A 280,670-nucleotide genomic window follows, 5' to 3' on the forward strand; every position below is an offset into this window, starting at 1 on the left:
TCTCCTTTAAATTCATGTCTCACATCCAGGTTATGCTGATGCAAAAGGCTCCATGGCCTTAGGCAGCTCTGCCCCTGTGGCTTTGCAGGGTATAGCCTACCTCCTGGCTGCTTTCACAGGCTGGCATTGTGTGTCTGCAGCTTTTCCAGGCGCACGGTGCAAGCTGTCAGTGGATCTACCATTCTGGGATCTAGAGGATGGTGGCTCTCTTCTCACAGCTCCAATACACAGTGCCCCAGTAGGGGCTCTGTGTGGGGACTCCAATCCCATATTTCCCTTCTGCACTGCCTGAGTAGAGATTCTTCATGAGGGCCCTGCCCCTGCATCAAACTTCTGCCTTGGCATCCAGGCATTTCCATATGTCCTCTAAAATCTAGGTTGAGATCCCAAACCTCAGTTCTTGACTTTTGTGCACTCATAGGCCTAACACTACGTGGAAGCCACCAAGGTTTGGGGCTTCCATCCTCTGAAGCAATAGCTCAAGCTGTACCTTGGCCTCTTTTAGTTACAGCTGGAGTAGCTAGGACAGCACACCAAGTCCCTAGACTGCACACAGCAGAGAGAGCCTGGGCCTGGCCCATGAAACCATTTTTTCCTTCTGAACCTCTGACCTGTGATGGGAGGGGCTGCCACAAAGGTCTCTGACATGCCCTGGAGACATTTTCCTCCTTGTCTTGGTGAGTAACATTTGGCTCCTCATTACTTGTGCAAATTTCTGCAGCCAGCTTGAAATTCTCTCAAAAAAAAATGGGATTTTCTTTTCTATTGCATTGTCAGGTTCCAAATTTTCCAAACTTTTATGCTCTTTTCCCTTTTAAAACAGAATGCCTTTAACAGCACCCAAGCCACATCTTGGATACTTTGCTGCTTAGAAATTTCTTCCACCAGATACCTAAATCATCACTCTCAAGTTCAAAGTCCCATAGATCTCCAGGGCAGGGGCAAAATGCCACCACTTTTTGCTAAAAAAATAACAAGAGTCACCTTTGCTCCAGTTCCCAAAAAGTTCCTCATCTCCATCTGAGACCACCTCAGCCTGGACTTTATTGTCCACATCACTACCACCATTTTGGGCAAAGCCATTCAACAAGTCTCTAGGAAGTTCCAAACTATCCCACATTTTCCTGTCTTCTTCTGAGCCCTCCAAACTGTTTCAACTCCTGCCTGTTACCCAGTTCCAAAGTCACTTCCACATTTTCGGGTATCTTTTCAGCACCCCTCTCTACTGTTACAAGTTGACTGTATCAGTCTGTTTTCATGCTGTTGATAAAGACAAACCTGAGACTGGGCAATTTACAAAGGAAACAGGCTTAATGGAGAGCTCACAATTCCACGTGTCTGGGGGAGCCTCACAATCATGGTGGAAGGCAAGAAGGAGCAAGCCACATCTTATATGGATGGTGGCAGGCAAAGAGAGAGCTCATGCAGGTAAACTCCCGTTTCTAAAGCCCTCAGATGTTATGAGACTCACTCCCTATCAGGAGAACAGCACAGGAAAGACCTATCCTCATGATTCAATTATCTCCCACTGGGTCCCTCCCACAACACATGGGAATTATGGGAGCTACAAGATGAGATTTGGGTGGGGACACAGAGCCAAACCATATCAGGGTATGTAGTGGTGTCTCATTTATATTTAAAGTTTGTATTTTCCTAATAACTAAGGGTGCTTATTTCTCTCATAGGCCATTGGGATAAACTCTTTTGAAGCACCTATTCATCTTTTGCCCATAGTATTTTATGTACTTAGAGGCTATATAAAGTGCATTAACATTTAGAACTGTATCATATTAAATGAACCTTTTAAAAACAATCTATTATTTTGAAGTGCCCCTCTTTATCTCTAATAAAGCTTTTTGCCTTAAAGTGTACTTTGTCTTATAAGCTTTATCAGTTAAAAAAAAAGTGTATTTTGTCAAAAACTTATATAGCTATAAAAGCTTTCTTTTAGTGTTTGCATGTTTATCTTTTCCTATCCTTTTACTTTCAACTGTCTATCCTTATAATGAAATCTCTCAGCTATTGTTTGTCTGAAAAAAAAAAAGTCTTTATTTCTCCACCATTTTAAAAGATTAATGCTGGGTATAAAATTCTAGGTTAGTAGAGCCCTTCCAGCACTTTAAAATGTCCATTTCGTTGTCTTCAGTTGTTTTCGTTGAGAAGTTAATTGTTGTTCATTTGAAAGTGGTCTTTGGCCAGACACCATGGCTCAGACTCGTAATCTCAGCCCTTTGGGAGGCAGAGGCAAGATCACTTGAGCCCAGGAGTTCGAGACAAGCCTGGACAACATGGTGAGAGCCTGTTCCTACAAAATACTTAAAAATTAGCTGGGCATGGTGGCACATGCCTATAGTGCCAGCTACTAGGGGGCTGAGGCAGGAAGATTGCTTGAGGGTAGGAGGTCAAGGCTGCAGAGAGACAAGATCATGTCACTGTACTCCAGCCTGAGTAATAGAGCAAGATCCTGTCTCAAAGATAAAATAAAAGTGGTCTTTTTTTCTCTCTGACTACTTTGAAGACTTTGTCTTTGGTTTTTAGTGCCTTCACTATGATGTAGTTCAGTGTGGGTTCTTTTAATTTGTTTAGAGTTCTTAAATCTTTTTCAATCTGTTGCTTAATGTCTCAAGTTTAGAAAGGTAGCTGTTTTAGGCCGGGTGTGGTGGCTCAAGCCTGTAATCCCAGCACTTTGGGAGGTCGAGGAGGGTAGATCAAAAGGTAGAGACCATCCTGGCCAACATGGTGAAACCCCGTCTCTACTAAAAATATGAAAATTCGCTGGGTGTGCTGGCATGTACCTGCAGTCCCAGCTACTCAGGAGGCTGAGGCAGGAGAATGGCTTGAACCCGGGAGGCAGAGGTTGCAGTGAGCTGAGATTGTGCCACTGCACTCCAGCCGGGTGCCTGGCGACAGCGTGAGACTGTCTCAAAAAAAAAAAGCAGTTTTAAATCTTCAAAACTGCTTCTGTTCCATTAGATCTCCCTCTCCTTCTTCTAAGATTCTATTCCAATTACACTTATACATTTTCTCACTGTATCTTTTTTTTTTCTTTTTAGACGGTCTTGCTCTGTTGCCCAGGCTGGAGTACAATGGCAGGATCTTGGCTCACTGCAACCTCCACCTCCCAGGTTCAAGCGATTCTCCTGCCTCAGCCTCCTGAGTAGCTGGGATAACAGGCGCCCGCCACCACGCCCAGCTAATTTTTGCATTTTGAGTAGAGATGGGGTTTCGCCATACTGGTCAGGCTGGTCTTGAACTCCTGACCTCAGGTGATCCGCCCACCTCAGCCTCCCAAAGTGCTGGGATTACAGGCTTGAGCCACTACACCCAGCCTGTATCATGTTTTAACCTGTCTTCTGTATTTTAATATTTTTGACTTTCAATGCTTTACTCTGGATAGTTTCTTCTGACCGATCTTCAAAGTCCTTTTCTTCAGCTATTTCTAATCTGCCATTAAATCTACCCATTGACTCCTTATTTTTAGTTATACTATGTTTCTGTTCTAGAATTTCTCCAGGGTTCATATTCAAATTTTATATAAATGTTTTACAAGTACCTAACCACAAATTACATACTATGTGTATATATGTAGTTTCCAGTTCTCTCATGAATTAGAAGTTTTAGTCTTATTGAATATAGCAGTAACCACTATTTTAAAATCTCTGAGAACTCTCTTATGCAGAGTACCTATGGATCTATCTATTGTCTGTTTCTTTTGTTGGTTCTCATTCATGTTGTGCTGTCTCTTCCTGAGCCTATTTTTAATGGTGTGTAGACACTGTATTTGAAAACTTGTTTGCAGATATAACTGAGGCCTAGGGTGTTGTGTTCCTCAGGAAGGATTTATTATAGCTTCTGCCAGGGCCCGGAAATACTGGCAACAGAGATCATCTCAATACAATTTAAAGAGGATTCTCTCAACTAGTTTATGGCATCTACTTCCTCTTCATCCTTCCTCCAAAGGTGCAGCACTTGGGGTTCCCAACCCAAGGCAAGGGGATTTGCCAGCTCCTCTTTGCAGGCCTTGAATCCCAAATTTTGTCCCCTATCCTGGAAGGCTCTGGGAACTGCCCCTACTCTCCATCTCATCCTATCTACAAAGGTAGGCTGGTAGAAGTTATGTTGGCACGGCATGGCCTTGTCTCTCATGCCTAATTAGACCCTTGGATACTTGACCCATTTGGGCTAATTTCTTTTAATCAGGAATTTGATTGGCATTCAGAACCAGCTGGTTGGTCTCTATTACATTGTAAACTCTGGGGCCAGAGGGCAGCTGGAGGGAGTGGCAGAAAGCAAGAAGGGAGAATAAAACATATATGCAGGACACCCTGGGAACTCTTCAGGTTCTTCCTGGGGTCTGGAATCTACATTTGTGCTCACCAAAACTTTCCTGTGCCCTCAGAATCAATTCTCCTTTCTATGCTTAACCTAATTTGAGGTAGAGGTTGTGTCCTTGCAACCACATCATAATACAGATAGGAAGAAACTAGCGTTTAATATTTTTTTCAAGATTACACACCACTTCACTAATGGCCTGAGAGGTAAAAGGATAAACCAACCAACAGTCAACATATCTTCAAACGACCATCAAGGTAAAAGTCTGATTCAGAGGTCACCTTCCTTGTTTCTCTGCCAGGCATTCCATGGGGCTTCCAGTACCACTTTACTACCAGGGTCACTTATAAGGCACACTCAAAATCTGGTAAAAGACGTGTGAGGAGGGAGAACATGAGCACTGAGGGTGGTCCAACTGCACAGCTGTGCAAAATAACATGGGTGACAACGTGGGCTAGCACCAGGACACCTAAGGACTTATGTTTAATGATGGTTAAGCTCATTCTAAAGAATGGGAAGGTTGCCAAAAAGATGTTCAGGTAAAAGGAACAAGCAGCAGCACATAATGATGTGAAAAGGCAACTCCCGTCATGTTACCTGCTGCAATTTCAAGGTAAGTATCTGAACACCTGAATATTGCTCAGCATTCCTGCATTACCTAGAGGTTTACTATACTCTTCAAACTTTTCAATAACTGAATCAGATGGAAGAACTCTATAGCGAATGATAGTTCATATTGCTTCAGACATTCATGTGAGAGAACATACTAGCAATCCACTAGAACAGTGGTTCTCAAAGTATGGTCTCCCAACTAACAGCATAGCAGCATCAGCACCACCTGGTGGTGTGCACTATGATCCTAACTATTTGGGAGGCTGAAGTGGGAGGACAGCTTGAGCCTGGGAGGTCAAGGCTTTAGTGGGCCGGGATCACACCACTACACTCCACCCTGGGCATCAGAGAACAAGACCCGGTGGAAGGATGGAAGGAAGGAGAAGAAACTCTGGAGGTGGGCCAGTAAATCTGTTTTAATAAGTTCCCCAAGAGATTCTGGTACATGCTAAAGTCTGATCTAGAATAAACACTTCTCACAATGTGATTCTGCTCAGACTTTCATTAAAAACTACATCTCTAGGGAACCAGCTCAGACCTTTTGAAACAAAATCTGCACTGACTTGGAGCCCAGATTCTACACAGCTACCAAGCACTCCTGGTGATTCTGATACATGGCAAGTTTCAAATACCACCCCATTAGATTATAAACTCCTTGAGAGGAGGGACTGTCTTGTTCAGTTTATTTCTAATTGTTGTGCCATAAGGAGTCACCAGTGAATGTTCCTGAATGATCAGCTCGTTCCACATCAACTTGCCCGTCACAACAGCAACTGCCAAAGCTGCTTAGGAGCATGGTAGAACTAGAGGTATGTGCTTATCCATCCCCTTTCTTGCCCCTCAAAACAATCAAGATTATGCTTATTTAAAAATGGTCAGCAGCTTGCTAAGAATGGCTGGATTGTTAACTGATGAATGAAAGCCATCTTTGTTTTAAGCTATTTGGTAGTAAAGAAAGATAGCTATGGGTTGGGAGAGCTAGAGGGAGTCTGAAGGCCTTAGTACCTTAACTACCTAGAGGTGAAGTTCAGACTAATTTAAGTCAAGTTGACAGACATAACTGTTAGCCTGGGGGAATACGATCTGTTTGGAAGCACTATTTTGACAAGAAAAAAAACTTCTGTTAAGAGATGGCTTTCAGCACCTGCAAACTTTGTTTAGTTTTGTCAGACAAGACAACAAAGAATGAGACTTTCAGAATTCAGGCTCCGCAGAGTTACCACAAAACCCACCAAATCAGTCTAGGTTAAAAGCAAACGCTGAGTTCTCAAGAAGTTAAACTCTTTCAGGTTTTATAAGCAACAACTCTTGAGACTAAACTGAAATGTTAAAGAAAACACCACCACTCCTGCCCAGAAATTAAATAACTGACCTTACAGACACACCTATTTCAATTAATTGTTCCATTTTTTAAAATTGCCAATTTATTTTTCTACCCAATCCAGTATCCACAATAAACAAGAGGATATAAACAGACTACCATGAACATTTACAGGATGATACATCAAAGAATTACCAAGGACAAAATCCTGCAAAGTAACAAATTGTTGCTTATCCATGTCCACTCAACTGTACAAGGTTTATTTCTAGGACAATTTCCCATTCTCCGTGAAAGAAGTTCTGTGAATTTATACCTTTCATAAGGGTCAAGCAAATATGCTAAGAGTTGATACCATCATATTTTTATATTAACAGCCAAGAACAGCTTTTAAAGAACACTCTTTCAGTCCAATGTTACAGCATCAGTGGGCTCACAGGCAGGATGTGACTTCATCAAAGGAAATGCTTCTCTCTTCTTGGCCTCCCCGAGACCCTTCTCGTAGTACACAGGAGAAGGAGCTCCCCTTGATAACACCCTAGTTCCAACAGATGGTGTGGAGATTATCAACACACAATGGGGAAAAGAAACTGACCCCCTTACCTACTAAATGCAATACAGACCTAGGGGGGCAGTTTCCAGATCTCCAACAGGCAGACATTACGTGGCCTGTATTTAGTACACAGCACATTCTCTTGAGAGAAAACAGGAATGAACATTCTCAGAAACATTCACATTGTAGCTTTACACAAAGTATATAGGAAATGGCAAAAACCTGAACCTAGCTGGACATTTTATACAAGTAAGTCAAAATTCAAAGGAATCATCCTATCTTTATTCTCAGGAATCCCGTGGGTTGAATACCACAGTTCTTCTTTAATGGAAGCAGAAGATTCAGAGTGCTTGTCTCCCAAAATGCCTCAGCGAAGGGCAGCACAGAGAATGGAATATAAAAAGCTTAATAGCGTTAATACATGGAAGACAACAATTCTCAGTCAACCTAGCCACAATTTTCTGTCTTGTCCATCTGTAAGAAATGACCACATTTGATATTCAACTTTCATATTCAAAAAAAGAAATCAATTCAGCTTCAGACACAAAGGAAAAACAAACAACAACAGCAACAACAACAACAACAAATGGCAATAGCCTACATATCTAAACGCTTGACAATCAGGGAACTGTCCCACCACAAAGATACGCCCAAGGCCAGTAGTACCTGTTTATAATTTGGCATGTACTGGTTGAAGGGGCAACAGGGCCTGGAGCTAAAATGTTCACTTTTAAAAATATAATACATCAATGAATCAGACAAAGGTAGACATATATGATACCACATTAAAGATTCATACACAATACTGTGCTGACTGAAAATATCTGGGGACACTAGAAGGAAATGATAAGAGGAAAATAATTACAAAGGAGCATTTCAGTCCAAAGCCAGTCCAGTGAGTATGTACAACTAGGATTTCTGATCTTTAATCTCCAAAGAAGCTGATTAATAAATTATAACATCACTTCATTCACATTTGGGACATACAACATACTTCCAAGAACAGTAATCCTTCTGACGTTTTGGTTTCACTGCTATTTGATGACTAAGTCATTTCTGGCTATAAAGATCTTCCTAATATATTTTAATTAGCCATTTAACACTACAGAGGCTGCTCCCTTTGAGAGACCAGACAAGCTTCACAGAATCTGATCTAATGAAGGTGAATGGTGAGGAAAAAAGGGAACATTCGCTGGTTCTTTTTTTTTTTTTTGCAAATCTTTCTCTCTTGCTTGAAAACCTCTGCAATCACTTAATGTTTTGCTCCAGAAAAAGAAAGCAAAACTAGCTGGGAAAATATCCATACATTAATACTTTGTGTTTACTAGCATGATACAAAATAAATTCATAGATGTCAGTCGATTGTTTCTTTAAGATCAAATGTGAATTTTTAATCTTGTAACTTAAGAACTGAGTTTTTCCACATTCTTTTATAGAGTTAGCATCTGTAAACTGAGACCCTTTTTTGGACAATCATACAAATTTAATTTGTCCCTGGAAACAAAACACAACCTAACAGATTAACAAAATATGTCCTTTAGACAATATTTTTTCTGTGAATTTTGCTGCACTGTTACCATTTTTATCCTTCAGCAAACAAAACTACACTTAAAAAGTTTATGTATTTCGAGTTCACAAACAGCTAAACTCTTAATTAAGAAGACTATGAAGTCAACGTACTCTCATTTCAGAACTGCCTCCCCTCTTTTCAAAAGTAAATTCTAAAAGTTTTTTGGTTATCATTATTAAGTTATATGAGCTAGACATTTCCACTGCCATCAATGCTTCTGTAAAATTGAATAAAGATTTTATTATACCACACACACAAAAAGCAATCGGTACAGAAAAAGCAGTTTTCAGTTATTCTGTTGAGAATTTCTTTCCATGATTTCTCCCATTAAAGTATAGTTTTCAAAGCAACCACCACGACAAAGGAAGCATCTAATTAATCCATTTTCTTCTGATCCAAGAATGCTGAACATTTACTGTCCCATCTGTAGTTGTATCAGCAGTGTAATGAACACAGTTTATATTACTTAACTATTCTTTGAACTCCAAGAACTGTTGAAGTCTTTTCTGATGTTCTGCAGATGCTTGCACAGCACTAAATGAAACATAAATTCAAAGCATAAGCTTTATTTTACATTAAGCATATTAAGTGAACCACAGAGCACAGAGTCAATATTTTTCAAAACAATTAAAAACGAATAGAAATCTTCACTTATTTAGTATTTCTGAAAAAGCTGGATGAAACTCTTTTTAATCTAATGAAGAGGAGGGCTTGCATTCAGTAATGGCATGTTTCTACCTTCTAAAAGACCAAAGCAAATTAAGACTGACAAGTGAAGGCATTAACTTTAACCTGCTCTGCTATGGAACCTGCTGTGCAGAGTTCCAGGCCTTGCAGTAGATATTCTGGATTTTATTATTTTATTTAAACCAGATTCCAACATTATCTTTGAGTTGTGGAGTATCTGAATTGCCTTTAATATAAAATCCTTTAAACTAAAATGTTTGGTTAAAACACAATAGACTCCATTAATCATTTTCAAAGGTAACAGCTTGGTGGTTTAGATTTATTTCTCCCTTTGAACATACGTTATGTTTTGGATGGGAACACTGAGCTCTCCCTCCACCCTCACCATCACGAAAACGTATTACCTTGACAAAATTAGGGTAAATATATACTGAAACTAGTATAATACTTCCTCTTAAACTTTTGGGCAAAAATTGAATATAATGAAAGATTCCAATTTTCTATTTCTTGAATAGGTCACCACTTTTTACAGTGCCAAAACAGTATTACTGTAATAATTTTATTATGAATCTTCTTAAAATGTCTTATGGACATCTTTGCTTTCTTAAACCGTGTACCTATAATTGAACCATTTCAAAGTATACTACTGTGCAAAGATGCCTCTAGGTGCTAGTGAGGCTGTCTTCTCTACTTTACTTAACAGCTCTGGAACTCTCTCCAACACCAAATCTGTGGCTTTCCCATAACACTTCTCTCTGCCAACAGGTAGTGAAGTGTCCCTTACAGTTTACGGTTAGTACTCCTGACTCCAGTAACAATCTCTACTCCTCAAATAAATTTTGATATGGGCCAGGCGTGGTGGCTCACACCTGTAATCCCAACATTTTGGGAGGCTGAGGCAGGTAATTTGCTCACAATCACAGATAGTCAATGATGTAAGCAGACAGAAATCCAGATATTTTAACTCCAGATCTAACATTCTTTCCTCTATACCATTCTGTCCTACTTATACAAAATAGCCTCTACTGACTTTATAAACTATGGTGCATATATAAAATACGGCACTTCTCAGAGAAAACACACTAAGGAGGAATTTCATTTTCACAATTTAATTAATTTTGAGGCAGGTTCTTGCTCTGTTGCCCAGGCTGGAATGCAGTGCCATAATCTTGGCTCACTGCAACTTCCACTTCCCAGATTCAAGTGAGTCTCCTGCGTCGGCCTCTGGAGTAGCTGGGATTATAGTTGCCACACCACACCTGGCTAGTTTTTGTATTTTTAGTAGAGATGGGGCTTCACCATGTTGGTCAGGCTGGTCTTGAACTCCTGACCTGATCCACCTGCCTTTGCCTCACAAAGTGCTGGGATTATAGGCATGAGCCACCGTGCCTGGCCCATTTTCATAGTTTTTAACCAGTCATCTGTATCTCTCTCTCTCTCTCTTTTTTTTTTGAGACAGTCTTGCTCTATCACCCAGGCTGGAGTGCCACGGCACAATCTCGGCTCACTGCAACCTCTGCCTCCTGGGTGCAAGGGATCCTCATGCCTCAGCCTCTCAAGCAGCTGGGATTACAGGTACACACTACCAGCTATTTTTTGTACTTTTAGTAGAGGCAGGGTTTTGTCATGGTGGCCAGGCTGGTTTCAAACTCCTGACCTCAGGTGATCCACTGCCTCGGCCTCTCAAAGTGCTGGGATGACAGGCATGAGCCACTGTGCCCAGCCTCTATCTCTTTCTTATCTAATAAATTCCTATGCTCCCCTTTTCTTCTTGCCTTTTTCTCCCAGGGAATGTTAGACTCCTGCAATTTATCCAGCCACTGATTACTGACTGGCTAAAGCTGGCAGAAATTTCAAATTATTCTTGCACACAATGTCCCCCCTGCCTGGCCATGACCACCACAGTCAGGCAAGGTCTACAGGTACGTCCTTCTCCTTGCTTTTGTTCTATCATTAATATACTTCATATATATTTCATTCTCTAAATTCAACAGTATTTTCTGATTGTGTCCTACATATTAATTTTATCTTGGAGGCCGTCTAGTGTTGCAGAAAGAAAGACAAAAGATTTTTAAGAGCAAGAAAGACCTAATTTCAGATTTATGTTTAACAGGCACTAGACTGTGCTATTAGGGAAGTTTTAACATCTCTGTGCCTCTGTTTTCATACCTGTACAACTATGACAATTTCTACGTTTCACAGGGTCTTTGAAAAGAGTACATGAAAAATACACCAAGTTCTAAGTGTATTGTCTAGAATAGCACTGTCTGATAAAACTTTCTAGAATGAAAGAAAGGTTCTATACTTAAGTTGTCCAATACAGTAGCTACTAAACACATGTAGTTATTGAGTACTTCAAACGTGGCTAGGGTGACTGGCAAATTGAATTTTCAACTTTATTTAACTTTAATTTAAATTAGAAGTCTTAAACTATTCATTGATTGCACACAAAAACAGCAGAGCAATCTCGTCTTCTAAAGTTCATTTATAATCATGATAAATATAAATATAGTTTAGTTACTAAGCTAGTATCCCCATCCTGCCTAGCTAGATCATTTCACAAGAGGAAAGCAGTAAACATCAATAAAACTATATATAACAGGCTTGGCATTTGTGGTTTTCTCTCTGGTTCTGTTTCTGAAGGTGTTGTGATCTGTCAGTGTTTTTCCAGCATGAATCACAAAGCACCAGGGATTCATTTCTGGAATACTTCTCTCACCCCAAGTCTTAAGTTTGCTGACCAAGATATAACAATAGAACTAGTTTTAATATGCTTTTCTGGAAAGGGACTCGGGTTTTTTGACCTTTTTTCTCCCTTAAGCATCTTTTGGTGATTTAAAAATATACATAAAATTAAATTTGCTGCATTTATAACTTTCTGTCCTCTTTTGTCCATTTGAAAGAAATCCCCAAAGCTTTATGATGGGCCAAATTTTAAAATACAAATATTAGGTCCACCTCCAAACTGTAAGTTCACAGCAGGAATCATCAGGGTCTCAAAAGAACACTTTCAACCCATGAGCCTTATCATTCCCATACCTGTTTCTAAGGAAAGCTCCCCAGAATGGGTATTATCATGAATCCAAACAGGTAAACTTACTTCAGATGTTCACCAAATGTAGTAGTTATTCTATAGATAGCAGTTTTTAGTGATGCTCTGAATGCAAATCTTAATGTTTTATATGAAGTGTCCACAAGGCTTCCTGAAATCCGGGGTGGTTTACTGGAAGCATGAGGAAGCTTAAAGTACTTGTCGACTGCCTACACCAAGAAAGAAAACACATCAGTTTAGGTTATAAAGAAAGCCAACCTAGGCCAGGTGCTGTGGCTCACATGTGTAATAACACTTTGGGAGGATGAGGTGGGAGGACTGCTTAAGCCCAGGTGTTCCACTGTACTCCAGTCTGGGCAACAGAGACCCTGTCTCAAAAAATAAAAATAAAAAATAAGAAAGCTAATTTAGTCCAAAGAACTAAGATTTGAGGTAGATATATATCGATATATACAGAGAGATAGACACATATCCATAGACATGCTGTAACATATTTCTTATTGTAGATCACAATCAAAATAGTTTCAAAAACAATGCAATAGAGAGGCTCAGCTACTTTGGCAGTTACCAGGCTCCCCCACCCCCAAAATCCAGACTTGCCCTCGAAAACAAAGCTATCATTCAATAGCCTTGAAAATGCAAAGCCTGAAGTGAAACACCAATGTCCTACTCTGCTTATGATGTGTGACAGGCAGGAGGACCTTTATTAAAAGACCTCAGCAAAAAAAAAACAAAACAAACTTTATACTTTACACAAATAGTTATTCACTAAATAGTTTATCTTCTTTTTCAAATCAGATAAGGCATTTATGAGCAATGACAGATGATACTGTTACATCATGAGGTCCCCACGGAAAAATAAAGTGAAAAGATATAATGGTAGAAGCATATTATTTATAGTTATGAACATAACCAAAAGAACTGAAAACAAGTTATTAAAATTATTTTTGCCATCATGTTCTTAGTTTCAAGAGCTCTTTTACTTCATCTGTTCTTTTAAATTTTAGCGTCCTATTTTTGTTTCTAAGATGCAATATCCTTTCTTATTTCTGAGGATTCTGATGATAGCTTTTTTGCTTTTTAGTTTCTTCCAAGCTGACTTTCTCCCTTTGCTTCTTTTATAAGAGACTTTCCTCAGAAATCTAAGAATCCTCGCTCACAAATGCAAGTGGGACCTGCTAAAGAGCTGAGCACCAATTCTGAGTGCATGACTGAGGATTACACACAAGGGGTTTCACAGTGGATCATCTGCAGGGACTTTTAGGGGCGAACCTTCAACTCAGTCACTTTAGGTCTTTCTTTCTGGACTGGCCAGAGTGACCAAAGAAGTCTCCTAGTACCTTGACTATAGGGCCTGGCCCCAGTGTTCCGAAGTCAACTGGAGAACAGAGCTTTTGAACTAACTCAACCCTCTCCTTTGGTACAGCACCCACAACTCTCGCAGTCTGGGTGTTGTACGGTCTCTTAAAGGATAAATAAACCTCAGACTACAGTGGAGTAGGAGCAATTACCCCACAGCACAGGATCTAGGGATCTAACTAATTTTCAAGCAGCTCTCACCCAAACCTCTTTATTTTGGGTACCTGTCTCTTCACCGTTGGTTCTAGAGTTACTTGGTGCTTCTCCCACCACCAATTTGAAATCTGCCTCTGGAATCTGCTAAGTTAGCTGTCTCAACCATCTGCTTTCCAGCTTTCAAAGTTTTGTTGCTATTATGTCCGCTCCTGTTTATAGATTTATATATGTATAAAATATCTCTTCTATAGTTTAGTAGTTTGGGGGAAGGAATAAAATTTGATGCATGTGTTCAGTCTGCCACGATAACTTCAGTGTTATTTTTCACTGAATTTAGTGTTTTTTAACTATTTCACTGAATTTCAACTACTTAAAATAATTTCAAGTATGTCTCAGTCTTGGGAAACACTTTTAAAAGTGATAGTTGAAAAAAATATATGATTGAACTCAAAGTTATTGTGGCAGATTGAACAAAAGCATCAAATCTTGTTCCACAATAATGGAAAATTACATTCTTTTCAATTTTCTTGCAAATGTCTTGATTAACCCTCAGTATACCAGAAAAAATAATCATCCTCATTATCATCTATGAATACTTTATATTTTTTGTAGTCTGAAAACATTTTACTAACAATTTACAGATAACAAGATAATGCAAAATAACTTTATAAAACTTTAGCACAGGCAAGGACTTCATGACTTAAAACACCAAAAGCACTGGCAACAAAAGCCAAAATACACAAATGGGACCTAATTAAACTCCAGAGCTTCTGCACAGCAAAAGAATCAGTCATTAAAGTGAATCAGTAACCAATAGAATGGGAGAAAAAATTTCTGCAATCTACCCATCTGACAAAGGGCTAATACCCAGAATCTACAAAGAACTAAAACAGATTTACAAGAAAAAAACAAACCCATTCAAAAGTGGGTGAAGGATATAAACAGACACTTTACAAAAGAAGACATATATGAGGCCAACAAACATATGAAAAAATGCTCATCATCACTGGTTATTAGAGAAATGCAAATCAAAACTACATTGAGATACCATCTCACGCCAGTTAGAATGGCGATCATTAAAAAATCTGGAGACAACAGATGGTAGAAAGGATGTGGAGAAATAGGAACACTTTTACACTGCTGGTGGGAGTGTAAATTAGTTGAACCATTGTGGAAGACAGTGTGGCGATTCCTCAAGGATCTAGAAATAGAAATTCCATTTGACCCAGCAATCCCATTACTGGATACATATCAAAAGGATTATATATCATTCGATTATAAGGACACATGCACATGAATGCTCATTGTAACACTGTTTACAATGGCAAAGACTTGGAACCAACCCAAATGCCCATCGATGATAGACTGGACAGGGAAAATGTGGCACACATACACCATGGAATACTACACAGCCATAAAAAACGATGAGTCCTTTGTAGGGACATGGATGAACCTGGAAACTATCATTCTCAGCAAAATGACACAAGAACAGAAAATCAAACATCGCATGTTCTCACTCATAGGCAGGTGTTGAACAATGAGAACACGTGGACACAGGGAGAGGAACATCACACACTGGGGTCTGTGGGGGAGATCTAGGGGAGGATAGCAGGGGGTGGGGAGTTGGGAGGGATAACATGGGGAGAAATGTCAGATACAGGTGATGGGGAGGAAGGTAGCAAACCACACTGCCATGTATGTACCTATGCAACAATCTTGCATGTTCTTCACATGTACCCTAAAACACAATTATATACAGATATATTAAAAAAAAACCTTTAGGCTGGGCGCAGTGGCTCAAGCCTGTAATCCCAGCACTTTGGGAGGCTGAGGTGGGGGGATCACGAGGTCAATGATCGAGACCATCCAGGTCAAAATGGTGAAACCCCTTCTCTACTAAAGATACAAAAAATGAGCTGGGCATGGTGGCGCGTGCCTGTAATCCCAGCTGCTCAGGAGGCTGAGGCAGGAGAACTGCCTGAACCCAGGAGGCAGAGGTTGCAGTGATCCGAGATTTCACCATTGCACTCCAGCCTGGGTGACAAGAGCGAAACTCCATCTCAAAAAAAAAACTTTAAATAAGAAGGCCAGGCACAATGGCTCACACCTGTAATTCCAGCACTTTGGGAGGCTGGGACAGGAGGATTGCTTGAAGCCAGGAGTTCTAGACTAGCTTGAGCAACATAGAAAGACTCTGTCACTACAAAAAATTTAAAAATTGGCCCGGCATGGTGGCTCACGCCTGTAATCCAAGCACTTTGGAGGCCAAGGTGGGCAGACCACCTGAGGTCGGGAGTTCAAGACCAGCCTGATCAACATGGTGTAACCCCATCTTTTAAAAAAAATAATAACAATTTTTTTTTTTTAATTTTAAAAATTAGCTGGATGTGGTGCAACACCTGCAGTACCAACTACTTGGGAGACTGAGGTGAGTGGGAGGATCACTTGATCCCCAAAATTTAAGGTTACAGTGAACCATGATCATGCCACTGTACTCCAGCCCGGGCAACAGAGCAACACCTTGTCCCTAAAATATATTAAATTAAATGAAAATAAGAACATAAACACAGCAAATCCAAATTTTTACTCCATATTTTCTAGGTTTTGAAAGTATTCACACCTGAAATGTGCAATGTAATTTGAATGCAACTAGTTGTTCATCAGCTATCATGTATAAACCTGGAATACATCCATCTTGTAAATACTAATTCCAAATATGAGCTATATCTCTAATAGGTTCTAGCTCATCAGTACTCTGGTTCTTTTTCTTGCATTTGCACCATCAAAATACAGTAGCTTAAAAAAACTTCTGACAACTCATAATTTTGCTAAAGAAAGTACAGCCATTTTCTTTGCACCTTAATTACAAACATTTTCTTTTTCCTCTCTTTCTTTTTGAGACACGGTATCACTCTATCGCCTAGGCTGGTGTGCAATAGTGCAATCTTGGCTCACTGCAACCTCCGTCTCCGAGGATCAAGCGATTCTCTGGCCTCAACCTCTAACGTAGCTGGGATTACAGGCATCTGCTACCACACCTGGCTAATTTTTTTTGTATTTTTAGTAGAGACAGGGTTTCACCACATTGGCCAGGCTGGTTTTAAAATCCTGACCTCAAGTGATCCACCTGCCTCAGCCTCCCAAAGCACTAGGATTATAGGCATGAGCCACCATGCCCAGCTGAAAAACATTTCCATTCTTAGGTTTATACAAATTCAGATGATCAATTCCAACGGCTTTTTTCTTTGACACCACCTATTGCCTTCTTATCTTTATAACCCCCTTACAAATTGTATAAATACTGGTACACAAATACAACAGAAAATGAAGGAACACTGGTCATATGGACTCTTAGCAAAATGAGATGATTTAAGTTCTTATAAAATATTGTGGGATAAAGTCTTTCCCGTTGAATGACTTACTAGATGAGCATACCACATATATTTCTTTTCTCCCCTTAAAAATATATTGTTCTATAATCTTTGAGTTTGAGAAAACTATGTCTAGAATATCAACTGAAGGTTCACAGCCTAAAATTCCTCTGTTTTTTGAGATGGAGTCTCACTCTGTCACCCTGGCTGGAGTGGCAATGGTGCCGTCTCAGCTCACTACCAACCTCCACTTCCCTGGTTCAAGTGATCCTCCCACCTCAGCCTCCCAAGTAGCTAGGATTATAGGCATATACCACCATGCCCAGATAATTTTTTTGTATTTTCAGTAGAGACGGGGTTTTACCATATTGGCCAGGCTGGTCTCAAACTCCTGACCTCAGGTGATCTGCCTCCCCAGCTTCCCAAAGTGCTGGGATTACAGGCATGAGCTACTATACCCGGTCCTGAAATTCCTCTTATATAATCAATTTCTTCATCATCATCATCATTAAAGTCTAGAGCTATGCTGTCCAATATGGCAACCACTAGCCACATGCAGCTATTGAGCACCTGAAATGTGACGAGTCCGAATTGAGATACGCTGTAAAGTGAAAAATAAACACCAGATTTCTAAGAATTGGTATGTAAAAATTGACATAAAAGATCATTAGTAATTTTATCTTGATTACATGGTAAAAGGATTCTACTTTAAATGTTGGGTTAAATAAACTGTACTATTAAAATGAATTTTACCTCTATTTTGTTAATGTATCTACCAGAAAACATAAGATTACATAGATGACTGCATTTTACTTTTATTGGACAGAAATGGTCTAGAGTGCTGCTATCTGTCTCTCTGCATTTGTCTCTCAGTGTGTCTAAGTAATTGTTTTAACATATTGGCAATTTTCTTCCCTTTACCATTGTGGGCAGGATATTTTTAAATTATGAATTATCAGTTGTATTCAATGAAAACTTAAAAAGAGGCCGGGCGTGGTGGCTCACATCTATAATCTCAGCACTTTGAGGCTGAGGCGGGCAGATCGCTTGAGGTCAGGAGTTCAAGATCAGCCTGTCCAACATGGTGAAACCCTGTCTCTACTAAAAATACAAAAATTAGCTGGGTGTGGTGGCACATGCCTATAATCCCAGCAACTCAGGAAGCTGAAGCAGGAGAATCGCTTGAACGTGGGAGGCAGAGGCTGCAGTGAACCAAGATCGCACCACTGTACTCCAGCCTGGGCAAAAAAGCAAGACTCCTTCTCAAAAAAAAAAAAAGAAAAAGAAAAGACTTCAAAGATACATGTCTAAATTTTTATATAGCTTTTCACAAAAAAGCATGCAATACTACATGATTTTATTATTCTTCTGTTTTCATATTAGTTTTTTTTACAATGCAAGAATAACTAATGAGTAATGATAAAATACTTCCTAGGATAATCGATAGCAAGTTGTTTTAAGATAATGAAAATGTACAATCACTAAATCTATAATATATATTAGATTTTAAAAGGGCCCAACAGACCTACATAGATAATTGCAAGAGAATAAATTCTGTTGATTTCTCTTTTTTTTTAAGAGACAGGGTCTCCTCTGTCGCCCAGGCTGGAGTGCAGTAGTACAATTATAGCTTACTTTAATCTCAAATTCAAGCAATGTCCTGCCTCAACCTCCTCACTATCAAAGGCTATAGGTACACAACACAGCAGCTAATTTTTTTTTTTTTTCTTTTAACTTTTTTGTAGAGACAGGATCTCGCTTTGTTGCCCAAGCTGTCTTGAATTCCTGGCTTCAGGCAATCCTCCCACCTCAGCCTCTCTAAGTGCTGGGATTACAGGTACGAGCCATCATGCCTAACCTTGTTGAATTTTTAAAATAAGTAATTGCTCTCTTAGTTCTCTAAAAGACCTCTAAGAAAGAATAAAAGTCATAAAATAGCAATCTTTATTAATAGTTAGAAATGCTCAAAAAAGAAATGCAAAAAATCAATTAGATCCAACATACCCTAATGGTATAAGTGTTAAATTAAGAAGGAAAATCTCAGTTTGGAGTAAATCTGTCCTTAACACCTCTCTATTTCTCACTAATCTCACACTAGCCACATTTGTAACAAAAGATGAGACATCAGCAAGTAAGAGTATCAAGCTAGAATTCAAAATCATTGACTTTTCTCACTCCAATTGCCTTATCCTCAATTCTGATATCAAAAAAGCACTGAAAACAAAAAACTTCTGTAACCTTTTTTTTTTTCCTTTTTGAGACAGGGTCTCACTCTGTTGCCAGGCTGCAGTGTAGTGATATGATCACAGCTCACTGAGCTTTGACCTCCCAGGCTCAAGTGATCCCCCCATCCTCAGCCCCCAGGTAGCCAGGACTATAGGTGTGTGCACCTCTCCACCTATATTTTGTTGTTGCTGTTGTTAGAGACAAGACTTCAACATGTTGCTCAGGGGGTCAAGCAATCCATCAGCCATGGCCTTCCAAAGCGCTGGGATTGCATGCGTGTGCCACCATGCCCAGACAATCTTTCTTTTTAAAGTGATGTGATGTTGTAACAAAAGATGTAATGCTTTTGGTGGCAAAAGCTAACCTGACCCAAACTCATCTGGCAGTAAAACATGACTGTGTTGACCCGGGCTATTTACAGTCTTCATCCTACTTTACCCACACTTAACCTGAATATTCAAATAGTTCACTGGAGAAAACATTAATAAATCTGATCAAGGGGATTCTACCTCAGATACCAATAGGAATGTAATGTAGCATATGATATATATATATGTATATACTATGTCACATTTTAAAAATTAAAACACATCTGAATTCTGAAATATATGGTAGGCTTTGAGATAAAGGACTATAGATCCATATTCTATTTGTAGCAAGTCAAACTAGTTTACCATTACAATAATGATAAAATTTTCTTTTAAATAAATTTATGTTTAAAATGAATGACTTGGCCAGGCATAGTGGTTCACACCTGTAATCCCAACACTTTGGGAGGCCGAGGCAGGAGAATCACTTGAGCCTGGGAGTTGGAGACCAGCTTGGGCAACAAAGTGAGGCTCTGTCTCTTTATGAAAAAATAATAATAAAATCAATGACTTAAAATACTAAGTAAATAAAAGTTCAGGGAAATAAGATATGACTAAATGACAATAGTATGTGATAATATAGTTATGACAAAAATTATGAATATATGAGTTTAAATTTAAACTGGGTATCTGTCTGACACTATGTCTGCTGACAGTATTGACAACAATACTTTCTTTTAACCTTTCTTTTAATCTGAAAGATCTTTTCTCTTGTATAAGAATTATCATGGCCAGGTGCAGTGGCTCACACGTAATCCCAGCACTTTGGGAGGCCAAGGTAGGCAGATGACCTGAGGTCAGGAGTTTAAGACCAGCCTGGCAGACATGGTAAAACCCCATCTACTAAAAATACAAAAATTAAGGGGTGTGATGGCAGGCACCTGTAATCCCAGCTACTTGGGAGGCTGAGGCAGGAAAATTGCTTGAGCCTGGGAGGCCTTCGCAATGAGCAGAGATTGTGCCATTGCACTCCAGCCTGGGCAAGACTCCATCTCAGAAAAAAAAAAAAAAAAAAAGAATTACCATGTGGCTGGATGCAGTGGCTCACACGTACAATCCCAACACTTTGGGAGGCCGAGGCAGGCAGATCGCTTGAGCTCAGGAGTTCAAGAGTAGCCTGGGCAATATGGCAAGACCCTGTCTCTACTAAAAATACAAAAAATTAGCCAGGTGGGCACCTGTAATCCCAGCTATTTGGGAGTCTGAGGCAGGACTGTCGCTTGAACCCAGGAGGCGGAGGTTGCAGTGAGCCAAGATCACACCATTACACTCCAGGCTGAGCAACAAAAGCAGAACTTTGTCTTAAAAAAAAAAAAAGGAAAAAAAGAAATGCAGGATGATCAGAGAACATATGACAGGTGAATCTGAGCTAGTCTTGCAAGTAGGGGATAGAGAGATGTAAGGTAATGAATAGCTCCTGGAGAATGTAGGAGTTGGAAGGAGGAATGGGGAAAAGAAAGGAATATTCTGTGTGAGTAAACTTATTCATGATTGTACATGGTACACTGTACATGAATACAACGTGTCATTGTAATCATGATCAAACTCCTGACCTCAGGTAATCCACCCACCTTGGCTTCCCAAAGTGCTGGGATTACACGTGTAAGCCACCGTGCCCAGCCTCATCCTGCATTTATGCACAGTGGCACTGTGGCACTGATGTAGTTCTTTGTATGAATATCTGTTTTACATCCTGTAAGCTCCTGGAGGACAGGAACTCAGTCTTTTTCCATTCTGTATCATATCACATACCAAATGCTTGATAATTAAATATTTACTGGATGGATAGATCTGTGAATGGCATAAAGGTAAACATCAATATTCCAAGTGGATCAAAATTTGATCTTCAAATGATGATGTAAAAAATATGATAGGGTTGATCAATTTCATCAGGATGACATCGGTTTTTTCACAGAAACCAAGACTATCTAAAGAATATATTTTAAACATATTTTAAAGATCAAAAAGTTCTGGAGATGGATGGTATGATGACTGCATAATAATGTGAATATATTCAATATCATAGAACCATACGTTAAAAAACAGATTAAATGGTAATTTTTATGTTATGTATATTTTACCACAATTTAAATTCTTTTTTTAAGAGACAGGGTCTCATTCTCTTGCCCAGCCTGGAATACAGTCACATAGCTCACCGCAGCCTCAAATTCTTGAGCTTAAGTGATCCTTCAGCCCCAGCATCCCAAGTAGCTGGGACTATAGGCTAGCATCACCACACCTGGCTCATTTAAACAATTGTTTTTGACAGACGCTGTCTCACTATGTTGCCCAGGCTGGTCTTGAACTCCTGACCTCAAGCTATCCTCCTGCCTCAGCCTCCCAAAATGCTGGGATTCCAAGTGTGAGTCACCGCACTCAGCCAAAAAATTTTAATAAAATATATCATTTTGGTTCCTAACATTTTGTATGTAAGCACCCTTTTTTTAAAAAAACAAAACAACAAAATCCTGGGGACTTCATCCACTGACAGAGGAAATAACTACTATGAACTCAACAGTGCTTTCCAATTAATTTATATTTTAATTAACCAAAACAGTATGTAAAAGCCTCTGAGAAAACAGCTGCAAACATGTTGGAGAAAAGTTAATCATTCAAATGAAATTATGTATGTCCCTTATAATAACTGTGATCTCCAGGATGATCTGACCACTGGCAGAAACCACTGAGCCAGCTAGCATATCTATCACCCTACTCCTTGCCCTCTGAATAGTGTGAGGAGTGAAAGGCTCCCCTTCCCTTTCACATTTTGCCTTTAATGATTCAGTGAAATGGCTGATGTTATTGATACTGAAAAGTAAAACAAAAGGATAGAACAATTCCATACAATTGTTCCTTAGTAACACCCAGAAGCCAGTAATGTACAACTTGCCTTAAATTACAGAGATACTTAGAACTTAGTCTCTTCACTTTGATCTCTTCTAGATCAAAGAACAGAAAACCAAAAATATATAACAGGGATCATATGAGTCACATGATATCCCTGCCTCTCAAAATGAAAAGATGGTTTGGGATCATTTTAATCAACCCACTGCATCAGAATTGCCACTAAATTTAGGCCTCAAAACAGAAGTCTTCGTCCACTGAATCAGCAATGACACAATCCAGTAGCCATCCCACAAGCATTTAACAAGTGCCTGTCATTTGCCAGGTACTGTATCAGATGGTGGGTACAGAGGTGAGACAAAGTCCCCACCTCTACTCTGGCTAATATGAATAGGAGACAATAAAAGTCAATAAAGAAAATAAAGTGTTGAGAGGGGGGTTATAGAGTAGAGCCAGTCCAAAGAAGAAAAATTTGTTCTAGACAAAAAAAGAAAAGAAAAGGCAGCATGTGCAGAATTAGAGTCAAGAAAATAAGATATATTTGGCAGGGGGTGGGCAAAGACTGATTAGTCTATGGTGGTTATAAGAGCAGAGGGCTCATGGAAATGGTAGACTGGCTGGAATCAGAACACGAAGTGTCTCAGTTGAGAGTCAGTAGGGGCAAGAGGATGTAATCATTTAGGACAAGAATGCTAAGATCCTGAAGCAAAGCAGGAGGGATAGGCAAGCAAATGGATGGGTAGTGGAACTGCCACATGGGTGCAGCTAGAAGACATGGGGACAAGGGAATTGAAAAGCTTGGTAATAAAGTGTTGAAATAATAGACTACAAGGTCTAAACTGGATAAAGGCATATATGTAGTTAAGAGGGAGCTGAAATACAAAGAAAATGGGGAAAAGGAACTGGAAATAACGGTAGGATCAAAAAAACTGTACAGAAGCAGCAAGGGCATCAAAGGGTGTGCCTGGAGCAAGGGATCTTATACTGGGTCCACAGACCTAAGGGAAAAGTTCAGGGGATACAAACTTTGTGATAAGAATTACATGTTTATCTTTACTAAGCTCTAATTAAAACCTAGCATTTCCTTCAATTATAAATGTAAGCAACCAATTGTAGCCTTAGCAGTTCCTGTGACTTTGTCACCAACCGAAATCACCAATATCTCCATATCACAATACGACTATCAGTTATCTTGAAATACCATTCATCTTATCCCTACTTCCAAATAAGTTATTAGACTCACTGACAAATCTTTTTATGTAATGTGATCATTAAAAACCACATATTACTATATCATAAACTTAACATCTTAATAACTATATTTCAATATAACTGATTTTATTTCTAATCCTAAACACTTTATTTTATGCATTTAAGAACATGATTCTGAGGAGAAGTTCATGGGCTTCAACAGACTGCCAAAGGAATCTGGCACAAAAACATTTAAGGACTTTAGCTTACAGGGTAGAATCCTGGAGTTTCAAGCTCTGGTGGTGGAGTTTTCAGGGGATAATTGGGCCTACATGATAGTTTTGGGTTGAGAGGGTATACAAATGGGCACTGAAGAGGAAGGAACGAAAGAATTGTGCAGCCAAGGTGTGGGGCAGATTACTCACACCAATTCTGAATTACTCATTACAATTAACCTCGGGATGTGGAGTGGAAAAAAAAGACTGTAAGGCAGTTTGCAAAATCTGATGATAGCAGAGATGACCAAAACACTGACCATGATGTGGCGTAAGGGAAAACATACATTATAAGCCTCACATAAGGAGGAGTTTTATACTGAGAATCTAAGTATCAGGTTACTGGTCCTGTTCTCTTTGTTCCTTCCATCATTTCCCAACGTCCAAAAATATGCTTCTTTGCTCGTTTTACTCTGCCCCTCAAAAGTATTCTCTATTCCAACTTTCCTGTTTTCAAAGTAATTAGGGCCTGCAATGACTTAAATTTCCCCCCAAAACCACGTGCTGGAAACTTAATCCCCAATGCAACAGTGTTGAGAGGTGGGGCCTAATGGGAGGTGTTTAGGTCCGGACTCCACTCACAAGAATGAATTAATACCGATTTTAAAGGGGTTTAATACGGTGAGTTCAATTTCTTGCTCTCTCCTGTTCAGGTGATCCCTTCTGCATGTTATGGTTCAGCAAGAAGGCCCTCACCAGATGCAGTCCCTCAATCTTGGACTTCCCAGCCTCTAGGACCATGAGCCAAATTAAGTTTCTGTTTGTTATAAACTACCTAGTCTCTGGTATTCTGTTATAGCAGCATGAAACAGAAAGACAGGGCTTGACCTTTTGACAAATCTGTAATTCTTATTTTCCTATTTAAATGTATGAATAAGTGTAATCAAACAAACAGATTACTTCTTTCTAATCAACTATGAAGAACTAGAAATTTTGATCGTGGGGGAGGTAAAAGCAGAGAAATTTTGGTACAGAATACCTCTAGGGCAGTGTGATCTTTATGAAATAATTCAGTGAGTTTTAACCAGCATTTTAAATAATGAAATAGAACGAAAAATATTAAAATGCACTGCACACAGAAAAAGGTGAGTACTGTTCCAAGAATCCTTTATTTCTGACACACACACACACACACACACACACCCCTATATTCTAAGTCTAATGTAAATGTACTGCAGATCATGGTCCAAAAAGTTTGAAAGCCACAGTTCTAAGGGTAGAAGCATTCTCTCTGAAGAAAGAGTAAGGGGTATAGATCAGGCTGGGCACAGTAACTCATGCCTGTAATCCTCCCAACATTTTAGAAGGCTGAGGCAGGTGGATCACCTGAGGTCAGGAGCTCGAGACCAGCCTGGCCAACAAGGTGAAACCCCATCTCTACTAAAAATACATAAATTAGCTGGGCATAGTGGCACATGCCTGTAGTCCCAGCTACTTGGGAGGCTTTGTCAGAAGAAACACTTGAACCTGGGAGGTGGAGGTTGCAGTGAATGGAGATCACGCCATTGCACTTCAGCCTGGGCAACAAAGCAGACTCCATCTTAAAAAAAAAAAAAAAAGCCGGGGAGGGATGTGGATCTGTAGTTTTTTCTGGGGTCTACTGCACTGCTAATGCCCTGTAGTCAGATTCAGTTCTAGTGCCAGCTCCTTCACCTAGGAGATCGTGTGTGAGATCTGAGGTAAGTCACTGCACTACTAAGTTTTCTTCACCTATTAAAAAAGGGGTGAAAATACTTCCACCTTGCTTACCTCACAAAATAGCTATAAAGATCAAATAAAATAATGATAAATTACTCTGTAGACTATAAGCACTGTACCACTGTTGTTACTTTAACTACACTGCCAATGATAAAAATGTTAGGGCATCAAAGATATGCTCAAATCATGGTCATCCTATTGTGCAGTTAGATAAACCAAATATTAGAAGCTCCAGGCAAATACTAGTAAACTATTTATTTACAGAATGGCACCTGGGAAAGAGTACAAATAATCAAACTATCATGCAGACACACACGTCTCAAGTAACGTACAGGGGAAAGTACTCACAAAAAGTGCTCAAGGCAAAAAAATCACTGGTTTTGATGGGTAAGATTTTCTAACAGGTAAAATGAATTGAGTTTTGAGGAAAGAAATGGAGACATATGTTTTCTCTTCGTTATCTTTTATTTTTTTGAGACAGGGTCTCACTCTGTCACCCAGGCTGGTGTACAGTGGCGCAGTCTTGGCTCACTGCAACCTCTACCTCCCAGGTTCAGCAATTCTCCTGCCTCAGCCTCGTAAGTAGTTGGGACTACAGGTGTGCACCACCACACCTGCTAATTTTTTTTTTTTGAGACAAAGTCTTGCTCTGTCACCCAGGCTGGAATGCAGTGGCACAATCTCGGTTCACTGCAACCTCTGCCTCCCAGGTTCAAGTGATTCTTCTGCCTCAGACTCCCAAGTGGCTGGGACTATAGGTGCACGCCACCACATCCAGCTACTTTTTGTATTTTTAGGAGAGATGGGGTTTCACCATATTGGCCAGGCTGGTCTCGAACTCCTGACCTCATGATCTGCCCACCTCAGCCTTGCAAAGTGCTGAGATTACAGGCATGAGCCACCGCACCCAGCCACACCCACTAATTTTTTAAAAATTGTTTGTAGAGACAGAGTTTCATCACATTGCCCAGGCTTCTCTTCATATCTTAAATGGTTTCCCAAGACCAAAAGATGCACCAGTTATCATTCAAGCCTAGTTCAACAGAAAGCCTACTATACCCACTAGATGCTGTCTTTTTTTTTTTTGGAGACAAGGTCTGGCTCTGTGGCCTAGGGTGGAGTGCAGTGGCGCAATCTCCACTTACTGCAATCTCTGCCTCCTGGGTTGAAGCGATTCTCCTGCCTCAGCCTCCCTAGTAGCTGGGACTAAAGGCTCACACCCCTGCACCCAGCTAATTTTTGCATTTTTTTATAGAGATAGGTTGTCACTGTGTTGTCCAGACTGGTCTTGAACTCCTGAGCTCAGGTGATCCACCCACCTCGGCCTCCCAAGGTGTTGGAATTATAGGTATAAGCCACTGTGCCCAGCCTCCAGATGCTATCTCTAAATGCTTCCAGCACTTATTTTTTATCACTGTTGTGTGACACATAACTAATATAAGATGACATAAAAGGTACCAAGCAACCTGAAGTTAGAAAAAGAAGCCTACTGCAAAGCAGGAAGCATGTGTTTTATTTTTTGCCTTTCTTTAAGTCTAGAACGAAGAAAACCTATTAACTAAAACTAGCCACCAAACCTGGTGATAGGCATCTACTGGCCTCAGCTCTTGAGCCTCAAGCCAATAGTGCACTTATCAGCATGGGTCGTATAACTACAGGTCACTTTCAGGAGCTACAAATCGTGTAAGAATTCACTCGTATCAGTGAACAGAATGCTAATATCTTAAACAATGTGTTTAATACCAGAGGCATATCCTACAAGTTTAGTATACTTTCTTTATCTGTTTCTATAAAATTTTATAAACAGATTAAGTTTTCTCTTCCTATGCTATCTTTTAGTTTTGTTTTTTCAAATAGAGACAGGGTCTCGCTCTGCTACCCAGGCTGCAGTGCAGTGGTGGAAATCATAGCTCACTGCAGCCTCAAACTCCTGGCTCCTGAATAACTGGGGCTACAGGCATACACCCCCACAGCCAGCTAATTATTTATTTTTTGTAAAAACTGAGTCTTGCCATGTTGCTTACACTGATCTCAAACTCCCAACCTTGGACTCCCGACCTGAAGCCTTGGCCTCCCAAAGTGCTAGCATTATAAGCAAGAGCCACACCCGGCCTCTTTTCTGTCTTTTAGATTATAATTTCCTGAGTGTAAAAAAGTATCATTATTTTAACTTCCAACATGTTTTGTCACTTAATAAATGTGATATATAGAAAACAAACGAAACACTGGGTGGGAGGGAAGGATGACCTCTCTCCCCTCCCAACGCACAGATTGCTTACCTCTTGCAGCATCAACAAAGTATTAAGGATAGCTGGTAGTGTAGTCTGGACAACTCCAAATCTATCCTCTGTATATGATGCTGCTACTAAGTGCGACAGACCTCAAGGGAAAAAGAAAGAAAAAGTTAAAAGTGAATCAAAATTAGGCAAATCTGCTTGAAATACATCTATTTTAAGAAGAATTAATATTCTGAAAATAAAAATACAGGCTGGGCGCAGTGGCTCACAACTGTAATCCTAGCACTCTGGGACGCTAAGGCGGGCAGATCGCTTGAGCCCAAGAGTTCGAGACAAGCCTGGGCAACATGGCGAAACCCCTTCTCTACAAAAAATACAAAATTAGCCAGGTGTGGCTCCATAAGCCTACAGTCCCAGCTACCCAGGAGGCTGAGGTAGGAGGATTACTTGAGCCCAGGAAGCAGAGATCACAGTGAGCCAAGATCACACCACTGCACTCCAGCGTGGTTAACAGAGTAGGACTGTCTCAAAAATTCAAAAAAAAGAGGAGCAGTACAATAGAAAAATGGAGAAAAATTGGAATAGACACTGAGAAAGTACTCAACTGCATTAGTTATCAATAAAATAACAAAGTTTCTGGCTTTACATTCTATTAGGAAGAAAATTCTAATATAGTATTGGGTAATGATATGTGCCAGGAAAGAAAAATATGATAAGGGCATATAATTGAGAGGAGGATACTTTTCAGAGAATGGTGAGGAAAGGCCTCTGGGAATAATTTAACACTGAGAAGGCTGTATCTATAAGTTAAAAACAATCTATCTGCTGCATTTTTTTTGAAGTAGAGAAAGATATAAAAGAATCCAGGCTTAATAGCCTGGGCAACATAGCAAGACCCTGTCTCTACACAAAAATATAAAACTGAGCTGGGCATGGTAGCATGCACCTGTTATCCAAACTACTCAGGAAGCTGAGGCAGGAGGACTGTGTGAGCCCAGGAGTTCAAGATTGCAGTAAGCTATGATCAAGCCATTGAACTCCAGCCTGGGAGACACAGCAAGACTCCATCTCTTAAAACAAATAAAAAAGACAAAGTGTGGTGGCTCACACATGTAATCTCAGCACTCTGGGAGGTCAAGGCAGGAAGATCACTTGGGCCCAGGAGTTTAAGACCAGCCTGGAAAACCTTGTCTCTACAAAAATTTGTTTCAAAAAGAAAATTAGCAGGGTATGGTGATGTGCACCTGTGGTCCCAGCTATTCAGCAGGGTGAGGTAGATTACTTGAGCCCAAGAGATCAAGGATGCGGTGAGACATGCTCATACCACTGCACTCCAGCCTGGATGACAGAGCAAAACCCTGTCTCAAAAAAAGAAAAACCAGGCTTAGCATTTTATGTACAAGAAAAAATTGTGCCCAAATCAAAGTACACCTAAATATATTTTTCAAAATGATCTATATAAAACAAAGATATAAAAATGTATCTGTAAATTCAAAGACTGAGATCAAGGACCAGAACTGACCTTTCATGGATTATACTTCAATATTTAACTGACAATTAAAATCATAATTACAGTTCACAGTCATTGCTTACCTTCTAATGCCCAAATGTGCATTTGGGCATCTGAAAAAACAGCCTGAATGGAGGCCTCTGGATGCTACAAATAAAACAAAAACATTTAAGTACGTCCCCCTGAGCAAAAATCCATTATTTCCTTTAATTAAATATGTAGACTGTAACAAAAAATTCACAGCTGCCTCTCAAGAACTAAAATCTAAAATAAATTTTTATATTTAACCTGATAATTACTCATTTAACTACAATAAAGCATGCTACCATCAACTTATTGTGTGACCCTGGCCAAGTCTCTAAATATCTGTGCCTCAGTTTCTAATTTAAAGCTACATACACTCAACCCACCTCGCAAATTAGTACAGAGACCACTTAAGAGAATGGTTACAGAAAATCTTTTAAAAACTTGCTGGGTGTGGTGGCTTGTGCCTGTAATTCCAGCACTTTGGGAGGCTGAGGCAGGTGGATCACTCAAGGTCAGGAGTTTGAAACCAGCCTGACCAACATACTGAAACCCCATCTCTACTACAAATACAAAAATTAGTTGGGTATGGTGGTGTGTGCCTGCAGTCTCAGGTATATGGGAGGCTGAGGCAGGAGAACTGCTTGAATCCAGGAGGTTGAGGTTGCAGCAAGCCAAGATCACACCAGTGCATTCCAGCCTGGGCTGGCTGGGCGTGGTGGCTTATGCCTGTAATCCCAGCACTTTAGGAGGTCAAGGTGGGTGGATCACCTGAGATCAAGAGTTCGAGGCCAGCCTGGCCAACATGCTGAAACCCTGTCTCTACTAAAAATATAAAAATTAGCTGGGATCGGTGGCGTATGCCTGAAGTTCTAGCTACTTGGGAGGCTGAGACAAGAGAATTGCTTGAACCCAGGAGGCGGAGGTTGTAGTGAGCCGAGATCACAGCACTGCACTCCAGCCTGGGCAACAAGAGCGAAACTCCATCTCAAAACAAACAAAAATAGTAAATTAATTAAAAAAAAAAAAAAAAAAAAAAAAAAACGGCTGGGCCAGCACTTAAGGTGGGCCAATCGCCGGAGGTCAGGAGTCCGAGACCAACCTGGCCAATCTAGTGAAACCCCATCTCTACTAAAGATACAAAAAATTAGCCTGAGTGGTGGTGCATACCTGTAGTCCCAGCTATGTGGGAGGCTGAGGCAGGAGAACTGCTTGAACCCAGGAGGCAGAGATTGCAGTGAGCCAAGAGTGGGCCACTGTATTCCAGCCTGGGCAAAGAGCAAGACTTTGTCTCAAAAAAACAAAAACAACAAAACCTACCTACTTATTATCGCTCTTAAAATGTCTACCTTCAACCCAATCAAAGCAAAACCATGTAACCTTCATTTTAAACATGTTTTTATTTGTACAAATTGATGGGGTACATGTGAAATTTTGTTACATGTATATAACGCATGATGATCAAATCATGGCATTTAGGGTATCTATCACCTGAGTGTAGTACGTTTTTGTTAACTGTAATCATCCTACTCTGGTATCAAACATTGGATTTCTTCCTTCTATCTAACTGTATATTTTGACCTACTGTAACCAGGTTTTTTCTTAGGTGCTGGTGAGGCACAGCTCCCCCAAGAGAATGCTGTGGGTTCTTGGTCTCCAATCTCTTAAAGAATAAGCGATGGGACCACTGCAGGTGCGCCATATGCTTGTAAAAGTAAATATCGGACCCAAGAAGTGTTGCAGAAAGGTGATTTTATTTAAGTAGAGAAAAGAGGAGAAAGACTTCCACGAAGAGTGTAGAAGGGGATTCCAGGGGAAAATCCAGCCAGGTGTGTGGATACAGACTTTTATCCTGGGAGGAACCTCCACCTTCTCCAAGACCCTGGGCCAATGAAAGGAGTTCCTTAGAACTTGCGCTGGAGTGATTGACTTTTAGTTTCTCCCCACACCCGTGAAATTCAAACATAAACTGTTAAATCTCCTGGATGGAGAGAGATGGGAGGCGGGTATGGTGCTGGGAAATTCTTGTCCTTAAAACTATGCCCCCTCATGGACCCGGAAAGAGAACACATTCCCTCACTACTTCTCTCCATCCTCCTCCTACCCCCTACCCTTCCCAGTCTGTTGTTATCTTTCCACTCTACTCCCATGTGATCAAATTTTTTAGCTTCCATATGTAAGAACATGTGATATGTGTCTTTTTGTGCCTGATTTATGTAACTTAAGATTATAATGTCCAATTCTATCCATGTTGCTGCAAATGACATGATCATGCTGCCTAACCTTTAACATACCACTATGAAATAGTGCGAAATAACTGGTCCACTTAAATAAATGTTGTCTTTGGTCATGTACCCATGAAACCTATTAAGTACCATATAACAAGCCTATTAAGTTATATTTGTTAACATCAAATAGCAGCATCTATAATTTATCATGAAATAGATCCACTTGCAAAACTGGGATCAAAATTAGCCTTTCACTTGCAAGGAAATGGGAGATCCTGGTCACCATGTGTTCTGCCAGTTACCGTCTCTGTGCCCTGACTCCTATGAGCCTCAAGTTTCCTTCTCTGTAAAATGAGGATAAAAAAACATATCTCACAGGAATGCTGTTAATGAGGGAACTGAAGTAAAAGCAGAGTATGGCACACAAAAGACACTCATGGTGAGTTATCTTCCCCTCCTTTTGAAACCAAGCACTGAAGTAAAACTTCAGACAACTCCTCTTCCTTCTGGTGGAAGACAAGACACCTACTTCTAATGGGCAGCCCAGGGTATATTATTTTTTAGTAAAGGTAACTGCTAGTTGGGTGGATCGTCCCTTCCACCATAGTGGAAAAGCAGTTTCAAGACCCTGAAATGACTGTGTTATGTGTTATCTATATTCTATCAGATTTGCTCAGATCTCTTTTTCCACCAGAGTATGACTCTCAAATAATAAATATAACAGATGCCAATATAAACTTTCACTTGAAGGTATTAATGGAGTGAGTGTGATCTTTGATAATACTGCAATATCTGCAGAAAGAGGGGCTAGATTTTAAAAGCTAAAAACAAAAATTCTTTCCCCTGCCTAGGGACAAAGGTTTGGCACATCAAAGGATTAAATAAAGACACAACAGCCGTAGCCAGCAAAAACAGGAATGAACCTTTAGCTTCTCAACTGAGATTTACTCTCCTGTGGCAGCTGGAACAGCTAATACACAAGGTGGAAAGTCATTTCATGTGTGGTCTGAATTATAACCTTTTATTCATCATAAATTTAACATCTTTGATATCATCATCTCTCTTTTGAACACCAAACACAAAGATGCTAGCAGGACATGAGCCAAGAAGCACCAGCCACACAGATTTGTTCACTTTGTGAAGATCCAGGCAGCAGGACGGGGTCCATGTTGCATACTAGCACAAAGCTGCCAGAATCCAAGAGACTCAAGAGACAACTAGACAGTCAAGCCTTAGATGCCACTGAGTGAGATGTATGTCTAGGGCAGCTGTTGTTAAAACAGAGGTTCAGTGAAGCACTATGCAAAGTGGTCTGGCTCGCTAGGATTAAGCTATAAAATATTTACAAGTCAGATCCTATCTGCTACTTCATTTCATATTTTATTTCCTCCCTCTCTATTCCCAATGCTATAACCACATATGCTTACCTTACTAAAAAAATACATTATCAGCACTCGTTTTGACAAGAAATTCTTAATCTGAGTTGGAAAAAAGGAAGAATTAACACATTTACCTTTTAAATTCCATTCAAATATAACACATTTCCCAGTTCTTCCTGACACTAACTTAAATGAAAAAATGAAACACTTCACATCTTGTAGGCAAAGAACAATAATACTTAAACAATAAACCGTGTCACTAAATACCTTTGTACTATAAATTGAATAACCAAGATGGGCCAGCTAACCTCAACTGTATTCCCATGTATACAGGTTTAACCCCCAAATTAGAGCCCTGCCATAAAAAAAAAATAAAAAAATAAAATTCTAAGTGGTTCTGGTGAAATTCTTTCTTTTTTTTAAAAATTTTATTTCATAAACAGGGTCTCTCGCTTTGTCACCCAGGCTGGAGTGCAGTGGTATGATCATAGTTCACTGCCACCTCTAATTCCTGGGCTCAATGGATCCTCCCACCTTAGCCTCCTGAGTAGCTGGGAATACAGACATACCACCATGCCCGGTTAATTTTTAAATTTTTTTGTACAGATGGGGTCTCACCATCTTGCCCAGGCTGATCTCAAACTCGTGGGCTCAAGCAATCCTCCTCGCCTCAGCCTCCCAAAGTGCTAGGATTACAGACTGGAGATATTTTTTAAGACCATATTCTTTCTCAATTCTCTGTAACTGTCCTACCCTTTAGCCTCTTAATACCAAAAAAAAAAAAAAAAAAAAAAAAAAAGTATATTTCTCTCACAGGAAAAAAAAAAAAAGCTTTTTTTTTTTTTAGGTTCTCACTCTATCACCGAGGCTGGAGTGCAGCTCACTGCAACCTCTCTGCCTTCTGGGCTCAGGTGACTCTCCTACCTCAGCCTCCCAAGTAGCTAGGACTATAGGAGTGCACCAGCACACCCAGCTAATTTCTGTATTTTCAGTAGAGACGGGGTTTTGCCATGTTGCCCGTGCTGGTCTCAAATTCTCAGGCTCAAGCAATGCTCCTTCCTTGGCATCCCAAAAGTGCTGAGATTACAGGAAAAAAAAATATCTTAAGACACAAAGTAGTTTTCTAATAGTTGACATTCCCAGGGGGAAAAAATATTCTTAGTATCAACTAACAGCTAACCCAACTAACTTGAAAGTGAATCCGCTCCTACCATACTCTCACCCAAAGCTGCATGACTAGTCATTGAGGGCTGACAGCAAGCAGCACGTGTCTGTTTGAGCAGAAAGTTGTGCGGCACTGTATCTACTCATGGCACAGAAAGCCCTACGGGATCCTGAAGTTTATAAAATGCCTCTAACTATTCATTCCCTTTCATCAGTCATTCCATCTGCAAACATGTTACAATTTCTCTCATATTAAAAAATAACATGACCAGCGTGCCAGCGTGGTGGCTCACGCCTGTAATTCCAACTATTTATGAGGCTCAGGCAGGATGACTGCTTGAAGCCAAGAGTTTGAGATCAGCCTGGGCAACATAGGAAGACTGTGTCTCTACAAAAAATTAAAATTAAAAAAATTAGCTAGGCATGGTGGCGCACACCTGCAGTCTAAGCTACACAGGAGGCTGAAGTGGGAGGATCACTTGATCCTGGGACTTCAAGGCTGCAGTGTAGCCATGATCATAATACCATTGTACTCCAGGCTGAGCAACAGAGAGACCAAGAACCCATCTTAAAGTAAAAAAAAAAGGTTCCACGACCCCTCAATTCCTCCCAGCTATTGCCCTATTTTTCTGTTCCACTTACAACAAACTCCTTGAAAAATGTGGCTTTTCTTGTGGTCTCCAATTCGTGTCCCAGTCTCTCCTGAACCCATGCATTCTGGCTTTTGTCTGCAACTACTCCAGCCGACAGCTCTTGTCAAGGACTCAGCTGACCTTCACATTACTAACTCAACAGTTCATTCTTAGCTCCCGTCCCATGCTATCCATCCACAGCATCTGACACTCCCACCTTCTCCTTGAAACTCTTTTTTGGTTTTCTACCCACCCCAGAGGCTGCTCCTCAGTCTCCGTTGCTATTCATCTCCCAGGCCTTTGGCCACTGGAGGGCCCCTTTCTTGGATCTCTTCTCTATCTACATTAGAGTTTGCATCGAGTCTCATGGCTTAGAATACTGTCTATACTCTGAAAACTTCCAAAGTTACATTTCTAGCCCAGAACTTTCCCCTACACTGCAGATACATGTCTACTTTCATTGTATTTCCACCTGGTTGTCTCATAGGTATCTCAAAATTGGCATGTCCAAAACAAACTCCTGATTTCCCTCCCCTCACCTCTATCAAATCTCTTTCTCCAGAATCATCAGTAAATTCCAACTCAATAAACTGCAACTATATTATTCCATATCTTCAGGCAAAAAACCTTATGAGACAACACTGGCTCTTTCTAGTATATACTACAATCAAACCATAAGCTGATCCTGTTCCATCTACCTTAAAATACATACCTAGACCTTGATCACATCTTACACCCCCACCACAACCACTCTGGTCACAGTTACCACCACCTCCCACTAGATTACTGCAACAGCCTTAACACCATCTCTGGGCTTCCACACCTACTTTGTAAGAGTTGAGTCCCAACACAGCCCCTAGAGCAGCACTTTCAAAATGTAAGTTACATCATATCATTCATTTTTGCAGGCAAGACCATACAGCGGCTTTCCATCCAACTCAGAGGCGAAGCCAGTCTTTATTACAGCCAATGACCCAGTGAGCACTGGGTGCCTGCTACCTCTCTGGCCTTATCAACCACTTACCACTCTCCCCTCACTCACTCTGCTCCAGCCACACTGGTATCCACACTGTTCTTCACACAAGCCAAGTCCATTCCCATCTCAGGTGCATTGGGCTGCTCTCTGCCCTCCCTTCAAGTCTGTGATCAGTCATCGCCTTATCAATGAGACTTCCTCTTATCACTCCACATAAAATGATACTCTCCCCTGGGAACTCTCTGTCTTCCTTGCTCTATTTTTCTAGATAAGACTTAAGACATATCAAATTTCTTCCCTCCTATGCATGTTTTCCGTATCTTGAATACGACCTATTGAAATGCATCTTACAGTCAATAGCATGTCATGGTTTAAGGCATCATTTTTTTCTCAAGAGTACATAAAATAAGACTTACAATTAATGATATTTTATATTTCAGAGAAACAGAGTATAAAACATTTTCTTACTTATTGATTTCCCCTCACTCGAATGTAAATATAATATGGGTGAGGACTCTGTTTTGCTTTCCCAGTGCCTAAAAGCATACCTTGCATATATACAAAGAACTTAAATATTTCTTACATGAAAGAATTCACAGGTTATCAGTCAAGTCATATGAAATTACAGTGTGTACTGCTCAAACCAGTCAAATATTGGCTGTTTCATTTGAGTCAACTTAACACATGAAGCATTAAAAAAAAAAAACCCTTCTTATTCCTGATGACTTACTCATGTGAGATCCTTAATGTTCTCAATGTTACATGCAAATATAAATTCTATAACCATATCATCCTACCTGTTCACGTTTATTCTGAATCCATGAATAAATCACATTGGGTTGTCTCACTGTCTTACCCTCAGCACTAATAGAGGTAGATGGAGAAGGATTAGAAAATTCAGTCATTTGCTGATCTATTTTTAAAAAAGAAAAGAAGGCAAGATAAGAACTTAGGCTGTCTGATACTCTGCAACTATGACATTTAAAATCTTAGAAAATATATAGTTCTCACCAGAAGCAGATGTCCATAATCTTGGCCCTCTTCTTATTAGCTGAGGACTTTGCGGTGACCCATAGCAGGTATTTACATCAAAAATTCCAGCCATCCGATGCATTACACTAGAGCCAAATGGGATCCCAGGGGGACTCGCAACATCAGGTGTAGATAATTTTGAAGAAAACAGTGATGTTTTAACTAATGGTGGCACTGAAGGCCGAGGCATCTGGCTAGACTTTGGTGTTTGAAAAGTAGTTTCTTCTATAAAAGAACAGATTCAGTGCTGAAGAGGCAACCCGATCCAAGCAGGCTAGCAGCAACACTCTCAGATTTTATACCTACCAAACTTTTGTTTAATGCATTTACCCAAAGCTCAGTAGATTGTTTCCATTTAGGATTACATTGTCAAGATCCAGATTTTATTACTGTAATTCAAGCTCCACTCAAAGAGCTTTATGCATCATCTTCTGTCAGTGATACAGTCTCTCTTGTTTTTTTCTCCCATCCATGAACATCTTCATCTTCAAAGTCAGTTTCTCTAACTCTAAGCAATTTTGAATGAACTCATCAATTCACATTTTATTTCTGAATGGCAACTTTTATTACTGCATTAGAATCTATCCAGTTTTACTACATTACTATTTTAAGTATTAGTTAGCTGAACATACCAAATCTATATTGTGAACATGTAATGGAAAAAAAATGTTAACCTTACCCCATTTTTCCCAAAGTTTTTTTCTTTCCTTTTTTTTTTTTTGTTTTTTTGAGGCAGGATCTTACTAGCCCAGACTGGAGTACAGTGGTGTAATCTCGGCTCACTGAGGCCTTAAGTTCTGGGGCTCCAGTGATCCTCCCGCCTCAGCTTTCTAAGGAGCTATGAATACAGGCATGGGCTACTATGCCTGGTTAATTTTTTTGTGTACAGATGGTTTTGCCATGTTTCCCAAGCTGGTCTTCAACTCCTGGGCTCAAGGAATCCTCCTGCACTGGCCTCCCAAAGTGCTGGACTAAGACATGAGCCATCACACCTGGCCACAAAGTTCTTTCAAGTTAACAAGAGTCATACTAACAGCTCTTTTGCCCAGAATATCTATAAATCTGACCTGTAAATAGCTTTTTCAAAAATCATCTGATAACTCTTCAATTTAGCAAGAGTCTGTGTGCAAAAACAAAGGAACTTTTCCTGCCATTCCAGCACAAGCCACAAAAACAAACTGCATTAGGATTCCATCTTCTTAATAAAACCCCCATAAGAAATTAAATATCACAAGTACAAATTTTTTATTATATGACTTTTTTTTTTTGGAAGGAATCTCACTCTGTCGCCCAGGCTGGAGCGCAATGGCATGATCTCGGCTCACTGCAACCTCCATCTCCCAAGTTTAAGCGATTCTCCTGCCTCAGCCTCCAGAGTAGCGGGGACTATAGGTATGCAACACCACAGCCAGTTAACTTTTGTATTTTTAGTAGAGATGGGGTTTCACCATATTGGCCAGGATGGTCTTGAACTCCTGACCTCAAGTGATCCGCCTTCTTTGGCCTCCCAAAGTGCTGGAATTACAGGCATAAGCCACCATGCCTGGCCCATTATATCACTTTTTAAAAATCAGTGGAAATTAGAAATCTTTGAAAAATCAATTTAAAAATTAAGACTGGAGTTTTTAAGAGTTTTACAATTATTCCTCAAAATAAGAGACATTTTTGCTTAGTGATGGTATACGACAAAAATTTATAATAATGAATGTTCCATATTTGGTCAGACTTGTGATCTACCCAATCCAGGATTACAATGATCTTTCTAACATGCTAATTTGATGGAACTAGCCTATTCAAAATTCTCCAATGGCTCCGTATCACTATAGGATAAAAATCTTTTATCACTGTAAAAATCATTTACACTGGCTGTGGTGTTGCATACCTATAGTCCCCGCTACTCAGGAGGCTGAGGCAGGAGAATCGCTTAAACTTGGGAGATGGAGGTTGTAGTGAGCCGAGATCATGCCATTGCGCTCCAGCCTGGGCGACAGAGTGAGATTCCTTCCAAAAAAAAAAAAGTCATATAATAAAAATTTTGTACTTGTGATATTTAATTTCTTATGGGGGTTTTATATATATAGGATAAAAATCTTTTATCCTATATATATAAACTTTCTTTTGTAGCAAACAAGGCTTCCTTTCATCATCAAACATCATCTTACCCAATCAGACTCCTTTTGGACAGATTTCCTTTTGGCAGTTATATTCCATCATTATTTGTGTGCCTTCCACTAAAAGGTCGGTTCCAAGAGTGCTTTTCATCTGTGATTCCCTGGCTTCTCACACACTGCTTGGTATGCAGTAGGAATTCAATAAGTATTTGTTGAATAGAGGAATGCTGATCTGAAAGTTGATAACATCTGAAATACTCTCAAACCTTTCAAAACCTGACATCTGTGAATTTATTTAAATCATTTTTCATATGTAATCTATTTGAGACTATGGCTCCACCAGAGTAATGACTTTGAAACCAGATCAGTTTGCTTTGGTCCATATAGTAATTTTTAAATATCAAGATTAGTTGCCAATGTTTAAAAACTGAAAGGTATCACCTCAAACTTTTTTTAGATTTCAGGCTTCTCTTTTTAAAAAAGACTGGAAGTTCACATACCAGATCCAAAGTCCCATATGAGAACAATGGAGCAGGGCTAACCAAGAGCTTCTCCCTTCAGATGAAGTCTGTACTCACAGGTTTACCACCGTCCTCAGCCAGTTTTATTCATTTTCACTAAATGTCTGGCTCCAAAACACATGGAACATTAAGTCCTTTTATCAGTCATCTTCTACTTAAGGGATGTGGTAAACAGAACAAGTTCCTCCACCTATACTTCTTCCTCTCAGCTTCTGTCTTTCAAATGGAAAGGGTACTAACATTATGTCCCACTCCCAAATCACTCAATCATCTCAGCTGCTCTTCTCTGGGACAGCAACTTTTTGTCTCTGGGCTACTGTAACCAGAACAGTAACAAATATTGTCTGTGAAAATTCACCTGGCTTTATACTAGAGTAAGCTGAAGTCTCCTATTTAATAGCCATCATTTTGTTAGTGTTTTTAATGCTACCACCACACCGAACTTAATTTGTTTCAAATTAACCATTGAAAAACTGCACATACTTATAGTGTACAATGTGATGTTTTGGACTTAATTTTTCCAATCTACAATGATACCCAGGTATTTTTCTTGGTTCAATATAATATGTCATATGTTAGATCAATTTTCCCTAAAAATATACACCTCACACTCATATAAGTATTCTTAGATTACCTATGGTCACTTGAACCTCCCAGGTTCAAGTGATTCTCCTGCCTCAGCCTCCCAAGCGGCTAGGACTACAGGCACACGCCACCATGCCGGGCTAATTTTTGTAGTTTTAGTAGAGACAGGGTTTCACCATGTTGGCCAGGATGGTCTCGATCTCTTGACCTCGTGATCTGCCCACCTCGGCCTCCCAAAGTGCTGGGATTACAGGCGTGAGCTACAACGCTCAGCCTACTATGGTCATCTTTCTTAGGAAAAAAAATGTAAGTGTTTTCCCCTCTTAGTAGTCCTAAGTGTTACCTGGAGAACTAAATTTCTTAGGTTCCACTGGGTAAGATGAAGACACTCTCCCATTCGTAGCAGCAGCTTCTTGATAGAGAACCAGCTTCTGAGTCATACCGTTTAAAAGATTCAAACACCCCATTGAAATGGCTGTCCAATTGTGGGGATGTCCACCTAGGAGGTCCAAGCACCAGCTTTTAAAATGTAAATAATCTTATATTCTCCCCACAAAGTGAGGGAAAAAGTAAGAAATTCCACATTGTGTTGTGCATCATAACCCACTTTCCTTAGTTAAGCTACTGTTTACACTCATGACATCTAGTACACAGCAGGAGTTCAATAAATACTTGGATGAATTAAGTTTCCCAAAAATCTACAAGCAAAAACTTGCTATTTTGCCATTGAAAAACAAAACAAAAAACTCTCAAATTGGTCGCTAAAATAAAGCCAAACACTAGATCATACCTTGAGTGAGAAAGACCAGGGTTACTTCACCAGCAGTAATAAACAGACTGCTATGACTGTGAACAATGAACTAGGACAATGAACACTAGAATGTCCAACGAGATGCACTCCATGGTCCCCAGTGACCTCTAAACTGTTGTGTCTGACCCCCTGGGATTCCTTACAGTTTCATGTTGTAACAGCCCCTATTTGCTGTTATACCTGTGGGAACGACTCATTAATAATGATCACATTTTACACTCAGAGAGCTTACAGATCTACTATCTTATTTAACTTAAACTACTGTGTTGCCATTCCTTTAAAAATTCCCTTATTTCTCATTATCATTTGATAAGACCTTTGTCTCCTAGAGTTACTATATAAAAATCAAGTATGCTTCATTACGAATTAATAGCAGAGAAGTCTACTGAAAACTTGTATCCTGTGTGCCAAATGATCATGCCCTCTTCACTTAGATCTCTCCTTAAACATTCCTCACGTTGTCCAACTCAGAAGGAATAGCACTTAACCTACAAACACACACACACACAATACTCCATCTGTAGGCCTCAGGATATTTTGTTCTACTGTAATTCAGGTACACTAGGAACTGCATAACCAATTAATTTTTTGTTTTTGTGATGGAGTCTTACTCTGTCACCCAGGGTGGAGTACAGTGGTGGGATCTCAGGTCACTGCAACCTCTGCCTCCAGGGTTCAAGCAATTCTCCACCTCAGCCTCCTGAGTAGCTGGGATTATAGGTGTGTGCCACCACGCCCAGCTAATTTTTGAATTTTTAGTAGAGACAGAGTTTCATCATGTTGAAATTCCTGACCTCGGATGATCCTCCTGCCTCAGTATCCCAAAGGGCTGGCATTACAGGCGTGAGCTGCACCCAGCCAGTTAAATTTTAGAATGTAGTAGAATGCACACTCTCTGGCAGAGCAAACGCCACCCCTTTACAGTTTATTTGAATCTCTGGTTAAAAAAAATATTTAGTGTATAGAATTTCTATGTTAACTCAAACCTGACAGAAAAGCATTGTTGTAGTTAATTTTCCACAGTATCAACTCTGAGTTTTCCATGCTACTAAAAGGAGAGTGGTTCTAGTCAATTATATTTTTATATAACTGGGTTGTATTTCCATATAATATTTAACTATAGAAGGTTTATTGTCTGGCATTTTATCTGGTAATTGGAAAGTCTGGCAAAATAATGAAGAGATTATTAAAAAGAAGATGAAAAGCTGGTTGGGTGTACTGAGTCAGACCTGTAATCCTAACACTTTGGAAGGCCAAGGCAGGAGAACTGCCTGACTCTAGGCGTTCAAGACCAGCCCAGGAAATACAGCAAGACCCCATTTCAACAAAAATTTTAAAATTTAGTCAGGTGTGGTGGCACACACCGGGTGTGCACCTATAATACCATCTACTCGAATGGCTGGGGTGGGAGGATCCTATGTGTCCAGGAGTTTGAAGTTACAGTGAGCTGTGATAATGACACTGTACTCCAGCCTGGTGACAGAGTGAGACTCTTGTCTCTTTAGAGAGACATTTAAAAAAACAAACAAACAAAACCAGAAGAAAAGCTACCCAGGTTCTCTGTTTCCCACTGATGCCTGGGACTGGACTGTTTTCCCTCTAGGAACAAGCAAAGAACTGGCAAAGTCGCAGCCTTGAATAGCATGGCAAGAACAGTAGGTAAGTTTCCGAGCTGCCGAGAGCAACCTTGGGTCACCATTAAATCTAGTTACTTCCTAATTTTTATTAAAGGGAGGCAGAATAGCATAGCAAAAGGAGGAGTCCTGTACATGGAGCCAACTGACAGGACTCTTATTCTAATTCTGACATTAACTTTATTTAAGCCAATCTCTGAGACTTATCTCTCCCATCTAGAAATTAGACCACCTCATTTTTAAGATGCTTTGTAAACTTTTGAAGCAGTAAAACTTTTAGAATTCTTTTTCTGGGTGGGGAGGAGGACAAGGTCTCGCTTTGTCACCCAGGCGGGAGTGCAATGGTACAATCTTGGCTCACTGCAGCCTCAACCTCCGGGGCTCAAGCAATCCTCCCACCTCAGCTCCCCAAGTAGCTGGGACAACAGGCACATCCAACCACGCTGGGGTAATTTTTTATAGAGAAAGGGTCTCACCATGTTGCCCAGGCTGGTCTCTAACTCCTAAGCTCAAGTGATCCACCCACCTTGGCCTCCCAAAGTGCTGTGATTACAGGGGTGAGCCACTACGCCCAGCCAAACTTTTAGAATTTTTTTTTTTTTGAGATGGAGTTTCACTCTTGTTACCCAGGCTGGAGTGCAATGGTGCGATCTTGGCTCACCACAACCTCTGCCTCCTGGGTTCAGGCAATTCTCCTGCCTCAGCCTCCTGAGTAGCTGGGATTACAGGCACGCACCACCATGCCCAGCTAATTTTTTGTATTTTTAATAGAGACGGGGTTTCACCATGTTGACCAGGATGGTCTCAACTCTTGACCTCGTGATCCACCGGCCTCGGCCTCCCAAAGTGCTGGGATTACAGACGTGAGCCACCGCGCCCAGCCCTGATGTATATTTTATTAAATATACCTTTCTCACCGAAAACTTTAAGTGAATCACTTTCTACACACACACACATGCCTAATCAGGTCTACTACTTTTAGCAATACCTGGTTGGCTAAGGCTAAAAACTTCTTGTCTTCGTGAAGGCGAATACTGAGAAAGCAACATCAGGTCCTGCAAGGCTAAATACTAAAAGGGGGAAAAAACACATATTAATTTTTTTAACCTCTACATAAAATCTCACTAATTGGGTTCATCATTATATATCCAAGAGGAAATTAATTAAACTTTTTCAGACACACACAAAAAGTCTCAGAACCATAACCTTCCTTTCTAGGTTTCCATAACTTTCCTACCTCTACGTCCCCTATCTACTACAGGTTCCAGCTACAAGGAACTACAGAACTCTCAATGCTCTTTCCCAGCTCTGCGATAGGAAATTGAAATATCACTTCCTCCTGGAACTTTCCCTGGCTTCCCTCACACAAACATACACTCTCATAGCTTTCAACCATGGCACTAAGAGCATGTATTATAACTGAATGTTTACTTGTCTCATCTGATTCTACCCATTAAACTATGAGGCCCACAAGAAAACAATGTCTTACTTGCTACCATATCCAAAAGCAGTGCCTAGCACATGATACCTATTAATTTTTTCTTTGAGACAAAGTCTCTGTTGCCTAGGGTGGGGTGCAGTGGCTCCATCTTGGCTCACTGCAACCTCCGCCTCCTGGGTTCAAGCAATTCTCCTGCCTCAGCCTCCTGAGTAGCTGGAACAACAGGTGCACACCACCACACCTAGCTGATTTTTGTATTTTCAGTAGAGATGGGGTTGGTCGAACTCCTGACCCCAAGTGATCCGCCCGCCTCAGCCTCCCAAAATGCTGGGATTATAGGCCTGAGGCACCACACCTGGCCACCCTATTATTTTTCACTTTACTGAAAATCTTCATCTTTTCCCAGGCAAACCTCTTTACTCATCCTTCAAGATGCCATCCTTCTCTGAAGTTTTCTTGTATTGGTCCCAAGCAGAATAAGAGGTCCCATTGTATTTGCCACAATACATTTTAATTATTTTGGGTGTCTGTATTCATGTATTCATGGCCCACTAGGCTGTGTTATGTCTTATTCATCATTCTACCAGAAACAACTAGTGAAGACTGACGTGCCAGTAAAGATCCGATGAGTAACCAAATGAGTAACTAATACTTTTATTTAACAAATTAGTTATAATTAAAATTAAAAGTAATTCATTTTCTTATTTGTTTATAAATTATTTAGACTGTATTTTCTTTTAACATTTTTGTTTGTTTGTTTAGAGATGGGGTCTCACTCTGTCACCCAGGCTGGAATACAGTGGCAGGATCACAGCTCACTGCAGCCTCCAACTCTTAGGCTCAAGCACCTGCCTCCGCCTCTCAAGTAGCTGAGACCATAGGCTTGTGCCACCATGCCACTCAACTAATTTTTAATTTTTGTTGAGATAAGGTCTCCCTATGTTTCCCAAGCTGGTGATGAACTCCTAGGCTCAAGTGATCCTCTCACCTCAGCTTCCCAAAATGCTGGAACACTACACTCAGCCTCTTTTAATCCTTGCTAATGGACCTTTTAACAGGATCACACATATTGTAGATCTAGTTTAAACTTTCGAATTGCAATTTGAACCTAAACAATTTATGCTTACTTAGCTTGATTTGTAAAATCACTGCAACATCTTTAAACTCTTTTGATTGTTTAGTTTTATGATTATTACCAGTAATTCATATTTAAGGAGAGTTCGCTAAATGTCTATGTATTACTAAGCACTGTCTTTGATCACAAAAGCCAACCAATACTACAAGAGTAAAAATGTTTTGAGGCAGTGAATAAAAAATCAATAATGCTTTGTTTTGCTATCATGAATAGTTTGTGAGAAGTTAATGTATATGATTGCATATCATTGTATTTCATGCTTGGAAATACGCTTGTATCTGTTTTTGAATATAGAGTTAACTAGCTTATACACATACATTGTACTGTACACTTACATTTTAGTCACTTGGAATGAAAATTGAAAAAAAAACCAGCATTAACAAGTAAATGATTATTATCATCCCAATAAGAGAATATTTTAGGCCCTCAAAAAATACATCTACTTATGTATGCTAAATATTAAGTTCATTGAATAAAGTTAGAGAAAACTGTGTGCAGATACGAAATCCAGTTTTGATACCTTTATGATGGGCGGAGGATTGCTGTTTAACACTTTCGGAAGGCACTCATCTGACCCTTCTGCAAATGGTGGTTGAACAGGAAACACATGAGCCTATCAAATATAATAAAAATAAAAACCAAAAATGATTATTTTCATGATCATCCTACACTCGGTAAGCATACACAAATTAAAACTCATTATAAAAAGAGACAGCACAACCAAATTGACATCTTTCATGCTCCTTGCAAAGACAGGTTAAAGTTACATCAACCCAAACACACCATTTTTTTTTAATGTTACCTTCCCAACTTTAATAGCCTCTGGCTCTAAAGAATAAAAACCAATTTCACAAACAAGGATTCCCCGAAGCCACAAACCTACAGAGATGGTAAAATAAAACAAAATCACTAATTTTCTAAGACAAGCACTAGGATGATAGGAAAAGATTTCTGTGGGAATTATCCAGAAGCTCACCTCAATTTCCAAAATAATTTCTTTAATTTTAAAACTTTCCTAATTCAAGGAGACGTGAAGAAAAAAAACAAAGTTAAATGTCTGTGCATCTCTAAGAATGTTATGGAAAATTAAAAAAAAAAAAAAAAGTTCCTTCACAAAACAAATATATTGACCAGGTGCGGTGGCTCATGACTGTTACCTCAGCACACTGAGAGACTGAGGGCAGATCACTTTGAGGTCAGGAGTTTGAGACCAGCCTGGCCAACATGGTGAAACCCAGTTTCTACTAAAGATACAAAAAAAGTTAGCTGGGCATGGTGGCATACACCTGTAGTCTCAGCTATTCAGGAAGCTGAGGTGAGAGGATCACTTGAACCTGGGAGGCGGAGGTTGCAGTGAGCCAAGATCAGGCTACTGCACTCCAGCCTTGGTGACAGAGCAAGACCCTATGTCAAAAGAAAAAAAAAAAAAAAATCTTATTGCCTCATATTTAAATATTTTAATAGTAGCTATGCCAATGGCATGGAAAATTAAAGTAAAATGCAAGTCCATTTAGTATGTACTCAGTAGAGAAATGGAAGGCCCCAGAAGACAACTAGCCTGTCAATAAAGCATAGTGGCAGTCCATTCAGTTTAATTTCCAAAAATTAAGTGAATATCCACACTGTTCCTCTGAAAAAAAATACAAAAATACCACATAAATGGTGGTTACAAATGATATGGCTCCAATAGTCTCAGAAGAGAGACCAAAAACTAACTTATGGAAATGGTTTTGGATGTGCTGATCAGTGTGCTCTGCCAAAAATCAACCATGCACTCCAAAACACTAAAGTACTAACAACAAGAATTTCAAAAAACATACCTCTGTGGCATAGATTTTGAAGAGTATCCATGAGATATACCAAGTCGTCAGGAGAAAGACACCACACAGCCAGACATGGTAGAGTAATGAGAGGTTTAAGAGGCCACTCACTGTGTCAAGTGGCCTATGAACCTGCCTGTGAACACAGAAGTAACGATTAATCCTCTAGGAAAAATGCAATCTAAACATTAACACACTGAAGTCTCCACACTGAGAAACACATATTATTTCCAAATAACAATGTTGACATCCTCCTTTCCTTTGGTACCCTTACAGAGTTCTTTCCCTAATACTTCCTTATGAGGTACATCAGGGAGCTTTAAGGGAAGCAAAGACCTATATCGGGACTACAGTTTCTTGTGTTCCAAATCTTCACTGACATTTACTACAAAGGAAGAATGAGCTAAGCCTATAAGCCTCACTACAAGCAGCTGGATGAAAGTTTATTATTGTTGCTTTGTAGTCTAATACCTCAAAACCATTAAACATGAGTACTACCTCTTCTGGACCAGATTTCAGCTTTCTCCTTATGCCCTATAAACCACAAATTCACAGTCGTTAAAAGCACATGCAACTAAATAATGTTAAAGCAATTTAAGACACTCTGTTAGAATGCTACGTAAAGCTAATGCCGCCATCTTTCCAAAATCTTGAATAGATCAATTAGCAAAGTTATTATAATCCTACAAGCAGCAATTGGGAAGACCAGGATTCAAACGTGACTGCCATTTCTAAGTGTTGTGATTAGGTAAATCACTCAATCTATCCACCCTTGGTTTCCTCATCCATATAACAGTGGCATAATCTCTTCATTCTTCCTCTTAGGGCTATTACAATTTTTAAAACAGCTTACATTAGGAGTGCCCCGCACAGTACTTGACACTCACTGGGGGAGTCAACCAATAATGAAGTTATTTTTAACTTATAAGTTAATATTTACTGAGGCCCTGACATAAAGGACAGAATATCAGGCACTCAGCCATACACACAAAACATTTTTTGAGTGCAAGGAAAATAAAGCATTGCTAAATTTCTATCAAATACTACTATTATTTTTCTCTTTCCATTTCACCTAGTTTCAAATCTAGACCAACATAACATAGACCCATGCGTTTGGTTTCATACCTAGCAATTAAGTAGAAGACAAAACTAAATTTTGCCTAGAAACTTTGAAAAGTGAGAAACCATAGTATCTCTTAAATGCCAAATATGCCAATATTCCCACTCCCTAAAACTGATGTTAGTGAATTCCATATATGATATAAAAACCCTCACAGGGGAATACACAATAAGAACAAACACTGAGAGAAACTGACTTTTATTCTGCAAATAGAGATTAAACCTTTATGTGCAAAGTGCATAGAGGATAACGAGAACAATATGTGCCAGTGCTGTCACTCGACTGCCACTTGTGACCTTCAACTGACCACCTGACCTTGCTCAATTTTGGTTTCCTCACAGGCTAAATTAGAATAATGCCACTGCATTGGTATGTATCATGAGATAGCAGAGAGCGAATGATTGTTGGGGAGAAAAACCAAACAAAGGCTTGGTTCATGCAACTCGAGAAATCTACTTTTATATAGTATAAAAGCTGCATCTAACAACAACAATTATCACTACTTACTTCTGGGGAGAACTGGGTGAACGGAGACAGAGGAAAAGGAGACTTTTTCATTTTATACCCAATTATTATTATTTTTCTTTTTTTTTTTTTTGAGATGGAGTTTCACTCTTGTTGCCCAGGCTAGAGTGCAATGGCGTGATCTCAGCTCACAGCAACCTCCGCTTCCCTGGGTTCAAGCGATTTTCCTGCCTCAGCCTCCCGAGTAGCTGGTATTACAGGCATGCACTACCATGCTCAGCTAATTTTTTGTATTTTTAGTAGAGACAGAGTTTCTTCACGTTGGTAAGGCTGGTCTCAAACTCCCGACCTCAGGTTATCCTCCCACCTTGTCCTCCCAAAGTGCTGGGATTACAAGTGTGAGCCACCACACCCGGCCACTATTATTATTTTTCTTTGAGACAGGGTCTTGCTCTATTGCACAGGCTGTAGTGCAGTGGCACAATTATAGCTCACTGCATCCCTGAACTCCTGGGCTCATGCGATCCTCCTGCTTCAACCACCCAAGTAGCTGGGATTACAGGCATGTACCACCACGTCCTGCTAATTATACCCTTTTATACACCTTTGGAATCTTTTTTTTTTTTTTCTGAGAGGAAGTTTTGCTCTTGTTGCCCTGGTTGAAGTTCAATGGCACGATCTTGGCTCACTGCAACCTCCACCTCCCAGGTTCAAGTGATTATCCTGCCTCAGCTTCCTGAGTAGCTGGAATTACAGGAGCGCACCACCATGCCTGGCTAATTTTGTATTTTTAGTAGAGATGGGGTTTCTCCATGTTGGTCAGGCTGGTCTCAAACTCCTGACCTCAGGTAATTCGCCCACATCAGCATCCCAAATTACTGGGATTACAGGTGAGCCACCACATCTGGCCACCTTTGGAATTTTAAACCATATAAACTGTATGTATTCAAAAATGAATGTGATTTTTTTTTTTAAATGTTAAAGGCAAAATCTAAACACAATATCTGGAAAATAGCAAACATCTAAAAGGATGGAAAGAGAGTTAAAATTAGACATTTTATATATCACTTACTCATCTATGTGAAGGTTCATAGCAGTGCTAATCCAAGCTTTGGGAATATGGCCTGAGGGGAAAAAATACCAAGCTATGAATATAAAAAGTTATAAAACAAGTTTTAGTCAAGCTTTAGAATATAAGGTCAATGACAGGGCCACACAGACCCCAAGACCTCAGTCAAAATGTTAGACTGATTAGGAATGAGTAGGAAAAGAGAGTAACTTATAAGTACAGGCAGTCTTTGCTTTGCACAGTTCTGATAAATACACATTTCAGTTGCCACGGTTTAGTTAAAAAACACCAGTCCCCCAACAACACAGTTCAAACTCTACTTACTGCGGTATGTTAACTATAAGCAACTGCATATAGCACTTCTAACTTTTCAGTACACAAATCAATATGTAGATAACAGAGGCGCACTATAATCTGTGACTGATCCCATCAATTCTCTCAAAGTCTGTTGCTGATTGGTCACTTGAATCTGTTACTCAGTTCAGACACAGAAAGCTAAGCATGTGTTGTGCTGCCTCCTTATCTCTTATAATAAATCCAAACCATACTTTTAAAAAATGAATAGCTAAAATAGGAAACTAGTACTCGCTTCGGCAGCACATATACAAAAACTGGAATGATACAGAAAAGATTAGCATCCTGAGCAAGGATGACATGTAAATTCATGAAGCATTCCATTAAAAAAAAAATGGTTTTAATTTAAAAAAATAAAAGAGGAAACTGGCAAAAAAAAAAAAAAAATCAAAGTGAAACAAAGAGGCCACCAATCATCATGGCAGATGAGAGGCAGGACTAGATTGCAGCTCCCGAAAGAGCAGCTTGCAGAAGCTCATGTTGTGAATTTTTAGCTACAGATCAACGGCAAGAACAAACGAGCAATCTTGAGAGGACCCACAGACCCTCTGAAGGAAGCAGACTGCTCCTGGGGACCCAGGAGATACCCCAAATACTGAGTGCCCCAACTGCAGAAGTGGGAAAGGGAGACCCTCCTCTCCAGAGCACACATCCCACTGGAGAAGCTGAAGGTCTGTTTGCAGGAAAAGTTTCTGACCTTATCTGGAGCGGAACCAACCAATATAGAGAATCAAGCAACATAGAGGGATAGAGGAAGCAGTAGAAAGATACTGGGAGCTTGGTTCCCTAGCAGGCCATTCCTGTCTGGCACCACAGGGATCCATCAGGAGGGTGACCAGAGGAGCAGGGGGTAGAACTCCACAGGGAGAAGGAAATCTCTTGCTGAACTTTGTAACAATTTGAACCGAGTAAGAAGCCTCCCAGCCAGAACTCAGGGGAGGGTGCAAATCTAATGTGCAGACACCACAGGCAGGGGAAAAACCAAACCCTTTACTTTCCCAGCTGGGAGGCGGGTAACCCAGGGTAAGTTTTCAAGCCCGTCTTGCCCTCCACCTGGAAACAGACTCAGGGCTGTTGCAGGGCACACAGTGGAAGTGAGACTGGCCCTTTGGTTTGTATGGGAGCTGAGTGAGGCCTGTGACTGCTGGCTTTCCCCCACTTCCCTGACAACCTGCATGACTCAGTAGAGGCAGCCATAATCCTCCTAGGTACACAACTCCGGTAACCTGGGAATCTAACCCCTATCCCTCACAGCACCTGCAGCAAAACCTGCCCAAGCAGAGGCTGAGCTCAGACTCACCTAGCCCTGCCCTCGCCTGATGGTCCTTCCCTACCCATCCTGGTAGTGGAAGACAAAGGACATATAATCTTGGGAGTTCTAGGGCCCTACCCACTGCTGGTCCCTCTCCACACTACTACAGCTGATGTTTTCTGGAAAGTGCAACCTCCTGACAAAAGGCCAACCAGCACAAAAGTAAAGCATTAAACCACCAAAGCTAAGAATCCTCACGGAATCCACTGCACCTCACCACCACCACCTCCACCGGAACAGGCACTGGTATCCATGGCTGAGAGACCTAGAGATGGTTCACATCTCAGGACTCTGTGCAGATAACCCCCAGCACCAGCCCAGAGCCAGGTAGACTCACTGGGTAGCTAGATCCAGAAAAGAGACAACAATCACTGCAGTTCAGCTTACAGGAAGCCACATCCAAAGGAAAAGGGGAGAGTACTGCATCTAAGGAACACCTCGTGGGACAAAAGAATATGAACAACAGCCTTTAGCCCTAGACCTTCCCTCTGACAGAGGCTACCCAAATGAGAAGGAACCAGAATGCCAACCCTGGTAATATGACTAAACAAGGTTCTTCAACACTCCCCCCCAAAAAAATCACACTAGTTCACCAGCAATGAATCCAAACCAAGAAGAAATCCTTGACTTAACCTGAAAAAGAATTCAGAAGGAAGTTAAGCTAATCAGGTAGGGACCAGAGAAAGGCCAAGCCCAATGCAAGGAAATCCAAACAATGATACAAGAAGTGAAGGGAGAACTATTCACAGAAATGATAGCTTGAAGAAAAAACAATCAATAATTCGGAAAACTTTGTACACACTTTTAGAAATGCAAAATGCTCTGGAAAGTCTCAGCAATAGAATTGAACAAGTAGAAAGAAATTCAGAGCTCGAAGACAAGGTCTTCAAATTAACCTAATCCAACAAAGACAAAGAAAAAAGAGTAAGAAAATATGAACAAGGTCTCCAAGAACTCTGGGAATATGTTAAATAACCAAACAAGAATAACCGGTATTCCTGAGGAAGAAAAGAATTCTAAAAGCTTGGAAAACATAATTGGGGGAATAATCGAGGAAATCTTCCCTGGCCTTGCTAGACCTAGACATCCCAATACAAGAAGCACAAAGAACACCTGCAAAATTGATCACAAAAGATCTTCACCTAGGCACACTGTCATCAGGTTATTCAAAGTTAAGATGAAGGAAATAATCTTAAGACCTGTGACACAGAAGCGCCAGGTAACCTATAAAGGAAAACCTATCAGATTAAGAGCAGATTTCTCAGCAGAAACCTTCCAAACTAGAAAGGACTGGGGCCCTATCTTCAGCCTCCTCAAACAAAACAATTATCAACCAAGAATTTTGTATCCAGCGAAACTAAGCATCATATATGAAGGAAAGATACAGTCTTTTTCAGACAAATAAATGCTGACAGAATCTGCCATTACCATGCCACCATTACAAGAACTGCTAAAAGGAGCTCAAAATCTTGAAACAAATCCTGGAAACACATCGAAACAGAACCTTTTTAAAGTGTAAATCAAACAGGACCTATAAAACAAAAATACATGTCAAAAAGCAAAAAAGAAACACAAAGTACACAGGCAATAAGGCCATAATGAATGCAACGGTACCTAGTATTTCAATACTAACATTGAACGTTAATGGCCTAAATGCTCCACTTAAAAGATACAGAACCATGGAATGTATGAGAACTCACCAACCATCTGCTGCCTTCAGGAGACTTATGTAACACATAAGGACCCATACAAACTTCAAGTAAACGGGTGGAAAAAGTCATTTCATGCAAATAGACACTAAAAGCGAGCAGGGATAGCTATCCTCATATCTGACAATACAAATTCTAAAGCAACAGCAGTTAAAAGAGAAAAAGAGGGACATTATATAATGTTAAAAGGTCTTGTCCAACAGGAAAATATCACAATCCTCAGCATACATGCACCTAACACTGGAACTCCCAAATTTATAAAACAATTACTAACAGACCTAAGAAATGAGATAGACAGCAACACAATAATAGTGGAGGACTTCAATACTCCACTGACAGCACTAGACAGGTTAACAAGACAGAAAGTCAACAAAGAAACAATGGATTTAAACTATACCTTGGAACAAATGGACTTAACAGATACATAGAGAACATTTCATCCAACAATCGCAGAATACACATTCTATTCAACAGCACATGGAACTTTCTCCAAGACAGACCACATGATGGGCCATAAAATGAGCCTCAATAAATTAAGAAAACTGAAATTATACCTAGCACTCTCTCAGACTACAGTGAAATAAAACTGGAAATCAACTCCAAAAGGAACCTTCAGAGCCATGTAAATACATAGAAATTAAAGAACTTGCTCCTGAATAAGCACTGGGTAAAAATGAAGTCAAGATGGAAATTTTAAAAATTCTTCAAAATGAATGACAATAGTGACACAACCTATCAAAACCTCTGGGACACAGGAAAGGTGGTGCTAAGAGGAAAGTTCATAGCCCTAAGCACCTACATCAAAAAGACTGAAAGAGCACAACTGACATTCAAAGGTCACATCTCAAGAAACTAGAGAAATAAGAACAAACCCAACCTAAACCCAGCAGGAGAAAGGAAATAACTGAGATCAGAGCAGAACTAAGTAAGTTTGAAACAGACAAACAAAAAACACAAAAGATAAATGAAACAAAAAGCTGGTTCTTTGAAAAGATAAATAAAATTGATAGACCATTAGCAAGATTAATCAAGGAAAGAAGAAAGAAAATCCAAATAACCTAAGAAACGAAACATGAGTTAGTACAACTGACACCACTGAAATATAAAAGATCATTCACAGCTACTATGAACACCTTTCCGCACTAGAAAACTAGAAAACCTAGAAGAGATGGATAAATTCCTAAAAAAATACAGCCTTCCTAGCTTAAATCAGGAAGAGGCAGATACCCTGAAGAGACCAGTAACAGGCAGCGAGACAGAAATGGTAATTTAAAAATTACCAACAAAAAAAAGTCCAGAACCAGATGGATTCACAGCAGAATTCTACCAGACACTCAAAGAAGAATTGGTACCAATCCTTTTGACCCTGTTCCACAAGACAGAGAAAGAAGGAGGGAGCCCTCCCTAATTCATTTTATGAAGCCAGCGTCACCCTAATACCAAAACCAGTAAAGGACATAACCAAAAAAGAAAACTACAGACTGAGGCTGGGTGCAGTGGCTCACGTCTGTAATACCAGCACTTTGGAAGGATGAGGCGGGCAGATCACAAGGTCAAGAGATAAAGACCATCCTGGCCAACATGGTGAAAACCCATCTCTACTAAAAATACAAAAAATTAGCTGGGTGTGGTGACTCGCGCCTATAGTCCCAGTTACTGGGGAGGCTGAGGCAGGAGAATCGCCTGAACCCAGAAGGTGGAGGCCACAGTGAATCAAGATCATGCCACCACACTCCAGCCTGATGACAGAGCAAGACTACATCTCAAATAAACACACACACACACACACACACACACACACACACACACACACACACACAGACTGATATCCTTGATGAACAATGATGCCAAAATCCTTAACAAACTAATAGCTAACTAAATCCAACAACATATCGAAAAGATAATCCACCATGATCAAATGGGTTTCATACCAGAGATGCAGGGATGGTTTAACATACATAAGTCAATAAATGTGATGCACCATATAAACAGAATTAAAAGCAAAAATCACATGATCATCTCAACAGCTGCAGAAAAAACACTGGACAAAATCCAGGATTCCTTCATGATTAAAATTCTCAGCAACATTGGCATACAAGGGCCATACCTTAATGTAATAAAAGCTATCTATGACAAACCCACAGCCAACACAATACTGAATAGGAAAGAGCTGAAAGCATTCCCTCTGAGAACTGGAACAAACAAGGATGCCCACTCTCACAACTCCTCTTTAATAGTATTGAAAGTCCTAGCCAGAGCAATCAGACAAGAGAAAGAATTTAAGGGCATCCAAATTGGTAAAGAGGAAGTCAAACTGTCACTGTTTGCTGATGATATGATGGTTTACCTTAAAAACCCTAAGGACTCCTCCACAAAGTTCTTAGAACTGATAAAATTCAGCAAAGTTTCCAGATACTAGATTAATGTACACAAATCAGTAGCTCTCCTATAAGCCAACAGCAACCAGGCAGAGAATCAAATAAAAAACTCAACCCCTTTTACAATAGCAGCAAAAAAGAAAAAAAGAAAAAACCTTAGGAATATACCTAACCAAGGAGTCAAAAGACCTCTAAAAGGAAAACTACAAAACACTGCTGAAAGAAATCAGAGAGGACACAAACAAATGGAAACACATCCCATGTTCATGGATGGGTTAGAATCACTACTGTGAAAATGACCATAGAGCCAAAAGCAATCTACAAATTCCACACAATCCCCATCAGAATACCACAATTATTCTTCACAGAATTAGAAAAAACAATTCTAAAATTCATATGGAACCAAAACTGAACCCACATAGCCAAAGCAAGACTAAGCAAAAAGAACGAATCTGCAGGCATCTCATTACCTGATTTCAAACTATACTATAAGGCCATACTTACTAAAACAAAGTGGTACTGGTATGAAAATAGGCACATAGACCAATGGAACAGAATAGAGAACCCAAAAAATAAACCCAAATACTTAAAACCAACTGATCTTCAACAAAGCAAACAAAAACATAAAATGGGGAAAGAATACCCTTTTCAACAAATGGTACTGGGATAATTGGCTAGCCACATGTAAAAGAATGAAACTGGATCCTCATCTCTCAACTTGTACAAAAATCAACTCAAGATGGATTAAGGAGTTAAACCTAAGACCTGAAACTATAAAAATTCTAGAAGGTAACACTGGAAAAACCCTTCTAGACATTGGCTTAGGCAAAGATTTCATGACCAAGAGCCCAAAAGCAAATGCAATAAAAACAAAGATAAATAGCTGAGACCTAATTAAACTAAAGAGCTTTTGCATGGCAAAGGAACAGTCAGCAGCATAAGCAGACAACCCACAGAGTGGGAGAAAATCTTCACTATCTATACATGTGACAAAGGACTAATATCCAGAATCTACAACATACTCAAACAAATCAGTAAGAAAAAAACAAACAATCCCATCAAAAAGTAGTCTAAGGACATGAATAGACAATTCTCAAAAGAAGATATACAAATGGCCAGCAAACATATGAAACAATGCTCAACATCACTAAGGATCAGGGACATGCAAATCAAAACCACAATGTGATACCACCTTACTCCTGCAAGAATGGCCATAATCAAAAAAATCAAAAAGCAGATGTTGGCGTGGATGCAGTGAACAAGGAACACTTCTATACTGCTGGTAGGAATATAAACTAGTTCAGCCACTATGGAAAACTGTGAAGATTCCTTAAAGAACTAAACGACCATTTGATCCAGCAATCCCACTACTGGGTATCTACTCAGAGGAAAAGAAGTCATTATTCAAAAAACATACTTGCCCACATATGTTTATAGCAGCACAATTCACAATAGCAAAATCGTGGAACCAACTCAAATGCCTATCAGTCAACAAGTGGATAAAGAAACTGTGATATATATACTATATATAATATATACATATGATAGAATATCATATACATACAGAATATATATATATATATATATGTGATAGACTACCACACAACCATAAAAAGAAATGAATTAGTAACATTTGCAGTGACCTGGATGAGGCTGAAGACTATTATTCTAAGTGAAGTAACTCAGGAATGGAAAACCAAACATTGTATGTTCTCACTGTTATGTGGGAGCTAAACTATAAGGATGCAAAGGCATAAGAATGATACAATAGACTTTAAGGACTTGGGGGGAAAAGTGGGAGGGGGTGAGGGATAAAAGACTACAAATAAGGTGCAGTGTATACTGCTCAGGTGATGGGTGCACCAAAAGCTCACAAATTACCACTAAAGAATTTACTCATGTAACCAAATACCACCTGTACCCAAATAACTTATGGAAAGAAAGACAAGGGGGGGGGAATTACAACAAAGTATTAACATTAGAATGACAATTGTTAAGAGCTATGCAGAAAGGGACTATATAAAACTACAAGTGAAAAAAAAATAAACAGGATGGCCTATACACAGTAAGAAGAATTTTATAATATATATCCATAGAAAATACAACATCAGAAAAAGTTATAATGTGAAATAGTATTTTAGAAGGGAATATTTTATTTAAATTATTACGCATTCCTAACAAGATTACTGTTTTCAGTTTGCACTATTCATACTAAATAAACAACTGCATTTTTGTGCTTAATATTCATGTTAATAAATTCCACAAGTTGCCCCTATCAACAAAATACTTGTAGTACTAGTATCAAGTTACAATTAGAAAAATGAGTATGGCATTTCTAGAAAGAGTAATAACCAAATGATTAACAATATTTTTTCTTTTTTAAAAAAGAACACATTTTTATTAAATTGTGGTGTAAAAAAAAAAAACCCCATAACATAAAATTTACCATCTTAGGCCAGGCACAATGGCTCATGCCTGTAATCCTAGCATTTTGGGAGGACTAGGCAGGTGAATCACCTGAGGTCAGGAGTTCAAGACCAGCCTGGCCAACATGGTGAAACCTTGTCTCTACTAAAAATACAAAAATTAGCAGGGTGTGGTGGCATACAGCTGGTAGTAGTCCCGGCTACTTGGGAGGCTGAGGCAGGATAATCGCTTGAACCCAGGAGGCAGAGGCTGCAGTGAGCTGATATCATGCCATTACACTCCACCCTGGATGACAGAGCGAGACTCAATCTCAAAAAAAAAAAAAAGTTACCACCTTAGTCATCTTCAAGTGTTCGGTACAGCAGAGTTAATTATATGACATTTTTGTGCAACAGATCTCTAGAACTTTTTCATTTTGCAAAACTGAAACGGTATACCCATTGAACAACTCCACCCCTGCCCAACTCTCTAGCCCGACAACCACCATTCTGCTTTCTAAGAATTTGATTATTTTAGATACCTCATATAAGAGGAATCATACAGTATTTGTCTTTTTGTGACTGGCTTATTTCCCTTAGCATAATGTCCTCAAGGTTTATTCATGTTGTAGTACGTAACAAGATTCCCTTCTTTCTAAATAATATTTCATTATAAGTGTATATCACATTTTCTTTAACAGTATTTTCCCTTAACTAAATACATTCTCTTTAACAATTTAAACAATGAATCAGCTGTGCTAATCACATACATGCAACTGTAGAAAATAAACAAACACAAGAAGGAGTTTGTAACTGGCATTTTCTGGGCTATGAGATAATACTTCACTGTATCAAAAAACCAGATATTCTTACCAATGAAGTAATATAAAATGCAGAAATTTCTAACCAGGAACAGTGATTCCACACAACTGTGTTTAACTAGTAAGAGCAGAGATCTCCTAAAACGCAAAAACTTGTATTGCTGTGGGGGGAAAAAAAAACAGAATCAAATGACACATCCAAATCAAATGACACACTCCACATCACCTTAAAGCAAGCACTTAACTGTAATAATCTACATAGAAAACATAGTTATTGTACAAAAAGACAAAGGGTATTGCGGAAGCAAAAACATCAACTATTTCTGATGTTAAAAAAATTTTTATATGATACAACATCTCACTGATATAAAGCCAGAAATAAGAAAATTAACCGTATCAATCCATACTTGGTACTAAGCACTATGGAAGTGAAGAGTACAAGAAACACATAACAGCAGCTAACATTTTTTCGTTGCTTACCATGTACCAGGTACTGTTCTAAGCACCTTGCAAGTTTTAATTGATTTAAACCTCATAAGAACCCTATGAGGGAGTTTCTACTACTACCCTCATCTTAGAGATGAAGAAAACAAGGCACAGAGAGATTAATTAACTTAACCAATGTTATCAGCCAGCAAAAGAAAAATCTGAGCTATCAATCCAGGCAGGCTGGCTTCAGAGCCTCCAATCTTAAAGATAATACATAGTGCCTTTGCACTAAATTTTTTAAATGCTGTTTGCAGAAAAATGGGAGGCAGTGAAGAAGATACCGGCCTAGGAATCAAGAAATGTGAGTTCTAGTGCTCCCTCTTTCTCTACAACCCTCAGTAAGTCATGTCTCCTCTCTAATTAGGTGGAAGATAAGAAAGCTGAAACAGCTAATAGTTCCTTAGTGGGAACCTGCAAATTCTAATGATCTAAGACACGGGTGTCTAATCTTTCGGCTTCCTTGGGCCACACATAAAATACACTAACGACAGCTGATGAGAGAAAAGAAAAGAAAGGAAGGAAGGTTGGTTGCAGTGAGCTGAGATTATGCCACTGCACTCCAGCCTGGGCAACAAGAGCAAAACTACATCTCAAAAAAAAAAAAGGCTTAATTTTTCATAGATTACATTTTAAAAAGTATGTATTACTGAATAATACATATAAGATAAAAACCACTTATATAGACCCCACTCCACAAAATATGTAATGTTATAAGTACAGTATATGTAAATGTACTGTAAAGGGTCTGGAAGAATATACATTAAACCGGTAACAGTTTAAATGGTAAAACTATTACCAGTGAAATGAAAATTGGGACTGGCCATGGGGTGGTTAAGGAAATGTTTAACTTATCAATATAGTACTTAAATATTTTATAATAAAAATGTTATCACTCTTGGAAAGCTTACCTGACAGGTAGCATCAACATTAAATAAATAATGGTGATGATGATATGGTTGTTACTGCTTATTAAAAAAAAAATGCTTTAAGCTTTAAAGTTCTCTGGTCATTATGGCTATTAATCGCCACATTGCGCTCTATAGAGAGTCAGAAGGGGAATGGGCCTGACTCTTCCCACAACAAACGTGCAGTTTCCTGACAATCCAAGTGACATGGCAAGGTCATATACTGTGTGCCGCACTCCTGGAGCTAATGAAAGAAGGATAAGCTACAGTGTCCTCTGTCCCTCTCAGTCTTCTCGGGAGGCAAAACTACCCTGTCAGGCAAGACACTTATAAACCTAATGGACGGGAAACTGTGGTCCTGGGCATCAAGAGCCATCATTTCCACTAGGTCTTGTCAAATCTTCAGCTTCCTCATTCCACTGCCCTTCCACTGCACCACTCAACAAAACACCTGCTCCCACCAGCTCCAGGCTGGAGACCACCCAACTGGGCAGACCAATACCACTATACATTCATGGCTATAAGACATGCCCCAGATATATTTTTTGGCCAAATACTGAATTGTCAATTGTTAAAAATCGATATTCTGCCAAAGCTGAATATTAACATCATAAACTTTTGGGATTCAGAATAAATGTAACGTTTTACCAAAAGAAATTACAAAAAAATTAGTACTAAAATTTTACAAATTTTGACATTACATGGTAGAAACAATAATTTATCAGTATTGTCAACTTTGGGATTTCTACGTTCACTCTACTGGACATCTGTAGTGTTAAATAGACGGTCACTTACAACTGGGGACCATGGAGGGCCAGTAAGGTATTTTGGGGTAACTCATTTTTCTCTAACACTTTCTTTTATTATTAATATTCTTAATTATGTCAAAATCAAAGATGATTTATTATGGAATATTTCTATATAAGATTTTGGAGGTTTTCTCCTTGTGAAATTCTGAGATAGTCAAGTTGACATCCTGCTTTTAATTCATCTTCACAAGACATGAAGAATTTCTAAACAGTACTTTTTTTCTCATACACTCACAGATTGCAGGGAGGTAAGGGCCAGATCCTTTTCAGTGAACACCATCTCCCTGCTGATGCAACAGGTATGTGAAAACTTTTTTTTTTTTTTTAAAGAGATAAGGTCTCAGCCAGGCACAGTGGCTCATGCCTGTAATCCCAACACTTTGGGAGGCCAAGGCAGGTATATTGTTTGAGCCCAAGAGTTCCAGACCACATTGTGCAACATAGTGAGACCCCATCTCTACAAAAATTACAAAAAGTAGCCAGGCGTGATGGTGCATGCCTGTAACCCCAGCTCAGGAGGGCTGAGATAGGAGGACTGCTTGAGCCAGGAGGTCAAAGCTGCAGTGAGCCCTGATTGTGCCACTGCACTCCAGCATGAGTGACAGAGCAAGACCCTTGCTAAAAAAAAAAAAAAAAAGAAAAGAAAAATTTAAAAAGAGAGGGAAAGACAGGGTCTGGCTATGTTGCCCAGACTGGTCTCAAAGTCCTGGGCTTAAGAGACCTCCCACCTCAGCCTCCCAAAGTGCTTAGATTATGGGCACAAGCCACCGTGTCCAGCCAAAAGTTTTAGTTAATCCATCACATTCTCATATTATACTCTCATAATAATATACCATTTGTTTACATATCCCTCTCTTCCCACCAGACTGAGTCCTAGTTAGAGGCAGCTAGTTCTAACATTTTTGCTCCAGTGCCCAGTCCTTAGCCTGCCAGAGCATGAATGAAGCAAGTAATAGAATTATGCGAATGAGGAGCAGCAGAAACAGGCTGGGAAGAGCCCTGATGCATCTGTGACACATCTCAACCATCTTTCTCTCTCCTGCCAGAGGAGTGGTTCTAAGTTTCAGGAATGACTGTCTTAAAAAACTAACAGCAGCAACCGGGTGTGGTGGCTCATGCCAATAATCCCAGCACTTTGGGAGCCTGAAGTGGGTGGATTACTTGAGGTCAGGAGTTCAAAGACCAGCCTGGCCAACATGGTGAAACCCAATCTCTACTAAAAATACAAAAATTAACCAGACATGGTGGCATGTGCCTGTAATCCCAGCTACTTGGGAGGCTGAGGCAGAATCGCTTGAACCCGGGAGGTGGAGATTGCAGTGAGCTGAGATTGCACTATAGCACTCTAGCCTGGGCGAAGAGGCGAGACTCGGTCTCAAAAAAAAAAAGAAGCTACACAGAGCACTTTGCGCGTATGTCATCACCAACCTCCCCAAACCCTGCTGGGTCACAGCAAGTGCCACTACCTAGCAGGGAGGGAAACAGTGTAGCAAAGAGGTATTCTGAGAGCAGCAACAGGAAAGGGTAGCTACAACTCTCAAAAATACGCGGAAGTCTCATGAAGACAAATCTCTTCTCCCTAAATGGCATTTTGGGGATTTCAATTCTAAGTTTTAGTTACCAAATCTTGAATGAATCAGATAAATCCAGTTACATACATATACACCAAAGCAATTTTACCTCAGCTAAACTGTGACATAAAGTAATGCTCAAATGATCTTACCTGTATGATGGGAAATGGAAGATAGTTCATGTTGTTAACAAAATACAGGAGGCTATAGCTATAGCCCATAAATGCTCCAGCCAGTAGAAAAAAAAGATGATATTCATTTAAGCAGGTTTGCACAACAGGGCTACCAAAGCTGAGGGAAAAAGTTAAGTTATTAATTCAACAGTCAGGGACATATATCACTGTTTTAGGCTCAAGATTTACTGAAGGCAAAGCTTAATTACTTTAATGACTTAAGAACTGTCCCAAATTTTAACAAGATGGCTCATTTTCAGTAAGCGTGAACAAGATTAACAAAACCTTTTTTCCTGAATCATGAGACTCTGATTTTTAATTAACTCTACCTCCGTTCTCCTGGAAATCTGACATAACTAAGAATATCTACTATAATAATAAGCAGTGTTGCTTACAAGTCAGTAAACTGTATCCAGACTGAAAGGAACTACAAATAAGTTATATATACACCTGACAGAGATGCCGTAACATTGGGTGTGTGTTATCTCTAAAACTGAGTATTTCCTCATGGGGATCCTGGATGTGTGCCCATAAAATTGCTACAAGAGATACTCCTGGATTTTGTGGGGCACAAGGCCTTTAAAGCACAGAGTCCCATATATGTCTGATGCTGATTTTTTTTTTCCTTGTACCTGAGTTGTATTCACAGAAAAAACTAAAGCTCCCAGGTTGCTCTAGTCCCCATTACCTGTTTGAACTGCTTGAAGGACTCCTGCTAAAGAGGAACTCCTGATGCTTCCCTGCTAAAAAGCTATGGTTGTAAATTCTGAATATTTAGTTAAATCTAAGAGGAGCCCCCTGCTGGACACAGCTATAAGCTACTACCCTATCATAATTTTACAATAGCTTTACTTACAAGCATAAGCTCTATCTGATAAACATCAAGCTCTCAAATTCCTTTGAGAGTTTCTTGAGAATCTCTATGATCTATTAGATATATGGTGGTATACAAAGCCAACATCATAATTCAGTAGAACTCAATTTTTCATAAATATACACAGGTTGTAGGCCTGTACCACCATCTAACTCTGTGAGAGGTAAGACTCTAGGTTAACTGTTTTCTGAAACTGGAATTACAAAATGATAAAATAAATAAATAAATAAATAAATAAAGATTCATTTTTGTTAAAGATTCTGACTAAGAAATCATCAGGAAATGTATTTGTAATAGGCACTGTAATGCCTTCAACAACTTGTAGCTTACTGCTACCTTCTGCTCCCTGGAACTTCACTGCCACCTCCGTTAGGGAGAAAAGTGCAAAAAGAATTCAAGATCATCCATGGTGAGCAGTTGGGATTTCCGTATTCACAGTAGTCCCATACTCATAGTCTTTTATCATTTAATGTTTCTCAACAGAACAGTTTTTACCAAAGAAAGTCTATGATGTTAAGGGGGAAAAAAACAACCTGCCTTATATAACAATAGCTGGAGGCAAAAAGAAAATCAAGTATTCAGTAGCAATAATGTAACACTGTTTTAAAGTCAGTGGAAAATAAAGAACTTAAGATCACTCCAATCATCTTTGTTTAAAAAAAACAACAACAACGAGGTCTCACCACACTGCCCAGGCTGGGTTGCAGGAGCTATCCACAGGCATGATGACAGGGCACTGCAGCCTCCGATTCCTGAGCTCAAGAGAGTCTCCTGCCTCAGCCTGCCAAGTAACTGGGACTACAGGCACATGTCACCACTCCTGGCTTCCAGTAATCTTTTTTAATTTTTAAAGTCAGAGTATCATCTTGCAATTAGTATCAATGCCATGTGTTAAGAACTATACAAGTTTCAAAATTATAAAAGCACTCTATAAAAGGTAGTTAGAATTTTTAAAAAATCTTTTCTTTATTCTCTCCATACTACCCTTTTTTCAAACTCTGATCAATGCTACCTCATCCAAAAACACGTGTGGATCCTTCCTGTTGTCTGAACTTCCACAGGTTTTGTCTGCACATCTCACTTTCTTCGTCCTATAACATCCCTCTGTGTCCATGTCTTAACTTCTCTATTGCTCTCAACTCTCAAGGAGCTTATAGGCTATGTCTGAATCACTCTCATAAATCACATGGCACCTTGCACATAACAAATTTTTTTTAATTGCTGAATTCAATAAACATAAAATATTAAAAACACTTGATGTATGCAAAAAAAAAAAAGCACGTTTTGCAAAAGTCCGGAAAGGAAAGAATACTCATAGGATTAACCTATATAGGTCACCTTTGGCTTAGTAATTAAATTAGGTTCCTTAGGAAAAATATATTTAATATTACCTGTTGGTACCAGTGCAGGGAATCACAAGAAAACTGTACTGGCCCTGGGTTATCACTGCAGCACACCAGGCCATCACCATTCCCATTGCAGCATGAATAAATGAGTGCATGAGTTGCTGAGGATGAATGATCTTCCCTATCAGAGCTAGTCTGGAGCAGGGAATGGAAGGCACAACTGCAAAGGAAACACATTACTGCAGCTTCATAATCTGAAGCATATGCAGTTAGAAGATCTAAACTACCCCCCTCATCCTTGCACAAATGCTCCAAAGGCAGAAAGAAACCCAGTCACCTTAAATACAACACAGAAAAATTTAAAGTTAAAAACTCTTAAAAAATTTGAGAAAAGAATGAATAAAAACAAACAGACACACAAAAAAATCCAAACAATCTAGAGAAATGAAACCTAAAGATAGCATAGTTAGCATTTTTCATTAAAATTTCCTAATAGTTCAAATAGTGCCTATCCTAGTACTCTCCTAAGCACCATAAAATCATGATTTTTCTTTTTTTTCATATATGGACTACTCCAAGGGTCTTGCAGTGTGGGAGAGAGACTGGGCCCAGCTCCTGAATACTGATTTTTTTTTTTTTTTTTTTTTTTTTTGAGACGGAGCTTCGCTCTTGTTACCCAGGCTGGAGTGCAATGGCGCAATCTCGGCTCACCGCATCCCCCGCCTCCTGGGTTCAGGCAATTCTCCTCCCTCAGGCTTCTGAGTAGCTGGGATTACAGGCACGCGCCACCATGCCCAGATAATTTTTTGTATTTTTAGTAGAGATGGGGTTTCACCATGTTGACCAGGATGGTCTCGATCTCTTGATCTCGTGATCCACCCGCCTCGGCCTCCCAAAGTGCTGGGATTACAGGCTTGAGCCACTGCGCCCGGCCTCTGACTTTTATTTATTTTTTGAGACGGAGTCTTGCTCTGTCACCCAGGTTGGAGTGCAGCGGTGTGATCTTGGCTCACTGCAACCTCCGCCTCTCAGGTTTAAGCAATTCTCCTGCCTCAGCCTCCCGAGTAGCTGGAACTACAGGCGTGTCCCACCACACCCATTTAATTTTTTCTATTTTTAGTAGAGACGGGGTTTCACCATGTTAACCAGGATGGTCTCTATCTGCTGATGTCGTATTCCACCAGCCTCAGCTTCCCAAAGTGCTGGGATTACAGGTGTGAGCCACCATGCCAGCCAACTTTTTAAAAAGAGCTCCTGCCATCAGCATTTGAAAGTGTCAATATATAGCCCACTTATGAAAAATAAACATAAAGTAGGTAAATACTGACAACGTAAAAATACTGACAACAAAAAAAAGAGCTCCTGCCATCAGCATCTGAAAGTGTCAATATATAGCCCACTTATGAAAAATAAACATAAAGTAGGTAAATACTGACAACATAAAAATACTGACATCATAAAAATTTTTTTTTTGAGATGGAGTTTCACTCTCGTTACCCAGGCTGGAGTGCAATGGCGCAATCTCGGCTCATCGCTACCTCCGCCTCTTGGGTTCAGGCAATTCTCCTGCCTCAGCCTCCCGAGTAGCTGGGATTACAGGCGAGCACCACCACGCCCAGCTAATTTTTTTGTATTTTTAGTAGAGACGGGGTTTCACCATGTTGACCAGGATGGTCTCGATCTCTTGACCTCGTGATCCACCCGCCTCGGCCTCCCAAAGTGCTGGGATTACAGGCTTGAGCCACCGCGCCTGGCCAAGAATTTTTAATACCCTTTTGACAATCCAAAACATTTTCTGGAAATGAGCTAGGGAGACTAGTATGGGTAGGACATGAGTGATGTTAACCTTTGAAACAGCTAGCGTAGGGTTCCCTGTTCTATCTATGCAGGTATTTTCCTCTAACTATGCACAAAGAGATGGCAGGAGGTAGAAAATTAAGTGTGAAGTGACAAGGTTCAGATACTTTACACTTTGAGGAAGAGACTGTCATCACCTCTCCCTCCCAACAAAAAATGCCCACAAGGTCCTACTGACTGTGCAACTGACTTACAACACTTTAAACATACCAAAGCCTCTCATGTCACTAAGCCTTTTTATATGCTATACCTTCTCTCTAGAACATCATTTTCCTTTACCTACTTAATTCAACTCATCCTGCAAGGCTTGATTTAAGCATCATCTCCCCAAGATCCCCTATGCTGGGCCCAGTGGTGCTCCTATACATCCAATTGTACTGTAATCAAATATACTTCATGTTTACTGTCTGTCTCTCCATTAATCACAATCCCCTGGAGAAAGATGGGACGGTATCATTTTTCTCTTTTCCCCACACATTGCATGGCACATAGTAAATGCATAAGGGATGGTTACTGAAGGAATGAGCCAAAGCAACGTTGGGGAACCCTCAACTGACATGTTACATACAGAAGATGAACCAGGCACATGGGAGTATGAAAGACTACTCTGTAAGTGTGGCTGTAAGTCAAGGAGTTTCAAATAGGGTTTGTATGAAAAAAGGCCTACTAGCCAATAGTGAGGAATTAAGAAAGCAAGGGAAGCTGGGTGCAGTGGTTCACGCCTGTAATCCCAGCACTTTGGGAGGCCGAGGTGAGCGAATCAGTTGAGGTTAGGAGTTTGAGACCAGCCTGACCAACATGGTGAAACCCTGTCTCTACTAAAAATACAAAAATTAGCCAGGCATGGTGGCAGGCACCTGTAATCCCAGCTACTTGGGAGGCCAAGGCAGGAGAATTGCTTAAACCTTGGAGGTTGAGGTTGCAATGAGCCAAGATCATACAACTGTACTCCAGGCTGGGCAACAAAGCTAGACTCCATCTCAGGGGCCAAAAAAACAAAGAAAGCAAAGAAAAAGGAAACATATTGTAACATCCAGAGTTAGAATTTGAAATTTTACACCATATTTTACAAGGAAGTACTGAAGAGCTAAAAAGGAAAATGATGTTATAGTAAAAAAAAAGTAGTGTCAGGAAAAGCTTCTTATTGTATCTTTTTATTCCTTATGTGAAATCTGCCACAATTTGTATCTTAAGGGCAGACTCATGGAATCTGAAAAGGCAGAAAGAGTAAGAAGAGAAACAAAAAATTAAAAGCTCTGGAATCCAGCAGGTGATTCTCCAAGGCAAAACACAATAGTCTTTTTTTAATCACAGAATTACAGATTATTATATTTGAAAAATAACTTAGAAATCACCTGGTCTTCACTATAAAGAAACTAGTTTTATAATATATCTGCTAAATCACAGCTTTAATGCTAGCTATGAACTATTAAAAGGTCTAAGGGTTATTTTGTGGTAAAATAATAGAATTCACCACTCAAACCATTTTTAAGTACACAGCTCTACAGCACAAGTACATTCACATTGCTGTACAACCATTACCACCATCCAGCTCCCAAACTTTTCCATCTTCCACAACTCTACCCATTAAACCGCAATATTCCATTCCCCTCCCCCAGCCCTGGGAGCCACCATTCTACTTTCTTTCTCTATGAATTTGAGTACTCCAGATACCTCATATAAGTACAATCATGTAATATTTGTCCTAAAGTCTAAATATGTTTTAAAAACAGAAACTAGCACCCAAATAAATTTTAAGGTACAACATTCAAAACATATGACTGGATACATTTTTAAAATTTTGACACAAAACACATTACATATAAACTGTACGGAGTCTTCCCTTAGTTAAATAAATTCGGATATTTCTAAGAAGGTTAACATTTGAAAACTCACCTGTATAGAACTCCACATTGAAAATACTTATTATTATTATTACCACTGACAGCAGCAGGAGGTAAAAGATTACATAGGAACTATACAGGTCACTGAAAGAATCTAAAACACAAGAGAGATGAATTAGTAAAGGTTATTCAGTCATGTGGTCATGTTCAGTATACTACAATATAAAAAGAGCTTGAACCACAATTATCATTAATTTTAAAGGTTGTCTTTTCTTAAAGAATTTAATTGTACAATGCTGACAGGTTCAATGAGATATCAACTCAAGAACTACAGTGCTGGCTGGGTGTGGGAGGATCACTGAGCCCAGGAGCTCAAGACCACCCTGGGCACATGGCAAAACCCTATCTCTACAAAAATACAAAAATTAGCCAGGTGTAGTGGTGCACACCTGTAGTCTCAGTTACTCGGGAGGCTGAGGTGGGAACATCACTTGAGCCTGGGAGTTTGAGGCTGGAACGAGCAGTAATCACGCCACTGCAGTCCAGCCTAGGCAACAGAGAAAAATCCTGTTTCAAAAACAAAGGGGAAAAAAGGGAGTTACAGTGTGAGTTGTTTGTACTTGGCCCCAGGTACTTTAAAATTATACTACAATTGGCGGGGCAAGCACTTGTAATCCCGGCACTTTGGGAGGCTTAGGCAGATAGATTGCTTGAAGTCAGGAGCTCGAGACCAGCCTGGGCAACATGGCAAAACCCTGTATCTACTAAAAATACAAAAATCAGCCAGGCGTGGTGGCATATGCCTATAATCCCAGCCACTCAAGAGGCTGAGGCACGAGAATTGCTTGAAGATGGGAAGCAGAGGCTGCAGTGAGGCAAGATTGAGCCACTGCACTCAGCCTGGGCAACAGAGCAAGACTGTTTCAAAGAAAAAAAAAAAGAAACAAAGTGCTCTTAATTTTAGACATATTTTTAAAAGACATATATATCATATTTTCTACCCACAATTTCAAATCAATGACAGGAACAGTTCTCTTTTTTAAAAAGACAAACAATGTCAATAAAGCTGTCCAAAAGGAAAAACAAATTAAACTAAGTTTTCATTTATGGGGTCTTCTAATGATTTTTTTGTTCCTATGATCATACATAGTCTTTGACAAGCTTATTAATCTTATTACATAATAAAAAGGTAATTTATGTTATGAAGGGGCCATCTTAAAATTATCTCAAAGTGGACCAGGCACAGTGGCTCATGCCTGTAATCCCAGCACTTTGGGAGGCTAAGGCAGGTGGATCACAAGGTCAGTGGTTCGAGACCAGCCTGGCCAACATGGCAAAACCCCAACTCTACTAAAAATACAAAAAAATTAGCTGAGTGTGGTGGCATATGCCTGTAGTACCAGCTACTTGGGAGGCTGAGCCAGGAGAATCACTTGAAACCAGGAGGCGGAGGTTACAGCGAGCCCAGATCACACCACTGCACTCCAGCCTGAGTGACAGAGCAAGAATCTGCCTCAAAAAAAAAATCTCAAAGTGAATGTTTTGAAGTGTCAACATAACATAGGCAATAATTTAAAATAAACTGCTTGAAACATAATGCAATTTTTTTTTGGAGATGGAATCTCACTCTGTAGCCCAAGCTGAAGTGCAGTGGCGCAATCTTGATCAGAGGTTGCTCAGTGCAACCTCTGCCTCCCAGACACCGGTTCAAGCAATTCTCCTACCTGAGCCTCCCAAATAGCTGGGATTACAGGCATGAGCCACCAAGCCCAGATAATGTTTGTATTTTTTAGTAGAGGCAGGGTTTCACCATGTTGGCCAGTCTGGTCTTGAACTCCTGACCTTGTGATCCACCTGCCTTGGCCTCCCAAAGTGCTGGGATTACAGGCGTGAGCCACTGCGCCCGGCCCATAATGCAATTTTTATGTTGAGAAGTAGATCCTGTAACTTTCTCCCCAAACTGAGCTATCACTTACCAGACAGCCACTGTATAGGATGAAACAAATCAATGCTGCTAAAAAGTATAAATAATGTAGTGCAGATGGGTAGAAGGAGCACTGACCAAACAATACTTGCAACTATCCTCCAGCCCAGAACCTATAAACAAAAAGAAAAACCCTCAGGCATGAAGTCAACTTATGTCAGTTATGCAAATCCTATCTTTTCACACTGGATGTTAATCACTAAGTCAGATCATAGTCCGCGTAACTCAAACATTTACTATTAATAACATGACATATCGCTACAGAATTTATAGTATCAGTGAGCTGATGTTTGCATAACAACAAAGTCAGGTGCAACATCAAATATCATACTTTGAGGTGTGGTGGCATTAATTTACAGCTATGTGTTAGAGTAACTAGTCTCTCTAGGCTTTATTGGTAGCTATATTAATATATAGAGGCTGTATATATTTTATGGGACCCATCTGTATACTGAACTTAGAATCATCACACATGCACCCTTACTGGGCAACTACTGCACTGTAGCATTCTATTCATGTTTGAATTGCCAGTATCTACCATATAGGAGGCAAATATTTACTGCTGAATAATACAAGATATAGAGGGGTTTTAAGCATGAAAGTAACAATCAAATTTATGTTGCTCAAGGTAAAACATGTTTGTTTACTGTAAGCTGGCTTTAAGGGAGATGGATCAGAAGGGACAAGAACCAAACAGGAGACAAAGCAACTAAGAGGCAGTCCGCCAAAATAGCCAAGCCAAAGACTCCAGTGAACGCCTCAACAAGGGGAAAGGAAAAAAGAAACTGCAGCCACATTTCTGAGGTAGAATCTATATAGAATTTTTGTGATTGATGATACAGGTGGTAAAGAATTGATAAGACTTGGCTGGGCTCGGTGGCTCATGCCTGTAATCCTAGCACTTTGGGAGGCCAAGGTGGATAGATCACCTGAGGTCAGGAGTTCAAGACCAGCCTGGGAGCATAATGAGACTATCTCAAAAAAATAATAATAAATAAAAATATATATATGTATATATAAAAAGAATAGTCTCTTCAACAAATGGCATTGGAACAGCTGGATATTGACATGCAAAAGAATAAAGTTGAGGCAGAGTGCAGTGGCTTACGCATGTATCCCAACACTGTGGGAGGCCAGGCAGGCAGATCCCTTGAGACCAGGAGTTTGAGACCAGCCTGGTCATCATGGTAAAACCCCATCTCTACCAAAAAATTAAAAAAACAAATTAGCCAGGCATCATTCCAGCCTGGAGCTGGAGCAAGGCTCCATCTAAAAAAAAAAAAAAAGAATAAAGTTGAACTCCTACCCCACATTCTTTTTGTTGTTGTTGTTTTGAGACAGAGTCTCGCTCTGTCGCCCAGGCTAGATGCAATGGTGTGATCTCAGCTCACTGCAACCTCCACCTCCCAGATTCAAGCAATTCTCCCGCCTCAGCCACCTGAGTGGCTGGGATTACAGGCATCTGCTACCACACCCACTAATTTTTTTTTTTTTTTTTAGTAGAGATGGGGTTTCACTATGTTGGCCAAGCTGGTCTCAAACTCCTGATCTCAAGTAATCCTCCTGCCTCAGCCTCCCAAAGTACTAGGATTACAGGGGTGAGCCACTGCACCCAGTCTCCTATTCCACATTCTATACAAAAGTTAACTTAAACTGGATTAATTAAAGACCTACATGTAAGAGCTAAAACTATAAAACTCTTGGAAGAAAACACAGGAGTAAATCTTCTTGACCTTGGATTTGGCAATGGTTTCTTAGATGTGACACCAAAAGCATGAGCAACAAAAAAAAAATAGATAAACTGGACATCAGCAATATTTAAAACTTTCTGCCTCAAAAGACACCGTCAGCCAGGCACGGTGGCTCATGAGAGCCAAAGGTAGAAACAACCCAAACACCCACATACTGATGAATGGATGAACAAAATATGGTATGTCCATACAGTGGATTACTCACTACAAAAAGGAATGAAATACTCATAAATGCTAAACATGCACCGTGCACGATGGCATGCACCTGATATCCCAGAGGGTTGGGAGGCTGAGGCAGGAGGACTGGTTGAGCCCAGGAGTTCAAGACCAGCCTGGAGAAGATACCGTGTCTCTATTATAAAAATAATTTTAAAAAAAATTTAGGGCTCAGGCGTGGTGGCTCACGTCAGTAATCACAGAACTTTGAGAGGCTGAGGCGGGTGGATCACTTGAGGTCAAGAGTTCAAGACCAGCCTGGCCAACATAGCGAAACCCCGTCTCTACTAAAAATACAAAAATTAGCTGGGCGTGGTGATGCGTGCCTATAATCCCAGCTCCTCGGGAGACTGAGGCAGAACCGCTTGAAGCCGGGAAGCAGAAGTTGCAGTGAGCAGAGATCACGCCACTGCACTCCAGCATGGGAAACAGAGAGCTAGCCTCCGTCTCAAAAAAAAAGGTAATACTTAAGGACCCAAAAGTTTTTAGTTCGGAATATAGAGGAGATGGCAGTGTACTAGGGTAGAAGCACTTTTCCAAAAGGGATCTTTCTCTTCTCTTTGTGCTCCAGAGAAGGTATGTCGTACTGTTAACTGCACTTTAAGGAGGAAGTACTATTCCCCTCAGCTCAGTCTCACTCTGCATTACGAAGAACACCTGCTCTGCTTACTGGACCCTAACCCCAGCCTCTATTAATGTCACATTTCTTTCCAATTCCGGGCATTCCTTTCCACTTCTTAACGAAACAAATGAAGTTATTTATTTAACACCTACTGGATACGGTACCCTTGCGTAAAACTCTGCCTCACTACTCGAATTTCTATTTAGTCCATCTGTCCCACTCTGACCAGCTTCCTTCCACTCGGGACTCCTTTCCTATACCGTAACCAGCTTCCACTAGGACGCTCCACAACCCTGTAATCAGTCCCCCAGGTGGTGCATCCCCCGACGTACTCTCTTCACGCTACCGTGGGACCGACCCTCCCGCGCTCGCCCAGAGCGCACGCGTGGCCAGAGCCTGCCCGCCCGGCCCGACCCTAGCGGTGCGTGCCACAACGCACGCCGCACTCACGCGCCACAGTATGTCCCGCGACCTGCCGGCGCAGGACCCATTCACGGCCGTGGCCATGGAGATGGCCGCCCCTAGTCTAGATAGCGCAGAAGACCGTGCGCCCGCCCGCCACCTCAGTTCAAAGGGAGGAAGGCCCCAGGAGGACCCTGCTGGGGCTGCCTCAAACGCTGCCTGAGCGAAGCCCGGCCCAGGCCCCAGCCCATCCCTGAGAGGCTTCGTCTGGACCAGCTCAACGGGCCAGAACTGCTGCTCAGACACGTCCCACAAAGGGGGCTGTGACTCCAGGAACCGCCCTCTGGCCTCCAAAATATCCCTCCGAAGCAGGGTCCCGCGGGGCGACAGAAGCAGGTGTCGGCGCTGCATGCTGGGAACTGTAGTCTCGACGGCCCCCTGGGAAGAAGTAGGAGGAGTGTTGCATTCTGGGACTCGGAGTTCCAAAGTACAGCATGCTGGGAGTCGAAGTCTTCCTGGCGGTGCCTTGAGGCATGCTGGGAATTAAGTAGTCTTTTATAAAGCCTGTAACAGCCGCAGTATTGGGTGATTGGAATTCTGCAGTTAGAAAGAGCTAGCAAAATTATTTGCTCTCATTTCTCCCTATTACTTTATCAGTCACCTAAAAGTGAAATCAAAGGATGTTGTGTTCCTCTCCACAATAGTTACGCAGTAATTTACTGAAATTAAAAAAAAAAAATCTCTAGAGATGCCTTTGGTTTCATAAGATCTGGTTTCTAATTCCACCTCTGCCACATGCTAAGTTGAATATTTTTTATCTTCTCTGAGCCTCCACTTCTCCAACTGTAAGATAAGGATCAAAATAAAAATATCCTGGTGATGTTGTGAGGATGTAAATAATACGCTATACAAATATTATCACTGATATACTGCCAGTTTAAAAAAAAAAAAAAACAAACAGGGTTTTCACCAACCCAAGTTTCACCTAATGAAGTCTTCTCTGTGCTTTAGACCTCAGTGAGCTCCCTGGATGCATTTCGCTAACTTTTTATGCATAATCACATGCCACAGTCAACATTCGATACTCTAGAAAGACCGAAATAGACTAAAGAAATGCATAGGCTGGTGAGAGGAATTGAGATCACACCTACTGCTCTGTAATGTTTGCTAACAATGGCTTCCTGAGTGCTTTAAGATTATATCCCATTCATTTCCAAAGCCATGTGAATATCAATCGTGTCTAAAGCACTACAGGACATACTGGGAATACAACTGATACATCAAGTCTCTGCAGTGAAGAGACCTGTCCGGTGGTGGAGAAAACTTGTAAAGAATTAGTCCAGGCCAGGCAGAGTGGCTCACACCTGTAATTCCAGCACTTTGGGAGGCCATGGCAGGAAGATCATAAACCCAGGAGTTTGAGACTAGCCTGGGAAACATAGTGAGAACTCATCTCCACAAAATAAAACTTTTTTAAAAAATTAGCTGCGTGTAGTGGCGCACACCTGTAGTCCAAGCTACTCCAGAGACTGAAGCAGGAGAATTGCTTGAACCTGGGAGGTTGAGGCTGAAGTGAGCAGCGATGGTGCCACTGCACTCCAGCCTGGGCTGTAGAGTGAGGGCCTTTCCAGAAAAAAAAAAAAAAAAAATCAGTCCAAATGTGTGTTCATAAAGACTCCTCAGGTTCTAAGGTTCTTGTGGTAGAGACTACTCATTACATCTACTCCCCCTTCTTTCAAAATAATTGAACTCCCAGTTTTTAACTGGGTATACAGTTACATTTCCCAGCCTCTCTTGCAGCTAGGTGTGGCCAGCTGACTCCATTCAGGGCAATAAAATAAAATCAAATTATTGCATGGTAGCTTCCTAGAAACCCCCTTAAAAGGGAGCTACTGCATGGTCTTTGCCTCTTCTTAATCCCATCCTCCATTCAGCTGCCTGGGTGTGGGATGTGTTAGCTGGAGCTCTAGCACCATATTGGACCACAGAAAATAGGTCACACTATAGGAAAAGTGAAGTACTGAGCTTAAAGGAAACTTGCTTATTTACAGCAACCATATCAGTCCTGGAATACCCACCTTCACCTCCTGATTTCATTTATACAAGAGAGACAATTAGTTATTGTTTAAGCCACTTCTATTCGTGTAGCACCGATTACAATCTTAAATAATCTGTATACTTATTTACTTCTTATTGTCTGACTTCTCACTAGTATACAAACTGCACAAGAGCAGGGACTTTGTCTTGTTTATCATTGTTTCCAAAGTTCCCATTACATTACTAAGTAATAAAGGAATGTTTATTTAATGAATAATGAATGAGTGGAAGAAATTAACTGTATTGGATAGTGTTTCTTCAGGACAACAACTTTTGATATCTAAATCAAAGGGGGATTTAATGCAGGGAATTGATAACAAAGTTGTTGGAGAGGCTTAAAAAGCATAGGAAAAAAAGAACAGGGCTGTAGTAGCAAACAGCAGAAAGGAGTTATTGCCCACATACCAGGAAGCTACTACTTTCGTTAGAGCCGTGAGACAACACTGAGTGCTGAGCTGCTGAGGATGGTGCCTCTGCTACTGCTAGAAACATTCTTTTTGAGCACCTGTAGCTGCTGAAAGCACCACACAGAAGTGCCTGAAACTATCCAAAGTTGCTCTCTGAGCCTTTGAAAGCTACAACCAAATCATTCAAAACAGAATGAAATAAATTTTTTAAATGACACAAGACCTCTTGGTCTCAGCAACAGAAGCAAGACAAAAGGAAGATTGGAAAGCGTTGCAGTAAGACAGGCACACTGTGCTGCCACTGTGCCTCTAAGGCCTACCACCTTCAGAAGTCAACTGCAGCAAATGTGGCTACCCTGCCAAGCTCAAGAGGAAGTAACACTGGAGTGCCAATGCTAAAAGGCAAACTACCACCAGGACTAGTCGAATGAAGCACCTAAAATGGTGTAACACAGATTCAGGCATGGATTCAACGAAGGAACAACGCCTAAACCCAAGAGGGCAGCTGTCGCAGCATCCAGGTCATCTTAAGAATTTCACTCCAGCCTGGGCAACAAGAGTGAAACTCTGTCTCACAACAACAACAACAAAAAAAAAGTAAAAAAAGAAAGAATTTTGATGATTAGTCACTCAATAAATGCTCTGGTTGGCTGGGCACAGTGGCTCACACCTATAATCCCAGCAATTTGGGAGGCTGAGGCAGGTGGACCATTTGAGGTCAGGAGTTCAAGACCAACCTGGCCAACATGGTAAAACCCCTCCTTTACTAAAAATGCAAAAATTAGCTAGGCATGGTGGTGGGTTTTTGTAATCCCAGCTACTCAGGAGGCTGAGGCATCAGAATTGCTTGAACCTGGGAGGCACAGCTTGCAGTGAGCCAAGACTGCACCACTGCACTCTAGCCTGGGTAACAAAGCCAGACTCTGTCTCAAAAAAAAAAAAAAAGCTTCTGGTTTTTAAAAATTTTAAAAAAAGATATAAGACATGAAGAACAATACCAGTTAGTATTAGAAAAACTCAGAAATTAGAACTCAAGGAAGAAATCAAAATTTAAATAATTATTATAAAAATGAAAGTTGAGCTAGAAGAAACTCAAGAGCAAAGAAACACAACAGTAATGTCATAACAAATGAAGAACTTTTTTAAATCAAAGGAATAATGAAAAACAATTTTAAGTGACAAATAGAGAAAATAGACAAAGAAGATTCAATGTATGAATAATTGGAGTCCCTGAAGAATCTGGACTCTCATTTTATTTTTTATTTTATTTTATTATTCTTTTTTGAGATGAACTTTCATTCTTGTTGCCCAGGCTGCAGTGCAATGGCATGATCTCAGCTCACTGCAACCTCCGCCTGCCAGGTTCAAAGCAATTCTCCTGTCTCAGCCTCCTGAATAGCTGAGATTATAGGCATACGTCACCACGCCCAGCTAATTTTGTATTTTTAGTAGTGATAGGGTTTCTCCATGTTGGTCAGGCTGGTCTTGAACTCCCGACCTTAGGTGATCTGCCCACCTCAGCCTCCCAAAGTGCTGGAATTATAGGAGTGAGCCACCATGCCCAGCCTGAACTCTCATTTTAAACCATCACTGTCTCACCCAACAACACACAGGAATATGGGAATTACTTTTTGTTTTTAAATTTCCCTAATATTTTTTAATGAGTTGTCATTTTCCTGAAGTTTTTATTTCAAAAATCTTCACTTGTTGCATAGTCTTTCATATTTTATGGCCTAAAAAATATAAAGGGTGGTGGTGGCAAATAACACTTCTTTCCCCTCATCTGTAATCTGTTTCAAATTCAGTCCTTCCAAGAGAGAAGGCTGCTAACTTGTGATAAAATGTGATTAGCCATTTGCAAAGACAAAATAAGACATTCATTTTGAAAGACAGCTCCTTAGACATACAAAGTCTCTTGTACAACAATATTTTTGTGGTGAGTCAAACAAAAATAAATGTAAAACAGATAGATTATATTTACCTGTAGGGTGTGGAGAATACGTGTCCCAGAATACACTTGGACTATGTATTAGTAGTAGCAGTAGTAGTAGTATTTTATTGCCAGATTCCAAAGCTCAGGCTCCTCCTTCTTCCTCTGACGCCCCCTCTCTGGAGCCAGCTACACTCCTGGTTGGCAGTTTGGTGGGCTGTCCTCTGCTGCCTGCTTCTTAGGGGTGAAATCTCAGAGTAAAAGCTGATGAAAAGAGAAGGAGAGCCGGGAGGGAAAACTCACATCATATTGCAAAGTGTGTAATCTAGACTTTTTAGATCTATTTTCTCCCTTTTAAACACTGCCTAGATTTGTTATAAACACTGACTTAACCCTATGCCTGTGACACAGAGACAGTAAAATAAAATCTGTGGGTGGAGGTAAGGCTCCCTAGTGCCTCATTTCCAAGAATATGAGCAAGAGCCAGGATCAAAGGCTTTTCACATAAATACTTATGCGAGGCAATAGGTAAAGGCTTTAGTCAGACAAATGGGAATGTGAGTCCTGGCTCCCTGCTTCACAGCAGGGTGGTTAGCTTGGACTAGTAACTCAACCTCTGGGTGCATCGTTTTTCTCAACTGTAAAAAGGGGGATAATAGTGTGCACTGTTTTTTTTTTTTGGTTTTGTCACCCAGGCTGGAGTGCAGTGGTGCGATCTCGGCTCACTGCAACCTCTGCCTCCTGGGTTCAAGCAATTCTGCCTTAGCTTCCCGAGTAGCTGGGATTACAGGTGTGTGTGCACTGTTCTTTATTTCTATGAATGCATCTCAATTGAGCCCCCTCCCTTCAAATAATGTAACAGTCATTAATACTCCAGGCACATGATAGGATTATACTTTGTGGCCCCCCTCTGAAGTTAGGTATGATCACGTAACAGTTCTAGCCAATAATGTGAGAAATAACATATATCATTTACAGGTGGAATTTAATTGCCATTCTGAGACTCTCCAGACCTGTCTTTCCTCTGGCACACTGATCAACAGTATTTGAGATGTTACTCCATCACCCCAGATGCCTGAGTGACTACAGTGAAGAGTCTCCTGCCAGCCTGTGATTAACTTATAATATAAGCAGGAAATAAAACTTTGTTGATTTAAGCTGCTGATAGTTGACAGGTCTTGATTATTTTAGAAGAACCTAACTTATCCCCAAAGATACCAGTAGTAAATCAATAAACACAGTTACCTGAAGATGACTTGAAAAGTCCTTGAAAAACTTTTTTGTATGCATCACCTCATTAATTCACCCACCAGCAATTTACCAAGCAATGGTATCGACGGGGCACTTTGTTAGGCTCTGTGGGGGTAGACACAGGAGCACAGTCTCTGCTGTGAGGACCCTTCTGTCAAGTACTCAAGGCCTCATCCTTAGACACTCACTCTCCTCAGCCACACTCCCAACCAGTGCATGCACCTGGTAGAAATGGCTTTATTCATTTTTAGCTTACAGGCTGTTCTTGGAAAATGGATGAAGACAGGAAGTACAGGTTTAAGAAAATAAAGCTGCTCTAACAGACCCTTCATCCCCCTCACCAAGACATCCTGTTTATTTTTTTCTGCCTCATACCTCTGCTTGATCTGGACTCTCTGCATCTGCCTGGAGATAACACAGGCATCTTGGGAGTAGATGACAAATTCATGCTAAGGACTGCCAAGCAGAAGAAAAATAAAAAGAGATGGCATCATGGAACAGCCATGTTAACCTCAGTCTACCTCTAAATTTCTATTTACACAGGAAAGACAAAACGGCTGACTTATTTAAGCTACTGCTTCTCAGGGTTCTTTTCTAGCTGAACGTAATTCATAAGAGCTGCATGGAGGTCCCAAGGGCAGTGGCTCCCAAATGGTGGTGCTGGTTGGTTCATGAAATTTTCACTGGTCTTGGCTAGGTGAGAAAAAATTAAGTCAGTCAGTTTTCCATACAGCTAAATTTATCAAGTTTTTAGTACTAAGATTATGCCCCTCCAGATTATTTGATATTATAATGTCCTTTCTTCTCTAAAGATAATGGTGCTAACTGACAATGCCAGCTGTGTCTAAAATCCTTGCTTAAAAATTAAATCCTGGCAATTTACTATAGAATCTCTAAACATATTTTTGGAAAAATTTACCAGTGATACCGACTTAAAAGTACTTGGTAGCTTGTAGTCCCAGCAACTTGGGAAGTTGAGGCGGGAGGGGTTTGAGGCTGCAGTAGGCTATGATGGTGCCACTGCACTCCAGCCTGGGGGGCAGAGCAAGACAAAAAAAAAAAGTACGTAGTAATAGTAACTAAATTCCTCCTCAGATGGAGAAGACTCAGGGGACACAAAACAGCTGTCTTCAAATATCTGAAGGGAATCAGACTTGTTCTGTGAGGCCCAGGGGCAGAGCTAAGACCATCCAGTGATGGCTGCTGAGGCACTTCTGACCCAAGAGGCCATTCAAAGGAGGAAATGCTGTCTGGAGAGTGCTGGATGCTGGTAGCCACCGAGCAGTGATCACTGGACTTTAAGATCCAGGAGATCAGGGAGCTTCTCTGTTCTGTTCACTGTTCTAGCCCCAGTACCTACCATAGTACCCAGCACATAGTAGATGCTCAGAATATATTTGTGGCTTAATTAATGGGGGGATATTCAGCATTTGATGGGAGGTTTGTCAAGGTGATGTTAAGCTCATTGTAGCCTGATTTGCGTGTTTCCTTTACCTGCCTGGTCAAAATACGTCTTTGTAGCTATCTCAGAAACACATAGTGAACTTTGTCTGGAAGAGGATGATATGGTTTGGCTCTGTGCCGCCACCCAAATCTCATCTTGCATTGTACTCTTGTGGTGGGGACCCAGTGAAAGATACTTTGAATCATGTGGGTGGTTCCCCCCATTACTGTTCTCATGGTACTGAATAAGTCTCACGAGATCTGATGGTTTATCAAGGGGTTCCGCTTTTGCATCTTCCTCATTTTCACTTGCTGCTGCCATGTTAAGAAGTGCCTTTTGGCCGGGCGCGGTGGCTCATGCCTGTAATCCCAGCACTTTGGGAGGCCGAGGTGGGTGGATCACGAGCTCAAGAGATCGAGACCATCCTGGTCAACATGGTGAAACCCCGTCTCTAATAAAAATACAAAAAATTAGCTGGGCATGGTGGCGTGTGCCTGTAATCCCAGCTACTCAGGAGGCTGAGACTTTTTCTTTTTGTCTTTAAGAAAAGGTCTCACTTTGTCACCTAGGCTGGAGTGGCTCACTGCAGCCTCAACCTCCAGGTTCAAGTGATCCTCCCACGTGTGCCTCTCGAGTAGCCGGGACTACTGGCGTGCGCCACTATACCCAGCTAATTTTTTGTATTTTTTTTTTTTTTGCAGAGTCAGGGTTTTACCATGTTGCCCAGACTGCTCTTAACTCCTGGGCTCAAGAAATCCTCCTGCCTTGGGCTCCCAAAGTGCTGGGATTAGAGGCATGAGCCACAGCTTCTGGCCAAATGTGTTCTAAAACTCATTTTAGAATGTTCCATTCTTACAAGAGGAAAAAATCAGATGTCCATTTTAGCTCACACATCATAACAGCAAGCACATTCAATCAGATTCTCAGCACAGACAAACCATCAGGGAGAAACTTGAGGTCAAAGTCACAAAACGCAGACACAGACATCATGTGAGGTATTTATTTTGCAACCATTAGGTTCAGTGGTCCAGTATCAGGTTACCAAAGACACATTTTCAAGCTCCCGTTAAATCCCCACCAAAGTTTCTATTGTTTGCCTACTTTAAAATGGCTAGCATTTGGAGAGAAGATCCCCCAGGTAGTCTGTACATAATTCAGAGACAGGACATCAGAACTTAGCATGGGTCTGTTTCAGGTATTAAGGTACCTACAATGAAGCATGTCATTTGGCTACGGGTGGCAACAGGACAGCACTGAGCATGCCTAACCCGTTTCCCGGCATTTCAGTCCAATCAACACATGGTCACAATGGTCATCCATGGGTGAAAACGAAGAGCTGAAAGACACATGTGCTAAGCAACATTTAATTTCTGCTTGTTAAACGGGTGATTAGGTGCCAGTGTGGCACCATCCAGACACTGGGAGTTTGTGCCACTCCATCAGTTCTCCTGCTGGCTCTGCTCATTTTGCTTTCCTGCAGTGGATGCCACTTCCCAAAGAACCATGCTCCAAAAAGCAAAAGAGAACTGAAAAACAAAAAGAGCAACTTTAAAGATAAAGAGCCCCCTCCTCCCACAGGAAAGCACTACATTGCTACATTGTAGAAAAGGATATCCATGTACAGTTAGAGGTATAACTCCAACACCAGAGCAGTCTGCTGCCACCAATTCTCCAATTCTTGAGCCTCGGGCCTGATTTTGATGCTCAAAGTAGACCTTACTGTTGGAAGAAAGATGCTGCTTTCAAAAGTTTTCTTGGGCCAGGCGCGGTGGCTCACGCCTGTAATCCCAGCACTTCGGGAGGCCGAGGCAGGTGGATCACGAGGTCAAGAGATAGAGACCATCCCGGTCAATATGGTGAAACCCATCTCTACTAAAAATACAAAAAATTAGCTGGGCACGGTGGTGCGTGCCTGTAATCCCAGCTACTTAGGAGGCTGAGGCAGGAGAATTGCCTGAACCCAGGAGGCGGAGGTTGCGGTGAGCCGAGATCATGCCATTGCACTCCAGCCTGAGTAACAAGAGCGAGTAACTCCATCTCAAAAAAAAAAAAAGTTTTCTTCTATTTCCTTGGAAACCCAATGACCCTCTCCAAGTCAAATCCCAAAGCTACCTTCACCCATCCTTCTCTCTGTCTATTCTCCATGACAGCACTGTATTAAGCACTAGAGGAGGAAAGACAGAGTGGATATGGAGGGACTTAAAGAGCTGGGACCTGGAAAACTGCGGTAGTTGAAACATAAGGTTATACGGGAGATAATGTCAGGATATGAGGCAGGACAAATAAATCAGGGGTAGATCGTGGCAATACAGGGGATACGATTTTGTTCTCTGGGCAATATGGGGCCAAAAAAAGTTTCTAAGTAGGGACACAGTCAAAGTGGTGGTCAGAATTATAAATTTTCAAAGACCCCTGTGGCTGTGTATAGGCTGAATTGGAAGAAGAAAAAGAAAAGAGGTGGAAAAAGCCATCATGTTACTGCTACAGTTCAAATATGAAATGACTGGTCTGAACACTGGGTTTGGTAATGACAGGACAGAGTCGAAAGATACTTTAGAGGCAGAAAGGACAAGTCTTGCTGACTAATACAATGTGGAAGGTGATGGGGGAATCTATAATCTACCCTGATGCTGAGGTTTCTACCTTGAGTGACTGGATGGATTTCTTAATCAGTCTAACAAATATTAAGGACACATATGCCAGGGACTGGGTACAGTTATGAACAAGACATGGTCCAACTGTCAAGGAACCAGTCTACCAAGAGAAGCAACAGGGCAAACAAATACAGAAAATATTTATTTAATTACAATCTTAACTTGCCAGGTAAGGATGTAACAAAGAATTGAATCTACTCTGCAGTCAGGGACAATATAAATGGTGGTGCCATTCCCTGAGACAGGAAATCATGAGGAGGATCTGGTTGTAGTGGGGATGAGTATAGTCTGGGACGTTATGAATTTGAGGCAACTGTCAATATACCTCGCTGGGGATTTGCAAGAGATGGAAACTTGGAAAGAGGAGCTGGACATAGAGTGAAATCCAAGGGAGACTAAAAAATATGGTGGAGAATAAGTTCCTAATGCATAGCCTTGTACTTGGGAGAATGAGCCAGGCCTCCTTGGAGATATTAACTGGGCAATACTACATTCAGATGTCAGCATTTGATGATATCATGAAGGTAAGGCTGAGGCAAGGGCTATCTGCCCAAGTCTACTGGCTCAAGAAAAGAGAAACACTGCCAAAAAAAATACCTGTGAAAAGTGGCTGGAGAAGGGCAGATGCTGTAATTTGCTGGAGTGAAAGAATCTAAAGACCTGATCAGCCTTTTAGTAACCATCAACTTGGGTTCTGAAATGCTAATTAAAGGTAGGGACAAACGGGCACACAGAGCAAGCATTGAAGATTTTATTTTCATAAACATATACTCTGTTTTTCTCTCATCTTTCTAGTTGTCTGTTCCAAATTAATGTCAAGGCTAGGGAAGGCATGTCTCAGAATGTATCCCATTATTAAGCAATGCATGACTATAACTGGAGGCTCCCCTGTGATCCTGAGGTTCCAGGGAGAGAAGAGGTTCTCCCAGGAATGTGTTCTAAGCTAAGCCTTCCAATGCTCTCCTGGGAATGTGCTCTAGGCTGTTTTCCAATACACAGATTTACATGGGGAAGGCAAGTTACTGGTGAAATTAGAAGCCATTATTTTGGGATAGGCGGCGGCGGCGGCGGCGGCGGCGGCGGCGGCTGCGGCGGGTCGGGGTGAGAGGCTGAGGGGATCTGGCGGCGGAGCACTAGGATCAGACGCCCCCGCGATGACCAGCTCCCCCGTCTCCAGAGTCGTGTACAACGGCAAGAGGACCAGCAGCCCCCGCTCCCCGCCCAGCAGCAGCGAGATCTTCACCCCTGCCCACGAGGAGAACGTGCGCTTCATTTACGAAGCCTGGCAGGGTGTGGAGCGAGACCTGCGCAGCCAGGTGCCAGGTGGTGAGCGGGGCCTGGTGGAGGAGTACGTGGAGAAGGTCCCTAACCCCTGCCTGAAGACCTTCAAGCCCATTGACCTGAGCGATCTGAAGCGCCGGAGCACTCAGGATGCCAAGAAGTCCTAGAGAACCCGGTGCCCCTCCACGGCCTCTGGAAGATCAGGGTGCCAGGTGTCGGTTCCCTCCTGGCCCTTGGCCCTGCTCCTGGGATGGGGGTTCTTGCTCCAGCAGGCTACAGACCCCAGGACCAGTGTGACTGATGGCTGAGGCCTGCCCCTCCTCTCCAAGCCCCCTTCCTTCCTCTTGGGGGTCTCAAGCTGCCCCCATCATGGGGGTCTGGGCCCTGCCTACCTTCCCACCCTCCCCCAGCCACCTGGCTGCATCTTTGAAGCTGCCTGGCCCCGAGGGGACCTGACCTGACCTCTCCTCTCCCTTCACCCCTCTGTCCCTGGCCACTGCAGGATCAGGAGGGGAGAAGAATGAGCCTCTGTTGCCCCCCAGGCTGCTGAGACTGGGCTAGTTTTGTCTTTGAAGTGGCCAGTACACAGGACAAGGGCAGCCCCACCTCATCCAACTTGGGTCCCCCGAAGACCCTTGCTGCTCCTGTGGCCTGGACATGCTGGGGAGTTTCTCACCCCCACCCCCATCATCTAGCCTGGCCCCTTCCCTGACTTAGCACCAGCTCCCTGGGCCTAGGATACTGCCCGGCCCCCAAAGGGGTCCCCAGCAATCAGGCCTGGCCTCCTGGTGTCTGCAGCCACAGTGTCCCCGTGGGCATGTGCACCCAGGCTGACCCTGAGGTGCTGCTACTGGGTCTATCCTGGCTCGGGGGTGTGCTGGGAGGGTCACCAGGGCCCCTTTTTCTTCCTGTGCCCTCTGAAAGCCAAGTGTCTGTGTGGCTGTGGAGTGTGAGGGTCTGTGAATAAAGGCAGTGGAACTGGGAAAAAAAAAAAAAAAGAAGCCATTATTTTTCAGCAAATGCTGGGAGTCCAGAGATGACAGTAGAAGGCACAGCCAACTTGTAAATCTGCAGCACTCAGGGCTCTGGACAGTTTCTCTATCAGCAAAGCAACTGATGCTTCTGTCAGGCAGGCTGCAAAGAAGCTGTTCATCACTACCTCATCTGGAGACTTGACACCCAAATGGAAGCACTAACACTCAAGTTTATAGGTCTGAGCAAAGTCCCGAGGTGTCGAATCTGTGTAAACCTGGATGTGAAGTTTTCAAGGGCCCTGAGGGCCAGGCTCTCCTCAGATGCTGCTACGACTCCCTGAAGGTCTTTACTACCAAAATGAAATGAAGTAACCCAAGTCCTAGCTCAGGGGCAGGTTGAGAGAGACCCTCACCATGGCGATGCCAGTACTTTGGGCCAAGAGAGAGACCCAGGAAACTGTTGCCATTGTATTCTCTACCTCTGTCCCTCTCCAGCTGCGCTAGAATTTTCTTGTTCTCAGTGATGTGAGTCCACATCGTGTTATCATGCCCCCTGTACAGCCTAGGTCTTCAGCTGCCCAAAAGCCAAGGGAAGCAGACTACTCTTTCCAGAACAGCTAACTGACTGTGCTCAACCTTCATGACCCAGTTCCAACAAGATCCCCTCTATGAAGCTTCCCTCCAGGCCAACTCCAACTGAGTCCCTACCTTCCTGGTCCCATAATGCTACACTGACAACTTGGCTATGCCATTTAAAGCTTTAATAATTCCTATATGGATTGACAACAGTATATGCAAATACTTCAAATACATACATATCACTAGTTTGTGCTGTGACAGAGACTCTAAAGTGGCCTCCAGTGATCCCCACCTGTCTCTAGGCATTCATGCCCTTGTGTAATTCCCTTCCCTAGAAGGTAGGTGAGACCAGTGACTTGCTTCTAATCAACAGAAGATGGCAAAGGTGATGACCATCTCTTCCATGTTTATATTATACAGGACAGCAACTTCCATCTCACTATCAGACTTGATTGTCTCTCTCTCCCTTTATGGCTTGATGAAGTAAGTGATCATACGGAGAGGCTCATGTGGCAAGGAAGCGAGGGTGGTCTCCAAATGCCTGTCAGCAAGAAAGCCCTCCTTCTAAGAAACCACAGGAACTAAATCCTGCCAACAACCTTGTGAATTGGGAAGCAGATCTTTTGCCAGTCTAGATTTCAGGTGAGACGCCAGCCCTGGCCAACATTTTGACTGCAGCCTTGAGAGAGAATCTGAAGTAGAAGAGCAAGCTAAGCTATGCCCAGAGTCCTGCCCCACAGCAACTGTGACAATGTGTACTGTGGTAATGTCACTTGGCACCAGCAGATAATACAGCACTCAAACTCTCAGCTGTTAAGATATGCAATCAAAGGAGTATGGAGTCTGCTATTAAATAACCCTAGACCCACAGAGGAAGGCTCCATCAAACAGCCAAAGGCTAGCAGTGAGAACCTGCACATTTTAGCAGTATAAAGAACATTTGTCTAAAAAAATGGGAAAGTGAAAAACCTCAAAATTTGGCTCCCCAAGGCTTAGATAGGAGTCCCAGGTCTGCCTCTAAGAGGCAGGTGATCTTAAGATGTACTAAGATGTACTAGGCCCAGGCTTCTCATCTATACATACAATGTGGTCAATAGGGCCAAGCACGGGGGCTCCCGCCTATAATCCCAGCACTTTGGGCGGCCGAGGCTAGCGGATCACGAGGTCATGAGTTCAAGACCAGACTGCCCAATATGGTGAAAACCTGTCTCTACTAAAAAAACAAAAAATACGAAAATTAGCTGGGCATTGTGGCTCATGCCTGTAATCCCAGCTACTTGGGAGGCTGAGGTTGCAGTGAGAGAACTGCTTGAACCAGTACCCGGGAGGTGGAGGTTGCAGTGAGCAGAGATCGTGTCACTGTACTCCAGCCTGAGCTACAGAGGGAGACTCCATTTAAAAAAAAAAAAAATGTAGCCGGGTGCGGTGGCTCACGTCTGTAATCCCAGCACTTTGGGAGGCCGAGGCGGGTGGATCACGAGGTCAAGAGATAGAGACCATCCTGGTCAACATGGTGAAACCCTGTCTCTACTAAAAATACAAAAAAATTAGCTGGGCATGGTGGTGCGTGCCTGTAATCCCAGCTACTCAGGAGGCTAAGGCAGGAAAATTGCCTGAACCCAGGAGGCGGAGGTTGCAGTGAGCCGAGATCGCACCATTGCACTCCAGCCTTGGTAACAAGAGCAAAACTCCGTCTCAAAAAAAATAAAAATGTGGTCAATAAGGCTGGTAAGAGTGGCCAATGAGAGAGTAAACTAGAAAATGTTTTGTCGCCAGATGCAGTGGCTCACACATGTGATCCTAGCACTTTGGGAGGCCGAGGTAGGCGGATCACCTGAGGTCAGAAGTTCGAGACCAGCCTGACCAACATGGAGAAACCACGTATCTACTGAAAATACAAAAAATTAGCTGGGCATGGTGGCGCATGCCTGTAATCCTAGCTACTTGGGAGGCTGAGGCAGTAAAATGGCTTGAACCTGGGAGGTGGAGGTTGCAGTGAACCGAGATCATGCCACTGTACTCCATCCTGGGCAACAAGAACAAAACTCTGTCTAAAAAAAAAAAAAAGAAAGAAAGTATTTTGTCAAATGGAATGCGACAGATACACGTTAGTTTGCCCCAGAGCTCTGAGGTAGTCTTGGATAAGGTGCTGTTCTCCCTTGGCCTCAGCTTCCTTACTGCAAAATGAGGAAGGAAGCCCATGCTATTTAATGTCTCCAAGGGCTCTGACCTTCTTTGATTCTAACATTACATATCCGTGAGGAGAGAGGAAGAGGGGAAAGTGGTAGACTATATCATTTTACAATAGTTGTCCAGTCACTCTACTGGCCAGTGTGACTGTCTTACCATCAAGGAACTGGAAGGCATTTGACCAGTCATATCTAGTTAGCCTGCAGGGCCTACAACCTGGATTCCTCAATTAAGAGGGAAAATCCCCATTTGTTTTACAAAAAGAAAAAAAAGGATCAAGGTAAAGTCAGTGGAAACCACCGAATTTCAGTAGAAATGACTGATGTACTCTCAGAGGGGCAGTAGCTTTGATTTTATTGCTGAGCATCTTAATTATGTGCCAGAAGGTTTTATAAAAATAATCTCCAATCTTATATAGGTTGCATCATCTTTATTTTAAAGACAAGTTAGCTGAGGCTCAAAGAGAGTAAGCCCCTCATCCAAGGCACATTGCTAGTACATGGTAGGGCTGGGATTTATCATTATTATTATTAGAGACAGGTTCTCTCCCTATCATCCAAGCTAGAGTGCAGTGGCACAATCACAACTCACTTTAATCTCCATCTCCTAGGCTCAAGTGATCCTCTGATCCTCTGACTTCCTGACTAACTGGGACTACAGGAGCATGCCACCATGCCCAGCTAATTTTATATATATATTTTTTTGAAACAGAGTCTTGCTCTTTCACCAGGCTGGAGTGCAGTGGCACGATCCTGGCTCACTGTAACCTCTGTCTCCCAGATTCAAGCGATTCCTGTCTCAGCCTCCTGAATAGCTGGGACTACAGGTGCGCACTACCACGCCCAGCTAATTTTTTGTATTTTAGTAGAGACGGGATTTCACCATGGCCAGGATGGTCTTGATCTCCTGACTTCATGATCTGCCCACCTCAGCCTCCCAAAGTGCTGGGATTACAGGTATGAGCCACTGCACCCAGCCAATTTTTTATATTTTTTGTAGAAATGGGGTTTTGTTGTATTGCCCAGGTTGGTCTCAAACTCCTAAGCTCAAGTGATCTGCCTGCCTCAGCCTCCCAAAGTGCTGGGATTATAGGCGTGAGCCACTACATCCAGCCTGGAATTTATTTATTTATTATTATTTTTTGAGACAGAGTCTCACTCTGTCACCCAGGCTAGAGTGCAATGGCGTGATCTTGGCTCACTCCAACCTCCACCTCCTGGGTTCAAGCAATTTTCCTGCCTCAGCCTCCCGAGTAGCTGGGACTGCAGGTGTGTGCCACTACACCTGGCTAATTTTTTATTTTTAGTAGAGATGGGGTTTCACCATGTTGGTCAGGATGGTCCTGAACTCCTGACCTCTGGTGATCCACCCGCCTTGGCCTCCCAAAGTGCTAGGATTATAGGCATAAACCACTGCACCCTGCTCCAGCCTGGGATTTAATTTTAATTTTATTTAAGTCTAAGCCCCTGGTTTTTGCACATATCTTATGGCTCTGGGAGACAGAAGCTTGGGCAGAAAAGACAGTCTGTGATTACAAAGCAAAGTAAAGGTTCTTGGCCTACAGCAGGATCATGTGCAGAGTGTGGGTTCATTTATCCATGCCACAAACATTTACTGAGTGCCCTATGTATACCAGGTTATGTGGTAGGCAATGAAGATATAGAGTAATACCATTCCTTGTTCTTGTGGAGCTGAGTCTAACTGGGGAGACCCTGTCGTACAGAGGACAAATGAATGAATAAATAGCCAAATGACTGGACAGGCAGATGGACACACAATCAGTCAGCCATTAGTGTTTCAAGCACCATGAGAGTGATGTTTAATACAAAGTGTAATGGGATCACCAGATAAGTGATAAGACCAGACAAATGGCCAGGTGCGGTAGCTCATACCTGTAATCCCAGCACTCTGGGTGGCCAAGGCAGGTGGATCACCTGAGGTCAGGAGTTCGAGACCAGCCTGGCCAATATGGTGAAATCCCATCTCTACTAAAAATACAAAAGGGTGTGGTGGCACATGCCTATAATCCCAGTTACTTGGGAGGCTGAGGTGGGAGAACTTGTTGAACCCAGGAGGCAGAGGCTGCAGTGAGCCAAGATCATGCCACTGCACTTCAGCCTGGGCTACAGAGACCCTGTCTCAAAAAAAAAAAGGAAAAGACCAGACAAGTGATGGCAATCAGAAGGGAAGAAACATTTCAGACAACTGGAATGGCAAGTGCAAAGGCATAACATGTTTGGCTATGGCAAGATGTTCCATTTGGCTGCAGCCTTGGTACACTGAGGAGGTAGAACAAACCATGGGAGATAAGGAACAAACCATGAAGTGGGTCTTTTTCCTATCCTCTAACCCACCGAGCTAACCATTGACAGTGGAATCATTAAAGAGGCCCTGAGAACACACAAGCCATAAAAATTTGAGAACTCCATGAGTAATTCAAAAAGGGTCACACTCAAGTTCTGAGGCCAGTATGAGATGTCACAGAGACACTAGAAAAAAACCCACCAGGATTGTTATAAAATGGAACAAACCCATATTGTGCTCCAGGAAAGGGTTCAGGGGAGGAGAAGAGAGTCTTCTCTGCTGGGATCAAAAGCAGGTGCTCCTCTTATAGAAGAAACTAAGAGCTCATGTTATCCAACTCTATGAAGTCAGTATCATGCAGATTTCAAATCTGAAGCCTTAATAAGAGGAACACAGAAACACAGACATGCACATGCACAATCCCACACTGAGCTGTGCAGAAGGATAAAAGGGTCTGGCCCTCTGTGCTTGAAGCTAACAGCAACAGAATGGAAACACCTGCCCATGTTTTACAGCACCACACAGCAAGATAAAAATATCATCTCTTACTTTCCTCATTAGCTGGACTTGGCTGCAGCAACCGTTTGGTTTGGAATAGCTGCAGTTGTTGGGAGATGGTCCATCTCTGGTGCATCGAAAAAGTATGCCTGTGGGAAAAGGAGAGCCGGGAGGGAGTTAAAAAAAACAATGGTCTGCGTAAGTGTTCTTTTAGACCCCATGCTAATAGTACTTTCCGGCTCTCGCGACCCTTAAGTTCCCTACCATGCTTGCCATCACACTAAACTACAACCATCTCTTTTTACGTTTGTCTCACTAAATTGAGTACTTTAAAAAATTTAACTACCATGTATTGAGCACTTACTACATTACGTGACTTACTCTTTTTTTTTTTAATTGAGCACATACTATGTGCTCAGCCTTTTACGTATGTTACTTTTTTTTTTTTTTGAGAAGAAGAAGGGGAAAAAAAGAAAAAGAGGGAAAAAGGAATATTACTTCATTCCTAAAATGGGTTTCAATAATGGCCGATCAATATTTTGAGTGTTTAAAGTGGTTAATGCATATTTTATGTGTTTAAAATGGAGACCTCTATTGTGTTTATTTGTTCTGGCTCTGAGTTCAAGTCCTGGATATCGTTATCAATTTGTTGTCTCGTTGAATCTAAATCTCATTATGGGTCTTATGTATCTGGGTGTTAAGATCTCTTATTATTACATTAATCCTTTTATCCTTGTAGCTTTGAAATCTATTTTGTCAAATGTGAAAATTGCAACTCCTGCTTTTTATTTATTTATTTTTGCTCTCCATTTGGTTGGTACTTTTTTTTTCCAACCCTTTATTTTGAGTCTATGTATATCTTTGGATATACTGTTAGATTTTGTCTGTATCTTTTGATTGGGAGATTTGGTCGATTTAAATTTAGCGTTGCTGCCGTTTGATATTAACTGGCTATTTTGTCCTTTTGTTGATAAAAATTCTTTTATGTTAATGCTCTTTACTTTTTGGTGTATTTTTAGAACGGGTCATACTGATTGTTCCTTTCTGTGTATAGTGCTTCTTTTAGAAGTTCTTGTAAAGCAGGCCTGGTGGTAATAAAATCTCTGAGTACTTGCTTGTTCCTAAAAAATTTTATTTTTCCTTCAAATGTAAAGCTTAAATTGGCAGGATATGAAATTCTGGGCTGAAAGTTCTGTTGATTAAGTATATTGAATATCGGCCCCCACTCTCTTCTAGCTTGTAGGGTTTCCGTTGAGAGATCTGCTGTAAGCCTAATAGGCTTACCTTTATGGGTAACTTGATCTTTCTCTCTGGCTGCCCTTAATATTTTCTCCTTCGTTTCGATCTTGGTGAATCTAACGATTATGTGCCTTGGGGTTGGTCTTCTTGAGGAATATCTTTGTGGTGTTCTCTGTATTGCCTGGGGTTGAATAGTGTCCTGCTTTGCTAAATTAGGAAAATTTTCCTGGATAATGTCCTGGAGAGTATTTTCCAGCTTGACTTCATTCTCTCCGTCGCATTCAGGTACACCAATCAAGCGTATATTAGGTCTTTTCACATAGTCCCATATTGCTTGGAGACTTTGCTCATTCCTTTTTATCCTTTTTTCTCTATTCTTGTCTTGTTGTTTTGTTTCATTAAGTTGATCTTCGACCTCTGATACCCTTTCTTCTGCTTGATCCATTCGGCTGTTTAAGCTTGTACATATTTCACTAAGTTCTCGTGTTGTATTTTTCAACTCCATAAGTTCATTTGTATTCCTCTCTATATTTTCTATTCTTTTCAACATTTCATCTAACCTTTTTTCCAAGTTCTTAGTTTCTTTACATTGGGTTAGAACGAGTTCCTTTAACTCCCAGAAGTTTCTTATCATCCACCTTTTAAAGCCTACTTCAGATAATGGAACACAGTCCTTTTCCATCAAGGCTTGTTCGGTTGCTGATGAGTCCTTTTCCATCAGGGCTTGTTCCGTTACTGATGAGTCCTTTTCCATCAGGGCTTGTTCCGTTGCTGATGGGTTCTGATTTTGAGTATACTAGGCCTTCTTAGGCTGTTTTTTTCCCTTCATTGTAGATGACCCGCCTTTCTAATTAGTTTTCTGAGTCGACGTCCGACTTATTGATTCCCAGTGTTGGGATCCGAGCAACCCACTGTGGCAGCCTAAATAGCAGCGGTAAGACTGATGGTGCTCTTCTGCCCGGGAATCTCTGGTCTGGCTTCCCTCTTGAGTCCGCAACAAGCGGCTCTGACTTCCCGGAGCTCCAAACTCCGGTCAGTAGGGGAAGCAGTCCCGTTGGCTCTGCATGAAGAGCTGCTGCGCCGAGACGCTGGCAAAACCGCTGCGGCGGCCACAAGAGTCGCGCTGGCGACCCGTGGGGCTCCTCCACTGGGAATCGGCTGATCGGTGAGTGACGAAAATTTGTCTAAAAGTGTGGCGTCGTCTCGTTCTCTGGGCTTTCACTGGGAGCTACAATCCTGAGCTGTTAGTGGTCGGCCATCTTGGATCGATCTCCCCGACTTACTCTTAAGAACCCTGTGAGGTTGTTATGATTATCCTCATTAGACAGATAAATACACTAAGCCTCAGAGAGACTGTCATTTGATCAGGTGAACATGGCTAATGAGTGATGAAGCCAAGACTCAAAGCTAGGTCTGTCTGACTCCAAAGCACAAGCTCCTAATCACTACATTATGTAGTCTTCCCTCCAGGTCAAAGTCTGTATCCTTCTTCATTTTTTTTTTTTTTTTTTTTTTTCAGATAGTCTCACTCTGTCACCAAGGCTGGAGTGCAGTGGCACAATCTCAGCTCACCACAACCTCCACCTCCTGGATTGGTGATTCTCCTGCCTCAGCCTCTGGAGTATCTGGGATTACACACATACACCACCATGCCCAGCTAATTTTTGTATTTTTAGTAGAGATGGGGTTTCACCAGGTTGGTCAGACTGGACTTTAACTCCTGATCTCGTGATCTGCCCACCTCGGCCTCCCAAAGTGCTGGGATTACAGGTGTGAGCCACCACACCCGGCCCTTCTTCCTCTTTGTGTCACCAGCACCCCTGCACAGAGCCTGACACACTACATAACCAATCAATACCTAATAAACTGAACTACATTAGCTTGTTGCTAAACTAGTTAGTTGGCTTTAGGCAAGGACCTTGAAAAGAAAGTGTTAGGTGTGCTTTACCTAAAAATTCTTCCACTAGAAGAGGTTTGGTAAGTACTTCCACTCACCATCTACAATGTAACTGTCAAAATTGAGAATAAGGTGGAGGAGGGAAGACATAAGGAGAATCTTTCCACCTGTCTCAAGGTCTAGAGAAACCTAACTTGAGCCCAGGAAAATACCAATCTCACTAGCTTTGAATACTGGTTGTTCAAAGGAAAGGTGAATCATCAAGGCCCACTGAACGCTCATGACATCCCCTTGGGGTCAGTGCCCTTAGGAAGGCACACTGTTAGAAAGCCACCAAGGGCCAGGTGTGGTGGCTCACACCTGTAATCCCAGCACTTTGGGAGGCTGAGGTGGGCAGATCACCTGAGGTCTGGAGTTCGAGACTAGCCTGACCAACATGGAGAAACCTTGTCTCTACTAAAAATACAAAATTAGTAGTGTATGGTGGTGCATGCCTGTAATCCCAGCTACTTTGGAGGCTGAGGCACAGGAGAATTGCTTGAACCCAGGAGGCGGAGATTGCAGTGAGCCAAAATTGTGCCATTGCATGCCAGCAGGGGCAACAAGAACAAAACTCCGCCTCAAAAAAAAAAAAAAAGCCACCAAGCACCACTTTTCACCAGTTCTGCTCTATACCAGCCAGAAGGTGGCACCAACATGACATGCTGGAGCTCTCCCCTTACCTGTTGCTATTCCATATTAACTCTTTTTGAAACTTCCCAGATGATGCCTTTCTCTGCAGACTCCCTCTAGTTTGCCACATTCCCAGAGCAATTCCATTACTTTTAAGAGACTCGTGGGAGGGGGAGGTGGGGAGGGATAGCCTGGGGAGAAATGCCAAATGTTGGTGAAGGGGAGAAGGAAAGAAAAGCACACTGCCATGTGTGTTCCTACGCAACTGTCTTACATGCTCTGCTCATGTACCCCAAAACCTAAAATCCAATAAAAAATTAAAAAAAAAAAAAAAAAAAAAAAAAGAGACTCACTACCTAGGAACCCTTCCAGCAGCTGTTTTCTGGGGCAAGGAACAAAGAGTCCCTAACTTAAGTGGGGGATGGGGCTGCAGTGCTAAGTGCTGGGCTCCTCCAGTTCTCCTACAGGTGCACTGTGCCACAGCCAGGATGCAGGAACAAAGCCTTTCTTCCAGGCTACCGCAGGACACCCTTGTAAGACAGAATGAACAAAAAGGCCCACGTTCTACAGCTGGCTCTGCTACTACCTCATGCTGTGACTTCGGACAAGTTGTTCCACCCACTATAGCCTCAGCTTTCTGATCTATACAATTTAATGATTAGAAAAGACTATCTTAACTGGGTGTGGTGCCTCACACCTGTAATCCCAGCACTTTGGGAGGCCAAGGCGGGTGGATCACTTGAGGCCATGAGTTCAAGACTAGCCTGGCCAACATGGTGAAAGCCCATCTCTACTAAAAATATAAAAATTAGCCAGGCTAATGGTGGCACATGCCTGTCATCTCAGCTACTCAGGAGGCTGGGGGATAAGAATCGCTTGAGGCCAGGAGGTGGAGGTTGCAGTGAGCTGAGATCACACTGCTGCACTCCAGCCTGGGTGACAGAGGGAAACTCTTGTCTCAAAAAAGAAAAGATGATCTCTTAGGGCTATTCCTTGAACAATCTTGAATCTAAGATTCGTTAATTCCACAAATGCTTACAACAATCACAGCCATCATTTGGGGAGTACCTACTGTGTACCAGGCACATAATTGATTATTAATCTGCTCAAATATGCTGTAACAGGCCATTTTATCCCTTTTAAGGGTGAGAAAGTTGAGGCTCAAAGACATGGAGATTTTCCCAAGGCTAGACAGCTATGTGTCTGAGCTAGGATTTCAATCCAGTCGAGTCCATCTACACTGGAGCATCTCCAGTCTGTGCTCTTCTAATTCTCCAACACATCCTGCAGCTTGGCGCCAAGTCTATGTCCAGTCCAGATCTAGGCACCATAGAGACCTCGAAGCTGAATCAGCAGCTCTCTGCAAGTAGGGGTAGGGCACAGTTTCCTGGAAAAGCCAGCAGTAACCACCTCAAACTTAGGCTTGTACATCTCCAAACATACACCAAGGATGCAGCCTCTGGGTGCTTCCTTAGTCATCCCTGCCGGATGTGTTCTGGTATAACTTAGCTATGTACAATCACTGAGGGGCCCCTGGCAGGTATGGGGCTGTCATATGCTTCATAGCACTAAGGCAAAAACACCAGTCTGTATTCCGCAGGAGAGAGTGAGAAAGCCAAGCTGTCTGGTTCAGCTGGTGCCCCTCAGCTCAAATAACTCCCTGCCAGTTCCTCTCTCTGCCCTAACAATAATAATAGTGTCTTCCACTTAATGACTGGTCATATTTTCCATGCTGCATGTATCATTCAATCCTTGCAATAGTAAAGATGCTGCCATGGCATGCCCGATCAGCTCCTGTTTCTAAGTGAAGAGTCCAGAGAAGGGGTAGGGCACAATTTCCTGGAAAAGCCAGCAGTAACCCCTTCCAGAGAAGGGGAAATCACCCAAGCAGGGGGTAGTGGAGCTGGGACTGGAACCCAAGTTTCCTAACTTCTGGCTCAGCTCTCAGAAGAAAAAGGAGGGTGTGGTCACTGTGGAGAACAAAACCCAGGCACGGTAGGCCCCTGGTTGGACACCTGACCACGGGATGTGGTAGGTAGAGACAGTGTTTCACCATGTTGCCCAGGCTAGTTTCAAACTTCTGAGCTCAAGAGATCTGCCTGCAACTTCCTCCCACAGTGCTGGGATTACAGGCATGCGCTACCATGCCCAGCCTGAAATGGGTTCTTAATAATAACCATAATAGCTCCCTGCTCCACTGTTCAATCTGCCCTGCTCCTATTCCTTAGAGAAATGAGAAAGGCAATGCCTATTCTCCTGCTTTCTTCTCTTCACCAATATCTGTCAGGTGCGTGAGGGGAAGAACTTCAGAAGAGAGATGGGGGATGCTGGTGAGGGATGAGAGATCCCAGTGAGAGCTGGTTACAATGAAAAGGTTGTTCTTCAGCAGAGAGAAAGGTCCCAGAAGAGTCATGGCAGCATTTTAAAGAATCAACTTGGAGATTCCAAGTGTCAGAAGTTAATAGTGTCATTCTGCCATGAGGCAAACCATAAGGCCCGCCTCCAGGGTTTGAAGCTAGCACACATGTAAAGTGCATGTACACTAGGTTTGTGTTTCACCACTTGGCACTTTTTATGAGACTTGTTTCATGATAAAGCATTGGGATGTCATTAATGCATTTAATGAGACATGGTTATCTACACAAAAATGTTAAACGTCAAATGGTGCCAAAGAAACATTTAATCCTAAAATTTGCAAAACCTGACCAAGGACCGGGAAACCTGCCATGTGGAAAATTCTCGAAGTGCTATAAGACACCTTCCCATGGGCATGGCCTTGCCTTTATTAGCGACCTTAACATTCTTGGACTCTGATCTTTTTCAAAACCTGCAACAGGGTTTGTTAAGGCTGTGGACAGCAAATTTTGTGCACAATGTGTACAGAATATACAAAACCATGTCTCCTTAGGATCAAAGGAAAGGGACCTACTTGATGGGCATTTTAGAGGACAAGTTCTGTTAAGTGCTTTATAGATATTTTATTTGACTCTCAGAACAACTGTGGCAGGAAATATACCCATGTCACAGATTAAGAAATTAAGATTCAGAGAGGAACAGTAACATCTCCAAGTTCACACAGCCAATAAGTGAAGAGCTGGTCTTCAATCTGGGCTTATGTGACTCAAAAGCACATGCTCTCCCGAAAAAGCCACCTAAACACATGAAATCAAACACTGTTTTAAATGTTGTTCACCTTAAAAGTAACTCCACTTTCCCATATCTGACTTCATTTTCAAGTTTTCTAGCTTTAAATTTAAAACTTTTAATTTCTACCTTTAAACTTAAACTTTAAACTTTCTACCTTTAAATAAAATTTTAATCTGGGCAGCAGCTCATGCCTGTAATCCCAGCGTTTTGGGAGGCTGAGGCAGGAAGATCACAAGGTCAGGAGATTGAGACCACCCTGGCCAACATAGCAAATCCCTGTCTCTACTAAAAATATAAAAATTAGCTGGGCGTGGTGGCGTGTGCCTGTAATCCCAGCTACTCCAGAGGCTGAGGCAGGAAAATCACTTGAACCAGGGAGGTGGTGATTGCAGTGAGCTGAGATCGCGCTACTGCACTCCAGTCTGGGTGACAGAGCAAGACTCCGTCTCAAATAAATAAATAAATAAAAACTTTAAATTTCAAAAATCTTTCTAGGTATGTGCAGAAAATCAGCAAAGGCATCCAAAAACAGAATTCTCCAATCCCAGCTCCCTAGGCCTATATAGTCACCCTCCATATCCACAGGCTCAGTCCTCAGGCTCAACAAACCATGAAGAAAAATATTCTTTAAAGATATGTAAGTTAAAAAAAATGACAACAAAATACAAATTTTAAAATACTGTATAATAACTACTTACATAACATTTACATTGTACTAGGTATTATGAGTTATCTAGAAATGATGTAAAGCACATAGGAGGATATGTGTACATCATTTTTATATAGGGGACTTGAGCACCAATGGTTTGGTAGAGGGTCCTGGAACCAACCACACCCCTACAAGCCCAATACTGAGGAACGAATATATGTAGACACTCATCTACCCGTATTTCCTCTGGTCAGACCCCAAATTCTAACTAGATTACTGAAATTAGGCAAAACCAAAGAATTAAAGTCAAATTCTCATAATTTCACCACTTCCCATGTAGGTGAATCTTTTTAAAATGGTATTTTATTTCATAGAATCTTTTTTTTTTTTTTTGAGACAGGGTCACCCAGGCTGGAGTGCAGAGACATAATCTCAGCTCACTGCAACCCCCACCTCCTGGGCTCAAGCGATCCTTCTACCTCAGCCTCCCAAGTAAAAGCTTGAGGATCGCTTGAGCCACCATGTCCAGCTAATTTTTGTATTTTTAGTAGCGATGAGATTTTGCCATGTTGCTCAGGCTGGTCTGGAACTCCTAAGCTCAAGAGATCCACCCACTTGGGCCTCCCAAAGTGCTGGGATTAGAGGTGTGAGCCAACGTGCCCAGCCCATGGAGTCGGTCCTAAAAGAACTGTTGTGTCTAACAATTTGAGTTTTTTAGCATTTGGATATACAACACACCAAAAGAATATGGGAATTAACCCATACCAAGCAGCCCACAGAAAGCAGCATGTGAAGCAACACAATTGTCATAATTGTGGCCAATGCAATGCGTCGGTTATCCTCACGAACAGCTGGCCAAAATGTCATTGCCAAGACAGATCCTGAGATGCCCAGGGCAATCATGACTAGAATCCAACGAACAGCTTTCTGGGGGATAATCCACAGTATCTGAAAGAAGACAAAAGGAGGAGGAGGGAGCTCTTTGGAGGCATTTGTTCATTCCAGGCATATAGGTTTACAAAGACCCCTGAGCCAATCAGCAGCTGGGCCCCCACTGCCACTCTGGTATTTCAGTACAGGCTGAAGGAACACCACCAGCATGCAGACTGAGGCACATGCTTTTATAACAAAAGGCCCAAGATCCAGTGAAGGCACTCGGCTCCCCAGACCCTTTTCATGCTAAACTTCTAACTTCAAAGGAGATTTTTCAGGAGCACATGAGTGTTGGGCTGGAAATAATGATGCTAGGTCAAGTTCTTAGTTGAAGTTTCTACCAAGACTAGAGCATCACTCAGAATCTGCTCCCTAAGGGTGGTACTTACTGCGGTGGGGATATAAATGAAGAGTGAATATCCGTAGACACACACAATCTCCAGAAATGAATAGGAGACGATGTTCATAACTTTGCTGTTTCTCCACATGAGGAAACCCCAGAGTGCAAGAGGAACGAGCCAGGCATAGGCATAGATGATGGTAGCTGCTATGGACACTGAGGATGACAGAACACAAGTTTCAATTTCCATCATGCCTTTAATAGACCATCAGAGCACTCCAACACCTTACTGTACTTAAATCCTACCATGGCAATTGACTTCAGTGGACAATGGAATCATGTCTTAATGGTCTGTAATCCCTGAGCTTGGCATAGTACCTGATACACAGTAGGCATTCTAGAAATGTTTGTTGACTTAATGAATCTTTAGCATTTGTCTTTGTGGTAATGATCAATAGTCTCTCATATGGCTTCTATAGTTCATTTAATAATTAACAACTAATATTATTAAACAACTGAACTATGGCCAGACGCAGTGGCTCACACCTGTAATCCCAGCACTTTGAGAGGCTGAGGCAGGCGAATCACAAGGTCAAGAGATCGAGACCATCCTGTCCAATACAGTGAAACCCCATCTCTACTAAAGAACACAAAAATTATCTGGGCGTGGTGGCGTGTGCCTATAGTCCCAGCTACTTGAGAGGCTGAGGCAGGAGAATGGCTTGAACTCAGAAGGCAGAGATTGCAGTGAGCCAAGATGGCACCACTGCACTCCAGCCTGGCGCCTGGTGCCAAAACAAGACTCTGTCTCAAAAAAAAAAAGAATATATTCCCCAATTGTGGCCAGGTGTGGTGGCTCACATCTGTAGTCCTAACTAGCAATTTGGGAAGCCAAGACAGGAGAATCACTTGAGCCCAAGAGTTTGAGATCAGCCTGGGCAACATAGGGAGACCAGTCTCTTCAAAAAATAGAAAAACTGGCCAGGTATGATATTGCATATCTGTGGTCCCAGCTACTCAGGATGCTGAGGTGGGAGGACTACCTGAGCCCAGGGAAGTGGAGGCTGCAGTAAGCAGTGATTGCGCCACTGCACTCTGGCCTGGGCAACGAAGTGAGATACTGCCTCAAAAAAAATGGGGGGTGGGGAATCAATTCCAGTTGCTATTGAGCCTTGATTTACAGCTTTCCAAAAGATTATGTGGATTCATAACCTTGTGAATGTACTTAATGCCACTGAATTACACACTTAAATGGTAAATTTTATGTAACATATATTTTACCACTGTAAGAAGAAAAAGATTATGTGGATTTATACAGATGAGTGGTAAACTCATCTATATATTTGAGTAGATACATTTGAACCCTAAAATACAAAAGGAGGGCTACAGCACCTAGAGATGGGGCCCAGGAGCTCAGTGGTAAAAAGAACTCAAGGCTAGAAACTGACAGCATTCCAAATGAGTCAAGCTATTCACCAACCTTTTTGGAATTCGGGCACGTAATGGTACGTCTTCTCTCCCAGATGGATCAAGAAGTTGGAGAGATTCCCACTAATTGCTATGGCAAAGATCAATGTGGCACATATCCAAAAGGGGCCTGCAAAGGAAACCAGAAAATTCAGAAACAAGAAAATGAAGCACAAGCCTTTAGATTCTTACAGAATTTCTTCACTTCCTCTTCTGATTCTTACGGAATTTCTTACCTTCCTCTTCTATTCATGTTAGCAAAAATAAAACAAATTTTCTAGATGGGATCAACATTTGCTAAAGGAAAATTTCCTTTTTTCAAAGGTCAAACACAACTCAATAATTAGCTGCCTTAAAGAAGGTGGGGGTTGGTATTCCAATCCAAAGGCCAAAATGCCTTCCATAATTAGGTGAATGAAGACACTGATTTGTGTATAGCCTCTCTTATTGGAGGATCACCGCCGACAAAGAAAAATTCACAGGCTTTTTGTTAAGCCTTTCACCAGAATACATGAAGTAAAGATTACTTCCCTTATCTAAATGCCAAATGTTAGCATCCCAGAAAAAGAAGTTAAATCAGGCAGAGCCTTCTGCAGCATAGAAAGAGCAGGGCAAGCAGAACACTGGAGGGCAGAGTCGATTAAACCTACCAGCTCACCATGGTTGTGTTTGAGCATGTGTGTGTGTGTGTGTGTGTGTGTGTGTGTGTGTGTGTTTGCTTAAGGCTTTTTCTTTTTTTTAATGAAAAAGTAATACAATGAACTATATACACCTACTATGTACCCACAAAAATTAAAATTAAAAATTAAAAAAAAGTAATACATCTATATGGTCCAGTGTTCAAAGGATACCAAGGGAATACAGAGAACAGCAAGCTCCCCTCCCTCTCTGTGCCCTGGCTCTGTATCTCCTCTCCCTAAAGCTCACCAAAGTAACCAGTTTCTGATGAAACGTGCCAGGAATATTCCACTCATGTATATAAGCAAATGCCTCTGTATGTTTGTGCACACTTTATACAGATGATTTTATATATATATACTGAGCACCATACTTTGCAAACCCCTTTCATTATTTGCTTGATTTCACGAACATTATCCTTATCACTCCCCATCTAGAAAAAGTACTATGTAGAACAAATACAATCTTTAGATTGAAAGAGTTTAACAAATTATATGAATTTAATTTTTTTATTTCACTAATATTTTGCAACACCCTTTGAGATAATTTCAGGTACCTTGACACATCACAAAAGTACAAACATTACTGTCATAGGAGAGATGACTAGCAGAAACACATTAGTACTTTTCAAAGCCAAGCACTGGCTCCTGAGGTGGGAAAAGGAACACAAGCTATCAAATGGGATGCTTCCAAAAGTCACCCATATTAGCTCTCCACAGATTGCCTCTTTACTGAAAGCTCTCTGCTGTCTAAGGGCTGTCCAAGGACTAAATCTCAAAGTATTATTCTGAGTGCCCACATGTAAGAGTGGCAAAAAACAAACAAAAAAACCCCACAAGACTCCCATAGCCAAAAAGCTTTATTGAATGAATGAATAAAACTGACCATGTGTTATAGATGGGCTGAGACCATCCAAGCATATGACCACAAGTGGCCAAAATATTAACTTACAATACCCATATAACTAGAAAACCAAAAATATCATGTACTCTCAGCCATTATTTACTAAGTACCCACTACCCTCTGCTGGGGACACAATGATGTGCAACAGAGACACAGTCACTGACTCTAGTGCATCCATACACTCCAGGGAGACAGCCAATAAAATATCTAATCTCAGTAGTACAGGGTGCTTATGGGAGCATATAGGGAGGGTGCAAAACCTAGAGAACAGGATGTATAAGCTGGGATCTAAAGAAGGACAGGAGTTTGCCAAGTGAGGACAGAAAAGAAGAGAGGTTCAAGAAGAGGGAACAGCAGGAGCAGAGACTCTGAAGTAAGAGATTACAGTTCGAGGCTAAGTTTCAGGTCAGCCTGGCCAACATGGTGAAACTCCGTCTCTAGTAAAAACGCAAAAATTAGCCGGGCATGGTGGCACATGCCTGTAGTTCCAGCTACTTGGAAAGGCTGAGACAGGAGAATCACTTGAACCCAGGAGGCAGAGGTTGCAGTGAGCCGATATTGCACCTTTGCACTCCAGTCTCGGCAACAGAGTGAGACTCTGCCTCAAAAAAAATACATATCTTTTTAATGGTGTCATACCATTGCATATCCTTCCACAACATGCTTTTTTAAAATAATTGTGCTGAGATTTATCTATATTTATGCTTTTAGCTCTCATTCATTTTTTAAACTACAGACTTCGATGTATGAATACAGTACAATGTATCTATTCTGCTGATCGATATCTTGGTTGTTTCTAAATATTTGCTATTATAAGCAAAACTGCTGCAGTGAATAATATTCTTCTATATGTTGTCTCATATATATGTGAATTCCTCTAAAATTATCTACCTAGGAGTGAAACTGCTGAATTGTAGGGTACGAGCATCTTCAAACTGCTCCAATTTGTGTAGCAGTTACACACCTACCATACAAAAGTTCCCACTGTTCCATCCTTGACAATACTTAATATCAATGTTCATGAAATTGGACCTACATTATGTCACCTGGCTTGGTACAGTGGCTCATGCCTGAAGGATCAGCACTTTGGGAGGCTGAGGCAGGAGGACTGCTTGAGATCAGGAGTTTGAGGTCAGCCTGGGCAACATAGTGAGACACTGTCTCTACAAAAAAATACAAACATGGTCGGGCATGGTGGCTCAAGCCTGCAATCCCAGCACTTTGGGAGGCAAAGGTGGGAGGATCACAACATCAAGAGATCAAGACCATCCTGGCCAACATAGTGAAACCCCATCTCTACTAAAAATACGAAAAAAATTAGCTGGGCGTGGTGGCATGCGCCTGTAGTCCCAGCTATCGTGGAGTCTGAGGCAGGAGCATTGCTTGAACCTGGGAGGCAGAGGTTGCAGTGAGCCGAGATGGCGCAACCGCACTCCAGCCTGGCGCCTGGCAACAGAGCAAGACTTTGTCTCAAAAAAAAAAAAAATACAAACATTAGCCAGGCATGGTGGCACATGTCTATAGTCCCAGCTACTCAGGAAGATGAGGTGGGGGAGGATGGCTTGAACCCAGGATTTTGAGTCTGCAGTGGGCCATTATTGTGCCACTCTACTCCAGCCTGAGCAGCAGAGCAAGAGCTTGTCTCAAAAAACAAAAAAGTATGTTACTCCTCTGTCCAAACCCTCCAATTCAAGCAAATGCCAAAGTCCTCACTGTGACTTATGAGACCTTACCTGCCCCTCCATACTGTCTCTCTCACCTTGTCCTTCTAGGTCCCCATGTCTACTCTCATCCATTCCCAGTAGCCTCTTGCTGTTCTTTGAACGTACTAGGTTCCTGCCTCAGGGCCTTTGCACTTGCTGATCCTTCTGTTTCAAGTGCTCTTCCCTTAGATATCTACATGAATCACTCCCAATTACTTCAGGTCATTACTCAAAGTCACCTTTTAAAAATTTCAAATTCATCCATTTATACAAACGCTTCATGTCCTTCTCCTCTCTGCTCTTAAATTTCCACCTACACATTCATTACTAGAAAAATATTTTTACTTTTCTTTGCTTATTGTTAAACTCAGTAAATTACAAATTGTCTAAGGGTAGAGATTTTTGTCTTTTTCACTATTGTATCTCCAGTACTTAGAATAGTAAGAGCTCAACATTTGTTGAATAAATTGAATGAATAAATGAAGAGAAGCCAAATTGTACATGTTTACTAAAATGATGAGCATAAATAAATATCTTATTTTACCTTTTATTTCCCTGGTTGCAGGTGGGGCTAAGCATCTTTTCATAGATTTATTGCCATTTTTTCCCCCAGAGTTGCTTGTTTTGTTCCTGTAATTTGTGGGTGTTCAACATATATTCTTGTTTCTCACTGTTGGTTGGTTATATGCATTGGAAGTATGTTCCCTGGTCTGTGATTTATTTTTTTACTTTGCTTATGGTTTATTTTGTTGTGTAGAAATTTTAAATTTTAGTTGAAATGTAGTCAAAGTTACCAAATCTTTTCTTTACACTCTGTAAACTGTCATCTTTTTCTTTTTTTTCTTTTTATCATAAAAAGGGGAAGTTAAGGTTAGTACTAGCTGCTTGCTCTGTCAGTTATTTTCAATGAATCTGTGCTTTTTTTCTTCTTCTTCTTCTTCTTTTTTTAAGACGGAGTTTCACCATGTTGGTCAGGCTGGTCTTGAACCCCCGACCTCAGGTGATCCGCCCGCCTTGGCCTCCAAAGTGCTGGGATTACAGGCGTGAGCCACCATGCCCAGCCAACTGTCATCTTTTTCTTAACTGCCTTCCTCCAACCTCCACCCACAACAAAACCTAATCCTCTCTGCTGTAAAACACTTCACCTATATTGTACCTTATTTTAACCGTGTCTATGAGCTAATGAGGCTACTAGTGTCACAGAAAAGAAGCAAGCTTTGGGTTCAACCCCTGGCTTTGTTATGAGAGGCAGCAAAGCATAGTGATGAAGAAATGGATTATGAGCTACAGTGTCGATTTGAAAATTGAGCTCAGCACTTACTAGCTGTATGATCTTAGGCAAGTTACTAGACCTCTGTGTGACTCAGTGTCCTTATCTATAAAATGGGGATAATAATAGTATCTGCCTCATAAAGTTGATCTGTCACAAGGATTAAATGAGTTAATACAGATACTGCCCTAATAATAGTGTCTGGCACATAATAAGCACTATATGTGTGTTTACAATTATTGTTGCCAACTCTGTAACTATGGGCAAGTTATCTCCTTAACCTCAGTTTTCTCTTTTGTAAGATAAGGCTACCTTGGAGTATGGGAAATAAAATGGCATAATACACTAAAATAGTGCTTATCTTCACACTTGGCACTTCTAAGGTATTCAACAGGTGTTAGTGCTCTCTCTTCTTCCTCATTGGAGCTAGGGACTATGGCCTTACCTTTAAAGCCTCAACCTCTAGCACAGGGCCTCGCATGAAATAAGGTACTAAAAACTGTTTGAGCACCTGCTCTATGCCAAGGCCTCTGCCAGACACTAAAGACACGGAGACACAGAGCCTCCCCCTCAGGATGTTCTCAGGCTACAAGTAAGAATGAATGAGACAGACAGAGAAATCACCTTGATAACCCTCAGATAAAAAGCATGGGCCAATACAATGGTTTTCACACCAGGCTCCCTAGAGCCCACATTTAAAATCAACATATACGACTGCTTTACTATTTCATCTCAGATTGAGCATATATATATATATATATATATATATATATATATATATGACAATGATCCTCACTGAGCATCGGATTCCTCATTTAAAACGTGGGGATTTGGCCGGGCGCAGTGGCTCAAGCCTGTAATCCCAGCACTTTGGGAGGCCGAGGCAGGAGGATCACAAGGTCAAGAGATCGAGACCATCCTGATCAACATGGTGAAACCCTATCTCTATTAAAAATACAAAAAATTAGCTGGGCATGGTGGTGCGTGCCTGTAATCCCAGCTACTCAGGAAGCTGAGGCAGGAGAATTGCCTGAACCCAGGAGGCAGAGGTTGTGGTGAGCCGAGATCGCGCCATTGCACTCTAGCCTGGGAAACAAGAGCAAAACTCCGTCTCAAAAAAAAAAAAAAAAGTGGGGATTCTTTGCAAGGGTTGTGGCAAGAATGAGATACGACCAAGTTCACACAAAATCTCTGGTGTAGCTCCTGGCACAAGGATAGCACTCTCTTCTCTCCTCAAACACAGGCCACTGTTGGGGCCTTTTCCTCAGGAGTACTGGGTGGACCTCTGAGTTTTTCTCAGATAGCATTAAGGTCAGGGATGACAACCATCCCTGGCCCAATCCTGTTTCAGACTTCCACTGCTGATGACCAAATCCTAAGAGGAGCCAGCTCATCTGAGGGCGAGCGTATCTGGAACTGAGCATATCAATGAAAAAGTGTGAAAATACCTTCTCCTCCAACACCAAATGGTCCATAAATTAAAATCGACAATCTCCTCTTAGTCAACGTGACTACGTTTATCTCAAGTTTGTAGTGTCATTTGAAGAATTTTTAAAAACTTTTATTTTTTGATTTTTTGGTAAAGACGGGGTCTCTTTATGTTGCCCAGGCTGGTCTCAAACTCCTGAGCTCAAACAATCCTCCTGCCTTGGCCTCCCAAAGTGTTGGTATCACAGCCATGAACCACTATGCAAACCCAGCCTTTAGTAGAGACAGGGTCTTGCTATGTCACCCAGAGTGGTCTCAAACTCCTAGCTTCTGGCAATCCTCCCATCTTGGCCTACCAAAGTGCTGGGATTATAGGTGTGAACCACTGTGCCCAGCCCCATTTAAAGACCTTTGAAGGATATACTAGTACTTATAATGATGACATGGCACTAATATAACACATAATTGTATTTCTCCAAAATTATTTGCAAGGGTTGCTACTGAAGTTCAGAAAAGTCAAATAAAACATGGCATGCCCCACCAATAGCGCAGTTCTCCAAGTTTCCAGGCAACCCTCACACTCACCCAAGTTCAACTGAAATATGGTAAACAAATCAGCACTACACATACCATAGAGATCTGGATTGCTGCGGATGTATAACCTCACAAAGTTTTTCCCGGGTATTGGCAAAAGAGACCCTTTAATTCTGTCAAAGACCTGGAAAACAACATAGCTGAAATTCTACTGAAGTTTTTTAAGTTTAATAAATTCAATTACTACAAAATTGAAACTCAGTCATTAGAGCTTTTATAATAGCATTTTCAAATGCTAACAACCCTTTACTTTTGTAAGACCATTTCCAGTATATAAAGGCTTTCACATTATTTGATAGTTCAACCATTAAAGAAACAAGTCACCATTACACATAAAAGAAAAGGTGAAATTTGTTTCTAAACCTGGTAGGTATCCACATCAAAGAATGTTTGGTAGTATTCAAATGTCCAGAAGGGGGAGCTTTTCTTCTGTCCAGCAAGTAACTGTCAGAAAGAGATAAAATAAAACAATGAATACATAAGCAATTTCTTAATTCCAGCTCTATGGGGGTGCAGGGGGGATCTGAGCTAATGAAAAATCAAAACGTTTGAAACAGGCTCTTCTGCATTCAATAACCAACTCTGCAATAGCCAATTCCTAACTCTCAGCCTGATTAGAAAAACAAGCATTAGTTTTGAAGTCACAACAAAAGGGTTCAAATCCTGGCCCCTTCACTGAGCGAAGCTTTGACAAATCACTAGACTCCTCTCCAGCTTAGTTCCCTTATCTTAAAATTACAGCAAACAAGATCTACCTCATAGGATTATGAGGGGTTAGATTCAATAGCATATAGAATTATGTACAATAATAAATACATATACACACACACATACAGAAGGCAGTCAGTGTAAATACCTTTTCTCTTTTACTTTTTCTTTCTTTCTTTTTTTTCTTTTTTTGAGATGGCATCTCACTGTTTCCCAGGCTAGAGTGCAGTGGTATAATCAGCTCACTGCAGCCTTGAACTCCTGGGCTCAAGCAATCTTCCCACCTCAGCCTCCCAAGTAGCTGGGACTACATGCATGCACCACTATGCCCAGTAATTTTTAAACTTTTTTTGTAGACAAAGAGTCTCATTATTTTGTCCTGTTCTCAAACTCTTGGGCTCAAGTGATCCTCCTGCCTCAGCTTCCCAAAGCACTGGGATTATAAGTGTGAGCCACTGTGCCTAGCCAGTGTAAATATCTTTTCCTCCACTATCCATCCATGATCCTCCCTACTACTGCCACCTGATTCTCAAAAATCTGACACACTGACTCACTCTAAAGTACTAAAAATACTACTACTATGACAAAAAAAAACCACATACACACACAAAATTCTAATTGAGGCACCTGAGGAGGGCCATACCTATCTGTACAATACAGCTCTTTGGTGGCAGAATGCAGGCCCTGTCATCTTCAGATATGTGAAGGGAATTCATACAGACAAAAGTACCTGTATGAACTCTGAGCTGCTTTGCAGGACAAGGGCAGGTGCTATAGGCAGATATTTTTGTTCGTTATAAAGGAAACCAATGGCCAATTAAAAGCAGCTGTGACCTGCGTAACTCACAGAGAGGGGTGAAAGCGGTGAATGAATTCAGCATCTTCAACTGAAATATCCAGGTTCTCGCACTGGGACTGTCTAGGCAAATAGCTCAACACACGGAGAATGAAGAAAAACAGGGTGGGGGTGATGGCCCATCCAGGAGCAGCACAGAGACAAAGGAACACCCACCCCCAGCCAAGAAAAGCAGTGAGTGATTGTGTGACCCTACCCAGGAAATCACTTCTTCCACAGATCTTTGCAAGTAGTGGGTCAGGATATTCCCTGTAAACCCATGCTACTAGAGCCTTGGGTCCAATACACACAGAGCTATATGGAGTCGCAGCAGAGCAGCTGTTCAGGCACATACAGAAATCCAAGAATTTTGCAAACTCCAGCTCCTGGATTCCCAGCAAAATGGGAGATCCACCCCTACATACCCCTAGGAAGGGGGTGAATCTAGGCAATCAAAACGCATTATTCTGCAGGCCTCACTTCCACAGCACCCCACAAATTAAGAGCCACTGGCCTGGAATTCCAACCGGCCAGTCGCAACAGGCTGGAGTCTGCCCAAGAAGGACTAAGTTACAGGGGCAAGAGGCAGCGGCCATGTCACCTCAGCTCTTCCAGCCTGCTGGCTCTGGAGAATCCAGATGGGTCTGGATGAGGAAGGGTCTCCTACAACACAGCACAGCTGCACTACCCAAAAGCAGCCAGTGAAAGAAGAGACCCAGAGCTGGCTCGCTAGGGGGAAAAAAAAATGCAGCCAGACTGCTTCTTTAAGAGGGTGCCTGATCCCATTCCTCCTGACTGGGGGAGGCCTCCTAACTCTCCAGACACCTCCTACAGGTGCAGTTAGAGCTGGCAACGGGTCAGTACTCCCCTAGGACAGACCTTCCAGAGGAAGGAGCAGGCTGGCATCTTTGCTGTTTTGCAGCATTCATTGGTGATACCTCCAAGTACAAGAAAAACCCAGGCAACTACGATCTGGAGCAGAGCCCCAGCAAACCGCAGCAGCCCTGTGAAAGAGTAGCCTGACTGGTAAGAAACAAACAGAAAACAACAACAACATCAACAAAAAAGACCCCATAAAAACCCCACTCAAAGTCAGCAACCTAAAGATTGAAGGTAGATAAGCCCACAAAGATGAGAAAGAATCAACACAAAAACACTGAAAACTCAAAAGCTAGAGGGCCTGTCTCCTCCAAATGATCGCAACACCTCTCCATCAAGGGCACAGAACTAGGCTGAGGCTGAGATGGCTGAATTGACAGAAGTAGGCTTCAGAAGGTGGGTAATGAACTTCACCGAGCTAAAGAAGCATGTTGTAACCCAATACAAAAAAGCTAAGAATCATGATAAAACAACACAGGAGCTGATAGCCAGAATAGCCTGTTTAGAGAGGAACATAACCAACCTGATGGAGTTGAAAAACACAACACGAGAACTTCACAATGCAATCACAAGTATCAACAGCAGAATAGACCAAAGGGAGGAAAGAATCTTAGAGCATCTTTCTGAAATAAGACAGGCAGACAAGAACAGAGAAAAAAGAATTAAAAGGAATAAACAAAACTTTCAAGAAATATGGGATTATGTGAAGAGAAAGAACCTACAACTGATCAGGGCACCTGAAAGAGATGAAGAGAATGCAACCAAGTTGGAAAACATACTTCAGAATATTATCCAGGAGAACTTCCCCAAGCTAGCAAGACAAGCCAACATTCAAATTCAGAAACTGCAGAGAACCCCTGTAAGAAATCCATGAGAAGATCAACCACAAACACATAATCTTCAGTTCTCCAAGGTTAAAATGAAAGAAAAAATGTTAAGAGCAGCCAGAGAGAAAAGCCAGGTCACCTACAAAGGGAAAACCATCAGACTATCAGCAGACCTCTCAGTGGAAACCCTATAAGCCAGAAGAGATTGGGGGCCAATATTCAACATTCTTAGAAAAGAGTTTCCAACCCAGAATTTCATATCCAACCAAACTAAGCTTCATAAGCAAAGGAGAAATAAGATCCTTTTCAGACAAGCAAATGCCAAGGAAATTCATCACCACCAGGCCTGCCTTTCAAGAGCTCCTGAAGGAAGCACTAAATATGGAAAGGAAAAACTGTTACCTGTCACTACAAAAGCACACTGAAGTACACAGACCAGTGATACTATGAAGCAACCACATAAATAAGTCTGCAAAATAATCAGCTAGCACCAGGACAGAATCAAATTCACACTTACAATACTAACCTGAAATGTAAATGGGCTAATAAATGCTCCTATTAATAGACACAGAATGGCAATCTGGACAATGAGCCAAGACCTATAGGTATGCTGTCTTCAAGAGACCCATCTCAGATGCAAAGACACAAATAGACTCAAAATAAAGGGATGGAGGAAAATTTACCAAGCAAATGGAAAACAGAAAAAAGCAGGGGTTGCAATCCTTGTTTCTGACAAAACAGACTTTAACCAACAAGGATTAAAAAAAAAAGAAGAAGAAAAGAAGAAAGGCATTACATAATGGAAAAGGGTTCAATTCAACAAGAAGGGCTAACGATCCTAAATATATATGCTCCCAATACAGGAGCATCCAGATTCATAAAGCAAATTCTTAGAGACCTACAAGAGTCTTAGACTCCTATACAATAATAGTGGGAGACTTTAACACCCCATGGACAATATTAGACAGATTATCAAGACAGAAAATTAACAAAGATATTCAGGACCTGAACTCAGCTCTGGATCAAGTGAATCTGACAGATATCTACAGAACTCCATCCAAAAGCAACAGAATATACATTCTTCTCATTGCCACATGGCACTTACTATAAAACTGATCACATCATTGGAAGTAAAACACTCCTTAGCAAATACAAAAGAACTGAAGTCATAACAGTCTCTCAGACCACAGTGCAATCAAATTAGAATGCAAGATTAAAAAATTAACTCAAAACCACACAACTACATGGAAATTTAACAACCTGCTCCTAATGACTCTTAGGTAAATAATGAAATTAGGGCAGAAATCAAGAAATTCTTTGAAACTAATGGGAACAAAGGGACAACGTACCAGAATCTCTGGGATGGAGCTAAAGCAGTGTTAAGAGGGAAATTTATAGCACTAAATGCCCACATCAAAAAGCTGGAAAGATCTCAAGTTAACACTAACATTACAACTAAAAGAACTAGAGAACTAAGAGAAAACAAACTCAAAGCTAGCAGAAGACAAGAAATAACCAAGATCACAGCTGAACAGCAGACAGAGACACAAAAAAAACCTTCAAAAAAATCAACAAATCCAGGAGCTGGTTTATTGAAAAAAATTAATAAAATAGATGACTAGCTAGAGTAATAAAGAAGAAAAGAGAAGAATCAAATAAATACAATAAGTAATGATAAGGGGATATAACCACTGACCCCACAGAAATAGAAACAACCATCAGAGAATACTATAAACACCTCTATGCACATAAACTAGAAAATCTAGAAGAAATAGATAAATTCCTGAACACATACAGCCTCCCAAGATTGAAGCAAGAAGAAACTGAATCTCTGAACAGAACAATAATGAGTTCTAAAATTGAGGCAGAATAAATAGCTGACCAACAAAAAAAAGCCCAGGACGAGACGGATTCACAGCTAAACTCTACCATATGTACAAAGAAGTACTGGTACCATTTCTACTGAAACTATTCCAAAAAATTGAAAAGGAGGGACTCCTCCCTAACTCATTCTGTGAGGCCAGCATCATCCTGATACCAAAACCAGGCAGAGATAAAGCAAGAAAAGAAAACTTCAGGCCAATATCCTTGATGACCACTGATGTAAAAATCCTTAACAAAATACTGACGAACCAAATCCAGCAGCACATCAAAAAGCTTATCCACCACAATCAAGTTGGCTTCATCCTGGGATGCAAGATTGGTTCAACATACACAAATCAATAAATGTGATTCATCACATTAACAGAACCACAGGCAACACACGATTATCTCAATAATTGATGCAAAAAATGCCTTTGAGAACATTCAACATACCTTCTTGTTAAAACTCTCAATAAACTAGGTATTGAAGGAACATATCTCAAAATAATAAGAGTTATATATGACAAACACACAGCCAATACCATACTGAATGGGCAAAAGTTGGAAGCATTCCCCTTGAAAACTGGCACAAGAAAAGGATGCTGTCTCTCATTACTCCTAATTAGAAGTTCTGGCCAGGGCAATCCAGCAAGAGAAAGAAATAAAGCACATTCAAATAGGAAGAAAGGAAGTCAAATCATCTTTGTTTGCAAGATGACATGTTCCTATATCTAGAAAATCCCATCATCTCAGCCCAAAAGCTTCTTAAGCTGATAAAGCAACGTCAGCAAAGTCTCCGGATACAAATTCAATGTGCAAAAATTTCTAGCCTTCCTATACACCAACAGGCAAGCGGAGGGCCAATCATGAATGAACTCTCATTCATAATTGCTACAAAAAGAATAAAATACCTAGGAATACAGCTAACAAGGGAAGTAAATAACCTCTTCAAAGAGAACTGCAAACCACTGCTCAAAGAAATAAGAAAGGAGACAAACAAACAGAAAAACATTCCATGCTCATGGATAGGAAGAATCAAAGTAATTATAGATTCAGTGCCACTCCCATTAAACTACCATTGACATTCTTCACAGAATTAGAAAAAAAAAACTATTTAAAAATTCATACGGAACCAAAAAGCAGCCCAAATAGCCAAGACAATCCTAAGCAAAAAGAACAAAGCCAGAGGCATCACACTACCTGACTTCAAACTAAACCACAAGGCTACAGAAACCAAAACGGCATGGTACTGATACAAGGACAGACACATAGACCAATGGAACAGAATAGAGAACTCAGAAATAAGAATGCATGCCTAGAACCATCTGATCTTCGACAAAACAAGCAATGGGGAAAGGATTCCTTATTCGATAAATGGTGCTGGGAGAACTGGCTAAGTCATATGCAGAAAATGAAACTGAACCCCTTCCTTATACCATATACAAAAAATAACTCAAGATGGATTGAAGACTTAAATGTAAAACCCAAACCTAAAAAAAAAAACCCTAGAAGAAAATCTAGGCAATACTATTCAGGACACAGGCATGGGCAAAGATTTCAAGACAAAAACACCAAAACCAATTGTAACAAAAGCAAAAATTGACAAATGGGATCTAATTAAATGAAAGAGCTTCTGCACAGCAAAAGAAACTATCATCAGAGTGAACAGACAACCTACAGAATGGGAGAAATTTTTTGCAATCTATCCATCTGACAAAGGTCTAATATCCAGAGTCTACAAGGAACTTAAGCAGATTTACAAGAAAAAAACAAACAACTTGATTAAAAAGTGGGCAAGGGACATGAATAGACCTTCTCAAAAGACATACATGTGGCCAAAAAACAGATGAAAAAAAGCTCAACATCATTGATTAGAGAAATGCAAGTAAAAAACCACAATGAGACACCATATCACACCAGTCAGAATGGTGATTATTAAAAAGTCAAGAAACAATAGATGCTGGTGAAGTTGCGGAGAAAAAGGAACACTTTTATACTGTTGGTGGGGGTGTAAATTAGTTCAACCATTGTGGAAGACAGTGTGGTTGATTCCTCAGAGACCTAGAGGCAGAAATACTATTTGACCCAGCAATCCCATCACTGGGTATATACCCAAAGGAATAGAAATCATTCTATTATAAAGATACATGCGTGTGTATGTTCACTGCAGCACTATTCACAATAGCAAAGATATAGAATCAACCTAAATGCCAACCAATGATAGACTGGATAAAGAAAAAATATGATATATATACAACCATGGAATACAATACAGCCATAAAAAGGAACGAGATCATGTCCTTTGCTGGGACATGGATGGAGTTGGAAGTCATTTTCCTCAGCAAACTAATGCAGGAACAGAAAACCAACCACCACATGTTCTCACTTATAAGTGGGAGCTGAATGATGAGAACACATAGACACATGGGAGGGAGAGCAACAGGAAGATAGCTAATGGATGCTGGGCTTAATACCTAAGTGATGAGATGATCTGTGCAGCAAACCGCCATGGCTCACATTTACCTATGTAACAAACCTGTACATCCTGCACATGACCCCTGAACTTAAAATGAGAAAAAACATTAAAATAAAGGAATACATTTTCACAATTAGTTGACAATGGCAGCAACTACCTTACATGGTGGTAAACAGCACATTCCTAGAGGCATTAAAGCAAGTGTTTTCAATCTTTCTGTTTTGTTGTTTGTTTTTTTGGCGACAGGGTCTCACTCTGATGCCCAGACTAGACTGTAGTGGTGTGATCTCAGTTCACTGCAACCTCTACTTCCCAAGCTTAAGCAATACCCCAACCTTAGCTTCCTGAGTAACTGGAACTACAGGTGTGCACCACCATGCTCAGCTAAAATTTTGTATTTTTTTTTTGAGATAGAGTCTCGCTCTGTTGCCAAGACTGGAGTGCAATGGTGCAATATCACTACAACCTCTGCCTCCCAGGTTCAAGCGATTCTCCTACCTCAGCCTCCTGAGTAGCTGGGACTACAGGCACATACCACCACACTCAGCTAATTTTTTGTGTTTTTTTAGCAGAGATGGGGTTTCACCATTTTGGTCACGCTGGTCTCCAACTCCTGACCTTGTAATCCACCCACCTCAGCCTCCCAAAGTGCTGGGATTACAGGCGTGAGCCACCACACCTGGCTCCAAGTGCATTCTTTCCAACATAGCAAGGACAGCATCAATATCTTGGGAGGAAGGCTGAAACAGAGGGCCATGAAGGTTCTTTCCAACTCTAATATTAGAAAATATTGGGCATGGGAGCCCCACATTCCATAAGCTAAACTCTCTGTTCACTATCCATGTTCCTTCCACCAGTGTACCTATGGATAATAATGGTCTGTTTGCCTGTTTCTCCCACCAAGTCAGAGGCCATGTATCATTTACCTCTGAACTATCACTGCCTGGCACAGTACCTGGCACACGGTAGACAGTGAATTAGCACCTAACGAGCTTTAAAAATTGTTTTAAAAATATATCAAAGACAAGTTCAAACCTCAGTTTTGTCAGAGTCATCATTTCCCAGTAACTCATCATCTTCTTCTCTTCCTGAGCCTCTCAGAGTTCCTGTCTGATGTTTTGGGGTTTCGCCAGGATCCTCAATGCTTACTGTGGTGGCATCTGGGTTTGCTGCCACAGAAGTGGCTGCATTGCCAAATTCTGAAATCAATTAGAGCACAAAGGCCTCAGAAACTTTACCCACACGAGAAATGCTATACTTTAAATTTAAAGACAAGCTAACACAACCTCACCTTTGCTATAGACTCTAAAAAGCCTCATTTGGAGATCCATCTGACATAGATAAATGACTACGAAGACAAAAGAATTTGGAGTCAGACCTAGATTTTAGTCCTGGCTCAGCTAGCCACTTACTAAACACATGAGCCCAAGTAAGTAACTTAACCTTTCTAAACCTCAGTATTCTCATCTATATTGTGGGGAGAATAACATTTATTTTAAATAATTTTGGGGGGATTAGGAATATAACCTAAATCCTAAATTTCTCTTCTTTGGTTCGAGTCCAAAAAATTTTAATGGAAGTTTTTTTTTCCAATAAGTCTACATAATCACTACAGAAAATATGGGAATAAAAATGAAAGTGGAAATCAGCTGGGTATGGTGGCTCACGCCTGAAATCCCAGCACTTTGGGAGGCCAAGTTGGGTGGATTACCTGAGGTCAGGAGTTTGAGACCAGCCTGGCCGACATGGTGAAACCCTGTCTCAACTAAAAATACAAAAATTAGCCTTGTGTGGTGCCACATACCTGTAATTCCAGCTACTCTGGAGGCTGAGACAGAAGAATTGCTTGAACCCAGGAGGCAGAGGTTGCAGTGAGCCGAAATTGCACCACTGCACTCCAGCCTGTGTGACAGACCAAGACTATGGTAAAAAAAAAAGAAAAGAAAAGAAAAAACAAAGTGGAAATCACAGGATAAAAATCACTCTTAGGCCGGGCATGCTGGCTCGTGTCTGTAATCCCAGCACTTTGGGAGGCCAAGGCAGGAGGATTGCTCAAGCCCCGGAGGTCAAGGCTGCAGTGAGCTGTAATCATGCCACTGTACTCCAGCCTGGACATCGGAGTAAGACTCTGTTTCAAAAAATAAATAAAATAAAATAAAAAACAAACAAAAAAAACCACTCTTAGTTCCACCACATAAAGGTTAACACTATTAACATTTTAGTATATTTCCTTTTCTTCCCATACTGAGATTCATGCCACTAATGATCATTCATTTATGAATGATCCAATAAGCCAAGTACTGCTCTAGAATGTGATAATACTATAATTAATTTTGCATCTTTGCCTTGTCAGGATTGTGCATAATTGGAGATTATACACAAAAATGATTTTTCATATTATAACAGTCTTTAAAGTGATTACTTATGTGACTGCATAATATTCCATCGATGAAGATTTTATTACAAATATACAAGGAGTGTCTGTGTAGAAAAGCTTTTTGGGGTACAGCCTTAAGATGAACACCGATCAGTGTGATCACTAGGTCAACAGGATGCAAACCATTTTCAAGGCTCCTGAACCACATTACTAAACTGCTTTCCAAAAGAACCTTACCTACTTGTGTCCACCAGGAGTAACTTAGACTTCCCGTCTCTGAATATCCTAACATACTTTATTTAGCTGCTCTGGAATACAATTCAGGGCAGCTCTCAACCTTTGAAGGCCAGAGGAAGAGTACCAGTAGGGCACCATTTTAACACTACAAGCAGGGAACCCCAATCCTAGCAGTAGGATGGGGTTCTTGGACAACTGAGCTCACTCTTATTGCCTGTCAGCTATATTAGTAGTTTTACGGAGAACACTAAAGTGACTGAAATTAATCAGGTAGCTAATATGCAATAATTACTGAAGCCTCAATTGGCAATGTTTGGGTAGTTTAAGCAACATGAGGTTCTGGAGTGAGGTGGTCCTTTGTTCAAGGTAAGACTCTTTATACTCAATAGCTCCATGACCTTGAACACATTACTCCATGGCTCTGAGTCTCTGTTTCTTCAATTATAAAACACAGACAGTATCAACCCCACAATGAGATTTCAAGAATGATGAAATAATAACTATCATTACAGGTATGTCTTATTGACTGTACAGGGCAATGAATTTAAAAAGATAATCACAACTTGGCTGGAGGGAATTGACCAAGGAAGATATACTTAGGTCTCACAGTTAAAAAGCAGTAGTTAAAATAACTAGAAAAGTATAACTGGGCTGGATGCAGTGGCTCATGCCTGTAACCCAACACTTTGGGAGGCTGGGGCAAGCAGATCACTTGAGCTCAGGAGTTCGAGACCAGCCTGGCCAACATGGTGAAACCCCATCTCTACTACAAACATAAAAATTAGCCAGGAGTGGTGGTAGACACCTGTAATCCCAGCTACTTGAGAGGCTGAGGCACAAGAATTGCTTGAACTGGGAGGTGAAGGTTGCAGTGAGCTGAGATTGCATCACTGCACTCCAGCCTGGGTGACAAAGTGAGACTCGGTCTTGAAAAACAAAAAGGGTGAGAACGATCCAAGATGGCCGATCGCTAACATCCCGGGATTGCAGCTCTCAGTGAAGGCGCAGAGAACTAGAGGACGCCACACTTTCAGACAAATTCTGGTCGCTCACAGAGCAGAAGATCCCCAGTGGAGGAAACACACGGGTCGCCAGCGTGACTCTCGTGGCCAGCACAGCGGTTCCGCCGGCACCTCGGCGCGGCAGCTCTCGGAGCAGAGTAAACAGGTTTGGAGGACCCACACGGGCCCCCAGCACAACACCAGAGCCCCGCACAGCAGCAGTGATGGCACCTCGGTGCAGCAGCGCTCGGCGCAGAGTAATCGGGACTGGTTCCCCTTCTGACAGAGGTTTGGAGCCCCGAGAAGGCAGAGTTGCCTACTATGGACACAAAAAGGAAGCCCGACAGGAGAATCCTGGGAAGAAAAGCACCATCAGTTTTAACGCCACTGCTCTGGCCCTGGGAACTAACAACCTGGACGCCCACTCAAGAGACCTAATCTGAAAGTTGGTAAATTCAAAGGCGACAGGAGGATAAATTTACAATGGCGGGAAGAAACCAGCGTAAAAAAGCTGAGAATACTCAAAGTCAGAACGCCTCTCCCTCTAAAGATGATCACAGTTCCACATCAACAGTGGAACAAGGCTTGATGGAGAACAACCGCATCCCAATGACAGAAGTACTCTTCAAGGAATGGATAATAACAAACCTCGGTGAGTTAAAAGAACATGTTGTAGCCCAACGTAAAGAAACTAGGAACTTTGAAAAAAGGTTTGATGAAATCCTATTGAGAATAGACAACTTAGAGAGGAGTATGAGTGAATTAATGGAACTGAAGAATACAATACAGGAACTCCGAGAAGTATGCAAAGGTTTAAACACTCGAATTGTTTAAGCAGAAGAAGGGATATCAGAGGTCAAAGTCCAGCTTAATGAAATAAAACGTGAAGAAAAGATTAGAGAAAAAAGGATAAAAAGGAATGAGCAAAGTCTCCAAGAAATGTGGGACTATGTGAAAAGACCAAATTTACGTTTGATAGGTGTACCTGAATGCGACGGAGAGAATGAATCCAAGCTGGAAAATACCCTTCAGGATATTATTCAGGAAAATTTTCCTACACTAGCAAAGCAGGTCAATATTCAACCCCAGGTAATACAGAGAACACCACAAAGATATTCCTCAAGAAGAGCAACCCCAAGGCACATAATCGTTAGATTCACCAGGGTTGAAACTAAGGAGAAAATACTAAGGGCAGCCAGAGAGAAAGGTCAGGTTACCCACAAAGGCAAGCCTATCAGAATTACAGCAGATCTCTCAGCAGAAACTCTACAAGCCAGAAGAGAGTGGGGGCCAATATTCAACATCCTCAAAGAACAGAGCCTTCAGCCCAGAATTTCATATCCAGCCAAACTAAGCTTCACAACTGAAGAAAAAATAAAATCTTTTATGAACAAGCAAGAACTCAGAGATTTTATTACCACCAGGCCTGCTTTACAAGAGCTTCTGAAAGAAGCATTACACACAGAAAGAAACAACCAGTATTAGCCTTTCTAAAAATACACCAAAAAGTAAAGAGCACCAACATAAAGAAGAATTTACACCAACGAATGGATAAAACAGCCAGTTAACATCAAATGGCAGTAACCCTAAATTTAAATTGACTAAATTCCCAATCTAAAGACACAGCCAAAACCCAATGGCATGTTACATCCAGACCTGTTTCACATGCAAGGATACACAAAGACTCAAAACAAAGGGATGGAGAAAGATTTACCAACCAAATGGAGAGCAAAAATAAATAGTAAATAAATAAAAAGCAGGAGTTGCAAATCTCGTATCGGATAAAATAGATTTTAAAGCAACAAAGATATAGTGGTAAAAGGATCAATGCAACAACAAGAGCTAACGATCCTAACACCCAGATACATAAAGACTTAGACTCAATGAGATAGAAAATTAATAAGGATATCAAGGAATCGAACTCAGATCCGGAACAAGTAAACTTAATAAATATTTATAGAGCTCCCCACTTCAAATACATAAAATATACATTCTTGTCAATACCACATCACACCTACTCATAAGTTTAAATGAAACATTGATTGGCCATTATTAATACCCAATTTTTTTCAGAATAAAGCAATATTTCCGTTTACTCTCCCTCTTTCTCTCTCTCCTTTACTCACTTTCTTTCTTTTTTTTTTTTTTTTTTCTCTCAAAAAAAAGAAATCAACTTGTAAATCTCTAGATCCAGGTCGGCAATGTCTCTCTCATTGCTTGATTTCCTTCCTTCCCTTCCCTCCCTCCCTCCCTCCCCCCTTCTTCCCTTCCTTCCTTCCTTCCTCCCTGAAAAAAAAAAGAAAAGAAAAGAAAAACAAAAAGGGTATAATTGGATTGTTTGTAACACAAAGGATACATGTTTGAGGTTATGGACACCTCGTTTATCCTGATGTGATTATTACACATTATATGCCTGTATCAAAATATATGAGTGTACCCTGTGAGCATATGCACCTATTACATAACCACGAAAATGAAAAAAAATTAAAAAGCAGTAGTTTACCAGGGGGAAGGAATGCCAGAAGGAGGGATAGATGATACCACTTTAGACGTACAAAGGTCAAAAAGGATGACCCTCCAAGGAGGATGATACCTCCTCTAGTTGTTAGGATCAGGAAAGGGTTCTTGGAGAAGATACCATATGAGAAGGATGGCCAGAGGTGGAGGGGATGGCATCTCATGCAAAGGGAAGGGGATGAGCAAGACCCAGAAGATGGAAAGTGTGCCCCACGAAGTGATGGCATAGTTTCACTGGAGTGTGGGCTGCGAGCACCTCTAACATGACGACTCTTCACACGGTCTGCTCTGTGTTGGTTATTCTTGTCCATCTCAGCTCCTTGAACGCAAACTGGTGTGTGTCTTATTTCTGCCACCGGCAGTCTCTGCTTTTACATCCTGGCATACCCTAAGCTAGCTTCAGCCTCTGTTCCTTTCCCAAAACAATGTCTTTCACCTGAAGGCTTCTGACCTCTACTTATTCTTTTTTTTTTTTAATACAAATTTTTTAAAAACCGTATGTGTGTTGTCAGGCCCAAGGCCTCTTCCATCCTTGTCGAGGAGAGTGCTAACCTTCTCTCCTTTCATATAACACCGACCTCTACTTTTTCATCCCGCACTACCTTTCCTCCCTGGAGAAGCCTTCCATGACTCCTGCAGCATCCTATGTTCTTTTCTGAAGACCTAAGACCTTAACACAGTTGATAAAGCTCTCCGTGATTTGCCGCCTGGCTCCTCCAAAGCATCACTTTGTGTCAGCTTCCCTCACCATCTGCGATCTGGAACACAGGCCTTCTCCCAAGTCTTTGGGAAAAAATTAAACTTCCTCACTCCACAGGGACTTCTGCATGGGCTGCTCTCTATGCTTGAACTTTCTTGCACTGCACTCCTAGATAGGATGGCTAAGGAAGGCCTCTCTAATGAAGAGAGATTTGAACAGAGCAAGGGAGCAAGCCATGAGGTTATCTGAAGGGAGACTGTCCCAGAGAGAAAGATGGCACAGAAGTCCTAAGCTGTGAATCTACTTGGTGCATAGGAAGAACGGTGACAGCCTATGCAGCCTGGGCAGAGAGAGAAAGGACAAGAGCAGCAGGAGATTAAATCAGAGGCATGGAGGCTGCATCATGCAGGGGCCTCCTAAGCCACAGTAAGGGCTCTGGCTTTTTCGGAGGTTTAAAAAAAAATTTTTTTTTGAGCCAAGTCTTGCTCTGTTGCCCAGGAGTGCAGTGGCACATATCTTGGCTTGCTGCAACCTCTGTGTTTGAGCAATTCTCCTGCCTCAGGCTCCTGAGCAGCTGGGATTACAGGCATCTGCCATCATACCCAGCTAACTTTTATATTTTTAGTAGAGACAGGGTTTCACCATGTTGGCCAGGCTGGTCTTGAACTCCTGATCTCAGGTGATCTCCCCACCTCAGCCTCCCACAGTGCCGGGATGACAGGTGCGAGCCACCGCACCTAGCCTGGCTTTTTCTTCTAGTGAGATGGGAGCTACTAGAAGGTTCTGAAAGAATGATGTGATCTGGTTGAGTTTTAGAAGGACTACTCTGGCTGCAAAGTAGTCAGAGGGGTCAGTGTAGAGGGGTAAGGGAGGAAGTAGAAAGACCAGAAGGAAGGTAAGGGCTATAATCCAGACAAAAGGTAACAGTGACCTTGAGCATGGTGAGGATAGTGGTGGAAGTGGTCAGATGCTAGATGAATTTTGAAGACAGAGTTGACAGTATTTGCAAATTGAGGTGGATTTTTAGTACTTGCAAATGAAACAGATTTCTCTTTAAACAGCATATCTCTTCCTTAGATAGCAGAGGCAGCATAAGCTGTGACACAAGACTGGATGGGTTCAAATCCTGATTTTATCCCTGATTTTATCACCTTACATTAGGCGAATTATTTTTCTGTGCCTCAGTCTCCTCATTAATAAAACAGGGAAATAAAGTCACTATTGCATAAAGTTGATATAAGGATTGAGTTATCTGCACAGCATTTAGAACAGTGCCTGACATATAAGTGCTATGTAAGGTGTTTCTAAAACAAGTAAGCGTTCATCAATCCCTAGCCTAAGTCAGGCTCTGGGTTATGAGTTCTAATACCTCCTTGAACTTTTCCTCCAGCACTTTCATAGTTTGTAGGTATATATTTAATAAATAAATGTCTCCCTAACTAGACTGAGAGTTTCACAAGGAAGGAAACTGACTATTTTGTTCATTCTTCTATTCCTCATAACTAGAACAATTACCCCACTCCTGGTCATACTCAGGAGATATTTACTGATTCAGTGAAGGAATGATCTGATCACATTTCATCCTAATGATCTTTTCACATTTTTATTTGTTCCACCAGTGTATAAACCTCTTCATCTTTTTATCTCCAGTATCTAGTACTAAGATACTAGTATCTAGTTCTAAGCACAAGGTAAGTGCTCAATAAATGTCTACTGAACTAAAGCAGGAACTGTATAAACATTTTCTGTAATCACTGTACTAAATTTATGTTACTTGTTACCAATCTGAAGGGTTATCTGGCAAAAAAAAAAAAAAAAACACCTGGATGTGGCCAACAGCCACCAAAATGTTAGAAATAATATCCTTTAACGTGTGAGCAGTATAGCAATGCAAAGACTTGCTGTGACTGTGGAAATAATGATCATAAATATAAAGGTGGGCACCCAACTGATATACCTTCAAATTGCAAGTCATCTACTGCTGCCATTCAGCCAGTAAGTCTTCTCCCAATTATGAGGAAGAAAATTTGCAGGGGTCTAAAAGAAAAAAATAAGTGAACGTAGTACGATAACAGTATAAAATATCTGCAAACAAATCATATTTCTGTATTAGAAATGGTATCGCTTTCCCTTGCTTCTCTTTTCAGTGGGGTTTGATAGGTTTATATAAAGATAACCATTAAGCGTCAGGTATTATTAAATATTAAAACTGTTACAAAGAAACTAACCCGGAGGTCCAAAAGTTCCGATTCAACCTTATTGGTTGTGTATGTACCAGGAATGAATCTCAACCCACTGTGTGAATGTTTGGAGACCAGGTGCAGCCTAGAGATGTAACGATGAGGAAGGAGAGGCTGAGGTTTGAGACAGGTGACGGGGACAGTGAAGAACAAAGGCAGTTCAGCCTAGCCAGTGGTTAAGTGCACAGGCTCTGGGGTCAGACAGAGCTGGGTTTGATTCCCGATTCCGCTGCTTCTCTGCTGTGTGTGAGCTCCTCGGGGCCTCAGTTTCCTTATCTGTAAAATGGGTGCATAACAGTACCTCCTCACACAGTGCGGAAGCCATTAAATGGGACAGTGTGTGTAAGGCGCCTAGCGCGGAGCCAGGCAATTCGTAGGCAATGGGGTGTCGGCGACCCTGCAGCCTGGGACACCGCGAAGCAGAGGCAGTGTTTTAGGGAGAGGAACTGGGCCGCGGCGGCCCGGGCGGGCAGGAGATCCCGAGACCCCTCAGCCCCGTACAGGTCCCGCAAACCCGGCCGCCTCACCTCGCGGGGCTGGGCGTCCAGCGGGTCCCGGGAAGGCTTGGGCCTCAGATGCTCCGCGCCGGTTCCCGTCCAGCCCAGTTGCCGGAAGCCGGAGATCCGGGGGGTGGAACTTCTCCGCCTCCTCCGGGAAGAGCTCCGCCTCCTTAAAGAGGCAGCAGTCCCAGAGACACCTGCGTGCCGCAGCGCGCAGAGTCCGCTCCCTCCCGCACCGCTCCCGAGGGTGAGCCTCAGGTTCTTGAAGAGACAGGCGAGGGGGGAGTGGTGGGGTCCCGGATTGTGACTACTTGCTTGCTCCAGGGAACGCAGAAAATTATCGAGTGTAGGGTATTCTTACTGTGTGTTTATACCTCTTTTCCTATGAAAATATAAAATCGGGTAATGAATGACGACAGTGAAAGGAAAAAATAAGTCACCCGCGTCGCCAGTCCCCCAGTTTTTTGGGGGCCATAAAAATTTAACTGGTGAGGAAGTGCATGAATTGATTACATTCTGAATGAGTGATAAAAAGCGCGATGTCTGTTCATATAAGCTCCCCCAGTAAGTGGGCAATTGGAAGACTTTATATCTAATAACAGCCATACATAGTTATTTTTTTTTTCAAGATTATCATGATCAGGCTTTGTATATGCAGGGTCTCTAATTCTCAGAACAATCCTGCTATCTTGGGATGAGTATTCTCATTTTACAAAGCGAAAGCAGAGGCTTAGAGCATGTACAGGACGCTTTTGGTTGAGTATGTACCAGGAATGAATCTCAGTTCATGAATTCAGCTGTGCAAGTACATTAGCCACCTCTTATGTCCCATTTCAAATCATCTTGGCCTCACCTGCTGCTTATTTCACCGCCACTCATCTTATTCCAGCATCAGCAGATATAACTTGACTGAGCTTTGCCTCCAGCCTATGCCTCAGGCTTCTCACCTTCTGCTTGGAGTCTTGTTTCTTGATGCTATGGGGTCATGGGACCTTGCTGGAACCACTCAGTACCCAGAAGTGTAGGGGTAGAGAGTTAATGTCTCATGGGGCAAATCTCTGACCAATGGGGTCAACAATTGATGAATATATGTTTTTCCTTTTTCCCTCTCAGACAGGCGCCCTTTCATATAGCTTTCAAACTACTTAGCAGGATTAAGCAACCAAAGGCCTTCACAGGGACCAATCTGACAATGCATCCTCGCTATGGCTCTCCTTCCTTCCCTGATTTACAAGCCCTGTCCTTCACTCCTGGTCCTTGGATTCGTACTTGCCAATAAACTACTCATATGAGGAACCAACATGAAGGCATGTTGGTACCAAAAGTGGGCCCAGAAAACAGAACCTCAAGCTGGCATTTCCTAACTGAACTGCTCACCAGTCATGTGGCAACAACAAATACATTGCTGGTGATTAAGGGGAGAGGGAAGGGAGGGTGGTGGTGGTGTGGTAACACTAAGAATAGAATGGCAGCACAATCACTAAGGTGTCTGTCTATAGTTGATTGGGATAAGGTGCAGGTAGACTTTCAAGGTGCTGAGTTATCTAGTGGCTGTGGCACTGGAACGGTAAAAGGACAATGGTAATTACAAGGACTATGGAATGGACTGGATTTTCTTAACTCCATTAGAACCCCTGTAAATAAAATGACAGAATCAGAACAGCCAACTGTCAACTTGAGGCACTTGGTGAAAGCTAGAGAGCCTCTATGGCAGCTTTGAAGGAGATTCTTATTCTTCTACAGACTTGAGAAAGACTGGACTGAATGAAAATCAGGACCAAGATCTAATTGTAAGAGTGGCAAAGTTTGAATTAACACTTGAATGCACAGCCTCTGTAGGTCTCCTCCATCGAAGCTGGGGCATTGACAGAAAATGAATGGGACCCTGAGAAGTGGGATGAGGATATTTGGGTGGAAAAGCCTGAGACTTGACCATTCCTTGTTTCCAGTTACCCTTGCATCTTTCACAGTGGCAGTAAGAGGACTTTGCTTAGAGATCCTGTAATAATTATCTTCACAACATTGCTTCAGACTAAGGGACCAATTTAATTGCAAAAAAAAAAAAAAGAAACATGCAACAGTGACAGAGCATGGAACCCATTGATCTTACCATGTGACTTGGTCATCCAGAAGTAGGTGGCCTAATAGGATGGTAGAATGGCTTGTTAAAGGCACAGTTAAGGCTCCAGCTTGGGGAAAACACTCAGGAGACTGGGGCATTGTCCTCCAGCATGTAGTACATACACAAAGCCACTGGTTTATTAATTATTTATAATGATGCTTTGTTCTAAATACCTAGCATGTATAGATTTGCAAACCAAGGGGTGGCACTTCTCACTATCACTTTCAGTGAAACTTACACAGAATGTGTGCCTCCTGCCTCACAAGTTTAAGTTCTGCTTAGTTGGAGACCCTGGTCCCAGGGAACCAGGGGAGAAGGAGAGAGAACACTTCCACTCCAGTTACAGTTCCAATTGGAAGCTATAACTGCCACCTAGACATTTTTGGCTTTTCATACTACTGCACCAGCAGGTAAAGAAAAGAGTGCCGGCCGAGCATGGTGGCTCACGCCTGTAATCCCAGCATTTTTGGAGGCCAAGGTAGGCAAATCACCTGAGGTCGGGAGTTCGAGACCAGCCAGGCCAACGTGGCGAAATCCCATCTTTACTAATAACACAAAAATTAGCTGGGCGTGGTGGCACAGCCTGTAATCCCAGCTACTTGGTAGGCTGAGGCAGGAGAATTGCTTGAACCTGGGAGGCAGAGGTTGCAGTGAGCTGAGACTGACCCATTGCACTCCAGCCTGGGCAACAGAGTGAGACTCCATCTCAAAAATAAGCATATAAATAAATTAAATAAAAGAGTGCCACGTGATGGGGTATAATCAGCCCTGATTACTTTAAGAAGTTGGGGGCTGGGTATGGTGGCTCATTCCCATAATCCCAGGATTTTGGGAGGTCAAGGAAGGATGATTGCTTGAGGCCAGGAGTTCAAGACCAGCCTGGGTAACATAAGGAGTGGCTATAACAGTAACAAAATTTGCCAGGCATGGTGGCATGCTTGTAGTCCCAGCTACTCTGACTGAGGTAGGAGGATGGCTTGAGCTCAGGAGTTCGAGGCCGCAGTGAGCTATGATCGCACCACTGCCCTCCAGCCCAGTAACAAGAGTGTGGAAACCCCATCTCAATTGTTAAAAAACAAAACAAAAAAAGGTCTTGGTGTGTTTTAAAACACTTTTCAACTCTGAGCTCCATGATTCTTCTTTCAGTTTCTCCACTGAGCTATGCTGTCTCTGGCTTCTGGGCCTTTGGTCATGTGGTTCCTTCCATTAGGACATATCCCCACTTTGGCCAGCTGACTGCTTGCCATCTTTCTGGTTTCAGCATAGAAATCACTTCCTCAGGCTGGGTGCGGTGGCTCACATCTGTAATCCCAGCACTTTGGGAGACCGAGGCAGGTGGATTGCTAGGTCAGGAGTTCAAGACCAGCCTGGCCAAGATGGTGAAACCCCATTTCTCCTAAAAATACAAAAATTAGCTGGGCGTGGTCGTGGGCGCCTGTAATCTAATCCCAGCTACTCAGGAGGCTGAGGCAGAGAATTGCTTGAATCCAAGAGGCAGAGATTGCAGCGAGCCGAGATTGCACCACTGCACTCCAGACTGGGTGACAGCGCGAGACTCCGTCTCACAAAAAAAAAGAGAAATCACCTCCTCAGTGAAAACCTCTTGACTTCTCCAACCAGAATTAGCTTCCCCTTCTCCATGCTCTCGTACCCCACACACACCCTCCACCTCTGGACTTCATATAGGAAATGGTAGTTTTTCTGTTTACTTGTCTATTCGCTGCACTGGACCATGACTTCCTTGAAAACAGAGGGTGTTTTATCTATCACTCCATCCCCAGTGCTAAGGGGAGTTGCAGGCCCCAGGTTTTGCTAGGGATGATCCTGTTTCTGTCTTTGCCCTGGGAGGTTTCAAATCCCTATCTCAGGGGAGGGGTCTGACTACAGAAATAGTCAACCACCAGCTAGAAGTCATCATGGGGAAACATCTTTCATTAGTAAAAGAAGAGTTTGTTAACATGCAAACCTATTGACTTGCGGGAGAGCCTCTAACAGGGTCTCTATAAGTGTGGTCTTTTTAAGTATTTGTTTTTTAAACATTAATCAGAGGGAGAATTTAAGATGTGGAATCTACCAATCCAAGAATCTCTCTAAAGTTAAGGCAAAGAATGGGAAATGATCATGACTGGAACAGACCTTTGTGCACCTGGTTAGGAATTTTCTGTCTCATGACAGAAAGACAAACATCTTCTGACCTGACTCCTTCCCCTGGCCCCGGTTGGCTGCTCCTACCCTGTACCTTCATTCAGCTCCGCCCAGTGTGGCCTGGCTGCAGCCTCTCTGCCCGTAGGTTTCAGAGCTTACTCTGGCTGTGCCGAGATGGGGCTGCCCGGGCCAGGGCTGTGGCTGAAGAGGCTCTGGGTGCTCTTGGAGGTGGCTGTGCATGTGGCTGTGGGCAAAGTGCTTCTGACATTGTTTCCAGACAGAGTCAAGAAGAACATACTAGCCATGGGCGACAAAACGGGTATGACCAGGAACCCTAACTTCAGCCACGACAACTGGATCCCGACCTTTTTCAGTACCCAGTATTTCTGGTTCGTCCTGAAGGTCCGTTGGCAGCGACTAGAGGACACGACTGAGCTAGGGGGTCTGGCCCCAAACTGCCCAGTGGTCCACCTCTCAGGACAGAGGTGCAACATTTGGGACTTTATGCAAGGTCAGGAGGCTGCTACCCACTTGCGGGGTGCTTGAAATAGCACGGGTGGAGGGGGATGAGGAGATGGGTTGGAAAGTCCCGAATTCTCCTAATACTCTTGCTGCTCCTTGTGGACCTCGTCCTCTTCCTGCTTTCTGAAACTAGGACTTCTTGTGGATTCTGTTTCTCTAAGTAACGTCACCACCTTCCCAGGCGCTCACATCACGAACCATCCTGTCCGGCACTTCAGCCCCTGGAACACTGCTCTTACTGCACAGGCTGATCTGCCTGGGCTGCTCTTTGCCCACCTCTCTGCCTAGTTAACTCCTGTTCAATCTTCAGACTGCTGCTCAATCACACTTCTTTTGAGAAGCCAAGCCCAATTCCCCCAGACTAGGCTACCCACTCTCACCTGCCTGCTTAACATCCTGAACTTTTCTTGATTACACCTGTTGCAGTTTGTAATTATGTACGCTGGCTGGGATTCTGTTTCCCTCACCAGCCTGCAAACTCAATGCAGGTCGCGACCATTGCTCTAACCCACGATTCCACCCATACCTGATGCTGGCACATGGAAGCTGCTCAGTAAACACTTGTTAAAGATCTCTCATTCTCTCTCTAACTCCACCCACTCCCCAGTCCAGGCAAACCAGTCTCATCTACTTGAGTTCTGTACCTCGCCACTCAAGTTTTCTCTTTTTTGTCCTTCCAGCTTCTCTTCCTGACAGAACTCCCTTCTCCCCAACTTGCCCACTCAGCCAGCCCAGCTTGTGAATGGCTGCGGGATCACTCTTCTGTGAGTACATCCCAGCTCAACCACTTTCAGATGCTCCCTCTGCATTTAGGATGAAGCCCAGGCTCAGCCTTGGACAGGTCCTCCCTGATCAGGCTCCAGCTTTTCCATCCAATACTACCTCCAAGTTCCCTCACACTCATTTCTTCTGGACAAACTGTTGGGCCTTGTACATCTCTTGTACCTTCCCTTGTCTTTGCCTTTGCTGATTTTGTTGGCTGGTCAGGAATGCCTTTCGCCACTCCATTGCCAGCAGTCCCAATCCCCCTCATTCACTCAGGTCCAGCTCTCTTGCCACCTCCTCCTCTGTGAAGCCACCTCAGCTCCCTACAGCTAGGCATGCACAGCTCCCTACAGCTCCCTTCGGCTCATGGCTCTCTGTCTGTGCCTCTCCTTGGACACTGCTGCTCCCTGACCAGCACCTGGCTACCTGAGCACAAGTCTTATTTCCTTGCCTAATGGGGAGCCTCAGGAAAGGGTGTGTGTCTGATTTATCTCTGGATTCCTCAGCATGCTTGGCCCAGGGCCTAGATGCAGCAGGTAGAGAAGGCACCTGAGGCAGTTGGTTTATCCCGTGCTTTTCTTGTTCTTCTTTTACTTTTCTTTAAAAAAATGTTTTTGAGACAGGGTCTCACTCTATTGCTCAGGCTGGAGTGTAGTGGTGCAATCATGGCTCACAGCATCCTTGACTTCCCAGCCATCCTCCCACCTTAGCTTCCCTAGTACCTGGGACTACAAGTGCATACCACAATATTCAGCTAATTTTTGTATTTTTTGTAGAGGTGGGGGTTTCACCATGTTGCCCAGGCTGGTCTTGAACTCCTAGACTCAAGTGATCCACCAACCTTGGCCTTCCAAAATGCTGGGATTACAGGCATGAGCCACTGTGCCCAGCCTATCCTGTGCTTTTCAAAGCACGTTCTTTAGAACCTAAATTCCACAGATATGCTTTACTTTGTAGCGTTCCCTGGTCGAAGTAGGTTGGGAAACCCTGAATACTATATCCTCCTCCTGGAATTTCATGTGCATATGAGCGTGTGCACGTGAGGAGTTTACAATTCCATAGAAGTGAAATGGGGGAGGCTATAAAAAAACAGAACTTTTGCCTGCAGGACTTGGAAGGTTTCCTGGAGGAGATGGCTCTGGAACTAGGCCTTGAAGAATGAGTAACATTTTTGTAGCTTGGCAAGGAAAAAGGGAAGAGTGTTTCAGAGGGGAAGGCAGGAGCTTCTTTGTTGTTGTTCATTTATAATTTTAAACCACAGTGCACAAATGACCTCAGTTTATGGTAATAACTAACTTCCCACATGCCCATGTGCCAAGCACTGTAACAGAATCAGGCCAATTTGCTGAATACCAATCATCTGCAGATCAGGTCCCTGAAAGCCAGCTTGCCTCATGGCCAGTTCACGGAATGTACTTACATCACCTAACTGTCCACTTTCAGGGAGCCAGTTTACATTTTAAAGACTGTTCAATTTGGGCCAGGCACAGTGGCTCACACCTGTAATTCCAACACTTTGGGAGGCCAAGGCGGGTGGATCACTTGAGGTCAGGAGTTTGAGACCAACCTGGCTAACATGGTGAAAGCCCATCTCTACTAAAAATACAAAAATCAGCCGGGCATGGTGGCAGGCGCCTGTAAATCTCATCGCTTGAACCCAGGAGGCAGAGGTTGAAGTGAGCTGAGATCACACCACTGCACTCCAGCCTGGGTGACAGAGCAAGGCTCTGTCTCAAAATAAAATAAAATAGACTGTTCAATTTGTTTCTGCTCCCTGCTGCTGCAGCTGAGACTATAAAATGTTAAGAGTGACCAGGTGCAGTGGTCACGCCTGCAGACCCTGCACTGTGAGCAGCCAAGTGGGAGGATTGCGTGAGCCCAGCAGTTCAAGAACAGCCTGTGCAACATAGTAGAGCCCTGTCTCTACAAAATATTAAAAAGTTAGTGGGGTGAGGTGGTGTGCACCTGTAGTCCCAGCTACTCAGGAGGCTGACTGGGGTTACTGGAGCCCAGGAGTCAAGGCTGCAGTGAGCCGTGTTCGTACCAGTGCATTCCAGCCTAGGTGACAGAGCAAGACCCTGTCTCAAAACTAAATAAATAAATAAATGATTTTTAATGGCAAGAGGAGGAAACTGAAGCAAAAGAAAAATCTACTTATAAAATAGAGTTGACTTTCAACACATTAACCTAAAGTCCCCTGAAATCATAGGTACTAACAATACAGAAATAAACAGCATAGGCCTCTGCTCTGGAAAGCCTCTTAACTCTGAGTGAGAGATGGTGTTGTGTCAAGGAAGCAGAGGGCACTGGGGAAGGAACCTTGTCAAGAGTAGGGTAAGGAGGTGGCTGAGGGAAAGCTTTCTGGAGGAGAGGATGGTAAGCTGATTGTCTCGGGGCAGTGAAACCTTGGGGTGGGTGAGGAAGCGGAGTATGGGGAGCAGGGCAGGGCAGAAGGAAGCAGCAAGAGAGGTCTGAGATGTGGAAGAGCATCATTCAGTTTGGCAGAAGTGGGGTCCCAGAGTCAGGAAGGGGTGAAGGATGAGGCAGAAGGCATCATCGGGAACCAGAGCTTATGGGGCCTTGTGTGTCGTAGCTGCAGGTTGACTTTATCCTGCTAAGTTCTGGAAGAGTTTCTAAGTGGGAAGTAAACATGATCAGTTCTGCTTATTGGAAAGATATTGACTGGGTGCAGTGGCTCACGCCTGTAATCCCAGCACTTTGGGAGGCCGAGGCTGGTGAATCACTTGAGGTCAGGAGTTCAAGACCAGCCTGGCCAATCCGATGAAATCCTGTCTCTACTGAAAATACAAAAATTAGCTGGGTGTCATGGCATGCACCTATAATCCCAGCTACTTGGGATGCTGAGGCAGGAGACTCTCTTGAATCTGCCAGGTGGAGGTTGCAGTGAGCTGAGATCATGCCACTACACTCCAGCCTAGGCAACAAAGCAAGATACTGTCTCAAAAAGTAAAAAGAAAGAAAAAAAGACATGTTGTAATACTTTGGAAACCCACCAGGCCACCAAAAAGCTCCGTTGTATGCTTTGGGTATAAACTCTGAACTCAGAGACAGAGACAGAGAGACCTGAAGAATCTTTACTGATAATCTAAAGCAGCTGCTTCATTTTTTGAATGCAAAGGCCCAGAGAGGTGAATGACTTGCTTAGAGTCACACAGGGAGTTCTTTGAAGAGCCAGAACTAGAATGTGTGCCTTCTAACTCTCAGCCCATGCACTTGCTGTTACTGGATGAGACAGCAGGAGCTCAGGGAAACTCTCGGCCACCTCCAGTCCTTGGTGTGTCCACACACATGCACACACACAATATACACACACACTCTTGGACACACACAAAGCAAAACATCAGTAACTGGCATGGTGTGGCAGAAGGCAAGTTCTGGATGATTTACTTTCTGGATAATGAGAGTTAATCTGAAATTGGTTTTATTTCAGCCCCTGTTTGAAATCTTTTAACATTTTTCCAAGTATACTTACAAGTGTTGTCCAGTAACAATAAATAGGATTTCTCTGCTGAGAGATCCCAATGAGGGAGTTACTGACCCGGGCTGTTTTCCCAGGTATACAAAGGAGTTGGACTTGGTAGTCTTCACTGGATTCTTTCTTTTTTTTTTTTGAGACAGAGTCTTACACTGTTTGTTGTCCAGGCTGGAGTGCAGTGGTGTGATCTTGGCTCACTGCAACCTCCTCCACCTAGGTTCAAGCGATTCTCCTGCCTCAGTCTCCCGAGTAGCTGGGATTACAGGCGCTCGCTACCACACCCAGGTAATTTTTTGTATTTTTAGTAGAGACAGGGTTTCACTATGTTGGCCAGGCTGGTCTCGAATGCCTGACCTCGTGATCCGCCCGCCTCGGCCTCCCAGAGTGCTGGGATTATAGGCATGAGCCACTGCACCTGGCCTGGATTCTTGAAATGGTGTTCTCTGCACTGTGGTCTGTGGACATGGGCGGGGCGGCAGCCCCCATGTACTCATCCTTTATCTCTCTGCGGCTGAGGAAAGCAGAGAACTTAGTTTAAACTTTGCCCTCAATATTGACCACTGTACCCAACCACACAATAAATAAACAAATGGCTCTGTGTCTTCCAGGGTCTGAATCAGTGGATGTTGAATTTTTTCCCAATTAAAAACAAAATTTCATACAGCTGACACTTAGAGTTGATCACAACCATAAGTCATTTGGGTTATTTATTTTTTATTTTTAGTTTTTATTTTTATTGAGATGGAGTCTCATGCTGTTGCCCAGGCTGGAGTGCACTGGCACGATCATAGTTCATAGGAATCTCATTTATGGGCTTAAGCGGCCTTCCCGCCTCAGCCTCCCAAGTAGCTGGGACTAGACATGTGTCACCACGACTGGGTAATTTTTTTTTAAGGGACGGAGTCTTGCTATGTGGCCCAGGTGTTTTGAGTTCCTACCTAAAGAGTGACAGAGTGACTCTCTGGGGTCATAGGAGGCCAGTAACTGGCCACTTGGCCACAGTTGACCTCTGAGCTGCCCTCCCAAAGCCTGGGCCTCCTTATCACATGGGTGAGGAATCATAGTGCAGTCAACCAGCAGAGACTGGCACTATATAAATCAATAGTTGCATATTTTCTTTCTTTCTTTCTTTTTTTTAAGAGACAAGATCTTGTTATGTTGCCCAGGCTGGAGTACAGCGGCTATTCCCAGGTGCTATCATAATATAATACAGTCTCGAACTTCTGGGCTCAAGCAATCCTCCTGCCTCAGTCTTCTAAGTAGCTGGAACTATAGACACACTTGTCTATATCTGACTCATTTTTTGCAGTTTTGGCTGCCCAGCTCCTAACTCTCCTTCCTACTTAGGATTCTCTTGTTTGTATTCTATTTATGAAACAGTGTGCCCAGCCTTGCTCTATATAAGGAATATAAACCAATTTTGTTTCTTCTTTTACTTGGCCCAGAAAACTCAGACTCAAAATATAGCTCAATTACAACAAATGCATGGGATCTATGGCCTGTGTGTATTCCATTTTCCCCTCCTGTTGTATGCCTCCCAGAGGGGCATGAATAAAACAAAATCTGGCCAAGCATGGTAGCTCACACCTGTAATTCCAGTACTTTGGGAGGTCAAGGCGGGCAGATCACCTGAGGTCAGGAGTTCGAGACCAGCCTAACCAACATGATGAAACCCCATCTCTACTGAAAACACAAAAATTAGCTGGGTGTGGTGGTATGCACCTGTAATCCCAGCTACTTGGGAGGCTGAGGCAGGGGAATTGCTTGAACTTGGGAGGCAGAGGTTGCAGTGAGCTGAGATCGCACCTTTGCACTCCGGCCTGAAAAAAGTAAAAAATTAAAAAAAATTATATTTAATGTTTTAGTATAGGTGTAAGGAGCTTTAAATTCTCTGCAGAATAGCAGAACACAGAGGGGGTATAGTTAACCAAATAAACCAAATAAGCAAGTTAAGATGCCCTCTACTCCCCATCTATCAGCAAGCCCTGTCAATTCCACCTTCTCCCCAACTCTATTGCCCTACACTAGCAAGCCTAGACTCCGATTCTCTCTCTCTCTCTCTCTCTCTCTCTCTCTCTCTCTCTCTCTCTCCCTCCCTCTCTCTCTCCGTCTCCCTTTCTCTCTCATAGAGACACAGTCTCATTCTGTCACCCAGGCTGGAATGCAGTGGCACAATCACAACTGACTACAACCTCAACCTCTTGGGCTTAAGGGATCCTCTGGCCTCAGCCTCCTGAGTAGCTGGGACTATAGGCACACACTACCAGGACCAGCTAATTTTTTTTTTGTACAGGTGAAGTCTCGCTATGTTGCCCAGATTAGTCTTGAACTCATGGGCTCATACGATCCTCCTGCCTCGGCCTCTCAAAGTGCTGGGATTACAGGCATAGGCTATTGCGTCCAGGCCCATTGTCTTTCATGTAGACTTCTCCAATGCCCCCAACTGCTTATCCCTCACTTTCCTTCTCACTGTTAGTCCTTTCTCCACAGAGCAGCCAGAGTGATCTTCAAGTATAAACCTGTCATTACATAGCTCTACTATAGCAGTCAGGGTTCTGGCTTGTAAGCAACAGACGCTCCCTCTGGTTTTCTTGGTCACATACACATATGTACATAAAGGAACATACTGGAAAGATGTTGAATGCCTTCTAGAATCAATACCAGCTGGTCTTGATTGGACTGTCTTTTAGCATCAATAGTTGGGCTTGGATGCTGCTGTCATTGTGGTTGCCATGGGAACCCATCACCATCCCTTACAGGGGCACCACACTGGTCTGTGGATGAATTCTACCATCTCAATGACTCCCAGAATCAAAGATCTATGTAGAAGGGTATAATTAGCCCAGCTGGGGTCACTGCCTGAGCCCTGGCTGCCAGGGTAGAGTGTGAACCTGGCCCTTCTGTCTTCCATAGAGCAAAGCTGGGCACACTGTTTCATTAAGTAGACTACAAAATAGGGAATTCTAAGTAGGAAGGAGAGTTAGGAGCTGAGCAGCCAAACTGCAACAAATGAGTCGGATGTAGTCAAGTGTGCCTATAGTTCCAGCGACTAAGAAGGCTGCAGCAGGGGCATCACTTGAGCCTAGAAGTTCAAGACTGTAGTGTATTATGATGGTACCTGTGAATAGCCATTGCACTCCAACCTGGGCAACATTAACAAGATCTCATCTCTTAAAAAAGAAAACAAAGAAAGAAGATAAGCAACAATATTGACCACCCTTGCTTTCTATCCCCATGATAGCCCACATACCTAGAATAAAATCCAGATTCTTTTTTTTTTTTTTTTTTGAGACAGAGTTTCGCCCTTGTTACCCAGACTAGAGTGCAATGGCGCGATCTCGGCTCACCGCAACCTCCGCCTCCTGGGTTCAGGCAATTCTCCTGCCTCAGCCTCCTGAGTAGCTGGGATTACAGGCAGCGCCACCATGCCCAGTTAATTTTTTTGTATTTTTAGTAAAGACAGGGTTTTACCATGTTGACCAGGATGGTCTCGATCTGTTGAGCTTGTGATCCACCTGCCTCGGCCTCCCAAATGTTGTTGCTGTTTTTAGTACACCAGAGTTGCAAAGTATGTCCTGACATTCTTCAAAATTTTATCTTTGAATCTGCATTTTGTAAGCGAAACCCTATTTGACAATGGAGCATGCCTGGAGGACTTGGAGGCTCTGCTCACACAGGCTCCTGCCTTCCACAGCCTCCCTGCCCCACCAGGACATGTTCTCCAAGGCCCACTCTCCCATCCCCAGGTGCTCCTTCCTGCTCCCACCCAGAGACTACTGCCATCTCCTGACCCTAGAGTGGGCCTAGATACAGAAGTGAGGAAGGTGGGGGTCAGGTGAGAAAGGTGGGGGTCGGGTATCACATCCCCCAGTGTCTCATGGCAGCTGTCCCCATCCTGGGCTCACAGTGACCGAGGGTTGGGGGAGGCTCTTGCCCACCCCTTCCCTCATCAAGGTACCTAGTATATCCCTCACAGAGGTTGCAATACCCTGTGGGTTGGGGTGGTGGGCAGGTGGGAAGGGGCCATGTCTGGCTCAACTCCTGTGATTTTGGGTGGGGCAGGGCATGTTGGTCTGGTGGCTGGAGGGAGAGGGGAGGTGCACACACACTCAGTTTCTGGGGTGCTGGGTAGTTGTGAGGATCTGCTCTCACTCTATGAATATCCTTGTATCAGGGGAGTATGACATTAAATAGCAACTAAAAGAGAGAGACCAAAGAAAATTAGAAACGTCTTTGTATTTTAGGCTGGACATAGTGGCTCAGGCCTGTAATCCTAGCACTTTGGGAGGCCAAGGCAGGTGGATCACCTGAGGTCAGGAGTCCAAGACCAACCTGGCCAACATGGTGAAACCTCGTCTCTACTAAAAATACAAAAATTAGCCAGGTGTGGTAGCACGATCTAGAGTCCCAGCTACTCAAGAGTCTGAGGCAGGAAAATCACTTGAACCCAGGAGGTGGAGGTTGTAGGGAGCTGAGATTGCGCCACTGCATTCAAGCCTGGGTGACAGAGCGAGACTCCATCTCAAAAAAAAAAAAAGGAAACATCTTTATATTTTAATGAATTTTATGGTACTTTCCCCTACTTTTTAGACAAGGAGCCCTGCATTTTCATTGGCAGCAGGCCCAGCAAATTACGCAGCAGTTCCTACTCCAACCATTCACTTTCTTTGTGGAGCTGCCTTCGGTGCCTCCCAGCTTCACAGCTCAGGGAGGAGATAAAAGCTCATAGCAACAGCTAAGCACCTACTATAGGCCAGGCACCAGATGAAGCCCTTAACTCTATTAATTTATTTACTCCTCATAACAGTGCTATAAAGTATTATTATGCCCTCTTGTGGACGAGGAAACTGAAGTGCTATGAATAGAAAGAGCACTAAATTGAGAGTCCAGAAACCAAAATGTTCATTTTATCTCCTCACTGACCTGCTGTGTGAGCTGGAGCAAGTGTGTAAAATGGAGAAAAATGACCAACCCTGCAGTATTACTAATCCCATCACATGAGAGAATGGATGCATGCCTGACTCATAAACCACATGAAAGGGGCTCCTCTTATCATATTTAAGGAGCCTAGCATGCGGCAACTGCAGGTGGTCTGCTGAAACCACCTAACACAAACCTCTCATTTAGCAGCCCCTGCTAAGTCATGCTCTCTAGACTTTGGACCCCAGCACCTAGGACTCGTCCTGGGGTGGTGGAGTGGGGGGCATAAAAATAGCAGAATTGAACGTAGGAGTGCAAATGGTGCTTATAAAAGAAAGCTGTGTGTAGAGTCTCAGTTTGCGATGGCTCTTTCTGTTTCAGGCAACAGGCCCCTGGTGCTGAATTTCGGAAGTTGTACCTGACCTTCATTTATGTTCAAATTTGACCAATTCAAGAGACTTACTGAAGACTTTAGTTCCGTAGCAGATTTTCTCATCATTTACATTGAAGAGGCACATGCATCAGGTACAGGAAGATTCTCTGCCTCTTCCACCTCTTTCTGCTGTCTCTTTTCTCTCTCCCTTTCCCCCAGGTCCCATCTCAAGGTTGGGAGGTGGAGGGAGGAAGAGGAGGAGAGAGGGGAAGAGCTGCTATTCACTGAGCACCCACCACTCTCAGGCCCTGCGCTAGGCTAACCTCACAGTCTGTGCTTTCAACCAGGCTACCGAGAGCAGAACACCTGGAGTGACAGTCTGGCTGGCTGGGAGAGGATTCTAACATTTTGATCCGATAAATAAGGGAAGTCAAGGGAGAGGAACTGATTTGAATACGTTTACAAGGAATTTAGACCCACTGAAAATGTGACAGGTGAAATGATGGCCATAAGGCAATTTCTTTTTTTTTTTTTTTTTTTGAGACAAGGTCTTGTTCTGTTGCCTGGGCTGGGGCTGGAGTACAATAGCACTCACATGGCTCACTGCAGCCCCAACCTCCTGGGCTAAATCAATACTCCTGCCTCAGCCTCCCAAGTAGCTGGGACAGCAGGCACATGCCACCACGCCCTGCTAGTTTTTTTTGTATTTTTTATAGAGACAGAGTTTCACCATGTTACTCAGGCTGGTCTCGAACTCCTAGGTTCAAGCAATCTGCCCACATCGGCCTCCCAAAGTACTGGGATTACAGGTGTGAGCTACTGCGATTGACCTATATGGCTGCTTATAAAATACATCCCAAGACTCCAAGGGACATTACAGTTCACCTCTGTCAGTAGTTCCAAAGCTTTGGTAAGCATCAGGACCACCTGGGGTGCTTGTTAAAACAGACTGCTGGACCACACCCCAGGGTCCAGTCCATCTGGGATGAGGGCCCCAGAATTTGCATTTCTTACAAGTTCCAGGTGATACAGATGCTTCTGGTCTTGGGAGCACACTTAGAGAACCACTACTTTAGGCCAACTTTTACCTGGGGAGAAAATTCTTTCTACAGCCCCTAACTGGCGGTCACTCATCTTCATTACTTCACAGGAAATCCTGTTCCTTTGCTGGACAGCTCTGTTCATGAGAAAGTTCTTCCTTATAAACGGCAGACACGTCCCTCCCTGAAACTTCTACACCTTGGTCTAGAAGTTGTGGAAGCCCATTGAACTTTATAAAAGGGTCAGATACCCCTCCATCTCCCTGATCTCCATGGGGCTTGAATCCATGAGTTTGCCCCAAATCTCAAATCTAGAGATTGAATAAGGCAAGAAGCCTGGCGTGGCCAAGAGGAAGAAGAGTCATGTGCTCACTCATCTCTCCACAAGATAAGAGAGAAGCTGTCTGACTCATTTCTGTCACCCAGCACCCAGCAGAGTCCATGTCACACAGCCAGAGCTCAGTAAAAGTTGGGTGAATGAGTAAGTGTTTAGGCCAATATAAGCTTTGCTGGTTTGTCTGAGTGCTGTAAGCACAGAGATTACTACTGATTAATGTTCAGCCAAGTTGGACCATCAGTGCTTTTCCCAGTGTGGTCCCTAGATGCTTGGTGTCAGAACCACTTGGACTGCTTATTAAAAACGCCCTATTCCAAGGCCCCACCCAGACCCATTAAATCTTGATTTATATACACCTAAGGGTTTAAGGACTGCTTTCAACTTATTATTGTGTTCATTTAACTGGCAGCTTCTGTCCTCATTAAGACTTTGGGGCAACTTAAAATATTAGCACAAGGTAATAAATAGGTAAATGGAGGTCCATCATACCATTCTCTCTCCCTTCATGTATTGTCTTACTCTGTTTTGTGTTGCAATAAAAGAATGCCTTAAATGGTATAATTTATAAAGAAAAGATATTTATTTAACCCATGGCTCTGCAGACAGAAGTTTATGGGCATGGCCCTGGCTTCTGGCAAGGGCTTTTGTGCTGTATCCTGACATGGTGGAGAAGATCAAAGGGGAAGTCAACGCTTGCAAAGAAGAGGCAAAAACCTGAGGGGGTTCCTGACTTGATAACAACCACTCTCACAGAAATGAATCCATTCCTGCAACAATTAATCCAGATTTGCAGGAGTGAAAACTCATTTGAGAACAGCACCAAGCCTTACATGAGGGATCTGCCCCCATGACCCAAACACCTTCCACTAGGCTCCATCTCTCAACACTGCCACATGGGGGATCAAATTTCAACATGAATTTCAGTGGGAACAACCAAACCATATCCAAACCGTAACACGTATATATGGAAATTTCCATAATAAACTTTAAAAAACCAGCCTGTGGACCAGCAGAGCAAAAATAAGCACAATATATCTCTTTGTCAAATATCCCTTTGTTTGTTTGTTTGTTTGTTTGTTTTCAAATATCCCTTTGTGAGAGCAGCAGCCATCAGTTAAAGAAAGAGACCTTGGGCAGTGACATCGGTGTTTGTAATCTCAGTGGCAGTGAAGAGACAATACCTTGATGACATCACAGCTGACAGTTGAAGTTCAGCCAAAGCTAAATTAATTGTCTTGGGGCAGCATTTCTCAAACTTTAATATGCATTCTGGTCACCTGGAGATCTTATGAAAATGCAGATTTTGGCTCAGGAGGGCCGGGCTGGAATGAAGCCCAGGTGAGGTAAGGCTACTGGTCCAGGGTCCACACTTTGAGTAACAAGGTCCTAAAGGATATAGCTTTAATCTTTCAAAGAACAAATTGCAAACTGCCACAAGAGGAGTTGGATCATCACAGAAATTGTTTCCTGGTCCTGATACCTATCCCTTGACCCATTTTTCCTGGAGTCAGACTGGGAAAATTTAAGCCTTTCCAGAATCCAGAGCTTCCCACATCAAGCAACTGAGGAAAGGCTTCCGTACCTGTCCCAACATACCAGTTTTTCTGCTCTGTGATTTGCCACTGCTAATGCAGACAGTTCTTCCTCCTCCCCATCTCCTTCCCAAGGGTCTTTGTTTCTGTCAGACAGAAGTAGGTATGGCCTGAACCTCAGAAATAAAACATACAGAGCCAGTGTCCACCAATCCTAGGGGATCTAGGGTCTGTGTCCCAAATCAGTTGGCCTCCTTGTCCCCACATACCACATTTGCCCAGGTGGAATATGGGGAGGCATGAAGTGTGGTGGGAAGAACACAAACTTTAGAATTTCAGACCTGAGTGTGAATTCTAGCTCTATTGGCTTCACCTCTTCAGTGTTTCAGAGTCCACATGACCTTGGGGCAAGTAGAAGGGCAAGGCCACCAGCAGTTTATGGTTATTTTTTTCAACCTGTGGGCCCATTGTGTGTCTCTCAAGGACAGGTAGGATGATGGTTTGGAGGGTAGTATGATTAGAAGGCAGGGAGACTGCTTAGAAGTGCATGGGAACAAGGGTAATTGCCAGGCTAGTTATTGTACTTGGCTGTGAGCTCACCCTGAGTGGCTGATCTCGCGGCGGTCAGTAGAGCTCATGCAACATCAGCTGCAGTAGCAGAGGTAACAGTATCTGAACTAAGAAAAAAGAAGGCCCCACTCTGCTTACTCTGCAGGCAGGTGGGTCAAAGAATCTGAGTATTTCACCCATCTGGCTGGAGCAAAAAGCTGGAGAGATGGGGAGGAGCCAGGTCACTGAAAGCCTGGGGGACGACACAGAGGAGCTTACGACACAGAGGAGCTTGAGATTTGTCCTGAGGGCAGTAGCCACAAAAAGATTCAAGATTAAGCAGGAGAGTTACATGCTCAGATTTGCCTTTTTTATTTTTTTATACATAAGTTTGCTTTTGTCACCTAGGTTGGAGTGCAATGGCGTAGTCCTGGTTCACTGCAACCTCTGCCTCCCAGGTTCAAGCAATTCAACTGCCTGAGCCTCTCAAGTGGCTGAGATTACAGGTGTGCACAACCACGCCCAGCTAATTTTTGTACTTTTAGTAGAGACAAGGTTTCACCATGTTGGTCAGGGTGGTCTCGAACTCCTGACTTCAGATGATCTGCCCACCTCAGCCTCTCAAAGTGTTGGATTACAGGCGTGAGCCACTGCACCCGGGCCAGATTTGCATTTTTGAAAGAACAATGTGGTGAAGAATTAGGAGAAGAAAATTGTTTAGACTCTGGAGAGTAGTACTTAAACTCGATATAAATTAGAATCATCTGGAAGGCTGTTAAAACACAGATGTCTGGGTCCCATTCCTAGTCCATCTAGGCTGAGGCCTAGGGTTTTCACTACTTAACAGGCTTCCAGGTGATGCTGATGCTGCTGGTCTGGGGACACACACTTAGAGAACTACTGATCTAGAACCTTGCCTCTTCAAGTATGGTCCAGGCACCAGCAGTCTTGGCCTCCTGGAAGTTAGCTGGACTCTCAGCCCCACCTTCGACAGACTGAATCAGAATCTTACTTTACCAACATCCCCAAATGATGCATGCAAATTCAAGATCAAGGAGTGCTGGTTTACTGGACTATTTCACATTGAAGAGCAGAGGCCTGGCAGCCAAGAGCCCTGGGCTTCAGTTTTACCTCAATCACTAATTCCCGATGTGACCTTGCACATTCAACCATAATAGGAAACTAGGCCAATCATTGCCAAGGGCTCCTCTGAGAACCTCAGTTAAAAGTGAGGGGCTATTTAGTCTGCAGAAAGTGTGTGCCATGTCAATGGAACTTGGTGCCTGGCCTTTCTCTTGTAGATGGCTGGGCTTTTAAGAACAACGTGGACATCAGGAATCACCAGAACCTTCAGGATCGCCTGCAGGCAGCCCATCTGCTGCTGGCCAGGAGCCCCCAGTGCCCTGTGGTGGTGGACACGATGCAGAACCAGAGCAGCGAGCTCTACGCAGCACTGCCTGAGAGGCTCTACATAATCCAGGAGGGCAGGATCCTCTACAAGGTGGTGACCTGGGGGCAGGGGGCCCAGGGAGGGCAAAGGGGCCCAGGGAGGGAGGGCATGGGCAATAAGAAGGCTTTGCATCAAGCAGAACTGGATTCAAATCATCACCCAGTCATTTACCAGCCATGTGACCATGGGCGAGTCCCTTCACTTTTTGGAGTTCCTTCAGTTTCCTCTTCTGCAAAATAGGAATGTTGGTCCCCACCTCACAGGGGATGAAATAATGCATGCAAAAGTCCCTAGCATTTGGACTGGAGCTGCATCCTCCTGGCTGCCTTTTGAACCCAGATAATGGCCCAATCCTGGTCTGGTTTCAAGTTGAGAGACAGAGACTGTTGTTTCTGTTTTTGGGGGGTTTTTTTGAGACAGACTCTCACTCTGTTGCTAAGGCTGGAGTGCAGTGGGGTGATCTCGACTCACTACAACCTCTACCTCCCAGGTTCAAGTGATTCTTCTGGCCTCAGCCTCTCACGTAGCTGGGATTACAGGTGCACACCAAACCTGGCTAGTTTTTGTATTTTTGGTAGAAATAGGGTTTCGCCATGTTGGCCAGGCTGGTCTTGAACTCCAGACCTCAAGTGATCTGCCCGCCTTGGCCTCCCAAAGTGCTGGGATTACAGACATGAGCCACCGTGTCTGGCCTGTTTTTGTTTTATAGACAATGTTCAGAGAGGGGGAATTACTTTGCCAAGGTCACACTGGTCAAGGCTCTGATTTCAATTCTAAATCCCCTGATGGGGTGGGCCAGAAATGAGAAGGTCTGATGCTGCTAATATCTGAGGCAGGCCTGAGCCCGGTAGAAGGCTCAAGGGTAATGGAACCCATGGTCTGGAGCTGGAAATGTTAGATGCAGGGATGTGAGGCAGAAATGCAGTCTGGGCTCCCTTTCTTGTGATTGTTCCCTCTCAAAAGTTCCATGTGGGTGGATCATGAGGTCAAAAAATCAAGACCATCCTGGCCAACATGGTGAAACCCTGTCTCTACTAAAAATACAAGAAATTAGCTTGGTATGGTGGCATCACCTATAGTCCCAGCTACTTGGGAAGCTGAGGCAGGAGAATCCCTCGAACCCAGGAGGTGGAGGCTGCAGTGAGCTGAGATCGCGCCACTGCACTCCAGCCTGGTGACAGAGTGAGACTTCATCTCAAAAAGGAAAAAGAGTTCCAGCCTGGTCAGAGTGAGGGAGGTAAGTGCACAGCCTCTGACCCTTTAGACACAGTTGTCTTGACCTCCCTTGAGAAGGTAGAAACTACATCGTAAAGCTACTGAAGGGATTTCAAGCCTTGGGGAGCAGATAAAATCAAGTATGTGGATGTTCTTCTGTCCATAGATCAAGATCAAGCTGACCCTACTTATTCAGATGAAACAAGTGAAAACTTGCAGGTAAATTGCCCATGGTGCAAGGGTCACAGTAGAATTCAGGTTCTTCATCCTTTCCTGTGCCCTGAGACATGGTTCAGGCATGACTGAGGCAAGCTGGGCACTGAGTCCCTACCTTGGATTAGGCCCTGTGCAAATACCAGAAACACAAAAATGAATTAAAAATGACCCACATCTTACTTCAAGGTACTCACAGGCTGAGGGATAAGGAAGACCCAAATAAAATTAGTACAGTGTCCCAACTGCTGCGGGACTCCAGAGCAGGGGTCAGCATGCCTTTTCTGTATGGGGCCGGATAGTAAATATTTTCAACCTTGTGTCAAATAATCCCTGTCACAACAATTCAGTTCTGCTGTTACAGCACAACACCAGCTGCAGACAGCATGCAAATGAAAGCATGTGAGGCATCGGCCCTGACCTGGCTCTCAGGCTGCATGTTTTTCAACCTCTGGGGAAGGGTAGGCTTCTCAGAGGAGGCAGCAATTGCTTGGTCCTTGAAGGATAAGGAGTTGGCCAAGTGAGCACGGTGAGTGAAAAATCACTGCAGCATAGGGAAGAGGGTGGGCAGAGACACTGAGGCATAATAGGGCAGAGTATGAACAAAGGATGGGGACACTGGGGTTGCAGGGGTCTCATTCTGGACCAAGGGATTTGGCCTTCATCTTAAGGCAAAGGAGAGTCACTGACGGGTTTGGAGCAGGAAAAAGGCATGATCAGACCTGTACTTAGAAAGTTCACTGGTTCGGCCAGGTGCGGTGGCTCATGCCTGTAATCCCAGCACTTTGGGAGGCTGAGGAGGCAAAGGCTGCAGTGAGCAAAGATTGTGCCACTGCACTCCAGCCTGGGCAATAGAGCAAGGCTCTGTCTCAAAACAAAATACAACAACAATAACAAAAGAAAGTTAACTGGTTCCATGGCCAGGGATGGTGGCTCACGCCGGTAATCCTGGCACTTTGGGAGGCCAAGGCAGGCAGATCACTTGAGGCCAAAAGTTTGAGACCAGCCTGGCCCATGTGGCAAAACTCCATCTCTACTAAAAATACAAAAATTAGGCAGGCATGGTGGTGTGCACCTGTCATCCCAGCTACTCAGGAGGCTGAGGCATGAGAATCACTTGAGGCCAGCAGGCGGAGGTTGCAGTGAAGAAAGTTCACTGGCTCCTGGATGAAAAATGGACAGGAGGGAGCAGGGACTAAGGACTGGGGATAGGTGGGAGGGTGGCAGCTGCCCAAGCTGTGGATGAAAAGGGCCGACCTAGGGCAGTAGAACTGGAGAGGCAGAGATGGCTGAGGTAGGATGGGTAGAACTTGAAGTGAGACTGGAGAGGAAGATTAGGCCATTCTGAAGGTCTGATTATGGAAGAAAACCTTATCTGTATAGGCCCCTTCTCTTTCTGAAAGTCTGTGTCACTTTACATCCTCTAGTTTTCCTCCTACTTTTCTGTCCAGCCTTCCTGTTAACTGCTGATGGCACTGTAGACACTTTTTCACCCACCTCACAGCTGCAACTGCCATTGAATTAGTCATGCTGACGACGCCCACATAGACATCATTTGACCAGATCTTGCAACTAAGCTCCAGACCTACATGTCCCTTACAAGTTGGAAATCTGGGAATGCCTGATTCATTTCTCTTGCAGGGCAAATCCGGCCCTTGGAACTACAATCCAGAGGAAGTTCGTGATGTTCTGGAAAAACTTCACAGTTAATCTGGACAGATACCTCAATTCTAGGTGACCAACAGGAGGGCTTCTCAAGGCTTGCCTCTCCCTGAGACCCAGCTGGCTTTTACCTTTGACCTGTGTCCCTAGCTGAATCACTAGCTCAGATTTTTCTAATCTAAGCAAACAACTCCCAGCTGTGGAATACAGGTCACAGCACCCAATCAGGACAAACTGTTATCATCAGAAGATGAAGCAACACTCGAGCTGTTCAGGCCAGTTTCCTATTGAAGAAAGTACAGCTTCACACTGCTCCCACCGTGGAGACCACATTCATTGCACACTGTCTTTGAGAGAGCAGTCGCACTCCATAGGCACACTTCTAAGGTACGGTGTCTCTCTCCAGCCACTCTGATACCACGTAATTCAAGCTGGCATTCCTTCTATTAGGGAAATTCATTTTATCCGGTTTGCATTTATGGAATTGATCACTTAAGACACTAAATTGGTTTTCAGAACCAAGTATGGGAAGAATTCCAGTTGTCAAAAAGAGATGAGGAGTTGGAAGAGGAGGGATTAGAAACAGGAGGCAGTCATCCTCTCCTTGACAAAAGATTTAAACTTGTCTACGTTGGTGGTGACGATGGGTAGGTTTCCATGGTAACACATCTCTAATTTTACCAGGGAAGAGGAGAGAACTCACTTAACCATCTTCGAATATATTTTATAGAAATCTAGCTCTCTGTACCCTGAAATCTTCCACTAGCCTCACTTTTCAACAGTCACCTAGAAGGGAGGGTTGGCTTCCCAAAAGCATAACCTTGACCAAACCAAACAACAGGCACCAGCAACGCTGTCATTCAGTTACGCAGAAGCTCCTACGTGAAATTCTGTTTCTCTGATTTCTTTGCAAGTCTCTTAATGGTCATTTGTGTTAGATTACATCAAACTAATGGATAACCATTGTTATTCATCTGTTTTAACTCTGTGTCTTTACGTATTTATTTATGATGGCCACAGCCTAAAGTATATACGGCTGTGACTTGATTCAAAAGAAAATGTTATAAGATGCAGCAAGCTAATAACAGAATGATTAAAACGTATCAGGCTATTTTGGATGGCTTCAGTGTGATCTTTATATTTTCTTTTCCAATTTGTATCGGCCCAGTGTAATCTGACCAGCAAAAATACCATTTGCTGGAAGAGCCTCATTTGCGGGGAAGAACGTTCAGGCTCTAGGTTACATGTTAAATGTGGTTTTATCTTATGAACTCCTGCTGGAGTGAAATAGTTTTTCACATTGGAATCAAATTACCTTTACAACATGACATAAAAATGGATCTGAAAGGCCTCTCCCTAGCATGAGAACATATTCTCTTTAGCTCTACTTTAGTTGCTACAATGTTAATATTATTAATGTTGTCATTTTACTCTTTTAAGAATAGTTATTATTGCAGGAGGCTGAGACAGAAGAATCACTTGAACCCAGGAGGCGGAGGTTGCAGTGCACCAAGATGGCGCCACTGTACTCCGGCCTGGGTGACAGAGTGAGACTGTTAAAAAAAAATAAAGTTATTATTAATCATCTACCAGGCACAGTAATTTTCAGATATGTTATCTCATTTAATCTCTCAATAACTCAAAAAGGAGATGATTATCCCCATTTTACAGATGAGGAAATCAAGGCTCAGAGCGTTAAGTAACTTGCATAACTTCTCAGAACTAGTAAGTAACAAGCTGAGATTCAAACTGGACCTCTAACTTCAAGGCCAGAGTCCTAGCTCTGTTCCTACCAACTGGGTGACTTTGCTTAAGCTGCCTTGGTATCCTGACCTATAAAATAGTGTGCCTACTCTCTAGAGGATTCATGAGTAGAGCACTTAGAACTGTCTCTGACTTGGAGAAAGAGTCATGGAAATGATGGCTATTATTATTATTGTCATGATTGTCCCACAACTGCTTCCTCGGGCCCTCTTTTTGGGGGTAGGCGTGGAAGGAGGACAAGACAATAAGGACACTGAATAAAATTTCTCCATCCTGCCCAAGCAACTCATAACCAATACAGGCATGAGTTTGTGAGGCAATACTGAAAATGAGCTGTGAGAATGACGGGGCTGAAGCACAGATGAGCCCTCACTGTCCCTCCTAAGTACTAAGTTCCACAAAAGGAGACAGCATATAAGGCAATGCTCTTCTGAATCACCTCTCTGATGGTCCTCCAATTCATGTCTATAAATGCACAGAAATCTCCCAGTTTTCAACAAATAATAGTAGCTGGAACTGAGGAGTTTTTCAGAATGATAAAAATGGACCCTGGGCTTTCTAATTTGATTTTCTTCAACTTACTGCATCAAACATTGAGCACTGATTCTTTTCTGGGTGCAGAGTTATGCAAAGATGGATAAGGAACAGCTGTTGTCCAGCAGGTTAATCTCACAGGGGACCAGACATACACTCCAATAATCACAACTCAAGGTGGAATGTCTGTTAGAGCATGGTGAAGACTAAATGCTCAGAGGGCACAGAGGAGACGGCAATCCTCTGAGCTGGGCGAATCCAACAACTTTATGGAGCTGGTGGCATCTGGGCTTGGTCTTCAAAGATGCCCAGTACTTCCATAATTTGGGATGGGAGCCTGGAGGAGATGGGAAGGGAGACGGGCATTTCAAGTGGGGATAACAACATGGGCAGAGGTGGAGAAAGGACTATGTGCAGGAGACTGCAAGAGGTTTGGACTCGATTCCAATCCTTTTTTTTTTTTTTTTTTTGAGACGGAGTTTCGCTCTTATTACCCAGACTGGAGTGCAATGGTGCGATCTCAGCTCACCGCAACCTCCACCTCCTGGGTTCACCCAATTCTCCTGCCTCAGCCTCCTGAGTAGCTGGGATTACAGGCACATGCCACTGTGCCCAGCTAATTTTTTGTATTTTTAGTAGAGATGGGGTTTCACCTTGTTGACCAGGATGGTCTCGATCTCTTGACCTCATGATCCACCCTCCTCGGCCTCCCAAAGTGCTGGGATTACAGGCGTGAGCCCCTGTGCCCAGCTCCTTTTGTTTTTACAGTTGCTAGTCATATAGGCCAGTGAAATTGAATGGTTCTCAACTTGGGCATGCTACAGAATCACCTGGAGGGCTTGCTGCAACACAGGTTCTTGAGTCTCATCCCCAGAGTTTACGATTCAAATAGATCTGGGGTTGAGCTAGGGAATTTGCATGACTAACAAGGTCTCAGGTGAGGCTGATGCTGCTGCCCTAGGAACCACACTTTGACAGCCACTGCTACAGCAGGTGTTGTTGGTGCTCTGCCCAGATGCCTTTTACCAAGTTGTTGTACTCGTCCGCCAGCTGCTGTGAGTGTTGGCTGCTAATGGCTCACAGATACACTCTTTACCTGAGAATTTGCCCTCTTCTTAGGAGCTGTCTTACCCAGAAACACCTGTGAGATTATGTCCTCCACCTGAGGGTGGTCCACAGCCAATGACTGATGGATTTGAAATTCCAAAGCCTGCTCCCTTGCTGCAAGGTGGGGCAGTCTACTTCTCTGGTGCCAGTCATGCTCCAGAGCTCCCTATGGGATCAGGCTGAGGCTAGACTTCAGCTGAAGCCATATGTTTAATTTTTCCTTCTGCCTGATCTTGCTTCTCTCACTTCCTTAGAAGTTCCTCCTGAGACCACTCCCTCAAGAAATCACTCTTCAAAGAATCCTTGTCTGAGGCTCTGCTTCTAGAGAACCTGGCCCGGAGCAGTCCCCTTCTGGGTCTTTTCTGATTATCAGTCTTCTTTAGTGGGGCTTGTTATCTGCTGAAACATAGTGTGGGATGAGGAGTCAGCGGGGCAATCTGCAATTTTCATTGACATTTGCTGTCTTGAATAGCTTATCATTAAGTAAATTCTTTCTCTGAGCTGGGGCTCACAGAAATCCCCTTCAGTTACACTTCCTTTGCTTTGGATGCTTTTTCACCTTCTGCTGTGGATTGAATTGTGCCCCTGTCACCCCCAAAATTCATATGTGGAAGCTTTAACCTTCAATGGTCCTTTTATTTGGAGACAGGGCCTATACAGAGGAAATGAAAGTTAGATGAAGTCATAAGGTTGTGGCTTTGATATGACAGGAATGGTGTCCCTTAAGAGACACCAGAGAGTGAACTCTCTGCACCCACATGAAGAAGAGGTCATGTGAGCACACAGCAAGATGGCAGCTACCTACACTGAAGGAAGAGAGTTCACCAGAAACTGCCAGCACCCTGATCTCAGACTTCAAGTCTCCAGAGCGGTGAGGAAATAAATGTCTGTTGTTTTAGCTACCCAGTCTATGGTATTTTGTTACAGCAGCTGGGGCTAAGATAATTTCCTTCATCATGCTTTACCTCCAGCAGTCTCCTTTGGTGTATCCTGCCTGATTCTCCTCCAGCTCCACCTTCCCTGCCATTCTGTTATTAACCTTGAGGCTCTCTGGAGACATTCTCCATCCTCCTGAGCCACCTGCAGCCCTCTTCAATCTAATCAAGGGACTGCTGGATAAACCTTTCATAAACATGACATGTTTAATAAAGTCTCGAGCTTCGAGAGAACATATGTCAGTTCTCAGCTTCCTTCTTCACCAAAATCCTGATTTCACAGTACTTAGTGAGTAGGTGTCCCAGTTTGATGTTAGGGGGCTATAACTGCTTCCTTGAAGATAGAATGTTTTTCTTTGTATAATTCTTTTTGTTGTGAATGTTTTGAGAAAAGGGATGCAGTAAAAACTCCTTTACCCCACCATCTTTAACCAGAAGTATCCATTTTATACATAGAAAATTTTATATGTATATATATATATAATTCATATACAATTATAAAATGTTTGTATACATCATACTTTCTAATATATAAGCTGCATAGTAGTTTCCAGTTTTTCTATTTTATAGACATCATTGCTATAAATCTTTGTCCACTTAGCTTGTATAATCCTTTATCTGATTATTAGGATATTTTCTGTGCCAAAGACTAAATGCACGTTAAAAACTCTGATGTACATTGCCACACATTATCTCCCAGAAGGCTCTCTATCAGGGTCAAGTTACACAGGGCTGCTGGAACATCGTCTAGAAGGTGAAGCCCACAAAGGATGCCTCCCAACATGTGATCCCTGCAGAGGGGTATTCCTGAGAGAGAGCTCAACAATGCAATGTGCTGTTAAAAAAACTGTATAAATGAGTGATGAACACACTTTTCATTTCTGTAATATTTCTTTGCCTTGACTTGGTACATGGATAAAAGGTCATTAGATTTTTACTTTTTATCCATCCCTTAAAATAAGTATTTATTGGTTTAAATTTTATGCAAGGCACTGTAATAGGCACTGGTCCACAGTAAGTGACCTAAAAATTCATATGTTGTTAACTGGCTTTATTCAAAGTGCCTCAAAGATTCTACAGTATAAAGAGATACGGGTATGCAAATAAATGAACAATGTTCACTTATTCAGTCAACAGACATTTACTGAAAATATATATGCCAGGAAAAATTCTAAGCCCCGAGGATACAGTCATGAGCAAAAGCAACAAAACCCCCTGCCCTTGGGAGCTTACATTCTAGTGAGGGTGAAAGATGATAAACATGATATTCATGATAAATAGAAAAAAGGTATGTTAGACCGTGATCAGCAGGGCTGACCCTGTAAGGATGAGAGAGCCCCAGGGTAATCCAGTTGATTAAACCTCCTACTCAAAAGGTTCACACCTGAATGCACGTGGCACTGCCCTCATCTTTCAAAGGATGCATGGGATATTAATATCATTAAAAGAAAAAAATTTAAATTGAATTTTAATTATAGAAATGAAGAGCCAGGTATAAGAACTCCCAAATACAGATCACAGGGTAGCTGTGTCAGGTCCTTAACCTAAGAAAAGGAGAAAAATAAAATAGGGAAGAAAGATTGAACGTGTTTCTGTTGCGAGGGTAAGATGCAGGAGCACTCTAATTTTAGATAGGGAAGCCAGAGAAAGTCTTATTGAGAAGGAAATTTTGTGTAAGGACCCGATGTCAATGAGGAAGCCAGCTATACCGATACCAGAGGCAAGAGCACTACAGGCAGAGGAAAAGCAAACACAAAGGCCTTAATACACAGTACACACAGCATTGTGCTGGTCAGGAGTCCGTGGCAGGTGGAGAAAAGGCCATGAGTGGGAAAGAGTATGCCAACTGAGGACAAATGAGACTTTAAAAAGGTGAGGGACTGGGAGCAGTGGCTCATGCCTATATTCCCAACACATTGGGAGGCTGAGGCGGGAGGATCCTGTGAGCCCAGAAGCTCGAGACCAGCCTGGGCAACATAGATAGTGAAACTCCATCTCTATAAAAATACAAAAAATTAGCCAGGCAGAGTAGCATATGCCTCTAGTCCCAGCTACCTGCGAGGCTGAGGTGGGAGGATCACCTGAGCCTGGGAGGTTGAGGCTGCTGTGAGTTGTGTTTGTTCCACTGTGCTCTAGCCTGGGCAACAGTGAGACCCTCTTTCAAAAACAAACAAAGGTGATAGGGTAGTTCAGCAGTGAAAAACAAAGCAAAGCAAAAAGGTAAAGCTACATGTCATATTTATTGCCTGAAATTTGGAGTGGTTTAAGGTGACAACGAGTTTTTTAAAGCCTAGAAAAATGAAGGTTAAAGCATGCTGTTTTCAAATACCATATATGAAGTGGATATTCCATAGTCTTCACTTGTTCCCTGCATCCACAGAAGGCGGAGAAAAAAGACTTAAAGATAACTCACCAGGCCTGTGCCAAAGAAATCAATCAGATAACCTCTGGAGATCCCTTCTAACAATCTGTAAGCCTCAACACAGTGTTTCTTACACAAAGAGTTATTGCCATTTCAGTTTAGAAACTTGGCAGAAAGAAAATGCTTAGCATTTCATTTTATTGAACATGAACACAATTGCTGTAATTCTTGTTCCTTCTCAAAAACTTTAAATGGTTCCATTGTTAGAGGAAAATACCTGAAAGCCTGTGATCTAACTGTAATATTTGGTTTTAGTTTCATGTTTTTGCTCTACTCAGACTTTTCTATTCATCTTTTCCGAAATTCATTATTATGAATGACTGCTCACCTTCACATCTTTTTTTTTTTTTTTTTTTTTTTTGAGACGGAGTTTCGCTCTTGTTACCCAGGCTGGAGTGCAATGGCACCATCTCGGCTCACCGCAACCTCCGCCTCCCGGGTTCAGGCAATTCTCCTGCCTCAGCCTCCTGAGTAGCTGGGATTACAGGCACGCGCCACCATGCCCAGCTAATTTTTTGTATTTTTGGTAGAGACGGGGTTTCACCATGTTGACCAGAATGGTCTCGATCTCTTGACCTTGTGATCCACCCGCCTCGGCCTCCCAAAGTGCTGGGATTACAGGCTTGAGCCACCGCGCCCCGCCTACCTTCACATCTTTTATCTGTGGCTTTTGAAATGCCTTTCCTATTCTTCTCCATTTAAAACTTGCTTTTCCAGGCTGGGTGTGGTGGCTTACACCTGTAATAACAGCACTTTGGGAGGCCAAGGAAGTAGATCACCTGAGGTCAGGAGTTCAAGACCAACCTGGCCAACAAGGTGAAACTCTGTCTCTACTAAAAAATACAAAAAAATTTAGCCGGGCATGGTGGTGGGGGCCTGTAATCCCAGCTACTCAGGAGGCTGAGGCAGGAGAATCTCTTGAACTTGGGAGGTGGAGATTGCAGTGAGCTGAGATCACACCACTGCACTCCAGCCTGGGCAACAGAATGAGACTCCATCCAAAGAAACAAACAAGAAAGAAAGAAATCCCTGCTTTTCCAAGACTAAATCTGTGAAACAAATCTTAGTAGGCGATTTATCAGTAAGTACCAAGAGCCTTAAAACTATTGGTAACTTTGATTAATTCCCTTCTGAGAATCTCATCTAACGAAATAATTTGAAGGGCAGACAAAGATTTAAGCACAAGGATGTCCTCGGTAGCAGTATTTATTTTTCTATTATGAAGAATTTAAAGCATATGTAAAAGTGGAAAGTACAAAGTAGAAATACTAGTACAATCAACCTCCATATATCCATCACCCAGACTCAATAATTTATTGCCACATTTACTTCTTCAACTAATCCCCTTTCCTTTATAAAGTCTCTGCTTAAATATTAAGCAAATTCCATATTATTAGGCCATTTCTGTCATCCATAGTTCTACATGTATCTTGTGTATACATGCATTTCACCCATAGTTCTATATGCATCTCATATGCTTTATATGCATTTCAGTCATCCATAGTTCTAGATGGATTTAAGCTTATGCATTTTACTATATAAGCTTAAAGCCAGTATCACACGTAGTAAAATGAGTAACACTCGGTCTACAAGAAAATTTCTTCCATTATCTTAAAACTGTCCTTTTTTGGCTGGGTGCAGTGGCTCCTGCCTGTAATACCAGCATTTTGGGAGGCTGAGGCAGGTGGATCACCTGAGGTCAGGAGTTTGAGACCAGCTTAGCCACCACGGTGAGACCCGCGCCTCTACTAAAAATACACAAATTAGCTGGGAATGGTGGCAGATGCCTGTAATCCCAGCTACTCAGGAGCCTGAGGCAGGAGAATTGCTTGAACCCAGGAGGCAGAGGTTGCAGTGAGCTGAGATTGTATCACTGCACTCCAGCCTAGGAAACAAGAGTAAAACTCTGTCTCAAAAAAAAAAAAAAGTCATTTTTCAGTTTGTCTATTCAAATCAGCATCCATCACGATCCACACGTGGCATGTGGTTATAGGAGCTCTTAGATCTCCTTGAATCTAGAGTGGGCCCCTTTCCTTAATATTTTTATGCTACTGACTTTTTGAAGAAACCAGGTCACTTGCCCTGTAGGATGAGCCACTTTCTAAACTTGTCTATCGGTTAGGATAGGCTGGGTTATATTGTGGCAACAAGCAATTCCAAAATCTTATTGGCTTAAAACAATGAAGGTTAATTTCTCATTCCTTCAATATACCCATCTCAGATTGAGCTATTGCTGGCTGATAAAAACAGAATTCCTTTACCCAAAATATTGAAAAGAATATAAACTGAAATTGATACAAATCCTTTAAATAAAGTGTATCATTTACAATTTCCTGTTTAAATATATTGTTAAAATATCATGCAAGAGCATTTTGTTGTAATTACTAGGAAAGACTTGGGGAGCCCTGCCACCTGTTAAACATCAGTCTCACTTCCAGACCCAGACTGATAAAGTAGTTACTGTGTACAACATTGTTGGTCAATTATGGCACAGGAGGAAAAGGGCTCTGAAGGGTCTCACATAGGCAACTAAATGCCTCAGCCTAGAAGTCAATTATTCTTCATCTCATTGGCCAGAAATGGTCACACGGCACTACCTAAACTAATGCCAGGAAGTACTATCTTGCTATGTCCAGGAAAAGCACAGATCTAGACATTTCAGTACGCTGCATTAATGACTACCTAGTGAGTGTATTTGATGCCTTGCAGTGTCACTTTACTTGTTCCTCTAGTTCTTGAGATTCCTGAAAATGGAAGCTGTCTCTAGAGTTTATTTTTTAATTGCATTTTAGGTTTTGGGGTACATGTGCAGAACATGCAAGACAGTTGCATAGGTACACACATGGCAGTGTGTTCTGCTGCCTTCCTCCCCTTCACCCACATTTGGCATTTCTCCCCAGGCTATCCCTCCCCAGCTCCCCCCTCCGCTGTCCCTCCCCTATTCCCCCCAATAGACCCCAGTGTGTAGTACTCCCCTCCCTGTGTCCATGTGTTCTCATTTTTCATCACCCGCCTATGAGTGAGAATATGCGGTATTTCATTTTCTGCTCTTGTGTCAATTTGCTGAGAATGATGTTCTCCAGATTCATCCATGTCCCTACAAAGGGCACGAACTCATCATTTTTGATTGCTGCATAATATTCCATGGTGTATATGTGCCACATTTTCCCAGTCCAGTCTATCATCGATGGGCATTTAGGTTGGTTCCAGGTCTTTGCTATTGTAAACAGTACTGCAATGAACATTCATGTGCTTGTGTCCTTATAGTAAACGATTTATAGTCCTTTGGATATATACCCAGTAATGGGATTGCTGGGTCAAATGGAATTTCTATTTCTAAGGCCTTGAGGAATTGCCACACTGTCTTCCACAATGGTTGAACTAGTTTACACTCCCACCAGCAATGTAGAAGTGTTCCTATTTCTCCACATCCTCTCTAGCATCTGTTGTCTCCAGATTTTTTAATGATCGCCATTCTAACTGGTGTGAGATGGTATCTCAATGTGGTTTTGATTTGCATCTCTCTAATGACCAGTGATGATGAGCATTTTTTCATATATTTGTTGGCCTCATGTATGTCTTCTTTTGTAAAGTGTCTGTTCATATCCTTTGCCCATTTTTGAATGGGCTTGTTTGTTTTTTTCCTGTAAATCTGTTTGAGTTCTTTGTAAATTCTGGATATCAGCCCTTTGTCAGATGGGTAAACTGCAAAAATTTTTTCCTATTCTGTTGGTTGCTGATTCACTCTAGTGACCGTTTCGTTTGCTGTGCAGAAGCTGTGGAGTTTGATTAGGTCTCATTTGTCTATTTTGGCTTTTGTTGCCAATGCTTTTGGTGTTTTGGTCATGAATTCCTTGCCTACTCCTATGTCCTGAATGGTTTTGCCTAAATTTTCTTCTAGGGTTTTTATGGTGCCAGGTCTTATGTTTAACTCTTTAATCCATCGGGAGTTAATTTTAGTGTAAGGTGTCAGGAAGGGGTCCAGTTTCTGCTTTCTGCACATGGCTAGCCAGTTTTCCCAACACCATTTATTAAACAGGGAACCCTTTCCCCATTGCTTGTTTTTGTCAGGTTTATCAAAGATTGTATGGTTGTAGATATGTTGTGTTGCCTCCGATGCCTCTGGTCTGTTCCATTGGTCTATATCTCTGTTTTGGTACCAGTACCATGCTGTTTTGATTACTGTAGCCTTGTAGTATAGTTTGAAGTCCAGTAGTGTGATGCCTCCAGCTGTGTTCTTTTTGCTTAGAATTGACGTGGCTATGTGGGCTCTCTTTTGGTTCCATATGAAGTTCATGGTGGTTTTTTCCAGTTCTGTGAAGAAAGTCAATGGTAGCTTGATGGGGATAGCGTTGATTCTGTAAATTACTTCGGGCAGTATAGCCATTTTCACAATATTGATTATTCCTAACCATGAACATGGAATGTTCCTCCATCTGTTTGTGTCCTCTCTTATTTCGTTGAGCAGTGGTTTGTAGTTTTCCTTGAAGAGGTCCCTTACGTTCCTTGTGAGTTGTATTCCTAGGTATTTTATTCTTTTTGTAGCAATTGTGAATGGCAGTTCATTCTTGATTTGGCTCTCATTAAGCCTGTTATTGGTGTATAGGAATGCTTGTGATTTTTGCACATTGATTTTATATCCTGAGACTTTGCTGAAGTTGCTTATCAGTTTCAGGAGTTTTTGGGCTGAGGCAATGGAGTCTTCTAGGTATACTATCATGTCATCTGCAAATAGTGACAATTTGGCTTCCACCTTTCCTATTTAAATACCCTTTATTTCTTTTTCTTGCCTGATTGCTCTGGCTAGAACTTCCAGCACTATATTGAATAGGAGTGGTGAAAGAGGGCATCCTTGTCTAGTGCTGGATTTCAAAGGGAATGCTTCCAGTTTTTGCCCATTCAGTATGATATTGGCTGTTGGTTTGTCGTAAATAGCTTTTATTACTTTGAGATACGTTCCGTCAATACCGAGTTTATTGAGGGTTTTTAGCATAAAGGGCTGTTGTATTTTGTCAAATGCCTTCTTTGCGACAATTGAGATAATCATGTGGTTTTTGTTTTTGGTTCTGTTTATGTGGTGAATTACATTGATAGACTTGCATATGTTGAACCAGCCTTGCATCCCCGGGATCAATCCTACTTGATCATGATGGATAAGTTTTTTGTGACAGTGTTTTGCTCTGTCACCCAGGCTGGAGTGCAGTGTCACAGTCATGGCTCACTGCAGCCACAACCTTCTGGGCTCAAGCAAACCTCCCACCTTATCCTCCAAAGCGGCTAACACTACAGGCATATACCACTATGCCTGGTTTTGTTACTTAAAAAAATTTTTTTTACAGATATGGGATCTTACTATGTTGCTCAGGCTGGTCTTGAACTTCTGAGCTTAAGAGATCCTCCTGCCTTGGCCTCTCAAAGTGCTGGGATTATAGGTGTGGACCACCATGCCTGGACTAATGATGATTTTCTAATTCTATTATATATATCTCCCACATTAATGAGCATGAATTCTTCCACAAAGCACTTTCTCACATCTCCTAGGGTTATTTAGTAACTCTCAAATATAGTCTGTACTTGATAGATGCCCAGTTCTTTCCTTTTAAATATAAATATTCAAATGAGAAATTTTGCCCTAGTTACATCCCATGGCATCCAATGAGGGTTTTGTTTTGCTCTTTCATTTCTTATCTTCTATCAATATGAATTCACTTTTAAATATATTAAGTATGGTTGCAGTCAACTGCAAGTTTTTTTTCCCTGCTCAAATTGCCTTTTTTTTTTTTTTTTTTTTTTTGCTAATAAGAGTGCTTTCATATTGGTTTCTGTATCCTCTTAACATTATCCATTAGTCTCTACTTTCTGGCACAACAAAATGTCCCAGGCTCATCTTATCTATTTCTTGTCACACTTTTGGAGTTGGCCATTCCTCCAATTAATGGGAAAGGTATTTAGAGATCACAATCTGGGTACTTGATGTGCTCACTGTTATTTGGATGTCACTGCTTCTAGATCTTTTCAGTGGACTTAAGAAATAGTATTCTCAAAAAAAAAGAAAGAGAACCACGTGTGGTGGTTCATGCCTGTAATCCCAATGCTTTGGGAGGCTGGGGTGGGCAGATTGCTTAAGCCCAGAAGTTTGAGATCAGCCTTCACTCTAGCCTGGGTGACAGAGCAAGACCTTGTCTCAAAAACAACAAAAAATAAGATTATGTGTTTCCTAACATTTCTCTGAGGTTTTCAAACCAGAACAAATAAAAGTAAAGGACAGGTGCCTATAATCCTAGCACTTTGGGAGGCCTATAATCCTAGCACTTTGGGAGGCCAAGGTGAGCAGATCGCTTGAGCTCAGGAGTTCAAGACCAGCCTGGGCAACATGGTGAAACCCCTTCCTTACAAACATAGAAAAATTAGCCAGGTGTGGTGTTTTCCTAGCTACTTGGGAAGCTAGGGTGGGAGGATGGTTTGAGTCCAGGGGATGGAGGTTGTAATGAGCCAATATCAAGCCACTGCACTATAGCCTGGGTGATAGCCAGACCCTACTTAAATTTTTTTTTTTTTTTTTTACAAATTGGAATTGGTCATTCCAAATGATTTTAAAAGAAAAAATAAAATCATTTGTTTTACTGGGCCCAGCTCAGGTTCCATGACTTCAGTGAAACCTTCTCATAAGTACTTTCTCTTTTCTGACCTCTTACATTGTTTACTGTCTATATTGCTCACTTAGCCCTTTGCATCAATCAATCAATTAAAAAAATTAATGCACTATGATCTGAAGAGCACTACAGTGGATGCTGTGAAGATGAAATGTATTACCATTAAATTTTCATGTACAGTCACTTCCTTGATTAAACTATATACTGAAGCCAAAGCTTTCTCATTTCCTGCATGGTGGCCAGTATTGCTGACTGATAAAAACAGAATTCCTTTACCCCAAATATCGAAAAGATGTAAATAAAACTGAAACAAATTGATACAAATCCTTTTAATAAAGTATATCAATGACAGCTTCCTGTTTAAATAAATATGTTGTTTAAAAAAATCACATAAGAGCATTTTCTAATAATTACTAGGAAAGATTTGAAACTACTGTTCCCTCTGCAGATACGCTGTGTACAGATGCAAAATGATCAAAGGCTGTTACAATAATGAATCTCAAGTAAGTAGCGGAGCCATCACGTGCCTGTAGGGGGAAAAAATCAATATAAATGCTTTTAGCAATGCTAGTTAACTGTTAACAAGTAGTTAACAGAAGAGCTTGATGCAAGGGTAATATTCTAAATATTCAATATATAAAGCCAGCTACATATAATAGTTGTGGTACATATCAGCTAAATACCAGCCTTGATTTGATGAAAAATAGCAAGTGGAGCTAAAAACTGCAACTGTCATTTTTTGTAGGGATGGGGTCTCGTGTGAGGCTGGTCTTGAACTAGCCTCAAGCAACACTCCTGCTCCACCTTCCCAGGTGCTGGGATTACAGGCATGAACTACCATGCCCAGTTTCTAATTTTTAAAAAGTGTCTTTCTAAAGTATTTTCAATAATAAAGAAGTTTCCTCTGGTTAGCGTTGCCTCTGAACATACTTCCCTGAAGCATGACTACATTTTTATATTTATATCATTTCTCTGGAAAGCAATTAGCCAATATATTTTAAAGCTATAAATATGTTTATACCCTGGCACCCAGTAATTGTATTCCTTGAAATTTAATCTTAGAAAGTAAGAAAAAAGGTGTGTATTACTTATAATGACAGAGGGAGGAAAAAGAAAATTAGTTTAAATGCATGCCAATTGGCAAATGTTATTTTAAAATTGTACTTATGAAGCCTGTTATATAATACTAAGTAAAAAAAAAAATGACATAAAATTGTCCATACATAACTATGTACAGCATATGGTCAACAACTAGAAGAAAATAAATGTAGTAAAAGCTTTTGTGACAGGGTAATAACTTTTCTTTTTGAGACAGAGTCTCACTCTGTCGCCTAGGCTGGAGAACAGTGGTGCAGTCTCGGCTCACTGCAACCTCCGCCTCCTGGGTTCAAGCAATTCTCTGCCTCAGCCTCCCAAGTAGCTGGGATTACAGGGGCCCACCACCACGCCTGGCTAATGTTTGTATTTTTCGTAGAGACAGGGTTTCACCATCTTGGGTAGGCTGGTCTTGAACTTCTGACCTCATGATCCACCCACCTCGGCCTCCCAAAGTGCTGGGATTACAGGTGTAAGCCACTGTGCCTGGCCAGGGTAATAAAATTATGGGTGATTTTCAGCCTCCCATTCCCCCTTACTATTTTCCAAATTTTCTATAATGCTGTGACCCTCCACAGTGGAGTCCTGAAACAATATACAAAAGGTAGCAGGAGCTTACTAATCAGAACCCGTAAAGACAGAAAAAACAGAAAGGTAAAATTCAGCATCATTAATCATTTTTCAGGACTTCAATGGCTTCCCCAGTTATTGGGTGAATTTTGGTGGGAGAGAAAGGAACTAATGGGATGCACCGATTTAATAGCAGCTTCTGGCAAGTTGTGAAGAAATAAAACTTAATGGATAAGGTACCATTTTAACCCTGATTTAGAGAAACCTTAATTAAACAAATCGTGACCACCTAATAAGTAGATATTCTGTTGTTTTACTTTTTGTGTTTGTCTAAAACCAGGGTCTGACCAACTAGCAGGAACAGAGGAACTCCTGATGAGGCAGCAGCTTCCTCATCAACAGGCATTCATTTCACTTGACAAGCAAAGCCTGTTGGAATGTTACCGAAAAACACTGGTTCTCTTTCCACCTCATCTCTCTTTGGCTTATTTGTTGCTGATCCTATGCTCCAGTTCCCCTTATCTGAATCTCCCTTGTCCTTTCATGCTTAAATTAACATCCAATTTTGGCATCTCAACCTTTTTTGATTCCTATTCTAAAATGCCTACGGAATCAAATGAAAGAAAGCAAACCATATAAATACTTCAAAGTAAATGAATGAGAAAAATAAAACAAAAAATCAATTGTTTTATCTTGCTGTCATTCTCTATGAAAGAGCCTAATTTATGAATGTACATTTAGCTTATATTATTATTAAGAACAACTTTCTCTACTGGTTGATTTAGGTATAGAACCTATAATATTATAAAGGTATTTATTAACTATGACTATGGAGATAGGTTTCAGGTCTAAATACACTGTGCAGGTTGATTTTTAATTCTATGAAATATATTTACTTACCATAATTTCTTCATTTTGAAGCTGCCCCTCTCTGTGTACCAAATCTAAAACACAAATGTAACAGAAGAAATGAGTTAAAGGTCAAAATACATGAGAATAGTTACTGAAATTTATGTTCAGCAAAATATGATATCTGGTAAACTATAAGACCAGATTTGAAGGAATCATCAAATCATCATTTGCATGTTGAGATTTGATTTAAAACTAGAGAAAAAGAATATACAAGGCAAAAAAGATGAACTATTTATGAGCTATAAAATATCCTAGTGCATATAAGCAAAAGGAAATGCAAATGTCAATCATATTGATAGTAAAGGAATATAAGGAACTGATAAAATGTGAAAATTTCTTTTTAAAACATTTATTTTTTAAAATCCCCTTTTCAAGAAAAAAGAAGTGAACATTTGAGGATCCAGCTACTAACAGAAAGAAGCCGTTTTACCATACCCGTGGGTAACAACTAGAGCTGAGTTTCTCAGTAAACTTTCACTATAATGCATAATTATGTGACCCACGAAGTAATCTTCTGGTATCCAAGCTTAAAAAAGTTTCCTTATGTAATTTGAGAGCAGACTAATTTATCTGATCATGAGTTAATCATATCAAACATTCTTTTGGAAACATGAAAGATTTAATTGCTATAATGATAGCTAATGACAGTATTTAAAATTAACTTTATATAAAATAATGTACATAATGTAAAAGCCCCACAGTATTAAAAGAGATGTCTCTGTGATTGTTTCCTCTTTTCTGAAATCATAAAAATCATTAATATGCTTTACCTCTTCTTTCTCCTCTAGTCCTGCTTCCTAGAAGTAAACATTTTCAACTCTTTAAGCTGTTTTCCCTGGATTTTTAATGTTTTTATTCCTTTTCTTGTTTATAAATTTTTTACTGACTTTACATTATGGTAGGTGAAATTTTAGCTTTTTAAAGCTGAAATCCCCTCTTCTTCCTCATTCAACTTCTCCCTCCTTCCCTCCTCTCAAATTTGAAATCCTACTTGATGGTTACATTACTTTGTCTATCTAAATGTTATTTACTCCTGAAATAAGTAATAAATTACAATCATATTTTCCTTCTTGTACAACTCTACCACCAGAAATTAATAGACTTTTTCATTTGCTTAGTTTTTCTAATTACAAAAAATTGAAAAATACCAAACATACTAAGGAGAGAACATAAAAAACTCCCACATATACCTGTAATCTAGATTTTATAACTACTAACATTTCGTCATAGTGAATTTATCTATTTCTTTTTCCACTAAAGTATTTTAGGCCAGGTGCGGTGGCTCACTCCTATAATCCCAGCACTGTGGGAAGCTGAGGCAGGTGGATCACTTGAGGTTGAGAGTCTGAGACCAGCCTGGCCAACACGGCAAAAACCCTGTCTCTACCAAAAATACAAAAATTAGCCGGGCATTGTGGTGCACGCCTGTAATCTCAGCTACTCAGGAAACTGAGGCAGGAGAATCACTTGAACTTGGGAAGTAAAAGTTGCAGTGATCCGAGATTGCACCAGGAAATATATATATGTATGTATTTTGTGGAGAAAAGATTTCTCCATGTTGCCCACCTAGTCTCTTGAATTCCTGAGCTCAAGCGATCTGCCCGCCTTAGCCTCCCAAAATGCTGGGATTATGGGTGTGAGCCCAGCCTCCCCTAAATACTTAATTATCCATTTCTAGGTAATAATTCTTTATATAACCATAATACCACTATCACAATAACATTAAAAATAGTGCTTAATATAATATGAAACTCAATTTCTATTCAAATTTCCCCAATTGTCCCCATCTTTTTATATTTGGTTTATTAAAATCGGAATTAAGTCTCTTTTAACTTTGAACTGCTTTCTCTCCCCGACACATATTTTTTTTAATGCCTTTGACTTACTGAAGAGACCAGTACAATTGCCCTGTACAATGTTCCACATTCTAGATTTTGTTTTCTAGAGATGGGGTCTTGCTCTGTCACCCCCGCTAAAGTGCAGTGGTGTGATCACAGCTCACTGCAGCCTCAACATCCTGGGCTCAAGTGATCCTTCCATCTCAGCCTCCAAGTAGCTGCAATTACAAGCATGTGTCACCATGGCTAGCTAATTTTTAAATTTTTTTGTAGAGACAACATCTTGTCATGTTTCCCAGGCCAGTCCTGAACTCCTGGGCTCATGCAATCCTCCTCCTTCTGCCTCCCAAAGTGTTGGGATTACAAGCATGAGCCACTGTGCCCAGCCCCACATTCTAGATTTTATCACCTTACCTATTTGTGGTTTCACTTAATTTGTGCCTCTATCCTCTGTATTTCTTATAGATTGGAAGTTAGAGCTAAAAGCTTGATTATATTCAGGGTTTGAGGACTTCATTAATTTCTGGTGATCTCTGTCTTTTGTTACTTGTGGATCATTTGGAAACTGTGTGCATCATTTGAAAACTGTGTGCATGAGCTACGCTTGTTAATTACTAGACTTCAATAGGGTAACCAGAAATGAGCTAGCCTTTGTCAGTATCAATAGGTCTTTTTGCTGGGGCCATTTAATTTCTTCAAAGATGATTGCTGCAATCTCCTAGCTGAGGGTATACTCTTGGCTGCTGATGTTAATACAAGTATACAGGAGGGAGGCTGGTGTTCCTACTATTCAGTAAGTAGGTTTCCACAAGTATCCTATTTTCAACTCCATGTTTCACTCACTGTCTACTACACCTAGTCTCCCGAGCCTCAACAGTCTGTATTTCCAGTTGTCTCTTGAGGGTGATGGTGGAGGTCTGTGGGAGAAGGGAGTGGTCACCTAGCTTTATAGGATGGGAGGAAGGTACCTAGAGTGTGACTACTCTGTATATAGATTTTCAACTAATTACCCTTGTTTTCTGACCCAGGTCTCATTCATACTTCCCATGGCACCTGCTGCCTTTGAGTTCAAGACCTTTCTGGGGTTCTGTGTGGCAAAGCAGCTTGCTTCTCGTTGATATGCTCCTTGGTAAGAACTTAGGTTATAACCTAGTTCATTCAGCTAAACAAGGTACTACTTCTAAGAAAAATAAAAAACAAAACAAAACCAAAAAAAAGAAGGTACTACTCCTCCATCTGCTTTCCCTTTATCGTAATAGACACTGATTTCTCATATTTGCTTTAGTTTGCTGGTTGTTTATTTGTCCTTGTAGGTTTATGCCTCTTTTTATTCCTTTACTATTACATGAAGGTAAGATGCTGTGTTTAAGTAGCGGCTATCAACTCTGATGGTGATATTTAAATAGTACCATTAATTAGGAAGAAAGGAAAGATGAGAAACTAGTATTAATTGTCTATTATATGCCGAACACTAGAGTTCACCAAAATCTTAAATGATAGGTATCATCGCCATTTTCCTGACAAGGATTCTGAAATGGAGAAAAATTAAGTCACATGTTAATAGTTATAACCAGTAAATGAAGAAGCAGCCTTGTATTCAAACCTGGGTCTTTCTGGGTCCTAAATGTGTCAGAAGGATCAGGATCATTAAAGTCATCTTTTTTTTCACCAAAGTACAGCTAGACGGGAAATGTAGAGTCGAAGGACTATTATCTCCTCCTTCATGCTCAGAACAATGCTGGTGAAACACATACCTTTTTCAATCCATTGCTCAAAATCAACTGGCTCTTTAGACGTGCTCTTTTCAATCTTCAAGGTCCGTACTGACATCGTAAACAAAGTGAGTAAAGTGTTAATCTGGTTCTATGTTTTTGTACCTATATTTCTTTTTCCCTCTGCCTGAGATTGTCATGCACAATGGAATTACACAGAGCACTGGGATCAGAAACATCATGGAAGTTACTCTGTGTTTTAAAAAAAAAACCCTATGGTAAAATACAGTCTTGTGTAACTAATCTTCCAAATGTTTGCAACCACATAACGCAGAGCAAGTAGAGCTTTTTTGAATTGGCTTTATTCAGATTTTTTTTGTGTTCTGGCAATAATAATACTATTGGTGTCTTGATCATGAACATTCATGGAGAGCCTATGATGAGTCAGACATATTTATCCATTCACTTTTGACTACAATATCATGAGAAAAATATTTTAACCCACTTTATTGGTAAGAAAACAGGTTTCATGGAGCCAAGCAAGGTGTTCAATGATATATAGCTAGTAAGTGCCAGAAATGGAATTCAAACTTTAGGTCTGACTCCAGAGTCTCCACAATTAATGACAAAAGAGAGACTTAAAAAAAATTTTTTTTAAAGAGAGACTTAACAGGAATACAGTCTTTTCTCCACTGTCCCCAGTCCAGTCTCTACCACTCCAGATCCATTCCTCCTCCTCTTTGTCCTGTTCTGTGCCATGAGAAGCTAACCTCTGTGGACTACATCACCTGGATTCACTTACCTACTGGCTTCTTATTGGATTTGGCCAGTGGGGGACACCATGGGGAGACTGGTGTGGGGAAGTAAGATCAGCCTATTTTATTATCTCCATTCCCTACCTGCTTCAGTGCCACATCTTTGACAGTTTCTCCTGCCTACAGCTCCTGTTAGGTCCTTTCACACAGGCTCCAGCTCTCACAGATCTCTAATAACACTATTTCCTTCCCAGGGCTGGTCACAGCTTCCAGCTATAGTTAGTTACTGAGGGCCTCATCATTCCTTGCGTTGTTTGTTCCCTTAACCCAAGCCATAATTTTGCAGGTAGTCCCATCAATAGAGCCTCTTCATTTGACCCATCTAGGATGCATTCTGTTTCCTGCCATGATTTTGTCTGATAATGTTATTCTTAAATAGATAAATAGGATTAGAATGATGTCCCAAGGGAGATTCTCCTCCCAAATTCCTCAGAAAATGCCACTAGTAATAGAAGAATCACAACTATCCAATGTAAATAATCAGGGTTATCAGATTTTCAACCAGAATTGGACAAAGAACTCCTGGCCAAATGAATCTATTTCTCCATGTTGCCCACCTAGTCTCTTGTTGCCCACCTAGTCTCTTGAATTCCTGAGCTCAAGCGATCTGCCCGCCTTAGCCTCCCAAAATGCTGGGATTATGGGCATGAGCCCACTAAGTTCCAGTCATGGAACTTAGTGTTCTGGCAAACTGGCGTCTAATGTTCCTAATAGGGCCTTTTGTCAAAGACTTTCACATAGTAAACTGCATGGAAATTATTATGTGCTTTGGAAGGGTTTCAAATTTGCAGTTTCAGAGAGGCCAATTGAGCTCAAGGCAGTTAATCCATAATCCCCATCCTTTCACCCAAGCAATAAAACTGGATTCCATGCTATAAAGAAAAACTAGTGTTTTGCCAAAAGTTTACATACATGCCTTCTGCCTGTGGAAAAAATTAAAGGATAATGAAAATTAACATATGAGCCTTACCTGGAGCACCAAAAAAAAAAAAAGAAAAAATTAATGTAAGATTTGCTTACCAAAGTAACTTTGGATTACAAGCCTTTCAATCCTTACATGTTTGTGGAAACAAATAATGAATTCCTGGGGAAACATTCCTGTAGTGGTCCAAAATGTGTCTGGATTCCTATTGTTAATTAAAAAAAAAAATAGCCAAATATAAATGGTTAATTATAAAATTGTATTGAATACCTGTTCTTTAAAATTAAATGACTACTGAACTTTTATATCTCCTTTCTGTTAATTCTGCCTATAATCTCTAATCTCTAATTTTAATAATTCTTCTTTACTACTATCAGGTATTCTTTTCTAAAACACAGAAACAGAATAGGTATCACTCCTATTCAAAAGCCTCAATGCTCCCTTATTGCCTATAATTCTAAACTCCTTTGTATGGCATTTAAGACTGTACAATCTGGTTCCATAATTAAGGTATATTCTCTTCCATTACTGTGGTCACACTGGGCCACTTAAAATTCTGCAAATATGTTAATGCAGGCTTATGCTTCTGTACCTTGGTTCATTCATGAGTATTTTTTTTTTTTTACCTGAAAAACCCTTCTTCCCCTTAAGTTCATTCACTTTTTGGTCTCATTTATCTAACCCCACCAATTCAGAATCACTGCCTCCCTCTTTTGCACTTATCTCACACTTAGCCTCTATTTCTACGTTGGCACTTAATCTCCTGTTTCTATGGCTCCTGCTAAATGCTGAGCTCTTTGAGCCCAGCTTCCTTCCCTTACTCATCTTTGTAACCCTACAACTGCTACAATGGCTCACCCATAGCAGAGACAACCTAAATGTTTGTTCAAACAAAAATTAAAACATGAACTCAATTTTAAGTCACATATAGGCAAAACAGTATATATAATTTTGACTACAGAAATAATCATTTCAACTACATAAGCTTTTTCTTTTTTTGGAAATAAAATTTACCTACAGTGAAATTCACCTTAAGTGTATAACTTAATGAGTTTTGATAAATGTACATGCTTATGTAACCAATACTCCAGTAGATATAACATTTCCATAACTCCAGAAATTTCCCTTATCTTTCCTTCCAGAAATCCCTACCTCCCTTTGACAACCACTGCTTTGCTTTCTATCACCAGACTATGCCACAATGTTTTTATTCATGATTTTCTTTGATATGTTGTTGGATATTGTAATTGCTTCCACTTTTTTACTATTAGGAACAAAGCTGCTACAGATATGCTTGTACAGGTGCTTGTGAACATGTTTTCATTTCTCTGGGTAATTACTAAGAGTGAAATTGCTGGGACATAGGGTAAAAGTATATTTAACTTTATAAGAAACTGTCAGATTTCCAAAGTGGTTGTACTATTTGCATTCCATTTTCCTTTTTTTTTTTTCTTTGTGATGAAGTTTCACTCTTGTTGCCCAGGCTGGAGTGCAATGGTGTGATCTTGGCTCACCACAACCTTTGCCTCCCAAGTTCAAGCAATTCTACCTCAGGCTCCCGTGTAGCTGGGATTACAGGCATGCGCCACCATGCCTGGCTAATTTTGTATTTTTAGTAGAGACAGGCTTTCTCCATGTTGGTGAGGCTGGTCTCGAACTCCCGACCTCAGGTGATCCGCCCACCTCGGCCTCCCAAAGTGCTGGGATTACAGGCATTAGCCACCACACCCAACCCATTAATATGTTCTTGTTGTTGATTATAGTGTTCTATAACTGTCAACAAAGTCGAGGTTATGATACTATTCAGATCATCTATGTCTTTATTGATTTTCTGCCAAATTGTTCTATCATTACTGAGAAAAGGGTATTAAAATCTCTAACTATAATTGTGAATTTGTCTATTTCTCCCTTCAGCTGTCAGATTTTGCTTTATGTATTTTAAAGAACTATTATTAGGTCCATATACACTTAGGATTATCCTCTCTTCCTGATGAATTGACCCTCTAACATTATAAAATGTCCCCTTTGTCTCTGGTAATGCTCCTTGTCTTACATTCTACTTTGTATTATATGAATATAGCTAGAGTGATTTTCTTTTTTTTTTTTTTTTAGAAACTCGATGTTTATTTTCCATGAATCTTACATGTTGTTTAAGAGGCCACACAAGAACAGCTTAAGACCATTCAGTGGTTGCTCCTACCCATTCAGTGGCCTGAGCAGTAGGAGCTGCAGACCAGTCTTCCGTGGCAGGCTGGGCGCTCCAGTCTTCAGTAGGGAACTGCTGGATGGGCACAGAGGGCACCTGCACGCCTTCAGACCAGTCGGCAACCTCAGGCTGAGTAGCAGTGAACTCAGGAGCTGGAGCAGTCCATTCGCCCTGAAATTCCTCCTTGGTCACAGCCTTCTCAGCAGCAGCCTGCTCTTCTTTTTCAATCTCTTCAGGATCTCTGTAGAAGTAGAGATCAGGCATGACCTCCCACGGGTGTTCACGGGAAATGGTGCCACGCATGCGCAAAACTTCCCGAGCCAGCATCCACCACATCAAACCCACTGAGTGAGCTCCCTTGTTGTTGCATGGGATGGCAATGTCCACATAGCGCAGAGGAGAATCTGTGTTACACAGAGCAATGGTAGGTAGGTTGACATAAGACGCCTCCGTGAGAGGCTGGTGGTCAGCCCTTGGGTCAGTGACCACAAGCAGCCGTGGCTCCCGGAAGGCTGCCTGGATCTGGTTAGTGAAGGTTCCAGGAGTAAAGCGGCCAGCAATTGGAGTGGCTCCAGTGGCAGCAGCAAACTTCAGCACAGCCCTCTGGCCAGTATTCCTGGAAGATATAACACTGACATCAGCAGGGTTTTCAATGGCAACAATGGCACGAGCTGCCAGGAGAAGCTTCTCCCAGGTCCTCTTCAGATTTATGATGTAGATGCCATCACTTTTCCTTTTATAGATATACTGCTCCATCTGGAAGTCAAGGTTGGTGCCACCTAAGTGGGTTCCTGCTGCCAGGAACTTAAGGACATCCTCCTCCTTCATTTGCAGGACATCGAGGGCTCCGGACATCGTGAAAGTTTCCCTTTAAGTTACGACGGGAATCCAGAACAACGCCGTTTGGAGCCCTCGGCAGGTAGCGCGGAAAAGGCTAGAGTGATTTTCTTATGTCAACTGTTTGCAGGATGCATCTTCTTTCAACCTTTTATTTTCAACCTATTCTTATATTTGAAGTGCGTATCTTTTAGATAATATATATTTGGGTCTTGGTTTTTTATCCAGTCTGACGATCTCTGATACTTAATTGGAGTGTTTAGCCCCACTGACATTTAGTATAACCACTGATATGGTTGGGTATGAATCTACCATCTTGCTATTCATTTTTGTCCCTCCCATCTTTTCTTGTCCTTTTCCTTCTTTCCTGTTTCCGAGTAAATTTTTTTTTAATTCCATTTAATTCCTCTATTTTTTTTTAGAAATTTTATTAGAAATTTTTGAAACAGTTGCCAAGTTACAACATAATAGCCTCATGATAGTCAATTTACACTGAACATCACTTTTGTGCCTTTGTTGTCACATATTTTACATATATAATAAATCCCATAATATAATTTTTTTCCTTAAATGGTCAGTTATTGTTCAAAAAAATTAAAAGAGGAAAAATGGCAGTCTTTTATATTTACCCAAATATTTACTATTTCCAGTATACTTAACTTCTTCTTCTTATAGGTTTGATTTTCCAGCTAGTATTTTACCTCTTCAACTTGCAAAATTTCCTTTAGCATTCCTTGTGATGCAGGTCGACTTGTGATGAAAGATGCCTTTATTCTATCTTCATTTTTGGGAGATCGTTTAGCTAGACACAGAATTCTGGATTGAGAGGTTTTTAAATATTTGCTTGTTTCTCCCTTTCCCAGTATTTGAAAGGTATTGCTCCATTGTGGTCTGGCTTCCACTGTTTGTGATATAAAGTCAGCTGTCACTAATACTGTTGTTCCTCTGTATATAATGGTTTTTATTTCCCTCCAGCTATTTTAATTTTTTTTTCTTTTTCTTTTTCAGCAGTTTGACTAAGATACAATCTCTGTATTTATTCAGCTTAGGTCTTGCTGAGATTTTTGGATTTATAAGTTGGTATTTTAAAATAAAATCAGAAAATTCAGCTCAAAAGTAGAAACAAAACAGATGTCCATCAACTGATGAATACATAAATAAAATGTGCTATATCCATACAATGAAATCTTGACAATAAACAGGAATGAAGTACTGATATGTGCTACAACATGGGTCAACTTTGAAAACATGTAAGTGAAAGAAACCAGGCCAAGTGTTGTAGCTCATGCCTATAATCCAAGCACTTTGGGAGGCTGTGGGAGGTAGGTTGCTCGAGGTCAGGAGTTCAAGACAAGTGTAGCCAACATGGTGAAATCTGGTCTGTACTAAAAATGCAGAAATTAGCTGGGTGTGATGGTATACACTTGCAGTCACAGCTACTTGGGAGGCTGAGGCATGAGAATTGTTTGAACTCAGGAGGCGGAGGTTAGAGTAAGCTGAGATTACACCACTACACTCCAGCTTGGATGACAGAGTAAGACTCTGTCTCAAATAAACAATAAAAGAAAGAAACCAGTCATAAAAGACCACATGTGTATGATTCTATTTATATGAAATGTCTCAATACGTAAAATCTACAGAAACAAAGTAGATTAATGCTTGCCTAGGGCTAGTACCGATGGGAAAATACAGGGTGACTGATAACAACTGTGGGGTTTCTTTTTAGAATAATGAAAATGTTCTAAAATTGATTGTGGAGATGGCTGCATAACTCTGTGAATAGGCTGGAAGCCACTGAAATGCACATTCTAAGTGGGTGAATTGTATGGTATGTGAATACATCAGTAAGGTTGATACCAAGAAAAAAACAAAAAGGCCAGAGCTACCTCTTTTTTAAGAGACAGGGTTTTGTTCTGTCACCCAGACTGGAGTACAGCGGCACAATCATAGCTCATTGTAGCCTCAAACTTCCAGGCTCATGTGATCCTCCCACCTTGAGTTCCCAAAATGCTAGGATAATAGGTGTGAACAACCGTGCCCAGCCAAGGCCAGATTTCCTAACTCAAAATTCTAGGTTTTTTATAAAATGCTTAATATTTTACTAACTCCTTTCATATTTATGGTTTTAAATTTTACTTATTGAAATTCGTTAAATGAATTTTAATTGCCCCATGTTTTTCTTTGGATGCTTTCAATGAACATGACAATAGAATAACAAATATCATGTAGAGATACACTTGAATTTTAAAATGATATCTAACTAAATCCTTTTAATTATGTATAAGGAAGTCATCAAAGTAGTAGTTTTCTTTTAAAAATGTATTTATAGCTAACACCTATTTTATACAGATTATCTCATGTGACTTTTTGGTGGAACTATCCTCATTTTTCAGATCAGTAAATGAGACTCAAAGAGTAATATATTTATATATACTCTTTCTTCTTTCTTTATTTTTTTGAGATGGAGTCTCGCTCTGCCACCTAGGCTGAAGTGCAGCAGCATGATCTTGGCTCACTGTAACCTCTGCCTTCTGGGTTCAAGTGATTCTCCTGCGTCAGCCTTCTGAGTAGCTGGGATTGCAGGCATGTACCATCATGCCCAGCTCATTTTTGTATTTTTGGGATAGATGGGGTTTCACCATGTTGGTCAGGTTGGTTTCAAACTCCTGACCTCATGATCCACCTGCCTCAGCCTCCCAAAGTGCTGAATTGCAGGCATGAGCCATTGTGCCTGGCCTATACTCTTTGACCAAGATAACACATAGTTCACTTACCCAGGAATTTTAATTCTAAATATAGTATTCTTCTACACTACACCAAAAGGACTGATTCTCTCTTCCTTTTTTCTTGACTCTTTTTTTTCCTAGTGTAGAATCTCTTTCCCCCTTTTTCATTGACACATTAAACACAGAGGGCAGAGGAAAAGTAGAGGTATAATCATTTTCTTTTTTTAGAGATGCAGTCATGCTATGTTGCCAGGCTAGTCTCAAACTCTTGACCTCAAGCTATCCTCCTGCCTCAGCCAGTATGCCTAGCTATTTATTTAACTCTTATTTCTGAAGGAATGGAGAGTTTGGAGCAGGGCCATAAAACAATACTCCATTGTCCTGTAGGGACACATTTATAGCACTGTTTTCTCCAAATAATTCTAGGTTACTCCATTTAGATAAAGCAACTTCTGCACAGAAAATAACTTTTCTTGTTTTTCAAAAAAAGTTGAGAGAGTCTTGCTCTGTCAGTCAGGCTAGAGTACAGTGGCACGATCTCAGTTCACTGAACCTCCACCTCCTGGGTTCAAGCAATTCCCATGCCTCTGCCTCTGAGTAGCTGGGACTATGGGTGTGTACTACCACACCTGGCTAATTTTTTGGTATTTTTAGTAGAGACGGAGTTTCACCAAGTTGGCCAGACTGGTCTCAAACTCCTGACCTCAACTGATCTGCCCACCTCAGCCTCCCAAAGTGCTGGGATTACAGGCATGAGCCACTGCGCCTGGCCAGAAAATAACTTTCAGTGTCTATAATATACAGTCTAATTATATTTTCTGGAACTGCATATGGATTAAAAGTCCCCAATGTACTCTGTTCAGTTACCAGGATGGTAACTACTTTTATTCCACGTTTTTCTGCACTAAGAGTTTTTGTCTAATCTAAAAAATATTATGTGCTTATTCATTAAAATGCACTGACAGAGCCTAAAATATTAATTGCGATATATGATAGCTAATCCTAATGTTCTATAAACATAAAAACACAATCGTTTGAGAGAAAGATCACCAAGGTACTACAAGGTAAATTGATTTTGCCTTGGAAAACTAATCTATCTCCAATCAGAATCAAGGAGTGTTTCTGGAAAGTCCTCTATTTCTGGCAAACAACTTAAGGCAAATCTCCATAGTTCTGTGTATCCTTAAAGCAGTTCCCATATTAATTTTCTACTCCAAGTCAGAGTAGGATAGTAATTACTACCTAAATTTCAGGAAGTAAACAACTAAGAAGAAGAAAGAAGAGACACAGGCAAAAAGCAGGTATTGTATTTTTGATACAAACTAAGTTTGAGTTAACCTAGTGTAGCACAAAGATCCCTGAAGTACAAATTAGAAGACCTAAGTGTCAGTTGATTCTGCCACTTGCTTATCTGTGTAATTTTGAGCAAGTCATTTTTATTTTGAGCAGGTCATCTGATCATTTTTTTTATTTTTTTTGAGACGGAGTCTCACTCTGTCATCCAGGCTGCAGTGTAGTGGCGCAATCTTGGCTCATTGCATCCTCCACCTCCCGGGTTCAGGTGATTCTCCTGCTTCAGCCTCCTGCGTAGCTGGGATTATAGACACACACCACCACATCCTGCTAATTTTTATGTTTTTTAGTAGAGACGGGGTTTCACCATGTTGGTCAGGCTGGTCTCGAACTCCTGACCTTGTGATCCACCCACCTCAGCCTCCCAAAGTGCTAAGATTACAGGCGTAAGCCACCACGCTCAGCCCTGCTCATTCTTTTCTTCATCTTTACAATGGAGTTGTAAATACCTTTTTGTGCTTCCTATTCCCCAAGATTACTGTGAGGGTCAACTGACATACTATCTATGAAATTATAAGAACCTACATGCAAAAGTGTAGTAATATATGCATATAAACGTGTTTTTATGTGTGTGTGTGTGTGTGTGTGTGTGTGTGTAGACTAGACTATGATTACTTTCCAATATTAGTCCAGTTTGACTCAGAGAAATAGTTTCTGACTTCTAGGAATTCACAGTTGAGAGAAGGAACAAACATTAAAAGTAAACAATACAATAAAGGAAAAAGTAAGGCAACAGAGGTATATATCAAATGTTATTGGAGCCCAGCAGAAAGAGATGAATCCTATCTGAGCAGAAAAGTCGGTTGTCATAAAGATTACAACTAGGCTTCAAGGAAGAGGCTGAGTTGCTAGAATTTCATCCAGATACATGGGCTTCAAGATATATAAAGAATCATGAAACCTCTGTTACAACTGGTTCTGCCTTCAATAATTAAAAGTAGTACTTAACCTCTTTAGAACTCTCTTACTACAAGTCTAAAATAAAGGGTTTTGGCTAAATAAACCCGTAAGTCCCTCCAGCCCTAAAATCAGATGGTACTAGTAGTCAAACTCTAGTCATTGTACATATACCAAGAAAGAGGGTTCAAGAAAGTAATAGGCCAGAACTATTAAACAAGGAGTTCTCCCATTAACTGCTTTTTCTTGGAATTAGAAGTCTAAAAACAGTATTTAGAAAAATATCTACCTAGAAAAAGCTCTAGCACAGTGAAGAGAAGAAATTGGAAGGATATCAAAAAGGGGAGAAGCAAACAATACATGATAGCAGGGAATGAAGTATTCAGTTCTGCAAAGATGTTACTTAGACCAGTAAGGAAACAGGTAGTAAACAGGAAGTCACAATATTTACATTCTTATTCCAAGAAAAACTTGGAGTAAAACCATAACCAGACCTTAAAATTTATACTTCCATAAAATCAAGTTGTTGTGTTTTTGCCTTGGTAAACCACTTCTAAAAAAACCTATTTGTATAAAGAGTTCAGTTTAGGAATTACAAAGAAAAGAATCAAAAACCTAAATATATACAAGTAAATTAGTTTCAGAAATGGTACCAAAAGTGGGATATCAGGTAAACCACCAAACATTTACTAAACTCTGTTTAATAGGGCAAGTTGTTATAAAACACAGTCCAAGTACTCAAGGGATTCATTGACTTAAGACCAAAAACAGCAAACTATAGTAACTCTTACCCATCAATGATATTTTCAGGTGGGTGTTTTTCATCACTTGATGTAGCTAAAATAACTTCCGACCCTTCAGAGCTCAGACAGAGTTCAGTTTTTCTCATCTTAAAAGTGTTTAACCTGCAAATTAAAAAATAACAAAAAAAGCAACTTCTTGATTCTCTAAACTTTATCTGAGAAAACCAAGCGAGAAGGAAAGGCTGTTGCCTAGCAGATAGTTTAACACCCAAGCTATTTAACATGTAGGAGGGACTCTAACATGTTTGTTTACATAAGAAACCTCTCCCAGGGATAATCTATAAGAGTGATTATTTTTGCTACTCTGCTCCACAAAATAAGTCCCTGACTACCCTAACCAAACAAAAAAACAAAACACTGAGGTGCAGGAAGAAGGTCAACAGAGAAGAACATGGAATACCATAAAAATACTCGATTAATCCGAAAGAAGGCAGAAAAAGAGAAACAAAAGAAGAAAAATGGGACAAACAGAAAACAAATAGCAAGAACACAGATTTAAGCAAAAATACATCAATTATTCCATTAAGTGTTAATAAACTAAACACTCAATTATTAGATTAAATTTTTTAAAAACCAACAACTAAATACTGTTTTCCAGAGACACATTCTAAATATGAAGATACAAACTAAAAGCAAAATGACAGAAGAGGGTATAAAGTGTTAACATCTGGCAAGGTAAATTTCCCTACTTAAATTTTTTAAAAATTTTCATTATTTTACTTTTTTAGAGACAGAGTCTCACTCTGTCACCAAGGCTGGTGTGCAGTGGAGCAATCATGGCTCACTGCAGCCCTGAATTCTAGGGCTCAAGTGATCCTCCTACCTTAGCCTCCCAAGCAGCTGGGACTACAGGTATGCCCCCATACTCAGCTAATTTTTTAAAAAATTTCTGTAGAGGCCAAGGGGGGGCAGATGATGAGGTCAAGAGATAGAGACCATCCTGGCCAACATAGTGAAACCTCATCTCTACTAAAAATACAAACATTATGGGCGGGCGCGGTGGCTCAAGCCTGTAATCCCAGCACTTTGGGAGGCCGAGGCGGGTGGATCACGAGGTCAAGAGATCGAGACCATCCTGGTCAACATGGTGAAACCCCGTCTCTACTAAAAATACAAAAAATTAGCAGGGCATGGTGGCACGTGCCTGTAATCCCAGCTACTCAGGAGGCTGAGGCAGGAGAATTGCCTGAACCGAGAAGGCGGAGGTTGCGGTGAGCCGAGATCGCGCCATTGCACTCCAGCCTGGGTAACAAGAGCGAAACTCTGCCTCAAAAAAAAAAAAAAAAAAAAAAAAACAAACATTAGCTGGGCATGGTGGTGCACCCCTGTAATCCCAGCTACTGGGGAGGGTGAGGCAGAAAAATCACTTGAACCCAGGAGGCAGAGGTTGCCGTGAGCCAAGACCATGCCACTGCACTCCAGCCTGGCAACAGAGAGAGACTATGTCTCAAAAAAAAAAATTCTGCAGAGATGGGTCTTGCTATGCTGCACAGGCCAGTCTTAAAACTCCTGGCCTCAAGTGATCCTCCTGCCTCAGCCTTTGAAAGTGCTGGGATTAAAGGCATGCACCATTGTGCCTGGCCAATATCAGTATTTTATTAAAATGCATTTATTCTTAGTTTTTATTAGCATAAAGTTCACTTTCTATTATACTTAAAAACTAGTATTGATAGTATTAAAAGTATGGTAACATTAATAAGAAAAGACACATATATTCTAAATTTTTTTGTGCCTGTTTCCTCTACCAATCTTACCACAGCTTTTAACACTACTGATACCAGAGAACTGGTCAGTGTGGGATGAACACTGTCAACCCTTAGTTTTAAGATGAGAAAGACAGTGAATTCTATAAATACAGATTGATAAACTTGGATGCTAATTCTCAACAAAACCCTAAAATTATTAAATTTCATTATTAAAATGGTGGCCTTGAAAATGTAAACAAGGAAGTACTAAAATTGAAAGTAGGAGTAACATTAGTTTACAGGCTATACCAAAGCTATACATTTCTGTTTGTCTGATGGAGTTCCTACCCATTTGGAGCATGTTCTAAACATTTCAACAAAGCTTCAGACAAAGCCTCTCAAGATACCCTGTGGACCTGACAGAGAAACATGAATTGGGTGAAAGGTAGTACTCAAAAGAATGATGATTAATGGAAGAAAGCGTACCTGTGGAGGACTTGTATCCTTTTCTTTTTATTAATTAAGATGTACAAAGTATGCTTATCAATTTAGCAGACACAAAGCTGGGATGTCAGCTAATATCCTGGGTGACAGAATTAGCATTCAAAAAAAATGAGCAAGCTAGAAAGACGGCTTGCAATGAGTAAGATATTTAATAAGGATAAAAGTAAAAGCCTATACTCAGTCTTGAAAAAAATCAATCATACGAGGGTTGGTCTAAATCAGGGGTTAGCAAACTACTGCCCCTGAGCCAAATTAAGCCTGCCACCTGTTTTTATATGGCCCACAAGCTAAAAATGTGTGTAATATTTAATATTTTTTAAAAATTAAAATATTCTGACACATAAAAATTACATGAAATTCAGATTTTAATGTTTGGCTGATTCTATGTTACAGTGACATAGCTGAGTCACTGTGACAGACTATAAGGCCCATAAAACCTAAAATATTTACTATTTGGCCTTTAACAAAAAAGTTTGCCAACCTCTGATATAGATGTATAAAACATATAGGTTTTATGATCACAAAGTCAGTATAAGGTAACAGTGTACTCTACCTGCCCCTAAAGGTAATAGAATGCTATCTTAAAGAGGTACCACATCCATCAACATTTTTGAACTCCAATTGAACTAAGGGCCAAGAACTGTGCTAGTATTGCAAAGAAAAACAACCTAAGTGACTAAGACTTGGTTCTTGCCTTCAAGCTTAGAGTCAAGGAAGATGAATAAGCATGCAACTAACAATATAATATACCATGTGCTAACATAGTATGATGCACATCCAGAATACTGTGTTCGGTTCTGGGTAGTACGTTTTAAGCAGGACATTATCAGGCTTGATATTGTTGGGAGGAGAGTAAAAAGTTCAGGATCATAGAGAAAGGTGAAAAATATAAATGTTATTACGATTTTTACTCAGCAGTGCTCACAAATGGAAAAATGATTAATTTTTTTTACACCCCCAGGAGTGTGAATTGGACTCAACAAATGCACATTTTAAACAGGAAGACATTGGAGAGAGAAGGATTTTCCTGCAAAGGGAAGATTTTAAATTTCTTTCATCCCTGAAAATGTCCAAGAAGAGTCAATAAAAGATCATAATCTGTGGAGGAAGCCAAAGAAAGGATTCCTGCCTTGGCAGTTCCCTTAGGCTGAGCCAAATTCTAGGAAAGGTGGGTTGGGAATAGATAATGAAAGATCTGAAAAGCCAGTTTAATGGCAATGAACTTTAATCTGTACTCCAGTGGTTCTAAACTGGACCGGGAGTAGACTTTGGCCTCCAAGGACACTTCACAAAACCTGAAGAGTTTTAGGGTCACAACTGCTAAATATACTGTCACATATAGGACAGCACCCCACAAGTAATATTGGTCCCAAGTATAAATACAGTCAAGCTGGGGAAACCAAGCAGTAATCTATTTGAGGGTGGAAATGTGAGGATTGGAGATGTAAGGAGAGAACTTTTTTTTTTTTTTTTTTAAGACAAAGTTTGGCTCTATGGCCCAGGCTGGAGTGCAATGACACAATCTTGGCTCACTGCAACCTCTGCTTCCCCGGCTCAAGTGATCCTCCCACCTCAGCCTTCCTAGCAGCTGGGACTATAGGCAGGGACCACCATGCCCGGCTAATTTTTTGGTTTGTAGAAACGGGTTATGGTTATGCCATGTTTCCAGACTGGTCTCTAACTCATGGGCTCAAGTTATTTGCCTGCCTCGGCCTCTCAAACTGCTGAGATTACAGGAGCCAGGTCACTGCACCCAGCCGAGAATTTGTTTTTTTTTCTTGAGACGGAGTCTCACTCTGTCGCCAGGCTAGAAGGCAGTAGCGCAATCTCAGCTCACTGCAACCTCCACCTCCTGGATTCAAGTGATTCTCCTGCCTCAGCCTCCCGAGTAACTGAGTACAGGTGCGTGCCACCACACCCGGCTAATTTTTGCATTTTTCGTAGAGACGGGGTTTCACCACGTTGACCTCATGATCTGCCCGCCTCTGCCTCCCAAAGTGTTGGGATTACAGGCGTGAGCCACTGCGCCCAGCCAAACTTGTTTTTTAAAAAGTGTTACACTTTAGGGTTGATACAGAGCAGATGAATAGGAAAGAATGTACTCTCCAAATGTTCAGTTCTTTTCTTACCTCACATTCTTAATTATCTGTTTTCTGAGAGAGGCAAACACATGCTTTAATACAAAACTCATTTCATACCTTCTATATCCTCCTAGTTCCTGTTTTGGGTAGAATTACTTAAGTAGAAACGGCAGAGACTGGGTTTTTTTCTTTTGGTTAACTTTTTTTTAAGATCATATTTATTTAATTAATTAATTTATTTCTTATTGCATTTTAGGTTTTGGGGTACATGTGAAGAACATGCAAGATAGTTGCACAGGTACACACATCGCAGTGTGATTTGCTGCCTTCCTCCCCTTCACCTATATCCGGCATTTCTCCCCATGCAATCTCTCCCCAACTCCCCACGCCCCGCTGTCCCTCCCCTATTCCCCCCAACAAACCCCAGTATGTAGTGCTCCCCTCCCTGTGTCCATGTGTTCTCATTGTTCAACACCCGTCTATGAGTGAGAACATGCAGTATTTCATTTTCTGTTCTTATGTCAGTTTGCTGAGAATGATGTTCTCCAGGTTCATCCATGTCCCTACAATGGAAACGAACTCATCGTTTTGGATGGCTGCATAATATTCCATGGTGTATATGTGCCACATTTTCTCTCTCCAGAGACTGGGTTTTCTTTAAGGTTCTTTCGTTGCACTTAATGAAAAGAGGCAAACCAACCTTAGAGAAATCCATACAATGCCATGTGCTGTGATTCACACCTATAATCCTGGCAGTTTGGGAGCCTGAGGTGGGCGGATCGCTGGAGCTCACAAGTTCGAGCCCAGCCTGGGCAACATGGTGAAACCCGGAAACTCTCTACTAAAAATGCAAAAGTTAGCTGGGTCTGGTGGCAGGCGCCTGTAATCCCAGCACTTTGGGAGGTGGAAGCGGGCGGATCACTTGAGGCCAGCAGCTCAAGACCAGCCTGACCAACATGGTGAAACCTCGTCTCTACTAAAAATATAAAAATTAGACGGGTATGGTGGCAGGCGCCTGTAATCCCAGCTACTTGGGAGGATGAGACAGGATAATCGCTTGAACCCAGGAGGCAGAGGTTCAGTGAGCCAAGATTGTGTCTTTGCACTCTAGCCTGGGCGACAGAGAGACTGAAAAAAAAGAAAAGTGCAAGTTTGGGAGGTAGTCTAATCCTCCACCCCTTTAGAACAAGGCAATTTCCTCAGGGCTGCAGTTTACCAAAGGCGGTACACTCTAGGGTGCTATCCTTTCCATTTTTTACAATCCTGACCCGGGACTTCCCTGATGCCTTATCCTGTATTCTAAACCAGAGCCACTGGTTTCATCCCCAGTTCAGCCTTTCATCGCCAGCTCATATGCCCTTTGTGGTCCTTCTTTCCCCAAACCTCTCCAGGTCAAGTCCTCAGAGGACCTTCTCCCTGACCAGCGTCTTGCTTCTGGTGCTACAGCTAGACTCCTCACACCCTTCGCCAAGCATCATCCATTAGGAACTTGGTGTACTTTAGAAAACATGGACCCGGCCTATGGCTTCTGACTCCGCGGGGCCAGGGCCACGGCCTTCAAGACAAACCAGCCCTGGCACCACCTTCTCACCTCCACCCAAAACTCTCCTCCTCAGTCCAAGGCCCGGTGGAGATCTTCGAGGGCTCTAAAGCCGCGACTTGCGGTGGCCACGCCCCAAATTATGTAAAGAATATATTAATAAATGCCCCTAACCTTAGGTTTAACTCATAGCTAGAGGGGTTACGTTGCGGCTGACCGCTTACATTTTGGTAGACTAATCAATTTCGATTTGCAACTGGTTTTCCCTTTTGGTCAAGACGCTATTTCTGGCCCGAAAGAGCTTTGTGGGCTGGCACTGGCGACTCCAGGGCCTGTAAGAGAACGCCCGTCCGCGTCACACCTCCCGCGACGGCCCTTCTGCGCCTCCCGCCGCGTGTCTCTTCATCACCCCTCCACTCCTGCTCCCTTCCCAACAGCATCCCCTTCCTTCTGCCTTGCCCGGCCAGGCCCCCACACCCGCTGGTGCCAGCCCGCCCGCCCCGCAACCCGCTCACTGCGCAACCCGTTCGCCTGCAACACCAGTTAGCTCTGGGCTCCAGACCGTTCGGGCTCGAAACCTCCCTTGCTCCACGCCCCACGCAGCGCGTCCTGGCCCGCGGCTCCGCCCCTCTCCCCGCGGCGTCTGCGGAGTCCCCGGGCGCGCGCGCCCAACTCCGACCTCTTCGCGCCACGCCTCCCATAGACCCCGCCCCGCCCTCAGCCCCTCCCGCCTCGCCGCGGCCCAGCGGAGTTCCCGGGCGCGCTCGCTTCTACCCCAGGCTCTTCGCGCCACGCCTCCCTCAGGCTCCGCCCCCTCCTCGGCCCCGCCCTCTCCCGCTCCTTTTACTTCGCGGTCCAACATGCGCAATCCCGCTCGAGTGCCTTTCCCCAGACCAGTCCCAGAGCGCGCTCTGCCTACCCTCCCTCAGCTCAGCTCTATCCCGGGGGCCCACAAGACCCAGGGGAGCCGCCCTCCCATGAGTACGCACGCGCAGTGCCCACCTCTGCCAGCTCCGCATCCTCCGCCCTCCGGTCGCCTGCCCGGGGTCCGGCCCCGCCTCCAGGCCTGGCCCCACCTTCATGCCGGGGTCCGCGCACGCGCGTCTCCCCGTCCCAGCCTTGCCCCCGCCCCCGCCGGTCCCGCGGTCCCACGGCTCCTGGTAGCCCCCAGTCTCCTCCCTCGTCTCACCCTCGCCGTGTCCCACCCTCCCTAGCTTTGTGCCTGGGGTGCCGAGCTCTTCCCCGTCAGCCGCGCCGCTGGAGGAGGGAGCCGCCACTGAGGAGCTGCTGCTCGCTGCCCCGGGGAGGGGCACAGGTAGGTGGCGGCCGCGGGCCGGACCGCTCGCGGGGCCCGGGGCGCCGTGCGGGAGCGGGGGCGGGGTGTTAGGGAGGGGATGGGTGGGGGAGGGGAAGCCCGGGAGGGACGGCAGAGGGCAGGTTGAGGAGAGAATGGGGATATACGGGTGTGGGAGATGGGTTTAAGGGTTGGGTAGGGGTGCGGGGGCAGGGTGGGACAGGGAGCAGGATTACCCTGGGTGGACTCTGGGAGAGGTATGGGTGGGAGAGAGCGGGACAAAGGATTGCTGTCCTGGGGAAGGGGGAAAGGGAATGGGGTTTTAGGGGTGCAATGAGGAAGGGATAGGAATAGAGGGTGGGGTCTTGGGGGCAGGGAAGAAAAGTTGGGGTTGTGGAATGCGAAGCTGGGGATAGTGAGGCGTGATTGAAGGGGGTCTTGAAGATTGAGAACAGAAGGCAAGGAAAGGGATGGAGAGCTTGGAGTCCTAGGAGAGGGAAGCCAGTAGAGTGGGAAGAAGGGAAGAATAGATGTAGAAGGAGAGGAGGAATGGGGGTGGAAGAGTGTGGGGAAGGAAAAGGAGGCAGGTGAAGATTGGGAGATTGGAGGTTGGAAGGTTGGGTCTGTGGGACAGCAAGCCACCTTTCAGCAGGAGCAGGAAGGGCTGGAAGGGTCTGAGGGTTGAGGAGGGCGGGGTAGCTGGGATGGGGGAAGGGAGTAGGGTTAGGATTTTTGGTGTGAGAGGCGCTAGTTGCTAAGAGTGTCACAATGTGGGAAAGATTGGCCTGTTATTGGTGGGGAGTAGGGAGCCTGAGAGAGGAAAGGGGATGGGTGAGAAGGCAGGTAGAGAAGTGCGTATTATAGGAAAAAAGTAGTGAGGAAAGTTGAAAATTGAAGAATGGGGACACACAGAACAATGAAGATGGATTGTTGGTTATTGGTAGTTTAGAACTACCCATGGTTTAGTTTCTGCTTAGGTTTTTATGTTAGAAATTTTCTCAAGAATACTGCATTTTCAGATAAACCAAAAGTGTCTGCAGCCTTGGGATGAAGGCCATGAGTTGGCAGATGCTTTCCTGGTATATGGATGTAGCTCATTTCGAGCCTGGCAGAGGGAAGAACGGAGGCCTCATTGCTGTCCTGGCTCTGTTCCCACCAGCTCTTTCTTCAGATGTGCACTGTTGTTTTAAATCTTGTCCCTGCCCCTTCCCCCTCCTCCCAGGCTTCAATCAGTGAATACTAGAGGGATCAAACAGGTGGGTGAGATTAATTTTTAACGTTTTTTTTTTTTATCCTTAAGGCTGATGTCAAATTTTTTCTTGAGAAACAGCATCATGCCAAGGAAAGAGCTTGAGCTTTGGAGTAATGCGGCCCTAAGATTGAATTCTGGTTCTGCCACTTATTAGCTCTGTTCTAGAGTAAGTTATTTTATTTCCGTGGGTCTCTGTCTATTAAAAGGCAATACTGACCTCATAGGATCATTAAAGATTACATTACTTTATATAGTACCTAACACAGTGCTTGGCAACTGGTGGGTGCTTAATAAATGGTAGCTATCACCCAGTACCATTAAACATCAGAGGCATTACTATAACTTACTATTCTTAGGGGATTTTTATCTTACTTTACCTACTGAAGTTAGGTATTTTCTTCTTTTTCTCCTCAAATTAGCCGTAGATTCTGCTCACAATTTTACCCTCTGGGCTCCCCAACAACCTCAGTCCACCTAACTGGGATAGTCATGCTTTTTGCTTGGGAAACTGGATTCAAGGTCTAAAAAACTGTCATGTGTAGTATCAATTTTGTCTGGCCTCTTTCAAGGAAGCTGTGTAGAACTGAGTTTTTAATATAATACAGCTATGTTTCATCCATTTGATGAAATGGTACACTTTGTGGTTACTTTGGCTTACTTGTGAACAAATGCTAGAACATGCACGATTGTAGTATTTTTCTATGCTGCTGTTTGGGTTACAAAGCTGCCTCTCTGTAGCAGGCTTGGAGACTATCAGAATGTCAGTGTTACTCTTGATCCAACATAAAATACAGCTACTGCGATCTACACTGGACACTGTTGTTGCTGCAGTTACTAAGTATTTTAGTTTTTCTATTTGGATGAGGTTTTTACCACAATTTAGAACGGGCCCTGTCCATTTGTAATACACCACCCTGTACTATAGTGAGGGGCAAATGAATCCAAGTACTGAAGTTTTGTGTACAATTCTGTTGACTTTCTGGCCCTTAGCCTTAAAGGGTTCAAATATTAATTTAATGCTTAGATCATGTTATAGTACCTCACAGACTCTCAAGAAGCTCCTCTTTGGGAGAATGCAGGATGTGCTGATTTAGTAGTAGAAATTAAAGGCCACCAGGATTCCCTGAACCAAAGTCAATTTCTCCAGTGGCTTCTGGACAGATGATGTGGGTTTGCTCTCCAGAAAATAATTATATTTATTTTTTCCTCATTTAGAAAGAGAAATGGCATTTGATAGGTAATCTAAAGAAAATTTTAAAAACAGCCAGTACTGTGCCTTTTTAAAATAAACGATCTCTGGAAGCCAAAGCTGCCAGGATTTTGAGGAGCCTGGGTTTGGGTCCTTAATCTGGCCCAAAGCTGCTTGTGCCCTACGTTGGATGGAATCAGACTTCTAATTTTCATCTGAAGCGGTCACCCACCCATCCATTCATCCATCCATTTGTCCACTTTACTGCAGAGTTTGTGGTAGGCACTATTAGGGGTGAGGGTTGGGGCAATACAGATGGGCAGACCCTGTTTCATTGTTCAGGGAGTTCACAGTGTATTGATCCACTATAATAGGGTATCTTCCATAGAATTTGTCTTTCTGTTGTTAAAATCACATCAGTCCTTTTTAGGGACATCCCTAGTGTCTGCTTTCTGATCTACAGGAAGAGTAGAGCTCTGAATGTTAAATGACAGGGATAAAGACCAAAGGACATCTGCTTTACTTCCTTAATCAAAATTAAGGTCTGCAAGGTTGGAGGGTCCAGATGCTCACCCCTACTGGAAGAAGAGCTCAGAATAAATGAGGCGTCTCCTTAGCAGCAGGCACTGTAAATGCTGGCAAGAGAAAAGTATGGGTTATAAGAGCTGGCACTGTGACAGGATTTTTTTCCCCGTTTTTTAGTTTAGTTGTCTCCCACCCCTTGTAGTACCAGTAGCAATGTATCGCCATGGTCTGCTTTGCCTCTGCCACCTGCAGAAGGGTCTGGTGAGTGGGGGAGGAGCCTGCAGCTGTTGCCTGGAAAAGGAGCTGGCTCCTAGCAACAGTATCAGCAGGCCCTGCAAGTCAGAGCACTAAGTTTGTCCTTTGAGGTCTTACCCTTCCTCTCATACAGTTCATCAAATATCTTTTGAGGGCTTACATAGTACCAGGCACTATGTTGGGCCTGGGAAAGATCGATGAACCAAATAAGTGCCTTGCCTTCAAAAAGCTCACCACTCTGGGTACATTAACAAGTGAACATAGTACATGGTCCTAAGTGCTCTGTAAGAGACACTGGGTGCTCTGGGAAAACCAGACAGGCATGTACTTCTGCATCATCCCACAAGAGGGACGATGTTAATGATGAGTAGGAATTAGCTAGGTCAGGGAGGCAAAGAAGGATGTTCCAGCCAAAGGGGATAGAACGGGCAATGGCCAGTCAGACATAAGAGCGTGGCCAGTTTACCTGGGTAGTATGACAGGAGCAAAGAGTAGGATGTAGGAGATGAGCAGGAAAGGGTAAAGCTCTAGAGCTAGGCAGAGTGCTCTTCTCTCATGTACTTTTAGACACATAATTATCCTTGAGACAAACATGGTACTGATTCCCACAAACAGGATCATTGTATCATCTCCAGAGACTCAGCATTTTTGGTCACTGACTTGTTTGCTGACACTTATAAGTGGCTTCAGGGCCACAATGTGGCCCTGCACTGATGCAGAAGAAGCTGAGTTGGTTCACTCTAAAACTTAGATTATTTTAGGGATAATATCAGGCCTGTGTTACATTCTACCTCTCTTCTCCCTTTAAATTTTAAAAATGATCATCAAATACCTTCATTTTATTTAACATAGCAATTTCTCATGTATTCTGAAACCTCACAGTTATTCAGGAAAACAAGTATTCATTCCAGTTAGTTCTTGGGCACATACTGTTACCCAGATGACTGCAGAAATGCCCAACTTTTTACTTTTTTATCTTAAAACTGTCCTACTAGAACTTTAATAGATAAGATGTTTCCAAAGGCTAGAATAGCTTTTACTTAGCTTTTGGAATGGAGGTGTTTATTTGTAGATTAAAAAAATATATATTCTGTTGCTTTTGGTCTTTTTAAAGTTCAGCAAACGAGTAAACATTGGTTCCATAGTATCTGCTCAGGGACTATAAGATGCCAGAGCACTGTGTTACTGAGTCTGCATGAATTAAACGTGGTCCTTCCTCTCAAGCAGCTCAAAGCAGCAGACGACAGACTCAGAAACAAATAAATAGAACAGTGAGCCAAGTGCAACCAAGAAGTGTGTGGAATGTGTCAAGCTAGCAAGGGAGTTACTTATTTCTAGTCTTTTTTTCTGTGTGTAAACATGTTTTTTTTTTTAATTTATAATTTTAATGGTTTTATAACATTCCATGGTATGTATAAGTCATAACGCATTTATTAACATCCCAATTGTTGGACATTTAGGTTGTTTTCCAATTGTTTTGCTAATATAAACTTGCTGCCATGAATTTATGCATAAATGAATCTTTGCTGACATCTGTGACAACTTCCTCAGCGTGAATTTTAAAGATGAGATTTTGACCTGGGTTTTGCAATGGCGTGATCTTGGCTCACTGCAACCTCTGCTTTCTGGGTTCAAGCGATTCTCTTGCCTCAGCCTCCCCAGTAGCTGTAACTACAAGCACATGCCACCACACCTGGCTAATTTTTGTAATTTTAGTAGAGACAGAGTTCACCATGTTGGCCAGGCTGGTCTCAAACTCCTGACCTCAGGTGATCTGCCCATCTCGGCCTCCCAAAGTGCTGAGATTATAGGCATGAGCCACTGTGTTCAGTCTTGACCTGGGTTTTAAAAGATGAGGAGATGGCCAGATAGACTAGAAAAGGGGAAGAATAGGAAGGGGCATTCCAGGTAGAGGCAATAGAGGCAACCTTGAATGCCAAAGCTCCCAGGCAACTGGTGAGTTTTGCTTTTCCTAAACCAGCCACCAGGCCTGCCTGGTAGGCTCATAAAGCCCTGGGCACAGCAAGATGAAGTTACATGTTGCAAATGGCATTTTAATTGGGTTTGCTTCCATATGCCTTGCTTTTACAGTGGAAACCAAGGCAATGTCTTACTACCTCAGCTCAGAAAGCCACCTGGACCCGGGGCCCATCTACGTGCGAGAAAACAGGCAGCTGCACATGGTCAATTTGGCTCTGGATGGTGTCAGGAGTAGCCTGCAGAAGCCAAGGCCTTTCAGACTGTTTCCCAAAGGCTTTTCCGTGGAGCTTTGCATGAACAGGGAAGACGACACTGCACAGAAAGAGAAGACTGATCATTTCATCTTCACATACACCCAGGAGGGGAATCTCCGGTACTCCGCCAAATCCCTCTTCAGCCTTGTCCTGGGTTTCATCTCTGACAATGTGGATCACATTGATTCCCTCATTGGCTTTCCTGAGCAGATTGCTGAAAAGCTGTTCTCTGCTGCTGAAGCCAGACAGAAATTCACTGAGCCAGGCGCAGGGCTGAGGGCTTTACAGAAATTCACTGAGGCCTATGGAAGCTTGGTGCTTTGCTCCCTGTGTCTGAGAAACAGGTGGGTGTTCTGATTAGGTTATTTTGTATTTTACTGGGTGTGCTAATTCTGTCAAGCTCTGGGGCTTTGTGGGCTCAGGGGCTTCCCTCATCAAATAGCACTTCAGTTTAGAACTTTTGAATACAAAGTGACAGACCATTTTGAGAAATATCACTCTTCCTCCTCCTCACCTCTCAGACAACACTTAGCTTTATTCTGAAATCATTTTACAAGGATTGGTTGATTGTCACAGTTCCTCCTTTAGGTAGAAAATATTCTACCAACTTTCAAAAAGAGAAAAGACAAAATGTGATTGGCCACATATCTCTAGGTATGCTCCTGCAGATAGGGAGATTAGTACCCAGAGTTTTTGGCCCTGTTTTTGGTTTTCAGACCACTAGACACTGACCATTAGGTAAAAAGTAACCGTAAAAGATTGAGTGATTAAAATTTCAAATATCCTAAAGTTTGGCAATTCTCAGATGAAGTCCCAACACTAAGGTCTGTTGTCTAACAAAGCAGGTATTTTCTCTTGTGACTTGCCTTTGCTCATATGCTTTATTTAAAATTTTTACTCTACCATCATGTAAAAACACTTTCAAACATCTAATTCTTTAAAAACCTACAAAAAAAGCAATAAAAATATACACGGCAAACAATTTAAACACAGACACAAAGGGGCATAAAATAAAACTTAAGCCTCTTACTATTCATCTCCAGTTTCCCCTTCCCAGAGACCAAACACCGTTCCCAGTTTTTAAAATATCCTTCCAGAGATACTCTATGCACATACAGGCTTATGTAGTTCCCTCTTTTGTTATATAAATGGCAGCATGCTGCATACACTGTTATGGACCTTGCTTTCTTCACATAATTTAAAAATCATTTATCAATACTTGTAAGTTTTTAAATAACTTTATTGTATACCACTGTATGAACTATTTTGTGATTAGAAACCTGAAAGGCAGCTTACTATGTTTTTTTTTTTTTGAGACGGAGTTTCACTCTTGTTTCCCAGGCTGGAGTGCAGTGGTACTATCTCAGCTCATTGCAACCTTCACCTCCTGGGTGTAAGCAGTTCTTTTGCCTCAGCCTTCTAAGTAGCTGGGATTACAGGTGCCTACCACCACCATGGGCTAATTTTTTATATTTTTAGTAGACACGGGGTTTCACCACCTTGGCCAGGCTGGTCCAGAACTTCTGACCTCAGGTGATCCACCTGCTTCAGCCTCCCAAAGTGCTGGGATTATAGATGTAAGCCACCATGCCCACTGGCAGCTTACTATTAAGATGCACAATCCATATGAGCATTATAACAAGGCTAAACAGAAAAATATATATAAGAGAAAGCCATACCAGCACACAGAAGCTAAGCTCATCTGCTTAATAAAGGAGAAATGATCTTATTTAATGAGCTCATAGAATTAATGGTTTCACCAGAGGCCAAATACTGTATTTTAAAAAGAAAAGACATAAACACATACAGAAAAGAACAGAAACTTGGCTCATAAACTGAGCAGGCACCCTGAAAGCTCTGTCTCTGGGCTGTGGTCTCAGTCATGGCTGGGCTTGGGACTGCTGCCAGTGGAAAGGAAAAAAATTACCTTGCCTAAATGAAAAAGTCAAGCAATATTTCATTGTAGCTCATGCATTTAAAATGCATTTTACGCTTCCATTTTTTCTTCCAAGTTACTCATGTTCATTGTAGAAAAGTTAAAACAGTGGCAAAACAGAATTATGATGTATACCTTGTTTTAAAATTATTTTATGAAAGTGATACATACTATTTGGGAAAAACATAAAATTATAGGATTAAAAAATTCATAATCCCACCATGGTGATCATTTTCAAATATGTATTTTTATACATTTGAGAATATATGCTTTGTACAACTTGTATTCTGTTTTCTTCCCCACCTACCCTTATAGCTTAACATTTCCCAGCTATTGAAAATGCTGCTTATCCATTCGCGATGTCTGCATACTGTTGTAGTGGCAGATTGGTCAGATTGGGATGAGAATAGCACTTTTTATTCACATCTGATGAGCACATGAATTAGTGTAGCATTTCTGAAAGCAGTTTGGCAATATGTATCAAGAACCTTGAAAACATCTGTACTATTTGTTTGACCCATTCTACTTATTAAGAATCTATTCTGATCTCTAATGTAATAATCAAAGATGGGAACAGATATTTTTATATAAGAGTGTTCATTGTAGTACTGTTTGTACGAGTGAAAATCTAAAAACTAGCCAGGCACCATGGCTCACTCCTGCAATCCCAGCCCTTTGGGAGGCCGAGGTGGACAGATCACCTGAGGTCAGGAATTTGAGACCAGCCTGGCCGACACGGTTAAACCCCGTCTCTAGTAAAAATACAAAAAAATCAGCTGGACATGGTGGTGCACACCTGTAGTCCCAGCTACTCAGGAGGCTGAGGCTGGAGAATCTCTTGAACCTCAGAGGCAGAGGTTACAGTGAGCCAAGAATGTGCCATTCCACTACAGCCTGGGCGCCTGAGGGAGACTTCATCTAAAAAATCTGAGAACTAAATGTTCAACAGTAGGGAATTGGTTAAGCAAATTATAGTACATTTATGATGAAATATTATATAACTATTAAGATAACATTCTAAGAAATAGATTTTTAAATGTGCGTATTGCATAGATAGAAAAAGGAACCCTACCAAAAAGTAGTCTAGGTGGGATTGGAATTGATTTTATATTCTTTATACTTTTCTATATTTTCTTAATTTTTCTCCAATGAAAGTGATACATTATCAGAAAATATAAGAAACATTTACATTTATATAATAATCAGAAAATATAGAAAACTTATTTTTTGGAGACAGGATTTCACTCTGTTGCTCAGGCTAAAGTTGCAGTGGTGTGAACTTGGCTCACTACAGCTTCTGCCTCCCAGGTTCAAGCAGTTCTCACACTTCAGCCTCCTGGGTAGCTGAGACTACAGGCGCCTGCCACCTTGCCCAGCTGATTTTTGTATTTTTTGGTAGAGATGGGGTTTTACCATGTTGACCAGGCTGGTCTTGAACTCCTGACCTCAAGTGATCTACCCGCCTCAGCCTCCCAAAGTGCTGGGATTACAAGTGTGAGCCACCATGCCTGGCCAGAAAATATAGGAAACATTTTTAGCAGAATCTTTTAGCCCTTATTTTCTTGCAGCAATTCCAGACTTTACTGTCTCATTCGAATGTAAGATTTTTCAATTGTGATCGAAAACCTCTTTTCTCCTTTTACATCCTTAAAGGAAAATAGAGGGCAGGAAATTTGAGGTTGCATTTGCAATCCAGGGCTGCAGCTGCAGTCCAAGAGGTTGTGTCAACCACAAAAGGGTTCAGATCAAAAGTAATGAGCTTGAAAAAATAAATGAAAATAAAATAATTAGATAGCAGGCACTTACTATCTTGAGGTTAAGTCACAAAGCTACCTGCCAGAAGCAAGTGTCTTTGCAACTGGATTCCGGCCTTATGAAAACTCTCTTCTCCCTTTTGTTGAAACCCCAGTGATTTTTAATCCCACTGTGGTCACGGGGAGGCAAGTATGTCTTCCTTAAAATATCACCCTTTGCTATTGACATAGTAGTAATAGCTACTATTTCATGAGGGTCTGCAAGATACCATGGAATTTTAAAATATTATTTCTCTTTTTCTTAATAATCCTGAAAAGAAGTAATCATTTGCCCCATTTTGTAGCTGGAGAAATTGAGGCTCAGAAAGGTTAAGTAACTGTCTCACAATCACACAAGTAGTTAGGGCTGTTAGAATCCAAACTCAGATCTGGTCTGTGCTCCTACTGTTGCTTTTCCACTGTACTGTTCTGAACGCTTTAAGGGAAAATTGGAAGACTGGTTGCAAGCAAGAACCTAGAGCTTTGATTATGTCCTAGATTAGCATCTAGTAATGTCTGTGGTCTAACATGTTTGTTTCTCAACCTTGAGTTTTATAATATTTCTTAATCATATTACACAGTGTTACATCCTTTGCATGGAACCCTTGTTTCAGAATCACTAAAAATATTTTGGTTAATTGATCAAAGGATGTGCATTTTCCTTTCTCTGATTGCCAGTAATCCCCTAGATCCCCATTAACACACTTCAACTCTGTGATTGGAAGGTGGAAAGCAGCAGCTTTATTTACAGTGCAATTAAAATACATCTGAGTAAATAAGGCTCTTTTGTGTACACAGCTGAGCTTGGTCTCCAGGCAGCTTAGGTTCCACCCTTTAAAGGGGTGTCAGTGCCTCAGGCCATCTGTACCTAGGAGTCAGGATAGTGATTAGTTTGAGTACATCTTTTTTTGGTTGGAAGTAGAAAGAAAAGAGATTAACCTCCCTCTTGCCCTCTGATTATTCCATTCTGTTTTTGGCAGTTAATGATCTTGCTGACAGAAGAGAGGTATGAACTCTTTTAGGTGTAACTGCACTAATCCTAACATACCATCTTGCTGTGGGAACTTCTAGACATCCAAAGGAAGGTGGATGAGAAAGGCCTGCTCTTACCACAAGTCAGTTTCCTTGTCCTCTTAGGATCCTCTCCTGTCGATTTCCTGTTCACACCTAATCCCTTTCATTCTTTCTCACCGACCTCATCTGAGATAGATGAACCACTAGAAAGCAGGGAGGAGGCCCCATCCTGGGCTGTGGAATGCCATTTTGATCTCCTTTGCCTCTCCAGAGGCCTCCCTGATGCTTCCTGCTAACAACTCAGCAAGGTGCTGCAATGTAATTAAGTTGCTCAAGCTCAGCGTTTGTCTTAATATCCATCTAGACTGTAGTGAGTCCTTGTCGCAGTCTTGCTGTACATTTGGAGTAAAGTTAGGGTAGCAGAGGCACAGGGGAGTGGACAGGTACTCAAATTTGTGTTTGAGTAGAAAAGATAAAATGTGATGTGCCAAATATCTCTTGGTACGTTCTTGGGGATGTGCAGATTGGAGTCCACAGTTCTTGACCTTGTTCCAGTTTTCAAATCACTAGATGTTGAGCATTAGATTAAAAGCCACTTTAAAAGAGGAGTAATAAAAATTTGAGTATCCTAGACTTTGGAAATTCTCAGGTAAGGTCCCAACACCAATGCCAAGGTCTGTCTGATAGCAAAGCAGATGTCTTCTCTTGTGACTTGCTTTTGTTAATATACATTTATTTATTCAAAATTTTTATTCCACCATCACATAAAAAGATGTTCAAGGCATTTACTAATTAAAAAATCCAGGCTTTGCCTTGGTTGTAATTAGTGAAGTCTGTTTATTCCATAGTACTGTGTCCTGATGGGATGATGGGATATTTACTATGATACAAATCTACAAATGGTAATGCTTTAAAAGGAGTGGGGGGAAGCTGTTGACTGCTCTCCATGCTCCATAGGTATCTGGTGATTTCAGAAAAACTTGAGGAGATTAAGTCTTTCCGGGAGCTGACCTGCCTGGATCTTTCATGTTGCAAGCTTGGAGATGAGCATGAACTTCTAGAACATCTCACCAACGAAGCCCTGTCTAGGTACTGACCACTTGTAGATGAATTGTTTCAGTATTTTTTTAAAGGCTGTTCCAACAGGATTATCTTCAGGAGAGCTGATTACTTACTTCCCATTCTTGTGTTTATTTCCTTTTTTTTTTTTTTTCCTAAAATATTTTCAGTCTCCATTTACTTGGTACGAGCAATATAGGTTAGACAACTCTTAGGAAGTCAGGTGACTCAAGTCAGTGGACACTTTTTTTCTAAGTAACTTCTTTATTAACATGTGAAACTTGAAACTACCTGGGTTGAAAATAGTTTTGTCCTTTATTTTTATTTTCTTAATCTTCATTATTTATTTATTTTAAAATGGAGTCTCTCTTGTCGCCCAGGCCAGAGTGCAGTGGCATGATCTCAGCTCGCTGCAACCTTTGCCTCCCAGGTTCAAGCTATTCTCCTGCCTCAGCTTCCTGAGTAGCTGGGATTACAGGCGCCCACCACCACGCTTGGCTAATTTTTGTACTTTGAGTAGAGATGGGGTTTCACCATGTTGGCCAGGCGGGTCTCGAACTCTTGACCTCAGGTGATCTGCCTGCCTCAGGTTTTGCCCTTTATTTATCCAGTCCTAGTTTATTCTAGCAAGGGATGAGACGTTATACCATAGTCAGCAATCATATTGTTTGCTACTTTAATTATCAATGAGCTATAATTATAAAGAAAATGAACTATTAAAGACAGCCAAAGAAATTCTTTTCAGGAACCATGATTTAAAGAAATGGCCCAGTTCATACCATTCACAAATAGTGTGACTGATCTCAGGTTATTCAGTCTGGCCAGCAAAGAGGAGGACAGAAGGATTCCTCTGTGGTTTTATAAATATCCAGAAGATCAACAGCATTACAAACCTAGGTCTAACCTGCTACCTGAGGCCTGCTTCTGACAGTGACAACTACCTTCTGCCCCACACAAAGATACTGCTGTTGTATGAGGCTCATTAGCACCAAGGCTCAGATTTCTTAGGTGAAAATGGAGCATATTAATATACCAATTTCAGGTTAGCATCAGATGGATTGGGTAGTGGGTATACCTTATTAACCCAGTCTGAAAATCTAGATTTATGAAGCTGGTTAAAACTAGAGGATTGTTTGTTTTACAAAAAGAATTTTCAAACTTTCCTGACACATTTAGAATGTTTTTGATTTTCACATAATTTGTCAGAAAAGCAGCTTTTGTCTTAAAGTGTATTTATACCCTTAATGGAAGTCCCTGTTTACCTCATTCAGTAATATACCTTTAGTGCTCTCTGCCATCTGAAATTAGTACTGCATGACATGAAATTAACCTTCACTTGGTAACAGAAGTGGCACCAAAAAAAAACTTTTTTTTTTTTAATGAGGTAGGGGCATGTTCTGTCATCTAGGCTGGAGTGCGATGGTACAATAATAGTTCACCGCAGCCTTGACATCTTCAGTTGAAGCCATCTTCCTGCCTCAGCCTCTCAGGTAGATAGGATCGCAAGCACACAGCACCTTGCTAGCGAATTTTTAAAATTTTTGGAGGGATGAGGTCTCTAGCTCCTGGGTCCAAGTGATCCTCCAGCCTCAGTTTTCCAAAGTACTGACATTACAGGTGTGAGCCACCGTGCCCAGCCCAGAGTTAAAGAGCTTAACTCTGTTAAATGTGTTGGGTATGAACTAGCAAGAGGTAGAGGGTATGTTACGTTTTTAAATGAAAATGTTCAAAGCATGTTTTTATACCTAGATTGTCTCAAACTCTCTTCAAGTAATTTATGTATGTACTTTGTTTCTCTAGTGTAACTCAGCTCCACCTGAAGGATAATTGTTTATCTGATGCTGGAGTGCGGAAGATGACGGCACCAGTTCGAGTGATGAAAAGAGGCCTTGAAAATCTGACATTATTAGACTTATCATGTAAGTTTTCTTCAAAATTACAGATTATTTTAATGTTGGAAGAATGGTCTTAGAGATCATCTAGTTCTTCCCCCCATTGTAGGGTTGAGAAAGAAAAGGTGACTTTCCTGCATGCCATAGAAACTTGGTGGCAGAGCGGGACTGACTTGACTCCTGACCAAATGACTTTTCCAGCATATACCACCTCTTTAGGGTAGGAAAAACCCTTATACTTGATCCTTGCCACTTGATGTGTGCAGACAGAGCCACCTTTCACCATATTCATTGCATACTTAAAGGACATTTGACTCATCTTTATTTTCCTTGAGTCTCTGATCCTTGGTATCTGTCAGCTAGGTCCTATTTTATCAATGTTTGCATAATGAAAAGCTGGATGAACCCACAGTTGTGATAACTTACTCATATTAACCAGATACTGACTCCAGTGGTAAGATGTGGTTGGCAGAGATCATTTACAATTTAACTGAGCATCCATTGACTCTGTGGCAGGACAGCATGGTGCCAAAAGAATAGAAGGTACAGGGGTTCTTCTGCTCCTTTTTGCTCTGCCACTTTTACTGCCAGTTAACAGACAACTTATTTAACCACTTTGAGCATTGGTTTTGGCCTTTGAAAAATGAGGATAATAATGAATGTCCTGTCTGCCTCCCAGGGAAGTGTATTCATACAATAAATATTTTTTGAACATCTACAGTGTGCCAGACACTGTGCTTATGGCCTTGAGGACTCAGGGCTAAGTGCAGTACTCTCTGATGTGAGACAGTAATACAGAAGAAAGGATTCTGGAAAAAAAATACAAGTTAGTAAGAGTGGTGATAGTATCTGTGTCTAAATTCCCTTGAATATCTTTTGAAAATAAATAAAAGTTTTTACTTTGGAAGTGAAAATGGCCATGAATAAAGTATGATGAACCTTTTTATTTTTATTTTTTTTGAGATGGAGTCTTGCTCTGTCATCAGTCTGGAGTGCAGTGGCACGATCTCGGCTCACTGCAACCTCCACCTCACACATTCAAGGAATTCTCCTGCCTCAGCCTCCTGAGTAGCTAGGACTACAGGCATGTGTCACCACACCTGGTTAATTTTTTTTTTTTTTTTTAAAGGAGTTTTGCTCTTGTCACCCAGGCTGGAGTGCAGTGGTGTGATCTCAGCTCACCGCAACCTCTGCCTCCTGAGTTCAAACGATTCTCCTGCTTCAGCCTCCCAAGTAGCTGGGACTACAGGCATGTCCCACCATACCCGGCTAATTTTTGTATTTTTAGTAGAGATGGGGTTTTACCATGTTGGCCAGGCTGGTCTCGAACACCTAACATCAGCTGGTTCACCCACCTCTGCCTCCCAAAGTGCTGGAATTACAGGCATGAGCCACCACACCAGGCCTAATTTTTGTATTTTTAGTAGAGACGGGGTTTCACCATGTTGGACAGGATGGTCTCTATCTCTTGACCTAGTGATCCGCCTGCCTCGGCCTCCCAAAGTACTGGGATTACAGGCGTGAGCCACCATGCTTGGCCTCTGATGAACCATTTTAATACATGTTTATATATGTTTTCATATGGTTCCAAATTAAACCCTTTGGAATAACTACGTGGTTCATTTACTTTTCCGCTCACCCTCAACTCCTAGAAAGAAAGAGCTGTAAAGCATCTTTTTTTTTCTCCATAATTTTGCTGTTGTGAATAATGCTGAAATGAACATGGGAGTGGAAAGCATCTTTAAGGATCACTGGGAGTGGCTTTTTTATATTCCAAATAGTAAAGGTCAGACCTCCATATTTGATTTACTTTGAAAAGTTTGCCAACTCAAATGTTTTATAGTTTAACATTGCCTGGACTTTTTTCTGAGCTTATTTTTAGTTGTCATTTTAACAACATTGATATTGTAACAAAATGCTACCTTGTTTTTGACATCTAGGTAACCCTGAGATCACAGATGCAGGCATTGGATACCTCTTTTCTTTTAGGAAACTTAACTGCTTAGATATCTCTGGTACAGGGCTCAAGGTAAGACTTTTGGTTCCTTCTCTCATTTCTCTAGATCAACAATTTGATATTTTGCCTGTGCTAATGGGTACTTAGAAAGAGCTGGTATGTATGATGGTCTTTATTTACTACTGAAACCAAGTAAAAATTAACCAAATGTATTTGCATTTCTGATCTGTCTCTGCCTCACTAGGACATCACAACCATCAAGCACAAGCTCCAGACCCACATAGGCCTTGTTCACTCCAAAGTGCCTTTGAAGGAATTTGATCATAGTAACTGCAAGACAGAAGGCTGGGCTGACCAGGTACTCCTGATTTTTCTTTCCTGCGGTTGATACAGCTTTTCATTTTAAGTGTCTTATCCAACACATTGAATAAGTGTGGTAATCTACTTGGTAGTCCTTGGCTAAATTGTCATCTTCACGTCAGATTGGAGACCCTGATGGTATATAATTGGTCCATGTACTTAAAGAATTGGTGCCAGACCTTATATCTCATGCTCTGGTCACTAGATTGTGCCTTATCTTTACTGGACTTAGGAGAAAATGCCATCTTACAGTTGACTTAGAACGTAAGTGAACTCTGGCTTGCTATACAAAAAAGTGGTCTGATTCCACTTCCGAAGGACAGATTCTCTTAGTAGTGTGTATATACTGGAGAGAGAATAAACTCTGGTGTCATGCAAATAAGGATTCAAATATGACTGTTCTTTTTCTTTTGAGAAAGTTTCTTACCTCTCAGAGCCATCGTGAGGAGGTGACTTTTTTGTCCTTCTCTTACTGTGTCTTAGCAGTGAGAGAACTTTACTTTGACTCCTTTTTGTCTTAACAGTCTTTCTTCAATGTACAGACTTAAGTGGGATTCAGAGTCTTTTACTTAAGTTGGAAGTAAGAAAGTAACCAAGTAGGATAACACAAGTAGATGCCACCTTCCCTGTGGCTGGTGCCTTTCTCCCTCAGACACTTTTAACAGGTGTTTCTTGGTGAAGGCATAGAGGACCCACCAAACTGTCCTGGATCTCTTCTTAGCTCCAAGCCATAATGCACAATGGTAGAACTATCCAACTGCCTGATTATAGCATCAGCTCTCCACAGGTAAGCAGGGAGACTGGTGAGTCCATGTTTCAGAAGCATTCTTAGCTTGGTCGAGAACCTGCATGATGAAATAATTACCATGGTGCATTGCCAGACAAAGCTTATAGTGCTGTATGAGACCTCAATGCATCCTAGATGCACTTGGGGCAGGTGTGAGATGGCCTTTTAAAGGCTTGATGCAGTTTGGTAGCAGGTGACATGGCGAAAAGAGCATAGGCTATGGAGTCAGAAAGAGCTGGACTTGGGATCCTGGCTCAGCACCCCAACAGCTGTACAACCTAAGGCAACTTTCAGTCTCTGTGTCTTCATCCATAAAATGCAGAAACTAGGCCTTCTCTTGAGCAGGGCTCTGGAAGGATCAAGTAAAACACCTGGCAGCCTGGCCTGAGAGTAAGTTGACTGGACCAGTGCAGCTTCCTGTCATCCACTCTCAGCTGGGCTTTACCTATGTCTTGTGGATTTGTTATTGAAACTTTCAGGCTGACCCCACTCACCTACCCTCATTCTTATTAGGTGACAAAGAACAATGAAGCCATCTCACAGTATGGTCCACTTACTTCCCTATTTCTGTCTCAGAATTTCTCCATTTCTTCAACTGTATTCCACTTCCCTCCTATCCAAGGGAACAAGTGTGCTTCTTTATTCCAGTCACAAGCTCTTTATTTATTTTTTCTTTTTTTAAAAATTATATTCCCTAAGATCTCCAACTTCCCTTGTGATATTTACTAATAATTATTTTCCCCTGCTGCCCCCCTCCATCTTCAGTGTCCCCCTCTGTTGGCTGTCTGCTTTCTCTGGCTAAACAGTAAGGGTGTCCTGATTCTAGCATGGTCCTCACTCCCCATTGCAGCTGTGTGTTGTTTCCTGTCCTGTCTGTCCCACCCCCTCGGTGACTCCTCAGTTCTCACTCCCTTGTGGTTTAGTTCTGGCCTCCACTGCTCTACCGATAGTGTCCTCTTGAAGGCGAGTGGTGATATTCTTCCCCCTCCTTGGCTTTCCTGCAGCATTCGATAGAAACATGCATCCCTTAACAAGTTTTCTCTGGGCCTCTCTCCTGGCTTTCCCCCAACTTTCTCACTTCTCCGGCTATAGCTGATTCCTCGTTGTTCCTCTCCTCTTCTCCTACACCTCCACACACTCTCTAGGTGCTCTTTGACTGTTCTCAGAGCTCCAGCTGTCCTTGCGAGGATGACTCTGCATTCTTAGACACTAGCAGACCCGTTCCCAAGTATCCTCTGTAAATCTCCACCTGGCACCTCAAATTCAGCTTGTCCCGAACCAAATTCATTTTCTTCCCCATCCCCCACCAGCTCTTATTGACATTCTTATTTCTGTTTCATGGAAGGAAGCACCATTTTCCCTGTTGCCCACTGAGTCAACACATTCGATTAATCCATCCTGTTCTTCTCTGAAATCTGTCCCCCTTTTTATAACCAGGAAATTATGGAAGAGATGGCAACTAATATTTAGTAAATACCTTTTGTGTTCCAGACACTGTGCTAAACTCTTTATGTGTATTATCTCATTTAATCCTTAAAACATCTCTATGGAGTATGTACTATCATTGATCCTTACAGATGAAGAAATTGAGACTAAGAAATTAAATCACTTGCCATGGGTCCTTTGGCAAGTAAGTGGTGGAGCCAACTCTGGAACTGGTTTTTTGTTTGTTTTTAAATAGAAATGGTGTTTCATCGTGTTGTCCAGGCTGGTCTCAAACTCCTGAGCTCAAGGGATCCTATCACCTCAGCCTCCCAAAGTACAAAGATTACAGGTGTGAGCCATTGTGCCTGGGCTGGAACTGTATTTTTTTTTTTTTTTCTGTCACCCATGCTGGAGTACAGTGGTGTGATCTTGGCTTACTGCAACCTCTGCCTCCCAGGTTCAAGCAATTCTTGCCCCTCAGCCTCCCAGTAGCTGGGACTACAGTCATGTGCCACCACACCTGGCTAATATATGTATTTTTTACTAGAGATAGGTTTTCACCATGTTGGCCAGCCTGTTCTCGAACTCCTGAAATCCACCTGCCTTGGCCTTTCAAAGTGCAGGGATTATAGGTGTGAACCACTGCCTCCAGCCTGTAACTGTATTCTTAAACCCTGTGTTGTGTTGTATTATCTATGTCCTGAAAATGTTTTTCTGGACCTTTTTTATGGTCATTTCATTGCATTCCATAATAAAAAATATTAAAGTTCTTGTTATTCATGGTATATTGAAATAGTCATTGGCTTTCCTTTATGTATAGTTTATACTCAGCCATATTTCTAAAAGAATTGGTAGCAGCTTATAATAAAAATACATTTATAAGAGTTTAAAAAATAAAAACTGATCATGAACTGTTATGAAAATATGGAAACGGGCATTTTACCTACAAGGGTTTGAGTTATAGTTGGCATATTTTAAGGCACAAGAGTAAGTCCAGGGATGTGTGAAAAGTGTTATGACTAAAGTTTTAAGTTTTAGTTTTTAGTTTAAGGATATGTAATTTATTTCCAGCTCAGAATAAACATGAAAATAGAGTCAGCTTTATAGGTTTCCCTTAGTCATGCAGGTACATATATCCAGCGTGTTCAAATTCTCATTCAACTCCTGCATTAGAACAGAAAATGCAGAGTTGACTTGGTTCTTATTCTTATCACCAGTCATCTGAAGTCAGATTTACCAGAGGGGTTTGTGTTTATGGAACGGGAACAAGAAAGGCTTGAGATTAAAATCTCAAGAATTTTTTTGGATTCAAATCTTTCCAAATATGTTTCAGATTGTTCTGCAGTGGGAGCGTGTGATTGCAGAAGCTGTGAAGCCACGGGAAACCTCAAAGCCTAGAACGGCAGCTCAGCACTTCTGTGAGAAATTCCCTTTCCTTTGATGATTTTAGCCCTTTATTTGCATCCTTAAAGCAGTTAGCCTGTTTTTCCTCCTTGGAAAAATTAATAATGATAGTATTGGCTTATTTATGATCACCAAGACCTATATTCTCTTAGCTTAGCTTACAGTGTAAGTTCACACTTAGCTTTGAGAACCAGCACCAGGAAGACAGCTTTTTAAAATTACTTACTTATGTACCATCTTATTGCAAAAAAGATCTGTGGCAGTACAAAAGTAGATAGAATATGGAAGATTAAAAAGGAATTATGTGTAGCCAGAAGGTGGAAGCAGCCCAGATGTCCATCAGCAGATAAATGGATAAACAAATGTGAAATATACATACGGTATATTTCAGGCTTTAAAAATTTGACACAACATGGATGAGCCTTCAAGATGTCATGCTAAGGGAAATAAGCTAGTCACAAAAGGACAAATGTCATATGATTGTTCTTATATAAGGTACCTAGAAGAGTTAGATTTAGAGAGCAAGTAGAATGGTAATTGTGACTAGGGAGGTGGGGGTGGCACAGGCAGGAATGGGGAGTTACTGTTTAACAAACTCCATCTGGAGCTGGATGGTGATGATGGTTGCACAACAATGTGAATGTCCTTAATGCTACTGAACTGTGCACTTAAAAAATGGCTAAAATGGCAAATTTTATGTTAATTTATATTTCACCGTGATTTTAAAAGAAAAGGAATTAAATGATGAAATTAAAGTGAAGGAAATATAAAGGTAGCAAAACAAGAATCCAGGGCTTACCCAAAAAATGTAAAGTAGGTTGTATCATTTGCTATTTGGCTCTTAAAAGACAGATTCAAATCCAGATTTCTGATAATGAAGGCTAACATTTTTGGGGCTTTTAGTGTGTGTCAAACATTGTGCTAATCACTTTATGTACATTAGTTTATTTATCTTCATATATATCACCCTATGAAATAGGTTTTGTATCCCTATAGAGGTGATTAAACAGAATCTCAGAGAAGTCACTTGCCCACAGTCACTTCTAAGAAGAGGCAGATCTAGGATTTAAATCCAAATCTGTCAGACTGTAGTATGAGTCTGTGCCTTCAACCTGTGCCTGCACGCACACCATAGCAACCTCACTCAAGGCAAAATGCAGTCAATGCAAATATCACCCTGTTTGGCCCTTTGTCATTTCCCTGAGGTTATCCTAGACTGATGAGGGAATTAGCATGCCAGTGGAGTGAACTCATCACCCTTCCCTTCTGTCACAGATGGGAAGCAGTCTCGAGCAGAAGCCCCATTGAAGTGTCCTGTGGCAGACACCCACATGAACTCTTCTGAGAAACTCCAGTTCTATAAAGAAAAAGTCCCAGATTGCCATGGGCCAGTGTTGAAACACGAAGCTATCTCAAGCCAGGAGTCAAAGAAGAGCACGAAGAGACCTTTTGAGGAGTCAGAGACAAAACAGAGTAACTCTTCACAACCTCCAAAGCAGAAATATGTATGTCTTGCTGTGGAAGACTGGGACTTGTTAAATTCCTATTGATTAGTAGGTACAAGTTGACCTTTCTCCCCCCAGCTCTGACATTTGAAGAAAGGAGACTAAGGATGATTTACTTCTTGTTTGAATTTATCTATGGCATTAGCATAGCAAACAGGAATTTTTACTTTTGTGGTGGGGGTGGGGGGGATGCTATGGAAGTATGTAATAATTTCTAATGTATATTTTCAATACATAGTAATTTTTTCAAATAAACATTTTTGCTGTCCTTAAGTTCTGCTTGTGGATTATAGACTGGAGCCACAGGAAATAACACATTGGTTTGGGATGGAAGGCCAGGTGAACTAACAGAGCAGCCTAGCATACTTCAAAGATACTGCAGATTTGGTTCCAGACCACCACAGTAAAGCAAACACTGCAATAAAATGAGTCACACAGACTTTTTCATTTCCTAGTGCATATAAAAGTTATGTTTACACTAAGTAGCAGTCTATTAGATGTGCAATAGCATAGATGTGCAATCTCCCAAAAAAAATGTACATACCCTAATTTTAAAATACGTCATTGCCAAAAAAAAATGCTAACAATTATTTGTGCTGTCAGCAAGTCCCAGTCATTTTATTGGCAGGGTATCTTGCCTTTGTTGGTAGATGGATGCTGACTGATCAGGGTGGTAGTTACTGAAGGTTGGAGTGACTGGAAATTTCTTAAAATAAGACAATAAGTTTGCCACGTTGACTCTTCTTTTCATAAAAGAGTTTTCTATAGCACACGATGCTCTTTGATAGCATTTTACCTGCAGTGGGACTTCTTTCAAAATTGGAGTCAGTCCCCTCAAACCTTGCTGCTGATTTATCAACTAAGTCTGTGTAATATTCTCAGTCCTATGTTGTCACTTCAAGGGTCACAGCATCTTTACCCGGAGTAGATTCTATTTCAAGAAACCACTTTCTTTGCTCATCCATAAAAAGTAAATCCTCATCTTTTCAAGTTTTCTCATGAGAGTGCAGCAGTTCAGTCATGTCTTCAGGCTCCACTTCTAGCTCTTTTATTTCTACCACATCTGCAGTTTCTTCCTCCACTGAAGTTTTGAACCCTTCAAAGTCATCCATGAGGGTTAGATTCAACTTCTTCCAAACCCTTGTTAATGTTTTTTGTTTTTGCGACAGTCTCACTCTGTGGCCCAGGCTGGAGTGCAGTGGCATGGTCTTAGCTCACTACAACCTCTGCCTCCTGTGTTCAAGTGATTCTCCTGCCTCAACCTCCCAAGTAGCTGGGATTACAGGTGCATGCCACTGAGGGAATGTGTCCTCTTTCTGGGTCCACAAGGGGGTGCAGTTTTAAGGGCAAGAACTTCCCAGCGCCATGCCCCCCTCCCATCTCTCTCCATCCGGGAGATTTAACGCTTTATGTTTAAATTTTGAAGGCATGGGAAGAAACTAAAAGTCAATCACTCCAGTGGAAGTTCTGAGGAACTCCTTTCATTGGCCCGGGGTCATAGAGAAGGTGAGGGTTCCTCCCAAGTTATAAGTCCCCATCTTCCACACCCCTTCGGACTCCATGTTTGGGTCCCATTCCATGAACACTCCCTTTCGTGGAAGCCATCTTTCTCTCTCCTGGATTTCCCCCCAGGAGTCCCTTTCCACGCTCTCTCATGGAAGCCTGTCTTCCCCTCTCTCTGCTCCCTTCCACTCAGTGTGGAAGCTGCTTTCCTCTCCTGGATACCATCTTTCTGGATTCTCTCCCGCAGTGTGAGAGTTAGCTGTTTCGTTATCTCTCCTCCAGTTTCTCTCTCTCCAAGTAAATCACTTTCTACAAACACTTTTGAGTCCGGCATTTACTGCGTACTGCACCGTGGTCCCCTCTCTCATTCTTAAGAGGGCAAGAGACCAAGAACCTGGAGAAACGTCCTCTCGGGAGCTGAGAGCACCCTGAACCCCAATATTACACCACCATGCCTGGCTAATTTTTATAGTTTTAGTAGAGATGGGGTTTCTTCGTATTGGCCAGGCTGATCTTGAACTCCTGACCTCAAGTGATCCACCCGCCTCAGCCTCCCAAAGTACTAGGATTACAGGAGTGAGCCACCACACCTGGCCTAGTGTTGATTTTTTTATCTCTTCCTATGAATCACAAATGTTCTTAATGGCATCTACAATGGTGAGTCTTTTCCAGGAGGGAAAGTTTAGTTTAGTTTTGTCTTTTGAGACAGGGTCTTGCTCTGTCGCCCAGGCTGGAGTGCAGTGGCGTGATCATAGCTCACTATAGCCTCAACCTCCCAGGCTCAGGTGGTCTTCCCACCTCAGCCTCTCGAGTAGCTGAGACTACAGGCACCCACTGCCATACCTGGCTGATTTTTTGTGGTTTTTTTTGTAGAGATGAAGTCTCACCATGTTGCCCAGGCTGGTCTCCTGTGTTCAAGAGATCTGCCCACCTCAGCCTCCCAAAGTGCTAGGATTATATGCATGAGCCACTGCACCTGGCCTGTAAGAGGTTTTCAATATACTTTGTCCAGATCCACCAGAGGAGTCACTATGGCAGCTATTGCTTTATGAAATGTATTTCTTTAATAGGATCTGAAAGTTGAAATTACTCCTTGATCCATATGCTGCAGAATAGGTGTTGTGTTAGCAGGCATGAAAACAACATTCATCTTACAAGTTTTTAGGTGATCAGGTACATTGTCTATGAGCAGTAATATTTTCTAAGTGCCTCAAATTTTTGGACTAGACATTGAGTAGCAAACCTCTAGACCTTTACTGTCCAATATAGTAGCTCCTAGCTACATGTAGCTATTGAACACTCAAAATGTGGCTAGTCCAAATTGAAATGTGCTATAAAATACACACTGGTTGTCAGATATCAAAGACTTAAGTATCCAAAAGTTTCAATGAGAAGTGCCTCCATTCTGAAATACTGATAATATGTTAAAATGGTAATTTAAAAGAATTTCGCCTGCTTTTATTTTTCTGACATGGCTACTGGAAAGTTTAAAGTCACATTCATGGCTCTCATTTGTGGTTGCATTGTATTTTTACTGGACAGCACTGCTCTAGTCCATATTCATCTTTAAAAGCTGAGCTAAAAGCAAGAGTTACCAGCAAGTAAAAGGAAGAGAGAAAATACCTCAAGAAATGGACAACATAAGTTTGACATTTGTAAGTGCTCTGGAGTTTAACCTGGATTTTATTTATTTATTATTTATTCATCATTTTAATTAAAAGTTATTTAACTTTTAAGTTCAAGGGTACTTGTGCAGATTTGTCATAGTAACTTGCATGTCATGGGGATTGGTGTACAGATTATTTTGTCACCCAGGTAATAAGTATAGTACCCAAAAGGTATTTTTTCAGTTCTCTCCCTCCACCCTCAATAGGCCCCAGTATTTGTCATTCCCTTCTTTGTATCCACGTGTACTCAGTGTTTAGCTCTCACTTATAAGTGGGAATGTGGCCAGGTGTAGTGGCTCATGCCTGTAATCCCAGCACTTTGGGAGGCCGAAGTGGGTGGATCACCTGAGGCCAGGAGTTTGAGACCAGCCTGACCAACATGGAGAAACTTTGTCTCTACCAAAAATACAGAATTAGCTGGGCATTGTGGAACATGCCTGTAATCCCAACTATTCAGGAGGTTGAGGCAGGATAACCGCTTGAACCCGGGAGGTGGAGATTGCAGTGAGCTGAGATAGGTGCCATTGCATTCCAGCCTGGGTAACAAGAGTGAAACTCCATCTCTAAGAAATAGAAATAACTGAGAACATGCAGTATTTGGTTTTCTGTTTAACCAGGATTTTAAATAAAGGTGGATCTTCAATGTAGTATATGTTTACTTGCTACTCTGAGCTAGGCAAGTACTGTCTCTGTAAAGGTGGGCTGCTACCTAGGATTGTATCAAAAGCTTTGATTTCTGAAATTTATAAAATGAAAAGGCAAATACAGCACAGATTGGTTTTCTCTGTAACAAAGCAGAGTTTTAAAATATCATTTGAAGCCGAGCATGGTGCCTTATGCCTGTAATCTCAGCACTTTGGGAGGCTGAGGCAGGCAGATCACTTGAGGTCAGGAGTTTGAGACCAACCTAGCTAACATGGTGAAACCCTGTCTCTACTAGAAATATAAAAATTAGCCAGGCATGGTGGCACACGCCTGTAATCCCAGCTACTCGGGAGGCTGAGGCAGGAGAATCGCTTGAACCCAGGAGGCAGAGGTTGCAGTGAGCTGAGATTGCACCACTGCACCCCAGCCTGGGCAACAGAGCGAGACTCCATCTCAAAAAAAAAATCATTTGAGTGGGATGGTAGCACTCCTTACCGAATTCCAAATGCCAGTCAACAGCTGGTTTTACTTGTCAAAGTTGGCATATATTGTTAGTCAAACCAGAGTCTAATTTGATCACCTCATGAATGCAATACCACTACCACAACCCGACTCCACTGTTGCCTGTGATGCAATGCCATGTCAACAAGTGGCATCACACCACTGCACTCCAGCCTGGCGATAGAGCGAGACTCTGTCTCAAAAAAAAAAAAAAAAAAAAGGTAGGAGATGTGCTCATGTCTAGGGGAGAACCACTTAAGGTTAGGAGTTTGAAACCATCCTGGGCAACATAGTGAGGCCCTGTTTCTACAAAAAACAATTTTTTTAATTAAGCATGATGGCTTGCACCTATAGTGCTAGGTACTCAGGAGGCTGAGACAGGAGGATCACGTAAGCCCAGAAGTTCAAGGCGGCTATGAGCAATGATCACACCATAGCACTCCAGCCTGGGTGACAGAGCAAGACCCTGTCTCCAAAAAAAAAATAATAATAATAGTAAGAGATGTGATGATGGAAGCAAGAGGTTCAAGTGACACACCAAAGAAGCAAAGTAACCAAGCGACCACAGAAAGAAGTAAAACAACTTGTTCCTGCCTCAACTAATTGCTGCAACCCATTGTTTCTATTCAGCCTGGCAAAAATCCCCCTTGCCCTCCACCACCCGAATTTGCCACACCCTCCCCTCTGATTGCAACTGATACTTCTCACCCTTATTGTGCTATAGCTGGAACCTGAGCAATGCCATTTTATAAAAGACAAAGCTGTTTTTCAGAAATAAGTTGTAATGGCTGCCCCATTCTCCTCACAATAACTATTGGCCTTGGCTTCTGTAAATAAAACTGCTAGTTTGCTCTGCAAAGTGCTCACTATGTAAAGCTGCTTACCTTTTCTTACCAGTAACTGCCAGAATTGCTGGCCTTTGCTTACCAGGAATGACCAGAATAAGCAGCCCAAGCTTATTCCATCCTGGCTCCTGCAACTTGAAATAAGTAACTAAAAGTAGTGGATTCCACTACTGCACAGACGAAGTGTAAAGTAACACTTATCTTGACTTCTGTAAACCACCTAGGTAACAATCGAAGTGACAAGTCCCCTAGCCCTTGGAATGTCCGGAGACCCACTCCCTCCTCTCTGCCCGGGAGGTGATTTACGGACTCCCCTGGCCTTCAGAATGTCTGAATTCCTTCACCCCCACCCCCGGAGGTGGTTTATGGGTATAAAAGAGGCTTGTCACCCTCTTTTTGGGGCCACGGGTTGGAGAGACGTGAGTCCTCCATGGTCACCCGGCAATAAAGACCCTGCAATTTGGCATACTTTTGTCTCGTTAATTTTATAATCTCGCATTTCAGTACTTCACTTATGATCATGCCTGTTTGTAATAAATGACCCTACCCTTGTGATCATGCATCCTGTGATTCCCTCTCCCTTCCCAAGGTAAATTACCACCTTTAGCTGACCATTTGCCCCAACCTATATATAACCAATCCCCTCTCCTACCCCTTTGCCTAACTCCCTTCTTGGACTTGGCCTGCTTGCACCCAAGAGGGAAATAAAAGGCCTTGTTGCACACAAAAAGCCTGCCTGGTGGTCTCTTTACATGAGTGACACGTGTGACACATGGGAGGTGGAGGTTGCAGTAAACCAAGATTGCACCATTGCACTCTAGCCTGGGCAACAGAGCGAGACTCCATCTCAAACAAAAATAAATAATAAATAAAAATTAAATAAAATTACTGCTATTATCCTTGGGGCAGAGAACAGTAGATCTGCTGCACCCTGTCATGTGTCTTTTGATACTCTATGTTTAAGAAAAACAAAACAATTATGTGTTTTATTTTATGAATCAGTTTTGGAGGGCTTCTGGCTATACTTTTTTCTCATATTCTACAAAGCAGCATGTTTTCCCACAGAATGGGAACTCCAATGGCAAGATAGTGTGTTGGTTTCAGCTGGGCGCAGTGACTCAAACTTGTAATTAATCCCATTTGCAGGCCAAGGTGGGAGGAGCGCTTGAGCTTAGGAGTTTGAGATCAGCCTGGGTAACATAGTGAGACCCCCACATCTTTTTTTTTTTTGAGACGGAGTTTTGCTCTTGTTACCCAGGCTGGAATGCAATGGTGCGATCTCGGCTCACCGCAACTTCTGCCTCCTGGGTTCAAGCAGTTCTTCTGCCTCAGCCTCCCAAGTAGCTGGGATTACAGGCACGTGCCACCATGCCCAGGTAATTTTTCATATTTTTAGTAGAGATGGGGTTTCACCATGTTGACCAGGATGGTCTCGATCTCTTGACCTTGTGATCCACCCGCCTCGGCCTCCCAAAGTGCTGGGATTACAGGCGTGACCCACCGCGCCCGGCCCGACCCCCACATCTTAAAAAAAAATTAAGGAAAAAAAGGGGCTGGAAGCTGAGAGCTTTTTTTTTTAAAGATGGGGTTTCACCATGCTGTCCAGGCTGGTTTTTTGAATTCCTGACCTCAGGTGATCCACCCACCTCAGCCTCCCAAAGTGCTAGGATTACAGGCGTGAGCCACCATGCCCAGCCAGCTGGGAGCTCTTAACAGCTACTCTACACTATGGTTTATGGTTTGCTTTTTCATAAATTGAAGCCTGTATAAAGGCTAAAGTTTGAGACTGCTTTAGAGACTTAAATTATAAGGGATGGAAACGATTAATGTGAATGCTCAAGGTTTCCGTCCTTTGCCCCCACTTCTCAATTTGTGGAGATATGCAGATGGACCAGTTCACGGGACTTTTATGATGTAGATTGAGGATGCAGGAATAGAAGATAAAAGTGTAATGGGAAGGAAAGGAACACTTCAGTTAAGAAGTGGCTAAATCCTTAAGCTATTGTTGCTGCCATGCAGGCAGTCAGTAGGGTACCTGGGGGTATGTGGCCCCTAGCGCTGCATTGGTCTCTGGCCCAACTAAAAATATTAAAAAATAAAAAAGAAGTGGCTAAATCTACTGGGCATGGTGGCTCAGGCCTGTAATCCCAGCACTTTGGGAGGCTTAGGTGGGTGGATCACAAGGTCAAGAGACAGATTGAGACCATCCTGGCCAACATGGTGAAACCCTGTCTCTACTAAAAATACAAAAAAATTAGCTGGGCATGGTGGTGTGTGCCTGTAATCCCAGCTACTCAGGAGGCTGAGGGAGGAGAATCGCTTGAACCCAGGAGACAGAGGTTTCATAAGCTGTGATCGCACCACTGCACTCCAGCCTGATGACAGAGCGAGACTCTATTTCCCAAAAAAAAAAAAAAAAAGTGACTAAGTCAATCAACATAACAAAAACTGCAAGTAGGAGAAAGGGAAGAATCGAGGATGGCTTTTTATTTTTATTTTATTTATTTATTTTTTTTGAGACAAGGTCTTATTCTGCTACCCAGGCCGAAGTGCAGTATGGGATCTTGGCCCACTGCAACATCCACCTCAAGGTTTCAGGGTTCAAGCATTCTCCTGCCTCAGTCTCTAGAGTAACTAGGATTACAGGCATGAACTACCACACCTGGATAATTTTTGCATTTTTATCAGAGACACGGTTTCACCATGTTGGCCAGGCTGATCTTGAACTCCTGACCTCAAGTGATCTGCTCGCCTTAGCCCCCCAAAGTGCTGGGATTACAGTTGTGAGCCACCGTGCCCAGCCTTTAATTTTATTCGTTTCTTTTTTGGAGTGATGGCTATGTACAACATAGCTCAACAACTTGTTTGGTTCAGTATTAGCTTAAAGGAATTTTTCTTCCTTTCTACATATGGCTCCTGGTAACACCAGTATCTGAGAATGAAACCCCATGGAGACGATACCTCTGAGACACAGGCAGAAACGAAGCCTTGGTGGTATTTTTGAGATGTGGATCCAGTTTTCCAGGAAGCTAGACCTGCAAGTCAGCCATATAAGATGATACAATTCTTCTTTTCTTCCTCCTCCTCTTCCTTATGCTTTTTTGTTAAGCCAGTTTTTCTTGTGTTGTCTTTTTTTTTTTTTTTTTGAGACGGTGCTTCACTCTTGTTACCCAGGCTGGAGTGCAATGGTGCGATCTCGGCTCACCGCAACCTCCGCCTCCTGGGTTCAGGCAATTCTCCTGCCTCAGCCTCCTGAGTAGCTGGGATTACAGGCACGTGCCACCATGCCCAGCTAATTTTTTTTGTATTTTTAGTAGAGACGGGGTTTCACCCTGTTGACCAGAATGGTCTCGCTCTCTTGACCTTGTGATCCACCCGCCTCGGCCTCCCAAAGTGCTGGGATTACAGGCTTGAGCCACCATGCCCGGCCCTCTTGTATTGTCTTGTTGCTGCTGTTCTTAGCAACTGAGTCTCACTTGATAGTGAAATGAAAGGACATTTGCTGTAATAGGTAATGAGAATCTTATCTATATTCAGATTTTTGTTTTTACAAGTTGGACATAATAATATCACCATATTTACAGGTTTGATATTAGTCAGGGTTCTTTAGAGGAACGTGTGTGTGTGTGTGTGTGTGTGTGTGTGTGTGTGTGTGTAGAACTGGCTCGTTTGATTATGGCTCATTCGATTAGAGTCCAAAATATACTAAGTGGGAGGCAGACTAGAGACTCTAGGAATTGCTGATGTTGCAGCTCAAATAGAAGGCCACTTGCTGAAGAATTTTTTCTTGCTCAGAGAAGTATTTTGTTATCCTTACACCTTCAACTGCTGGGGTGAGGATAACTTGCCCTCCATCACATCCTGGAGGGCAAATTACTTTACTCAAAGTCCACCAATTTAAATGTTAATCTTATCCAAAAACATCATCACTGGAACATCCAGAATATTGTTAGACCAAATACTGGCATTGTGGCCCAGCCAAATTGACACATAAATTTAGACATCACAAATATATGGTAATGATAGTGACCACTTTTTCTTTTTAGCGCCATTTGGTAGGTATAAGCGTTTTTTTGTTGTTGTTTTGTTTTGAGACAGAGTCTCACGACAAGACAGTCTCGCTCTGTCACCCAGGCTGGAGTGCAGTGGCACAATCTCAGCTCACTGTAACCTCCGCCTCCTGGGTTCAAGCTGTTCTCCTGCCTCAGCCTCTCAAGTGCTAAAACTACAGGCTCCTGCCACCACACCCAGCTGATTTTTCTATTTTTAGTAGAGACAGGGTTTCGCCATATTGGCCAGGCTGGTCTCAAACTCCTGGCCTGAAGTCATCCACCTGCCTTGGCCTCCCAAAGTGGTGGGATTACAGGTGTGAACCCTGCACCCAGTCCTACAAACATAATTTTAACAAATCCTTTTCTTTGAGACAGAGTTTTGCTCTTGTTACCCAGGCTGGAGTGCAATGGCGCGATCTTGGCTCACTGCAACCTCCGCCTCCTGGGTTCAGGCAATTCTCCTGCCTCAGCCTCCCGAGTAGCTGGGATTACAGACACGCGCCACCATGCCCAGCTAATTTTTTGTATTTTTAGTAGAGACGGGGTTTCACCATGTTGACCAGGATGGTCTCAATCTTTTGACCTCGTGATCCACCCTCCTCGGCCTCCCAAAATGCTGGGATTACAGGCATGACCCACCGCTCCCGGCAACAAATTCTTAAACAATCCTTCGACATAAGTGCTTTTATTATATTTTTATAAATGTGGAACTAACACTAAAGGAAAGAAACTTGTCTAAGGCCATATATGTAATAGACAGTAAAGCCAGGACATGAATCCAGTTTGTGATTCTAAAACCCAGACTCTTAAGAAACAAGCTATATTGTCACTTCAAGTTTACCAGTCTTTTTTTTTTTTTTTTTTTGAGACAGGGCATCCCTTTATCACCCAGGCTGGAGTGCAATGGCACCATCATGGCTCACTCCAGCCTTGACCTCCTGGGCTCCTGTGATCCTCCCCGCTCAGCCTCCTGAGTAGCTGGGACCACAGATGGGTACCACCAGACCCAGGTAATTCAAAAAAGAATTTTTAGAGATGGGGGCCTTCCTATGTTGCCCAGGCTGGTCTTGAACTTCTGAGCTCAAGCAATCCTCCTGCCTCGGCCTCCCAAAGTGCTGGGATTCTAGGCATGAGCCACTATGCCCAGCTTATAGTGAGTTTTTAATGACAAGGTGAAATGTTTATGTAATCATGTTAAATTTTAAAAAACAATTAATATTCAAAACACTCTGAGATATCATTAAGATGACATAAAATACAGAGGTTAGGAAAAGATCAGAAAGAAATGCCCTCAATTGTTATTGATAATAATCTTTGGATATTGACAATATGGAAAATTATCTGTTCTTTCTAGTTTTCCAAACTAGCATTTTCCAAATTTCCAGTAATAAGTGGGTATTATTCTTAGAGTAGAAGAACACTTAAATGCATTTACCCCACGGACCAAGAGCACCTCGCAACAGGTGAAAAGAACTACCTGACTAGCAACATTCTCCAGCCTACCTGAGGATCCTGACCATCCTTTCCTACTACTCTTGGCTAATCTGGAGCTGTTAGAGTCAGCAGGGAGAAAGAGGGTACAGGAATGAAAGGAGTGGTGGCCATTCTCTTGACCCAAAACATAGCAATGCTTGGACATTCTGGGCTCCTGAAAACCCACCTACATGTCCACTGATACATCCATATATCCCTTCATTATTCACCCACCCAGTCATCCACCCATCCATCCATCCATCCACTCATTCACTCATCCATCCATGCATCCATCCATCCACCCATCCATCCATCCACCCACCCATCCATCCACCCATCCATCCATCCACCCACCCACCCATCCATCCATCCATCCATCCACCCATCCACCCACCCACCCATTCATCCATTCATCCACCCATCCATCCACTCATTCATCCATCCATCCATCTACCCACCCACCCGTCCATCCATCCATCCACCCACCCACTGCAGACTCCTGGGATAGCACCATAATGTGGGTGGATCCTCATAATCTGCAGCTAAACATATGCAAATGATCTCCCCATTGCTCATGCTCTGCTTTTAACTCAGGTGTCTTAGGAGTCTCGCTCCCTTACTCCTGGCTACCGAAACCTAGCTGTCCTCGCCCCACTCCATCTGGGCCCCTCCTGAACCCCTCCACTCCAGTCTTCTCTATCCTGCACGTCGCCCCCACAGCCTCTCCGGCTGCTCTCTGCCTCTGCATCCCAACTTGCAGATCTTGCTGGGTGAGGAAGCCCAATAGCTGCCTTAGAGGTCTGGGTAGGGATTTCGGGGGGAGCAGACTGCAAATAATTCATATATTGCCATAGCTCTTACTTTTTTCCTTTTAAGCCCTGGTTACACTACATTTTTTTTTTTTTTTTTTTTTTTGAGATGGTGTCTCACTCTGTCAACCAGCCTGGAGTGCAGTGGCATGATCTCAGCTTACTACAACCTCTGCCTCCCAGGTTCAAGCAATTCTCCTGCTTCAGCCTCCCAAGTAGTTGGGATTACAGGCACCTGCCACCACGCCTGGCTTTTTAAAAAAATTATTTCTTTTTAGTAGAGACAGGGTTTCACCATGTTGGCCAGGCTGGTCTTGAACTCCTGGCCTCAGGTGATTTACCCGCCTCGTCCTCTTAAAGTGCTGGGGTTACAGGCATGAGCCACTGTGCCCAGCCTGGTTGCACCAAATCTAAAATAATAATAATAAAATAATAATAAGTACCCTGATTGCTTCAAAGCTGCCTCCTAAAGCCTGAGTGTTTTGGGATTCTCATCTTATCTTTAGACACTAAGCCCCTCAGCTTGGCCTGGCCTCAGTTGCCACGCTGGCCACAGAGTTGCCCGAAGCCTGCGTTCCTTTTCCAGATGCTCTGGGCTTCCCGCTCGAGCTTCCTCCAGCCCCTCTCCTCCCCTTCTCCATGCCACGCCCCCTCTCCGCCCCTTCTCCATGCCACGCCCCCTCTCCGCCCCTTCTCCATGCCACTCCCCCTCTCTCCTACCGGGATGCCTCCTTTTCAATCTTTGGGTTTCAGGTTCAAAAGCACCTCCTCTGGGAAATCCTTTTTGGTCCCGCCCTGATGCAAGGGCATCAGCCACGTGTCCCTCCCGGCCTCCTCGCAGGGGCACGAAGATGACCTTGTCAGCGAGGACTCAGTGACGCCCCCGTTCCCTGGGACCCCAGCTCTGTAAGTTCGTGGGCCAATTTTGTTCCTTGTAAACCTCCAGTGCAAGGCACAGTGCTGGGCATGGGGTAGGTACTCAGGAAGCCTCTGCAGAAGGCTGTGGGCAGGAAAATGAAAAATGAGCATTGTCACCACTGATGTGACCCACAAGGTTGCGCCTCCACGGGGACAGTGACAGCTGTGGGTTCCTCTGAAGCCACTCTTGGTTTTTGTAGATCAGTGAGTGGGAATACTGGTTGGGGGAAGCAGGCTCAGACCGAGCCACTCGGTTTGTGGGACTTCAGTTTGCCTTTCTTCGGGCAAGGAACCCTGCCTTGTCGACTTCAGAAGGTGGTGGTGGGATCTACTCTGAGACAGCAGTGGGGTGGCTGTGGTCCAAGCCAGCCAGTGCACTCCTTGGCTGGACGGTGTGCGGGCTGCTGGGGGATGCTGTGCATCCGTGAGGCTCCAGCCAGCTTGGGCCACTTTGGGGCGTGTCTATCTTCTTCCCTGCTCTTACCTTGCTGAGTTGTCACCTTCCCTGGGCTCAGCAGAGAAGCCAAGCCTGGGCCCTCCCTCCCTCCCTCCCTTCCCTGGCCAGGGCTCTTGTCTCCATTTGGCTCAGGAAAGGTGGGCTGTCTGCTCTGAGGCACTCCCATGGGTCCTGTTCTCACTGCCAGAGCGCCTAGCAAGGAATGCTTGCTGGGCTGTGAAATCCGAGGCAAAGTACGGCACTGACTCTTACCCTCCTTCCCCGCCCGCTTGGCCTGACCATTCCCTTCTATTGCCCTTGGTCTCTCTGGAGCCATTAGAGTCAGCAGGGAAAGAAGGTACAGGAATGAAAGAAGTGGTGGCCATTCTCTTGTCCCAAAACAGGGGCAATGGTCAGACATTTTAGGCTCCTGAAAACCCATCCACACGTCTACCCATACATTCATATATCCCTTCATTATTCATCCACCCACCTACCCACCCATCCACCCATCTGTTCAATCATTTGTCCATCCTTCCACCCACCCATCCACTAATCATTCATCCCCCCATCAAACTGTCCAACTATCCATCCATCCATCCATCCGTCCATTCAGCTATCTACCCATCATCCATCCATCTCCTTCTACCCATCCAGCTATTCATCCAACTATTCATCATTCATTTACTCATCCATTCATCCATCTATCTGTTCAGCCATCCATCCATCCACCTACCCATTATCCATCCATTCATTCACACCACCCATCCTCCACATCTAACTATCCATCCACCTGTTATCCTTCCACCTATCTGACCATCCATTCATCTATCTATTCATCGTTTATCCACCCACCCATCCATTTATCTGTTCAATCATTCCTCCACTCCATCCACTGATCCACCCACCCATTTTCCATTCATTCATCCAGCCATCATCCATCCCCCCATCCAACTGTCCATCCATGGATACATTCATTTATCCATCATCCGTGCAAACACGCATCTATCCATTCATCCACCTCTGCTCCTTGTCTGATGTCTGCTCTGTGGATCTATGGGGCCTCTGCTGGCTGCTGTGGACACAGGGACAGCCAGTCTGGTCCCTGACCCAGGGGAGCTCACAGTGGGTTGGAGGACACTTCACCACCCCAATGCTGGGTGACGAGTGCTGTGATTGCCCAGTGGGGCTGGGATGTGAACTCATAGGCTTCCTCATAGCCTTCATGGTGGTAGAGGATGTGGTTAGGAGGTCTGAGTGAGAAATGAGGCAGGAGAGGCTGTGGGCCCTGCTGGGATGGCTCCTAAATGCCAGCTAAGGAGCCTGGAGGGCCTTTAAAAAAAAAACCTGAGATCAATTCACATACCATAAAATTCACCCTGTTAAGGCATACATACAATATAGTTTTTAGTGTAGTCACAAGATTATGCAACCACCAATCTAATTCCAGAACATTTACCTCTCCCTGAAAGAAACCCTGCACCCTCCCCCATGCCCCCGGCACCTGGTGATCACCAATCTTTCTGTCTCCATAGATTTTCCTATTCTGGACATTTCATACAAATGGAAACCTAGAATCTGTGGCCTTTTGTGTCGGGCTTCTTTCACTGAGCACCATGTTTTGAAGGTTGACCCACGATGTGTCACTTGTCAGGACTTCAGTCCTTTTTATGGATGAGTAGCATTGCATTGCATGTGTGTACCACATGCTGTCTGTGCATTTTCTGTTGATGGAAATCTGGGTTGTTTCCACTTTTTGCTGTTGTGAATAGTGCTGCTATAAACATTCATGTGCACATTTTTGTGTGGATATGTGTTTCTGTTACTTGAGTAGATACCTGGGGTGGGATTGCTGTAACTCTATGTTTAATTTTCTGAGGAACTACCAGGGTGTTCTTCAAACCTCCTGCACCATTTTACCTTCCCACCAGCAATGTATAAAGGCTGTAATTTCACTATATCCTTGCTGCAATTTGTAATCGTCATTTTTTTTAGTATAGTTATCTTTGCCATTGTGAAGTGCTGTGATATTGTGAGTTTGATTTGCATTTTCCTGATGACTAGTGATATTGGGTCCCTTTTCATGTGCCTGTTGCCATGAGTATGTCTTGTCTAGAGAAGTGTATATTAAAATTCTTTGGTCACTTTTTATTTTTTTTTTTGAAACAGAGACTCACTCCATTGCCCAGGCTGAAGTGTAGTGGCATGATCTCGGCTCACCGCAACCTCTGCCTCCTGGGTTCAAGTGATTCTCCTGTCTCAGCCTCCCGAGTAGCTGCGAATACAGGTATCCACCACCATGCCCAGCTAATTATTGTACTTTTAGTAGAGATGGGGTTTTGCCATGTTGGCCAGGCTGGTCTTGAACTCCTGACTTCAAGTGATCCCCCTTGCCTCAGCCTCCCAAAGTGCTGGGATTACAGGTGTGAGCTACCCTGCCCAGCCCCCTTTGATCACTTTTTAATTGGGATTTTTTTTTTAATTATTGAGCTGGAGTAGTTCTTTATATATTTGAAATACTATATCTGTATTAGATATGTGATTTACAAATAGTTCCTATTAGTCTTTGAGTTGTTTTATCACTTTCTTGTGAATGTCCTTTGAAGCACCAGTTTTCCATCTTGATGAAATCCATTTTCTTTGTATTTTTCTTTGATTGCTTATGCTGTTGGTGTCAGAAACTCTTGCCTAATCCGAGGTCCTGAAGATTAGCACCTGTTCTCTTCTGCTTTTTATAGTGGCAACTCTTCCATGGCTATCTTTGATCCATTTTGAGTTAGTTTGTGTATATGGAGTGAGGTAGGGGTCCAGCTTCACTCTTTTGCATGTGGATACCCAATTGTCTCAGCTCCATTTGGTTGAAAGATGATTCTTCTTTGATTGTCTTGGCACCCTTGTTGAATATCAGTTGGCCATATATGTGTGTATGGGTTTATTTCTGAACTCTTACTCTGTTCTATTGACCTATATGTCTTTTCTCATGCCAGTACTACACTGTCTTGATAGCTGTAGCTTTCCGTAAGTTTTGATCGTCTGCAGTAAGTTTCAAGATTGTTTGTTATTTCTGGGCCCCTTGAATTTCCGTATGAATTTTGGGATCAATATATGCAAAACAGGCAGCTAGGATTCTGATATGGTGAGGAGACTCTGTCTACAGGGCAATGGGGAGCCGTGAGGGTTTTTGAGTGGGTGAGTGACAGGGTCGGACTTGGGTTTTGCTAAGACAGATCTTTCCAGCATGGGGAATGGATTTGAGGGAATGGGCTAGACCCAGGGAGATGCAAAGAGAGGTGGTGACAGCCAGGGGCTGGCCATGGGACAAGGTGACTGGTAGGGGCTGGCTGTGGGACAAGGAATCGAGGGAGGCAGAGGAGTCAAGGTCTCAGACTGGTGGGCTGTAGGAAGGGATGAGGGGTTGCACCTCTGGAAGGCCCAGCCCTACTCCCCAGCCCTGGCCCTGATTTCCTGGCTCCCCAAGCTTCTTGATCAGGGAGAGGGGCCAGGGAGCAGGCTGGACTGGGCGTTGGGACATCCGGACCCAACTCTGCCTCTGACACTGCTCCACTGTGACCTCCTATGTGTGAGTCCCAGCCCCCACCCATCCTACCTCCCCAGGGCCTGGATTCAAACAGAGTCATCCAGGAGAGCTGGAAGGGCCCTATGAATCCATGCAGGCCAAGGTCCATTTTATAGATGGGAACATGGAGGCCTCATGTGATTAACTCCCTGCTCCCCTCTGAGCTCTTTGGAGCCTCAGGTTTTGCCCTCACCAGTCCCTGGGTCCATCCTCTTGAGCCTGAGAACAAACTGCCAGCTCACAGCTCATCCAACCCAGAGCTGCGACTGCACATGATACTATGACCAGACTGTTCCAGAAAATCCTTGCTCAGGAAGACACAGTAGCAAAGGACTTTCTTGTTTCAGGATCATCCTGGAACCCACTTATCTGAACAATAGCTTACCTCACTGGGTGAGCTGCTTGCTCATGAAAGGACTGCTCTCTCACCAAGACGTGCTAGAAATCCCTGCCTCACTGCATCCCTAGTGCCATTCCGCTGCATCAACAGCTTCATCTAGTCCCAGTCCGTCTCCACAAACCGCTTAGACCCAGGACCCTCAGTTACAAAGACCTCCCCCAACACTTCTGGGGCTCCATCGGGGTGCCCCCTGTGGACGCAGACACTGAGCTTGGCTTGGCTGGGTGACTGCTGAGTCTCCCAGGTGGGATGGGGCCCCTACGCACTCCTCGCCCCCCACTTCCTGCCTCTCCTTAATGACACCTCTCACTCTGCCTTAAAAAAGTTAACAGACTTTATGATTTTTTTTTTGAGATGGAGTTTTGTTCTTATAGCCCAGGCTGGAGTGCAATGGCATGATCTCAGCTCACTGCGCTCTCTGCCTCCCAGGTTCAAGCAATTCTCCTGCCTCAGCCTCTTGAGTACCTAGGATTATAGGCACCTGCCACTATGCCCGGCTAAGTTTTTGTATTTTTAGTAGAGACGAGGTTTCGAGATGTTGGTCAGGCTGGTCTCGAACTCCTGGCCTCAGGGGATCCACCTGTCGCGGCCTCCCAAAGTGCTGAAATTACAGGTGTGAGTCACCATGCCTGGCCACTTCCATGCCTTTTCATGGCTGCATAGCCCATTTCTTTTTAGCGCTGAATGCATCTCATTGTCTCGCTGTGCCTGAGTTTATTCCCGCAGTCCCCTGCCAAAGGACATCCCCGTTGCTTCCCGTCCATTTGGCTCCAACAGTGTTACTTGTGGAGCTGCCTTTCTCCCCCTTGAGGCTGCAGGGCCAGGCTATGGGATGAAGTCATCTCTGTGACCCTGGGTCATTCAGCAGATGTGCATGGAGTGATTCGGTGTTAGGCTTTCTGCACGGGCCCTAGAACCCTCATCAAGACTCAGGAGCCCAAAGCAAGGGTCATTGTGGGGGAGCTGCTGTTGAGGGAGATCGGGAGAAGGCAGGTAGGTAGGAGCCTACCAGGGCACCATCATTTGACAAATGCCAATGGGGCCTGTCCCTGGGAAGCAGTGGGCCTGTCCTGGGAGGGCCTGGCCTGGAGAGTCAGCAGGAGGCAAGGCTGTGGATCAGAGGCTCTGCTGCAGCCACAGGATGAGTGGGCCTAGACCAGGGGATAGTAACGGGTGGGCAGGTGCACGGGAGAGGCTGCCACAGAGGGCACAGCCCATGCAAAGGCCTAGCTGAAGTCCCGAGCATGGCTCAGGGCATCAGGAGCAGAGGACCTTGATGGGCAGGTGATGAGGAGAGGAAGCCCAGGAAGCAAGGCAGGCAAGCAGGCTGCCCCGGCCCCAGCCCTGGGAAGAGTTTAAATTCTACACGGGGGTCCCTGGACCTGAGCAGAGGATGTTCAAGTGGAGGGGCAGCAGCTCTGATTTACGGTTTTATGTTCAGGCCAGAGACCAAGATGGTCTGACCTGCAGAGGGGGGTGAGGAGGGGGCTTTGGGAGGGGTGTGGGAAGTAAAAAGTTCCTTTTTAAAGTTTTCTTTCTTGTTAAAGAATAAATCATAAATGTGCTAATAACTCTTTGTTAAGCCCTATCCTCTGTAGCAGTTAAGCATGCCATGCTTACAGGCATGTAATACATTCTATGTCCTTGTACTTTAACCAGGATATCTGTGCTGGACGTGCTCACAGGCATGCCCCAGCTCTCCATTGCTTTTACCTGTTTAGAAAAGGTTTGCCGGGCGCGGTGGCTCATGCCTATGATCCCAGCACTTTGGGAGGCCGAGGTGGGTGGATCACGAGGTCAAGAGATGGAGACCGTCCTGGTCAACGGGGTGAAACCCCGTCTCTACTAAAAATACAAAAATTAGCTGGGCATGGTGGTGTGTGCCTGTAGTCCTAGCTACTCGGGAAGGCTGAGGTGGGAGAATTGCTTGAACCCAGGAGGCGGAGGTTGCGGTGAGCCGAGATCGTGCCATTGCACTCCAGTCTGGGTAACAGCGAAACTCTATCTCAAAAAAAAAAATAAATAAAGTTTTAAGTTATTAGCCAATCAGGTTTTAGTTTAGATTGTGAGTTCTGGCTCTAGCCAACGGAGATCAGACACAGCAGTAAGGATGACCCCAAATGCATAAGGAATAAATTTGTCTGTTTTCCTTTGTTCATTGTACTCTTGTGGCAGGATGGCTAGAGAGGGTACCCTTCCTGCAGCCCAGGAAGTAAAAGTTGCATTGCTGACAAATCCTTTGCCTCAGTGCTGATTTTTCTTTGTGGTGCCAAGTGTCTATTTCCAACAAGGAGCTCCTGGGGCTGTTGTGTGTGTGTGTGTGTGTGTGTGTGTGTGTGTGTAGGGGAGGCGCAGTTTGCAGATGTCCAGGATGAACAGTCAGGAAGAAGCCCAGGTGTGGCCACAGCAGGCACTGGCCTCCATTGCTGCCCGTGAGCTGGTGTCTGGCTGTTCTCATCGCTCCTTCCTGGCCTCTGTCCAGGCCCTACTGGCCACCCTACCCTCTTCCCCCATGCCTCGTCTCCTCCTTGCCTCAGGTGGGGCATTAAATTGGTGCCTCTGGGGCAGTAATGAGGCAGAGGAATGTTCCTCCTCTCTCTCCTCCCCTGCACAGGCCACGTTGCCTCCAGCCACATGCATGGGCTCTGTGGGGTCTGCAGGACTCACCTTGGAGGCAGAGCCTGGCCAGGAGCTCTATGAATATTTCCTGTTGCCCTCACATGGTCGTCCCAGGGTGGAGACACCACTGCCCCAGTCTTATGGTGAGGGGACAAGGCCCAGGGAGGTGACGGAGTGGGGAGAGCTGTGAGGGCGGCAGAGCTGGGCTGTGAATCTAAGTCTGAGTGCCCAGTGCTGCCTCTCCAGCACAGTGCCCCTGCCCCTGCCCCGCATCCTTCTCTTTCAAACTCACTGGCCAGCTGCACATTGAAGAGGTGGGGCTGGAGGTCCATTTTCACTTCTGAAGATCACCTGGGGGCATTTCTGAGGCAGAGCTGGGGTCTCTGCCCAGGGAGACTCCTGCCTGTCCACACGGAGGGGGGCTCCCTGTGGGAAAGGGGATTGGAAGCTGCGTTTTCAAACCCTGGATAGAGGATCAGGATCACCCACTAGGAAGGAAGGGCAGGAGGGAGAGGATGGCCCTTCCCCCGCACCCCCTGCAGTCTGCAACAGAGCCGAAAATGTTCATAGGTTTCACCTGAGGAGGGAAGAGCTGGCTCAAGCTTGGCTTTTAGGGTGGGGGCATCGGAGATGAGCTTTGGCTTTTGAATGCCCACCTGGTGGTTGCGGGGGTTCTGGGGATCCCTGCCACTCACTGGCTGCACGATTGTCTTCACTTCCGCTTGGCTACCTTGTCCACAGGGTGAGCTGATAAGTAGTTAACTGTAGAACAATGGTGGGGAAGGAAAGGAAGTTGGGTTGTCTGAAGCATCTAGGAAACTTGTACCCTCTGCATTGATGCCCCATGCTCATCCCAACTGGATGTCCCGTCTAAGCCTAACCCTACCCCTAACCCTAACCCTAACCCTAACCAACCTAACTGACTTTACCCTTCCCAGGTGGGTGTGCTGCTGTCTTCTCTTCATCAACCACTAGGTGGCAGCAGCGCCCCACGGATCCCATCAAGCCGCCTGTGGGCGTGGACTGGAGAGCTACTGTCTGGTCTGGGGGTGACTCACACCCGGCCCCTCCGTGGACGCCATCCAGGACGGTTCTGGGCGAAGAAAATTCCAGCTGTGGGCCCTCCTGGGGCTGGGCTGGGGAAGCCACACCTGCGCCCCTCCGTGTCCCCCAAGGATCACCTTGTAGCCCATCAGCAAACCCTTCCTGCCGTGCCTGGCGCGTGCTGGAGGCGGGGCCTGGGTGGGGTTGGACCGCCCAGGTGGCTGCCCCCCCTGCCCCAGGGCCATCCAGGCTGTGGGAGGAAGGCCCGGGTGAACGAGGCTGGTGGTCAGGGAGATTTCCCAGGAGGGAGGCCCATCCGGGAGAGGGTGGGGGCATTCTGCGGGGGAGGGCTGCGTCCACAGCACCAGGGACCCGAATGGTGCTGCCCACACCCAGGACCAGGCAAATAATTAGCCGGCCCAGCCCAGGTGAACCTGATGGGGAACTTCTTCACAAATGCTGAAGGATCAAGACAGGATGGCAGAGTACTCAGTCCAGCACACGCCCTCTGGGCATGGCCCTGCCAGGTCCCTGCGCTCCTCTTCCCGAGTACACCAGAGACGCTGCCCGCAAAGCCTCACTCTCCATAAGGTCAACTCCCGGCAGCCCTGCCATGGAACGGGATGACCTCAGCCCCATTTTACAGAGGAGGAAACTGAGGCTCAGGGAGGGGAAGGGACCTCCCTGGGAACCCCCATCCCTTCCATCTCCGGGCCTTCCGTCTGTTGCCATCACTGCCGAGGAGCCTGGGGTTGGCCCTCAGAGTCCCAGGCCAATTCCTACCTGCTGGTGGTGCCTCCCTCCGTGTCTTCTCTCTGTCTCTTACAAGGACACTGTCATGGGACTAAGGGGCCACTAGAAAAAATCCAGGATGCAGTTAGATCCTGTCTCCCAGTAAGGTCATGCTCACAGGTTCCAGGGGTCAGGACGTGGGCAGTCCCCAGGCAGGCAGGGCAGAACCACTCAGACCCTGAAACCTGCCTCCTGATCCTGAGCCCCACTGTCCTGGGGGCCTGTCCCGCCGTGATGGGGGCCTCTGTCACTATCAGCATGAGCAGGGGCTCCCCACCCCCACTCTGGAGGGTCTGCTGAGTGGTCTCTGGAGGCTTCCACCAGCCTGGTGTGGTGCTGAGCTGGCAGCAGGAGGCCTGTCCAGGGAACCCCAAAGAGACTGAATATCCTGAATATCACCCTCCCCTTGCTACATCCTGGTTGTCACCAAGGCTCTGTACAAACCTCACCTCCTCCTGGAAGCCCTCACAGACCACCAGGTAGGCTTGGGCCTCCTCTGGGCTCCCTCTCTCCAGTCCAGCCCACTCTGTCATGATCTCAGACTGGGGGCTCACCCTGGGCCCCAGGGGTCTAGTGCCCTGTGCCCCATCCCACAGCCTGGGAACCACCCAGATGGCCCAGCAGGTGGTGGGAGAGCTGTCATCCCTCCCCGAACTACACAGGGCAGGTGGGGGCCCCCGGCCCAGGAGCTTCTCCCTAATCGCTCACTCTCTGTCTTTGCACCGTGAAGACAGCTGAGCGGGGGCGCTCGGGCTCCACGACCGTGGTCACTCAGCCCCTCCATGCTCTTCGGCCTGGGCCCTGGTGGCATGGCTGCCATCAGCTGCCCACCTTACACCCAGCACCCCAACATTTGTAACCATCGGCAGTTTCTTGACCTCCGTCTTGCCTCTGCGCGTTGCAGGTGCCATTCCCACTTTCCTGCTGCCCAGCCCCCCAACCCCTCCTTCCAGCCTTCCCTTCAAGGGGTGGGTCAGGGCACCTGATGCCCTCCACGGGTAAGACTTCATTTATGACAGCACAGTCCCACCCCTGTGCCTCTGCCTCTGCCCACCCCATTTTTCTTCTCTGTGTTCCCTTCTTCTTGTCCTCCCACTTTATTTCCATTTCCTAGGCTCTCTTATTTTTCTTTCTTTCTTTCTTTTTTATACAGAGTCTCACTTTGTCACCCAGGCTGGAGTGCAGTGGCACAATCTTGGCTCACTGCAGCCTCTGCCTCCCAGGTTCAAGTGATTCTCCCGCCTCAGCTTCCCAAGTAGCTGGGATTACAGGCACCTGCCACCCACCACGCCCAGCTAATTTTGTATTTTTAGTCGAGACAGGATTTCTCCATATTGGCCAGGCTGGTCTCCGACTCCTGACCTTAAGTGATCTGCCCGTCTCAGCCTCCCAAAGTGCTGGGGTTACAGGTGTGAGCCACTGCGCCTTGCCTCTTTCTTGTTTTTCTAATCTCAGCCAAAAAAGGGCCTCCTCCAGGAAGCCTGCTTTGATTCCCTGGCTGAGCAGGCTCGCTCTTTCCTTGGAACCCCACCCTGTAGAAGCTGCCCCCTTCTCATGAAGTGGAGCACTCGGGTCCTGGAGATGGGGTCGCAGATGTGCCCATCGAAGGTCTCCCGGCCCAGACGCCTTTGAGCCCTCGCCTTCCGGAGGCCAGGCAGGGCGTCTCAGATCTCAGGAGCTCAGCGCCTGTCTGGGCCTTGAGCAGGAGTTCAGGGGACACTTAGTGACTTACTGCCAGGCACCAGGCAGTGATGGCGTGACGGAGTGAAGTCGCTGACCAGAAACCTGTTTCTGTGTGGTGCCCAGGGAGCGGGGCTGTGGAGAGCACGACCCCCTGGTTAAAATCACATCTGCCTTTGGGCCTCGATATGCCACACAGTGGGATGATGAAATGAGATGCCAGCGAGTCTTCCTTTTGTTTGTACACTTTCCTGTAGTGTTTGAAATTTTTTACAATGTTATTTTTCTTATCCTATAAATCAATAAGTTCATTCCCAGCTTTGAAAAAGTGAAAGTGTTGAGTGATGTGACTCCATTCTGGTTCCTGCAGACCCGGGAGGGGCTCTGCAGTCCTCTTGTGCCCACGCATACCTGGCTTGTCCCCACAGGTAGGTTTTCTGAGACAGGGGGCTCTTGGACACAGGTTTGTCCCCAGAGCCAGCCAGCAGCTCCAGAGAAGAGACAGCAGGTGCCCAGGACGATGCAGCTCAGTTGCCAGGTAACGGTGGTCACCATGGCAACGGCTGCCTCCTCGGAGGCCGCAGAAGCCTTGGCACTTGCCCCCCTCCCTCGCAGGCCGGGGGTGGTGGAGGCAGTGGCGCAGGGCAGCCCCTGCCCATCTGGCCACCCACCTCTGTGGCTTTTCTTTCCCTTCCTCCTCCCACCCTTGCCTCAGGCTCAGGGTAGGCTGTGGGGCATGGACCACCACAGCCCAGCCTGGGGTCTGCCCTGGCCCTTCCACGGACTCTCCTGTGCCCCTTCCCTTTTTGGGGTTCAGTTTCCCCATCTGCCACATGCAGTGGCAGCCTCTGCTTTTCCCTCCCATTCACAAGCATCTCTGGAGCGTCGGCCCTGTGCCAGGCTCCTTATTGGCCAGGGCCCCCCTTGCTGCCTGGCGTAGCGTGGGGTGTGTGACTGGGACCCCACACTTGTTTGGGTAAGTGGGCAGTCACGAGTGTGGAAGTGGAGAATCTCAGGGCCGGAGGCAGCAAAGCTGGGGTCTGGGGCCGAGCGGAGTCACCTCTGACAGCCTGCTTTCCTCATCTGTGGCTGAGGGAGACCCGGTGGCCCTGTCCACAGACCCACTCCCTGGGCACCACACACAAACAGGTTTCTGGTCAGCGACTTCACTCCATCACTGCCTGGTGCCTGGCACTCACTGAGTGTCCCCTGAACTCCTGCTCAAGGCCCAGGCAGGCACTGGGCTCCTGAGATCTGCGGAGGGGGAAAGCTGGCACACAGGAGGGGCCCGACAGACCCATAGCCACGCATCCGAAGCCACCCGGGGGCCCAGGCACTCTGGGCCACCTCGCCCCAATCCCATTTATATTTGTGCTTCATCCTTAACCCATTCTGCTCCTGTTCATCCAGCACCTCCCAGCCTCTCGGCTTCTGGAAGGGTCTGTGCGGCCCAACCTATCCCAGCCCCTGTGTGGGCAGTTGTGATCCCAGAAGCAGCTGCCAAGAGGCCCGACTTTGACCGTCGGAGGGGACTGTGTTGGCGCCAGTCTTCCCTCAGCACAGATTACTCGCCATGGCCACCTCCTAATAGCTACGCAAACAGGTTGTGCACAGCTGGCGCGGGTGGTTGTTGGACGCGGGGACTCGCTGGGCCATCCGGGGTCACTTTGGGGAGGCCGAGGTCCGGGCCAAGGGAGCCGCCTGGCAGCCCCGTGTGTATTTCATTAAATGGCACCAGCATTGCCCAGAACACAACTCGATCCCAGCCCAGCTGGCGGGACCCACAGCAGGTCACTGGTCTGGGGGCCACTGCAACCTCCTCATTTCCCAGGGAGGCTGCCCGCAGCGACAGGCTCCGGTGACCTCACTAGCGAGGCTGAGCCTGGTTCCTGCCACGTGGGGTTTTGGGGGCATCGCTGAGAAAGGCCTGGGCCCCCAGCCCTGGCCTCCTCCCACCCCCATGGACACGCACCCCACACCCACAGACTCATCCTATACCTGTGGACATGCACCACCCACGCTCCACAGTGCACACACCTCACACAGACACAAACCACGTACCACACATACTCCACACACACTCCACAGTGCACACACCTCACACAGACACCACTCACCACACACACTCCACACACATATGCCACAGTACACACACCTCACACAGACACACACCACTCACCACACACACACACACACACTCCACAGTGCACACACCTCACACAGACACACACCACTCACCACACACACTCCACATACATATGCCACAGTACACACACCTCACATAGACACACACCACTCACCACACTCCACAGTGCACACACCTCACACAGACACACACCACTCACCACACACACACACTCCACAGTGCACACACCTCACACAGACACACTGCTCACCACACACACTCCACACACATATGCCACAGTACACACACCTCACATAGACACACACCACTCACCACACTCCACAGTGCACACACCTCACACAGACACACACTGCTCACCACACACACACTTCACACACACACTCCACAATTAGCCATTTGCTGTCCTGCTGGGGCACTATGAGGTTGTGTGTGCTGCTGCCCCTGCTCCTGCGATTGCTTTGTGGTTGTGATGATCAAAATGATTGTTTCTACAGTGGCTGTTATTGTTGCGTTTATTATGGCTGCGTTAATTGTTGTTTCTCTTTGGTGCTGACTCTCCCGGCTATGCGCCAAATTCCCACGCAGCCACGGTTCTCAGCCCAGTGATTTTGCCCCCAGGAGACACTTGACAACATGTGGCAACATTTCTGGTTGTCACAATTGTGGGGAGGTGGGCTGCTGGTGGTGGTACTGCGTGGAGGCCAGTGGCGCTGTTGGACCCTGAGATGCACGGCCCCACCACGGGGAGTTGCCTTGTCAGAGGTGCCGGGCTTCCTCATCATCTAGAGCATCTGGACTCCTTTGCGGGGGCAGCAGGGAGATGAAGGGGGGGCGGGTTCAGGTTTCTAGAGTCCTCTCTGGGAAAGCAAACACGGGGTAGTCACGATGAAAGCTCCACAAATCAGACCCCTGGGTTCCTTCGAGGCTTCAGCATTTCCCTGCTGTGTAGACTTAGCTTTCCTGGGCTGCTAGAATGAAATACCGTGGACTGAGGGCTTAAACAAGGGATGTTCATCCCTCACAGTTCTGCATGCTGGAAGCCCATGCAGCATGGGGCTGTGGATTCAGGTCCTGGCGAGGGCTTTCTCCTTGGGTTTGCAGATGGCTCCTGGGTCCTCACAAGGAAGGTGGAGGGAGGGGGGCGGAGCATGAAGGGGAGGAGGAGGAAGAGGGCCGTTATGGTGTCTCTTGCTTTTCTTAGAAGGCCACTAATTCCATCGAAGGGGCCCCATCCTCATCTAACCTAATTGTATCCCAAAGCCCCCTGCTCCATATACTACACTGTTACATTGGAGGTTAGCTTTTTTTTTTTGAGACAGGGTCTCACTCTGTTGCCCAGGCTGGAGTACAGTGGTGCCATCATGGCTCACTGCAGCCTCAACCTCCTGGGCTCAAGCAATCCTCCTACCTCAGTCTCCTGAGTAGCTGGGACCACAGGCATGTGCCACCACACTGGCTGAGGTTTTAAAAAAAATTTTGTACAGAAAAGGTTTGGCCATGTTGGCAGTCTGGTCTTGAACTCCTAGATTCAAGAGCTCCTCCTGCCTTGGCCTCCCAAAGTGCTGGGATTATAGGCATGAGCCACTGCACCTGGCTTCAAGGCTTCAACATATGAATTTGCGGGGACACATTCAGTCCATAACATGTGTGATCAGTTGCAATTCTTGCATCTGATAAAATAGATTTTAAAGCAACAAAGATATAGTGGTAAAAGGATCAATGCAACAATAAGAGCTAATGATCCTAACACCCAGATACATAAGACCTATAAAGAGATTTAGACTCAACGAGACAGAAAATTAATAAGGATATCCAGGACTTGAACTCAGATCCGGAACAAATAAACTTAATAAATATTTATAGAGCTCTCCACTTTAAATATACAAAATATACATTCTTGTCAATACCACATCACACCTACTCATAGGTTTAAATGAAATATTGATCGGCCATTATTAATACCCATTTTTAGAACAAAGCAATATTTTCATTCTCTCTCCCTCTTTTTCTTCCTCTTTCTTCCTCTCCTTCACTCCTTTTTTGTTCTTTCCTTGACTCCTAAAAAAAAATGTGTGATCCTTTTTTAAAATTTATTTTTACTTTAAACATCTATACACCCTTGTGGCTGCCACGTGGCGGAGGTGTCCTCGTGTTCTTTCTCCCTCAGTACATTTCCTACACCACTGGTGCCCTGGCTTCCCGCACTGCACATAGCAGTGTCTGTTCTTGAGCTTCACGTCCCTGGAATCATGCCGGCCAGAGCCATTTCTGTCTGAACTCTTCTGTTCGTTGTTATGCTCACAGGATATGCCCATTAAAACAAAAGTAGCAGTTGCTTGCTTCCTTTTTATTTGTATTACTCATTATGAATATACCACGATTTACCTGTCCCTTCTGTTGATGGGTTTCAGTTTTTGTGTACTTTGAAAAAAAGCTGCTATAAATTTTCTTTTTTGGCTTTTTTTCTTTTTGAGATGGAGTCTTGCTCTGTGGCTCTGGCTGGAGTGCAGTGGCACAATCTTGGCTTATTGCAATCTCGGCTTCCTGGGTTCAAATGATTCTCCTGCCTTAACCTCCTGAGTAGCTGGGGCTACAGGCAGGCTCCACCACATCGGGCTGATTTTTGTATTTTTGGTAGAGACGGGGTTTCACCTTGTTGGCCAGGCTGGTCTCAGACTTCCTGACCTGAGGTGATCCACCTGCCTCAGCCTCCCAAAGTGCTGGGATTACAGCATGAGCCACCGTGCCTGACCGAATTTTTTTTATATGCCTTTGGTGGACACATGATCTCATTACTTTTGTAGATATTTAGAAGTGGAATTGCTGGGCCAAAGGGTTGGAGTCAATATAGCTTTCGTAGGTACTTGCAAACCTTTTTGTAAAGCAGTTATTTGGCATCTGCAAAAAATTTTAAATAGGGCCGGGTGTTGTGGCTCACCCCTGTAATCCCAGCACTTTGGAGGCCAAGGTGGGTGGATCCCTTGAGGTCAGGAGTTCAAGACTGGCCTGATCAACATGGTGAAACCCCATCTCTACTAAAAACACAAACTTAGCTGAGCATGGTGGTGTGTGCCTGTAATCCCGGCTACTCAGGACGCTGAGGCAGGAGAATCATTTGAACCCAGATGGGGACGCAAGAGCTACTGACTTGCCGAGACGTGGAGAGGTGAGTGGATCTGTGTAACCACTGCCCAGCACAGGTTGTGCCCTCGAACTCCTCCCACGGCCTCTTCAGCCCGACAAACCCAGGCTCCTGGGGGCATTTTCTCAGGAATGTCTCCCAGGCCAAGTCCCCCTCTAGTGCCACCCTTACTGGCCCCAGAGAGTCAGGGTGGAGTGGGGGGGAGCAGTGAACCCCAACCTGGGCTAAGGGTGAGGCTGGTTCAGCCCCAATAATCATGGCAAACATCAGTGGAGCCTGTGAGCCAGGGGGTGGTTGCCTTATTACATCAAACCTCTGATTAGGTAAATCCTATCAGTCCTATTTCACAGGTTAGGGGAAACTGAGACTCAGAGCCCCACCCAAGGTCACATGGCTGGTAAAGGGGGAGCTGGCACCCAAACCTCAGGTCCTGAAACCAAATCCCATGCTCTTTTCTCCATACTCCCCACCCAGAGGGAGGACAGCTCCAGGAGAAGTCCCGAGCTGGGGTGGCCAGGGTCAAGGTGGCGGGGTGGGCTGGGTGGGGCCCCCACCGCTGGGGTGGCCAGGGTCAAGGTGGTGGGGTGGGCTGGCTGGGGGTGGCCAGGGTTAAGATGGCGGGATGGGTTGGGCAGGGTCTCCACCGCTGGGGGTGGCCAGGGTCAAGGTGTCGGGGTGGGTTGGGCGGGGCCCCCACCATAGCAGCAGATCCCATGCACCTGAGACCACCAGCAAACAACACATGCTGGATACCTGGGCCAGGTGTAGCTGATTTGCATATACCATTTCTAGGCCTCTTGCTGGCCTTTCCTTGGGGCCTGCGCTCAGTCACAGTGAGGGAGGTGCAATTTGAAGCCAGGCAAGTGTCACTCCAGGCCACAGCCATCCCCTGCAGGCTGCCCGAAGCTCCCCCTTCCTGCTGTGATCCCCAGCAGTAGGCTCAGGGCTGGCACCTGGGCCTGGGTAAGCTGGGTGGAGACAGGCTGTGGTGCCCATGCTGGGTTGTGGGGGGCAATGGCACCCTGTCCAGCCAACGTGGACCTGAGCTGGGAAGAGCTGGTCTGAGTGTCTGTGTGAGTCAGAGGCACCTGCCCCGCCCAGCCACTGGTCCACATTTTGGGGTCGCTGTGTTAGAGACCCACCTCCTCCCAGTGTCCTCACTGTCTCCCCTGCTCTGCCCACTTCAGCCCCTGGCCCATGTGGAGGAGACCCCATTGAGTGAGTGCCCCTCTGTGCCACCTGCTTGGATCTAGCCTGCACTGGACACGCTGGGGACAGAGGGGCAGGTCAGGCCCAGGCTCTGCCTTTAAGGGGCCAGCTCGGACTCCCTCCCCAGCGCCCAGCCTCAAGCGTTCTCCCTGCTGCTTCCTGGACTCTCAGGCGCCCCTGTGGCGTTAAGCCCCTTGGGTGTGATGGGCTTAATCCCCTCATCACTACCTTGATCCTGAACATTTCCTGTCCTCACCTGCCCGCCCCTCCTAGCAGATGGCCCAGGACCTCTCAAATGACACACTACTGAGCAAGAATCACAACACAGAGGTAAGAGGGTGTCCCAGGTGAGAGCAGGGACCCGGAGTCAGGCTGCCACTGACCCCTCCAGGCTCTGCTTCTCAGCTGTGCAGCCTTGGACAAGTTACTTAACCTCTCTGTGCAAACTAAGAAGGTGTCAGGAGGTTTTCAGGCAGGCAGGCTGGGTGGGGTGTGGGGACAGTGGAGGGGGTGGGTAGGCAGTGCAGGACTGAGGCTGACTGAGGCAGGGATGAGTAGTGACAGCTGCTCTGTGTGGCGCTGCCTCAGGAGCGGGGCTGGCTGTGGGGTCAGGCCAGGCTGAGGCAGGAGTGGAGCGTGGGCTCGGTGGATCCACTGAGCTACTCTCAAATTGAGAGCCATGCTGTCCCCAACGTGCACCCTCGGCCCAGCCCAGGCTGGCTCTGGAATCTGGATTGTTGTGTGGTTAACATGCTGCAGGTAAGTGTGGCCTCACCCTTTGGATGAGGCAGCGGGAAGAGGCCCCCGCATGCATAGTGGCCGGCAGAGTGAAACGTGCTGGTCCTCTCGGCAAGGGAATCTGCCGATTTCTGCTGCAACTACCTGGTGCACTGCGCTTTGACCCGCCAGCCCCACTAGTAGGAGTGTGTCCTGTAAATACCCCTGCCCCCCACCCCACAGACAAGAGCCTCCAGGCAAGGAAATTCACAAAGCATGACTTACAGTAACAAAAAATAGAAACAGCCCTTGAGTCGATCAATATCGGGCTGACTGGATAAAGTGTGGAGCACAAAAAAATGTGGGAGATTGCCATTTGTCAATGAAACTATGCCCCTAAGCGAACACAGCCAGTGCTGACTGTACTGGGTCTCTAGTGTGCTACGCTCTGTGTAAGAAGGTAGATTTGCCATATTTGCATAAAGAAGCACTTTTGGAAGATGCACAGAGAAATGAATTAGGGGCAGGGGCAGAGTGTGGGAGCCCGCCTAGTGTTATAACATGGAAGTTAATTCATGTTTTGAATGGAGTTATGTATTGTTTATTTGAAAGCACAAAAGAGTAAAATAAGAACATTCATTTAAAGGCTCCCCTTAAGAAAACACCTGATTTTCTCCACATTCTGTTTTTGCTAGGAGCCATGCTCTCAGTCCCGCCTGCCTTGTGATGTTCCTGGGCCATGGGGAATGTGAGCTGCGAAGTGGGGGCTCATGGGGATCCATGTGGGCAGAGGCAGAGTCTGAGCGGGCAGGGATGGCTGCTCCCAGGCCAGGCAATGCTGCTGGAGACTGGAGCGAGGGACGCTGATGTGCGGGACTTCATAGCCTCCCTTTTAAACTGCACAGCAGTGCCTTGAAGGAGGCTCTGTGATGTCCATTTCACAGATGAGTAAACCAAGGCTCCTAAAGGTGAAGCGACTTGCCCAAGGCCACTTGGCTGGGAGGCAGCAGGGTGATAACTCAAACCCAGATCAGTGTTCCTTGGCAGCCTGTGCTGTTGGCCAGGGAGCTGGGATGCAGGAGCCCAGCGGTCACACACAGGGCAGGGGGAAGGGGCGGCTCAGAGCAGCCAAGATCAGCCTCCCACTTCATGCCCACGTGGGTTCTTCCCTGGTCTGTTCAGGCTCAGAGCAGGAGCCAACCTTAGAGGCTCTTATGCATCTGGCTGGGGAAAGGCTGAGCCTGAGAAGGTTCTGGAGCCAGAGCCAGCACCGAGGCACGTCACTGTGGGCAGAACTGAAATGAACAGGTGCAGGGCACAGGCCACAGGGCACAGGCACAGGAACCCAGTGTGGAGGGGGAGGCTGAGGCTTCTCTTGGCCAGGTGCCAAGGAGAGGTGAGGGGCTGGCATTGATGTCCCTGCCCAGGGCCCAATGTCAAGGAGAGGCAGAGCACAGCCTGCTGGGCCCCGTCTCCCCATCCACACGGAGAACAACTGGTCCCTTGCTGGCCAATCATTATTTTGTTTCCTTTTTTTTTTTTTTTTTTTTTGAGGTGGAGTAATGCTCTGTCGCCTAGGCTGGAGTGCAGTGGCACGATCTCAGCTCACTGCAACCTCTGCCTCCTGGGTTCAAGCAATTCTCCTGCCTCAGCCTCCTGAGTAGCTGGGATTACAGGTGCATGCCACCACACCTGGCTGATTTTTGTATTTTTAGCACAGATGGGGTTTTACCATGTTGGTCAGGCTGGTCTCGAACTTCTGACCTCAGGCGATCTGCCTGCCTTGGCCTCCCAAAGTGCTGGGATTACAGGCGTGAGCCACTGTGCCCGGCCGCCAACATTCTTAAGGTCTGCGGGGAGTGCGTCAGCCTGTGTCTCCCCAGCATGTCCCTCATGTGGTCCCCTTCTTCTGTCTCCCCCACAAGGCCCCAGTGATGGGAGTTCATCCTTTCTACAAAGTGAAGCACTTGAACCTCCGTGTGTATTCTTTGTCACTAAGGATTTGAGGCTAACAACGTGCTCTTGTTTCTGGCCTAGATTTGTGAAATTTCCCCTGAGACTGCTACTGATGGTTGGTGTTTCTGGGCTGACTGCAGGAGGCCATCCTGGTGAGGCTGTACTCCCTTAGCTCTGGCTGGTGAAGCCACTGCCCAGGACACCCAGAATCCTGGCTCCTCCAAGTATTCCAGCCCGCGTGGGTATGGGTGCACTGTCTGAGAGCACTGACTATGTTCCAAGTCCTGGGCAGATCTTGGGTGGGGACACAGCAGCCCTGTGGCTCTCGTAACTCCTGTGCCTGCAGGCTCCCAGGAAACCCCATGTCCTCAGCCTAAAATATACTAGAAAAACTCCCCTGGGATCCTGGCATCAACACCACCCTTTCTTCTTTATCATCATGTTTTTCCCTGCTTCTTAGTCAACGTTTCCATTCTGCACTCTATTCACCAATACTTATTCTGATGCTGGAATTGTGAGGCCTCTCTTCTTGATCAGGCCAACTCCTACTCAAAACCCAGAAATGCCCCCTTCTTTGTGAACCTTTCCTAGTGCCCCCAGGCAGGCACTCCCTCACTCCTGGTGCTGCCAAAACACCCACCCACCCACCCACCTGTCCCTCAAATACTTGTGTCTGCTCTGTGCCATAATCTAAGGAGGCTAAGCAAAGTTAAACCTAGCCCCTGGCCTCGACCCCTTGCAGACCTCAAGCCCTAGGACTTTGGACTGACTTTCCTCAACCTTTGTTGGCCTTAATGGTGGAGGAGGCAGAGGTGACCACAGGTGATGAACACACAGGATGGACAGAGGGAAGAAGGGCAAGGGCTGTGAGCCCAGAGGCAGTGCCCAGAGGTATGGTCTATGGATTTCTTTGGGAGTGATAAAAATGTTCTAAACTTGATTGTGGTGATGAGCAAGTCTATGAATATGCTAAAAATCACTCAATTTTACATTTTAAATAGGTGATTTGTATGGTATGTGAACTATATCCCAAGAAAGCTGTTAAAAATATCATACTGGTTGAGCCTCGTGGTATTTTAAAAAGTATGAATATAAGCTGGGTGTGGTGGCTCACACCTGTAATCCCAGCACTTTGGGACGCCGAGGCAGGTGGATCACCTAGGGTCAGGAGTTCAAGTCTTAAGTGTGATATATGATACACCTACATATAAATGAAAATGGCATGCACAATAACACTTTGCCATGGGAACTGTACTGGAAGGTTTATGAAAACATGAAATTGAACCTACAATTGTGTTATTAGTGACTATAAGCAGCAGGGCTAAATTTATAGTACTTGATGAATGAATGTATTTAGTCTAGTCACAGTTACTTTGGTTTAAATGCACGTGTTGGCTGGGCATGGCGGCTCACACCTGTAATCCAAGCACTTTGGAGGCCAAGGCAGGCAGATCACCTGAGGTAGGGAGTTCAAGACCAGCCTGACCAACATGGTGAAACCCTGTCTTTAAAAAAAAAAAAAATTAAATGCATGTGTCTTTAGGGTATTAGTTTTCACACTGCTATAAAGACCCCAAACTGAGTAATTTATAAAGAAAAGTGCTTTAATTGATTCACAGTTCCACAGGGCTAGGGAGGCCTCAGGAAACTTACAGTCATGGTGGAAGGAGAAGAGGCACATCATACATGGTGGCAGATGAGACAGAGTGAACGAGCTAAGGGAGAAGAGCCCCTTATAAAACCATCAGGTTTTGTGAAAACTCACTCACTATCATGAGAACAGTATAGGGGAAACTGCCCCCATAATCTAATCACCTCCCACTAGGTCCCACCTTCAACACCTGGGGGATTGTATGGATTACATTTGGAGATGAGATTTGGGTGAGGACACAGAGCCAAACCATATCAGAGTTTTAAAAAAATGTATTTGCAATTTGTATTCTTGGCAGGGTATTCTTGGACTGCAGGGGTTATTGTCAATGTGTGATTCGTGTTTTTATTTTATAGAGTCATCTAATGTGGTGTACCAATTTTTATAAGTGATAGATAATTATAATAACTGTATATTTGACAACCTATTAAAATATTTTGCATGGAATTTCTTTTATTAATTGTAACATGCTAACAAACTGATAGAGGTTTAAAAATAACTAATTCAACAACAACAACAAAAGAAGGTTAAAAGTAGACATTTTTATGGGAAATCCAGAGAGTTAGCAGGTGGTTGGGAAGCATTGTGACAAGCAGAACAACTGGAGGAATCAGAAAGCCAAAAGCCTCTAGACCACAGTCTGCCCAAGCAGTCCCCTATTCAAGCCCCAGTGAGGCCTGACCCTGCTTAGATTTTAGGCTGGGCCATCCTCAGTCTTCTTTGGTGCCCCAGGGCTGCTAGCACTGACACACTTGGTCATGCTCCAGGACATGGCAGAGGCACAGGCATGCCAGAGTGGGGAAGGGAAATCTAGTGTCAGGGGGTGGTTAGAAAGCTTTTCGACAAGCAGAAAAAATTGGAAAGGGAACCGGAAGCCAAAAGCCTCCAGCCCCTGTCAACCAACGCAGTCCCCCATTCGAGCACAAATAAGGTCCAACCCTACTTAGAATTCAGGCTGAGGTGCCCCCAGGCTGCAATGGCATTAAGTCACTTCAGAGACAGACCCTTTTCAGGGAGGTCATGGGCCACAGCAGGGGTGCAGCCAGGTAGAAAAAGGCGGGGGTGGTTGGTAAGCGTTGTGATAATCAGGGTAAAGATGGAAGGGAGCAAGAAGCCAAAAGCCTCCAGCCCCTTTTCCATCCAGAGGGTTCCCAATCAAAGCTCAAGCCAGGACTGATCCGGCTTAGCTTCTAGGCTGGAGTGCCTTCAGGGTGCTATGGCACAGGTCTGCTGAGATAAACTTTTATGGGGAGATCCTAGGCAGAGACGGTCTTGCAGGCTGATGGAAATGAGGAAGCCAGGGTCAGAGGGCAGTTGGGAAGTGTTGAGAAAAGAAGAAAGTGAAAAGGGAGCGGGAACAGAAAAGCCTCCATTCCATGGGCTCCCCAGGCAGCCCTCCATCCAGTCCCCAGCCAGCTGATCCTTCTTAGCTTCTGTGCTGGTGCCCACTTAGTGTCCTGTGGCACCTGAGGGCTGCCTTGTGGACCTTCACAAGAACGTCACAGGCTGCTGTGGGGACACAGGCAGGTGAAAAGGAGGGGACTAGTAAGTCAGGGGGATTGGGAGGCATTGGTACAAGTGAAGAAAAGCCAAAGAAAGGGGAAAGCCAAAAGCCTCCACCTCCTGGTCTCCCCATGTGGTCCCCTGTTCAAGCCCCAGTCAAGCCTGATACTGCTTAGTTTCTGGACTGAGGCACCCTCAGGCTGCAACAGAGCCACGGGGCTGGTGGAAAAAAAACCTACAGAAAGGTCCCTGTCTTTGTCAGGGGTGCTGGTAGCTGGGAAACTTATAGAAACCCAGAGTTTCAAGAGGCAATTAAGAAGGTTTGTGACAAGCAGGAGAGAGCCAGAAGAAAACAGAAAGCTAAAGCCTCCAGCCCATGTCTTCCCAGGCAGTCCCCCGTCTGAGACTCACCCAAGCCAGACCCTGCTTGGCTACAATGATCTAGGGCTGCTACAGTGCCTGGGAGCTACAGAGTCAAACCCATACAGGGAAGAACCTGGCTGCAGCAGGGGTGTAGGCAAGCGGGAAAGAAAGAACAGAGAGTCAGAGTGGTTGGCAAGCATTGGAACAAGTGGAGAAAGCTTGAAGAAGGCAAAAGGCAAAAGCCTGTAGCCCTTGGTCTTTACAGGAGTCCCCCATCCAAGCCCCAGCCGGGCCTGCCCCTTCTTAGCTTTCATGCTGCAGTGCCCTAGGGCTGTTATGGTGCCTGGAGACTACTGAGACAAACCCACACAGGGAGTTTGTGGGCCTTGGAAGGGGCGTATGCAAGTGGGAAACGGGAGACAGGGTCAGGGGGCAGTTGGGAAGCGTTGGGAAAAGCAGGGGAAATGTTTAAGAAGGTGAAAAGGAAAAAGACTCCAGCCCCCGGTCTTTGCAGGCAGACCCCCATCCAAGACTCTGACAAGCCCAACTCTACTTAACTTCTGGGGCCCTGCCCACAGGCTTTCTGGTTGCAGCCCTGGACCTCTGTATGGGGGTTTGCTCTTACAGGCCTCATAGGCCATAGCTAAGCACGATTGTGACTGAATGAGGCTTGAATGGGAGACCACTTGGGGAGACCAGGGCTGGAGGCTTTTGGCTACTTGTTCTTTTTTTTTCTTTCCCCCTTTTTTCACACTTCTTAACTGACCCCAAAGTCTTTGGACCCCATTTCCCATCCACCTGTGCCCCCGACACAAACTGAGACCTCCCAATGGGTGTCTGTCCCAGCTGACATTGGTTGGCATAGCAGCCTGAGAGCACCCCAGCATGGAAGCTGAGGCACTGCTGGGGCTGAGATAAGGGACTGCCTGGGGAGTAAGGTGGCTGGAGGCTTTTGGCCTCCTGCTCCCTTCCCACATTCCCCTGCTTTTGGTACTGCAGTAAGTGGGGGAATGAGAAAAGGAGCTGGATGCCAAAACTTTCAGCCCCCGATCTCCCCATGTGGTCCTTCCTACAAGCCAAAGCAAGGCCTGACCCTGCTTAGCTTTCAGGCTGGGGAGCCCTCAGCCTTCTATGTCACCTGGTAGGTGCTGACAGGGCCACAATGGGGGTGTAGGGGGTCAAAAAGAAAAGGACAGAGAGTTAAGGTTTAGTTGGAAAGCATTGCAACAAGCAGAAGAAAGTGGGAAGGGAGAAGGAAGCTGAAAGCTTCCAGGCCCTTATCCCCCCAGGCCTTCCACCATCCAAGATCCAGCCAGTCCCTACTCTGCTTAGCTCTGAGCTGGGGTGACCTCAGGCTGCTACTGCACCTGAGGAGCTGCCATGACAGACACCCACAGGGAGGTCCCTGGCCACAGTGGGGAACAGGTGGGATGAAATGTGAGGGCCAGAGAGTTAGCAGCTTTTTGGGAAGCATTGCAACAAGCAAAAAAATGGGAGGGCAAGGGAAGCCAAAAGCCTCAGCTTCCACTCTCCCCAGCAGTCCCCCATCCAAGCACCATCGAGGCCCGACTCTGCTTACCTTCTAGGCTGAGGCATCCTTGGGCTACCATGACACCCAACAGCTGCTAGGACAGACCCCCTCAGGGATGCCCCAGGATGTGGAGGGGGCACAAGCATGCGGGAGTAGGAAAGTGATAGCCTGAGTGTCAGGAGAAGGTTGGAAATCTTTGCGACAAGCAAGGGAAATTGGGAAAAAAACTGGAAGCAAAAAGCCTCTAGCCCCTGTCTCCCTATGCAGTCCCCCATCCAAGCCCAAGCTGGGATGTATCCTGCATTAGCTTTTTGGGCTGAGGCACCCACAGGCTGCAGTGGCTCTCAGTTACTTCAGAGGCAGGCCCATTCAGGGAGGTCCTGGGCCATGGCTTGGGTGCAGGCAGGCTGAAAAGGGCTGGCCAGAGTCAGGGGGTATTTGGGAATGGTGGCCACATTTGAGGGAAGGAGGGAAAGGAGCCAGAAGCCAAAAACCTCTAGCCCCCTATACCTTCTGGCTATCCTCCATTCAAGCCCCAGCCAGGGACGACCCTGCTTAGGTCCCGGGTTGGTGTGCCCTCACAAAGCTATGGCACCAGGGATCTTACAGGGAGGAAATCTTACAGGAAGGTCCCAGGCCACAACAGGCTTGCAGGCTGATGGAATATGGGGCCAGAGTCGGGGGGCAGTTGAGAAGCATTGGGACAAGTAGGGAAAAGTGAAAAGCGGGGAGGGGGAAGCCTCCAGCCCCCCGTTGAGAAGCATCTGGACAAGTGGGGAAAAGAGAAAAGGGTGTGGGATGAAAAGAGCCTCCAGCCCCTGGTCTCCCCAAGTGGCCCCCCATCCAAGCCACAGCCAGGCTCAACTGTGCTTAGCTTTCACACTGGGGCACACTCAGGGTGCTATGGCACCTGAGGGCTGCTGGGAGGACCTTCAGAAGAAGGTCCTGGGCTGCCGAGGGGTACAAGCTGGTGGAAAAGGTGGAGCCAGTGAGTCAGAGGGTGGTTGGGACAAGTGGGGCAATGTGGTAGAAACGGGAAGGCACAAGTCTCCAGCTGCTGGTCTCCCCGGGTGGTCCCCTATCCAAGCGCCAGCCAAGCAAGACCCTGCGTAGCTTCTGGGATGTGGCACCCTAGGGCTGCTAGGGTGCCTTGGGACTGCCGATACAAACCCAAATGGGGAAGTCCTGGGACAAGGCGTGGGCCTAGGCAAGTGAGAAAAAAGATGCAGATTCGGGTGTGGTTGGGAAGCCTTGGGACTAGTGGGAGAAAGCTTGTTGATGTCTAAGAGAAAATGCCTCCAGCACCTGGCCTTTAAAGCAGTCCCCCATCCAAGCCCTGCCAGGCCTGACCCTGCTTAGCTTCTGGGCTGTGGTGCCCTAGGGCTACTATGGCACCTAGGGGCTGCTGAAACAGACCCCCATGGGAGGTCCAAGGTCTTGGTGTGGGTGTAGGCAAGAGGGAAAGCTTGACGAAGATGAAAAGGCAAAAGCCTCCAGCCCCCAGGGTTTCCAGGCAGTCCCCCATCCAAGTCCCTGCCAGGCTGGTCCTTGCTTAGCTTCCTGGCCCCCACCTGCTGGTGTTTTCACTGCAGCCTGGTACCTCTTTGTAGTGGTTTACACTGGCAGGCTCCGTGGGCCCCTGCAGGCTGAGGGTGGCTCATCCTGGAAGCTAAGCAGGGTTTGGCTTAACTGAAGCTTGGATGGGGAACCACCTGGGGAGATAGGGCTGGAGGCTTTTGGCTTCCCGTTCTTTTCCCAGTTTCCTCCTCTGATTGAAACACTTCTTAACCACCCTGGACTCTATGGACACCATATCATGCCCAACGCATACTCAGACCTCCCCGTGGGGGTCCATCCCGGCTGACTCCAGTTGGCATAGCAGCCTGAGGGTGTCCCAGCATGCAAGCTGAGCAGAGTAGGGCATGAGGGACGACTTTGGGAGTCCGGTGGCTGGAGACTTTTGGACTCCTGCTAACTTCCTGCTTTCCTTCACTTTTGGCAACGATTTCCAACTGCCCTCTGACTCCCTAATCTCCCATTTCCTCCCGCCAGTGCCCCCACCTTGAACTGCAACTTCTCCGTGGGGGTTTGTTCCAGCAGCCTCCCTGAGGACCCCCAGCCCAGAAGCTAAGCAGGGTTGGGCCTAACTGATGCTTGGATGGGGTGCCACGTGGAATGACCAGGCTTCCAGCTTTTTGGCTTCCTGCTCTTTTCGACCTTTTCCCCCTTGTAGCAACATTTCTCAACCACACCCTGACCTTCAGACTGCTATGGTTTACAGGGGCTGCATAGATAAAGCCCCATAGGCAGGTGCCTGGCTGCGGGTTGGGGGCAGGTTAGCTGGAAAAGAAATGTCGGAGAGTTAGCGAGTGGTTGGGAAGTGTTGTGACAAGCAAAGAAAAAAAAAAAACGGGAGTGGGAAGCCAAAAGCCTCTAGACCACAGTCTCCCCAAGTAGTCCCCGGTCCAACCCCACCAAAGCTCTACCCTGCTTAGCTTCTATGTTGGGGCACCCTCAGGCTGCTATGAAGCCCAAGGGCTGCTATCATGGTCCTCCTCAGGGACACTTCACAACACAGAGTGGGCACAGGAGTGTGTGGAAGTCAATAAGGAAAAGCCAGAGAATCACTGGGCTGTTGGAACGCTTTGTGACAAGCAGGAAAAATGGGAAAAGAGTAAGAAGCCAAAAGCAACCAGCCCCCATCTCCTTGGGCAGTCCCCAACCCTAGACCAAGCCAGGCTCGACCCCTCTTAGCTTCAATGGAATTTGGTGCCTTCAAAGAGGAGAGGTCCCAGGCCAGAGCAGGGGTGCAGGCAGGCGCAAAAGGGCTGGCCAAAGAGTTGGGGGCAGATAGAAAGAGTTGTGACAATTGGAGGAAAGCAGTAAGGAGGCAAGAAGCCACAAATCTCCAGCCCCTGTCCCTCCAGGTGTTCCCCCATGCAAGCCCTAGCCAAGCCTGACCCTGCTTAGCTCCCGGGCTGGGGCACTCTCAGCGTGCTTTGGTGCCTCTCTACCCGTTAAATACAAACTCCCTGTTCCCTCCTCTGCCAGCCCCTGGCAACCACCATTCTACTTTCTGTCTTTACCATTTTGACTATTATTTTGTTTTTGCTTTTGTTTTGAGATGAAGTCTCGCTCTGTCGCCCAGGCCAGCACTTTGGGAGGCCAAGGTGGTGGATAGCTTGAGATCAGGAGTTCGCGAATGGCCTGGCCAACAGTCGAAATCCCATCTCTACGAAAAACACAAAAATCAGCCTGGCATGGTGGTGTGCATCTGTAATCCCAGATAGTTGGGACGCTGAGGCACAAGAATGGCTTCAACCTAGGAGGCAAAGGTTGCAATGAGCCAAGATTGTGCCACTGTGCAGCCTGGGCAACAGAGTAAGACTCTATCTCAAAAAAAAAAAAAAAAAGGTTAAAAAAGGGAAACTTGTTTTCTTGCTTCCAACTTATTCATTTTTGCCATTAATACATGAGCATGGGCAAATAAATATGGACCAAAAAAAAAGCAGAACCTATATTGGAATTATACATAAAGACTCTGGACTCATATTCTCAAGATGAAAAGCCAAAAGCTAGAATCTCAGCATGAAAGAACAGAGACACAGGAAGAACGTTTTTTTCTGTCTGGTATTCATTTCTAGGCACTCCAACCTCTGCCTCCTGAGTTCAAGTGATTCTCATGCCTCAGCCTCCCAAGTAGCTGGGATTACAGGCATGTGCCATCATGCCTGGCTAATTTTTGTATTTTTAGTAGAGACGTGGTTTCGGCATGTTGGTCAGGCTGGTCTTGAACTCCTGACCCGGCCGGACAAGGTGGCTCACACCTGTAATCTCAGCACTTTGGGAGGCCAAGATGGCAGATCACAAGGTCAGGAGTTTGAGACCAGCCTGGGCAACACAGTGAAACCCTGTCTTTACTAAAAATACAAACATTAGCCACGCACGGTGGCGGGTGCCTGTAATCCCAGTTACTCGGGAAGCTGTGGCAGGAGAATTGCTTGAGCCTGGGAGGCGGAGACTGCAGTGACCCCAGATCTGCAACCTCCTCCTCGGGTTCAAGTGGTTCTGCTGCCTCAGCCCCTCCAGTAGCTGGGATTACAGGCAGGCATCACCACGCCCGGTTAATTTTTGTATTTTTAGTAGAGACGAGGTTTCAGCATGATGGCCAGGTGGCTGGGATTCCCCCGCCTCGCCCCAGATCCCCGGGAGAGGCCAGCACGGCCCTCCCGTGGGTGTCACAGAGACAGATGCAAGGAGAGTCCCTCTCCTTGGGAAGGGGAGGGCTGGGTGCAGTCCGCAGGGCCCCTCCGGGAGCTGACCTAGGATGGAGTTGAGGTGCAGCGGCGCTGGACCCTAGGGCCCCTGCCTCCCTCCTGGGGAGCCGGGTGACCCAGGCAGCCCCGGTGAGGCCGCCGGGCTCCCACAGGACGGATGCGGACAGGGAAGCCGGGGACGCCTCCCTGCTGGACTGTCCCTCCAGCCCCCAGCTTTCCCTCGCAGAGGGACCAGGGAGCCCGCCCTGCATCCTGAGGCGCCGCGCTTGAGGGACCCCACAGCTCCCGCCAGGCCGCTTTCTTTGTGGATCCTGAAGCTGAGGTCCAGAGGAGGGCAGGGGCAGGACCTGGAAGCTCCCCAGGCAAAGGGAGGCGATCTCGGGGCTGGGGTCACAGGGCTCCACTCCTGTGATCTCTAGGGCCCTAGAGCCGGGAGGAGAGACTGAGGGGGGGGGCCTTTCGTCCACCGCTGGGGCTGGGCAAAGGCTCAGCCTGTGCCGCAACGCGAAGCTACTTCTGTGCAGTCCGAGCCGCGGCCCCTTTAAGGGGGGGGTGGTGCTTCAGCCAGTCGCTGGGGTCGCTGCTGGCGTGCGCGCCTCTACGGAAGCCGAGACGGCGCTTTCCGCGGGGCCCCGGCAGAAGCCGCGGCGTCGTTGAAGCGAACGGAAGCGGTGGCGATGTGGTCGGAGCGAGCGAAAGCGGCGGCCAGAGTCTGGGACGTAGTCCTGGTGGGCAGAAGCGAAGTCGACTTCCCAGCGAGCAGAAGCGACAAGCTTCGGAGAAGCCGTGGTGGCTTCCATGCGATGGGGGAGCAGGAGGGAGACTTCCTCGGTAAGTGGCGGGGCATGGACCCCCGCCTCCCCCGGGAACCCTCCGGGCCTCCCTGCTCCTTCCCCACGACTCGCTTTTGGGCTCTGACTCCTTGTGGGCATCTGGGCCCCAGTAGTTTGCGTGGCGGTGGTTGTGGGGTCCTGGCCGTCCCAGCGTGCGCACCCTGGCCAGGAACGGTGTGTGACCCGCTTCCAGGTATAGGAGCACCTGGCCCAGAGGCCGCGGTGAAGCGCGGGACCTGGGACCCTCCGAGCCCCTGGCCCTCTGAGCTGAGGTCCAGGGTTATTTTGATGTTTCAGGACCTTTTAGAAAGAGACCTCGCTAGAACAGAATAGAACAGGTAACATTTGTAGTGTGAATTATTTGAGGAGTCTCCAGGTATTTAGCTGTTTTCCGTGGTGTCTATTTCATTTACAGTGTATGAGTTCCCTTTTTTCCAAAACTATACCTGTATTCCTTTTTTTTTTTTTTCCTTTGGAGGCAATCTCGTTCTGCCCCGGCTGGACTGCAGTGGTGCCATCTGACCTCAGTGCAACTTGCGCTGCGGGGTTCAAGCAATTTTCCTGTCTCAGCCTCCTGAGTAGCTGGGACTGCAGGGGCCCGCCACCACGCCAGGCTAATTTTTGTATCAGTAGTAAAGACGGGGTTTCTCCATATTGATCAGGCTGGTCTCAAACTCTTGACCTCAGGTGATCTGCTGCCTCGGACTCCCAAAAGTTCTGGGATTACTGGCGTAAGCCACCGAGCCTGGCCTCTCCTATTTTTAAAAAACTTTCTAGGAATATTCAATAAGTGTGAGATTATCTGTGTGTGGGTTTCAATTAAACCACACACAGTTAATTGACTTTGTTGGATAGTTAATTTTGAGGACCTTTTATCTGTTTGATTTTCTGTCGCAGAATTGTCTGTTCAGGTCCTTTTCGAAATATTAGATTCTTTTGCTACTTTGTAGTGTTTTTTGTGTACACCTTAGATGACAACTCATGAATTACATGAAAATTTACCTGAGATTTTTGCCTAATCTATAGGATGCTTTTTTAATTTGGAAAGTAGTTTCTTTGTCGTGCAGAAACTTTTCAAGTTGATGTAGTCCATGTTTATTTTTGCGATTTATGCATGTAATTTTGGTCACCCATATAAGAAAATACTTATCAGTGACAAAGCATTTAATTGTCAATGAGGTTTTTCTTCCAGGGTGTTTGTTTCTTTTTCTTTTTGCAAAGTTGAGCAGAGAGTCAAGTGACCCAGAATATATGCTCAACCTGTGTTGTAGTTAAAAACATTTTGTGGTTTATGGTCTTTTGTTCTGGTCTTCGGGGTTTTTTTGATTTGTTTGTTTTTTGCAAGGGGGGTTGATTTTCATATATCATGTAAAATCAGGGTCCTGTTTCTCTCTTCCGCATTCAGATAACATTTTTCTCAAAGGTATTCATTGAGCAGACTCTGCCTTCCACACTGCGGTGGTCTTTATCAAAGTGAGTTGACTATGTCCATATTTGCGTTGATCTTGTTTTGGCCTCCCCATTTTTATCCACAATTCTAGGTGTTTTTTTTTTTTTTTTTGAGAGACGGAGTTTCACTCTTGTTACACAGGCTGGAGTGCAAAGGCGCCATCTCGGTTCACCGAAACCTCCGCCTCCTGGATTCAGGCAATTCTCCTGCCTCAGCCTCCTGAGTAGCTGGGATTACAGGCACGCACCACCATGCCCAGCTAATTTTTAGTATTTTTAGTAGAGACGGTGTTTCACCATGCTGACCAGGATGGTATCGATCTTTGACCTCGTGATCCACCCTCCTCAGCCTCACAAAGTGCTGAGATTACAGGCTTGAGCCACCGCGCCCGGCTAATTCTAGGTATTGTTTTTATCCAAGTACCATATATCTGCTGCATAACTGCAGCTTGGCAGTGTGATTTAATATCGAGGATTGTGGGTCCTCACTTTGATTGAATTTCTCAGGATTCCTTTAGATATGAATTGCTTTTATGGTTCCTGTGATTTTTAGCAATATGTATTTCTTTCTGTTAACTTTTTTTTCACAACATAAAGGTGCATAATGGGGGGTACATTTTCACACGTATAGAATGGGTAATGATCAAATCAGGGTACTTAGGATCTCTGTTCCCTCATAAGGTATTATTTTTCTGTGGAGAGAACACATAAAATTCTCCTTCCTTGTTCTTTTGAAAAATATAATATTGTTAACTCCAGTCACCAGGCTGAGGAGGAGAACACTCAGATTGATTCCTTTAAGGTTAAGATAACTTTGCTTTCATAACCAATCCCTACTTCCTTCTCTATCTCCCAGACAGGCCTGGTAGCCAATACTGTGTTTTCTACCTCTTTAAGACAGACATCTTAAGATTCAGTGTTTGTCTTTCTTGGCCCAGCTCATTATGTTTAACATAATGTTTTCCAGGTTCATCTGGGTTGCTCCACATGACACTGTTTCATCATTTTGGTGGCCGAAGAATATTTCCTAGTGTATGCATACGAGAGTTTCTTGATCCCTTTGTGGATGGACAGGTAGATTGAATGTATACCCAGTAGTGGGAATGCTAGGTGGTATGCTATTTTTCCTTTCTATTCTTTGCAGGACCCCCAACTGTTTTTTGTAGCGTTAATACTAATTTACGTTTCCACAAACAGTTCCCCTTTGTGGAAATTCATACTAGAAGTTGTCTTTTTAAGTATTTTAATCTGTTTGTAATGTTCATTCTAGTTGGGAGTTAGATAAGATCTGAGTGTGGTATTGGTCTTCATTTTTCTCATGCATAGTAATGGTAACCACATTTTTGCAAATTTTGCATCAGTTTCTTGTCTGCACAAATATCTCTTCAGATTGTTTGGTTTGGTTATTTTTCTGCTTTTTTTTTTTGCCCAGCCAGTAGTGCTACTTGGCTGTACCTTTTCAAAAATAACCCCTTATCCAACTGAATGTTTGCCCAAACGTTTCTTACAATTTTTAGAATGCTTTTTCATTTTGTTCATTGTTTGTTAGACACAAACTCTTCAGTTTGACGTGGCCCCACATGTGTATGAGTTCTTGGTTAGCTGTGCTGTTCGTTGCTAATGAAGAAAAAACTCAATCACTACCAAAGCAGTTCATTGTACACGGTTTTCTTTTCCTTGTATTTTTGTTTTTGCAAATCGTGAGCATACATCCAAGTTGCAATAAATATACTCACACCGAGGTTGTCTTTATAGGAGCTTTATGGTTGCGAGTTTTGTGTATAATCGTTAATCCTTTTCAGTTGATTATTGTGTATTTCATACCGTAAGAGTCCTGTAGTATTCTTTTGCATATGGATACCTAGTTTTGAAAACTTTCCCCATTGTGTCAGTTTGGTAGTGTTTTGAAAAATGTATTCACTCTATATAAATTTCTGTTTATTATTAAACGCCCTCGTTTTGCTCACTGGCCTGTGTTTCTCTGTGTTTACCAGTAGCATATGGGTTGGTTAACTAGGGATTTTCATTTAATTAGAACTCAGGGAATGTGATACATGCCACATGGTTTGTGTTTCTCAGGATAACTGGAAATTCAGGGTGTTTCACATTTCCATATAAATTTCGGCATTGTTTTCTTTATATATATGTTAAAACACCATTTGCCATATATAAATGTATATAATTAGAGGGTACAGGGAAGATTTTGATACATGTGTATTCTGAGTAATGATCAAATTGGGTTATTTAGCATCTCTTCACCTCGTATAGTTATGATTTTTTTTTTTTTTGTGGTAACAACATTCAGAATATTTTCCTCTAGCTACTTTGAGACATATGCTACGTTTGTGTTAAGGCCAGTCACCCTGCTGTGGAATAGAAGACCAGAATTGATTGCTCTCATCTGAGGGGAAGTTTTTACCCATTACTGATTCATTCCCAGACCCTCTCCATCTTCCTAGTGACCTCTAGTAACCCCTATTGAACTTTCTGCTTCTAGGAGATGAAGATGTTTTCAGTCTGCATGCCTGAGATCGTGTGGAATGGGACTTTCTCTACCAGGCTCATCCGTTGGACCTGATGTTCTCCAGGTTTCTTCATGTGGCTGCAGATGGCAGGATTTCCCAGAGCTTTATGGCTGGAACATACTCCATGGTGTATCTGTACAGCAGTTTCTTCATCCCTGCAGCTGTGGGTGCACAGGTAGGTTGGTTCTGTACTTTGGCCACAGTTACAAGTGCTTCAGTACCGATGGAAGGCAGATAGCTCTCTTCAGCCCAGGGATTTCAACTACTTTAAATGTGGAATCAGTGATGGGGCTGCCAGCTGACATGGTAGTTGTACTGTGAAGTTTTTCAGGAACTTCTTGCTGTTTCTCAGTGTGTGTATTCTAGTTTACGTCTCCACCAATAGTGTTGAAGAGGTTACCTTTCTGTAAGTCTACACTGGCTGGCGCCTTCCAAAATTTGTGTTTTGTTTTTGATAGTATTCATAGTGAGTGGAAGGAGATGGAATCTTAGCATGGTTTTCATGCACATTTTTGTGAGTATTAATGATGTGGAGAAAGTCATTTGAGAAATCCCCACATTGCTTTCCATGGTGTCTGAACTGGTTTGCATTTCCACCAGCAGCAGAGCAGCGTCCCTGTCCTTTGCCTCGTCTGCGTTCGTTCTTCTGAACTGTATCCTAATCGTCATTCTGGCCAGTGTGAAATACTATCTCATGGGCCTTTTGCTTTGCCTTTTTCTGATGCTGACTGAGGCAGAGAAGTGTTGTCATGTCTGTTGGTTGCTGTAAGCCTTCTTTCGAGGCGCATGTTTTCATGCCCCTTGCCCTTTCTTCATTGAGTTTTTGTTTTCCTGGTTTATTTGCTTAACGTCTTTAAGTAGATCCGGGATATTAGCCTTCATCAGATGCATGCGTGGGAACATTTTCTCCCGTTGTGCAGGCTGTCTGTTCACTCTGTTGGTCATTTCTTCTGTGCAGCAGCTCTTTTTGTATTAGGTGCCACTGGGCAATAATTGTTTTAGTTGCACTTGCTTTTGGAGACTGAGACACATCCATGCTATGCCAAATCCTCTGTCAGGAAGGGTGTTTCTAGGTTCTCTTGCAGGCTTTTCATAGTTTGAGGTCTTGCATTTACATCTTTCATTCATCTTGAGTTTATGTCTGTACACCGTGAGACACGGGGCCCACTGTTTTTCTTCTGCAGCTGGCTAGTCATTTATGCCAGCGCCGTCTATTGAAAGGAGGGAGTCCTTTCTCCAAAGCTGATTTTTGTGGATTTTGTTGAACATCAGATGGTGTTAGGGGTGAGGGTTTAAGTCTGGGTCCTCTAATCTGTTCCACTGCTCTGTGTGGAATGGGGTCCCTAGCTTTCAATGAAATTTAACATCAGGAAGTGTGACACAACCGAGGTAGTTTGGATTTCTCAGGATTGCTGTGGAAATTCAGTGTCTTTTATGGGCCACATGAATTTTAGCATTGCGTATTGACATAGTTTTTAAAAGGTTGGTCATATAGTGAAGGTATACAATGGGGGGAGTTAGAGTGGGGCATTTTGATTAATGCAGACACCGAGGAATGATAAAATCAGGATCTTTAGAGCCTCTCTTATCAAAAACAGTTGTGAATTTCTTTGTGGTGAAAACATTTGGAATCTCCCAGATTTTGTGAAAAGGGTGTGATGTTGTGTTAACCTCTGGTCACTTGGCTGTGGATCAGCGAGGAACGATTCATTCCTCTCATCTAAGTGTAACTTTGTGCCTATTTCTGACCTCTGCCCGTGCCCCTTCTTCCCTCCAACCTTTAGTAACTACTATTGTGCTTTCTAGACCTATGCAATAAAGCCTTTTATTTTGGATTCTACATTAGTTGTTCTTTTTCTGCCTGTCTTAGGTCATATATGATGTCCTCCAAGTTCAACAGCGTGGCTCCAAATGATGACATTTCATTCCAGTTTTCTAGCTGAAGACGATTCTATTTGTGCACATACACCAGGTATCCCTTCATGTTTGGATGGGCAGGTATTCTTTGTCTTGGCAATTGTGAATAGTGCTGCAGTCCACATAGGATGGCAGATGCCTCTTGCATGGACTGATTTCTTTTGTCCTGAAAGTATACTTAGTAGTAGACTTGTTAGACGAAGTGGTAGTTGTAGGTTAAACTTTTGGAGGAAGCTCCCAATGGTGTCTGTAGTATGTATACTAATTAACATTCTTACCAAATGAGTTCCTCTGTGGAAATTGACAGCAGCATTTGTGTCTCTTTTAATGTATTTGATTGCTTTGATAACACCCATATGAATTATAGTGAGATCATGTGTGTGGTTTTGAATTTACATCTTTCTCGTGATTTGTGATATTATCTAAGTTTTTAAAACTTGTTTTCAACGTTACGCCTTCTTTGCAGAAATGTCTGTTTAGGTTATTTGGTCCCATTTTGTTTAGTTATTAGTTTCTCTTTTGTGTTTTTGCTAGTAAGTAGCGTTTGTTGCTTAGACATTTTGAAGACAACCTTTCATCATATGTAGGTTTGCCGAAACCTTTCTTGTAAACTTCAGGATAATTTTTTTTTTTTTTGAGACGGAGTTTCGCTCTTGTTACCCAGGCTGGAGTGCAATGGCGCTATCTTGGCTCACCGCAACCTCCGCCTCCTGGGTTCAGGCAATTCTCCTGCCTCAGCCTCCCGAGTAGCTGGGATTACAGGCACGCGCCACCATGCCCAGCTAATTTTTTGTATTTTTAGTAGAGACGGGGTTTCACCATGTTGACCAGGATGGTCTCGATCTCTTGACCTTGTGATCCACCCGCCTAGGCCTTCCAAAGTGCTGGGATTACAGGCTTGAGCCACCGCGCCCAGCGGATTTTTTTAGAAATCTGCTTGGGCACAAACTCTAACGTATGATATAGTCCCACGTGTGTCTGTTTTCTTGTTGTCCTTTGAAGTAGGTGACTGATGAGGAAAAACAGAATCATAACCAAACTACCCCATCACCTATGAGTTTTTCCCCCTGTATTTTTTATTTTGTTTTGGCACACTGTGAGCACAGATCCACATTGACCTAAATATACCCACACCATGTGTCTTCTCATTGGAAGAGTTTGATGCTTTCGACTTTTGTTGATCAGTCTCTAATTCATTTTGAGTTAATCCTTGGTCTTTTTACACAATTGGGGTCCTATTCTACTTACGTAGGGATATCCAGTTTTCAAATCCATTTACTAAACAGATTCCCCCCTCTTCATTGTGTCTGTCGGTGTTCTTTTACAAAACGGATACACCACCTAGGAATTTGGGTTTGTGATCGAGCTCCCTCATTCTGTCTGTTGGTCTGGATTTCTCGGTTAGTGCCAGTCATCTATTGTTTAGATAACTGGCTTTTCAATATAATTTCAAATGGAGGACAGTGATGCATTCCATGTACTTTGTGTTTTCACGGTTGCTTTGAAATTCAGGGTGTTTCATGGTTCCATGTAAATTTTAGCATCATTGGTATTTTTTTTTTAAAAGAGATTACCCTAGAGTATATGTATATAACTAGAAGATACAGGGGCCATTTTGATATGGGTACACCTAGCATATTGATCGAATCACAATATTTAGCATCTGTGAAGTCCTCTAGGTATTATTTGTCTGTGGAGATGATACTCATAATCCTTTCCAGCTGTTTGGAAAATTCACTACAATATTTACCCTGGTCTCTCTGCTATAGAAGAGAAGGGCAGGACTGATCTGTTTTCTAAGTGTAACTTTGTACCCATGACCAATCCCTGCCTAGGCTCCCCTTCCCCACAGCCTCTGGTAACCACTATTGAACTTTCTGCTTCTGTGAGGTCAAGTTGTTTCAGATTCCACGTGCATGAGATCATGCAGTATATGCCTTTCTCTGCCTGGCTTATTTCATTTACATTAATGTTCCTCAGGTTTTTCCACATGGCCGCAAGTGATGAGATTTCACCATTTCTACGATTGAAGAATATTCTGCTCTGGGTATATATTGCAGTTTCCTCATCTCTTCATCAATGGAAGAACAGGTAGGTGTATTTCCTATCTTGGCTATCGTGAGTACTGCAGTACAGAGGGTAAGGCAGGTATCTCTTCCACGTAGGAATGGAATGATGGCTGGATGAAATGGCCTTTTTACTTTGTTTGAGGCACTTCCAGCTGTTTTTCGTAGTGTGTGTAGACATTGAGATTCCCACCAATAGTGTATGAGAAGAGTTTCCCCTTCTGAAAGTCTGTACTAGTTGTTTTCTTTTAAAACTTTTATTTCTGTTTTAGGTAGCATTCATTCTATGTGGATGGAAGCAGTATCTCAGTGCAGGTTTCCTTGACATTCTTGTGAGGATTAGCGCTTTTGAGAGACTTTTCTTTTACCTGTGAGTCAGTTTCACATCTGCGTCGTAGACACGTCTGTTCAGGTCCTTTGCCCAGACTTAGCTTGGGTGTTTGTTTTTGTTTCCCCCCACATGGTAGTGTTAGTTTCTTTCACAAATTTTATAACGACCCCTTTCAAAGACAGGATTTTCCATGGTTTTCTTTCAGTCTGTGAGGCACCTTCTCTTCTGTTCATTGTTTTCTTTTTGCAGCATAAGATCCAATGTTTTCCATAGTTCCATGTGTTTACGTGTTAGTGGTGACTTCCGTGTGCAGTTAAAAACAGTGAAAAAGATTGCCAATCCATGGCATTGTCTATGTCTTTTTTCCTTCTAATTTTCTTTTTCTTTTTATATTTCACATTTTGCAACTTGTGTGCATAGATTAGTCTTCTAAACTATGTGCTTACCCGTTGTTTCCTGAGGGAAGGAAATGGTTTCAAGATTGAGTTTAGGCCTTCTATGTAATTTACATCGATTTTTGTCCTATTTCAGTGTTTTTCATGTGGTTATCCAGTTTGCTCAAAATCATTTCTTCTTTTCCCATTGTGTCTATTTGTGTTGTGTTGAAAAATGTGTTCAGTGTACATTCATTTGGGTGGCATGTGGGACTCCGTCTTTCTGTCCGTTGGGTAGCCTTTCTGTTTTTATGCCAGTGGCAGGTTGTTTGGGTAAATAGAGGTTTTTGTTATTTTATCATTATGCTCACTTAGTGCCTTTAGTTTTTTGCATATGTTAGAAAACAGTTCTTTTCAGATACATGATTTTCTATAATTTTATCCCAGTCTGTAGGGTGCCTTTTCTTAGGGTTCACCGTTTACTCCTTGTTTATAAATGTTAAAGTTGTCCTTTGTCTAACCATTTTATATTTGCTTTTGTTAGCAGGGATTTCTGTTTCCCATTGGGAAATAAAGCGAGTGAGATGGCGAAATGTTGTATTATTTATGGGTATATTCTTCCTAATTTTTCCTTTCTGCAACTGGTATACACAGATTCAAGTTTTCCCAAAATAGACACTCACCCTATGTTTTTTCCTGAGAGCTTTTTTTTTTTTTTTTTTTGAGACGGTGTTTTGCTCTTGTTACCCAGACTGGAGTGCAATGGCGTGATCTCGGCTCACTGCAACCTCTGCCTTCTGGATTCAAGCAAGTCTCTTGCCTCAGCCTCCCGAGTAGCTGGGACTACAAGTGCGCAACACCAAGCCCAGCTAATTTTTTTATTTTTAGTAGAGATGGGGTTTCACCTTGTTGACCAGGATGGTCTCGATTTCTTAACCTCGCGATCCACCCGCCTCGGCCTCCCAAAGTGCTGGGATTATAGGCTTGAGCCACCGCACCCAGCCTTCTGAGAACTTTTTGAGTTTCAGGATTAAAGTTAGGTGCTGAGTTGGTTTTGTGTTGATGTTTGTGTTCTTGTGCAATGTAAGGGTCTTACTTCAGTCCTCTGCACGTGAATACCCAGGTTTCTCAACCTGGGTGCCTTTGGTGTGTTTCTGAGAAATGTGTTTATATAATTTTGGTCTGATTGTCTGGCTCCTTCATTTGGTCCATTTGGTTATCTTTCTGTGTTTATGTCACTAATGGATGGAAAGGGTGAGGGTAAGTTTTGTTTTGTTTGCTTTTTTCTTTCTCTGTAGATTCCACCTTAATTTGGTAAAAGAGTACCTACATTTACTTCGATTAACAATATTGTGAACACAGTACTAGTTGGGTGGTTCATCAGTTGATCGTCTATCTCAGTTGGAGTAAATGTTAGTGAAATGATAGAAATAACAAAGACATTTATCAAAAGAGGGCTCTCGTGCACAAATAAGTTCCAGTATAAAAAATTCAGTAGGCTGGGCACAGTGACTCACGCCTGTAATCCGAGCACCTTGGGAGGCCGAGGTAGGCAAATCACCTGAAGTTAGGAGTTTGAGACCAGCCTGGTCAACATGGTGAAACCCCATTTCTACTAAAAATACAAATATTAGCCGGGCGTGGTGGCACATACCTGTAATCCCAGCTATTCAAGAGCTGAGGTTGGAGGATAGCTTTAACCTGGGAGGCGGAGGTTGCAATGAGCTGAGATTGTGCCATTACACTCCAGCCTGGGGTACAGAGTGAGACCCCATCTCAAAAAAAAAAAAATAATAGTTCAGTAAACAAATGTCACTTAAACTATATAAGAGTTATAAAACAGTTAAAAATTCTCCCCAAAATTTTGGAAGGACATATAAGAGTGATATAAGATCATTAACTGGATTGAGACACATAGAATACTACAGACAAATAGGACATAGGGATATAAAAGTAAAAGGTGTATCAATGATAGAGTTGGTGAGAAAAAATAAACAGTTCAGTAATACGTGACTTACTAAGAAATTTGTGTAGGATTTGGCTGTTTTTCAACTGTGGGAAAATCCCAAAAGCCAGGTGCAGTGGTGCACAACTGTAGTCCCAACTACTCCAGAAGTTGAGGCAGGAAGATTCCTTGAGCCCAGGAATTCAAGGCTCTAGTGTGAAATATGGTGCCAGTGAATAGCCACTCTCTCACTTCAGCCTGGGCAACATAGCATGACCCTGTCTCTCAGAAAGATTACAACAATTATAAAACATTCATTTCAGCAGAAATGTAACTTTTTTGTGTCTCATTATATTAAAAATTCAGTCAGTGCACTTTAACTTATAATTTTGATGGTGTTTTTATGATCTTAACACCCAGGAAAGTAATATAGGCCCATGCTAAATGAGGCCTCAACCTTCTATCTTTACCTGGGTTCATGTTGCAGCACATCATAGAAGAAGAGCAAATCTAATGCTTTTTAGAAAGTGTTGCAGCAGATAAAAGAGAACAAATTAAGTGCATGTTCTAATACATAAATTGCAAACTAGCTAGCTGATTAAAAACATCAATATACCCTGGCACGGTGGCTCACACCTGTAATCCCAGCACTTTGGGAGGCCGAGGCGGGTGGATCACGAAGTCAAGAGATCGAGACCATCCTGGTTAACATGGTGAAACCCTGTCTCTACTAAAAATACAAAAAATTGGCTGGGCATGGTGGCGCGTGCCTGTAATCCCAGCTACTCAGGAGGCTGAGGCAGGAGAATTGCCTGAACCCAGGAGGTGGAGGTTGTGGTGAGCCGAGATCGCGCCATTGCACTCCAGCCTGGGTAACAAGAGCGAAACTCTGTCTCAAAAAAAAAAAAAAAATCAATATATTGCTTTGTGTTATTTCTCTGAGTATACCCATATCTATGTACCCATGAAATGTTGGTATGCCTCCACTGAGACTTGTTTTTTCTTCTTATTTATGTAAAATATAACATGCAATTTAGTGGCATCAAGTAAAGTGACAGAACATACGATATTTTGGTTTTCCATTTCTGAGTTACTTCACTTAGAAGAATGGCCTCCAGCTCCATCTAAGTTGCTGCAAAAGACATTATTTCATCCCTTTTTATGTCTGAGGAGTATCCCATGGTGTATGTACACCACAGTTCCTGTATGCACTCGTCAGTCGACGGGCACTTAGGTTGGTTCCATATTTTTGCAGTTGCAAATTGTGCTATAAACATGCATTTGCACGTGTCTTTGTGTCTTTTTTCATGTGACTTCTTCTTTTCCTTTGGGTAGATACCCTGTAGTGGGATTGCTGGATGAAATGGTAGTTCTACTTTTACTTCTTTGAGGACTGTCCATGCTGTTTTCCATACTGGTTATACTAATTTACATTCCCACCAGTCGTGTAAAAGTTCCCTCTTCACATTCAAGCTGACATTGGTTTTCAACTTTTTAATTGTGGCAGTTCTTGCAGGAGTAAGGTTGTATCTCATTGTGGTTTTCATTTGCATTTCCTTGATTAGTGATGTTAGTGCCCTTTAAATAGAGACTTCAGTAGTTTCCTTGTTTCATTCTCCATATGAGACCACAACAAGACAGCTAAATTTCTATTTATTTTTATTTTGACATGAAGTCTCACTCTTGCCCAGGCTGGAGTGCAGTGGCACGATCTTTGCTCATTGCAACCTCCGCCTTCTGGGTTCAAGCAGTTCTCCCGTCTCAGCCTCCCAAGTAGTTGGGACTACAGGTGTGTGCCACCATGCCCAGCTAATTTTTCCATTTTTAGTAGAGACAGGGTTTCACCATATTGGTCAGGCTGGTCTTCAACTCCTGATCTCAGGTGATCCACCCACCTCAGCCTCCCAAGGTACTGGGAATACAGGCGTGAGCCACTGCTCCCAGCCAAGGCCACAATAAGACATCTATGAACCCTCACCAGACACCAAATTTTTTGGTGAGTTGATGTTAAATTCCCAGCCTTCAGAACTCTAATAATGTCTATTGTTTATAACCCACCCAGTGTCTGACATTTAGTTTTAGCAGCCTAAATGGGCTAAAACGGTATGTGTGTAATTACCTTCTTAGCAATGTGTTTGCTCGAATCTGTAAGTTTTTGGTATGTTATGTTTTTTATTTCTTTTATATCAAGATAATTTCTGACTTCCCTTGTGATTTCTTTTTTGATACATTGGCTAGTTAAGAGGATGTTGTTTAATTTTTCTTTTCTTTTCTTTTTTTTTATTGAGACAGGGTCTCGCTCTGTCACCCAGGCTGGATGGCAGTGTTGCAATCTCTGCTCACTGCAGCCTCCCTCTGACTCCCAGTTTCAAGTGACTTTCATGCTTTAGCCTCCCGAGTAGCTGTGATTACAGGTGCCTGCCACCATGCCCAGCTAATTTTTATATTTTTATTACAAACAGGGTTTTACCATGTTGGCCAGACTGGTCCCGGACTCCCAACCTCAGGTGATCCACCCACCTTGGCTTCCCAAAGGGATTACAGGTGTGAGTTACGATATCTAATCTAATTTTTCAAACAATGGAAAAATTTGTGATTTTCTAAAAAGTTCTCCTGTTAATTAATTTAATGTGACTAGATATGATGCTTTGTATACTTTCTGTCTTTTAAAGTTGATTAATCCTTCTCTTCTGGGCTAATATATTGTCCATCCTTGAGAATGTTCCATGTGCACTTGAGAAAAATGTGTGCTCTTCTGCTGTTGGATGCAGTGTCCTGTGTATGTCTGCTAGGTCCAATTGGTTGATGGTGTTGTTTCGTTTATTTTCTTAATGATCTTCAGTCTAGTTTTCTACTCATTGTTAAAAGTGGCATATTAGGGCTGGGTGTGTTGGCTCATGCCTGTAATCCTAGCACTTTGGGAGGCCAAGGTGGGCAGATCACCTGAGGTCGGGAGGTCGAGACCAGGCTGGCCAACAAGGCGAAACCCTATCTCTACTAAAAATTAAAAAATTAGCCAGGCATGGTGGCAGGCACCTGTAATCCCAGCTACTTGGGAGGCTGAGGCAGGAGAATCACTTGTACCTGGGAGACAGAGGTTGCAGTGAGCCAAGATCATACCATTACATTCCAGCCTGGACAACAGAGTGAGACTCTGTCTCAAAAAAAAAAGTGGGATATTAAAGTCTCCAACTGTTTTTGTAGAACTGTATTTCTTCCTTGAATTTTGTCAGTTTACTTGATGCATTTTAGGGCTGGGACGTTTATGACATATATGTTTATGATTATTATGTTTTCTTGGTTAATTGGCCCTTCTATTAATATAATATCCTTATCTTTTGCAATTTTTTTGACATAAAGTTTATTTTGTTTGACATTAGTATAATAACCCAAGCTCTCTTTTGGTTACTATTTGTGGGGAATATATTTTCTATCCTTTAACTTTCAGTGTTTAAATTATTTGTAGAGATGGAGTCTCTTTATGTTTCCCAGACTGTTCTTGAACTTCTGGTCTCAAGCAATCCTTCTGCCTTAGCCTCCAAAAATGTCAGGATTACAGCCATGGGCCAGCACACCTAGCCCAGAAACGTTCCTAAAAGTCTGAAACAATAATGTAAATGCTATTAAAAAATATAAAAGATAAAAAGATAAACATGTACTATAGTATATGAAATGTCACCGTTCAGTCATGGTCACAACAGTGATTAAAATATACAACATTTCAGGCAAGTCTGAGAACTGAGAGGGACGTACAGGATTGGTTTGGAAGCCAGAATTCGGATTGTCAGAGCTGGGAAAGCAGAAGCAAGGCAAGAGTGTGCACAGGAGTGGGTCACACAGCAGCTCCGTGGTATGCCGTGTGTCCTCTTATACGGCAGGCCAGCTCTAGCCCAGCAGATGAGAATCACCTGATGGGTGGAAAGAGTGGATTCAGGTAAAATCTCAGACGGTGCATCATAACTGAGAGACTTAAAATGTTTGCCTTATGGGTCATAAAACTACTAAAAGTGACAATGCAGGGATAATAGAGTAGGTCAGTAAATATGGTAAGCCACCTGCCACCTCTCCAGAGCATCAACCATCCCACAGAAATACTGGGACAGCAGGATTTCACAAAGCTTGTGAGAGGAGCTCTCGGTCCAGGGTCCAGGGCATGATCTAGAGGACTCAGGTGTTCCAGGATCTCTATCCCCAGGGAACCAACTACGTTATTACCTCATATCTATCACTCCTCACTGTGGTGACTCTGGGCAAGTCACTCAAAATGTCTGAGTTTTAATTCACTGAATTGGAAAATATGGGTTGTAGCCCCTTCCCTGCCTGTCCCTTGGGGCTGACTTGGGGATCAGGGAAATCATAGATCTCTGTCATGAGGTGGAAATCATGTGGCCATGGAAACTGTGAAGTCACTTTCCTTCCTACCCTGTGCAGAGACATGTAAGCTCCCTCTCTGTATTCAACCACTACCAAGTATCTGGATTATTCTTCCCGACATTGATTGAACATTTTAGGGCATTTACAAAAACATGAGTCTTTTTTTTTTTTTTTTTTTTTTTGAGACAGAGTTTCGCTCTTGTTACCCAGGCTGGAGTGCAATGGCACGATCTCGGCTCACTGCAACCTCCGCCTCCTGGGTTCAGGCAATTCTCCTGCCTCAGTCTCCCGAGTAGCTGGGATTACAGGCACGCGCCACCATGCCCAGCTAATTTTTTGTATTTTTAGTAGAGACGGGGTTTCACCATGTTGACCAGGATGGTCTCGATCTCTTGACCTCATGATCCACCCGCCTCGGCCTCCCAAAGTGCTGGGATTACAGGCTTGAGCCACCGCGCCCGGCCTCTTTGTAAGAATTTTGGTAAAATTTACCGTTGAATTCATCTGAAGGTAGTGTTTTTTTTTTTTTTTCTTTTTTTCGAGAAGATACTAATTATTGATTCAATTTCTAAAATAAATATAAGCCAATTCAGATGATTTGTTTATCCCGAAAAGACTTTTAACCTTCTGAAACAGATCCAAAAAATTAGCTCATTTCATATAATGTATCCAAGTGTGAGCACAGTGTGTTCACAATATTTCTTTACTTTATTTTTTGATTCCACTCATCTTCAACTGATTATTAGTACATCGTGACTTCCCTCTTTTTCTTTGTGGTTAGACAAGGTAGAGGTTTATCAATGTTATTGATCTTTTCAAAGAACTCGTTTTTGGTTTTCTTGATTTTTCTCTGATGATGTCCTGTTTTTTATTCCATTAATTTCTGCAATCATTATCTACTTTTCCTCTATTTGACATTACATTGCTGTTTTTCTTTCATTGTTTAAGGTGGAAGCTAGATTATGAATTTGGATTTTTCTCATTCAGACGGCATCATGAATGTTACTCACTGAATATAACATCATTAAAATGCACAGTTAATAACTAAAATAATAAATACGTATACTTTACTACAATTTAAAAAGTACAACAGGATAGATGATAAATGTAGTAGCAGGATATGTAGATCCACAGAATTTAAATAATCCTGTAAGATTTCATAAAATGTTGGGATTTGCCTAGACATTCACGTGGGCAGCAGGTGTGATGAGATGCTCTCGCTGAGCCATACAGTGCCTTTCTTTATTAACCGGTTCTTAAGGTGACTATTTCACATTGATGAGGTTGCCCTAGCTAGAAAGCCAAGGCTTTTTCATTTCTTTCTGCCCCTCTCCTTTGCCTTCCTTCAACACCAAGGAGAGTGGTCCAGGAGCAGCTCAGTCCATGCTTGTCAGCAGCCCAGCTCCATACACTGCAGCTTCAGTCCACATTTCCCGAGCCTCCCTATGGGATTTCTCAGCAGCACCAGTGCACTGACTGTCTCTCTGTGTTCTCCTAGCTCCTGTTGAAGAGCCAGAGGAGTGTACAACTGAGACGCTTCAGGAGGAGACGTCACCTCACATAGTAAGATGCATTTCTTTGTCTTGAAGAGAAATGTCTTTTTCTGGGGCTTCTAGAATATCAAGTGAATATCATTTTTGACTGCCATTGTGAATCAGGCCTCAGCTGTCATGGACTCTAGCTACCAGTCACCGGGGTTTATAACTGACTGTGGCCTGATTGATGATGTCAGTCAAAAGATGACATCACTGACAAACTAGTAGTGAGCATATTTCTGTTTCTCAGTAGCACCATTTTCTTCCTGAAAAATAATTTTGTATTTGGCAGCCAACATGGACTTGCTAAATATCCCATGAAAACCCACTGCCTCGGTGGCTCGCACATGGAATCCCAGCACTTTGGGAGGCTGAGGCAGACAGGGCCAATAAAATGAAACCCCATCTGTACTATAAATACATTAGCCGGGCATGGTGGCCGGCGCCTGTGGTCACAGCTACTTGGAAGGCTGAGTGAGGCAGGAGAATTGCTTGAACCCAGGAAGCTGAGGTTGCAGTGAGCCGAGATCATGCCACTGCACTCCAGCCTGGACAGAGCAAGAGCCTCGTGCTAGACCTGAAGCGGGACATGATTTTGAGGATCAGAGGGGAGAAAATGAGGACATTTTGGACATTGTTAAAAGAGAATGTCAAGGTTTCAATGTTAGGGGTGGCAGTTCAGCATCATCACCATGGCTCAGGCAGAATATGAGACTTCTTCTGGGGAAGAGTGAGTAGGACTTTGTTTCCTCTCTTTCGAAAGCTTGGTGTCAACATCACCCCAAATGCCTCGAGAGAGGGGCTTCCTTCCTGGCCCATGTATTCTCCAGCTCTGTGTGATGATGGCAATGACACCAGCAGAAATTGCTGAGAGGGGCGGAACCGGAATCAGGTCCCCATTATTCTGACACAGAGCAGATAGGACACGAGTCAGTAGGAGTGGATCTCAGGGTCAGGCCAGACACAGAGAGGTCCCAGGCCTGATCTTCTTGGGGCTGAGACAGGTAAGTTTTTATTTTTCACCTCTTCTGGAAGTGTCCTGCGGAATGTTTCTTTAGTAGATCCTGGTGGCCAAGGGTCTTCTGGCCCAGAAATGCTTTTCAACTGGACAGAGTTCCCAGCTCTTGGCTTGGGCAGCTGCAGCACTCCCAAGTAGCAGGGCAGGTGGGGAGGGACATGAGTTCCAGTACAGGGTCATCTCAGCAAAGGGCTAGGGACTGATCCCAGAGTCCAGGTCATCCTTTCAACTCTTTGGATCCATAACATCTCAGTTTCCACTTATATTGGAGATGGTTTAAAATCGTCCATCTCTTAAGTTTGAGTATTCCCGCAGGTAAATAGAGGAACCCTGGCTGTGGGTGTTAACTAGCAGGGCAGTGACTGTGTCTTCCTCATTTGTCCTTACCCCAGAGCTCAGTCCTGGGAAGGATATGTTAGGCTCCATGGATGTTTTAATGAACACACCCCCTTGGATGAGCTCTAGGTCACCCCTGGGCTGGGGTCTAGTGCAGGTGTGGAAAGGTGTTCTTCTCAGCCTGTCCAGCCTGTTGAGCCCCACACTCATCCTGGAGCCTGCCCAGCTTCGGAGTCAGGGTTCCTGGAGATGAGGGCGAGCTCCTGAGGACAGTGAGATGCCCCCACCCTTCTGCTCCTTCTGCTCTGATCTATTCTAGACAGGGTGTGCAGGGCCACTCTCTTCTGCTGGGTGCAAGCTCATCCCTGCTGGAATCCCTCTGGACCTGGATGTTGTCCTCACTGTCCTATCCCCAGCCCCACACAGTGACTGGCCCTTGTGCAGATGCCCAGGAAGTAACCGTAAATGTGTGGTAGGATCAGAGCAGCAAACAATTCTGCAAGAAACATCAGGAGAGGAGAGTCAGGTCTTCCTCATGTCTGGATCTCTTGAGCTGTCCCATCTAGTGTGCTTCTCAGTCATATACATGCCTCTTTATAGTTAAATAAACTTAAATATATACAATGAAATATTCAAAACATCACAACAGCCACCATGCAGTTGCCCAGCAGCCATACAGCAGAGAGCATTTCCATCCCCACAGAATGCTGTCTTGCATGTCTGCTGTGAGCCTGGCCCAGGGTCTGACTGTTGGACTCATCTCACTGAAAGCGTGCACATTAAAGTTGGGATCTCAGGGTTGTGAGATTGGAGGTGCGACCTATCATGGGCCAGTGGAAGGAAAAATGGAAAGGTGATTCCTTCAGCTCCTCTTTCTCACTTGAAGGCTGGAAAGTGTGAGCAATGCCTTGTTGAAGACCTCTGGCTCCACAGAGCCTGGAGGGAATCTGAGAACACTGAGGAAAGCTCAGGGTGACCTCGTGTAATCCAGTGTGACCTCACCTGGAGTAGGAGGGTGGGTGAGTCACTCTCTGAAATAACTTCTTGCTGAGATTTGTGTCTCTAAAGATTGGCCAGTGGATACCATCCATGAGGGAGGCTGCTAAAGGACAATTTCTGCAGGTAGAAAATGATATTCTAGGCTGGGTGCAGTGGCTCACGCCTGTAATCCTAACACTTTGGGAGGCTGAGGTGGTCGGATCACGAGGTCAAGAGATCAAGACAATCCTGGCCAACATAGTGAAACTCCGTCTCTACTAAAAATTAGCATGCGCCTGTAGTCCCAGCTACTTGGGAGGCTGCGGCAGGAGAATTGCTTGAAACCAGGAGGCAGATGTTGCAGGGAGCCGAGATCCCGCCACTGCGCTCCAGCCTGGTGCCTGGTGACAGAGCAAGACTCTGTCTCAAACAAACAAACAAACAAACAAAAAAGGAAAATGATAACCCTAAGAGTATTTCTGGGAGCAGTTGGGTTACACCTGTTGCTTTGGAACCTAGGAAGGGGGCTGTGAAGCCAGAACAAAAAAAAATAATAATAATAACTGTAGAGGTCTGACTTGTTCCTCTTGGATTTTAATAAGATAGAGATGAGAGGATGTGTGTCCATGGGCTCTGTGGGCTGCGTTTGTAACCATCGTTTCTTGCTCTGGTATTTAATGATTACTTTTCCCAGGAGACCAGTTTTTCCTGCCTATGTCACAGCAGACATCTAAGGCTTGCTTTTTGATTGGTTAATATCTTTTGGGAGTTGGGAATGCGAGAGTATTATTAGGCCTTGGCATTGTCTAAGATGAAAGATATCTGGTGCGACTCCCTCACAGTGCTATTTGAACATCGTTGTTCCTCTGAGATGGTCTCAGAATTTTCAGTCCCACACTCCATATGCCACATGCAGCAAAGCTCCCTGAGTTACTCACAGTCTCCAGCCACCAGGGTACTGGCTTTTACTCTGTGTCCCTTCAGCTCCTGAGGACAGTGAGACATTTACTTTGATGGATTATTATGAGGTAAGAACCCCTTTTTTTAATCCTCTAAAGAATGCCCTGTCACGTGGGGATCGGGGACGGAGAGCATCTGGATAAATAGCTAATGGATGCGGGGCTTAAACCTGGGTGATGGGTCGATACATGCAGCAAAGCACCATAGCACATGTTTACCTGTGTAATAAACCTGCACAGTCCTGCACATGCATCCTGGAACTTAAACTTCAAAAGAAAACAAAATGTAAAAAGAATTATTTCTTTTCTGATTTCTTTCCTTCTGTTAATTGTGATAATGTGAGAAGGCACATTATGTACAACGTGTCTTAACCTCTTTGTAGGGGTGGAATTCAGTGGGAGTGTCTTCCCATCGGATATGTAATATATTAGAATGTTTTTAAAAGACAGCATCCATTATCAACTGTAATGCAGAGGAATTTTTCTCAACACCAGTTTTCCTCTTTGGTTTAGGCATTGTGTATTTGCCAGTGTCAATCAACTTCGTAGATAAATTCTGTGGGAAAAGGTCTTGTCTTTTCCACAGGTGTCCTCTATACTAGCATGTTTGATTCTTGGCCTTTGACTCAACCATTGTCTTACAACTAGTTTTCTGAAGTCATCAAGAGACAACAGATGTTGGGGGTGGGGGGGGAATGCAGAATAATTAATCTGATTCTCATAGTCTTTTGTCTAATTGCAGAGTTTGTCAGTTTCTGGTATGGTATGTACCCTGAAGTAGCTCACCTGCTGAGGAACAAACTTGCTGGTTTTTATATATAGAAACCTGATACTGGGTTCCGGTTAAAGAACATTGGGGGTCTAGTGAGAGCAAGTAATTTTGCAAGTGTATAACTCTGATCAGAGGGGCTGTATGAATGCATGTGAACCCCAAGGACCAGCCAGGGGATGTTGTGTGAGCTGACGTGGCTTCAGCTGGAGGAAGAGGAGTGGGTGAGTCACTCTTTCTAATGACTTGTCCTGATGTTTTTGCTTCTAAGGGCTGGTTTCGGGTGAGGGTCTTCACATTCAGTGAAGACGACCCCCAAGGTAGGGAACTACTTTCCAGGTAGGACCTAATGAAAAAGTGTTCTTAAGAGCCTTCAGGTTATCCCCGCTGCTTGAGGGGCTGAAGAAGGGGGTATGAAATCAGAAAGAAAATGAAAATGTGTGTGAGGTTTGTTCTTTTCAAAGTTTGTTGTCATAAAGGTAGGAACTGTGTCTCTGGGCTATGAGGGTGCTGTGTTCATTAGAGATGATCTTTGCAGTACACCTGCTCTTTTCTGCCCAGTGAAGCATCAAAACCTTTGGTTTGGATTAATCAGCACTCCTTGAGATTATGCACAAGGGATGTAGGGCTGAGCATCGGGTGTCATACGTAATGAAAGGAAGGAATCTGTCGGAACATCTGTCTCACAGGCATTTACTTTAACCTAGAGAAAAAGTTCTGCTGTGTGCCAGGGGGAAATTGATAATCACCCTCTGAACTTTTAAGACTTGTTATAGCACATTTATGTTTCTGTCCTCTCTGTGGGTTTAAAGGGATCTCCCAGGGGTGGATGGCAGAGTGAATATTCACTCTGGGCTCACTGGTACGTCTCCAGTCTTCTGGGCAGGCAGAGAAGGAGTCTGACCTTGAGCACATTTGTAGCCTCCACTTCCCATTTCTACCACAGATTCTGAGATGAGGCTTCTTTCTCTCCAGTTCTCTAATTTTTGGGGAAACCAAGAGTTCCTTCCCACAGAAGATGGCATTACACTATTTCCTGTCTTTAAAAATTAGGCTTCCGTTGTTCTCTAAGTTGATATTTATAAGTTAAGTTCTGGACCTTTTATTCACAGATTGCTAAAAGTTGTACAGGAAACTCCATAGGATAAAATGTGCTGATAGCACATAATTCTGTCCATGCTAAGAACACATAATTCTGTCCATCCTCATTTTACATAGTAAGATGCAAAACCAAGTGGGCATCCTCTGTCCAGTCTGGGGCACTTCATTAAAGAAGTGAGTTTGTTGCTGTCTGTCATTTGCTTTTCTTCATGAGACCTTTGAACCACCTAAATATTGCCAGCACCCTCTTTTGGGACCCTGACATCTGAGAGGGTGAGATGGCACAAGTGCAGACATCCCTGGTTCCTTCCTGAAATTTCCCTCCTCCTTTAATCATCTTCCTTAAGGGACCTGCTCTGACTGCTAATGACTTGTTTAGACCTCTCCAGGTTTGGACTGTCATACATAGAATAAGTCAATATGTGTTTCTCGGTGTCTGGCTTTTTCGCTCACATTATAATTTGAAATTCATTCATGTTTGTAAGTGTAACTATAATTCTTCTATATCCTTGTCGCATACCATTCCACTGTAGTCACGTATTACAGTTTATTCACTCCACTGTTGATTGACATAGAATTTTCTTCTTTTGTTTTTAAATAATTATGGCTGTGAGAAGTAATGTTGCTTTGAGTATTTTTGTCAATGGTTTTGGAATAATACTGCACTCATTTCTGTGAAGTAGATTGTTAGAAGGAAACATATCTTCTATTGTCACGAATAGTGCCAAATACTTTTCAAAATGGTGATGCTAATTCATGCTCCTGTAGCAGCACATGTGAGGAGACATTTCTCCAAATCCTTGTGAACTCTTAGTTTTATCTCTCCCTAAAAATTTCATCACTGTGGTTAGTCTTTCATTTGTATAGCATCTTACTTACAATTTTTAACCAAAAATTTTGTTTTAATCTAATGATGCAGGCCAGTAAGTTTGTGTACGCCCGCCTGACCCGAGCCATGTAAGTAATCATTGATCAAAATGTCTCTATGCCACATGACTGTACTTGATAGCAGCTGCTTAAGTTATTAAAATGAAAAGGATAACTGATACACATTTGAGTTTTGGATACTACGTGGTCACTTCTCTATGTTGCCTCCTTGAAGCATCACAGTCACTTTGAGGCATAGTTAGTTTGGTTCTACTCATTATACAGATGAGGAATGTGAGTCTCAGTTAAGTAAATTATTCATGAGACACGCCCACAGCTGGATCTCTCTAACGCCAAAGGCTAATCTATAACATGCTGCACTGCCTGTAATGGCAAATTAGACTTGCCGTAAAGTGAAGTTTGCTTCCGCAGCTGGGCGTGTGAGCTTAGTGGGGTTGCTGTGACCCATTGCTTTATGGGTTTGAGATTGGTGTTGCAGAAACCCAGATGGAGAAGCTCTTGGCTGAGGGAGTGAAAAATGACTGAAAGAATAGATGAGTGCGTTTGAAGGATCACGCTTCCATAGAGCATGTCGTTGAGCCTCTTGGAATAAGAACAGATAAAATCAAACAGAGTCACCCTGTCTTCAGGTGTACCATTCAGTAAGCATCAGCACGCTATGAAGTGTGCTCCCTGTTGTGTTGCGGGGACATAAAATCTATCCCAGGCCTCTGTGGCCGCCCATTCTGTCCTGTTTAATGAAGCTCTGTTCTGTTCATTGGTCTACATCTCTGTTTCGGTATTAGTACCATGCCGTTTTGATTACTGTAGCAGTTGACTAAGTTTCTGATCAGGTTTTCAGTATTCATTGAGAGAAGCAGAACTTCGTGCACAGAATCCACAGCACGCCGTGCCCTCGTACAGCTTTGTTTCTGTGTTGCAGGTAGTGCCGGTGTTCCATCTGAAGTGTGACTCTGGTAAGTATTCTGGAATTATTGTCAAGAAAAAAAAGTTGGTTTCACTGTGCAGTGCCACCCTGATTCTGGGATTGTGATAGGAATAAGCATAGTGAAAGTGTTTTCTGGCCAGGTGCGGTGGCTCATGCCTATAATCCCAGCACTTTGGGAGGCTGAGGCGGGTGGATCACGAGGTCAAGAGCTCGAGACCATCCTGGTCAACAAGGTGAAACCCCGTCTCTACTTAAAAATACAAAAATTAGCTGGGCATGGTGGTGCATGCCTATAGTCCCAGCTACTCGGGAGGCTGAGGCAAGAGAATTGCTTGAACCCAGGAGGTGGAGGTTGCGGTGAGCCGAGATCGTGCCATTGCACTTCAGTCTGGGTAACAACAGTGAAACTCTGTCTCAAAAAAAACTGAGTTCCCCAGGGAAAAATCATGGCCAAATTTTGAGGTAGCAGCTGTGCTCCCTTCTGGGTTGCACTGAGTTGGGTCCTTGAGGATTGGCAATGTCTTGTGTGAGGCTGCATCATGTGATGTGAATGTGTGTGCTTCTGTGCAGGCGAGGCTGTGTGTTTTCTCAGGAGAGATTTCCCATTTACACAGCCCAGTCGCCAGTGTCCACTTCTAAAAAATAAGATCCAGCCCCACTCTACTCTGTCTGTACAGTGACTCCTCCATCCTCACCAGAGCCATCCCTGGGTCTGGTTTATTATCCTCGCTGCTCAGGTGGAGAACCTGAAGGGCCAAGGGGTGGCCCCAGCTCCCGAGTTCCTGAATGAAAAAGTGAAAACACAAACCCAGTGGTGTGGACCTGTGCTGACACTGGCAACTACTGGCATGCTTTTTATCACGGGGTGTTCGCCACCACGCAGGGAGTCCAGCATTTGTGTATAAGCCCTATAGAGGTCCCAGACACTGCCTGCCCATCGTTATAAAGTGGCCTCCGTGGTCACACGACCCAGGGCAGTTACAGGCACATCTCCCCACAGACCAGCGGAGTCATCAGTCTGAAAAGCACAAAGATCCCCAGGTTTTTGGGTCAGCTCACAGATTCTTTTTTGTTTGGGGAACCTGTGCAGGATGAGCAGGTTCGGTACATACGTAAACGTGTGTCATGAGGATTTGTTATACAGGTTATTTCATCATCCACGTATTCAGCCTCATATCAGTTATTTTCCTGATCCTCCCACCGTCCACCCTCCAGTAGGCACCAAGCTCACAAATTCTAAGAGGAGTGGGGGACCACACAGGCCAGTGCGGCCCACTTCAGTTGTCAAGTTAATTTGCCCAGAAGCTGGCCAAAGCACATAAGGATCCGTGATGTCTTTTAGTAGATGTAGTAATACCTTCCCAAGCCCTAAAATGCTCAAACCCGGCCAGCTGAAAATGGTGAGGAGAGGGACAGGTAGGAACTCTGTGCAGCACTTGGTTGGTAGCCTGATTTCCACCCCCTCGTGGCAACTCTCTTGTGCATGCGGGTTAAAGACCCTCAGCCTCAACCCAAGCCTCCCCCATGAGGAGACTCACTATTGGCTGACTATGCAGTGTATGGCCACCAGCCCAAGTGAAACAAAACGTTGCTTTAAAACAAGTTATGTATTCATAATATCCACTCATTGTTTTGTAATCTCTGCTCTCTCTGTGGTTATGTCTTTCTATTAATTTCTGATATTAATTTTGTGATTTCCCTTTTTTCTTGATAAATCTCAGTAATGACTTGTGTATTAGACTTTTCTTGAAAACAACTGTTGGCTTTCATCCACTGCTGGGACTTCGTCCACAGCTGGGGCATCATCCGCTGCCGGGACTTCTTCCACGGCCGGGGCATCATCCGCTGCCGGGACTTCCACGGCTGGGGCATCCGCTGCTGGGATTTCATCCATGGCTGGGGCATTATCCACTGCTGGGTCTTCATCCATGGCTGTTTTGCTCAATCTGTATCTGAGCCACAGATCCAGATTATTAAACAATAATTTGAGGTCCACTTTTACAGTTTTTGTTTGTTTCAAAAGTTATTTGTTAATAATTGAATGAAATAACTAAACCAAAATTTTCCCCTTTTAATTATTTCTATTTCTATATAGAAAGAGTTGTTTTAAGAAAACAGATGCCTCTGTCTGTGTTTGTGAACAGGAGTGTTGGATCTAAAGCCTTTTTCTGGTGGCTCTGCAGGAAGATTGCCCACCTCACCCTTGCTTTCTGCGGGTTCTAGAAGCTTTCATTTAAAGGAGCATCTCTCCCCACTCTGCCTCATCCGACACCAGCTCTCCTGTACCTACTGGCTTTCTAAACGCTTTCTTCCACCTCCACCTCATTGAATTCAAGACTCTGGAAAATAGCCAAAAATTATAAAAAGATGGGAGTGGGAGTGATCTGGAAATCCCCTATAATATTTTTAAAGGAATCTACTGGAAACTATTTATGTTTTAAATAAAGCAGCCATCCCTTACTTAGCCCTAGAATATCAAGCCATTCATTTTTTTAACAGAACTTTGAGATATAATCAAATGTTTTTAATATGAACATGTGCATGTGTATATATAAAACTATATACACGTGTGTGTATGTATATATACACATGGTTGTATATGCACATACACATATATATGCATATATACGTATATATATATATATGTTTTAGGACACAAAAATACTGATCTTGAGAAAAAAGCATTCGTCTACATAAATATTGAAGCTATCTGACATAGCGAAAGTCCCCTTTAAGAAAATGCCTTACAAGCACAGTGACAGAAAATGCCCATAGCATGTATATGTGAAGAATGTGTTACGTTGGCCCCAGCTGTCAGCATTGCCAGTGTTGCTGCTGTCCTCAGTGCAGACAGCTGTGGCATTTGTTCAGAAGTGACATTTGTTCAGAACCTTTGAATGCTGAGGGTGGCTGAGCTAGCCCTGCCCGGGCCACAGACCCTAAATTGGACAGAGGGGAGGGACTGTGGGTCAGAATCAGCATAGTGAGGAGGGCGGGTGTGTGGAGCAGAGCCGACTGTGGATTCCCGTCCCCAGGTAAGGTGCCCCCTCCTCTGTACAGCAAATGAGGAGGGTAAAGACAGGAGCCCTGGGGATGGTTCAGATGCCACTCCGCTTCCTGACACTCTGCTGTGGAGCCTCAGCTTTCTGAAGCTGCCTTACATCTCACAAAGCCTTCACAGGAGCAGAGCCGCTGCATTTAAGTAAGAGCTGCGACCTGCCTGTTCCTGGGCCCCTCTGCCCTGAGTTCTCACAGCTGACCCAGTGGGATGAAGGTGTGTCCTAGCAGTCAGTGTTGCCACCCAAATCTAACCAGGGGGCTCCCTGATGACCAAACTCCCATGGAGGCTCTGAGTCATTTTCCAGCTGGGAGAGGCCATCTCAGGAGTGTCCCTTACTGTCCCACACTGCCCTCAGACCCCAAAGCCTTCCTGCCTGACACACCAGGGAATCTCAGGTGGAGAGCCTTGGCTGTCCTGATCCTCCTTTCTGAAGCTGCTCACGATGTTAGAGAGGGGCGAGGGCAGCCAGGAATCCTAAATAAAGGGGGCGTGGGTTGAAGGGAGTTCACTTGTTCCTGCCAGCTCTGCCAGCACAGCATGTGTGGTACTTTCTATCTGTCGGTGATTCCTGGGACCCAGAAGCACAGAGTTTACTCACACTATTAACACTCATCATCAGCCACCTAAAGGCCTCTCTTTCATATGTTTCCTTATCACCATTTCGACTCATGTTTTCCTCCATCTCTTGGTCACCAACTCAAGTGTAAATCATGCGGTTCCACTCCAACTTCCAAATTATCTCTACAGATATTTAAAGAATTCATAGTGTGTTTCCATTTCTTAAGTAAATAATTTTTCCTCTTTAGGCCTCATCTGGTTTATTTTTTATTTTTTCTAAGATTTAAACTCAGACCTAAACATTTAGTTTCATCCATGTGTGCATATGAACCATTTTTGTTACTTCCAACAGGTCAGCACTGTGTAAACTACATTTTAATTTAAACCCTGCGCTGAGCAGCCAGGTTGCTGCTGATACCACGTGACCAATGATGACTTCCTCCTGTGCATTTCCCTCCATCTGTGAACCACAGTGGACAGCCGCATGGAGGGTGCACACTTAATATTACAATGTGCTGAGGGACATCCAGACGGATGGCTGAGCTTGTAAATATCCCAGTTGTGAGTAAGAGCTTCTGAAGCTCCACAGCCTAACTGAAAATTTATTTTTTTTGAGGCGGAGTTTCGCTCCTGTTACCCAGGCTGGAGTGCAATGGCGCTCACCGCAACCTCTGCCTCCTGGGTTCAGGCAATTCTCCTGCCTCAGCCTCCTGAGTAGCTGGGATTACAGGCATGCGCCACCATGCCCAGCTAATTTTTTGTATTTTTAGTAGAGACGGGGTTTCACTATGTTGACCAGGATGGTCTCGATCTCTTGACCTCGTGATCCACCCGCCTCGGCCTCCCAAAGTGCTGGGATTATAGGCGTGAGCCACCGCGCCCGGCCCGAACTCACTCTTTTTTATGGATGCACAGTATTCCATGGTGTATGTGTGCCACATTTTGGTTTTGTAAAGGAATGACTGGGGTTTTGATATGGATATAAATGTGGTGGGATGACGACAGGATCCCTACTCTTTAGGGTGCTGCTGGGGAGAGTGGTGAGAAGAGACAGAGCCCTTAGGTTAGAGGAATGGACATTTGGTTAGAAATAGGACCTGGGTGGTCCTCAGGGACAGTCCTGGGGTGGGGTCCCCAGGCTGTAGCTGTGGAAGCTTCCCTCTAAGAGAAGGGACTCTGTGCATTGTCCCTGCAGGGCTCGGGATAAAATATGAGTCTGAAGATGCTGACCTTTGGTTTGGAAGAAATGAACAGGAAGAAAGGTCCATTCTGTGCTGGGGCAGCCACTGTTCATCCTCAGCCAGGCTTTAGTCCAGCTGCACAGACAATGGCTCAGACCAGTAGTAAGTCAGGTGGGACTGAGTTCATCAAGCCACTGACACTCCAGCCCAGGTGCCCCTTATCATTTAAAGGGTATTAGTTACTCACCCAGGGTTGGTCAAGTGGAAGAAAGTGAAGCAGTCATGTGACAGTTTAGAATGTTGCTAATACAGTTAGGTGTCATCCAGTGGCGTGTGACTCACATCTGCAGGCCATCTCCTGGCTGCCATATGATATTGTCAACTTTAAATAACAGGTTTCGGGAAAAATGGTTAAAAGTGGAGTTTATTTGAGCACAAACCTTGCCAACAGCCATCAGGAACACAGATTCCAAAGAGTGGAATTCTTGGGGCTCATTTATATATATAAGGTTTGGGAAGCTTAGCAGGGTTTCAACGTACTCCCCACAAGGCTAGCACACAGTTACAGTAATCTCATTCGTCAACGCAGTATTCTTTGTGAGAAAGGCATATTTAACATTCCACAATGAAGATGTAAAAGGTGTGGGGTCTCTTACACCATCTAGTCTGAGTTAGATACAGGACAATAAAGGACGCAGCTAATCCATGACCCAGATCAGCGACTAGAAGGGGAGGCCTGGTCTGTGGTTTCTCCTGGCCAGTTACAGAACATGGAGAATGAGAAAGAGAGACTTCACGATCTAGGAAGCTGAAGCTGTAACTTCCACTATACAGCTCAGACCACAGTCACAGCTCTCTCAAGGCTCAAGTGTCTGGGGGATCCCAACAGCGTTTACATTTTATCTACTTTCACAATAGCACGTTACACAGCGGCATAATGTGTCTCAGGTCTGTGTCCCTGGTTTTGGCTATTTGTGATGTCACATGTTACACAGTGTCACAATTGAGTCTGGCTCTTGTGAGTGATTTGCCAGTCCTGACCACAGGCAATAACAAAGGCTTTCCTTGGCAGGGCTGATGGGAGAAACCCCCTCCCACACCAGGCGTGGTGCACGGCCAGTACATGGGCAGGCCCTGGCCGAGGGTAAAAGCCACATGCGTGGCCTGCAGGATGGTCTCTAGGCTTGTTGACTGAGTGGCCACGCAACAGTGGCTGCCTTTTAATAGATCTTACGTAATGAGCTGAGCAAGGTCCCCAGGTGAGGTGTGAGCTGCCGAGAATACATGAGCAAGCGAATCAGAATTGGAGTATCGGTGCCTCCTCTTTGTTCACTAGAGGTTTCTCTCTAGCGAGCTCAGAGATTGCTTGCTCATCAACCTCCATGGTCCTGTGGCGGCTGATTTTATGTCGGCCATTCTGGCTGGCCACGGTGTGCCTGGATTGCACAGTTCCATGTGTGTCCGTGAGGGCATTTCCAGGTGCATTTAGCATGTAAGACAGTGGGCAAGGCACACGGCCTCCCCAATGTGACAGGCATCACCCAATCCACTGAGGGACTGAGTGGAACAAAGGCTGGGGAAGAACTCACTTCCCTTTTCCCCGCGTCACTACTGGAGCTGGACATCTCATTTTCCCATGCCCTCAGACTGCCATTTCCACATCCACCCCTCTGGTTCTCAGGCCTGGGGAGGGAGTTGTAAATGTGCCAGATGGACAGACACCAGTCAGAGCAACACAGGCCTCAGGAGGGGTCTAGGGCCTCCAGGCCTCTGGTCATGCCCAGGAAACAGCAAGGGAGATAGGGACGTTTATTTGTATTTATTATTTTTTTGAGACAGTTTTGCTCATCACCCAGGCTGGAGTGCAATGGCATGATCTCTGCTCACTGCAACCTCTGCCCCCTGAATTCAAGCAATTCTGCCTCAGCCTCCTGAGTAGCTGGGATTACAGGTGCACACTGCCATGCCTGGCTAATTTTTGTATTTTTAGCAGAGACAGGTTTTTTTTAGACATTCTTACTCTGTCGCCAGGCTGGAGTGCAGTAAAGATGGGGTTTCACCATGCTGACCAGGATGGTCTTGATCTCTTGACCTCATGATCCACCTGCCTTGGCCTCCCAAAGTGCTGGGATTACAGGCGTGAGCCGCCACATCTGGCCGGGTTTCACCATGTTGGCCAGGCTGGTCTCAAACTCCTAACCTCAGGGGATCCACCTGTCTTGGCCTCCCAAGTGGTGGGATTACAGGCATGAGCCACTGTGCCTGGCCGGGTTTTACCATGTTGGCCCAGCTCATCTCAAACTCCTAAACTCAGGGCATCCACCCGACTCAGCCTCCCAAGTGCTGGGATTACAGGCATGAGCCGCCACACGGGGCCAAGACGGGGATCTTCCCCCCCGACCCCCACACCCTACCTCTGAGATGGGGATCTTTACATGTGTATTTCTTCCATGGCCTGGGAGAGAGAGAACCTCACTGTGGGCAGATCATTGATCTCTTTGGGGATACCCTGGTGTCACAGCCAGTCCCACAGAGTCCTCCAGCCTTGTCTGAATCTTCCATCGTGGTCTTTCTCTGCCTACACAGTAGGGCATTTCCCTTGGCCCAGGTCTAGTCTTCCATGCCAGGAGCTCATTGCCAGGAACTGAAGAGTTTCCCAAAGGCTGACTCTGGGGCCAAGAGAAGACCATGTCCCCAATAGCCTGGAGGTGCTGATGGAACACACTCATCTATCTCACCCCGTGACTGCCATGGGCTCCATTTCGTCTCCCCTTCCAATTCATAGGCTGAAGTCCTGACTTCTAGTTATCTCGGGAGGTGACTGTGTTTGGAGGCAGGTTCTTTACAGAGGTGATTAAGTTAAACGACCTCATGGTCAATGGGGTGAACCCTAATCCCACTCTCTAACTGGTGTCTTTATCAGAAGAAATGTGAAAACAGACTGTTAAATCAAGTTTAGCCTAAAACTACCTCCTTAAGTATTTTAAGTTCAGCCTAAAGGTTTCTCTATACGTTGTAAACTATAACCTAAATGGAATTGTAAACAGACTCTAGCCTACTTTTGTGCCAAGCACCGAGATTTTTTTGTTATTTTTTAATTTTTTTTTTTTTTAAAGATGGGGTTTCACCATGTTGGTCAGGCTGGTCTTGAACTCCCTACCTCAGGTGATCCGCCCACCTTGGCCTCCAAAGTGCTTGGATTACAGGCGTGAGCCACCACGCCCAGCCACCAATCATTGAGTTTTGGCCAGTTAAACGTGGCCCACTGTTCAAACTGTGTTGAAATGAGGCAAAAGCTGAGTCGCAGCCACTCTGGCCGTTTCTGCCCCTCACTTGTTTTCTGTGGGTCACTTTTCTTTTTCTGTCCCTAAAGCTTCTTTCACCACATGCCTGCGCTGGCGTCGCTGAGTCTACTCTGGCTCTGGAGGCTGCCAATTTACGAGTTGTTCTTTGGTCAATTAAAAGAAAAATGTCAGTCAAATTACATTTAAAAGAGTTGAACAAGACACGCAGAGCTGTTTTTCCTCCCACACAACAGACACACAACCTGACAGGAAAACTCACAGAGAAACACAGAAAGGCACATGTGACACTCGAAGACAGATCCACACAAAAACCATGCAGCAAAGCCTTTTGCCACACGTGCACACACACATGCACACAGGTACCCATCCCTTTAAACCACAGGCTTGGTGTGCTTGCCCAGATACACCTGTGTCAGAGACCCAGGGCCTGCAGCCCCCAACACACATCAGCCACCCCACACTAACCCAAGGCGTCACCAGCCAGCCAGGACAACTTGGGAGGCCAAGTGGAGGTGGACAGTAGCCACAGAGCAAAGGCCTTAGGTGGATACCATCCTACGTGAAGAGCCATGGGGCCCACTGTGTCCACACACACACAGGGGACACACATCGCCCAGCGCCCCTGTTCCTACACACCCATCCCTGGGGCTCTAGGAGATAAGACCCCTCCTTCCAGACCAGGCCCTCCCTGAAAACCCAGAGATGGCCCAGGAGTCCCCATGCCTGAGTGACCCATTGCTTAGATCCATGAAAAAGAAAAGGAACTTTGTATCTGAGGAATGTGAACTCCCTTTAGTTATCAGGCCCAGAGAGGCACTGGAATGAGACAGCAGTTACATCTCATTCGCACTTGAGCTAAGACCTCATGAAGCCACTTGCTCTGTGGGTTCCACGCTGACGCCAGTCGACATAAAGAGCCACATGCTGGACCCCGTAACTCTTACCCTGTCATTCAATACTGTCTAGCCCATCACCAAGGTTCTCTCTGGAAAGCAGTCAGAATTCCTGCTGACATCGTCAGCCCACTCCCTGTCCCCTTCAGTCTTGAAACACTTCCTGGTAATAAGGGTGAATGGAGCACTCCCAGGACACCTTGGCGTCCTGGGCAGCTCTCTCAGCCTTGACCCAGACAACCTCTCTATATGGATTGTGGTTCCGTTTCTTTCTTTAGGTTGACATCCGCATTAGGGGGGCGGGGTTGCTGGGCTTAGGGGGCTGGTTCATGTTGGACGTTGCACTGAGGGTGGGAGAAGGGACTTTCCTACATCAGCAGCGGACAAGGCAGAGGAGCAGGTGTCCAAACTCAGGCCCAGCCCGCTTCTGCTGTGGCTCATGGCGTCCACCCCACCTGGCAGACCCAGGAGGAGCTGGCGACAGGGTGCCCAGCTGGCCACAGCACATATCATTATCACGTGGGGCTGCCCTGTATAGGTCCCAGTCCTCACAGACGCCTTGCATGGACTGGGGGACTGACGTCAGGGACACTGGTGAAAATCTTCAGGCAGGCATCTTCACCCAGCTGCTTATCCCACGAACAACCTCTGGGGGAGGGGACAGTGACCAGGCACAGCCCCAGTTGGCTCTTTGCCACTCGCTGCAGGCTCAGCTCCCACAAGCTCAAGTCCCACCTCCA

The 280,670-nt window shown here is 43.5% G+C and overlaps 8 protein-coding genes, 2 long non-coding RNA genes, 2 other non-coding genes and 1 pseudogene across 54 annotated transcripts; 7 read left to right on the plus strand and 6 right to left on the minus strand.

Moving 5' to 3' along the window:
- Positions 1–8,180: 8,180 nt before the first annotated feature.
- Positions 8,181–73,468, minus strand: NDC1 (NDC1 transmembrane nucleoporin). 15 transcript variants are annotated; one of them, XM_078331900.1, is made up of 20 exons: positions 73,377–73,468; positions 70,330–70,450; positions 68,803–68,920; positions 68,406–68,507; positions 64,698–64,872; positions 62,412–62,550; positions 58,538–58,646; positions 49,510–49,561; positions 46,853–46,988; positions 45,553–45,645; positions 43,445–43,526; positions 40,355–40,510; positions 36,774–37,019; positions 36,560–36,675; positions 33,915–34,067; positions 33,039–33,089; positions 29,443–29,506; positions 27,892–27,992; positions 12,173–12,333; positions 8,181–8,919 (listed from the first exon to the last, which is right to left on the minus strand). In XM_078331900.1, exons 5-20 carry the CDS (start codon positions 64,805–64,807, stop codon positions 8,856–8,858), a joined length of 1,833 nt encoding a protein of 610 aa, XP_078188026.1. In that variant the 5' UTR covers positions 64,808–64,872; positions 68,406–68,507; positions 68,803–68,920; positions 70,330–70,450; positions 73,377–73,468; the 3' UTR covers positions 8,181–8,855. The 15 variants fall into 15 exon arrangements, with proteins under 15 accessions (XP_078188026.1, XP_078188027.1, XP_078188018.1 ...); XM_078331901.1 differs by having other exon boundaries at positions 73,259–73,468; XM_078331892.1 differs by lacking the exon at positions 68,803–68,920.
- LOC118143476 (small nucleolar RNA SNORA58) lies at positions 10,862–11,002 on the minus strand. The gene has a single exon (XR_004727688.1). It is a non-coding gene; the product is annotated as a small nucleolar RNA SNORA58 (small nucleolar RNA).
- Positions 50,088–50,190, plus strand: LOC118143399 (U6 spliceosomal RNA). Its single transcript, XR_004727620.1, has one exon. It is a non-coding gene; the product is annotated as a U6 spliceosomal RNA (small nuclear RNA).
- A 4,345-nt stretch (positions 73,469–77,813) lies between the features above and the next one.
- Positions 77,814–125,142, minus strand: YIPF1 (Yip1 domain family member 1). Of its 11 annotated transcripts, none has more exons than XM_078331910.1 (11): positions 125,045–125,142; positions 124,235–124,314; positions 116,737–116,793; positions 116,481–116,644; positions 108,221–108,301; positions 107,894–107,981; positions 101,295–101,411; positions 99,864–100,030; positions 99,307–99,489; positions 90,989–91,086; positions 77,814–78,026 (listed from the first exon to the last, which is right to left on the minus strand). In XM_078331910.1, the coding sequence occupies exons 2-10, from the start codon at positions 124,263–124,265 to the stop codon at positions 90,997–90,999; spliced, it is 978 nt and encodes a 325-aa protein (XP_078188036.1). In that variant the 5' UTR covers positions 124,266–124,314; positions 125,045–125,142; the 3' UTR covers positions 77,814–78,026; positions 90,989–90,996. The 11 variants fall into 11 exon arrangements, with proteins under 11 accessions (XP_078188036.1, XP_054092241.1, XP_078188039.1 ...); XM_078331908.1 differs by lacking the exon at positions 77,814–78,026 and adding an exon at positions 81,444–81,983; XM_054236266.2 differs by lacking the exon at positions 116,737–116,793.
- On the plus strand, positions 84,181–85,390 carry LOC103794443 (mapk-regulated corepressor-interacting protein 1). Its single transcript, XM_078331923.1, has one exon. The coding sequence runs from the start codon at positions 84,266–84,268 to the stop codon at positions 84,557–84,559; it is 294 nt and encodes a 97-aa protein (XP_078188049.1). The 5' UTR covers positions 84,181–84,265; the 3' UTR covers positions 84,560–85,390.
- LOC118143506 (U6atac minor spliceosomal RNA) lies at positions 122,056–122,151 on the minus strand (annotated as a pseudogene).
- Positions 125,143–129,434: 4,292 nt separating the features above from the next.
- DIO1 (iodothyronine deiodinase 1) lies at positions 129,435–148,469 on the plus strand. Of its 3 annotated transcripts, XM_017974765.4 has the most exons (5): positions 129,435–129,795; positions 139,369–139,512; positions 144,120–144,319; positions 145,650–145,702; positions 147,338–148,469. In XM_017974765.4, exons 1-5 carry the CDS (start codon positions 129,459–129,461, stop codon positions 147,432–147,434), a joined length of 831 nt encoding a protein of 276 aa, XP_017830254.1. In that variant the 5' UTR covers positions 129,435–129,458; the 3' UTR covers positions 147,435–148,469. The 3 variants fall into 3 exon arrangements, with proteins under 3 accessions (XP_017830254.1, XP_002750893.3, XP_017830257.1); XM_002750847.7 differs by lacking the exon at positions 145,650–145,702; XM_017974768.4 differs by lacking the exons at positions 144,120–144,319; positions 145,650–145,702; positions 147,338–148,469 and adding an exon at positions 130,487–130,570 and having other exon boundaries at positions 139,369–139,494.
- A 3,070-nt stretch (positions 148,470–151,539) lies between these two features.
- Positions 151,540–167,028, plus strand: LOC144577004 (uncharacterized). Its single transcript, XR_013520097.1, has 3 exons — positions 151,540–151,634; positions 166,217–166,317; positions 166,863–167,028. It is a non-coding gene; the product is annotated as an uncharacterized LOC144577004 (long non-coding RNA).
- Positions 161,088–184,337, minus strand: IFT25 (intraflagellar transport 25). 13 transcript variants are annotated; one of them, XM_078331920.1, is made up of 7 exons: positions 183,832–183,916; positions 183,494–183,601; positions 177,448–177,561; positions 168,736–168,842; positions 166,943–167,011; positions 163,339–163,382; positions 161,088–161,300 (listed from the first exon to the last, which is right to left on the minus strand). In XM_078331920.1, coding segments are annotated over exons 2-7 (450 nt in total). In that variant the 5' UTR covers positions 183,496–183,601; positions 183,832–183,916; the 3' UTR covers positions 161,088–161,186. The 13 variants fall into 13 exon arrangements, with proteins under 13 accessions (XP_078188046.1, XP_078188045.1, XP_078188044.1 ...); XM_078331919.1 differs by having other exon boundaries at positions 183,810–183,916; XM_078331918.1 differs by having other exon boundaries at positions 183,785–183,916.
- Positions 170,727–171,773, minus strand: LOC100386315 (small ribosomal subunit protein uS2). The gene has a single exon (XM_002750850.7). It carries the CDS (start codon positions 171,696–171,698, stop codon positions 170,811–170,813), a length of 888 nt encoding a protein of 295 aa, XP_002750896.1. The 5' UTR covers positions 171,699–171,773; the 3' UTR covers positions 170,727–170,810.
- On the plus strand, positions 172,725–182,248 carry LOC144577005 (uncharacterized). Its single transcript, XR_013520098.1, has 3 exons — positions 172,725–172,930; positions 180,610–180,816; positions 181,986–182,248. It is a non-coding gene; the product is annotated as an uncharacterized LOC144577005 (long non-coding RNA).
- Positions 184,338–184,379: 42 nt separating the features above from the next.
- On the plus strand, positions 184,380–205,423 carry LRRC42 (leucine rich repeat containing 42). 5 transcript variants are annotated; one of them, XM_009001278.5, is made up of 9 exons: positions 184,380–184,584; positions 185,583–185,819; positions 189,876–190,362; positions 195,719–195,850; positions 197,621–197,739; positions 199,653–199,741; positions 199,914–200,027; positions 203,575–203,659; positions 204,921–205,423. In XM_009001278.5, exons 3-9 carry the CDS (start codon positions 189,890–189,892, stop codon positions 205,193–205,195), a joined length of 1,287 nt encoding a protein of 428 aa, XP_008999526.1. In that variant the 5' UTR covers positions 184,380–184,584; positions 185,583–185,819; positions 189,876–189,889; the 3' UTR covers positions 205,196–205,423. The 5 variants fall into 5 exon arrangements, with proteins under 5 accessions (XP_008999526.1, XP_008999525.1, XP_078188032.1 ...); XM_009001277.4 differs by lacking the exon at positions 185,583–185,819 and adding an exon at positions 185,864–185,981; XM_078331906.1 differs by lacking the exons at positions 185,583–185,819; positions 195,719–195,850 and adding an exon at positions 185,864–185,981.
- Positions 205,424–243,232: 37,809 nt separating this feature from the next.
- On the plus strand, positions 243,233–273,402 carry LOC108590531 (uncharacterized). The gene is made up of 13 exons (XM_078333118.1): positions 243,233–243,317; positions 247,171–247,437; positions 249,856–249,962; positions 251,386–251,588; positions 253,284–253,385; positions 255,311–255,421; positions 260,509–260,590; positions 261,772–261,980; positions 263,919–263,983; positions 264,719–267,315; positions 270,036–270,073; positions 270,927–270,960; positions 272,654–273,402. Exons 1-4 carry the CDS (start codon positions 243,233–243,235, stop codon positions 251,464–251,466), a joined length of 540 nt encoding a protein of 179 aa, XP_078189244.1. The 3' UTR covers positions 251,467–251,588; positions 253,284–253,385; positions 255,311–255,421; positions 260,509–260,590; positions 261,772–261,980; positions 263,919–263,983; positions 264,719–267,315; positions 270,036–270,073; positions 270,927–270,960; positions 272,654–273,402.
- The last annotated feature ends 7,268 nt before the right edge of the window (positions 273,403–280,670 follow it).

The sequence above is a fragment of the Callithrix jacchus genome, chromosome 7 (assembly GCF_049354715.1).
Source record: "Callithrix jacchus isolate 240 chromosome 7, calJac240_pri, whole genome shotgun sequence".
NCBI lineage: Eukaryota > Metazoa > Chordata > Mammalia > Primates > Cebidae > Callithrix > Callithrix jacchus.

Excerpts from the sequence above, each read along its gene's own strand:
- NDC1 (XM_078331892.1), bottom strand. The coding sequence starts at position 73,433 with ATGGCCACGGCCGTGAATGGGTCCTGCGCCGGCAGGTCGCGGGACATA. Across the intron at positions 62,551-64,697 it reads CCCTGCACTGGTACCAACAG|CTTTGGTAGCCCTGTTGTGC; the intron begins GTAATATTAAAT and ends TTTTTCCCTCAG. Across the intron at positions 43,527-45,552 it reads ATCCTCCGCCCATCATAAAG|TATTTAGCCTTGCAGGACCT; the intron begins GTATCAAAACTG and ends TCCCCCTTTTAG.
- LOC103794443 (XM_078331923.1), top strand. The coding sequence starts at position 84,266 with ATGACCAGCTCCCCCGTCTCCAGAGTCGTGTACAACGGCAAGAGGACC.
- YIPF1 (XM_078331910.1), bottom strand. The coding sequence starts at position 124,265 with ATGGCAGCAGTAGATGACTTGCAATTTGAAG. Across the intron at positions 116,794-124,234 it reads AGATGACTTGCAATTTGAAG|TCATTTATCTATGTCAGATG; the intron begins GTATATCAGTTG and ends TTGTCTTCGTAG. Across the intron at positions 107,982-108,220 it reads TTGATGTGGATACCTACCAG|GTCTTTGACAGAATTAAAGG; the intron begins GTTTAGAAACAA and ends GTTGTTTTCCAG.
- DIO1 (XM_017974768.4), top strand. The coding sequence starts at position 129,459 with ATGGGGCTGCCCGGGCCAGGGCTGTGGCTGAAGAGGCTCTGGGTGCTC. Across the intron at positions 129,796-130,486 it reads CATTTGGGACTTTATGCAAG|CTTCTCTTCCTGACAGAACT; the intron begins GTCAGGAGGCTG and ends TTGTCCTTCCAG.
- LOC100386315 (XM_002750850.7), bottom strand. The coding sequence starts at position 171,698 with ATGTCCGGAGCCCTCGATGTCCTGCAAATGAAGGAGGAGGATGTCCTT.
- IFT25 (XM_002750851.7), bottom strand. Across the intron at positions 168,843-177,447 it reads CCTGAAAATATCATTGATGG|GAATCCAGACACATTTTGGA; the intron begins GTAAGAGTTACT and ends AATTAACAATAG. Across the intron at positions 167,012-168,735 it reads TGTAATCCAAAGTTACTTTG|TACGGACCTTGAAGATTGAA; the intron begins GTAAGCAAATCT and ends TTACGATGTCAG.
- LRRC42 (XM_009001277.4), top strand. Across the intron at positions 195,851-197,620 it reads ACCAACGAAGCCCTGTCTAG|TGTAACTCAGCTCCACCTGA; the intron begins GTACTGACCACT and ends TTGTTTCTCTAG. Across the intron at positions 200,028-203,574 it reads CAGAAGGCTGGGCTGACCAG|ATTGTTCTGCAGTGGGAGCG; the intron begins GTACTCCTGATT and ends AATATGTTTCAG.
- LOC108590531 (XM_078333118.1), top strand. The coding sequence starts at position 243,233 with ATGGCACCTGAGGGCTGCTGGGAGGACCTTCAGAAGAAGGTCCTGGGC. Across the intron at positions 243,318-247,170 it reads TGGTGGAAAAGGTGGAGCCA|CCAGTCGCTGGGGTCGCTGC; the intron begins GTGAGTCAGAGG and ends GTGGTGCTTCAG. Across the intron at positions 249,963-251,385 it reads ATCCCTTTGTGGATGGACAG|GAGATGAAGATGTTTTCAGT; the intron begins GTAGATTGAATG and ends TTCTGCTTCTAG.